The following is a 288,358-nucleotide window of genomic DNA, read 5'->3' as shown; positions in this document are numbered from 1 at the left end:
CTGTTGATGGAAGCAGGCTCAGAATCTTGGCCCAACCAGATTAAAGAGGATGGACAAATAGATTCCACCTCTTGATGAAGATGTGTCAACCTGCATTGCATAAGAGCTTGTGGGGTGGGAAATATTCTTTGGAAAATGCAACTAACCAAATATATGCCATTTGGGGTGGTGTGTGTTTGTCTCATATCAGCCTATCTTTTCTGCCATTGAGATAATAAACATCTCCTTATACCTTCTTTTCTCTTGTAGTCTCTACAGACCAATATCATCCTAATATGCACTAAATAATTATTATTGATTTGATGATATGGCATCCAAAGATAAATTCATAGTTGAAATTTTAGGAAAAAATATAATACCTATTTTTACCATATATGAAAACTGGCTTTAGTCAAATGGTTTACTTATATTGCCCAAATGCTTTCTTGTTCCCTTTCTGTACCTACCTTTACCATTTCTTTTTACCTTTCTAAATCATCCTTTAAGATTCATCTTGTAATAGTCTTCCTCCACAATGTCTTTCAGATTAATGAGGGATGGCAGCTGCTGCTTGTTCTATCTCTGTGTTATATCAGCATTCTCTTTTTGTTTTCACCCTCCAACACCAATTCCCTATGTTACATTCTCTCTGTTGAAATACCTAGTGTGGTGTCTGTGTTCCTGACTGGACCCTGACTGGTACACTGTCTCTCTTAGTCCATTTTGTGCTGCTCTAACAGAATACCACTGAGTAGGTAATTTGTAATAAACAGAAATTTGGCTCACAGTTCTGGAGGCTGGGAAGTCCAAGAGCATGGCACCAAGTGTCTGGCAAGGGCCTTTGTGCTGCATCATCCCATGGTGGAAAGCGAAAGGGCAAGAGGGGGTGAGAGTGAGAAAGCAAGAGGGGTTCAAATTTACTTTTACAGCAAACCTAAACACAATGGGTAAAATTACCCACTCCTGCAATAATTAACTCCTGAAATGACATTAATCTATTTATAAGGGCTGAGTCCTCATGACCTAATCACCTCTTATTAGGCCTCATCTCCCAACACTGTTGCACTGGGGATTAAGTCTCCAACAAATCAACTTTGGGGGCCATATTCAAACCATAGCACCATCCATACCACTGATTTAATAATTGTGTGTGGCTTTACGACATGTCCTATAGATGCCCTGAGCTGTTATTTACATTTTTATTACTATCTTCTCACATTTTTCTTGCTTTTCCTGTTTGTATTTTAAACTCCTTGAGAAAAGAGATTATATATTATGTTTCTTTGTGTTTCACATAACATTTTGCAAGGCATCATGTACTTAGTATGTGTTCCTGTCTCATAGTAAGCAATACATGTTTGTCAGAGTTTTGGGTGGATTTGGCCATCGGGGATAGCAGATGTGGGGTTCAAGCCCTTCCTGAATGGTCAGAGCAAAGGGATTGATTGCTTATAGGGCTGGATATGTTTTCCTCCTGAGCTGCCATTAATTGATGAGCTGATGGTGGATGGGACAGTTACAGAATATTTACTCCAAGGTTGTTAGTTTAGGAGATGACATTCTGTGTCAGCTGAAACACTTTAAACTGATATTTGGAAACACTATATTCCTTGAAGTAATTTTCTCCTCAAGTTGAGGTAATTCTGGTTGTTCCTAGGGTTATTGAAATGCCATGTTTTATTCGTTCAAGTTAATTTTGAAAGTAGTTTGTCTTGAACACATACCTAGGTTATCAAGATTGAACTTAAATAAATTATTTAAATTTGGAGTAGCAAAATGGATGTGAGATGATTTTTGCTTTGATGTTTGTGACATTGTCTCTATATGACCTTGAAAGTTTAAGAAAAAAAAATCTTTCCAGTGTATTTAAAGATCTTTTTTTTTTAGGGACAATATCTGTGATTGTTTATGCTTCAGCATTTTATGGTAAAGTAGGAATTACTCTGTTAAACTACATGACTGGTTTTCATCTTTCCCCCCAAGTAACCCAAACCTTTCATTTTTATCAGAGTTTAATTTCTCCATAACCTTACTTTGCTGTGTTGAAGAACTTCCATGGCCTAGCCTTTTCAATTTCTCCTAGACTGTCACATATGCAAAGGAATGGACTGAACAGGTAAGTCCTGCCTGATTCTTGTCCTTGCTTTGCTCACCCGGTTGTGAGTTTGGGTAAAATAATGTATTTATTCAGGTGTCAGAATCTGGATAATGGGGATTTTTGTGCTATCTTTTACTTTCTTTTTGGTCAAACAAATGTAATGATTAATGTATTACATTTGGTCGCAAGATAAAATCCATTAGAACAAACCTTTCTTTCTTCTTTCTTGGTAATGGTTCTTGTCCAGACATATATGTCATTTGGAGAAGGGGTAAAGACCACAATAGCATCAATGCTAATGGGAAGCCCAGTCATCTGGAGTGCTTCTCTGCTGAATATCAAAATAAGTGGTTAAAATTTGAAACTCTCACCCACATGGCTTGTCTCTGTATTAAAAAGTACAGATTTGCAGAATCTGCTAAGGAGTTTGTAACAACACACCTGCCAAAGCAATTAAGAAAAATACATAAGACATTAAAAAATAAGTACAAATTGAATTATCCATTTCTTAAAGTTGGCAGTATTAAGGATTGTGTTTTGTTTGTTTTCATTACATTTTAACTTGAACTGTGTCCATGAAATGAAACTCATTATCAATTGTCATCCAGTTTTATGCAGTTGACTACACAACCATCCCAGCACCTCTCTTTTTTGTCATTTTTCTTGTGTTCATAAATAATTTGAATCCTTTAATAATGTTTGATGCTTTCTGATTCTGGGGTGATTTAAAATAAGTGTAATTTATTAAGAATTTCAGATGCTTGCACAAGTGTTTGTGGATCAGGGATTAGTAGTGTATCCATGAAGGGATAAATCAAGGCACTGAGGCAAAATCCATGGGCTGTTTTAAAGTAAGAAGGGATGCCTTTATAGCTCTCAAAAGTGCCTGAAAATTAAATGTTTGATTTATTATGGCTGTGTACACTTAGGGCTCAAATTATTCATGTATCATTTGGAAAATGTAAAATGCTTAATGTTCTGACATTATGTGATAATTGCTATTCTAATATATAGTGTCTACTAAATCTTTCCGGGAGCGGCTGATGGTGGCATTGATATACAAGAGCACATGCTTTGTGTACAAGTAAATCATTCTTCCATTGAATTAAGGCCAAGGAGGGAGCATTGAGTGGAACTTAAAGTGATATTACAGTATCCGGTGCTGTTCTAATCAAGAAATATGTAGCAGTGCTAGTGAAAAATTGGCAGAAATACACAAAAATCCACTAAGAAAATGCAATCAAACATTTATCAGTGCTGCTTTTTGCAAAGTTTCCAGGAATCATGGCCATCACTCAGCAGAGTTGCTTTTCAAGGTTGATGCAATCTTAATTCTCACTTTTTTGTTGGTCTCCCTCTCATGACAGGCATTGGAGTCATTCCCTTTTTGTGGGTGCTTATTCATTAGTGGGTTACAGTCCTGCCATTATTCACCTTCTGCAGATACCTATCCACATTGACAAAAGGTAAAAGGGTACATTGTAAAAGTGACTAGGGAAATAATTAAGGAAGAGGTACAGAATTGGTAATTTTATCTCCCAAATGCTAATGTATGTAAACAGAACTCTCCAAGCAGGCATAAAGATGTAAGAAGCCCAACTGAATGCTTGTAGGAACTGGTTGACTAATTTTGAATCTTCTCTTTAAGTTGTAGAAAGAAACTGCAGATACACTATTTTAGTACAGTTTGGCCTGTATCTGGGCACTCAATTCCTGCCACTGACAAGATAGAGCTCAGTAACCAGGGGAAGGAGGAGTGTTCTGACCTACAAACACACCTCTTTTCTTTTCTGAAAATCAGAAGTAGTGAGACAGGCAGGACATTTCACTTGAAGAAGCTAATATATGAATGTGTTTTGGGGGTATAGAGGTGAGGGATGGGGGAAGATAAATTAGGCTAGGCACTCTATGTTGATACTGGGATGGTGAATTCGTTAAGCATCTTCAAGAACGAACTGTATAAGGAGTGTTTATTAATTAGTAATACTAGAGAATGACCAAAGATCCATGAAAAAATCATGGATCCTTTGCTCTTGAGATTCTTATTAACTAGAGGCTGGAGGTTCTGAGGAGTTCCAGAGTGAGGACACACACACACACACACACACACACACACACACACACACGCACACACACACGAAATGACCTACCAATGTGTGTGTCTGGGGAAGGTTGCAGCACTACTCACACTCATCTGAATTTCTTCATACTCATTGTCCCTTCCTTATCCTTTGGCACCAGAGTGTTGAAGCCCTGGTGTCTTATTGGTCTAAGCTGGTGCTGAAGGGAGGGAGATCCCAGATTCCGGATGAGCTAACACTAGTACCAGGTATTCTAAAACAGTGGTTCTCAAACATTTTATTCACAAGACCCATTTACACTCTTATTGAGGACTTCAAAGAGCTTTTGTTTATGAATGTTGTCTTTATCGATATTTACCATGTTTAAAAATTAAAATATTTAAGAATAATATCAATAAACTCACTACTTATTAACACAAATAACACATTCTTAATGAAAATATTACATTTTTCAAAACAAAAAAATTGAAAGAGTGGCATTGTTTTACTTTTTTTTGCAAATCTCTTTGATGTCTGGCTTGATAGACAGCTGGATTCCCAGATTAGTTTCTGCATTCAGTTTGTTGTGATCTCAGATATCACACTGACTCTGGAAAGCTCCATTGTATACTTGTAAAAAAAAAAAAAAAGTGAGTACAAAAAGCAAATCACGTCTCAGTATTAGTATGAAAATACTTTTGACCTTACAGCTCCCTGTGATGAAGACTTGAATCATATTACTTCACCTAATTTCTAAGGAAAAAAGAAAGAGTGCTGTCATCTGATAGTTTGGGGAAACTGGCAGGCAGTCACAGATTGGAAGCCATAGTCTAGAATTAGAGCCTTGGTTCTGCCAATTACATACTAGCTGTGTGACCCTGGCAAGTTAGTTAACCTCCTTATGCCTCAGTTTTTCCATCTTTATTTTATTTTATTTTATTTTATTTTTTATTATACTTTAAGTTCTGGGGTACATGTGCAGAACATGCAGTTTTGTTACATAGGTATACATGTGCCATGGTGGTTTGCTGCACCCATCAACTCATCACCTACATTGGGTATTTCTCCTAATGCTATCCCTCCCCCAGCCCCCAACCCCCCAACAGGCCCTGGTGTGTGATGTTCCCCTCCCTGTGCCCATGTGTCCTCATTGTTCAACTCCCACTTATGAGTGAGAACATGCAGTGTTTGGTTTTCTCTTCTTGTATTAGTTTGCTGAGAATGATGGTTTCCAGCTTCATCCATGTTCCTGCAAAGGACATGAACTCATCCTTTTTTATGGCTGCATAGTAGTCCATGGTGTATATGTGCCACATTTTCTTTATCCAGTCTATCAGTGATGGACATATGGGTTGGTTCCAAGTCTTTGCTATTGTGAATAGTCCTGCAATTACATACGCATGCATATGTCTTTATAGTAGAATGATTTATAATCCTTTGGGTATATACCCAGTAATGGGATGGCTGGGTCAAATGGTATTTCTAGTTCTGGATCCTTGAGGAATGGCCACACTGTCTTCCACAATGGTTGAACTAGTTTACACTCCCACCAACAGTGTAAAAGCCTTCCTATTTCTCCACATCCTCTCCAGCACTATTGTTTCCTGACTTTTTAATGATCACCATTCTAACTGGTGTGGGATGGTATCTCATTGTGGTTTTGATTTGCATTTCTCTAATGACCAGTGATGGTGAGCATTTTTTCATGTGTCTTTTGGCTGCATAAATGTCTTCTTTTGAGACATGTCTGTTCATATCCTTTGCCCACTTTTTGATAGGGTTGTTTGTGTTTTTCTTATAAATTTTGTTTAAGTTCTTTGTAGATTCTGCATATTAGCCCTTTGTCAGAAGAATAGATTGCAAAAATTTTCTCCCATTGTGTAGGTTACCTGTTCACTCTCATGATATTTTGCTGTGCAGAAGCTCTTTAGTGTAATTAGATCCCATTTGTCAATTTTGGCTTTTGTTGCCATGCTTTTGTTTTAGACATGAAGTCTTTGCCCATGCCTATGTCCTGAATGGTGTTGCCTGAGTTTTCTTCTAGGGTTTTTATGGTTTTAGGTCTAACATTTAAGTCTTTAATCTATCGTGAGTTGGTTTTTGTATAAGGTGTAATGAAGGGGTCCAGTTTCAGTTTTCTGCATATGGTTAGCCAGTTTTCCCAGCACCATTTATTAAATAGGGAATCCTTTCCCCATTGCTTGTTTTTGTCAGGTTTGTCAAAGATGAGATGGTTGTAGATGTGTGGTGTTATTTCTGAGGCCTCTGTTCTGTTCCATTGGTCTAGATATTTGTTTTGGTACCAGTACCATGCTGTTTTGGTTACTGTAGCCTTTTAGTATAGTTTGAAGTCAGGTAGCGTGATGCCTCCAGCTCTGTTCTTTTTGCTTAGAATGCTTTTGGCTATGTGGGCTCTTTTTGGGTTCCATATGAACTTTAAAGTAGTTTTTTTCAATTCTGTGAAGAACGTCAATGGTAGCTTGATGGGGATAGCATTGAATCTATAAATTACCTTGGGCAGTATGGCCATTTTCACGATATTGATTCACTCCATGAGCATGGAATGCTTTTCGCTTTGTTTGTGTTCTCTCTTATTTCCTTGAGCAGAGGTTTATAGTTCTCCTTGAAGAGGTCCTTCACATCCCTTGTAAGTTGTATTTCTAGGTATTTTATTCTCTTAATAGCAATTGTGAATGGGAGTTCACTCATGATTTGACTCTCTGTTTGTCTGTGATTGGTGTATAGGAATGCTTGTGATTTTTGCACATTGATTTTGTGTCCTGAGACTTTGCTGAAGTTGCTTCTCAGCTTAAGGAGACTTTGGGCTGAAATGATGGGGTTTTCTAAATATGCAATCATGTCATCTGCAAAGAGAATTTGACTTCCTGTCTTCCTATTTGAATACCCTTTATTTCTCTCTCTTGACTGACTGCCCTGGCCAGAACTTCCAATACTATGTTGAATAGGAGTGGTGAGAGAGGGTATCCTTGTCTTGTGCCAGTTTTCAAAGGGAATGCTTCCAGGTTTTGCCCATTTGGTATGATACTGGCTGTGGGTTTATCGTAAATAGCTCTTATTGAGATATGTTCCACTAATACCTAGTTTATTGAGAGTTTTTAGCACGAAGGGGTGTTGAATTTTGTCAAAGGCCTTTTCTGCATCTATTGAAATAATCATGTGGTTTTTGTCATTGGTTCTGTTTATGTGATGGATTATGTCTATTGATTTGTGTATGTTGAACCAGCCTTGCTTCCCAGGGATGAAGCCGACTTGATCATGTGGATAAGCTTTTTGATGTGCTGCTGGATTCAGTTTGCCAGTATTTTATTGAGGATTTTTGCATCAATGTTCACCAGGAATATTGGCCTGAAATTTTCTTTTTTTGTTGTGTCTCTGCCAGGTTTTGGTATCAGGATGCTGCTGACCTCATAAAATGAGTTAGGGAGGAGTCGCTCTTTTTCTGTTGTTTGGAATAGTTTCAGAAGGAATGGTACCAGCTCCTCTTTGTAGCTCTGGTAGAATTTGGCTGTGAATCCGTCTGGTCCTGGACTTTTTTTGGTTGGTAGGCTATTAATTACTGCCTCAATTTCGGAACTTGTTATTGGTCTATTCAGGGATTCAACTTCTTCCTGGTTTAGACTTGGGAGGGTGTATATGTCCAGGAATTCATCAATTTCTTCTAGATTTTCTAGTTTATTTGCATAGAAGTGTTTATAGTATTCTGATGGTAGTTTGTATTTCTCTGGGATCAGTGGTGATAGCCCCTTTATCATTTTTTTATTGCGTCTATTTGATTCTTCTCTCTTTTCTTCTTTATTAGTCTGGCTAGCAGTCTATCTATGTTGTTGGTCTTTTCAAAAAAACAGCTCCTGGATTCATTGACTTTCTGAAGGGTTTTTCGTGTCTCTATCTCCTTCAGTTCTGTTCTGATCTTAATTATTTCTTGTCTTCTGTTAGCTTTTGAATTTGTTTGCTGTTGCTTCTCTAGTTCCTTTAATTCTGGTGTTAGGGTGTCAACCTTAGATCTTTCCTGCTTTCTCTTGTGGGCATTTAGTGCTATAAATTTCCCTTTAAATATTGCTTTAAATGTGTCCCAGAGATTCTGGTACACTGTGTCTTTGTTCTCATTGGTTTCAAAGAACATCTTTATTTTTGCCTTAATTTCGTTATTTACCCAGTAGTCATTCAGGAGCAGGTTGTTCAGTTTCCATGTAGTTGTGCGGTTTTGAGTAAGCTTCTTAGTCCTGAGTTCTAATGTGATTGAACTGTGGTCTGAGAGACTGTTTGTTAATGATTTCCGTTCTTTTGCATTTGCTGAGAAGTGTTTTACTTCCAATTATGTGGTCAATTTTAGAATTAGTGCGATGAGGTGCTGAGAAGTAAGTATATTCTGTTGATTTGGGATTGAGAGTTCTGTAGATGTCTATTAGGTCTGCTTGGTCCAGAGCGAAATTCAAGTCCTGAATATCCTTGTTAATTTTCTGTCTCGTTGGTCTGTCCAAAATTGACAGTGGGTTGTTAAAGTCTCCCACTATTATTGTGTGGGAGTCTACATCTCTTTGTAGGTCTCTAAGAACTTGCTTTATGAATCTGGGTGCTCCTGTATTGGGTGCATATATATTTAGGATAGTCAGCTCTTCTTGTTGCATTGATCCCTTTACCATTATGTAATGGCCTTCTTTGTCTCTTTTGATCTTTGTTGGTTTAAAGTCTGTTTTATCAGAGATTAGGATTGCAACTCCTGCTTTTCTTTGCTTTCCATTTTCTTGGTAAATATTCCTCCATCCCTTTATTTTGAGCCTATGTGTGTCTTTGCACACAAGATGGGTCTCCTGAATACAGCACAATGATGGGTCTTGACTCTTTATCCAATTTGCCAATCTGTATCTTTTAACTGGGGCACTTAGCCGTGTTTCATTTAAGGTTAATGTTATGTGTGAATTTGACCCTGTCATTATGATGCTAGCTGGTTATTTTGCCTGTTAGTTGATACTGTTTCTTCATAGTGTCGATGGTCTTTACAATTTGATATGTTTTTGCAGTGACTGGTACTGTTTGTTCCTTTCCATGTTTAGTGTTTCCTTCAGGAGCTCTCATAAGGAAGGTGTGGTGGTTACGAAAATCTCTTAGCATTTGCTTGTCTGTAAAGGATTTTATTTCTCCTTCATGTATGAAGCTTAGTTTGGCTGGATATAAAATTCTGGGTTGAAAATTCTTTTCTTTAAGAATGTTGAATATTGGCCCCACTCTCTTCTGGCTTGTAGGGTTTCTGCAGAGAGATCCGCTGTTAGTCTGATGGGCTTCCCTTTGTGGGTAACCTGACCTTTCTCTCTGGCTGCCCTTAACATTTTTTCCTTCATTTCAACCTTAGTGAATCTGACAATTATGTGCCTTGGGGTTACTCTTCTTGAGGAGTATCTTTGTGGTGGTTTCTGTATTTCCTGAATTTGAATGTTGGCCTCCCTTGCTAGATTGGCGAAATTCTCCTGGATAATATCCTGAAGAGTGTTTTCCAACTTGGTTCCATTCTCTCCATCACTTTCAGGTACATCAATCAAATGTAGATTTGGTCTTTTCACATAGTCCCATATTTCTTAGAGTCTTCATTCGTTCCTTTTTATTCTTTTTTTCTCTAATCTTGTCTTCTCACTTTATTTCCTTAAGTTGATCTTCAATCTCTGATGTCCTTTCTTCCACTTGATTAATTCAGCTCTTGACACTTGTGTATTCTTCATGAAATTCTTGTGCTGTGTTTTGCAGCTCCAGCAGGTCATTTATGTTCTTCTGTAAACTGGTTAGTCTAGTTAGCAATTCGTCTAAACTTTTTTCGAGGTTCTTAGCTTCCTTGCATTGGGTAAGAACATGCTCCTTTAGCTACAAGGAGTTTGTTATTACCCACTTTCTGAAGCCTACTTCTGTCAATTTGTCAAACTCATTCTCCATGCAGTTTTGTTCCCTTGCTGATGAGGAGTTGTGATCCTTTGGAGGAGAAGAGGTATTCTGGTTTTTGGAATTTTCAGCCTTTTTGTGCTGCTTTCTCCACATCTTTGTGGATTTATCTACCATTGGTCTTTGATGTTGGTGACCTTCGGATGGGATCTTTGAGTCGACGTGCTATCCCTTTCTGTTTGTTAGTTTTCCTTCTAACCGTCAGGCCCCTCTGCTGCAGGTCTGCTAGAGTTTGCTGGAGGTCTACCCCAGACCCTGTTTGCCTGGGTATCACCAGCGGAGGCTGCAGAACAGCAAAGATTGCTGCCTGTTCTTTCCTCTGGAAGCTTTGTCCCAGAGGGGCACCTGCCAGATGCCAGCCAGAGCTCTTCTGTATGAGGTGTCTGTCATCCCCTACTGGGAGGTGTCTCCCACTCAGGATACACAGGCATCAGGGACCCACTTGAGGAGGCAGTCTGACCCTTAACAGAGCTTGAATGCTGTGCTGGGAAGTCTGCTGCTCTCTTCAGAGACATCAGGCAGGGATGTTTAAGTCTGCTGAAGCTGAGCCCACAGCTGTCCCTTCCCCCAGGTGTTCTGTCCCAGAGAGATGGGAGTTTTTATCTATAAGTCCCTGACTGGAGCTGCTGCCTTTTTTTCAGAGATGCCCCGCCCAGAGAGGAGAAATCTGGCAGTCTGCCTTGGTGAGCTGCAGTGGGCCCCACCCAGTTCGAACTTCCAGGTGGCTTTGTTTACATTGTAAGGGTAAAACCACCTACTCAAGCCTCAGCAATGGCGGATGCCCCTCCCCCCACCGCGCTTGAGCATCCCAGGTCAATCTCAGGCTGCTGCTGTGCTGGTAGTGAGAATTTCAAGCCAGTGGCCCTTAGTTTGCTAGGCTCCCTGATGGTGGGACCCACCAAGCCAGGCCATTTGGCTCCCTGACTTCAGCACCCCTTTCCAGGGGAGTGAACAGTTCTGTCTCGCTGGCCTTCCAGGTACCACTGGGGTATGGGAAAAAAAAAAAAAAAAAACCTCCTGCTACTAGTTTGGTGTCTGCCCAGATGGCCACCCAGTTTTGTGCTTGAAACCCCGGGTCCTGGTGGAGTAGGCACCAGAGGGGGTCTCCTGGTCTGTGGGTTGTGAAGACTGTGGGACAAGCGCAGTATATGGGCTGGAGTGCACAGTTCCTCAGGCTCATTCCCTCACAGCTTCCCTTGGGTGGGGGAGAAAATTCCCCGACCACCTGTGCTTCCCAGGTGAGGCAATGCCCCACCCTGCTTCAGCTTGCCCTCTGTGGTCTGCACCCACTGTCCAACCAGTCCCAAAGAGATGAACCGGGTACCTCAGTTGGAAATGCAGAAATCACCTGCCTTCTAAGTCAGTCTTGCTGGGAACTGCAGACTGGAGCTGTTCCTATCTGGCCATCTTGCCAGCAAAAAGACAGAGTTTTTCCATCTTTAAAATGGAGCTTGTGATAGTACTCACCTCTGATGGCTGTTATGAGGCTTAGTGAGATACTGTAGGCAAAGTTTTTGTTTAGTTAATAGTAAGTGCACAATAGTGGCTTTTGTTTCCTTGGTTATTATTACTGTTAAGGCACCAATCCATTATGAACCTCAGTTTCCTCATTTGGCAAATGAGGCTGGTATGAACGGTTCCAAGTTCTAACATAATATGATTTTGCTTCAAAGCCTTCCTTTCCCATATTAGAGGTGGAGAGTATCGGAGAGGGTGTATATTATTCTAATGGTGAGAAAAGCATTTACTTTTGCTTACGTTTAGTAATAACTCCATAGTCTCCCTCCCCCCACTATCCCCTTATAACTCTATTTAAAACTTTCTAGGGCTTTAAGAATAAAACTTGGTTTAAAAAATTGTTGTTTCCTTGGAAAAAAAATTAAGTTTAGCCTTTTCAATTGGAACCAATATGTGTATTAGAGCAAATAAAAGTTTAAAAATTTGATTCCAGGTCTCATAGTGGTTTCAGGTCAAAGTCATAATAGGGTTTATCTCATGTCTAAACTTAATTGAAGGGTAAATGAAACTATGTTAAAAGATTTTGCTGACTCCTCAGTTTAAAGAACTACATAGAATAGGTAATAACATTTTAATGGAACAGGAAAATAAGGAGCCTGGATTCATGGGACAGGGGTAGAGGAGAAAAAACAGGGGCTAAAAAGCATCTTGAAAAGACAAGTGTTGGACCTGCAGTTTGATTGAAGACCCAGATCAAAATAAATCAATACAAATGCTTTGGTTTATTTTTTCCTCCATTTTCACTTAAGTACTAGCCTCTAATACAATGAGAAGCAGGCACAAAGCATATTAGAAAGGAAATAAGACAAATGGGCTCAGAAGTAATAGAAAGGACTGCACGTGTTGCATGCCGCTTATTTTAAATTTACCAGAGCCTTGCTATGGAGCCATGTGGGAAGGCATGAAGATTTGCATGTAGAGACTTCACTGGAGGGGATTCTTTTTATTTTTTGTTTTGGAGATGGAGTCTCACTCTGTCACCCAGGCTGGAGTGTAGTGGCACGATCTTGGCTCACTGCAACCTCCACATCCCGTGTTCAAGTGATTCTCCTGCCTCAGCCTCCCGAGTGGCTGGGATTACAGGTGCTCACCACCGTGCCCGGCTAATTTTTGTATTTTTAGTAGAGACGTGGTTTCACCATGTTGGCCAGGCTGGTCTTGAACTCCTGATGTCAGGTGACCCACCTGCCTTGGCCTCCCAAAGTGCTGGGATTATAGCTGTGAGCCACTTCACTCGGCCTCACTGGAGGGGCTTCTTAGAGGAAATATTGAGAATCCCACAGCTAAGCACGATTCTTTGCCATGGGTTCTCAAGGACAGTATGATAACAAGACTTTGGAGTGAAAATGTGCTAGAATTCAAGTCACAGAGAGTTGTGTTGATAGCAAGAGATTATATGACAGTGGCAAACATAATGGAATAAAATTAAAATTTTACAGTGAGAGATAACTGTCAAGTTAGTAGTAATATAGCTTATAGATAGAATGGTTTACATGAAATAAAATTATATTGGTAATTTTGATACTACTGATACTAGTAGAGTTATGCTTAATGTTGACTTTTCCATCAAAAGCCATTAGATAAGCATGGGGTATTGTGGGCAGAGGCGAGCTCGGATTGAACCAGCAAACTGCTTCTGACAAAGAGGGATGTGTTTGTGCTCAAAGGAAAAGGGTAATGGCTGTAATAAGATATATTAAGAATTATGTTACTTGTGGTAGTCACTGGAAAAATGAATAGTATTTTTATCCTTTTCAAAAAACTTGTAGGTTTGAAGAAGCATAGTCTGGTTTGTTGCCATTTGTAACCTGCAATAATTATCTATATGCCTTATGTCATATGGAACTAGAATTCATCCACTTGCAATTTGTTTAAGCATCAAAGCAGTTATCTGCCGTCTATCCCAGAAAGTATAAGGCAAAGGTCCTAACATGGCAGAGGGGCACAGATACACCACATGGATTTTTCTTTTTGTGCTTGAGCAAATCTATTCCTGATTATAAGCTCAAACAGCTCTCCCAAGTTGAAGATTTGACAACTCTGATGCTTACAGAGAGCTGGGAAGTGGTTCCATGGTTCCATGGTACTATGGCAGGTTTGTGCTCTGTGGCTGTGGATGTCTGGGGTTAGGTGTCTGACCAGGGGGCCCATCAAAATGGCAAGGGAAGATGAATAGCAAGAAAAGCAAGAACAAAATTTCTCTTTGAAGAACTGTCTGAGCTGATCTGTGGGCCAGACAAAATTCTGTTGATGCTGTTAGAGGGTGCCTAGCATCGCTCTGGGCACATAGTAGGTATTCACGTAACAGTTTGATTGAAGTCCTTAGACAGTACAACTGAGCAGGACACATCCATGTAATATGTTTATCTGATGATTAATTCAGCTGCAAACTGGTTTCTTTTATCTGTTTATATACGAGGCAATCTGCTTCAGAAAGAAAATGACATTTAAATTCGAATGCCATCTGTCCTTTTTGTTAACTGGCACTTTAGCAAAACTGAAATAGGAAAGATTTTAAGGGTGTCTACCCCCTTGACACAGGTGGAAAGAATGAAGAGAGGAGGGTTTCCAATATTGACTTCAGTATGGATTTGTGCAAAGAGCTTTACTTCTCTGTCCCTCACTATTAATCTTTGAAAAAATAGAGATGCTTTCCTATGGTAGAAATCTCTATTGCTCAGCTCACTCATATCTAGTTCTTTTCACCTTTTGGGCTTGTGGGAGGTTTGCAGTTTCCACCCAATTTTGCAGTTTGGTGGGACCATGAGACCAGTGTTGGCCAATGAGCCATTGGCAAAAGTAATGTGTGTCACTTCACTGCTAGTGGGAGACCTCCAGCATTCTTACACCCATGCTGCTGTAACTAGCTGTGTTCCAGATGGTGCAGCCTCCATCCGCATGGATTCCAGTGAGAGGATATGGAGCAGAACTCTCTCTTCACCTTCACCTGCACTACCACCAATGCCTGCTGGGCATATAATGTCAGCAAATAATAAAGTATTGTTTCAAGTCCCTGAAATATGAAGGAAAGTTGTCACTATAACATAACTTTACTTTGACTGATACATGCCTACTGCATGATTCTTCAACCAGAGGATTATTTGATTTGTTTTAAACCCCTTTTCAACACACAAGTCTCTCAAGACTTTAGAGTACATCAGCGTCACATCCTGTTGGTTCGATTTGCAGATTTCTGGGTCTCTTCCCCTGACGGCTGTACCTCAGTAAATTTGGTGTGAGTTCCACACATCTCTTTTTTTCCCTTTATTTTTAAGTAGGATTTTTATGCCATTCTGATCGAGGAGGAGTGATCTCACTTCAAGAAATGTTGTAAATCTATATCATGCTATAAAGAGTCTGGTCATTATTTCTCAAGTTCTGCTAGTCAGACATGTTCAGATATTAGTAAAAGGTTAGAAGCATTTAGGGAACGTATAAGTGTAATAAATACAAAGTTCACCAGCTCTGTTTCAAAGCTGCATGAAGCAGAGAAAGTGAAGACACAGAATAGGTGATTAATAGACCCAACCACTTTCTAAATGAGAATTCTAAAGATTGTAAATCGTTTGGAAATTGAAGTGATGGCCTGGAAAACAAGTCAAAATTAAGAAATGTCAAATAAAAATGGATTTGAAGAAATAAAAGTAGAAAACGTGGGGCAATCCCCTCATAGTTGATTTGGGAGGAAGCTGGGAGAACAGGAGCCTCGGGGACCTTGGAAGACTGTGTAGGGGGAGCCTGTGCTTACCTCCGTTTGTGGCTTTGGAATATCTGTCTAGAACTCTGGGACTGATTCAGTGTCTTGATCTATTCCTGCCACTTGCAAAGATTATCGTCTTCTATGGATTAAAAGGAGGAGGTGTTCTGGCCCTATGGAGGTGGATTCTACTGAGCTCACAGAAGAATTTGCTCCTTTAATTTTTTTTTAGAAATATATGTATTTTTTAGACATATACCTTGTAAAGATAATGATTTTTATTCCTTCCATCTACCTCCAACTGTCTATTATTTCCCACAGACCCCCAAACCTGTGGGTTCTACTCACTTCAGAAATGTGTGTCTACAGCAGAGCTACCTGCCCATAGGAGGGCCATCCATGAAAAATAGGGATCATATGGTTAGGATGGAGGGAAACAGTGAGTAATGCCAATCTGAGGCATTAAGTCAAGGAAACAGCCTGGCAAAGGTAGAAGTGGTTCTGCTAGCCAGTATTTGAGATGTCCCGAAATAATGGTTTTATACACTCAGTCAGCCCATCTCCCCATCCAGGGCTATCTATCTGTCCTGAACCATTGCTGATATGTTGTTCAATCTGTCTTTGAGTGATTTCTTTTCCACTACAAGGCTGGTTTTGCTATTGCTTATAAACAATTTGATTTGTTTGAACATTCTAGGGAGAGGAGTAGAAGCTGTGAGTAGCATAATTTTCCTGGTTCCATACTGAGTGGTGGTGGGGGGGACCTTCACCCTATACTCCTACTTCTGCCCTGAAGGGGTTTCGAGTATGCCATCCAAAAATATGCCACTCTGGCACAAGGATTATTTGGAGCTGAGAGCAATTAAGGAAAAGCAGACATGGTATGCTCTCTCAGACCTCCCCCTATTCATTTAAAAATAGAATATAAATTCCCCTTGTGAAGGTGACCCCCGCACTTCCTATACTAGGAAGAAGATGCAGTCTTATCACTGGAGATGAGATGGCAGCAGGAAAGTATATGCAAATAAACCTTAGTAACTAGCCCTTATACCATTAGTTTCCCCATGTATATTCCTTTCCACAATTTGCTGCCCCTAGAAGCTCAAAATTCTTTTCCTTTATCTTGCTGCTTCTCTATAAAATTATTGTTCTTTGCTAAGATGCTAGACAAGCCCAGGTTCTAACTACCCGTTTGAGTTACTCATCACTGAGCGCTCCCATGTGTATGTATGATGTATAAATTATAAATTTCTATTGTTTTTTTTCTTGTTAATCTGTCTTTTGTCAATCTCATTTATGGGGCCCAGCCAATAAACCTGAGATTGGTAGAGGAGTTTTGTCTCCTCTACAACTTCATGTCCTATTTTTCATGCCATCATTTTAATGATTTTTGACTGAGGTAATTTAGAAGGAAGATTTTTGTTGCAAGGGAGAGAAAGCCAAGTTGAAGTAGCTTATGTAGAAAAGTGAGTGTGAGTATATTCACATGTATTCTGTGTGCATGTTGTGTGCACGTGTCATTTACCTGAAGAGTCCAGGGGTATCTGAGTTCAAGTATGGCTGGACCTAGGTACGCAAATTATGTTGCCAGGAGTCTTTCTATGCTTTCCTTAATCTTTCTTCTGTGTTGGTTTTATTCTCATGCAGGTTCCCCTTAAGCCACAGCAAATGTTCTCTTGACTTGCATTCTTTCTTCTAGACTAGCAGAATTAGTGGCAGGAGTGTATCTATTTCTCTAGAGTTCCAGCAGAAGCTCTAGAGCTGATGTTCATTGATTCTGACTGGCTTGCCTTGGGATGCTATCCTTGAACTAGTTACTGAGAATGTTGAGATAGAGTATGCTAATTGGCCAGACCTTGGTCATGTACCCCCAGATATTACAGGTGGGGTAAACCCTGCCTGAACCATATGAAAAGAGAAGAGGGAAGGGGGTAGTGTCCCCAAAGGAAATCATAACATTTTTGCCAGAAAGAGGAGAAATAACTGCTGGAGGCCAAACCCTACAGCTGTCTACTGCAGAAGGCATATTGTTGTGTCCTGGCTAACCATGACATTTGAAGTTTGTAGGTTCTAATAAGCAGCTAGGCAATGGAAGGTAAGAATTAGATTTACTTCTTTCTCATTCACTCCATCAGCCAATCAGTATATGAAGTGAAACATGCAGTTCTCAGGGAGTGACATCATTTATTAGACCTGTTTTAGGAACCATGAGAGAATTTGCGTAAGTAGAATTAACGTTGCTTCTTATTAGCGCCACATACTCAAGCCCTTCAGGATTTCTATTATAAACTCCCATTTTACTATGATATCCAACCTTGTCATTTGTGTCAATGAGAGGTATATTGTCACATGCACAGCTCACCATGTATTTAATTATCTTATATTTGGCACAAGATTCTTCATTACTTTCTGTAATGAAAGTCACTAGTTGTCGTTCTTGCAGATGTGAAGCAAAGTTCACCTTGACATTGAGGAGATTTCACTGGAAATAAAAACTCCCCAAGTTGTGTGGCAGAATCCTTTATATGCTGAGTGGTATAAGTGTAATGGTTTAGAAGGTCAGCTGTGGTCAAAGCCTAGCACCACCATTGAATGAGCTGGGTGATCTTGGGGCCCCATCTATAAAATGAGATAATAAGAAAATCCCTCTCATAGTGTTTTGTGAAGAGTAAATAAGTGAACACATGTAAGGACCTTAGAACAGTATCTAGCACATTGTTGGAGTTCGATAAATTTAAATATTCATATGTATTAGATGTAGATGACCTGAATCATGAGGTCCCTTCAGGCAAGTTCTTTGACAATTTTATCTGCAGGTTGAAAGTAGGAGTTGTGGTTTGGGATTTGTAGCCTAAATATTTCTAATCTCATTCTTTATTTAAAAAAAAAAAAAAGAAAAAACAAAAAACTCCACACTGGGATGAAGTTTTAAATGAAGCAAATTCTAATTAAAAGGTCATAGTTAGCATAATAAAAATAAAGTAGCTATAAAAATTGTGAAAAGAATCCAAAATTAGTTACCCCTCCACCAAAAAAAGAGAAAAAGCCTAGTATTTAAGCATATAAGCAATTGGAGAAAGTGATTAATAACATTTTTAAGATACCAAACCTTCCAAAGCTCACATATTATAAACTTCTCATATCAACAATTTTCCATGATCATGGGGGAGAGATGGGGAGAAGGAAAGGGAAGAGAGTGGCTGGAACATTGTGTTAGATCTATGCCGAGGCCTGGTCAAACGTGCACTGCTGTGCTTTCTTCATTTCAGAGTCTACTCTCTAATATCTCTGATCCCAGTTTTGAGATCTGAGTTGACTTCTTAGGTTTTCCTTTTTTAGCTTAATGAATCTGATTTATTCTGACATGACACCTTGGGCCTGTCCCTCAAAGTGGAAGTTTCAACCCAGGATCCAGCCCTGTTGAAACAAGGAGTACATATGGTCAATTAAGAGAGAGGAAAATAATTCCTTTTTAGTTGTTTAAATTGAACTTTCAATCTATGAGAATGGTGGGCCTGGTATTTCCATCAGGACATAATCTTATGTGACCAACAGACCAGTGAAAATACTGTGCTTTAAGAATTCATCTGACATCAACATAGCATTACAAATAACAGGATAATCCTTCAGTTGGTTAGTTCAGTCATCAGTTGGACTGTGCGTTTAACCAAATTGGCCCATGTGATGTTTGCTCTTATCTTTTTTCCACCAGAGTTTTATGTTTAAAATTTGTGAAATTGCTCCAGGAGGATTTGCTATCCTGGCACCAATGACCAGGTTTTTGTAAAATCTGTATAACAGCAGAGTACAATCCCCCCAAATTTGCTAAAATGAAAAAATTATCAATGAGTTTCTAATTTCTTATGTGGAAAAGTGATTTGTAATATAGACCAAAATTCTAAAAACTGCCTAATATGATGGACTTCAATTGTTATCTATTCTTACTTGTTTTACCCAAAATTCGCTTATAAAAAAAAAAAAGCTTTTAAAAGATCTTTAAAAGCTTTTTTTTTTTTTTTATTATAAAAGTGATATATGTGCAACACTGTTAAGTTGTTACAAGCAACGAACAAAATTTGCATGTAACATTATGGATAGATCTTAATATAGTCATGGATGAAAAAAGTAAAAGTGAGATTTAAAAAAATCATAGTACCATTTATGTAATTAAAATTACATATATTAGCAACACATTTTACAACATGGTATCATAATTTCCTATAGGGAAAAAAATGGGCATGAAAGGGAATAAAACAATCAAGCAGACAAGAGAAAGGCCTGTAAGAATAAATGATAATGTACATGTTCCTGAGGACCACTAAAAATAAAAGAAAAATTTAAGTATAAAGGATACTTACCATAAAAAGATAAATAAAAACACACTCGGTCCTACTGCTCTACTGAATAATCACTCTATGCATGCTTATCTACTTAATGACAGACTTTTCTTCATTTTTTAAGAGAAAAGTCTTGAATGCTGCCTATATGATTTCCTGAGGGACAAAGCAGTATAGACTTATTCATAGCAACTTGAATTTGTGAGCCTGTGGAACCAACTCACACTTTCTTATTCCATTACCTGTTTTCACCTCTTCTGATTTACTGGCTTCCACTTCTGTCTGCATGCAGATCATCTGAGTTGAAATGTCCAGTGGATGGCTGGAACTATGGTTCAGCTATCAGGGGAGGAGCCAGTGTGATAATAATAATGTGGGAGGTGTCATCTTTTAAAGGCCATTCTTTTGGCAAATAGTTATTTTTATTTTATTTTATTTTATTATTATTTTTGAGATGGAGTCTCACTCTGTCACCCAGGCTAGAGTGCAGTGGCACGATCTCAGCTCACTGCAACCTTTGCCTCCCAGGTTCAAGCGATTCTCCTGTCTCCGCCTCCCGAGTAGCTGGGATTACAGGTGTGCGTCACCATGCCTGGCTAATTTTTGTATTTTTAGTAGAGATGGGGTTTCACCATGTTGGCCAGGCTGATCTCGAACTCCTGACTCCTGGTGATCTACCCACCTCAGCCTCCCAAAGTACTAGGATTACAGGTGTGAGCCACCATGCGTGGCTTAGCAAATAGTTATTAAGCACTAAATTAACTAATACAATTAATTATACAGTTATTTATTGAAAGCCAACTATGTGCCAAGCACTACATTGGAACTAGGAGAATACGAACAATCCTATAATGGATTGATTCTTTGTATTTATTATATGCCTGCCATGTGCATAGCCTGCTAACTTGTAATTTTATTTTTAAAGGTAAAATATTTGGGAGTATAGTGAATATAAAGCATATTTTCTTTCCAGAGACTTTCCAGGTAGAAGACTTTCTGAGCTCTAAAACAGTTCAGGCTCTACAGTGAGCTATAGAATTACCTTAACAGAGTCTATGTGGACTTTCACCTCTACTTAAACTATAAAGAAAGGATTAAGCAAAAAAAAAAAAAAAAAAATTAACCTATACACAATACCATGAGGGAATATTTAAAGCTACTAAAAGGACATTTTCCAGGCGTCTTTCAAGTACAACTTAGAAGCATGTGTTTACATGGAAACATAAATAAAATTCAAATGTGTGAATTTTATTCTCTCAAAAAGCTGAATGATTAACCTCTCCATTAAATTTTGATTGAATTTCCTTCCTTAAAAAAAAAAAAACGACCACACTTCCACATTCAAAAGTCATTGTTGTACCTCTCTGATGCTTAGATAAAATAGAATAAAAAGGACATTTTCAAGCATCTTTCAAGTACCTTTAATACAACTTGGAAGCATGTATTTATATGGAGATACCTGACACTTAGGCAAAGAGATGGGAGAAAGGGGACTTCTACAGTTTCTCATAATTAAGCTAAGAGGAGGTAGATAAACAGATAATAAGAAAACAATGTAGTAAGGAACATCAAAAGTCTGAGAGTGCAAGAGAAAAAAACTTTATTGAACGTAAAATATTCATATGTGTTCGTTAAAGGAGTTCTCCCCAAGACCTCCCCTGGATGGATTTCTCACTCATCCAGGGTATCCACAAATACTCATATGCTGATGACTCAGATCCCTGTTCTGAGGGTGAGAACCTGATTTCCACTTCTAGATTGAGCATCTCTTCCTGAATGTCTTGCAGGTGTGTCATGACATATAATTAAAATTAAATGTATGAATCTTATTCTCTCAAAAAGTTGAATGATTCACCTCTCCATCAAATTCTGATTGAATTTCCTTTCTTGAAAAAAATCACTGTGCTTCTACATTTAAAGGTCATTTTTGAGTTTATATGATGCTTAGGTAATATAGAATAAACTAAAACAAAGTAATTTTGAGCTTACTTTGTCATTGCCACATTTTTAAAGTTTGATCAAAATATGAAACATTCATACATGATATTTAGAATGTCAGCAAGGTTAGTATAAATTTCCTATGACTCTGGGTTTTCGCTTTTAATATTCTAGAAAGATTTTGGATAAAGTAAATATTTCACTATTTTAAAAGCTGATAAGATCTGTTGGTCATAAAAAACTCTATGATCCAGAACTTGGACTTAAATTTTAATCTTATTCTTAATTTATTTTAGTCATTGGACATTCCATTTGCATGTCCATTTAATAATTGATTTTGGTTAGCACTATTTTTCAAGGAGACCAAAACAGGGCAGAAAAGTCAGATTCTTCCAGTGCATAAGCACTTCCTTATGAATATATTAGATGTTCAGAATCGATACAAATGCTTTCTATAAAGCTACTTATTATTCATAGATGATAAAAATGATTAACAGTTATGTGTTTTTTATAGTTTACAAAGCACCTCTGCATACATTATCTCATTTTTTTCTCATAGAAGCCCTGTGAAACAGGCATTATTATCACCATCATTTCCACTTTGTAAATGATGACATAGAGGCAGGGAAAATTTGAGTGACTTGCCCAAGGTCATTGGGCAAGCACTGGCTTCCAACCCAAGCCTGCTAACTGCAAATTTGTATCCTTTGCATCCCTCGTACATCTTCTCTCATTTCTCTCAGTACATGAGTTTCTTTTTCTTTAAAGTTTACAGCAGCCACTATTAATCTGAAGAAAAAAAAAAAAATCACTTGTGATAGCCTCCAAAGGCATCTCACATGAAGAAGCTGACCCATGTCATTTATGGGTGAATTTTGGCTATTATTATAGAAGGAATGAATTCCCAATACATCGATTGGATGGCTTAATTTCTAGTTCATGGTTCCATGTCGCCTGATGGGAAAAGCTCACGTCAACCTGGAATACACTTATTCTTTATTTTCTCCGTCAATTCAACATTTTCTTCCACTACCATCCTTCTCATGAAAGCTGCTTTTGAATTCCCAGAGGCCTTACAGAGTCAGGCACCAAGGGTTGTTGGGGTGGGCTAAAGAGAAGCACTAGGTCTATGGGTTTCATTTGTCCAGGCTGACATCTGCTGAGCAGAACATCCTCCCATCTGGTCCTCAAGCATCATTACCTCTCTGTGCCAGCATCTGCTGAGATATCTGAGCTCCCAGCTAGCCTCTGGTAATCAGTCTTCTCTGGCATTTTCTATAGGATCTTTCTTGTCATTACCATAGGCCACTGGGTCTGCTGTGCTTTGTGGCATGTCTTTGTGGCTCTTGGTCACGGGGGAAAATGTCTCATGGTTCTTAGGTCTTGCTCAGAGGCTGTGAACTTGTGGCAGGCTTTCTGTAGACATTGCTGTGAAACTGCTCACTAGCTCTGCAAGGCCAGGGGAGTGTCTCTATAAGGCTTGCTTCCTTCCTGTGCCTGGGAAGAGTGCTGTTTTACCTATTATTTCCTCCCTTGTCCACATGTGGGCTCTGCCTGGGGGTGGGTAATGTCCAGGGTTCCTTTCTGTAACACTCATCATTGAGCATCTATCTTGGTTCCCCCAAGAATCTGTTCCATTCTCCAGACCGAGGACTTTTTCACTCAAAATTCCCTTGAATGCTGAATTTAATTGCTACTTAGGTATTAATTTATATACTAATCGCTTAATTGGTAATTTCCTTTTATCCCTATGTTCTACTCCCTTCTCCTTACCTATAGACAATGATTTCAACATGTTTAATGTGTAAATTTTAGTTTTTTAAAAGTGTGCATTATTTTGTGTGCATGCATTTAATTTAAATAAACTAATATTCATATAATGCATAGTAATGATAATGGTATAATTGACATTATTAAAATATCTTCTTTATCTGTTTCATCCTCATAGTGGGTAGGTGCTGATAGGGGATTGGGATGAGAAGCAGATTATTTCAACACACATGGGAGCATCTGAAATGTTCTTCTGTTTTTGCTAATTTGGATAATTTATTCATTTTAAACAGATATTGAGGGCTTTGTTAGCTGGAGGATGGTGGAAAAACAAATGCCATCTCAGCTTTCAAGGAGTTTCTAGTCTTGAGGGTTTCAGTGTAGTTGGGTGTCATGTTGACTATCTATGAGAAAAGCTGCATGGCTTTTCTCAAATCCCATTTCAGGAGGCAACAGAGGCACCAGGACAGAGTTACCTAGTTTAGGTTGAGATGGGATGCCATCACTGCAGATCTGCGAACTCCCTCTCTGCAGAGCTCATGTAAGTCAGTTCTTGTCAGAACCGCTGCTACTGCCATGTAAGAAAGCCAGGACTCAGTCCTGGCTTAAGTGGCAGTAAAATATTCCAAGAATCAGCAAGAAATCTAAAAAGGCATAGTGTACATAAAAATACTTTACTATCCTCAAATTGTATACTAAGCCCCACACTTAAAATCTGTTGTACTTTATAAATCTGTTGTACTTTGTGGGTTGAGCATATTCTCGTTCTGCTGCTGTGAATGACATTCCAAGGCTAAGTGTGAGTGTGGGGTTGAGTGCTGGGTTGGTCATTCTGGCCTTAGTTTCTAGCTGCCAATACCAAGGTGGTCAACATATGGCTTTCTGTCTTCTTTAAGGTTAATCGTCAGCACAAGGATGGACAGAAAGCTAGAGAGGGCAAATTCCTGTAAAAACACAACATGTACATACACACAACTTCCTAAGACCAGGAGATGGGCACGGAATGAGGATGCTTATGAGATGGGTGTGATGCTAAGAAAAGGTGGTTAAAAGGAGAGACTAGAGCTGTTTTTATCTTAAGTCAATCTAGCTTCAGTCCCCTAGTCTTAGAAGAATTTCTTTTTTTTAATTCCTTCCTTTGCTTACAGAGTATTTTCCACGCTCCTCAACCCTTTGTGCCCCCTTCTAACATTCTGTGTGCCTGTATTTAGGCAACGCTCAAGACATAGTAAATCATGCCTTGCAAAAATCAAACTGATTTCTCCTTCCATTCTAGGAGAGTTTACACTGTTATCTTTGGAAATGGAGATGAAGAGGCCTTAGTCTATGGTTATTTGATTTGCATAAAACTCAATCACTTGGCTGTTTCTGATATATTATGCTCTGGTAAAAAAAAGTATAGTCTCTGTCTGGGAGCACAGGGTGGTTCCTGTAATAAGTTTCTAAATTTCTTGAGAAATTCAATTGTAAGGCCATCTGGTTCAGGGGGTTTATGTCCTTGTCATGAGATAATTGTATTATCTATACATCAGCAGTGATATCCTCCTTTTAACTGAGTCATCTCACAATTTCTGAAAGTATTTTTATTTGATCATCATTTTTAATTAAAGGAGTAGAGCAATGCAACATATCAAAGAATGTTCACATAAAGGTTGAATATGGTATTTTATGGTTTAGTTTCTTAAACGGCTAAGGTGGGTCTCTCCTGCTTTTTTGTTTCTCTCCTTCCCCAACTATAATCCTCTAGAAAATTTTAGTAGGAATATACACAGCAGAAGTGCAAACTGGTAAAAGGATAAAATGATTATTTCTTTTTAAATTTGTAGGTAGGAGTCGTGATGGGGTAAAGGTTAGAAGAATGTAAGAGGAGTTTTTAGGCATTTAAGGAGTTGTGCCAAAAGAGGAAGAGAGACAAATGTATGTGTGGAAGTTTGCTGGGGCGACAGAATGAATTACAGTGGACAGACCTAGATAAAGGAGAGGGATTAACAAGTAAAAGACATTTAGAGAGTGAGAGTAAAAAACAGGGAAGGTTACTATAATCATCCTGAGCCTAACACAGAGGGGAAAAAAACCTACAACAGTAATCATATAGTGGAAATGTTATTTTATTTTAAATAAAAATTTATCAATTTTTATAAAAATTATATTGTCGAGGTAATGAAACAGTACAGACAGATAAAACATACAAAATGGAGGTCCTATCACAATCTAACCACATAGGTTACCACTTCCATACAACATAATTCTATGCACATATTAAATGAATTAGATCTCATTTGTAAGATAAGATTATATATTTAAAATACAGAAAATATGTTCTTAAGTGGAAAAAGCAAGTGTGGAAGATTATGTCCATTATTACTTTCCAGTTAAAATATATACATATATAGACATAGAAAAAGTTCTAGGAAATTTTAATTTAACGTTTGTAATTTGTTGTGGAAGAATGTAGAAACACAGATGAATGAGCTTGGGAAGGAAATGAACTAGAGGAGAATACATAACCACAGTGATTGTCTAGTCATTTATTTTCTATAAGAAACACTGCTTGGCTCACACCTGTAATATGAGCACTTCGGGAGGCCAAGGCGGGTGGATCACAAGGTCAGGAGTTCGAGACCAGCCTGATGGTGAAAGCCTGTCTCTACTAAAAATACAAAAATTAGCTGGGAGTGATGGCGGTTGCCTGTAATCCCAGCTACTCAGGAGGCTGAGGCAGGAAAATTGCTTGAACCCGGGAGGAGGAGGTTGCAGTGAGCTGAGATCACACCACTACACTCCAGCCTGGGTGACAGAGCGCAAGACTCTGTCTCAAAAAAAAAATTAATAAAAAAGGAAACACTGCTATGGGCCTCACTGACATGAAAACCAGTGACCTAGAGTCTAAAGCCATTGCATCCCATTAGCAATTTTGTCAGTTATCTTAAAGAAAATCTGAAGGGCAAATGAACATGGTCCAGAGTACTCTGGAACTATGAACTGAATGAGAAAATGGAACGAGAAATCTGACTTGCTGAAATGAAGAAGCTGACACCTCACATGCTTTTCTCTAACAGTTGTATCATTGGCATGAAAAATGTGAGTGGAATCTGAATAAATTGTTTTGGTAACGTTTTGGAGTTCTGTTCTCCCACACGATTTCAAAGACTTTCACTTCTTCCCACTCATCTTCACCTAACTTTCCATTTTGTGTTTTAAGTTTTGCGAACATTATCTATAAATACAAAGTGAGCAATTCTGCTTCTAGGATTTTATCTTATTGACATACTCACACATGCAGGTAAGTATGTATGTTCATCCTTGCAGAAACATCTGTAATTCCAAAAGAAATAAACAATGTAAACATCCATCACTCAGGTAGCATCTACAAGTCATAGGGATAATATTTAAAATATTATTCCTGGGCATTCTTCTTTTCTCTGGGTCCATAAGCATTTCCAGTTAGTTTCAGAAGCACATCTACCTGAGAGGGGAGCATTATTAGTTTCTGGTATGCAAAGTAGGATCACTCAGCAAGATGATAGCCTTGAAAGCCAGGCTGCTGTCTGGAGAGAGGATTTTGAAAAGATTATTATCTCCCTCCTTCAACATAGGAAGGAACCAAAAATGATACTCCTGCCTATGACAGCAAAGCCATGGGGCTGCCTTCTATATCTTTCATGGTAGAAGAAGCCTGGAGAGCAGAGGAGATAAGAAAAGAGCCTGACCCTTGTCTACCTTGGGAAATTTGGGGAAGAGGAAGTAAAGGAAGGAAGCCAGTGAAATAAGATCTGTGTGTCCCAGTTTTCCCCCTTGCTGATTTTTTTTCCAGGCAGGGAACAGAAAGTTAGGTAAGGGAGGCTGACCCTGAAGGCAGGGGGTACTTTGCTTCCCCTTCTTTTTTTTTTTGCCCTGCTCCCCTGCTTTCCCTTCTTACGTAGAATCTAGAGATCTCTTGTGGGACTCTGGCCCATGCATCTGGCTGAGGCCATCTCACTTTGATAGGTTCAACTTCTACATAGTTCCAGAAAACAGGGTAAAAAGCAAACACACAAAAACAAGCAAACGAAAATCTGGAGGGTTTTTAAAAAATTATTATTTTATTTCTTTTTTTTAAAAAAAGAATTCCTTGGTGAAAGCAGAGTGCAACCTCATTCTTATCTGAAAGCATTCTGCCTTGTGGCCAACGAAGCTGAGCTTGGGCCACTGACTACTGATGTGAAATTCCAGAAAAAAAAAACAGCAAACTACCCAAACCTCATTAGTGACTGTCAAGGTTCATTGCCTACCCTTAAAAGGATTATCTGGGAGTCTGCGGCAGGAGACAGAGATTGTGGTGAGCAGAGATCACACCATTGCACTCCAGCCTGGGTAACAAGAGTGAAACTCCATCTCAAGGATTATCAAAGAGATATGGATAAAATATTCATACTGGTAATCATTCTGCTAAACATCAGGTTATCCTGAGGAATCTTGCCCCTAGCTAGGACTCCTCCCATGCCAAAACAGGCTGTGCTGACAATGCTGTGTGTCAGGAGAATGAAGATAATTTACCACTTAGAACACTCTGGCTATTTAGAGCATCACCATTCTAAGTAACTAAAAGGTTTACACTTAGAAATAAATGGTGGTTTATCTTCCCTTTCTTCTGCTGTGGGATGGTACCAGCGTGCAGGCCCAACAGCAGCTGCTCTGTAAATGCCTGTACCCAGGAGTCTCAGATCTGGGCTCAGTGCCCAAAAAAGTAAGAGCAAGAAAAATGAAAATACTGTACGCACTGAAGAAAGTTGGGCAGGAAACAACCCTGCTCAGAAATAATGAGCTCCAGCAAATCCCTGACCTAACAGGAGGATTTCATGTCTACCGTGTCTGAAGGTTGACTTTATGTTTAAATAAAATCCTGATTTACTTTAAAGAGGCCTTACAGATTATTTCTGAGACTTGTGAGCTCTCTGAGTCTAATAGCAAATTCTCCTCTTAATTCCTCCTCTTTTTCATCAAATTTTGAAAATAGAGGGAAAACACATACCTGTTGTTCACCCTCCCTATCCACTCCAAGTGAAATATACATTTTAGTGTAAATGCTTAACTTCACTGACAAGTAGACTGCGATTCTACTTGCGGATATCCCATGATCTAGTTCTGTGACCTTATGCAAGCCGTTTGACCTCTCTGGGCTTTGGTTGCCTCACCTAAGAAATGGCTGTGGGTTTTGTTGAATTTACTCGAAGGTACCTTCCACCTCCAAGAACCTCCGGATTCATACCCATGCCCCTTTCTGTGACCTTCTCAACCCTTGGGAAGCCTTCTTACCTTTCCAGACTTTCAGTAACCTCAGGCTTGGATCCTGTCCATATTCTTCCCCTTCCTACTTGCCATCAAATCTCTGTTAGCTGAGAAGCCAGAAAACCTCTGAGCATGGATGGCTTCTGTTGGTTTTAGTGCCTAGCTATTTCAGTTTGAATAAGTGCAGTTTCCTTCGTTGCACTTTTGGCAAAGGTCACCAGTGATAGCCCTTTATTTATTTGGCCGTTTACCTGATTAAGGCCTACCTTCCTCCAGCATGTTTTGTTTTGTTTTGTTTTGGTTTGGTTTGGTTTCTTTCTGCTTACCCTGTATCCCTAATGCCCAGCAGTGTCCAGTACACACTAGTCATGTCCGGCAGTGCATTTTTGAATGAATAAATGGATGCGCCCTTTCCTGGCAGCGTATCTTAAATCACATTTAGCAGGCAGCCAAAGGTTGACCTTGCTGGAATCCTGGGTGGTGTATGTAGGTCCATCTTGACCCCCCTATCTAAAATAACCATCAGCCTCCTTCCCTCACACCCCTGCCCATCCTTCTTTGGACCTTTTCCATTCTTTTATCTTGCCTAATTTTGTTTCCTAGCACTTACATTACCTAAGTTTATTTATTCCTAGCTTTTTTAGGTTTCTTCAACTAGAATGTACACCTCTGAGGGCAGGGACCGTCTTCACCTTATTTAAGGCTGTATCTTCAGCACCTAGAACAGTACTAGCACGTAGTAGGCTTTTAATAAATGTTTGTTAGCTGAATTAATGAAAAATGACTTATCACTTGTAGCTTATTCAAATGATGTGGACGCTCTCTTCCTTGCAGTGTCCCAGGCTGTTCCCAGGTAATATTCTTCTCTCTGTTCCCAAGAACACATTGGACCATCATATTTTTGTGATTTTTTCCACAAAGCCAGAGCAGAAGCCATGTTCTTGACTGATAGTCAATTCAGAATAGATCATCTTCTTCCTCACTTCACTCTCTTTGCCTTTGTTTTTAGTTTTCAGGACCTCTGAGAAGAAAGAGAAAGGAGACTTGAACAGAGTATACTAACTCTTCCACACAATAAAGTTTCCTTCACTGGGCAGGCAGGCATGCGTGGTACCAAGACCTCTCTGGTGGCGAAGAAACATCTGTTCTAACAAAGTCTGATGGTTTCCGAAACGCTGAAGGCTGCTAGCTGCCTTGAGCAGTACCCAGGGTACCTTCCCTACCTGGTGTTGCTGCCGCCGATTTGGTGGTTGCATTTCTCATCTTTTTATGCCTTTGGGCATGTGTTTGTTGTTGACATCTACAGAACCTCTGAGCTTTCTTATTCTAAAAGTGAAATAAAGGAGCTGGATTAACAGATGTTTTTGTTTTGCTGTATGGGGGAGAATTATGTCCTCTGTCAAATAATATTTTCATATGGTTCAATATCTTTTTCTTAATTATGTTTTAAAATGTAAAGTGTGTATATGTGTGTGTTTGTTGTTTGGGCAGTTTGGTGAGTAAAGGATGAGGATGGAAACAGTGGGACACACGAAGTCATTTCTTTTTTTTATTATACTTTAAGTTTTAGGGTACATGTGCACAACGTGCAGGTTTGTTACATATATATACATGTGCCATGTTGGTGTGCTGCACCCATTAACTTGTCATTTAACATTCGGTATATCTCCTAATGCTATCCCTCCCCCCTCCCCCAACCCCACAACAGGCCCCAGTGTGTGATGTTCCCCTTCCTGTGTCCATGTGTTCTCATTGTTCAATTCCCACCTATGAGTGAGAACATGCAGTGTTTGGTTTTTTGTCCTTGTGATAGTTTACTGAGAATGATGGTTTCCAGTTTCATCCATGTCCCTACAAAGGACATGAACATCTTTTTTATGGCTGCATAGTATTCCATGGTGTATATGTGCCACATTTTCTTAATCCAGTCTATCGTTGGACATTTGGGTTGGTTCCAAGTCTTTGCTATTGTCAATAGTGCCGCAATAAACATACGTGTGCATGTGTGCATGTGTCTTTATAGTAGCATGATTTATAATCCTTTGGGTATATACCCAGTAATGGGATGGCTGGGTCAAATGGTATTTCTAGTTCTAGATCCCTGAGGAATCGCCACGCTGTCTTCCACAATGGTTGAACTAGTTTACAGTCCCACCAACAGTGTAAAAGTGTTCCTATTTCTCCACATCCTCTCCAGCACCTGTTGTTTCCTGACTTTTTAATGATGGCCATTCTAACTGGTATGAGATGGTATCTCATTGTGGTTTTGATTTGCATTTCTCTGATGGCCAGTGATGATGAGCATTTTTTCATGTGTTTTTTGGCTGCATAAATGTCTTCTTTTGAGAAGTATCTGTTCATATCCTTCACCCACTTGTTGATGGGGTTGTTTTTTTCTTGTAAATTTGTTTGAGTTCATTGTAGATTCTGGATATTAGCCCTTTGTCACATGAGTAGATTGCAAAGATTTTCTCTCATTCTGTAGGTTGCCTGTTCACTCTGATGGTAGTTTCTTTTGCTGTGCAGAAGCTCTTTAGTTTAATGAGATCCCATTTGTCAATTTTGGCTTTTGTTGCCATTGCTTTTGGTGTTTTAGACATGAAGTCCTTGCCCATGCCTATGTCCTGAATGGTATTGCCTAGGTTTTCTTCTAGGGTTTTTATGGTTTTAGGTCTAAGATTTAAGTCTTTAATCCATCTTGAATTAATTTTTGTATAAGGTGTAAGGAAGGGATCCAGTTTCAGCTTTCTACATATGGCTAGCCAGTTTGCCCAGCACCATTTATTAAATAGGGAATCCTTTCCCCATTTCTTGTTTTTGTCAGGTTAGTCAAAGATCAGATAGTTGTAGATATATGTGGCATTATTTCTGAGGGCTCTGTTCTGTTCCATTGGTCTACATCTCTGTTTTGGTACCAGTACCATGCTGTTTTGGTTACTGTAGCCTTGTAGTATACATATGAAGTCATTTCTAAAGGAAAGACTTCTGGTTTTTATAAGAGATTATAAGCACATTTCTTCATGTTTCTAACAGACTTTTATGTTTGTTTGTGTAGCAGGCACAGATGAGCTTGAATTTAACCCAAAGTGGCTGACAGACTGACACATACTGCTCCCTAAAAGTCTGATAAAGGGTTCTAAACATTGAGAAAATAAGTGAGAACAAATGAGGCAATAGAAAATGCTTATGTTGCAAAGCATTTATAATTTGTTTGATAGGATTAGAAGTCACTTGCTGACTGTTCTTCATATCATGTTGGCCTTTAATATTGGCTTTCTGGAGTAAAAATCAGATTTAGTTTAGAAAAAATTCCAATTATAAAGTACAGTTAATGTTCACGAATGCTTGACTTTGTTAAAATGAGTTATTCTTCTTAGTAAAGTGAATATCGAAAACAATTTCTTATTAACATGATGTGGGTTTGATGAAAAAAGCACTGCTTCTCTATGTAGTAGCACCTTGAAAAACCATTGTCTAACCTATTTACTCATCTGCTTTGTGTGGGAATTGTACCATATAAATTACTCCTATCAAGGATGTACTGTTTTATGTGACTTCATTGTTAGTCTTCGACTTTAGATCTCTTCTACCACTAATTTAGCAAAACTGCATTTAAATCAGTCCCCAATGAGAAGACCTGGAGTTCACATTTTTGCTTTTAATAGACACATTAGTCTTCCTGCATGGTAAGATTTCATAAATGGCTTCTTGTTCTTTTCTTGGGAGATAGCTATTATATATCACTCAGTGCATTTCTGGTCTACCTTAGGGAATTTACAGGGGTTGTCATTGCTTTGGCTTCAGCAGAAACACAAGATGTTTTAAATTGAATCTTGTATTTGTGCTTGGGATTGATAAAAGTCTTTGTGTACATTTTAGCAAGAGTCTTGTAAAGGTTATATCGGCTAAACTAATTTGAATCACCAAATATTACTTTAATACCTAGTTATTTGCGCTTTGCTTTCTCCTCAGCCCCAGTAAGGAGATCAGGGGAGGGATTAGAGGAAGGGATGAGGTGAGACTATTGGAAGGATTATTTACATGTTGGCACTGGGGCATAAAGGCCATGGGAGTCCCTGAGTCAGGTATTATCCTTCCAGGTGAGAAGCTATGGTTTCAGTTAACCTTTTGTCTTATTTTGAAACATTATATAATTCATGTTCATATTAGAAAACTACGTAATATGAATTAAAAATAAAAAAAAATCCATAATTTCACCATCCACAGATATTTACTGTTACAATTTTGGTTATAACCTTTTATACTTTTATATTTATTGTTTGCCTTTTTGAAAAACAATACATCCTTTATCAACTGCTTAACTGCCCTTGACTTATGCTACATAATACAGTCAGTGTTTATACAGAAAAGAAGAATGGCACTACCATCCCAGATCATCAACTCCCCAAGTGACTGGTCTGAGATAACTTAGAAGAGCACATAGAAGCCCTAGAGAGCCTTCAGAAGAGAAAATAATATGCATAGGCTCCCTCAGTGAAGCCTTTAGTTGAAACAAAACAAAAAAATTCTGATTATGCATGTTTAGGAGTCACACAGCAGGTTGGGATATTTACATGAAGACTCATAAACAAAATATTTTGGTTGGAGAAAAGATAGGGTGTTATAGTATGTATAATTCTGACCAATTTACTTGCTATTTGTCAAGAACTGTACAGAGCCTGAGATTTTATCCTACTTGCAAGCTAATAAGCTAGCTGCAGTTTTATGGATGCTGGCAGAAGACACAGGATGCCTGGATCGGAGACAAAGGACTTTACTAGTCATGGCCCAGCAAGAAATACGAGTTTCCTGTTTGTGTCAGTTTCCCTTGTTCTTCAAGTTCTATGAAGTGACATGAGAAAGCCCAGGTGGATGTCACCTGCGAAAGTGAGGCACCTCTTTGGTCTTCCACACATAGATGTCTCATAAAACTCAGGCGTATGTGCTCTGTGTCTTTCCACACACGTTCCCTTAAAAAACAATTCCTGCTCCATGTCCTTAACCATCATGTCCAGGCTGATGGCTCATCTATAATTCCTGCTGTAGTAGAATTTCCCCTAAAAATCAGTATTGTTAAAATGCGGTTGCAGCCATCAGAATGGACAGTTTACCTAAAGATCAGTTAATGCAAACAAAACTGGGCAAGCTCTTTCCTCCTTAAAGAGAATGTGCTGGGTGTTCAGGAGCTGGGCCTCCTGAATAGTTTAAGGGCTTATTTTCTGGCTTTGGTTGGGAGAATTAGTGATTAGGTTACCAGTTAACAGGATATCATATCATTAAGTCTCAGAGGAGACCTGAGTATTTTACATTTTAGGTTAACTGCTCTTTTTATGACTTCAGATGGCATCTAATTTGGAGAATAAAGATCTTTGTAATTACCCTACAGACATGGAAAGGTATTTGATGTTTGCACCTTTGTTATCAAGATTCAGCTCTGCCAGCCCCAGTAAATTTTAAATCCCTAAAGGTAAAAAGCCTGAATCCATTCAGGAAATTCCATTAAGGCATCTGGTAATAAGGATTAATTTCCATCCTGGATTTCAGTTAATGTAATTAATATAGTATGTTGTAACTTTGTCTGAGGATATGGATTTTGGTATTTCCTATTTCACATTGTGAACGTGGAGAATGAAGTGGGTTTGGGTAGGCTTAGAAGGTGTGGTTTCAGGCCTTCCGGATGGTTGTGAACTTGACTGGATTCTACTTACCTACTTGGTGAGAGAGTCTTGTTTTTTTTTTTTTTTTCTTTTGAGACGGAGTCTTGCTGTCGCCTAGGCTGAAGTGCAGTGGCGCGATCTCGGCTCACTGCGGGCTCCGCCCCCCGGGGTTCACGCCATTCTCCTGCCTCAGCCTCCCAAGTAGCTGGGACTACAGGCTCCTGCCACCTCGCCCGGCTAATTTTTTTGTATTTTTAGTAGAGACGGGGTTTCACCGTGTTAGCCAGGATGGTCTCGATCTCCTGACCTCGTTATCTGCCCGCCTTGGCCTCCCAAAGTGCTGGGATTACAGGTGTGAGCCACCGCTCCCGGCCTGAGAGAGTCTTAAAAAAAATGGGCCTCAAACTCCAGTCCTAAACCTTCCTCCCTAACCTCATTGTAATTATTCCCATGGAGAGGATGTTCTCAACCAGCCTGTCCACTTTCTGGCAACTGACAATGGGCCATTGCCATCTTAGTGCCTTCTTCTTGCCCTACTTCATGAAGGTAAATCCCAGCCATCCTTCAAGAAAGCACAGTCACATCCTGATCCTTCATAAACCTCTATTCATGTCATTCCTCAGTGATCATTCCCTCTTTTCAGATCCAAAAGTATCTGTTGACTTTACTAATTCACTCACTCATTCATTCCGCAAATAATTTATGTTTGTTGTATTGAGGGAACAAGACAGATGATAGTCTTGTTTTATTCTGGAGTTAATTTTCTAATGGAGAAGACAGATTCTTAAAAACCTGCTAGAGAATTAATCATTTAATTTTTTTTTTTTTTTTTTTTTTTGAGACAGAGTCTCACTTTGTCGCCCAGGCTGGAGTGCAGTGGCGTGATCTCGGCTCACTGCAAACTCCGCCTCCCAGGTTCACGCCATTCTCCTGCCTCAGCCTCCCGAGTAGCTAGGACTACAGGCGCCTGTCACCACACCCAGCTAATTTTTTGTATTTTTAGTGGGGGGGGGTGTTCACCATGTTAGCCAGGATGGTCTTGATCTCCTTACCTTATGATCTGCCAGTCTTGGCCTCCCAAAGTGCTGGGATTACAGGCATGAGCCACCGTGCCTGGCCTAATCATTTAATTATTATCCTTAGTTTTGGAAAGGAGAAAAACTGGACAATGAGAGGGTCCTACTCATTTTGCATTTGTTTGACTATCTTTAGGAGGGAATGGTTATAAAATGTATGAAAGATTGTACCAAATACTAGGTACATATTTGCTCATACCATCCTGCCAATAGCCCTATGCATGAGGTAACATTATCCCATTTTTCAGAAGAGGAGCCAGGAGCTTGGTGGAGTAAAGGAACTTCATCTTGCCAATAAATAGTGGAAATGAGATTTGACCGTTGGTCTTCAAAGCATATGGATGTCTACTTGTACTTGTGAGTTTCTTTACTCCCTCAACTAGAGAGTATGAAATTTGGTGACAGGAACCTCACCTTGTACCTTACCTAACATGTTGCCCTATAAATAGGAAGATGACCTTAGTGGTCAGCTGGCTACTTGACTAAATTCAATCATGAAATGAAATAGTGTGTAGGAGATTGAGGGATTTGGAGTGTAATCTAGGAAAAAGATAACGACTGCAAGAGGCAGTAATATACAACCAGCCTTATTGTGTGGTACTTGGACAGGGTTGCATGAGAGGGGAAGCACCTCTTGGCATGCAACCATTCAGAGGCTTATGGTGAGGGGAATCACCCATTCCAAAGGGAAAGAGGACAACGGAATTCCCAGGGTAGAGGGGGGTCTGAGAAGGTGGTTACCCAGTGGTGTTGCTCAGCCACACCATGGGAGTTTCTTGGTCAGGGAGCTCTGACAGGCAGCAGGGTCTGGAGGTCTCATCATCACAAGATCCTTTCTTACCAATAGGTAATAGCTATTGGGTGAAGTTTCTCGGGGTCTGCAAAGCAGGCAGGCTCTTGATGGCTAAAAATTTGCTTATTTGGGTTGTTTTAAAAAAATAAATGGATGTGTAAAAATTTGAGTTTGGAGCTGACAGACATTTGAGCCAGCTGCAGTGAAGAAATATGCAACCTAGAACCAATCCACAGAAGCCATCTTTTGCCAATTTATAGAACATGATGACATGTGGTCCACATGTTCTTCTGAAACTCAGATTTGGGCTATATGTAGTGGATGCTTTTGAGAGAGGAGTTACTCCTGCTGTTGATTGCCAGCAGCACCAAAGCTTGTGTTTATTTTATAAACATACTAACCTGAATGAAGGCTTTGGTGGTTGTGACTTCTGCTGGTTCCAGGTCTTGTCATTTTTTGGTGATAATTAATTTACTGAAGACCAAATAGAGGAGGAAATGGAATAATTGTGGTCTCTGAAGGAAGCATCTGATCTTGAGATGTGAGTGATCAGTGCAAGCCTGGTAGTGGTGACAGTGGGGTCTTGGTCTGTGATGGGCAGAGAGTACTGGAACAAAATTTGGATGTAAAAGATTCATCTTCAGATCGTTATTTATTTCTTGGCTGCCGCATACTTTTCTCTGTTTCATTGTTGGACAATGAGTTGGACAGTGCACTTGGCTTTCAAACTGTAGTCTCCTACTTTTTCAGTCTATTCGTTTCCAACCTTCTTTCAAGAAGGTTAAAGCATTCTGGCTTTGATAGCTGAGTATTACTCAGTCACGTTATTGACATTGCATGAATTAATCTTCCTAATCTTTATCTTGTATTTCTTCTGTGGGACATTAGAACTCAAAAAAAGACAATATTAAAGAATTAGTAACTCATTCTGTACTGAAATAAGCATTGGTTCTTTTAAAAAAAAGCATGAACTGAATAATGACCATTTTAGTCTTGCTCCTCACCCCTCTAAGAGTTCCTAAGGATCTCTACCAAAAAAATTTATATGGAAAAAAATTAATTTATATTAATCTGCTAAACTACTGATAGACAATATAATTTCTTCATATTAAAGGCAATGGACCTAATCCTATCACTGAACGAGGAGTAAAATGCTTACCATCTGAAAGTTAATTCTTTATGCCATTAGGGTACTAGTTAAAATCAGTAATCTTTCCTTATGAGCATATCCTCGTGGATCAAAATCATATTTACTGGGCATCATTTCACGCACTATTTACTTTACTAATAAGACTAATTCATTGGAAAAGATCTGAGGTGGTATGGTGGAGCTCAGCCATGCGATTTTGAGTAGGCAAAAAGGTTTTTATTCTCAAATTCATTATCAGCTCTGTATTGTACTCGCCAATCATATTTAATCTTCCTGCTCATCCCAAATCTCTCCCCTTATCCGTGTCTCTTCTCTTCTTCCTTTTCCTTTTCATATCAACTCCCTTCTTCTTAGTCATCATCTATGCCAGAATTCACACACCCTAATCTTTTAAGTTCGTAGTTCACTTTTTTTCTTTCAGTCACCACTGATCAGAAGACATGTAGTTCAACTTGTAAAGAAAGAGAATTGGCAGTCTTTAGCCTGTCAATAGGTCAAGGTGAGGCATGGGGGAGGAGGAGAAGCTTGGGGGTGATGCATAGATTAACAGTTGCTGCATTTCTTTTTTCCCTTTCCAAACCAATATATTGTGATATATTAAATCAAAATATCTGGGTTTCTCTTTCATTACATTACAAATAGAATCTCAGAGGCTTAGATATGAAAATGGGGTAAAATCACAAAGGACAAAAGTGAAATAGAGAAGAGAGCATAGTCAGTTAGAACCTCAAAGAGCACCAATAACCAAACCAACAACAACTTCTTCTTCTTCTGGTGGCAGAAGAAGCCACCAAAGAAAACCAAGGAGATGGGAGGAACACTAGGAGAGCATGGTGTCATGGAGACCAAGGGAAAGGAGTATTGGGAAGGGTCAACGAAGGGTCGAGAGCTGCTGAGTGGTCAAGCATTGTGAATGTAGAGATGTCTTCATTCTGTTAGTTACATGGAGGCCATTAGTGATTTTGCTGAGTACAGTTCTGAGATATAATGGGGCAGAAGACTGACTGGAGTGTGTTAAGTATGACAGCAAGTGAATAAATGGAGACCGCTAGTGTGATTATCTACACTGATTTCTTCCATTCTAAGACCTGCTGTTTCCCTTTCTTCTCCAACGCTTAGATATTTCAAGAGCTACCTTGCAGTGGCTCTCAAGGACTCCTACCAGCAGCCAGGTGGAGGAGTGGGCTGAGACAGCCTTGCCAGGGCCTGGGGCATGTGTGGACAGAGCCTGGGCAGAACCTGTTCATGCAATTATCACCTCAGCTGAGCTCTGGGATCTGATCATACCACACTCTGTTGAATTTTAACTCAGATTCCTATCTTTAGTTGTGGTTAAATGTATTCTAAAAGGATGGTACTGTGATGCAGCGTTGAAATCAAGCATTATTAGCAACCAGAAGTTGCTTATTCAAAGCCAAGCAATGATATTGAAGGCTATGAATATGGCCAATCCCAGTTCTAGAAAGCAAGATATTCAAAGGTGGAGAGGTTAGAGGGATGATTTGTGTTCTCGTCCACCTATCTTTTAAACACATCTAGCTGACTTTTAAGGGAAGCTGCTTAGCACTATATCAAATGTACTGTTTAAAATTAAATGAAAATAGCATACCTTTATTCATATTGTGACACTTTTTACATCTAGAAATTACATCTAGAAATTCTGAATCACTTTCAGCCGTTTTCTGAGTTTAGCCTCAGGAGGACATGTTAATTTCTATAAGCTAGCTCAAGATTTTGACTTCTTTATCATGTTTAAGTTTAGCATACAATTTTTCATAGTATTTTACATAAAATGATAAACTTTGTTGGGTAACATTTGTTCAAGTTTTTTAAAAAATTTACTTTTAAATTTATAACTTACATATAGCATAGAACACAAATCTTAAGTGTACAGCTAATAGTTTATACATATACCTGTGTAACCACCATCCAGATCAAGGAACTTCAGAAGGGTCTCTCCTACCCCCTCCTCATTATATAATCACCTACTATTTCTCTGTAAGGTAATTCCTATTTTGACCTTTAGCACCATGGATTCACTGTGACTGTATAAATTTAAGGAACTCAATAATACCCCCCAAAAATACTCAACCCCCAAAACAAACTAAAACAGGCTTCCATGTTTCCATGTACTTCTTTTTAAAAATATTTAATTTTAATGGGTACATGAGATATTTTGATATAGGCATACAATGTGTAATAATCACATTGGGGTAAATGGGGTATCCATCACCTCAAGTGTTTATCATTTATTTGTGTTACAAACACTCTAACTGTACTGTTGTTATTTTAAGATGTACAATACATTTTTGTTGACTGTAGTATCCTATTGTACTATCAAATACTAGATTTTATTCATTAGATCTAATTAGTTTTTGTACCCATTATCCATGCCCACTTCCCCTGCCCCACTATCCTTCCTGGCCTCTGGTAACCATTACTCTCTTCAAGAGTTCAATTGTTGTAGTTTTTTTTTTTTTTTTTTTTGAGACGGAGCGTGGCTCTGTTGCCCAGGCTGGAGTGCAGTGGTGCAATCTCGGCTCACTGCAAGCTCTCCCTCCCGGGTTTATGCCGTTCTCCTGCCTCAGCCTCCCAAGTAGCTGGGACTTCAGGTGCCTACCACCACGCCCGGCTAATTTTTTTTTTTTTTTTTTTTTTTGAGCCGGAGTCTCGCTCTGTCGCCCAGGCTGGAGTGCAGTGGCGCAATCTCGGCTCACTGCAAGCTCCGCCTCCCGGGTTCACGCCATTCTCCTGCCTCAGCCTCTCCGAGTAGCTGGGACTACAGGCGCCCGCCACCACGCCCGGCTAATTTTTTGTATTTTTTTTTTAGTAGAGATGGGGTTTCACCGTGGTCTCGATCTGCTGACCTCGTGATCCGCCCACCTCGGCCTCCCAAAGTGCTGGGATTACAAGCGTGAGCCACCATGCCCGGCTACGCCTGGCTAATTTTTTGTATTTTTAGTAGAGACGGGGTTTCACCGTGTTAGCCAGGATGGTCTTGATCTCCTGACCTTGTGATCCCCCTGCCTCGGCCTCCCAAAGTGCTGGGATTACAGGCATGAGCCACCACACCCAGCCCAGTTGTTGTAGTTTTTAACTCCCACAAATGAGTGACAACATGAGAATCTTGTCTTTCTGTGCCTGGCTCATTTCACTTAACATAATGTTCTCCAGTTCCATCCATGCTGTAAATGACAGGATATCATTCTTTTTTATGGCTGAATGGTATTCTGCTCTGTATATGTACCACATTAAAAAATAATATCAGCTTTTATTTTAGTTGGGGGGTGTATATGTGCAGGTTTGTTACATGGGTATACTGTGTGTGTGATGCTGAAGTTTGGGATATGAATGATTTCGTCACCTGGGTAGTGAGCATAGTACCCAAATTAGTTTTTCAAATCTTGCCTCCAACCCTCCCTCGCTCGCTCCCTCTAGTAGTCCCCAGTGTCTATTGTTGCCATCTTTATGTCCATGAGTACCCAATATGAGCTTCCACTTACAAGTAAGAACATGTGGTGTTTAGTTTTCTGTTTCTGTGTTAATTCCCTTAGGATAATGGCCTCCAGCTGCATCCATGTTGCTGCAAAGGACATGATTTCATTCTTTTTTATGGCTGCATAGTGTTCTATCATATTTATGTACTACATTTTCTTTATCCAATCCAGTATTGATGGGCACCTAGGTTTATTCCATGTCTTTACTATTGTGAATAGTGCCGTGATGAAAATGAGTGCATGTGTCTTTTTGGTAGAGGGATTTATTTTCTTTTGGATATATATCTGGTATGGGATTTGCTGGATCGAGTGGTAGTTCTAAGTTGTTTGAGAACTCTCCAAACTACTTTCCATGGTGGCTGAATTAATTTACATTCCCACCAACAGTATATAAGCATTCCCTTTTTTCTGCAGCCTCATCAGCATCTGTTTTTTTTTTTTTTGACTTTTTAATAATGGCCATTCTAACTGGTGTGAGATGGTGGCTCATTGTCATTTTGGTCTGCATTTCTCTAATAATTAGTGATGTTGAGCATTTTTTATGTTTGCTGGTCACTTGTATTAATATGTCTTCTCATGAGACATGTCTGCTTATATTTTTTGCCCTGTTTTTAATGGGGTTACTTGTTTATTGCTTGTTGAGTTGTTTAAGTTCCTTATAAATTCTGGATATTATGACTTTGTCAGATGCATAGTTCGCAAATATTTTCTCCCATTTTGTAGGTTGTCTGTCTACTCTGTTGATAGTTTCTTTTGCTGTGTAGAAGCTCTTTAGTTTAATTAGGTCCCATTTGTCAACTTCTGTTTTTGTTGCAATTGCTTTCAAGGACTTAGTTGTAAATTATTTCCCAAGACCGATGTCCAGAATGGTGTTTCCTAGGTTTTCTTCTAGGATTCTTATAGTTTGAAGTCTTACATTTAAATCTTTAATTTATCTTGAGTTAATTTTTGTATATGGTAAGTAGGGATCCAATTTCATTTTTCTGCATATGTCTAGCCAGCTAACCCAGCACTATTTATTTAATAGGAAGTCCTTTCCCCATTGCTTATCTTTGTTGACCTTGTCAAAGATCAGATAGTTGTAGGTGTGTGGCTTTTTTTTTTTTTTGGAGTTCTCTATTCTGTTCCTTTGGTTTGTATGTCTGTTTTTGTGCCAGAATCATGCTGTTTTGGTTACTGTAAGTTTGAAATTGGATTGTGTCATGCCTCCAGCTTTGTTATTTTTGTTTAGGATTTCTTTGGCTATTCAGGCTCTTTTTTTGGTTCCATATGAATTTTAGAATAGTTTTTTTTCTAATTCTATAAAAAAACAACATTGGTAATTTTATAGGAATAGCATTGAATCTGTTGATTGCTTTGGGCAGTGTGACCATTTTAATGATACTGATTCTTTCAATCCATGAGCATGGAATATTTTTCCATTTGTTTGTATCATCTCTGACTTCTTTTAGCAGTATTTTGCAGTTCTCCTTGTAGAGATCTTTCAGCTTATTTAGATGTATTCCTAGGTCTTTTCTTTTGTGACTGTTGTAAATGGGAATATATTCTTGGTTTGCCTCTCAGCTTGAACATTATTAATGTATAGAAATGCTATTAATTCTTGTACGTTAATTTTGTATCCTGAACCTTTACTGAAGTCATTTATCACTTCTAAGAGCCTTTTGGATGAGTCTTTAGGGTTTTCTAGGTATGGAATCATATCAGTGAAGAGAAATAGTTTGACTTCTTAGTTTTCCTATATGAATGACTGCTGGGAAAAAGCTGAGTGTTGGGAAAAAAGCTGAGGCAGGGCTTGCATGTTTGACATAATGTCCAGGGTTCAGGGCATAAAACCCCTCGTGGCCTCTGGAATGAGTCTAGACTTGCTGGCTCCTTGCTTCTACCTTAAACTGGAAGAACTGCTCCCCATGATCTCAAGTAGCAGAATATGTTCCATATGCTTCAAAGGAAATGCTAAACCATCACAGCTGTAGATCATGTGCTTGCCCTTTCGAGCCCCACATTCTCACCACCTGTTTCTTTGTTTGATCACCAATAAATAGTCTGAGCTTTCAGAGCTTGGGGCCTTCGCAGCCTCCATACTTGTGTTGGCCCCCTGGACCCACTTTCTCTCTCAAACTGTCTTTTCTCATTCCTTTGACTCTGCTGGACTTCGTCACCCCCATGACCTGGTGTTGGGTCTGATCACCCCAACAAATGACTTTTATTTCTTTCTGTTGCCTGAATGGTCTGGGTAGGACTTCCAGTACTATGTCAAATAGAAGTGAGAGTTGGCATCTTGTCTTATTCCAGTTCTTAGGGGAATGCTTTCATCTTTAGCCCATTCAGTATGATACTGGCTGTCAGTTTGGTTGTCATAGAGGGCTCTTACTATTTTGAGGTATGTTCCTTCGATGCCTAATTTGCTGAGGGTTTTTATCATAAAGGATTGTTGGATTTTATTAAAGGCTTTTTCTGCATCTATTGAGATAATAATTTTTGTTTTTAATGCTGTTTATGTGGCGAATCACATTTTTTGATTTGCACATGTTGAATAAATCTTGTATCCTAGGAATGAAGCCTATTGATCATGATGAATTAACTTTTTGATATGCTGCTGGATTCAGTTTCCTAGTAATTTTTTTAAGGATTTTTTTTGTCTATGTTCATCAGGAATATTGGACTGTGACTTTCTTGTTTTGTTGTACCTTTACCATATTTTAGTATTAGAGTGATGCTAGCTCTAATACTAGAAGGTAGCTTTGTAGAATGTATTAGTGGGGAGTCACTCCTCCTCAATTTTTTTGGAATAGTTTCAGTAGAATTGGTACCAGTTCTTTGTACATCTGGTAGAATTAGGCTATGCATCCATCTGGTCTGGGGCTCTTTTTGATTGGTAGGTTTTTTAAATGATGGATTAAATTTCAGAACTTGATATTGGTCTGTTCAGGGTTTCCGTTTCTTCCTGATCCAATCTTGGGAGGTTGTGTGTTTCCAGGAATTTATCCATTTCTAGATTTCTAGAAAAGTTTTTAGAAAATTTCTAGATTTGCTAGTTTGTGTGCACAGAGCTGTTCGTAATAGTCTCTGAGGATCCTTTGTATTTCTATGGGATCCATTGTAATGTCATCTTTGTTGTTTCTGATTGTGCTTATTTGGATCTTTTTTTTTTCTTTGTTAATCCAGCTAGCAGCCTATTAATCTTGTTTATCCTTTCAAAAAGCCACTTTTGGTTTCACTGATACTTGTGTGGACTTTGGCTCTCAATTTCATTCTGTTATGCTCTGATTTTAGTTATTTCTTTTTTTTCCTGCTGGTTTTGAGGTTAATTTTTTTCTGTTTTTCTAGTTCTAGGTGTGATACTAGATCATGCATTTTAGGTCTTTCTAACTCTTTGAGGTAGGCATTTAGTGCCATAAACTTTTGTCTTAACACTGCTTTTGCTGCATTGCAAAGATTTTGGTATGTTGTGTCTCTGTTTTCATTAAGTTCAAAGGATTTTTTGATTTCTGCCTTTAGTTTTGTTGTTTACCCAAAAGTCATTCAGGAGCAAGTTGTTTAATTTTCATGTAATTATATGCTTTGGGTAGACCTTCCTGGTATTGATTTCTATTTTTGTTCCACTGTAGTTTAAGAGTATTCTTGGTATGATTTCAATTTTTTTAATTTATTGATACTTGCTTTATGGCTGAGCAAGTGGTCAATCTTGGAGTTATGTTCTGTAAGCAGATGGGAAGAATGTATATTCTGTGGTTGATGGGTAAAGTGTTTTGTAGATTTCTATTAGGTCAAATTGGTCAAGTGTTAAAACTAAGTCTAGAATTTCCTTGTTAGCTTTTTGCCTCAGTGATCTAATGCTGTCAGTGGGGTCTTGTGTGGCTGGCTGAATCTTTTTATAGATCTAGAAGTCATTGTTTTATGAACCTGGGTGCTCCAATATTAGGTGCGTATATATTGAGAATAGTTAAGTCTTTATTAGGTGCATATGTATTTAGAATAGTTAAGTCTTCTTGTTGAATTAAACACTTTATCACTATGTAAAGCCCTTCTTTGTTCTTTTTTACTGTTGCTCATTTAAAGTCTGTTTCATCTGATGTAAGAATACTAGCCCCTGTTCTTTTTTGTTTTCCATTTGAATGGTAGATCTTTCTTCAGCCTTTACTTGGAGCCTGTGGGTGTTATGTGTGAGACTCGTCTCTTAAAGACAGCAGATGGATGAATCTTTTATTTTTTTTAATCCAACTAGCAAGTCTGTGCCTTTTAAGCAGGACATTTACACCATTTACATGCATGGCTAATATTAATCTTTTGAGGTTTTCATTATATCATGAAGTTGTTAGCTCTTTGCTTTGTAGTTTTTATTGTGTGGTTGCTTTATAGGGTCTGTGGGATATGTACCTAAGAGTGTTTTTGTGGTAGCAGATATCGTTCTTTCGTTTCCATGTTTAGAACTCTCTTATAGATCCTTTGGAGGGCTGGTTTTATGGTAACGAATTCTCTAAGCTCTTAAATATCTGGAAATGATATTTCTCCTTTGCTTTATGAAGCTTAGTTTGATGAAATAGGAAATTCATGGTTGGAATTTATTTTCCTTAAGAATTCTAAAAATAGGTCTCCATTTTCTCCTGGCTTATAAATTTTCTGCTGAGAAGTCCACTGTTAGACTGATGGGGTTCCCTTTGTAAATGATCTGACCTTTTTCTTTAGCTGCCTTTAAGATTTCTGTTTAGTGTTGACCTTGGATAGTCTGGTGTCTATATGCCATGGTGATATTCATTTTGTATACTATCTCACAGTTGTCTTCTGGATTTCTTATATCTGGATGTCTATGTCTCTAGCAAGATTAGGAAATTTTTCTTGAATTATTTCCTTAAATATATTTTCCAGGTTGTTTATATTTTTTCTTCTTCTCTCTCAGGAATACCAATCACTCACAGGTTTGGTTACCTTATGTAATCCCGTATTTCTTAAAGACTTTGTTGATTTTTAGAGATTCTTTTTTCTTTATTTTTATCTGATTCAAAAGACCAGTCTTCAAGCTCCAAAGTTCTTTCTTCTGCTTTGTCTAGTCTATTGATAAAGCTTTCAGTTGTATTTTGAAATTCCATAAGTGAGCTCTTCAATTCCAGATGATTGATTGATTTCTTTTCAAGATGTTTATTTGTTCCTTCATTTCCTGGATTAATTTAGAAGTTTCTCTGTGTTGATTTTCCACCTTATCTTGGATCTCATTGAGCTTCCTTGCAATCTGTGCTTTGAATTCTCTCTGTCATTTCTGAGTTTCTATTTTGGTTATGGACCATTGCTGGAGAGCTGATATGATCCTTTGGTAGTGTCACTACATTCAGATTTTTCTGTCTCTTCTTATCTGAAGATGCCAGTACTTCTAATTTTTGTAATTACTTTCATGCAGGCAGGATTTTTTTCTTTTTCTTTTTTTCCTTATAATATTATTGGTTTTTAAATTTCCGTTTCCCTCCCTATCCCCAGTCCTTAGGGGGTGTGACTGTAGAGAATGCTGGGTAGGGTCTTTTGGCTTTGTTTCTATGGCCCTATGCACATATTTTGGCAGGTTTTATATTGAGTGATGCAGTTTAACCTATAAGCTAATAGGTGATGCTTATGAGTAATAGCCAGTGTGGCTGGGTGTATACTTGATCCTTGCTTATAGGGAAAAGCTTTCTCTTGCCTCAGGCAATGGACTGCTCTCTGAAGTCCACAGTGGTCTGAGCTCTCTGTTCATCTCTGGCAGGTGGGCGGTGGGGGAGGGGGTGGTGGGTGGTGGTGAGTGTACACAATGGGACGGGCCAAACCTTGCAGGTCCACTTACAGGTTCCCTGATGGCAGGCAGCAGCACCAGAACTGAGGGAGAATCCAATGGACAGCCACCAGGTGCCCAAAGGTGTGCCTAGGCATGGTGCTGGGAAACCTCCTCAGCCCCTAGTTCTCTGCATGGGCAAGATGTTGGTCTAAATTCCCAATTCAGGAGAGAGTGTGTGCTCCAGATGCTTGTAGTACAGAGGACCCTGCTTCACCATAGTCTCTGCACAGGAAAGGTAGGGAGGCTCAGGCTGGTAATCCATGCATACAGGTTCTCCAACTGCTTGGAGATATATATGGGCATGGTCTGGAGAGGACCCTGCTTCACCACAATCTCTGCACAGGAAGGGTAGGGCAGCTTAGGCTGCTGATCTGGGTGAATAGGTGCTCTGACTGCCTAGAGATCTGCCTGGGTGGTATCTGAGAAGGCCCTACTGCACCACAATCTACGCACAGGAAGGATAGGCTGGCTCAGCCTGCTGGTCCAGGTGAGTGGGTACTCTGATGCCTAGACATATGCCTGGGGATGTGACAGAGAAGGCCCTATTGTATCATGATCTATACCCAGGAAGCATGGGACAGCTCAGGCTGCTAGTCCAGGCAAGCATGTGCTCTGAATGCCTGGAGTTCTGCCTGTGGGTGGAGTAGAGACAGCCCCACTGCACCGCAACCTCAGGGGAACAGGCTGAGGCACCCAGCAATAACATAGGGAGACTGGTTTCAGGTCACCAAGCAGGCCCTGACTGCAAGTCTCATCATCTAGGAGAAGATGCTACAGTAGCAGCTCTCCTCCTGCCCTGGGCCTGTGACAGGGAAGAGCATAATTCCAGTGACTACTACTGCTGAGGTGCTCTCCGCAATGCTGGCTACCCATTCCAGAACGAGAGATTCAGTCTCTAGCCTGAGACAAAAATGCCTGCATGGCCACACTACTGGGTTGCCAAAGAATGGCTGACTTTGTATGTTCTTGAATAAAAAATGACATCCTGCTTTCAGTCCTGGGTCTGGGAAAATGCCTGCAGCTTTTCCCAGTGTCTTTCTCTCTCAGCATCTCCAAGCCTCTCCCCAAGTTAGCTCCAGGGCTTGGGAGAAACAAAGTGTACTACTTCAACTTGGGTTACTTGGATCCCCGGTGGAAAGGTGGATCACAGAGGGAGGAGGTTCTGTGCCTCTCTCACATACTCTTTAATCACTTTTATCAGCTGGATGCCATCATGGGGGCTGTTTGCCTACGTTCTCCTCCCAGGGATTTGGCGTGTCGTTTGTGATTCCAGTGAATTCCCATTTTGTCTCTTGAATGATAGCTCACAGAATTGATCTTTATGCATTATTTTGCTATTTCCAAGTAACTGAGGTATGCTAAAATGCATCTAATCTGCCATCTTGGAAAAAAATACATTTTCTTTATCTGCTCATCTGTTGATGGACACTTAGGTTGCTTCCAAATCTTGGATATTGTGCATAGTGCTGCAATAAACTGATTCCTTCTTTCGAGTGTATACCTAGCCGTGGGATTGCTGGGTCATATGGCAGTTCTAGTTTTAGTTTTTCTGAGGAGCCTTCATACTGTTCTCCATAGTGGCTATGCTAATTTACATTCCCACTGTATTTGTCCATTCTCACATTGCTATAAAGAAATACTTAAGACTGGGTAATTTATAAAGAAAAGAGTTTTAATTGGTTTATGGTTCTGTAGGCTGTACAGGAAACATGATACTGGTATCTTCTTGGCTCTGGGGAGGCCTCTAGAAACTTATAGTCATGATGGAAGGCAAAGGGGCAGTGAGGTTTCTCGCATGGCGGGATTGGAAGCAAGAAACTATGAGGGGGAGGTGCTGCACATTTTTAAACAACCAGATCTCATAAGAACTCACTCATTATCAGGAGAACTGCATCAAGAGGATAGTGCTAAACCATTCATTAGAAATCCACCCCCATGATCTAATCACCTCCCACCAGGCCTCATCTCCAACACTGGGCACTACAACTACAATGAGATTTGGCGGGGACACAGATCCAAACCATATTACCCACAAACAGCATACAAGTTTCCCTTTTCTCCACATCTTTGTTAGCATTTGTATTGTGTGTCTTTTGGATAAAAGCCATTTTAACTAGGGTGAGATGATACTTCATTGTAGTTTTAATTTGCTTTTCTCTGATGATCAATGAGGTTGAGCACATTTTCATATACCTGTTTGCCATCTGTATGTCTTCCTTTTAAGAAAAGTCTATTTATATCTTGTGCCCATTTTTAATTGGATTATTTAAATATTTTTGTATAGAGCGGAGTTCCTTATATATTCTGGTTATTAATTCCTTGTGAGAGAGATACTTTGCAAATATTTTCTCCCATTCTGTGGGTGTCTCTTCACCTTGTTGATTGTATCTTTTGCTGTCAGAAGCTTTTTAATTTGATGTGATCCCATTTGTCCATTTTTGCTTTGGTTGCTTGTGTCTTTGGGGTATTTACTCAATAAATATTTGCTCATACCAATGTCCTAGGGAGTTTCTCCCAATGTTTTCTTTTAGTAGTTTCATAGTTTGAGGTCTTAAAGTCTTCCATGTACTTATTGTTTGAATTATGCTCTCCCTTGTCACAGGCCCAGGGCAGGAGGAGAGATGCTACTGCAGCATCTTCTCCTAGATGATGAGACTTGCAGTCAGGGCCAGCTTGGTGACCTGAAACCAGTCTGCCTATGTTATTGCTGGGTGCTCAGCCTGTTCCCCTGAGGTTGCTGTGCAGTGGGGCTGTGTCTACTCCACCCCTGGGCAGAACTCCAGGCATTCAGAGCACATGCTTGCCTGGAAGCTTTCATAGCTTCATTTCTTACTTGAGTTGTCCATATTATAGCTTCTAGTTTCATCTCTCCTTTCCCTGTCCAATCATCTTCAGATGGAAGGAGAAAAAGGAAGGGGATTATATTCATAGAAGTTTAAGGATGCTGCTTTAGCAGAGGAATTTACCTTCCATTTATTCCTTGATGCCTAAAATCGTTAAAGTTTTCTTCTTTCAATTGAATGGGTTGTCTCTGGATGGCAGTAGCATCAGGTTATTAGTGTAAAACAGCATTTCCCAATTCTCTCTCATAGTGCATCCAGGAAGCAGACACTGATTGAGAAGAGGTGAGGGAAAGTTGGATGCTTGTCAAGGGAGGGCTGGAGGTAAACTACTTCAGAAGGAAGACAGAAGTTGATAAGGGAGCTGGACAGTAGCTAACTGTGAGTGACCCTTCCTCCAGTCAAGCCTCCTTTCCTTCCGTCTCTGATGATACTGCCACCGAACACCTTCCTCATGATCTTCGATCCCAGTCTCTCCTTAGACACCAAGTGCCTTCCATTCTTTGATTTTACAATGGCTTTGGAGGGCTGTGTGAGCTCTTCAATACCTAAGAACCCTATGCTCTGCTACTCAGGGTTTGTAATGGCTCACCATTACTAACTAACCAGGAGGAATGTAGCTGGTGATTTGTGATCTTTTTTATTCACAACATTTGTTAACACCACTAGGGTGGGGAGATGGTTGGGATGTTTCTCCCAGCAGTGTGTTATCATTTGAGATGATTTTCTTTTGCTCTTTGGCTAAATGGATGTATCCTGTTTAGAGAGGATGCCTTAATACTATTTTTGACCCAAGTTCTGCCTTATGGAGCCTGAAGAAAATGTCACGCCTTTCTGGCTTGCATCACTGGTCATTTTGAAGAGTTCGTCTGTGGTTCTGGCTGTCTTTGGCTGGGGGAAGGGTTCAGAAAAATTCAGAACACATTCCTGCTTACTAATATCCCCTTTCTACCCATTTCCTCTCACATTTCTGTTTTGGTGAAATATTATTAAAATTAAAACTGAAGATAACCTGGAGAGAAAAAGAATATACCTCAAAAAGGTGTCAAACAACCCAGAAATCTGTGAAAGGAAAGGGAAGGAGATATTCTAGCACCCCAACGCACTTCTTGTTGCGATTGTGTGAACATGAGCACCTCAGGTCTTACTTTTTATGGTCAAGTCCTTACTATTTATTATTTTGTCTTGTCCCTGAAAACTCACAGAAGTTTCATATGACAATTTGGGTATTAGTCATAGTCTTATTTTGTATCAGAGAAGAATAAGAGTGAAAGCAGGGAGACCAGTTAAAAGCCCACCATAATAATCTAATTCTAGAGAGGATTGTGTCTGGTATCAGGGTGGTTGTAGTGGAGACCAAGGTAAGAAGATAAATTTAAATATTGTTTTAGATGTGAGAATCTTAAGGATTGCTCATGGATTTAATGTAAGAAAAGATGGAAAGGGATGAATCAGTGACAACTCCAATATTTTGGTTGAGCAACAACTTGTTGGGTACTAATTATTAAGATGAAGACAGACTTTTCAGGGTGATCCAGCATATACTATGGGTTCAGTATATAGAAATCAAGAGTTCTGTTTTAGCCATAAGTGTGAGATGTCTATTAGACATTAAATAAATGTGTGAAAATATCAAGTAGGCAGTTGGATACAGGATTTGATTCTCAGTGAAGATATCAGGACCAAAGACAGACATTTGAGAATCATTGATATGTAGATGGCATTTAAAGCCTTAGGAATGGATGTGATCATGCAGGGAGAAGGTGTAGTGGAAGAAGAAAAAAGAGCTTATGTCTGGCCTCCAGCATTGAGAGGTCAAGCAGAAGAAAAGAAAAGAGAGAGAACTCAGCCATGGAGAAAAATAAAAGACAACCTAGAACCCGGCATGTAATGGTGGGTACTGTTACAACCCTTACTACTGCCACTGTTTTATAATAGAGCTAAAATACATAAAATCTCTAATTTCACTTTGCCTTCTTAACATTATCTTTCATTATTCAGTGCCAGCATTTTCATGCATGTTCTTTAATTTTCTTATTTGCCCTCACAGTTGAAGGCACAGGAAGCTGGCTTCAGTCCAGTGAGCTTCCAACTGAGCCCAAAGATTCACTGTTTCCAGCACATCTAGTGGTTTCCAACTTTGTACCAATTATATTAACTTTATGAGAATTGTGCTTCCAATCTAATTACCTATTCAAACTAGTATTTGTACTTTCATTTTTACATTTTCCACTCATCTGATAAACCAATCAAGACAAAATGCAGTAGAAGTATTCACATAATTGCACAAATTGCTATATAAAGATGGTGACTGCCAAAATGAAATGGGCTGTGAGCAGGCAGTGCCATTGTGTGATAGATTTACATGTTTATTTCTCAAGTGAGGTATGAAAATGTGCATATAAAGGCAGTTTTGATGGGGTCTATGTATCATCTACAAATGTATTTTTTCCAGAAGTCGAATATGAAAGACAAGACCCAGTTGTATTTTTTCACTGCCAAGTGGACCATCTTCTCTTTCATATATCTCTCTAGCCCCTTTCTTCACAGAAGCCACAGACTAAGAAATATGGCCCCTTTTTATAGTACTGGGGCTTGATTCAGTAATCAATAGCTCAAAATATCATTTAGTTGAATAGTCATCTTTCTTAATAAGGAGTTAGAGATTAACAAAAGACTTCGCAGATGGTAAGCAACAGACTTGAAGGGAGTCATGCCAGCCACTAATTACTAAGACATATTTGGAGAGCATTGGTACTTGTCTTAACCCAAAAGCAAGAACTTTCATTGCTTCAGGCTTCCTTCCATTTCTACAACATTTGAGGCATGGTTTAAAACCAAATACTTTAGCAATTGGCTTGGCTTTCCAAGTATCAGGCCAATTTTAATTCTAAAAAAAGAACTCTTCTTATTTCACAAGAGATTAAAGAATTTCTTTAATTTCTCTAAGAACTCAATTCCTTCAACTTTGATTTACCTGCCAAATACATATACACAGATTTTCTCAGGCAGTGAGGGCTTACTGATGTATTGTTATTATCAATGCAGACTTTCTTTTAGATCCTTGTGGTATTCACACTGGCGAAAGAAGCCCTCAAATATACATTAGTGATCCGTTTGTGAAGGCTGATCATTCATGAGGATTATTTAATTTATATATTTGGCTAGATTTAGTAGTGTTTATTTATAGATAGTGGGTGTGAGGTGATGATATCTTGGTGCTTCAAAAACTTGTAAAGGAAAGTTTGTAAGACATGCATCAAAAAGTACACTATAAAGCACAGTACTAGGTGAACACTCATGAATCCACTCCCTAAGAGTGAGAACTTTACCAGTGATACTGAAATTTCCTGTGTGCACTTATTCATCTCATTCTCTGCCACCCAGAAGATGGTAGCCACTTCCTCGAATGTTGTGTGTTTCATTTCCTTGATTTTTCTTTTTAAATGTGAAAAACGTGTATTCCTAAGCATTATATTGTTCAGCATTGCTTTTCTGAGCATTATACAAAATAGCATCAAATTGAATGTAATCTTTCCAAAGTGTCTTTTCCACTCAATATTATGCTTCTCAGATTTGTTCATGTTGTAAGAGTGTAAGAGTCTTGTGGCTCTTGTTTCTAGCAAACACTAAAACTGTTAGACTTCTTCATTAAAAAAATTAAGTATAAACTGATAACTCATGGCTCTTAATTTTTATTCTCTCATTTACTTACATTAGGGCATACTTCAAAAAATCTATGGACCATTTATATTTACTTCTTGGAAACTCCTGTTTATTTCTTTTGTGTGTGTTTTTGTAAATATTGGACTTTTTGCCTTTAATTTGTTGTGCTTTAAAAATGCTAATTATTTGCCATTTATGGGTGCTGTAATGTCTTCTCCCATTTGTGGCTTATCTTTTCACTTTCTTTACGACATCTTTTGGTGAATTAAAGTTCTTAATCTTACCGCAGCTGAATTTATCTTTTATGGTTAGAGCTATTTTGTATCTTTTTGTAAAAGATTTTGTAAGAAATTCTTCTGTATACTGATATTATAAAGATACTTATATTTATTCTAAAAATGTTATGTTGCCTTTCACATTGAAGTCTTAAAACCATTCAGAATTGATTTTTTCCTCTGTGATATGAAGTATATGAAATTTGGCTCACATTTTTTTTCTTTCTATATGGAAATCTATTATACTGATCCGTCATGCTAATGGGGAGGCTGAGGTGGGTGGATCACTTGAGCCCAGGAGTTTGAGACTGCAGTGAGTTATGATTGAGTCATTGCACTGGGTTACAAAGTAGAAAAAAAATGCACAACCAGTTGGTTAATTCTAATCAGGATTCAAACAAGGCCTACATATTCCTTATAGTTAATATAGTTGTTAAGCTATTTTTTTTTTTTTTTTTTTTTTGAGACAGAGTCTCCCTCTGTTGCTCAGGCTGGAGTGCAATGGCACTATCTTGACTCACTGCAAGCTCTGCCTCCCAGGTGCATGCCATTCTCCTGCCTTGGCCTCCTGAGTAGCTGGGACTATAGGCACCCACCAGCACGCCCAGCTAATTTTTTGTATTTTTAGTAGAGACGGGATTTCACTGTGTTAGCCAGGATGGTCTCGATCTCCTGACCTCATGATCCGCCTGCCCCGGCCACCCAAAGTGCTGGGATTACAGGCACAAGCCACTGTGCCTGGCCCTTGTTAAGCTTCTTTTTAAGAAAAACTTTTATTTTAGGTTTAGGGGTACATGTGAAGGTTTGTTATATAGGTAAACTTACATCACAGGAGTTTGTTGTACAGATTCTTTTGTCACCCAGGTATTAAGCCTAGTACCCAATTGTTATTTTTTTCTGAACCTCTCCCTCCTCCCACCCTCCATCTTTAAGTAGACCTCAGTGTCTGTTGCCATGTGTTCTCACCATTTAGCTCCCACTTATAGGTGATAACATGTAGATTTGGTTCTCTGTTCCTGTGTTAGTTGCTAAGGATGATGGCCTACAGCTCCATCCATGGACATGATCTTATTCTGTTTTATGGCTACACAGTATTCTGTGGTGTATATATACCACATTTTCTTTATTTTTTTTTATTATTAAACTTTTGTATTATTATACTTTAAGTTCTGGGGTACGTGTGTAGAACGTGCAGGTTTGTTACATAGGTATACACATGTCATGGTGGTTTGCTGCACCCATCATCTACATTAGGTATTTCTCCTAATGCTATCCCTCCCTTAGCCCCTCACCCCCAACAGGCCCCAGTGTGTGATGTTCCCCTCCCTGTCTGAAAAACAGTTCTCACTGTTCAACTCCCACTTATGAGTGAGAACATGTGGTGTTTGGTTTTCTGTTCCTGTGTTAGTTTGCTGAGAATTATGTTTTCCAGCTTCTTCCAATTCCCTGCAAAGGACATTAACTCATCCTTTTTTATGGCTGCATAGTATTCCATGTTGTATATGTGCCACATTTTCTTTATCCAGTCTATCATTGATGGGCATTTGGGTTGGTTCCAAGTCTTTGCTATTGTGAACAGTGTCGCAATGAACCATGTGTCTTTATAGTGGAATGATTTATAATCATTTGGGTATATACCATATTTTCTTTATCCAGTCTACCATTGATGGTCATTTAGGTTGGTTCCATGTTTTTGCTATTGTGAATAGTGCTACACCGAACATAGGCATGCGTGTGTCTTTATGGTAGAATGACTTATATTCCTCTGGGTATATACCCAGTAATGGGGTTGCTGGGTCAAATGGTAATTCTGTTTTTAGCTTTTTGAGGAATCACTACACTGCTTTCCACAATGGTTGAACTAATTTACACTGTCACCAACAGTGGATAAGTGTTCCCTTTTCTCTGCAACCTTGCCAGTATCTGTTATTTTTGACATTTAAAAAGTAGCCATTCTGATTGGTGTGAGATAGTATCTCATTGTTGTTTTGATTAGCGTTTCTCTAATGATTAGTGATGATGGGCAATTTTTCATCTGCTTGTTGGCTGCATGTATGTCTTTCGAAAAGTGTCTGTCTGTTGGTTTGCTGATGGTTTGCTGCACCCATCAACCCATCATCTACATTAGGTATTTCTCCTAATGCTAACCCTCCCCTAGCCCCCCACCCCTGAACAGGCCCCAGTGTGTGATGCTCCCCTCCCTGTGTCAATGTGTTCTCACTGTTTAACTCCTTTTCGTTGGCTGCATGTATGTCTTTTGAAAAGTGTCTGTCATGTCCTTTGCCCAATTTTTAATGGGGTTGTTTGTTTCTTGCAAATTTGTTTAAGTTCCTTATAGATACTGGATATTAGACGTTTGTCAGATGCATAGTTTGCAAATATATAGAACTGTTCCTTATTTTTCCCTGCATCCTCCGAATGTGGCTCATTCTGTAGTACACTTGTACTATATTCATCTATTCATCTGTTTGTCCCCTATGGTATCATTTAAATTGTTATTTCATTCTCCATACATTTGGTATGGTAAGAAGAATTTATTCTAAAGGCTTTACTAAGTTCAGGTCATTTTTTGAAAAGCAAATTTACTTCCTAGGTAATGCTAAGGTTGATTGGTGGTTTGAGGTGGTAACAGCCAGATTCCTCTCCTTACTGTTTTACCTAATGCTTTCATCCATTGATGATTTTGGTTTGAATCAATTATTTCATTTGAAATGTCAAAAGGGGGTTTTTTAAATCTTTTTTTTACATTTCCTTCTGTGGAACTAAAATATGGTTTGTGTAGGAAAGGAGAAAAAAACAATTCTTTCTTCTTGGTAATTTTCTGAGTATAGATTTGGTGCCCTTGTTCTCTCCTAAAATGACCAAGAGGATGCTGTTTCTAATTTTTTCTTCCTTTTTAATTCTCTTTTAAATGAGCACATGAACTTCTATACATTTAACATGTTTCAATCTGTTGCTGTCATAATTTTTTCTAGTGTCCAGTGGGAGTCTCTTCATGACAACTCATGTTCTTTGGGGTTACCATGGACATGACATTATTAGTCTTCGGTAGCTTATACATTTCCTACCCCAGACCTTTAATAAGCCTTTCCTCTAAGAAGTTATCATTCCTATTGATAGGAATAATACTTGATGATGGTAATCTAGACATTGGGAATTATCTTGGCTTCTAGTTCTTTGTGGTGGGCAGAACTAGGAAAGAGATATTTTAAAAAAGAAAAAAATTATGAATTCATACTGTTTACAATTCAAATTTAACCTTGAAATTTTTTTCTTATTTTGGTGTATGTGTGTATGTCTTCTCTTGAACATGAAACATTGGTTCCTAAAACCACTGACAAAAATTTAATCTAAAATATAAATAAAATAGTTTCTAAACATTAATGTCAATATTACTACTAACATGATGCCTACTGAATAAAGTTTAAAATTTGTTTGTATCTCTCTGTATCAGAATATATTTTATAATGGAGGTACCTTCCAATGACTATGTATTAAAGTCACTAGGAAGAATTGTGTTCTCTGTTTGGTTATGCTACCATCTTATTATACAGGTAGGTTCGTCTTTTTCACTCTGTGTTTCAATCTTGAAGACTTTAAATTTTGTATTTCACTTTTATATAAAATCATATAATTTATGTGATTCCAAAGTGGGAACTGTGTATTCAAGTATTTATTCTGGTCTTGTTTCCATCTCTGTTCCCTCAACTGTGTTCCCTCTCCATTTTCATACGTAACGGTTAAACATTGTTTTTTGGTTTATTCTTCCAATGTTTATTTAAAAATACAAATAAATATGTGCAGAAATTTATATCTCTTTTATGTGAAAAAGAACACACTGTATAAATGAAAAAGTAGCATACAGCATAGTGGCTATATATGCTTTTAAAAAAACTTCAATTACACAAGATCTTGTAGTATGTGGTTTGCTGTCCTTTTTGCTCTCTTTCTCCCTTTCTGTCTCCTCCTCGTATGTACTTAAGTATTTCGTTTTGAACTTCTGTATTTTTGTAAGTAATAGTGGTCACTTTTATAGAAATATGTTTATAGTACCATCTTCATTTATATACCGAGTATTGTTACTGAACATGAGCAATACTGCAATTCTCTGCTTACAGTTTCTTCCTCCACCTGCCTTTTCTGCACTATCAGGTTTACTTACTCTGGAGTTGTCTTGGTGTTAACTCTTAATTATGTGTAAGTTCTTAGTATATGATTTGCCAGCTCCAATACTTACAAAATGGTCAGTAATCTTATTCTGCTTTCTATTGACTCTTTCCCTTTCCTGCTAGCTTTGTTAGCTGTATCATTTTTACATTATCAGAGTATGTAATATTTTCATACTATCCTCATCTTTAATTTTAGTTATGTTGTTAAATATATTCTATGCTTAGTCCATTATTTATACCAAAGCTCTTGCAATAATTTCTTATTTGTCTGAAGCTCATTTTCTAGTAGAATACTCAAGAAGGACTCATGGAATTAATATCCCTAAATTTTTGCATACTTACCACTATTTGGCTGAACCATTTATCATAGATATAGATATATATATAAAATTTTTGCCTTATATTTTCCTTTCCCAGAGTATATTTTAAAATGTTCCATAGTTTTCTACCACTAAATGTTGCTGTTGAAAAGTCTGGTGTCAATTTGATTATATGACCCTGATATGTAACCTGGTCTTTTTGTTTAATACCCAAATGACTTTTTTCCTTTTCTTTAAAGTCCAGTAGTTTTACTAGTGTATATCTTGGTGATAACTATTGTGGGATAATTTTTCTAGGTATACTGTATGGCTTTTCTTAAATGAAGATTTGAATCTTCTTTTATTTCAGCAAGTTTTCTTGAATTGTTAAATGTTTTTCTGTTCATCTTTATTTTTTTTAGTTTCATTTAGTTTTTTTGGAACTCAAATTATATGCAGATTGAAATACGTTTTTGCCTGTATTTTCTTTTTCACGGGTTCTTTTAAAATTGCTTTTTCTAATTCCGTTTGATTTATTTTACATTTTCCTTTTTATTGCATATTTTGCTCCCTGAATTTTTATGGGGTCTATTTTCTCCTGTGTTCCTTTCATTTATTTATTTTCCAATTCTTTCTGAGTTCTGACAATTTTTAAATCTTATTCACCTCTTGTTTTACCATTTATTTATCATCTCATTTCTGACTTGTGACATTTTTCCAAAACTATTTTTTTATTTCTTTTAGCTCATTTTCAAATATTATATTTTTCTGGTTTGTTCTTATTGTCTGTTAAGATATTTTGAAGTTTATTTTTCTGTTTTTTTTTTGGCAATGATTTTGCATGAAATTATAGAATATATTCCTTTTTCCCTCCATTGTGTTTAAGTGAGATGGGTTTTCTTGGGCTATGAGGAGAAGATTTCTGAGGAGGAGGTAGAAATTGCCCAAAGTAGCTCTCATCCCTTCAGAGATTAAAGACTCCTTCTTGTGTTGTTAACGTGAGACACTTAATACATGGTTTCTCTGTTAATATTTCCAGTCTCAGGACAAACCCTAGTTTTGAAAGAAGTTTTTCCAATTCCAGCCCTGTTTTTCCTAGCGCTTTAGACATCTTGTCTTCAAAGTAAGTGTTCTTACCTTTACATGTAGTATTTTTGCTGTTGTAGTACTTCTTGGGTTCTGCTTCCTCTGAATTCTCTCTCACTGTGTGTTTGAAACTTCTTTCTACATTATCACTAGTGTCCTGCCTACCAAATTTGTTTATTTTATTCCAGCAATTTTTCCTTAGGTGAGGCTTTGTCTTTCTAGAAGATAATTTGCTGTAAATGCTTTGTCTTAAAGTCTCTCTCTCTTTTTTTACTGAATTAATATAGCTACCTCAGCTTTCTCTTCGTTAATACTTATATGACATATCTTATTCCATACTTTATTTCAATCTTTCTGTAGCCTTATCTTTTAGGTATGTATCTTGTTAACAAGATATATTAATAGATTAACTTTTCTGTTGCAATTAGACAACATCTGTTTTGTAACCAGCAAGTTAATTTTATTTATATTATTTTATTACTGATAATACCTGAAACTCTTTCGACCATCTTAGGGTTTATATGTGTATAGCTTCTACTTTGTCTATGCTATTTTTTCCTTCTACCTCTTTTTAAACTGCTTAGTTTGTTTTTCTTTTATAATTTTCCCCCTCCATGAGTTTGAGCTTATCTAGTATATTCTACTATTTTAATGTTTTTTCTTGAAATCTGACCATGCATGTTTAACAATCCAAAAAAGTCTGAGGTTTATTAGTATGTCAAGCCTCTGACAAAAATAAAACACACACATACACAGACATGCACGTGTATACAGTTATCTAAAAATACTCAGTGTGGTCACTCTTTTCCTGACTGGTTCACATGCAAACATTGTCTATTATAGAGTTCTTTCATTTTTGTTGTTAAAGCTGGACTTTATTTTCATGCTTTTGTTACTACAGTATAGGTTTGGATTTTGATTTCTGTTTCCACTTGTTTTGCTAAACATTCCTTCTTGCATCTTAGACCTTCCTTCCCAGGACTTTTTTTTTATGCAGCAAAAGATAACTTACACAATGTCTCTGATCAATTATGGAAAACTCTCAACCGTTATTTCTTGAAAAATTACTTCTACATCTTCTTCATTGTCTTTCTTAGGGATTCCAACTAAACATATTCTATGTAATCTCAATCTGTCCATTATGTCCTTTTTATTTTTTTGGTCACTATCTCCAAGTTGCATTCTGTAATGATAATTGATCAATTGTAAGTCATTAGTTTCAGCTGTATCATATATACTATATAGCTCCTCAACTGAGTTTTTAATTTCAAAAGTATGTTTTTTATTACTCAATATTCTATTTTCAAATTTCCTTGGTCATTTTTGATAGTCTTTTGTCCTGTGCTCATTTTTTATACTAATTTTTAAAGCATTTTTATATGCAGGTATTTCGTATTTAGTGTCTGATATCTGCAACTTTGGAAGCTTTTGGAGACTGAAAAAATCTATTCATTCTTATTCATGAAGGTTTATTTTCTTCTGTGCTTGGTGGGTTTTGATTGTGAGCTCATGTATGACTGAATTTGTCCTGTGGAAGAACTGAGGGCCGAAATTTTATTATTTTTCTGGAGAGAAATTTGAGTTTGCATCTGCTGAAAACCAGGAGATCTTGCCAATCTTGGAATTTTTTTTTTTTTAAACGCTGTGAGATCACTTTTTATTGTGATGCACAATTTACTGGAGACAGCAAAGGTCATGTGGAGATGAGTAGCATTACATGGCATTTTAAGCGGATACTCAAAACATTTGAGCTTACCACAATAGCAACAGGAGGTGTCTGTGAAATTATTACAGGAGTACAGTGTGTACTACAGTTAATTTTATGCATTATGATTTAATATTGCGTCTTTACATTTGTTTACATTTTTCTCAACTGCAAATGATGCCATGTGTAGTCTGTGTTTGTGCTTAACGCGGGAATATCAGATTCAGCTCCTTCACTTTGCCGTGGGGCAAGATTCCAGATACCTTGTGGGCATTTATTCCAAGACATTTCTCTGACTTTGCTTCTCCATCTGTGTTTGCTTACTGGTACCATGCAAAACTCATTTCACCATTTTTGTTTCCCTTTCTTGGTTCTTGAGAATACCTCCTGACCCTGAAAATGCTTTATAAGATACGTTTTAAAATCTATGATTTAGTTATATTTAATAGGAGGGTCCTTCATAATATCTACTTTTAGTCCATCATACTGCTGGAAAAGGAAGTCAGGATTACTCACTTTTCACTGAAGAAAATAACTTATCCTGTATGTTGTACTTGAAATATGTAAAACTGAGGGCAAAGATATGATCTTTTCCATTAATAAACAAATACCTTAATATTAAGTCTTCAAGAAAAAGCATACCAGCTCATAACATTCTTTAATTTGTTCCTCTCTTCCAGCATTCCTCCAGGGAGTTAATTGAAAAATATGGTTTCACTGCAGTTTATTTATTAAGTAAACTTTTAAAAAATTAGATCTAGGCATGGTTCTATAAAACACCTGATTTCAAGATTTTTTGAAAATGTATTTTTAAATTTATTAATATAAAACCTGACATAAAATTAGGAAAAACTACCTGTAACTCTGCCTTTTTAACTTTGAGCCAAGACATTTGTACAGCACAGTTAGAGGTACAAGCCCTAATGCAAGGGTTCCCTCAATTACAAATTAGTCTGCTGGGTAAGAGCATGAGAATCTGTGAAGCCTTGCAGAAGAAAAATCTAGAAGGAGAAAAAGACCTTTTTCTTGACCCGTGGGGACCAAGAATGTCTGTTGAAGAATGTCCACTCCTGAACCTTTTCCCAGACCCACCAATTGGGATCTGAATTTTGAGAAACTCTCTGAGTGATGGGTTGTTCACAGGTGAAGTTTCACTACCATTGGCTTAACGGTTCTCACCAATTTCTTACTGAGCAGAAACTAGATGTTGATATCACACTCCCACCAGCTATGCCTTGGGGTGTTTTAATTATCTATGCTCAAGTTAATATGAGGTAGATGCTGTGTAGTTATTCTAGATTGTGGGTGCGGTCACCCTTAAAAACATTGTTTATTACACTAATAAGCTTTTTAAGTTCATAGACTCTTGATATAACTGTCATTTTTAACTCCAACATGATATTCTAATGAGAATAAATCACACTTTCTTTAGCCATTCCTTCATTGTTGTACATTTAAGCTATTTTCAACTTGCTGCTATAATATATAATACTGTAATAAACTTCTGTATGCATAGACTTTTTTCAGTTTTAGTATTTTCAGTTTAGTATTATTTCTTTGCACTTACTTAGATTTGGAATTACTGGAAAGTCTGAAGTGTAAACACACTTAAGACTTTTGACGAAGATTGCCAAATTGCTTTCCAAAAATTTATACTAATTCAAACTGCTGCCAGCAATGTAAGAATATATTTCAGAGCATCCTAGCCAGCGCTGGGCATTATCATTCATCTATTAGGCATTTAGTGTTCTTATTGATTTTTAATTTTCTGCTTTTGGATTCTACCAAGTCTACTTAACCAGTCATCAGAAAGTGCTGGGCTGAGTGAGGAGTGAAAAGATGTAGGGATGAGGGCATGTCAATTGTTTGGACATCCATCGTATAATCTGTCTGTATCTGTGTCCTCTTGGTCTTCCAAAGTGCAGGCCATTTAGCTTCTTTCAACCTTTATTTCCTCATTCATGAAATGAAGGGACAAGGACAGCTAGCAAGGTCCTATTTGGCTTCAAGGTTCTGATACCTCTGTTAATGTGAGCCTAATCTTTCATATCTGCAAATTTCTCTGGTTGTCCTGTCAATAGTTGCAGAAGTTTGTCTATCATGCATATCACTTTTTCTTTGGTGTCTTCAGTAGAAAGTATTTTAGATCTTGCCCTTCCTATGCTCTTGCTCTCTCTTTTGAAATTTCTGATTTTAAAAAATGCAAATATGGTATATGAATATTTAAAAAGTGATTTCCATTTAACAAATTACACATGATCACATAATTCCCAATGTGACTTTGCATCAGAGAAGAAGTGAGAATATGTATTCTTATACTAAATGCATAGCATTTAAATACTTTAATACAAACAAACTGCATTTGAATGATATTAATCTCTCCTAAAAAGACCTTGCAAAGCACATTAAATATTTAAAACTTTTGCTTGCTACAAAGTTCTTGAACGACTTGACCATTTCTACTTTTCTCTGTTATTTGTAAGTTTGGAGAATCTTGGTATTTTTCTATGCATTATTGCGAATTTTGAATCTCCACTTGTGAAGATTTTCTCCCACAAGGATGGGGTGAACTGAAAAGCTAAGTGTCCCTCAGGGTAGAGCGTGTTAAACCCATAATGTTACATGCAGCAGTGAGGAGAGCCGAGTATGTGGTAACAGGAAGGAAGTTGTCCAATATATGAGGTCCTGCCTAAGAGCGGTGGAAACATAGATTCTTTGAATTGGCCATGATCTTTGAAATCATCACTTGAGCCACCTATTTAACAGAGAATCCAGGTACCACATCTCCTGGTGGTTGGTCAGCCAGTCACTTCTTGTATACTTTCAGTGTTTAGGAGCTCAGCATTTCACAAGCCGGCCCAATGTAGACTGTAGGTGGAAAGTATTCAATTTGGGAAAGTTCTTATTTATCCTGAGTTCAATTCTACTCTCTCTGAGCCATAACTTGAGGAATTACCTAATCCCATGAAATCACTCCTGGAACAATTACATGGATTAGGTAATTCCTAAAGTTACTTTGTATACAATGATTTTCTGTAGGCATGTTTGCCACTCTTAGCAATGATTAAAAATAAGTTTCACAAAAAGGAATGATTTTCCAAGTATGCATTGAGAGAAATGAATTAAATATAAGTTAGGAATTATCAATAGTGATATTGATGATAATAAGAACAAAACCTAGCATATAGTGTTTCTTCTGTGCCAGGCACTGCCTTAAGTGTTTTATATACATGAACTCATTTGATATAAGGCATCGTATGAGGTATGTACTATTATCCCCACTTTGCAGATGGGGAAACTGAGACAGAAAAATGTTGTATTAGTCAAGATTCTCCAGAGAAACATAATCAACAGGAGATATATATATATATATATATATATATATATATCTATATATATATATATATATATATATATATATGGAGAGAGAGAGAGAGAGAGAGATTTATTATAAGGTTTTAGCTCATGTGATTATGGAGGCTGAGAAGTCCTACAACCTGCTGTCTGCAAGCCGGAGACTCAGGAGAGTGGTGGTGTAGTTTGAGGGCCTAAGAGCCAGAGTTGATGGTGTAGATCTCAATCCAAGTCTGAAGGCCTGAGAATAAGGGGCAACAAGGGCAGGAGATCAATGTCCCAACACAAGTAGTCAGGCAGAGTTAACTCAACCTTCCTCCACTTTTTTGTTCTATTCAAAAGATTGGGGGATGCCTGCCCACATTGAGAGGGTCATTGCTTTACTCAGTCTGGTAATTCCAATGCTAATCTCTTCTGGACACATCCTCACAGACACACCCAGAGATAATGTAGATATCTGGGCATCCCATGGCCCAGTCAAGTTGATACATGAAATTAACCATGACAGAAGTTAAATAAAATTTTCAGTTATTCCCACATAGCTAGTAAGTGACTGTTACTGGTTTTAAATCCAATAGTTTGCTCCAGAGTTTGGGCTCTTACAGATTATGCTATACCTAGAGTGAGCACATAATTTATCATTCAAACCAAGACACTTCCCCCCCCCCCCCCCCCCCCCCCGCCCCCCGGCCACCTTTTTTTGAGAGACAGTCTCTCTCTGTTGCCCAGGCTGCAGTGAAGTGACATGATCATAGCTCACTGCAGCCTTGATCTGGGCTCAAGCGATCCTGCCACCCCAGCCTCCCATGTAGCTGGGACTACAAGTGTGCCATCATACCTGGCTAATTTTTTTTAAGAGATGAGGTCTTGCCATATTGTCCAGGCTGGTCTTGAACTCCTGGCTTCAAGCAATTCTCCACCTTGGCCTCCCAAAGAACTGGGATTACAGGCGTGGGCCAACATATTTGCCAACACTTTTGAAAATGAAAAGCAGCACTAGTAATAATTAGTCCAGAACAACATCCAACATCCCAGCTACATGCTTCTCAGATAACAGGCTGATAAAAACATATTGAAAGGGCCCAATATTACCATGAAGGGCAGATCTAAGTTTTGTGGGCCCCAAATGTTATGCAATGTTGATGGCCCTCTTTCAGAAAAAGAACATGACGTTATGAATACATTCAATATCAAAGTTTTTTTTTTTTTTTTTTTTTCAAATACAAGAAAAAAGTCACAACAAATTAATGGAAACTTGGGGATTCAAGTCCCTTTCTTCTGAGATCTATTTGAGAAACTTCCCAGACACCCTTGACTGTAACTTGTCTTCTCTCCCACTTGGAACATTCTAGAACTCCCAGATTTCACAGGGTGATGCATATCACAGGCCTTGAAGCTTAAGCTTCAGTAGATCTATTTCTTTTCACCTTTTTCAGGTGACTTAGAGCACCTAGTGTTTGTGGTACTCATTACTTGGTAAGATAAAGCAACACTTAAAAATACATGTCAAAGGATCACCACAGACATGTCAAAAGGGCCACTTTATAGTCTCCTGGTCCTTGTAAGGCATGGTTTAGATCTTCTGGGTCTACAAGAAAAGTTCCTGCCCAGGCAGGTGGTCTGGCAACTTACTGTGAATGGGTTCTAGGTTTCTGGTATGAATCCAGGATGAATATATTATATGAATTATATATTCATATAATATTGAAGCAAATATTACATTATGTTCTTTAAAATTAAAGCTACAGTAGGATTTAGGACTATGCCAACACAATACACTAGGGAGAGGGGGATCGAAGATTTCTTACCATTTTCTCAGAGACAATTCTTCATCACATTTTTAAAAAGATGTTTTACTGGCCAATGTGTGGTTTTGACATGACCTTATCTCTCTGCCCTAGTGACTTTTGATTCTCTCTCTCTCTCTCTCTCTGTCAAGTCAGCTATGACTTCATAATCTGGATTCCCAGCCTTAGAATACCTGTTTCTATAAAGAAAAAATTTGTCATTTTTTATCCTGCAAGGTCTGGTGCTTCTATCTAGGAATCTCATAGTGTCATATGCATTAGCAACATTAGATTATTACTAATAAAAGATAAGAAAGCTAAGTGCTTCCTGCAAAACGATCACTTATGTGTGGTTATGTATAATTTGAATGCTCTCAGAAATATAAATTAAGTTCTTGATAGTGTTCTATCGTGCAATGCCAACTTCATTCTCCTTCCTCTCTTCTCCTCTGCTGCAGTCCTCCCTCACCTGTTCTCTCCCCACTCTATCTCCCTTTTCCCTTAATCTTCTAAGACAGCAAACTCAGTTTTGGTTAGGAGAGGGTTAAATATCACTTCACTTTTTTTTTTTAATTTTTATCAGTAGTAAAGGGATAATGGCATAATGGCACTCAGGTGCCTGCAAAAAAAAGGGAGAATTAGAAATAGGAACTGAAGACGTCTTCCTTACCATCCTAATGAAGATTTCCCAGGGAGTCTGAAATCTGAAGCTAGCACTACTGTCTGTCAGTCCAAGTTCATTATATTCCTGTTTGTCTTGTTTAGATTATATATCCCCTGGGCAAGAGGCTGGATGGTTTTTTCACAGTTCCCATGGCTCTGTCAACATCATCTAAATTAAAGCAAACACTCTTCTTGAATGGCAGCTTTTGATCATGTCTCCCTGTGCCCAGACTGCTTAGGACTGAGAGGTTTGAGTTAGCTATGACACCATTAGAATGAACTGAACCTAAAATGACTAGGATATTCTTGAGAAAATTCATTTTCTCATCCTGACATGGGCTGCAGAAGACACATTGAAGCTGTAAAACACAGCTTGGAAATGACTAGACTAATTTTAGAACTCGTTTACACAGCTGCTCCACTGGAAAACAGACTTTCATTGTAGTTCTTGCTGTGGGATGGCTTGCCTTTTATTTAATTAAAAATGATTGGCAAGGCAGGCTTTTGATACAACCGGGTCCACAGTAAAACTGCAAGGCAAGTGTAGTTGCAGTAGCTCTCTGACATTCTGCTTTATTAGATGTCAGTTTATAATTAAAAGTTGAGTGGCAGAAGTCTGAGTACCCAGGAAAATGATCTTGAGGGTCTTAATTATTTCCAGCCATCTTCCTGGCAAATATGTGAGACTGTAAGATCCGATATAGAGGGAGTCATTTAGACCTTTGGCATTGCTCAAACATTCTCTTTGAAAAATGCAGAAATAGAGAATGCTCTGGGGTTTAAAACCTGGACAAGGGAAATTCATATTTTGAAATGCTATTGAAACCATCTCCTGCTAGGCGAAAGGGTTGCAGGTTTGAAGTAATAGATATTAGGAGTAAAACAAAAGGAGTCAAATATCCTAGGGAAAGACCTCGGTCTTAGGTATGAAGTTAATTTTTTTAAAAAGAGCTATTTCCTTCCAGTTATGCTTGTTATTTGATGATATTCATGATACTCATTGTATGAGAATACTTTTTAGAAATATCTAGATTTTATTTTACAAATGTTTTGAGGTATTTTTCCATTTGTGCAAACTAGTGCGATGATTCACTTAACTTCAGGAATCATCACATGCTCTTTTATTCTTTGACACTGGGTGCCCTGACTTGAATATATCATGATCATCAAATGTTTTTCTTGTAAAGGGTATTTATATTTCTGAAACGTCACACCTTGAAAGTGAGCCAGTTAGAAATTTCTGGGGAGCCAACCCAATGAGTTTTTTCTTATTAGTAAATTGCATACTGTAATAGTCACAAAAACTTTGTATTAATAGACTCAAGACTACTTTTAACTTTAGATTGATACCTTTAGTACTAGTACATTTTAGAGATCAAGTCATGTTTAATAAGAATATCAACAAAGTGCTGTTGAATCTATGTCAAGGCTATTTTAATGGGTGAAAATTGAGGTTCAGGGACTTTATTACCTCTTTGTTATCTGATATTGTTTAATATACAGATTGATTAATTTATAAGGCAGAAATAATGTAAAGAGAAGTTATGTGTACTAAATGACAGTAGACCTGTACCATGGTTTGAGCTCTTTGTATTTCATCTTCTCAGAGGAAATGGTAGCAAGCAAAGAGAAAGCAGCCATTTTCTATTGCGATCACAGTAGCAAATGACTGAGATTTTTGCAAAATGAATTTGAAAGCCAAGTTCAGAAAATATTAAACTGTACTAATTTCCAAAAAGTACAAATTGGCACATTTTTAGAACTGTCTGGTAAATTCAAATGAGAGGTAAATTATGATTTTAAATGAAGTACATGTGGTGCTTGGAGATGACTTTTTTAAACATGCACGTTCCCCACTAATTAGCTCCCAGGAGGTGAATGAGACTTTTTGTTGTTTTTCTTCTAGGTTCAGCTTTAAACAAAGTGAACTAACAAAGTTAGTCACCTACTGGCATTCAGTTAAAGTATTATTTAAAATCCTCCTCCCACTCCCACCACCACAAAAAGAGACTATGTCACTTAAAAGATAAACTAGCTTTGGTTTACAAAATATACAGTAAAAATACGATGTGTATTACATTATCTCCTCCTTATGGCTTTTAGAATCATAAAGTTAAATAACATATTTTCTTTAAAAAAATCTGGCATGAACATGGAAAATACTTTAAATGGAGAGTAAGTCCAAGTGGCACAGTGTTTTGGAAAATAAGCTCTGAGAGTCAGAGGAGGCGGCATTATAAAGGCTGAAGAGACTATTTAACACATTGAGGATAAACTCTCAGCTGGCTGTATGAGAACAATGTCCCTCATCAAGTCCTTATCCAAATTCCGTACTATACAAGCCAGTTTGGCTAAGTCTCTCTCATCAGGTTAATTAGTGATGCCGAGAAAAATAAAGGACTATTGGAGAACTTATTTATCTTCTACAGTGTGTGTATGAAAGACGAGATTTGGCTTTAAAATTCTTGGCACAAAATGATAATGCTCTGTACATTCCCCCACTCTTTCTTCTCTATCATTTTATTTTTCTTGATGCACAGTATGTATTTTTAAGTTTTCTTCACCTCCATAAAAATAAACCTCAAGTCCTACTGGGATAATTAAGTCATTTTTTCTTTTTCTAATTTTAATGAGTACACATTTTAATGTACCCACTTAAAGGGATTGGGCTGCATATTGATAAAAATCACTGTAGTAACATTGGTCTGTTAATTAACAAATTCAACACAAATTTACTAAGATGCTACTACATGCTATGGATTTTTCAACGTTCTGGAAATAAGAGTGAATAAAGTACAGTTTCTGCCTCTTGTGGGTACAACGAAGCAGGGCAAGACCTGCAAATAGATAATGACCATGCAATGGAGAAGCGCCACAATGATAGCCAATACAGGAACTTACTATGCTCAAGAAACTACTGTAGGCACTGAACGTGTACTAATGTGAATGTAGTCCCCTGCAAACCCCTGTAAGGTGTATACTACTATTAACCCATTTTACAGCTGAAGAAACTGAAACAGAAGTGGTTAAGCAACTTTTCCAATGTTATACAACTAGCAAAGTAGTTGATCTAGGCAGCCTGGCCCATGAATTACCTAATTTCTGCTCAGTAGGATAATGCGTCCATTTTGAATCTCAGGATCTACTGTGCCTCAAATCTTTGCCTACTCCCCACCCCAATACATGCAACAGATCCTTGCTCTTCAAGGTGCATAGGAGGCATCGATGTTCCTATACTTCACAGCTTTTCTTGATGGGCCTCCCTTTTGGCCAGCTCCATACCTTTTTCTTTCCCCTGATTTTGTACTGTCTGAATTGATTTGATAGATTAAAGCCTTATAAAAAGTAAGCAAAATAAGTATGGGAAATCTACCTTCTTACACCTTCCGTATTACAGAAAGAAAAATAATGCATGCCAGTAATAAAATATCACTGAGTTCCAGGCTTACAAATGGTATTGGGGTACATGGTTTTGGAGAACTTTGAGATCTGAGACAATGGCTGAAGTTACTTATCTTTCTAACATTCCCAAGGTATGTAAACCATTTCTAATGTAAATTAGAAAACATATAGGCTTCAACAGTATGCTAGATTTAACATCATTCCTCATTATGGAAAAAGTATTTCCTGTTGTTTAGTTTTGTCTCACTAATGCTGTATATTTTCTGAAACCTAAATCTATATCTTGTATCTATACACGTATAACTATACTTTTTGAGGACTGATCAACCTCGCTACACACACAGGGATCCATAACAGATTTTGGTGCTTCAGGGCAGAAGAGGATTCTAGGAAGGAATCATAGTTTATACACATAGCTTAGCATCATGGATTATATGGGGATATTGAGGGAGTTTCTTATTCTCTGAAGAAATGGTCTGATGAGATACCACTAGAAAAATACACTAATCTCTAAGACAAGTGCTCAGGAGGATCAGATTTCAATACCTTTGCTATAATCCTTTCAAACAGAGATCCAATAGAATTATGGATATACATCAAATTCTAAAATACATATGGCCTGACTTTAATGATGCATTGCTGTCTCAATAATAAACTCATTTGTCTAATTATTCAGGTGGTTTCATAAAACAAAACAAAACACCACAACACATTGACAGCCTTCCTACTGTACTCCCTATCCCACCTCATCCATGTTTTTGTTTTCTTTATTTTTCAGGGAAGTATGCATGAATATTTGAGCATATTTCCTCCTTTACCACTATACGTTAACTTTCACCATGTTTTAGTATTAATATTAATGATTATAATATTTTCACTTTAATCATTAAAGACCAATGGAATTTCATTGGCATATGGCTGAGGTATAAAAAATTGTAATTAATGGTGGTATTGTTTGAAGTCATCTTGAATCTAATAAATAATTATTATCATTGGCCGGGCGCAGTGGCTCACACCTGTAATCCCAGCACTTTGGGAGGCTGAGGCGGGCAGATCACCTGAAGTCAGGAATTCGAGACCAGCCTGACCAACATGGTGAAACCCCATCTCTACTAAAAATACAAAATTAGCCAGGCATGGTGGCACATACCTGTAATCCCAGCTACTCGGGAGGCTGAGGCAGGAGAATTGCTTGAACCTGGGAGGCGGAGGTTGCAATGAGCCAAGATCATGCCATTGCACTCCAGCCTGGACAACAAGAGCGAAACTCTGTCTCAACAACAACAACAAAAATTACTATTATTATTATAAGGCACAAGTGGCATAATGGAAAAAGCATGGACTTTAGAGTCAGGAAGACTGACATCCAATCATAGATCTACTTCCTACCTGCGTGATCTTGGATGATTTATAAACTTCTCTGAGCTTCGTTCCCTCATTTTTATAATGGAGATGACATCTACCTTGGGAAAGTTTTACTTTGTTTTGTTTTTGAGAATTGTATGTATACGAAATTTCTAACAGAAGATCTAGAATGTAATAAGTGGTAGCTATTATTATTTTTTGAAATCTGAGTTAAAAAATTTTTAAGTTTATTTTTAATTTTTGTGGGTGTATAGTAGGTGTATATACTTAGGTAATTTGTGTGCTACATATACACTATACTATATATAGTGTACATACAGTGTATATGTGTATATATGTTATATATAGTGAAGTGTATATGTAGCACACAATTAATATTGGATTTTTTTGAGTATTGTTTAAAATTTACTTTGATTATTGAACATATACCTCCTTACAGAGTCTTATGAAGATAGGGATCATGTTCCCAACCAATTTAGAAATCTCACTTTCAGAACTACCTCTTCAAAAACAAAAATGTGATTGGCCTGGGATCCACTCTCTCCAAGACCTTGCTTATCATATGTATTTTCTATTATCTTTGTGGGCCTTCTAGAAAATATAAAAAGAGATGCAGGTAATTCCAGGACCATAAACAATTCTTAACAATTGGCTCTAGATGGACTGTTCGGGTTGGGCTAGGCTTATCACTTGATAGAAACATAGGTTCCTAGAGAAACCAAGAAGAGTCTGGGTGCAGTGGTGCATGCATGTAGTCCCAACTACTCAGCAGGCTGGGTGGGAGAATCTCTTGAGCCCCAGGAATTCAAGGCTGTAACGAGCGAGGATTGCACTGCTGCACTCTAGCCTGGTGATATGGTTTGGCTGTGTCTCTACCAGAATCTCAACTTGAATTTTATCTCCCCGAATTCCCATGTGTTGTGGGAGGTACCCAGGGAGAGGTAATTGAATCATGGGGACCAGTCTTCCCCGTGCTGTTCTTGTGATAGTGAATAAGTCTCATGAGATCTGATGGGTTTATTAGGGGTTTCCACTTTTGCTTCTTCCTCATTTTTCTCTTGCTGCTGCCATGTAAGAAGTGCCTTTTGCCTCCCGCCATGATTCTGAGGCCTCCCCAGCCATGTGGAACTATAAGTCCAGTTAAACCTCTTTTTGTTCCCACTTTTGGGTATGTCTTTTTCAGCAGTGTGAAAATGGACTAATATAGTAAATTGGTACCAGTAGAGTGGGGTGTTACTGAAAAGATATCCAAAAATGTGGAAGCGACTTTGAAACTGGGTTACAGGCAGAGGTTGGAGCAGTTTGGAGGGCTCAGAAGACAAGAACATGTGGGAAGGTTTGGGATCTCCTAGAGACTTGTTGAATGGTTTTGACAGAAATGCTGATAATTATATGAACAATAAGGTCCAGGCTGAGGTGGTCTCAGATGGAGATGAGGAACTTGTTGGGAACTGCAGCAAAGGTGACTCTTGTTGTGTTTTAGCAAAGAGACTGGTGGCATTTTGCCCCTGCCCTAGAGACTTGTGAAACTTTGAACTTGGGAGAGATGATTTAGGGTATCTGGTGGAAGAAATTTCTATGCAGCAAAGCATTCAAAATATGACTTGGGTGCTGTTAAAAACATTCAATTTTAAAAGGGAAATAGAGCATAAAAGTTCAGGAAATTTGCAGCCTGATGATGTAGTAGAGAAGAAAAACCCATGTTTTGAGGAGAAATTTAAGCCAGCTGCAGAAATTTGCATAAGTAGCAAGGAGCCTAATGTTAATCCCCAAGACCAAGGGGAAAATGTCTCCAGGCCATGTCAGATATCTCATGGCAGGCCCTCCCATGGCAGGCCTGGAGGCCCAGGAGGAAAAAGTGGTTTCATAGGCTGGGCCCAGGGTCCCGTCCTGTGTGCAGCCCAGAGACTTGTGTGCCCTGTGTCCCAGCTGCTCCAGCCATGGCTGAGAGGAGCCAATTTAGAGCTCAGTGTGGCTTCAGAGGGTGGAAGCCCCAAGCCTTGGCAGCTTCCATGTGGTGTTGAGCCTGTGGGTGCACAGAAGTCAAGAACTGAGGCTTGGGAACCTCCACCTAGCTTTCAGAAGATGTATGGAAATGCCTGCATGTCCAGGCAAAAGTTTGCTGCAAGTGTGGGGCCCTCATGGAGAACCTCTGCTAGGGCAGTGCAGAAGGGAAATATGGGGTCGGAGCCCCCACACAGAGTCCCTACTGGGGCACTGCCTAGTGGAGCTGTGAGAAGGTCCTCCAGACTCCATAATGGTAGATCTACTGACAGCTTGCACCATGCACCTGGAAAAGCCACAGACACTCAATGCCAGCCCATGAAAACAGCCAGGAGGGAGGCCATACCTGAAAAGCCACAAGAGCAGTGCTTCCCAAGAGCATGAGAACTCATTTCTTGCATTGGCATGACCTGAATTTGAGACCTGGAGTCAAAGGAGATCATTTTGGAGCTTTAAAATTTGAGTGCCCTGCTGGATTTCAGACTTGCATGGGCCCTGTAACCCCTTTGTTTTGGCCAATTTCTCCCATTTGGAATGGCCTTATTTACCCAATACCTATACCCCCATTGTATCTAGCTTGCTTTCTGTTTTACACGTTCATAGACGGAAGGGAGTTGCCTCAGATGAGACTTTGGACTATGAACTTTTGAGTTAATGCCGAAATGAGTTAAGACCTTGGGGGACTGTTGCGAAGGCATGATTGGTTTTGAAATGTGAGGACATGAGATTTGGAGGAATCAGGAGCAGAATGATATGGTTTGACTGTGTTACCACCCAAATCTTAACTTGAATTCTGTCTCCCAGAATTCCCATGTGTTGTGGGAGGGACCCAGGGAGAGGTAATTGAATCATGGGGGCCAGTCTTTCCCATGCTATTCTCATGATAGTGAATAAGCCTCACGAGATCTGATGAGTTTATCAGGGGTTTCTGCTTTTGCTTCTTCCTCATTTTTCTCTTGCTGCCACCATGTAAGAAGTGCCTTTCACGTCCTGCCATGATTCTGAGGCCTCCCCAGCCATGTGGAACTGTAAGTCCAATTAAACCTCTTTTTGTTCCCAGTTTCAGGTATGTCTTTATCAGCAGCAAGAAAATGAACTAATACACCTGGGCAACATAGTGAGACCCCATCTATAAAAAATTTCAACCAACTAACCAAACAAACAAAACAACAAAGAAGAGGAAAAAACCAATATGGCTATTCTGACTCAGTTTTGGCTTTAAATTCAGGATTCTTTTTGGGTTCAGAAACATCCATATAAGAAGCAAGGATCCCTTTATTTATTCAATTAACATTAATGAGACATACATGTTGCTTTTCCTGTCTTTGGGCAATGTACTATTTATCTTGGAAAGCAAGACATGTACACATTAATTCAATAATAAAACAAATTCCAGGAGTTACATTAACAACTAAATAGAACAGATTGTGTGTCAAAAAATTGTTCTAACATTGGAGGCCAAATTTTTATTATTGGCTTATAGAATGTTAGAATGAGAAAGAACTTCAGGAATAATTTTATTCACTGTTTCTCAACTTGAAGTCAGTTGATATTACTTTTTCAAGATGTTTCTTATATTTATGTAGTTAACACCTATATATTATTTAGCTAATATTTTTCTTCTTTTTAGTTAAATAAACCAGATTATACCATAAATGAAAAGAAACCAGTCTTACATGCTATAAATATAAAATCAGATACAATAAAGATAAAATAGTAGTTAAATTCTAGCTAGAGACTTTGCCTTTGGAAGGCCCTAAACTTGAAGTCTGCCCTCTCTTCATTAATAAAGGAGATTTGCTGCCATTAGGGATGTGTAAAAGCTATACCAGCACCAAACTGAAACTTTCTTTTCGACCTTCATAGAAAAGTTAAAAAGAACATTGATAAGAAAATAATTTTCTTACTTTGAAATTCAGTCGTATTTAATACTTTTTGCCAACTTATCTACTACTTCTGCTAATATAGATCTCAAACTTTGGGACACATTAATTTAATCTCTTTAGTTTTCAAACTAGAAAACCTAGATTCACAGAGATCAGTGTTGGACATGACAGCACTAAAACCTGGGTCTCCTGATCCCAAATCTCTTCCCTGTGCCCTCTCTCTGTAATTAAAAACACACAAAAGTAGGATGCTTTTTAGACATAACCTGTCAATTTAGAATACGGCATATCTGAACTCTTGTAGCCAGTTATGGATGATGCCCTTGGTAATAGAGTGATCTCTGCATTCCTGTCTTTGGTTTAAGTGGATTTACTATTCCCTTTACATATCTGCTTCCTCATTTGTATGTCTTATTTGTAGTTAAACATAATATATGAATTTGAATTTGAATTTTGGAGGTTCTTGAAATTAAGAGACTGAATTAAACTCAACTTCAGCAAATCAATGATAACCATAAGTACCATTCCCCTCCCTCTCCCCCTGACACTGCATATGATGAAGTGATGAACAGCTGGAGTTTTGCTATTACCCTGGGAACAGTTTATTTTGACCTTGTCGCTGTCTACCTGCTTGCTATTCCTAGTACAGTACCTCTTCTCATCAGAGAACTTGAAGCAACTATTATTTTATGCTGTTTAAAATTAAAGCCACAGTAAGGTTTAGGACTATACCAAAGCAGTACACTAGAAAGATATCATTTTTCTCAGAGACAATTCATCACATTTTAAAAAAGATGTTTTACACTTTACCTCATTGTGAATGAAAAAGAGGCACACAGTAGCCCAACGAGGGCAGATTTAAGATCACACACATGCTTTTCGGTTTTAGTTCAGTGTTTTTTTTTTTTTGTCCCTGGAAATCAGAACCATATTATCCTATTTGAATCTTCTTGTTATTTTTTTATTACTCTTGTTTTTGGTTCACTTGTTTTATTGATGTTACAAGCTATTCTTTCTAATTGTACAGTTTTATTTCCTTTTGTTGTAAGTGAATTTGTGATTAATGTCAAATAAATAGTGGTCTGAAGCCTTTAAAATGTTTGGCCTTTGTATTCATTTTTCCTTTCCTTTTTTTTTTTTTTTTTTTTTGAGACCAAGTCTCACTCTGTTGCTCAGGCTGTAGTGCAGTGGTGCAGTCTTGGCTCACTGCAACCACCTCCACCTCCCGGGTTCAAGCGATTCTCCTGCCTCAGCCTCCCAAGTAGCTGGAATTACAGGCATGCACCACCATGCCTGGCAAATTTTTGTATTTTTAGTAGAGATGGGGTTTCACCATGTTGGCCAGGCTGGTCTCAAACCCCTGACCTCAGTTGATTCAACCGCCTTGGCCTCTCAAAGTGCTGGGATTACAGGCATGAGCCACATCACCTGGTCTGTATTCATTTTCTGTTGCTGCTATAAAGTTACCACAGACTTAATGTCTTAGAACAATACAAATTTATTATGGTATATTTCTGGAGGTCATACATCCAACACAGGTCTCACTGGCTGAAATCAAGATGTCCTTAGGGCTGCATTCCTTTCTAGAGGCTCTAGGGGAGAGTCTGTTTTCAGCTTCCAGAGGCTGCCCACATTCTGTGGCTGGTGGCCCTTCTCCATCTTCAAAGCCAGCAATGGCTGGTCGAGTCTTCCTTACATCACAGCACTGTGACACAAATTCTTCCTCCCTCTTCCACTTTTAGGAGCCCTTGTAATTACACTGGGCTCACCTGGATTTTCCAGAAAAACTCCTTATCTTGAAGTCAGTCAATTAGAGCACTTAATTCCAGCTACAACCTTATTTCTCCTTTGCCATTTAATGCAAGATATTCAGTTTCCAGAGATTAGGATGTGGACATCTTTGCGGGGGGTCATTATTGTGCCTACTTCATTCTTTTCTTCAAAGCCAACTCTTTAGTAGGTGGAGTTTATCAGGTCTGGTTGTGATGTGCTTTTCAAATCACTGGTCTTTCCTGCTCTCCTCCAGTCTATTCTTTCTACCCGATCCCTGTATTTCCTCCTACCCAAAGCTTTTCAGCATGTAATTATGGACAAAAGTCAACCTCAACACTTCCAACAGAGGCGAGAGCTTCAGTTATTGAGATAAGATTATATTCTACCTTGGTCTGACCTAATTTTAATTTGAGGTGGCCTAATCTGAAAGATTCACAGATGATGAATCATTCATTGCACTGACAGATAATACAAGTTGTCGCCTACTCTGTGCAAAAGTGCTTTTCAAAGAAGTTATAATGTATATTTTATATGGTTTCTGTTCTCAGTGTTAGGAAAGCAAGATGAAGAAATTAAAGCAACATAAAAATAATGTATTAATACAGATTGACAAGACAAGAAATGTCACAGGCAGCACATGATCAATGATTAATTAGCAAATCAGTGCAACAGGACATAAGAGTAATGAGTTCTGAGAAAGAACTCTTTGTGTTGTGTATACCCCTTGCCCCTATATTATCCATTACTACTTAACTAACTCCATCAAGCATGGCTCCAAATCTATGGCAATTCTCCATATCATCCTTAACCTGTCCTTGTAAAAGGAAAAATCTGATACCAGATGTAAATAGGGCTTAGAAGCTCATGGCCAGATTTGGAGAAATTATGACTATTCTCAGATATCAATGTTAATAGGGCCATTTTCAGGTTAGCATAAAGTACTCACAGTGAGTCAGTAAATAGTTATGAAATGATACTGACTCGGCTTTTATTATTTTTTCCAAGTTAATAGACACTTTCCTAACATTTTGCTATATATTATTCAAATATTTTCATGATTTTTATTTGTTTTGGGAAGGGGTTTTAAGTTGTTATCTGCATTACTCAATTTAAAATCAATAGTGAATTTAATTGATATGTTTTCTAATCATTAATGAGTATTAAAACCCAGTCTAATAGCATTTTAAGTAACATTTTCTGTCAAAGAAGTATCTGAACCATTTTCTTTCACTTGAAACCTTGATTTAATTATGATACTAGTATTATTGTACATGTTCACATAGGATGGGCTCATTTGACTATAATTATATAACTTCAGTCCCATCCTAAGAAATTTACAACTTTAGAAGGCTATTTTTAAAAAGGCTTTTTTTTTTGGCTTGTTAGTTTAGGATGAAAGGGTAGAATTTTTAAACCACATACTTTGTTCGTTAGAGACTATTTACATCCCGACCTATTCTCTAGTAATCCTGTTCTTCTTAGATGTGTATTGCTTTTGAAAGTTTTAATTAAACTGTTTTTGATATCTAAAAAGACTTCCCATAGAGTAATCCAATTCCATTGTCTGACTTTAATTTCTTGCCTCTCTAACACTGACATTTTCTTTCCATTATTTATAATTTAATTTTGTAACAACTATGATGCCTCAATTTTATTTTTGCATATGTAATCTCCCTATGAGTCTCATAACAATCTTGCTAATGTAAAAAGCTGAGATGAGGAAATTCAGAGAGCAACTGGTTATTGAGTTACAGCTAGATCTTGTGAACCTATGGAGGCAGGTGAAGTAGGGGCTGTGATATGATTTTCTGTCTATGCGCGCTTCCCCTCTCATCACACTGTCTCCTGTTTGAGTCTGCATCAATACCTTCATTTCATCATATCTGTTTCACCATTACTCCCATTTTGGTAACATTAAACTTCTTGACCAATGGAATTGTTTTGGCTGGCAGCAGATAATTAGGGATTCTCTATTTCTGGTCTCATTTTGTCACTGTTACTAGTGCCAGTTATCATTAACACTGCCACTTTATAGGCAGTTTTGTTGTGATGCATATGTGTATTGCAAAGCAAGAAAACACAGGGCTAGCAGGAAGAGGGCTGGCCTGGTAGAGACTGGCTAGCTGCTTACCAAATTCCTTTTTCTCATCTTTTGGCGGGACTGTATTTCCCAGGCTCCACTGTGGCAGGGGGTGGCCACATGACTAAATTATGGACAATGAGTGTGAACAGAAGTGATGTGACCCTACAATCCACCAGTCTGGCCCTTTTACAAACCTCCTATATGTGATCCTCCATAATCTGTCCCTATCAGAAACAAGAGATTGACAATGTGAGCCTGGGAGACACATGTTGAAGATGGCAGACATAATATGGAAGGAGCCTGGGTCCTTGAATCACTGTTTGGAGGAGAGTCCTGTGGTGCCCTGGGGCACTGGTATAATAATTTACCTCAACAAGACATGTACTTCTCTTAAGTTTGAGTCATTGTTAATTCTGTGACAGCAGCTAAGTTTAACTTAATTGATATGCTTGGGTCTGCCAAAGATATTTCTGCAGGCCTCAATTTCTTCTTTCATAAAATGAAGGAATTTGCCACATGGGCCTTTTTGCTGTTCCCCACATACACTAGACAGTCAGGACTTCCGCACTTGCTGTTTCCTCTACCTGAAAAATCCTTCTTCAGAAACTCACATGGACTGCACCCTCAACCCTCAGTCCTCAGCCTGAATGTGACCTTATCAGTGAGACCTCCTGTGGCCACCCTTAGGTATAATAACATTTCTCCCTTCCTCATCATTCCCTCTTCCTCTTAGCTTGCTCCAGTTTTTAAAAAATGTATATAACACAATCGCTAAACAACTTACCTATGTATGTATTTGGCACTTGGTTAAATATTTGTTGAACAATTGCATGAGTGAAGTGCTCTCTAAGGTGGCAAGCAGCTGTAAAGGATTATGTTTCCTAATTTCAAGACGTTGTAATCTAAGGAGAAATATAAAACAGATTACAAAAGACAAATCTTAAATACACAAATGACATGAACTTTGTTAACATATTTCTAAATATATAAGTAAAAGAGAGATTCTAATAATTACTGGCCACTTACAAGTGTTAAACATTAAATTTTTCAAAATGTCATTTCGTTTGATGACTCTACAAAGTCAGTATTATTGTACCCATTTTATAGATAAAGAGGTTTACAGGACTGGAATGGAAGCTTCATGAAAGCAGGATCACATCTATCTTTTTTACTATAGTATCACTGGCATCTAGCAAGGTTCTGACAAGGTAGCAAGAAATAAAGAATATTAAAAATAAAAAAGAGTGGGTTAAATAGCTTGTCCATGGTGGGACATTTGGCATTAGAACATACATTTGCCTGAAGCTAAAGTCTGTGCCTTTTTTTTTTTTTAAACTATCTGAGAATGGCAAATATGCAGCGCTGTGATCCCCTTTATGATTCTGGGCTGTTGCTTTTTTCTGTTGTTCCTGGTGAAAGGCTGTCCCCTTAATGTCCTTATGTCTGGGATGTTTCCATTCTTCAGGCATCAGTCCAGTCGTGACCTCAGTGGAATGGCTTTCCCTGACCTCTTGGTTGTAAGATTGGAAGTAGCTTTCTCTGGTTACTCTCTGTGCATCACCTGTTTATTGCCGACGTCACCTTCATAACACCTACCACTGTATAAAATTATCTTGTTTGCTTTTCAGTTGTCCCTCTACCTACTATAATTTAAGCTCTGCAAGGATAGTGACTTTTTCTGCCTCTACTCTATGCATACTGTGTGACGCATTGTTAATCAATAGGTGTGTGTTGAATAAATCAGTGAATCACTGAATAATTTGATCGATGTTGGCATTCACTCTTCCTGTGCTCGTGACAGGCATTACTAATCAATCATGACGCTCTCTACTACTAAATCCAAACTCATACTCAGAAAAATTTGTAGTATAGCTCTCTAGGCACTTGAAATTTGAAATGTGGCCCGCTGATCAATAACATCAACGTCACCTGAGAACTTATTGGAAATGCTTGTTCTCAGGCCCACCCAGCTCTACTGTATCAGAATATGCATTTTAACAGGATCCCAGATGATTCCTGTGCACATCAAAAGTGTGTGCAACATGACTCTAGGAATACATAATACTAGTCAATGGGTTTGGCAAATAAGAGGAACCCCCCTTACCATCTCTGTGTTCTCCTCCATTTCACTTGTACAAAGATAGAACCCCAACCTTTATTGTGTGTTATCTGGAGTGATTAGGTCTTAGTGGGGTTAATATAGAAATACTTTATAGAGAAGATGAGCATCAAGTGTTTAAAAAATTGGTTTCCCCAGTTTGAGAGCTGCTAACTGTGGAAATAGATGAACATTTTTGTGTAAAGTTGAAAGAATCCCTGGTGCAAAGAATGGATGTAGGAGGAAGGGAAAGAAAAGTAGGTGCAGAGGAAATGCTAGGTTAGTGCAAAAGTAATTGCCATTACTTTTTATGGCAAAGACCACGAGATTGGTGCAAAAGTAATTGTGGTCTTTGCCATTAAAAGTAATGGCAATTACTTTTGCACCAATCTAATAGGATTAGGATCAAGGGCACATATGCAAAGAGCAAGGCTAGATAAAGTCTAGTTGGAGAATGATATTAGCAGTTAAAAGTGAAAAAAACTTCTCAAATTAAACGGGCAAATAAATTTGATATGAAGAAAGTTAGGTGCTCTTAGTGAAAATAGTTTTACTACATGGTAAAGATTATAATCTGAGAATGACAAAAATCAAGGCTTTAACAAAAAAGTTAATGGATAAATAGAACAATGGATATAGATTATTTGCTCATCAAGTTTTACCATTAAGGGAATCACAGCGGGGAAAGAGTTCCCCTGGAAGGGTGTTGGGTTCAGTAAGTACCTCCTTAGACCCAGGCAACCAGGGTCCCTGCCCTGCTCTGACTCTGTATCTTAGAGGGCCTGGCTTGTGGCTTTCTCTGGTCAGTGCCCTTCCTTATGATATGAAGGATTCAAGGAACCAAGAGGACATGCCCACTTGGAGTCTTTGGCCCCCTTTTTAGTGCGTGGTCCCCTAACTCAGACTCAGAAGTCCCTATGTAAGTGACTCTCAGGTTGTTTCCAAGGCCTGTGAAGACCTCTCTCCTATGGCCCAGGTCTAAAATCCTGAGGATGTGAGTACATAACTAGTGTCCACATATCCAGGCCCACAGGGTGTGCAATGAGGGTGTTTGTGGGCATTGGATGGTGGTGTGAAGAGTAGCAGACTTGTCTTCTGGATTGTCCACACACATGCCTGTGAGGCTCCAGCTATTGCAGGATGGAGGTGGGGACATGAAGAGGAGGGTGCTAGGCTAAGGGGGAGTGGTGGGAGGCTCCATCATTGCCCTAGGGCGAATATTGGACTCAGTGATGTTCTCAGTCCATTCTGTACTCCATGACTATTTTTTCCCCTTAGGGGGAAGATATTTTCATAACTTATGAATTTAATTAATTTTGCTTGGATCTTCAATTAAAGAAGTTGAATGATACACAACTGAATGCAGTATATTTACTGATTCTTCAAACATTCAGAAGGCACCACTATGGTATTAATAAATATTTGCACTCCCACTGCAGATGTGGGACAAATCAGAGTGCTATAGGGGAAGATATGAATTTGACTCAGTCCTTTTTTTTAATTAACTTCCATTTTTAGAAAATGTCTTTTATCATGAGAGCCATTCATAATGTACTAAAATTAACCACCATGTGATTGTAGCATTTACAGTAACATCATGCTTGCGCCTGGCATTTGTGTTTGTCTCCTTGTTAATTCCTCAACCTTTCCATTTATTTTTCATGTTCACAAAGGTTAATTGACATCGACTACTGTTTATATGAGGAATTCCTTGGTGAGTCTTAGTGGTGGCCACTTTGTAAGGTTTCAGTTCAGCTGAGCAGGAACTTTGATAGTCAGTCTGCAAGGCTTTCTGTAAGCCTAGCACTTAATTGAAGTGTACTACCCCTGACTGGGCTGCATTGTCAGGCATGGGGGATGTTTGATGTTTTTGCTTTCTTTTTCATATGGCTTAATCCTCCATACACAGAGTCCCTCTTAGGGTTCTTATAGGCACTTTCCTTTCTGCTAGGACATTATGCTGATAAAACAGTAGTGATTTATTGGTGATGCTCTGATGCCTTGGGCTGAGGTTGGGCAGTATGGATACAATATATCTGTATACTGCTTTTCACTTGGTATGCAAATTGGCATACATAATGTGGTTTTTACACAACAACACTAAAGCAGGCAGAGCACTACTTCTTCCTACACTGGTCCCTCTGTAGTGATGGGAGACTTAAGGCTCTTGTCACAGTGGTAGGTGATGGAACAACAACCGAGATCCTTCTGACCAGTGCTTATCCCCTACACCAGTGGCACATGGATCCATTTCCCTTGTCATGAGGGTCAGTTGTGCCTGCTGTGGAAGCCCCCAGTGCTCTGTACAATTTGAGAATCAGTGACCCACACAGATGTTACTTTTTGATTCTGAGTTGGTAATTGGCCCCTAGTTACTCACTTCCCATGCCTTAGGTGTCTGTGGGTGGTGTTTGCACATTGCTCTCATTTATGTCCACTGGCTTGCCTTTTGAGGCTTAAAAGTATTGTCATCTGTTATTGTCACTTAAAGACAAAAATATATTTGTCTTATAGCAAAAGGTATAGCCATATATATAGAATGACACATATGTGTGTGTATGTACTATATTTTCTTGTGATTTTGTATTTATTATCACCAGCTAAAATTGATGTAAAAAGATAGGCTAGTAACAGTTTAGCCTACTTGTTCATGCTTTGCTGGGGGGAAAGGGAATCAGATCCATTTTCCCTTAGATGAATAAGTGTTTAGGGTTGAGATATCTGTTTAGCGTGGTGCTATCACACTCTCATAAAATCACCTTTTTATCCTTTGTCCTTTGGATCTAGAGAAATAACATCCATAATGTCAGGGAAATAGGATTCACTACCTCCATCTAGCTTCCTGTTCCAAGTCCATGGCCGCACCTTGGCTGAAGCTTCTCAGCAGATCCATGGTGGTCTGCCCCTCAGCCGTCTGTGCCTGGGAAACATCTGTAATTGGTGGCCCCAAGGCAGTGCGAAAGCCTCTGGGGATGGGTGGACACCAGAAACGTCCAAGTTTCCAACTCTTCTGCCTGACATGACCTGCCAGCTTCTAACAGAATTCCCTCTAATGCCTCTGCTCCCAATATCAAGGGACTCCCAGATGAGCCTAAAATGGACATGAGCATACCTCTGCCCATGCTGACATGAGCGTAGGCTTTTCAGGTTAATGGAAGAAACTGGGTGGCTTTGGAGTTCGCTTTGTACAACCCCTGACTGGTTTGATGAGCGGGGATTATCAACAATTTGCCAAGCAGCAAGCATGAGCTTATAAAAAACAAAACCCATAGGTGGAACAATCTTGCCAGACTGCCAGCTATGATATTCTGGGTTTCATTTAATTTTAAATCCATTTACCTCCAGGTGCAAGTGGCATGGAATTACAGTATCCCCTGTGGTCCCTCCCTGGATTTAGGTGTGTGGTAGACATCTGCTGATCAGTACTTGTAGAAGCTGAATTCTTATCTAATGCTGTTTGCTGAGAGTCTTGTAGCCAAAGCCTTTTAAATCAAAGGGAATTATCAGAGAGAACAAAAAGTAATCCCCTACCCTTAAGAGAAAGGCCCTTATGCTGTTCCACTAACTATCTGCCTTAAACATCTGAATGGTTTAAATAACTAGAGTGCATTTGTCTCCCTGTTTCTGTCGTCATTAGGCAGGATAAGTTTAAACACACAAGTACAGATACACACACATGCATACACGCTTCTGTGGGGATACAGCCCATGTCACTATTTGTCATTCATCACAGTATATGAGATCTCTGTTATGAAATGTTCTGTCTCCAAAAACAGATATTGCTTCTCTTTTAGAAAAATATCCTTGGCTGGATCCCTGGAACTTTAATTAAAATCCTTGTTGCTCTTTAAAAAATGTTATTGCATTTCAGACAGCTTGGATGTAAAACAGTGAAGTCAGGAACCAGAACGTTTTGCTGGTGGGATAAGGGACTCTGAACAGATCAAAGTGTTGCCTGGCCTAGCCTGAGAGGTCTCAGGAGGCAGCTCCTGGGAGAGACCTGCCACTTTAATGTGGGACAGACCATCAGCCCCCCAGGTTTAAAGGTAATTGTCTGAAGCAGTCACAAATTTTCTTCCATTTGTGCCCTTGACATTGTCAGGGTTGTTTTCAATAAAAAACTAAGAAGATTATTATTAACTAATTCGATAATTCATTTATGATTTTTGGTCATTTATGGCACTACTTAACATTGATCTCTTCAAAAGACTGTGAACCACATGAGGACAGGAGCTACACCTGTTTGTTCACTGCCATGTCTCTGGCACATAACTCAGAATGTGGTAGTGAAAGTAGGTAGCTAATAAACATTTTTGGAATGGATGTAGAGGCCCATGATGTTCTGGATATGAAGGATGGGATATGAAGGTGGCTGAGACATAGTCCTTGTCCTCATGGAGCTTTCAGGCTATTGGGAATATCAAAGGTAATTAGAACTTTTGGTTATTAGGAGTTACTATTTCTTTAGTGACTTATGATGTGCCAAGTACTTTTCAGACTTTTAACTCTCAAAGGAACTTCATAAGATAGGGTTTTTTTTTTTTCTTTTACAGAGCATGAAACAGTATGAGAGAATTTAAATGGTTTACCCAAAGACACATGGCTACTAAATAGAGAATGCTGTCTTTCAACTTGGACCTATCTGTCTCTAATAATCTTGATGGTGCTACCATCTTTGAACATTTATCTCTTGGTGTTTCAGTGTCAGGATTTTCTGCTTGTTCTTAATGGAGAACTAGAGGAGATTGAAAAACACATTTTTTTAAAATAAAGTTACTAAATGGTTTGCATTACATTTATTTGGTCAGATGAGCTTTGTCTTCATAAAATAGGAATGGGAATATCTATCCTATGCTTGCCCCACCATTGTAGTTTGGAAGTAGACAGCTCGTTTGATTTCATAGGCTCATGGCTGGAAATAATTTGCCTCATGATGTGTTGTGCCTTGAGTCTCACCTGTATTTGATTTAGATGAGTCTCTGGACTTTAGATGAGACTGGTGCTGAAATGAGTTAAGACTTTGGAGCATTTGGGATGGGATGAATGTATTTTTCACTGAGAAGAACATAAATTTGGGGGGCTAGGGGTGAAATACTATGATTTGAATGTGTCCCTCAAAAAGCATGTGTTGGAAACCTAATCCCCAATGCAACAGTTTTGGAAGGTGGGGCCTAACACGAGATGATTAGACCATGAAGGCGCTGCCCTCATGAATGGATTAATGCTGTTATCACCAGAGTGCAGTCATAAAAGAGTGAGTTCAGTTCTCTCTCTCTCACTGTCTCTTGCCCTTCATCCTTCCACCATGTTATGATCAGGAAGAAGGCCCTCACCAGGTGTTAGCCACTTGATGTTGGACTTCTGAGCCTTTGGACCATGAGCTCATAAATATCTGTTCATTATAAATTATCCAGTCTCAGGTGTTTTGTTATGCCAGCACAAAACAGACTAAGACAGTACCTGTGAAGGTTAGACTCTTCCTGAGTGGGCGAAGGTGGTGCTGAGTGCAGGGCAGTCAGGTGGAGTGGGGGAAGCAGAGTGAGCCCTCTGCTCTGAGCTATTCTGAGCTTTTCTTATTTTTACTGTGGGTGAGCTTGCAGGATGTAGATCAGCTGGTGCTGACAGTTTGGGCAGGGGGCAGGCAGACCAGCTGTGGAGGATGCCATGGCCATATTCTTCTCTTATGTTTCTGAGGAGAGATATGGGACACTCTGCCACCACCAGAGATTTAGGAATAGAGCTGGTGGTGGGGGGTGCTCTTCTTGTGTGCACTGAACCCCCTCCTCAGGTTCTTACACTCATTTGAAGAGGATCTGTTGTGGTGGAGCCGGGCGGTAACCGGGCTTCTGGCAGCACGTGACCCCTTGCTTGAAGACGCCAGGATCTACCACTCACTAGGAGGTCCTTTGGGTCTGGAGCTGAGGCAGATGCTGAGGCAAAGGATGAAGGGAATTGACAGATAATGTGCTTTCTCATGCAAATTCCTCAGTGGTCCTCCCATGAAGAAGGGTAGAAGAATGCTGGGACTCTCGCTCCTCAGGCAGAAGGGACCAGATTTGACTTGCTGCCTGGGTGCCTTTAAGTCAGAAATTCTGAGTTCTTGTCTCAGGTGTGCTCTTGCATAGAGCCAGGATGCCACAGACCTGGCTTCCTCTTATGTTTTGGCAGAGGATATATGGACTCAAAGCCTGCCCTGGCCTCTCATTCTACAGATTAAAATCAAACCAAAACAAAACAGAGGCCCAGAGAGGTTATACAAATGAACCAAAAGATTTGGGGTTTCTTTTGCCTTCAGCTTTGGCTTCCAAATCCATTTTCAGCCTTGTGCACTCAGGCTCTGGGTGAACCAAGGAAGTCCAGACCTTCCTGTGGTAGAGGGATCCACAAGAGCAGAAGTGCAGGTCAGCTTGAGCAGCTGTGTTACTTGAGTCTGGAGGCAGTGGTGGATGGGATGCCTTCCTCCCTGAATAACTCCAAGGCTCTGTAACAGCAGTCTTGAATTGCAGTTGCTGTTATGGGTGAGAGGGAGCACTTCATCAGAATCGCCTGGAGAGGGTTTCAAAACACACGTCCGAACTCTGCTTGCCTCATGCTACCTAGTGTAATCCACAGTGCAAGAGATGGCAGTGAGCATGAGTTTTGTAAGTAATTCTGTTGTGTCCATCCTCTGCTGAGTCCCTTGTGGTACTATTTGACAATGGTAAGCCCCTTGAGGGAGTTCTCATCTTAAGGGTCATTGTGTTCTCCACAGCATCTGATGTGTAATTCAGTGGATATTTGTTGAACGAATGGATGAAGCAAATGGCAGTGGAGAGATAAGAACGGAATCTAGGCAAACAGGCCTGAGCACTGGAATGTGAGGGGGACTGGCGGTGCCTCGGTCAATACGTATTAATCGAGCATGCTTAAAGGTGAGTCTGGCCTTCTGCAGCAGTCTGACCATTGACTCTTTATCAATAAACATAAATACTGTTCTGCCCTTGACCTCAAGAGTTAAAATAATAAATAGCTTAATTGGTCATCATTAATTCCACTTCAAATTTACTATAGGCATGTGTGGCCTTGAACACAATGACTCCCATGCTCAGCCCAGGCATTTTATCCCCGAACCTCCCAAAGGAGTGTCCTTGGTAAAACAAATAAAATCAGCCTCCCACCTCCTCCCACCCATCAATAGCACGTTTGCTATTGAGTCCAGGCAAATGGCCATTTGCAAGGCTGGATGAGTAGTTAAGCCACACAGGCACAATGTAATATGACAACATTCTTCACGGTAATATCGTCCTCCTCCTCATTACATTTGAATATAGATTGCCACTGTGCAATGCCTTCGACCTCGCTCTCTATTTGTGAGGTTTAGGAGTTCTTCAGACAAGGTGATGTCCACTTGTGCTCCTCAGAAATTATTAGCCTATTTGTAAACCTAAACAAAATAACAGCTATTGTCTCTAAGAACTTAATTTGCCAAATCCCTTTTCTTCCTATCCTTAATTATGTATAAATTTATAGACTTAAGCCACCTGCCTGCTCAATGCTTGTATATAATCTTACCTCTTAGCTACCACTTAATGGCTCAGGGCTCTTCCTTTATACACTCTTTGCTTCAAACTGTACATTTAAATATCAGTACTCAGCTCAGCTTCTGAGTATTAAACATTTTTTTTTCTCCACTTCCTTGAAAAGCTGTGAACAAGCCTTTTAGCATTGTATCTGGACCAAACAGTAGTGGTTTTACACGAGAAACGAGAACTCTGCAAGTAAATCTATGTGTTTATATGTCTAAAGTGCATTATAAAAAGAAGCAATAAATCTAGTTTTCTACATAAAAGGAATTAGATTTTCCAGTTTACCTCTGCACTGGGATTAATAAAATGTGCAACAAATAGCTGATAGAATGATCCATTTCAAGTTTGTAAAGGTATCTAGGGAAGCTGGCTGGAGTAGCGTTTTCATTTTTTCAAAAGCAGGATGCCTCTTAATTTTTTGATTCAGTCTTGTTTCTGAATGACTGTTTTAAAATGAGCTGAGAGGCTGTTACCTGCCTATTTCTGCATGGCTGAGCAAATTCACCCGTAAATCCAAGTTTCTCTTCATTTCCATCACTATACGTCTCCAAATTACAGAGAATTCATTCCTGAGCTGGAGAGGTGCCAGAAGTTTCTCATCTAGCTGTCTGTGGGCTGCCTTTTTCTTTCCCCTCTTTGAGGCTTTCTGATGCCTAGAGTGAGCTCAGCTCAAAGGTTTCCAGCCTCACACTCGCCTCACATTCCCCCACAGTCACATTGAGCTCTGTGATTCTGAGGAATACAGTGTGCCAGCATCCGATCCAGTCTCCTTTCACCTGCAGGTGTTCCAGAAACTTCAAAATGCGTCTGGTAATGTATTTGCTTTTCTAAACATGCCACTTTGATGTGCATTATATGCAGCTGCTTATTATTTTTAAAAAATCTGTCTTCTGAATTAACATGCATGCAAAAAATGTCAAAAAGCGTATAGAACAGTGTGGGCTTAATTATTGGTCTAGGTGTGTGTGCATGTGTCCTTGTTAATGTAGGCATGTGTGCATAAATATGTATTATTTATGTATACATGTGTCTGTGCAGACAGATTTCACTAAAGGAATCTCATTGAAACCAACACTTTTTATGAACATCCAGATTTTCTAGTCAGATCTGTAAATATCTTAACAACAGCAAGTAGAGGAAAAATACATTTTTCACACCCATGCAAATGGTATGTTTTAACACTTATTTAAAAAGCCCTCCTTTCTTGTGTGTGTGTATGTGTGTGTGTGTGTGTGTGTGTGTGTGTGCGCGTGTGTATGGGGAGGAGGTGTTGATTTTTGAAAATTGGGAGAGAAGAGTTACATTGCTGCTGCACAAGAATTTCTACCCCATGTTACCTGCCTTCTTGAAACTCAGTAAGCACTGAGGGGAAGAGATGTGGTTCTGCTTTGGAGAATCCCAGGGGGACGTTGATCTGCAGTGTTCAGCAGGCATTTTAGGTATTCTAAATACTAGTGCTTGAATAATAAGTAGATGGGGTAGATTTGCTATAGCCAAATCCTTCTATGTTTTCTGGCTTGTAGGAATCACATTCACACTGTACATTTAGGATCTGCATGTGTTTATTGAACTCTAGTAAAGTAGCGTGAGAGTGCAGGCTCATAAATCACATTATTTATTTGCTAGTGTTGGGTGCTAGATTCTAAAATTAAGAGATTACTTAGCAATTAATAATACATTCAGCATCCCTTGTCTCACTGTGTGAGATTTACATCCTTGGGACTTGCTCTTCTAGTTATAAAGACGAATTATTCAAGGTTCATACTTAATTGCTATTTCAAATTCTTAAGCTAGAAAGATACTTGCAACACTATATTTAAAAGAGTCATTTTGGAAAATGTGTATATATTTCTAACTGGCGGTGAGCTAATTATGACTACAATGTGCTATATGCTTAAAAATAACTGATCTTGAGTATTGCTTACTTTTGTAATAGAAACTTATTTTCTGGTCTTCAGATTATAATAATTCTTTCACTTTGCATTATGCTCTTTTTGAGATCAGTATTAACTAATTGTTGTAAAGAAGAGAAAATGAGGTAGCAAGTCAAATAGCATTCACAAAGTAGGTTTTCTTTGAACTAGTAGTTTTCTAAGAAATTAAAATAGTTTTTCACAAGTAGGTTTTCTAAATGTACAGTGGGTAGTGATACTTGAAAATGGAAGCATCTTAAATATTAACTTGTTAAGTGGAGCAGATTAGGATGGTATTAATGCCATCTTGTAGTTTCTTAATATATTTAAGATGAGGTAGTAAATAGGTTAATTATTTCATATTGGCTATTATTTTTGCTTCATGATAATGATCATAAAAGCAGCAACTGCTTTTGATTTACTTTGCATTGTGGACAATTGTAAACTTTGGTAAAAGAGTTGACTGAGTTGTAACAATAAAAATGAACATTATTAAGGTCAGTGTAAAAGCTACTTTCACTTTTTACATCCAAGATCTAATATTTTATCACATATAGAGCTGTGTACTTATAGAGGATTATGTATATTTTTAAAAATTTAAATAACTCTAAATGCTGATTTTATCAACCATGTTCAATTTATAATTAAAGTATAATAGTACAGTAAAAATGCATTTCAGTATGTAGAAATGGCCCCTTGAAACAGCATATTATATTAGGAGCCATTAAAAAATCTGTGTAGGCTATTAATGTTATACTCATATATTGCTCTGTGTGTAACTGATTTCTATTTTAGGTCCTATTCATTTCCAATGTTATAAATGAATCTAAGATTGTGCTTTATTCAATGTAGGAATCTTGCCTTGAATGTAAATATCTTAATGAAGGTTTTGAATTGAATGAATAGGGTGGCTGAAGATCTACTAGCACCTTTTTTCATGTGTATTGCAATATGCATAAATACATATATAGAAATATTAAGCTGTGTAAAAATATTCTTGCCTTCAATCATATTACAAAATACTCTCACTTTACTTTTGAAGTCAATTATTTTGTTTGAGGTTTCATAGGTGTAAAAAGAGGTTTTGTTTTTCAGAGGTTATGTAGTACTGTGTGGTAATAGAAAAACATTCAGTGCCATTTTGTAGTGAATATCATGTGTACTAAAAAGTGAGAGGAAAGAATGCTGCATTTGCCATCTGTCTCTAAGTATGACCTCCTACTGGCTTTAGACATATTGTAGACCAGGCCTGTATTTTATGAGACAAATTTGTATTACCCCAAAATACCTAAAATGATTGCAAAACACTTACTTCCCCCCATACAGTAGTTTCCCTATTATGTGACCGGGACTGTTTTAACAAACATTTTATTTTTAAGGCTCACATATAGAATGAAGACATACAAAATATAATTTGTAGGCTGACCATGCATCCATAGCTGAAAATATTCATCCTTTAAGTAAGCATTTATTAAGCATCACATTGCCAAGCTGGCTTCTAGCTTTGGGACAAAAGGAGGTGTCAAGGAGGGAAGCTCCTGTTTAAAGATACCATTCCTGCTATTTCATTATTAACCATTATTTATGTATGCAAGACACCTTCAATATGGTTTGAGAATTGCATTGGATTTTTTGTTTTTTGTACTACTTAGTTTCAAAAGGACAAAATCCTTGGGAGCATTTGCCAATAGCGAAGAACAATCACAGTTAGGATGGGGAGGGCATGCTGGTCAAGAAAGACTCTCTGGAGAAGATGAGTTCTCAACCAAGTGGGGGAGGAGGTTATTAGCAAAAATTGATAGAAAGGAGAGGAATAGGAGAATTTGGCGTGCATGGAAAAGAAAGGAGAAGTAAATCACGGGAGGAGACAAGAAGGTGATGACATTGTATGGAGAGAGGAGCCATATTGGAAGTAAGAGGAAATCAAATTTAAAAAAATTACAAAGTTGGGCTTTAAATTTTTCAAAATTAATATTCACTAACCTTATTAGAGTCTGTGGAAAATTATTTGATTAAGTAAACATTTTTCCTATTTTGTTATGCCAAACAACCTCTGTAAATGCATTTTAAAGTCTACATAATAATTTTAATTCATATTTATTGAGTATTTACTATGGGCCAGCTATGGGCCAGGCACTGCACTAAATACTTTAAATGCACTATCTTATATAGTCCTCATTTACTATTAATATCCGTATTCTACTGGTGAAGAAACTGAGGTACGGAGAAGTTTAATTAACTTGTCTGAGTTTGTATAAGGTCAGAAATGGAGGATTTGAACGCAGATTCTAGATCCCAGCCTTCTAGCCACTACACAAAAAAATCACAGTTAGCTTATTTCATCTCTAGTTCCAGGTCCAGATTGATATGGCTGGTTGTTCATTGGGTGTGTCATTTAGGTTCTCTGGGAAGAGATTCTGAGACAGAATTAGTAGTGCAAGTGGTTTATTTGAGAGTAAAGACAAATGGGGAAGGAAGCAAAATTGGGCAGGGAGAGCCTTCTGACCACACAATGCAGATCTGACAAAATCTCACCCAACCCAGTGGCAACCTCTGGAGGGAAGATTGCCGATTAAAGGAGTCTCACAGTGGGCAGAAATGACCAGGCCTAGTACCCCTGCTATGCTCAGTCACTGGCTGGGGGTTCCCTGAAAGAGCATGGCTGTGGCTTAAAAGTTGAGGAAGATCCTGAAAGTCCCGTAGCTGGATGTCGTCAGCTAACTGCACTTCTTGGAGCTGAATAGCAAGTTCTTTCTTGAAGGGAGATCTGAGCAGTGTACCTCCCTGGCTGCCAAGGTGATATCCCTACAAAATGTATCATAGGAACTTAGCGGTAAGGAGAGCTAGGAGCCTAGGGTGAAGAATTTAAGGAAGTACGTATGCTTTGGGTCATTCAAGTGCTGAGTGGGCACCTCAGAGTAAGTGTCTTCTTAAGTTTTGCACTCTCAGGCACCCTGCCTGTCTCACCCTAGTCCCCAGAACCTCACATTCAACACACTTAGAATTGATCTCATCATAGTCCCTCCAAATGTACTCTTTCAGTCTTATCTGTCAGGAAAATTCAAGAACTGCTCAGTGCATCCTCCCACTAGTCTCCTTGCTCCCATCCAATTCAGTCTCTCCACTGCCACAGCATCATCTATGTTAAATACAACGCTGATTTATAATTCCAATGCATAATACTCTTCACTGGTTCCCTGTAGCCTAAAGAATGAATTCCAAGGTTCTTTCTGTGGCATGTAAAGACCCTGTATGATCTGACTGCATGGACAATCTGGACTGAGGGCTGAAGCAATTTCAATGCTTATATCTAAGGAACATTAGAATTGTTTATTTTTCAATATAGAATAGGTCATATTTAATTCTGGGGTTGAAGGATGTGTGGGAATTTGTAGAGTTAAGAAGATTTCCCATACGGAGGAAGCAGAATCAGATGATTTGGAGGTGATTAGAAGGAATGGGGGTAGTTTGACTGAAATTTGGAGAATATATGGAAATTAATGGGAGACATACCTGCAAAAGTAAATTGGAGCTGACCAAAGAACTGCGGTCATGGAGTTTAACTTTTCTTTTGAAGGTATCTTATCAGAGAAGTAACATGATCAAAATAGGCTTGTGTGAAGGTGAATGAGGCTGTGATGTGGAGGCTCCACTGAATGGAGAGCAATCAGGAGTCAGGGATACCAGTAAGAAGGCTGTGTTGCTATTCCAGGTGAGAAGAAATGAAGTCTCGAGTTAGGAATGTAAAAAATAAAAAAGACATGAAAAAATATGAAGTAAGGATAAATAGGATTTTACGTCTTATTAAAAGAAGACGTGAGGGGAAGATAGTACTCAAAAGGGACTTAAACGTTTGAATTGAGTGATGGGAGACTTATGTATGGGAACCAGAAACGGACAGGAGGAGGATCTTGTTGAGGAAAGATGACAAGGGTCTAAGAGGTGTCTGCAGATGAACCATCTCATTTATTTCCCCAAATGAATATTACACAAATCTTTCATTTTTCTTTCATCTCAGGCACTGCTCATTCAACTCCTCAAATTTTGCCTGATTTTCAATTTACTGTCATTTAGAGATTTTCACGATAATCCTTTAAACAAAAGATTAAGGCATCAAAGACAAAAGTTATGTTTACAGACACCAACCATTCTAACAAAATTTAGGTTCTTTTTTCTAGATTCAACTGTAAAAACACCTTTTTGGGATCCACACAATTTCTTACAGCCAGTTTGAGTAACGAATTATTATTATATTTTATTTTTTAAGAAGTTGTTTGGCTTCATATAGACCTGATCCCACCCAGCAGAGGCTGACAAGACTGGCCTATCTAATTAAAGGTCTTTGTTCCTGGGGTAGATAGAAGAGCCAAAACTGTTATCATGAGTTGCAGACATCTTCTCATAGAGGAAATCTGAAACTGCTGCCTCCCACTGCCCAACTAACAAAGGGACAAAGGTAATTGATTTAACATGAACAGAAAAAAGACTTTGCAAATAAAGATTCACATTATATATGATTGTGACACATAATTAAAAACTCAATTTTCAATAAAATGGAAATAATGGCAAAGACTTGATGCTAAATAAGCTTTAGGTACAGAAATGAATAGTAAGTTTTATAGGAATTTGCAATGCAATATGAGAAGCTCAAAGCCAATATTTAATTGCCCTGAAAACTGAACAACATAACAGTCACATTTGCATATTCTTCCAGGCTGACTTGTTTTACTGTAGAGTGCAGGAAAACCCTTGTAGGAATATTACATTAACATCCATGGTGTACAAAAAAAATTTTTTTAAGAGATAATCAAATTAACCTCCAAATCTGACTGAATAACTGCCTACACTGAGTTGTGCCTTACAAGCTGTGACAATCAAAAGATAAGCTGGTAACATGTTTTTTTTGTGACAGTGATAACAGAGATCTAATGCCTCATTCGTAACTAGGGCTGCCAGACATAGAAATACAGGATTTGCATATTCTGACCTCCAGAGCATGGAGCTATCGTAAGCCAATAAGTATAAATTCCCTTTTTTGTCTCAGACTTAGATATAGGACAGTATGTTTTCCTGATTTCATTAAAAAAATGAATAAGACACTGAAACATAAAAGGGAGGGGTCTGTGTATGTAGACATTTGTAATTCTGTGCTCTAACTCAAAACTTTAGGGAAGCGATGCGTATGGACGATGTTTAATCTTCATGGCAGATGAATGAGGCAGGCACTGTTGGTTACTGCCTATCACAGATGAGGAAAACTGCTAGAGAGGCTTGATAACCTGTTAAAGGTAACACAGTGGTCAAGTAGCAGAGTGGATTTGGACCCAGGGCCTGAGCTCTTAGACATTGAGCTGGGCATGGAGGGTGTGAGCAGAAGCAGTGATTGGCTGGTGGGGTTTGCCCACCCAGAAGGCTCTTCTCTGAAGCTCTCCATCCTTGGGCTGCTCTTCTTACCTTTCCTGGGCTCTCAAACTTTCCTATATACTGTAAGGAAATACAGTTGTAAATTCAGGAACCAGCACCAAACCTATTTTTTTGATGGACTGATAATGAATTTCTCACTGAGCTTAAAAATATGTTGCTACCATATTCTAGTGATGTATGTCTCTGCAGTGTGGGAGTCCATCTGCTCATCCTCACCTAACTATATCACTCTTTTAAAATGGGCTTTGTTGATACTTGAATTGGGAGACTTTAATTCTGCCTTCAATTTTAGTCCACATTGGCCAATTTGAGCTCATACTTTATGGGAGATAGCAAATTGCCACTATATGCTACTCTATGACCATGTATATGTAATTAAATATACATGAATATTCCAACTATATAGCAGTCTGATGAAGGAAGAACTAGATGTGATGGAGCTCCCTGGTAGGCTCTGTTTGTTAGCAAGGATGACCCCATTTAAAACCCCTTATATGTCTCATTCTGAAGTCTTGATTTTCTTATCTGTAAAATGAATATTATGACAACTAGTTCCTAAAAAGACGCACGGTGTAGTGGAATAAATACAGGCTTTGGAATCAGACATGCCCCGGTGCACATCCCCTTGCTGTCACTTTGGAAAGCCACTTTAATATCTCTGGAACAGGAATAATACTTCTTAGTATTGCAGTGAGGATAAGATGGTGCATATATCAGTCCTGGCATAGGGTAGGTATTCAATAAATGTGTTTAGTATATCATTAGGAGCACAGAGACAAAATGCATAAGTGATTAAAAGCACCTGACCCTGGACCCAAACTTCCTAGGCTCAAATCTAAGCATTATCATTTATCAGCCAAGTGACCTTGGGGAATTAACTTCTCTGTGCCTTAGTTTTTTTGTCTGTAAAATGGAAATGACTAAAGCACCTTTTTAATAGGGTTGTTGGGAATTACAGGAGACTTAAGGTGTATAAAGTACTTAGAACAGTGCCTGGCATGCAATAAACACTCCATGAGTGTTAAGCCCCTCTTTTGAGATTTATTTCATTTCAACGTGATTTCTTCTCAGAGCTCAAGGCCTGGAGATTCACAGTACATCTAGGAGCAGGCATTTCCAGTTTCTTGTTATCTAAGACCTAAAAAAATACTTGTTTTAATCCAGTGTCCACTGAAAATTAATAGTATCCATCTTAGTTAAATAGGTTCTCGTATCATCTACACCCATTGTTGGCAAAGGCGGGGCTCTCAATAGCACGGGTGGGGGAAAAGCAAATTAGTACAACCAGCTTTAGATGGTAATTTGCATTTAAAAAATCTATCACCACTTGATTAGCACCTCCGTTTTGACCTATCAATTTTACTTATAAGAATTTTTCTACAGATGAACTCACATAACTGAGCAAAGACATGTGGTGAAGTTTTGGTTGCAGCATTGTTTGTGTTATTAAAAATCCATAAACAACTAAGTATTCACCCAGAGAAAAGTATTGAAATAACTTGTTATACCCCTGCAATGGAATACTGCAGAGGAGAGAGCTTAAAACTGTTTGAGCAATACATGAGAATATTAAAAACTATACAAACATACTTTTAGGAAAAAAGCATTTTGGGGGCAGTCTATAGCATGAATGATACTGTGTTAAAAATAGTTACATATTTACATCCATTTGCTTGTATAATCATGGAAAAATTCTCAAAGCATGTATGAGAAACTAGTGTTTACCACTGGAAGTAGAATGTATGTGGAGTGAGTACTTTTCCATTTCACTTTATGTACCCTCTTTGAATTTTAAAACATGGGCATATATTGCTTTTACAACTTAAAAAAGGTTATTTTTTAAAATAGTCAATAAAAAATTCTTTTGTTCCCTTTACCGCCATATATTAGTTTTTTAAAAAATTAGTCCTTCTTGCAAATGTAATCCTAAGCCTTGGTATAATATTTTTGAGTAATTGAGCCAACTATCATCTTTAGTTAAAACAGAGTGTGTATCAACTCACGGCCAAAGGTCTAATTTGCTCCCAGGGAGCACAGACCAAAATGACTAAGGAGATACCCTAACATCAAGTCACAGGAGACTCTTAAGTCCTGTGGCAAAATTTCCTGCATTTCAAAAATTCATGCACTTAGAGAGGAAACATTAAATCAAAAGCATTAGATGGGGGCAGGGAGCATTGAGTCAATGATTTTTCCTCAGGATTTCCTAATGCTAAACATGGGGAAACATTACACAGGGGACTTTTTTACATTAAGGTTTCTCTGTGTTTCTAAAACCCCTCACTCGGTCTTTTGCAAAATGCTGTATAAAAGTTACATTGCTTTTGGGTTTTGAGGGCGGAAGTAATTTGCATGAGGAGTAATCAAGATTCCTTCCCCTTTGTACTTTCAAAAGTGCCTACACACATTGTCTTATTTGATACAAACAAGGTATTTAGGACAAGAATAAAGCTCATTTTCTACATAGGGATCTGAGGTTTGGAAAAGTTAAGTGACAAGCAAGTCAGCGTGGAGCTGAACACAGAAGGACTCTTGGCTGTGTCTTGGCCACCCTCCCCTATTATTATTATTATTTTTTTTTATTTTTTTTTTGCCACCAGCAGTCAAGGGCATGGCTATACAGCAGAATCACTCTTATGGTTGTGAAATGTGAAGTGGTTTGGTATTTTCTTGGAATTACTTTTAACTCTGGTCTAGAAAGACCCAGGAATGGCAAATTGAACTTTCTCCCCAAAGTGAATTATAAACATCCTAATTTAATTGGTTAAGGAACCTCTAATAAAATCCAGGTAGATCTAGTTTCTCATTTTGCCTCTAGTCCTTACTAGCCATATAATCTTGGGAAAACTGTTTCCTCATCTATAAAATGAGGATAATCTTAGCTTTAACCTTCCATGGCTGCTGTTAAGATTTTAAATGAAATAATGTGTGAAAAGTGCTTGGCAAAGTGCATGGTAGATAGCAGAGGGTCAATAAACACCCATGGAAATAATAATTATTAATAATATAACTAAATCAGGGACCAGGTCAGCATGGCAGGCAGGGTTCTGATAGAGGCCAGAACTTTTGTCTACTTGGAGGTGACAGCCAGGAGCTGCATCCCAGAGTGGGTGCCAATCAGCTTCTTCTCTTTCGAAGGATCCTTCCCTGGAAACACAAAGAACCAACTAAGCATGGGCGGGAAAGCTACTTTAAACTTCCCTGTATGTCATTGTAGGGGCTTGGGCATTTCTGACTGAAGAGAATACCCCCAGTTTAAAACAGAGTTCACCACCTTCCAGTTTATGATCAACAGTAAGACGAGGGAGCGGTCACCTCCCCTAAAAGGGCAACCTGATGATCTTCTTGCTCTGGGGAGCTGGACTTCAGCCTCCTAAAATTCAACTTTAAAAATCAGATTTTTGGCTGAAATCTGAGAAGCCAGAGTTCAGAATCTAGATAATAAACAATGAAAGGTCTATTTGCTAGCTATTTAGCTTAAAAGTATTTTACTAATTTCTCATTTGAGTTTTCAAAAATTATTTTTCTTTATTACAAAGTTTATACTTACTGAAAAAAATATGCAGAATCAAGATGAAAATAAAAATCCTTAGAAGCATTTCATATTCGTTTTGGTATATAGCCATTGAAACTTTAAAAAATAAATATGTTTTAATGAAAACTCTAAAGCACTAAGTGTACAGTTTATGACCTCTCAAACTCTAGGAATATATCATGTATCTCTTTCTATGTCAATACATTTTTTCCCTATGATTTCATTTTCAATGGTTGCATAGTATTTGATTGGGTAGACATTCCATAATTTAATCTTTGGATCTTGAATGCTTAGATTGTTTTCTTCCTGCAGAAAAAATTATTGCACAAATCTTTATTTCTTTATAAAAAATTAATTCCTAAAAGTGGAATTTTTAGGTCAAAGAGTAAATGCATTTTAAAGGGTTTTGATGTCAAATTGTCTTCCAGTTAAATGTGCCAATTTTACCCTCATTATTAGTACAAGCATGTGATTAATGACTATTTGGGTAAACATGACTTCTATTTATTTATTGCAAAAGTTGAATACCTTTACAATAGCCTGTATTACTACACCAGAAATAAAGAGGATTTCTTGCTGACACCAACTCCTACTTTTGTTTTTATAATCCAAACACAAGATATCTTAAGACACTGTGTTAATTAATTGTATTCAGGGGCTTGGTAATCATGATCAGTAGAATAAAATTTGCTTTTGGTGGAATATAATGGAAAATGTAGAAATAATTTGGGGAAAAAGTTACTACAAGCACACTTCCCTGGAGCCCATTAATTCCACCCACATACCTTTTTTAAGGTGTGAGAATAAAACAATCAAGGGCGTATAAACTCTTCCACTGTGGTTATCGTCACATTAATTTTCTCTATGGTTGGAAGTAACCCTGCCTGATCCCTTCTACACCACACTAGGCTTCACAGTAGAAACGTGAAGCTTGGAACCTTTTCAGCAGAAATTACTCTTGATGACAGCAGCCCCGCTGTCAGAGTAATTCCTGCTGGAAAGAAGGCATCTGAATTAATGGTCTAATAAACCGAGTTAGTGTTTCATCTTGGCAAAGGATTAATTAGGGGAAGAGAAACTAACATTTATTTGGGTTCCTATTTGACAGGCCCTTTATTATTACATTATTGCGTTTAATACACCCTATCAACCTATGAGGTAGGTATTGCTGTAGGCATTTTACAATGAAGGAACTGAAATTCAGTCAAATAAAGTGTCTTGCCTAAGGCCACACAGCTGGTGAGCTGCAAAGATGAGATTTGAACCTGGGCTCCCTGCTTCGGGAGTCTGTGTCCTTTATACTGTTCCTTCTCAATGGTTGTACAAGTCTGACTGTCTCTCCTCTAGAACAGTCATTGTCAGTATTTAACCAACTAAACTGCAGGTTTCCTCTTAAAATCAGTATGTCAGGTTTTCTTAGAGCACTCAGAATGCTGAGTCTGTTTAGAAACTTTTGTAGGCCAGAAACAGAACATCTGCTAAACTGCCAAGACAATAAAGAGTTTATTATCTTAGGTAATGATATCCCGAGACAGAGGGACTCCTGCCTCTTTTCAGAGGCTCAGTGATTTCATTATGGACTCAAGTCCCCCACCTTGCTGCTCTGCCATTCTCAGTGCTGTCTTGTAGGTGTCTTTTATTGTGTGGTGACTTCAGAAGCTCTGAGTGCAACATCTTCATGAATACTACAATGTTCAGAGACAGGAAAATGAAATGGCTCCTCCTCACCCATCCGTTTTCTTTTGTAAGAGCAAGACAAACTTCCCAGTAGACTCTCTCTTGTGCCTCATTGCCCAGGACTGTGCCATAGGCCCCTTCCTAAACCAAACATTGGCATTGGGAATGACTTAGGCCAAGATTCATCTGAGGTTGGGGAGGGTGAATGCTGACATCAGAATCAGGCTTTGTGGCAGGAGGAACCACCAAAAATACTGCCAATACAGCATTCGAGAGATTTTGAGATTTCTTTTTGTAGTTAATTGTGTATATATTCTGGGATTCTTTAGTGATATAAAAGTATACTGTTGCTTTTCTAGATAGTTTTATTTTTATATAACTACCAACTACAAATGAGCATGTCATTTTATCAGTGTGGTTGACTAAATCCTTCCCATTTCCATCACCTTCTCCAATATGATTTATATTCTTCTTTTTTACCCAAATGTTCACCTATTCTAACTCTTCTTCACAATCTTTCTGAATACAACTTCTTCCAAGAATGTGGGGAAAGTATGATTTTAATGCAAAATGAAGAAGAACCCAATATTCTCTGTCTATTAGAGTTAGTGTAATTTTTGCCCTTAAACAAAAAGGAGTATTGTCTTATTGGAGAGACTTAAGTAGAATAAACCTACTTTTCTGTCATTAATAAATAATCTGATCATCTTTCATTTCAGTAATTCATTTAACCCTCATGCTTGTATTCAAACAAAACAAAGATTGAAGTGGAGGGATGTCTATTAATTGCCAAAATAATTAGTTCAATAAAACAACTTGTTGATTCAAGGGGAAAGTTCAGTTTTTTTTTCATTGTTTTGGCTTATTAAATTTGAACAGTCAATTTAGTTCAAATGTTCATCAAAATCTATGATGTACTAACATTGTGGGAAAGTAAGAGAAGCTATAGAAAATCTTATACAACCTGGTAGAGAAGAAGAATAAATAATCAACTTAGAAAAAGTATCTATAATAAACTATTACATAAGATACAAAAAAGGTATATGAAAATTATAACATCAGTAACAAATATATTGAGCACTGATTATGGCCTAGGTTGTGCTTCTATTTGCTTTACAGGTATTAACTCATTTAGTTCCCAAACAACTCTAAGTTTTTTTTGTTGTTGTTGTTGTTAGCCCTATTTTACAGATGAAAAAACAGAGGCAGTAAAGAAGCATAAGGAGAGTTTCATGGGAATTTGGATGAGGATGCAATTCTTCCTGGGAAGTTAGGGGAGCAAGTGTTTTAGGGGAAAGATACGTGAAAAAGGTGACCTTCCAGCTAGTGTTGAGGCGAGAGGCCCAGGAAAAAACAATGGCTTTGTAGTGGGGAAAAATGGCATCTGCAAAGCATCTGTGAAAGACCTTTGTGTGTCCTGTGTGGCTGAAGCACTGTGCAAATATGTGGAGATTAAGGAAAGGGAAGCTGTGGTTAGGTTGTCTAAATGGTGTATGCCCAGCTAAAGGGCTAGAGGTCTGTCATCATGAGTCAACACCCATCTAAGATGTTTATGCAGGAGAGTGACATGATGAAATGTGGCTTTAAGAAAATGATTCTGGGACAGATGGAGACAACCAGACTGGATGGGGGAGGAAATGAAAAGGAAGAGGGAGACCCAAAGGCTCTATAACCCCTCTGTGAATAGCAATGTCATTTTTCAAAATGTGAGAGAAATCTGATATCCTTCAGCAAGAACACGAACCTTGACCACATGCCTTATACAAAAATTACCTCATAACGGACCACAGACTTGAATGTAAAATGGAAAACTATAAAAAGTTTAGAAAAAAATAGAAAAATTTGGAAACCTCAGATGAGGTAGAGCCTTCTTAAACTTGTCACCAAAAGCACTATTCATGAAAGAAGAAAACAGTCAAATTGGACGTTACCAACATTGAAAACTTTTGTTCTGTGAAAGACCTTGTCAAGAGAAAGAAAAGACAAGCTATGGACTGGGGGACAGTATTTGCAAATGGCATATCTAACAAAGGAATTGTATCTAGAATATATACAACGAATTCTTTCAACAATAAATAACCCAAACAATCCTTTTGGAAAATGGACAAAATACATGTATATACATTTCACTTGAAGAGGATATATAGATGGCAAATAAGCACATGAAAGGATGTCCAACATCATTAGCCATTGGTGAAGTGCAAATTAAAATGACAATGGGATATCACTATGTATCAAATCAGAATGGCTAAAATTAAAAGTAGTGATAACATCAAATGCTGATGAGGATGCAGAAAAACTGGACCACTCAGACACTGGTGAGAATATAATGTGGTACAACCACTCTAGAGTAAAAGATGGCAATTTCTTACAGAACTAAAATGTGCTTACCATGCAACACTATAACTGCACTGTTGGACATTTATCTCACAAAAATGAAAACTGTATTCATGTAAACAACGGTACACAAATGTATATAGCAGCTTTAGTCTTAATAGCCTCAAACTGGAAACAACTCCAGTATACTTTAATTTGTGACTGCTTAGTCAAACTGTGGTGTGTCATAAACTGGAATACCATTCCGTGGTATTCTCCATTGAGTGAAGAAAAGCAGTATCAAAAAATTATACATTGTATGATTCCATTTATATAACATTCTTGGAGTGACAAAATTATATAGATGGGGAACAGATTCGTTGTTGCCACAAGTTGGGAAAAGAAGAGGGAAGGAGGCGGGTGGGCTGTAAAAGGGTAAAAGGAGGGATCCTTGTGATGGAACTGTTCTGTATATGGACTGTGGTAGTCATTACGTGAACCCATATATGTGGTAAAATTATATAGAACTAAAACCACATGCACACATATACAGTGCATGTAAAACTGGTGAAACTTGATTAAGCTTGGTGGATTGTATCAATATCAATTTCCTGGTTGTGATATTATACTATATTTATGTAAGATGTCATCATTGGGGGAAACTAGAGAAAGAGTATACAAGATTTTTCTCTATTATTTCCTACAACGAAAATTGTATGAATCTACAATTATCTAAAAATAAGTAAAAAAAAAAAAAATAGCGAGGGAGAAAAATGAGTGTACTAAAAGAAGATAAATTCGGTTTGGAAATGTTGAGTTTGAGAAGCTAGAAAAGTCTAGTAGGATGTTCGCAGGACAGTTTTAGAGTGGAAGAATGGAAGACTAATTTGAAGATATTGGTAAATCTGGGAGTTGTTTGCATAAAAATAGGAAAGTCTTTGATGAGATTGCCCAGCAAGTGAGAATAAAGCCATAATCATAATAAGAGCTCATATAATTGACCTATCACTGTGAGACATTGTGCATCCTGTAGACATGTTCCTTATTCACTCTTCACAACAATCCTATGATGTAGCTACTATTATTATTATATCCACTTTACAGATGAGGAAACCAAAGCCTAGAAGGGTTAAGCAACTTGCCAGGGTCACACAGCTGGTAATCAGAGAAGCTAGTCTATCTGACTCCAGAGGTTACCTTCCCTCCAGCATGAAAGAAAAGCACTGAATAAAAGCCCAGGAATATGATCATTTCAAGTTTTGGCGGAAACTAGAAAAACTCATGAAAATGACAGAGGAGGTAACCCCATTAAGACCCAGGTTTTATATCCTGAGCCTTGATGGGGATTTACTCTAGCCCTGTCTTTCAGGTCTTGGAGGCACATCCTAGTTACTTGTTATCAAGGGGAATGCATAAGTTCTGTTTGTACAAGACTGTTGGATGCTGGGTCAGTTCTGAGAAGCACGTGGTCCATAGACTTGGTGGGTGGGGCTGGTCTGGGTCTATTCATGGAGTCAGCAGACCATGGGAGGGAAGTCAGACTTGTCCGGGGCTGAAAACTCAGAGGCACATATGGGTGTGTCATATTGGAGGAACTGGGGGAAGGGAATGAAATGAAGGTCAGCTGTGAGGAAGCTGAGGTGAGAGTAGGAGAAATGAGCTGAATCCAGGGCTGTGGAGAGTGTACAGCGGCCTCCCTTTCCACAAGGTCTGGGACAGCCAGGCCTCTCCCTTGAAGGGCAGAGCTGGGACTCACAGCCCATTTGCCTGACCTAGACTTGGGCTTCCCGCCTTTTCTTTTCACAAAATTAATCAATTGGAAGGAATCGACAAAATTGATCAGTTGTCTGGTTTCATGTGGACATAACGTAAAAGCCTTACCAGCTTTCAGGAATAAGGGATAAAATGTGGTTTTGTTCTTTCTTAATTTCCCCAGTTGATTTGTATCATGATTCCTGCAGATGTAGCTAAAAACTAAATCCCTAAAATATAGTGGAAAGCAATAATTGAGGAAGTTTCAAAATGATATTGATATAATTAATGTTGACCTATGGAAATCCTAACTTGAATTTTTCTTAGGGCATTTTTTTTTTTTTTAGAATTATAGTACTGTCATCTTCATAATTCATCAACTTTTGCTACAATAACATTGATTAGAAAGAATGCTCGTGGATGAAATGTCTGAATACAAGTGTAGGGCAGAGACAGTATCTTAGTCTATTCAGGCAGTTAACAAATAACATAGACTGGGTGGCTTATTAACAACAAAAATTATTTCTCTTGATTCTGTAGGCTGGAAGTCCAAGATCAGGGTGCCAGCATGGTTGGGCTCTTGTGAGGACCCTCTTCTAGGCTGCCTGTTGCTGACTTCTCAACTTCTTCTTGTATTCTCACCTTGTGGAAAGAGTTATAGAGAGCTCTTTGGGGTCCCTAATGGGATTAATGGCACTAATCCCATTCATAAGGGCCCCACCTTCATGACCCAATCACCTCCCAAAGACTGCACTTTCTAATATCATCACCTTGGGGATTAGAATTTCAACAGATGAATTTGAGAGGGACACAAACATTCAGACCATAGCAGTGAGTCTGCAGTGTCAGAAATTAAGACAGTTACCAAAACCTAAAAGGGTGTTTACACATGCACACACGGCAGCTTGAAGGACTCCCTTTGGCTAAAATTTGGGACAATTTCAATATCAGAATGATAATGGCACTAAAATATTATAACTTTTTAATAAAAAATTTAAAAGCCCATGGGTTCATGGTGATACTAAAAAGAAAAAGGAGGAAAGAGTGGTGCAGAAAGCTATGCTTCATAGAATTTCAGTTAATAAATGTAGAAGGAATAATCGAATTAGATAATAACTATTTTGAAATTTCTAGTAAATTAAGCAAAGAATGTCAATGGATGCTAAAGTCATTTTAGGGATTCAGAATATTCTCATATTCTCAAAGTCTCACCCCTCAGATGACTTAAATTACCACAAGGGGGAAATGTGCCTCTACAGTGGAAAGATCTGGAGGACATCACCTTCCTCAATCTAACATCACCAAGAGGGGGTCCACTTGACATTATCTGCTCCTTGATGAGTTGCAGTAAGATGAATACAACATCACCTATGTAGTACTCTTGGCAAAAATGTTAAATCAGAATATAATCACAAGGATACAGTCAGACAAATCCAGAATGTGGACATTTTGTAAGACAAGTGACTGGTATCTTTGGGACTGTTCTAGCTATGGAAAGACCAAATAGAAACATAGCATCCAAATGCACTATGTGGACCTTGATTGGATCCTGGATTCCCCTCTCTACCCTGTACAAAGACCATAAAAGACATTTTAGGCCGGGTGCGGTGGCTCATGCCTGTAATCCCAGCACTTTGGGAGGCCAAGGTGGGCGGATCACAAGATCAGGAGATCCAGACCATCCTGGCTAACACGGTGAAACCCCGTCTCTACTAAAATACAAAAAATTAGCCGGGTGTGATGGCATGAGCCTGTAGTCCCAGCTACTTCGGAGGCTGAGGCAGGAGAATGGTGTGAACCCAGGAGGCGGAGCTTGCAGTGAGCCAAGATTGCGCCACTGCACTCCAGCCTGGGTGACAGAGCGAGACTCCATCTCAAAAAAAAAAAAAAAAAACAAAAAAAAAACACATTTTAGAAACAACAGGGGGAATGTCAATGTAAACTGTTTATAAGATAATATTTCTGAATTAACTTTTTTTTTTTTTTATCCAGGATAGTATATTGTGGTCATGTAACAGAATATTCTTATTCTTAGGAGACATGTGCTGAGGTATTTAGGGGTGAAGTTTCATGATCTCTACAATGTACTTTCAAATAGCTAAATTTTCAGTGGACTTATGAGCTGATACAATTGGTTTAGACCGTGAATTTACTGGTGACTTATTTGGACTTTCCTTATTTCTCAAAGTTATGACAGTTCATTTTAAATCCCTCGGTGGTAGTTCAAACTTTGACTCCCATTTTTATCTGCTTTTTGATTCCTTTTCACCTCCATACCTTCTTAGCAACGATGAAGTAAATGCCTGGATTTGTATTAGTCTTCTGTGTCCTTCAGAATCTTCTACTCACATGTCAGTCAGCAGGTGTAGGTTAACATATAAACCTGCAGGATTCTTACCATTTTATTAGATTCTCGTGACAATTTGGCAAGAAGCATTTAGTGTTTTCCTTGTTTCCAGCTAGCCTTTGCCTGAAAATGAATCTACCTCAGTTTCCTAGAGATTGATCATTTACAAAGAGAAAAGTCAGGGGCTTTTATATCACCACTTCCAACTCCTTTTGCTAACTAATTCTTCGATAATAGATGATATTCTCTGTATAAAGGTTTTACATCTTTTTGTCAAGATTTGGCTCCCACATTTCCAATAAAATGCTCCACCTTTGAGTGATGACCTCAGTTAGCTGCATCGTGCCCTGCCCCCGAAACTGACATCACCATAACCTTGGGAGCCTGGTAGGACAGGGTCTACCTTCATTTTCATGATGAGGAGGTAGAGGCTGGGAAAGTCGGTGTATTAGTCTGTTTGCATGCTGCTATAAATAACTGCCTGAGATTGGATAGTTTATAAAGGAAAGAGGTTTAATTGACTCACAGTTCCGCATGGCTGGGGAGGCCTCAGTAAACTTACTAATACAATCATGGCGAAAGGGGAAGCAAACACATCCTTCTTCACATGGCAGCAGGAGAGAGAAGTGCAGAGCAAAGGGAGGAAAAGCCCTTTATAGAACCATCAGATCTCCTGAGAACTTGCTCACTATCACAAGAACAGCATGGGGGAACCTCCCCCATGACCTAATTACCTCCCATGAGGTCCCTCCCCAAACACGTGGGGATTACAATTCAGATTACATTTCAAGATGAGATTTTGGGTGGGGCACAGCCAAATCATATCAGCCAGGAAGGAGCCTTTGTCAGTCATACAGGTAATTAGTTGGTTAGTGATAGGAACAGGATCTGGGCCTCCTGGCTCTTTGACTAGAGCTTTTTCTCCTTTGCATGTTTTCTCTTGGCAATGTCCAAAATCTATGCTCCTAGCTATCTTCAAAGTGACATTTCCTTCATTCACAATAACGGATTGAGAAGCTGCTATAGGTCCAGACCACGACAGACACTGGGGACAAAGACAAATATTGGCCTCAAGGTTCTTATGTTTGGTTCAAAAGAACTAGATATTAGATATTACAGATATTGTACAAATTAGATATTAGATAGCAGAGATTTGATATTATAGAAAAGGAAGGTGGAAAATTTGTTCAGAGGCACCTCAGTGGTCTTCAGGATTTTTTTGTTTTAATTCTCTGCAGTTTTTTGGACAGGATCTGCTTTTTTTTTTTTTTTTTTAACTATTGGAAGTTTTAAATATATGTCCATGATAATTTCTTTAATTCTAGAGCCAGCATAGGTCTGGGGAAGTTTTAGGAGGACAGATCTCAGACCCTACCTTATACGATTCCATCCCTTGATGTTGTCTTTCTTTGTACATCTACAAAACGGAGAGAGCCAATGTGTCACCCTGGGATGGGTTCACTGAGAAGCAGAGAATACAGGGAATCCTTGTGAATCCATCCCCTAGAATCCTTAGAACAGAAAAATGAGATTAGAATTACCAAAAGATGTGTGATCTCTATCAGGTCTTAACTTCACCGGACTTTTGTTTTGGGAAATAGAACTTGACCTTGGATGGGTCAAATAATGAATGATATTTTAGAGGCATCTTCTTTATTATCCATGTTGGTTGATGTAACTTCATTCTCCTCATAAGCAAGTTGATATTTACCTAATATGTACCTGTATCAGTAGTTACAGTATTGAAGTTATTCCACATCAGGTGTTAATAACTGCTGCCTCATGAGAACATTCACCTCTGCTCTCTCAGCATCTTCCCTGGGACAGGTTTCCCCATTCCCACTTCCAAATCCAGCAACCCAAGGATTAGTGCTTGGTGCAGCAAGGACACTGGTTGTCATATATTTTGAATATCTCTTTTTCTCTAGTTATTATTATACTATAGTTCTTAATTTCTTGCCAATCAATTGCACAATTTTTACTCTAAAATACCCTTATACCTTAGAAGTTGGCAAACCAACTATTAAGCTATATTTCAAAACCATGACATCAAGTGAAAAATCACAATCTTAATTTTTAAATTTAAAATAGTAAATGTGTATAGACAGTGTTCTTATTCCTGTATGCTTGATAGAGGAGCTGCTTATTTTTGGATTATAGAGACCACAGATCAAGAGGAAAATTTAAATGGAATCAAGCATAAGGGAGCCTGGCATACCTGAGGTGCTCTGTGAACACTGGTGGTTGGTCCTGTTGAAGGCAAGGTTGCTTCATGGGTAGGGGAGAGCCACTCAGTGGGCATCAGCTATCATCCCCATGTGTTTCATTATAATGGCAACCTTCTTTGATCATTGACATCTTCTCTGCACCTCGTCTTTGCCAACAGTACTCTGGGTAGTGATCTCACAGGAGCTGGCTTTAGCTATCCTTGACAGTGCTCCTTTTTGGACACGGACTCAAGCCCATCTATGGTGTTCCTGACTGATCTTCTTTGTGTTCAGGTTTCACCAGATACAACCTCATGTCTTTCTGAGATCAATACTTTCTTAATGTCAAGATCCCAGACCTTAGTTCATGCTCAGTTAACATGGTTTTTCTTAACTGTCGGAAAGACTAGACTCATTAAATTATTTTATAGTTGAATTAAAAACATTTCTATCCAATCTCCATGAGCATATACTTCAGTATACAATTTATGTATCTACTACTTACACGCAGCAGCTGCACACTTTTAGCTACTGCACATTTTTAGCAGCTTCAGAAAAAAGTAATCACATCTGGTGTGAGACATGCAGAATGGCAGTCCTTGTATTTTCTCTTGCTCTTTCGCTATAATGAATGTCATACTAGTAGCCAGTCAAAAGCATGTTCACCTAAAATGGTTCCTTTTACAAACAAGAAACAGGACTTTGAGTGCTGTACATCAGTTGTCAGGCTAATAAGATAATCTGCTTTTCATTTCAAAGTCCGTACTGTAATCTGAAAGCAGAAATCTTCTCTCTTCTCTTTGCAATAGTCACTGGATAAAGATTCTGTTATCACAATCCTATTAAGATGTATTCACTTTTGCAGTACACCTTGGTAATAGTATTTATTGTTCTAAGCACCTAGGGAGAAGAGTGATAGAAGACAGATCTATTCAAAATTTCAGGAAAAAATAGTTGCAGAGATTGGGTATGGTAAAAGCTTAGAAATGAATAGCAACTAATATCTGTAACAGGAAAGAGTAAGTATTAATTCATGAATTAGGCTCCTATTTAGGCTCTGATTGGGAAAGGTGGTAATTTTCCTACTGAAATGTCCATACCAGTCACATGGGTCTGCATGGGTGGATGCTGGCTAAACTGAATTTCTTGAGCACCGATATTCAGCTGTGGCATTTCTAATACATTACTGTTTATTGGCACTAATAGCTTTGAAGTTGCAACACCATTTAAAAAAATAAATAATTAGCTTTGATAGGAGATGTGCAATCAGAACCATAATTAATGAATTGACTGCTGAGAACAGTAGCTAGTGCCCAAACTTTTAGTTGGTGTAGATATTGTGTTTCTTCTCTTCATTTTGTATGAGCAATTAAAATTCCTGGTGACTTCTGACATTTTTGCCTTGAGTGAGGGGATCTCCAACTTCCCCACTCAGATGAACCAGGGGTGGTAGATTTTATTCTTGATATGATCATCCTGTATTGATCTAACTTCATTGATATAAAAGCTACATAAAATGATTTGCCATTTCCACAGGTCTTCCTCTACACATTTTTGCTTCAAATCAAAGTGCATTTTCAAGCATCTCTGTATCTTACACTAGCCTCTAGCACTAGGCTTTTCATTTATTTCTATATAGGTCTGTCTATTGTGAATTAATGGTATATTTCAGTTATGTCTCTGCTTCACATCATGGAAAATTATCCACTTTCATTCACAAAGATTTCACCTGAAGATTAATTAGTATAAACATAATGTTTAATGTTATTAAATGTCCTCTCAGTTGTAAGACGTATACACAGTATTTGTATATTTGCAAGAAATCTGTGGATTTCCTGTCTTTTACATTTTAAAAACCTGGAGAATTACTTCTTTTGTAGGTAAATTGACTTGACTTATGCTTTCCCCTTTTAGGCACTGTCATATGATTTGATAGACATTTATAAAGCTTCCTAGGATATGTCATACTCCACTCTTGAGGTACTTGGTGACTAAATTAAACACAAAATGGATTTGTAATAGCTTATGGCTTGAATTAAGGGTATTTTAGGATCAACATTCTCCTCATCTAAAGAGCAAACATGTTTTACAGGACTATTTAGGACAAAAAGCCCAAACTAAAGCTCACCATTTTGAAATAAAATATTTATGAAACAAGTTTTGTATTTTCCTTTTCTGGGCTAAGTCTAAAATTCCATAATGTGGGTATTTCTCATAGAAACTTGCCGGGAATCATTCCAATGCTGACATTTAATCACCCACTTGTCCATGGTGTTTCACATCTAAGTTGCTCGTTTGCTGGGACAGAAGCAGCACTCTCTTCTCTTTACATCAGAAAGAAACACTTTAAATGCCCAGCAACTGCTGAAGCTTAAATCTGGAATAGGTACATTGTTTTGAGAAGTAATAATGCTAGGTAGTTTTCTCCACTTTGAAATGGAAATACTGCATTGATTTAATTTAATGTATATTCAAATTGCATACACCTATGTGGGTTTCTTTGCTTCATTTCATTTTTGGGGCCCCATCTAGTGAGGAAGAGAGAGCCTTCATCCAGTCTCTGCTTCCAGGCCTATAGGCCTCAGCAGGGCCGGTTGGTCGGGAGTGGATAGTTTAGAAATGAGCAAAGCAGATATGGGCTGTTGCCTCATGGGGATATCAAGCCATAAAGGACCATTTACTCTTCCCCAAATGTCCTATAAATATTCTTTCCTAGGACTGCTGGTGATCTAGTCTCTGGCCTTCTCCCACTTCACCCCTCTTGTTGTTCCTTCTCTTCGGACCTGGATTTAGAAGTGAGCTAACCCACTCCTTAGTTCTCTGGACACTTTCACTGACAGTCCCTGCAAGGTCCCTCTCTTGTGAATTTATTTTCTTCTTAGTTCCTAATGATCACACTCATCCCTCTTCCCCAAATCATCCACTAGAATGTGTTCAGTATGAGTACAGTGATGTGTGATTCTTTATAAAATATGTAGTCACTGTGTGTAAGTGTAATTGTATGTGTTAATGTGCTATAGTTCTTACTCTTTCTTACCTTTCCCCTTTAATACATTTTAAATATCTATTCAGGTATGTATAGCTAGTTCATTGCTTCTACTACTGCATAGTTGTTTTGGAATAAATCCCCCATGCATTATTTACCTGTTCTCCTGGAGCTCCTGCCCAACTTAGTGGCCTCTTCGCCCACCATTTTTCCACACCCTGCCATTGTAGCCATGGAATGTCTTCTCTACATTCCTCTCAATTTAGAGGAATGTCTTCTCTACATTCCTCTCAATTTAGAGGAATGTCTTCTCTACATTCCTCTCAATTTAGAGGAATGTCTTCTCTATATTCCTCTAAAGAAGCAGAAGATCTTTGCAACTCCTGTTTGCCCTTGTGAGCACCACCTAAGTAGCATTTATTATTATACATCCTTAGATTTCTCTTTAAATGTAATTTATTTCAGGAAACCTTTTCTGATCTCCCCTTCAGAATATGTTTAATCCTCTGTTCTGTGCTTATTATACCCTGTACTTCCCTTATTGAAATCAAGATCACACATGTTATAATGCTGTACTACTCAATAAGCTCCCAAGGGCCTGGCTCATGTCTGCCTTCCTCACTGTTGAATGGTTGACTTCTCAGTAATTAGCCCAATGTCTGGAACATAGTAGATACTCGATTGAATAAACAAATGTGTGAATGAAATCAAGACATGGCCACTGCATCCAAGAAGTTCTTAGTGCACCCAATGACACAAACAGTAAGTAATAGCATTTCCATCTTACTGAGAAGGAAACTGAAGCTCTGAAAGATAAAATAAATTGTTAAAGTCACATATACATAAGTTATGGAGTTGGGATTTGAATACATGTTTATCTGAGTCTGTATGGTCATATTTTAGACTCAGAAACCTTTGAAGACTCAAGTATGGCTTTTTCTCATGGATGAATTTGTTACAATTACCACCCTCCTACCTGTGGATGTCTACCATTGCTTAGCCCACCTCTTCTGGAGCTGTAGGCTGAAGGGGAAAATAACAGACTAATTCATTAAGACAATTTTATTGAGCATCTACTACATTCTGGGTACTATCTTAGGACACAATAGTAGGGGTAACAGGCAAAATCTCTGTCTCAATGGAGCTTACACTCTCATGGGGGGACACAAGGAGTAAGTAAATGTAGAGTTGCGGATGACCTTAAGAGGCTTGAGAGTGAGCTTCTGCTGGTAGTGGATATTTAGACTAGTTGGTCAGGACATTTGAATAAAGATGTGAATGAGGAGGAGCCAGCTATGAAAAAATCCAAGGCAAGAGTGATCCAGAGAAAACACTGGGGCTGGGGTGGAGGGTGGGAAAACACGTCTGGTGGTATAAGGAAGAATAAAGAGGCCCCTGAGATTGCAGGTTGGTGAACACGTGTGGGAGTAGAGGAGATAAGGTGGATAGATAGGGGGGTGACACATCACACACAACCGTATAGGACATGATGAGGACTTTGGATATCATCGTGAGTGTAGCAGGAAGCCATCTGAAGGTTTTTAAGCCAGGGAGTTACGTGATTTATGTTTTCAAAAAGATCAGTTTGGCTGATAAGGGAAAAAAGGGTAGAAAGAGAGTGACCAATTAGGAGATTATTGCAACAGCCTGAAGTTGTGGCTGTGAGAATGGTGAGAAGTTGTCAGATCTGGATACATTTCAAAAGTAGAGCAAATAACATTTGCTAGTTCATGGAATGTGTGTATGGAAGAGAGGAGGAGAATGGAAATGGGGAGGTGAGAGAAAGGAACTAAGGTGAATTGACTATAGGGGAATGAGAGGGAAAGGCTGACAATGGAGCAGGTTTCAAGTGGAAGGCTGGGAGCTCTGTTTTGGACATGCTTGGTTTGAGATATCTGCTAGACATTCAGAGACCTTGTCAAGTAGGAAGTTAGAATAATAGCCCAGGGCTCAGAGGAGAGATTAGATCTTGAGATATAAACATGAGAGTCCTCTGTATATAGATGGTGCTAAAGCCAGACCCCTGGAGGAGATCATTCAAGGAGTGAGGGAAGCTAGAGAAGAGAGGGGAGGGCTTAGCCTCAGAATACCTCACCACTTAGTCAGGAATTTGAGGAGCAACCAGCAAGAGAGATTGAAGGAATGGCCGTTGAGGTAGGAGGGTGGGGTGGGGTGCGGGAAGCGGGGAGAGAGAGAGATATTTACTACTATTAGAATCTTTATTTCGCTCACTGAACACCAAATGTTTGGGGTTTTTCCTTACACCAACAAACCTGTAATTCTCCAGACACTAACTAGGTGTCCTACAATTAAATTCAATTATAACACTATCTACGTGGAGTTAGTGTCATACCCCACAAGTTAGGGGCTCACTTACATAAGACTGCCCCCATTTTCGACACCAGTCACAAGTTTAGGCCACCCATATTTCTGACTGACCAGCTATAAATTAGGGTTCCCATGACCCCTTCTTTGGGTTTAATAATTTGTTAATGGCTCACAGAACTATTCTATTTCACAGAAAATAGTTTACTTAAAGCTAATGTATATGCTTTTTCATTTGCTGTTTATAATTTTATAAATCAAATCTGCTTTATAGGAGCCACAGGTCCTATTACTTTGACTTTACATATAGGATTATGGGTTTGTGAAGTCAAATATTCTGTTGATCTGCAAATTATGACCCCTACTTTTTTTTCTTCGAGTTGTTATTCATATTCAAGGTGTCCTTTCTTTCTCAAGTAAAACTCTCATTCCTTTATCTGCCCCACCTGCTATGGTTTAAATTTTTGTGTCTCCTCTACCCCAAACTTCATAAGTTAAAAATCCTAACTCCCAAGGCTGTAGTATTAGGAGGTAGGGCCTTTGGAAAGGTGATTAAATGATCAGGGCAGGGCCCTTATGAATGGGCTTAGTGCCCTTATAAAAAAGACCCCAGAGAGCTAGCTAGTCCCTTTTGCCATTTGTGGACACAGCTAGAAGATACTTTCCAGTAACCAAGAGGTGGGCCTCACCAGACAGCAAATCTGCTGACACCTTAATCTTGGACATTCCGGTTCCAAAACTGTGAAAAACAATTTTTTTATCAGCTCTCCAGTTTATAGTATTTTGTTATACGAGCCCAAACTGACTGAGACACTACCTAACTGCTTAAGGGGCTTAAAGCCTTTAAATTTATTTTCTGAGAAGTGACAGTCTACCAGATAATGAAGCTTCTGTCCAATTCATTTAAGAATGGTGTGGCTTAGTCTGATAATACTATTAATAATAATTTATTTAGCATTTACCATTTGCCAGGCATTGCTCTATGTGCTTTACATTTATTAACTAATCCTAAGGGCAACCAATGAGCTAAGTTCAGTTGGTATTCCATTTTATGGATGAAGAAACTGATGTACAGAGAGGGTCAGCACATTACCAAAAATCAAGCATCCAGTAAGTGGGGGACCTGAGCACCCAAAGCCTGAGCTTTCTAACCAACAAGATTGTCTTTATTTGTTCACTGGATGTCCTGGACAAGTTGAGCATTGGGGACAGACAGGCATAACAGGCAGCTTCTCCCCTGAAGAACTCACTGCCACGCTCTGCTCCTGCTTAGAGTCTTCCTTACCCTAGCTGTGCAAATTGAGATTGTGCATGTTGGACCTATGGTTTTCCAAAAAAAAAAAAAAAAAAAATTCTAGAAAATGACCAATGGCCATGAAAAGAACTTTAATATAGGGTTGGCAGAGAGGATATTACTCCCTAGTTCAAGTTAGTGAAAAGATAATTTGCACAATGTTAGTGGCCTGCCAGAGGTCCCAAGAAGCTACCATTGTGATTGCTATTTTATTTAGAGATTGTAAATATTGACAAATTGCAATTAAATTTCCCAGCTCTCCTTTTATGTCAGCAATAACGACACTGAAGATCTGGTTAAAATTAGTTCATTTGCATGTATTTTGTTAATCATTCATTCCTTATAAACTGGAATATTTTCTCATCTCAGCAAATAAAACAAAGATAGCGTCAACACTAAAAGAGATAAAAGCTTCAGTCTATACTAGTTTCCACTTATTCAAAAGTAAAGGCAGTGTTTTGTCATCGTAGGTATTTAATTTCTTGGATTGAAGGGGAGTTTCCTCTTCCTTACAAAAAAATAGTTGATGAGAAAAGAAAAGAAAAAATTATTTTTGGTTTGTTTGTAAAAATACCTTATACTCTATCAGTTACTTACATTGAGCCTTTCTTTAGAAAAAGATTCTCAGTTATTTGCATAGATGTATTAGCTGTGAAACTAATGTAATGATTCACATACCTGTATTAGCTGTGAAACTCTGCGGCAATAATTTATTGGTAAATTTCATCACCTAAGACTGGGCTCAGCAGTAAATTCCCATCATCTTGATACTTTCATATGCCTACCACTTGGTCACAGAAGCCAACTATCTGAAATCACCAAAAACATCAAAAGATTATGTCATCAACTCCTTGTGCTTTGTTGTTTTTGTCTTCAGCTGTCTAAGAAACTACTGTAATATAAAGTGGCACTCACGATCAGATGGTAGAGGAGGGAGTAGGGTTTGTGTGGGAAAGAGGATGGGGCCAACCAGGATCAAATGCCTCCTGGGTCCCAGGACTGTACTAGACACTTTAAACACATTATCTAATTTAATTCTTCCAACAACATATAGAGGTAGGTATAATTGCTCTCAATTTACCAGTGACAAGCCATGAACTGAAAGCTCTAGACATGAGATCTCCAGGCTTATGGCAGCTTGAGCTGAGTGGAAGCCAGGTTGAATAAATCTTGCACCCAGTACTTACTGAGTAGGTTGATGGAAAGTTGTTTCCATGTGTGCCATTTTGTTATGGTTTTCCTTTTGTAGTGAAGAAGGGATTAGCTCCCATAAAAGACCTTTCTCCAATTGTGGTAATTTGAATGTGTAAATCCACCTTTCTGTCAGGCTTACTTGAGGAGGGCAAGACATTTATAAAGAAATGATCACACAGCCCACGAGAGTTAGTTGGAGCCTTAAGGAGCCTTAAGTTAATGATCTCACATTCTCTTGACTTGGGAGACAACTGCATTTTAACTCACAAATAGCCACATTTAAAAAAACAGCAAATAAAATTTCTCAAAAGCTAAGAAAGCACATAAGGCTGTAGAGTATTCTTACTTGTATTAACTAAAAAAAATAAAATCTGTTGTCATTTTGTTTTGCTTTGCCAATTAAATGCTCCACTTGTCCAGCAAGAAATAATCATCATCTTTACTTGTTTCTAGAGACAGCCTTGGGATTTTCTTTGGTGTGTGTGTGTGTGTGTGTGTGTGTGTGTGTGGCCTGCAACTTCACGTGCAAATCCTTCTGTGTGTGTCGTGATTTCCAAACATGGGATTGGGACACATGGACTGCAAAAGGATTTTGTCTGATTTTTGAATTTATTTACAGGTGAACATCTTAAGATGTTCCACTTCAGTATTTAAAATGATAAATAAACACACAAAGTCCTGTTCTGACAAGAATGAAATCAGGGATTGGTACAGCAAGGGTCACTAATACCTATATACACTAACGTGCGGTTTGTGTATGGAGCATCACTCCTAACCTTTGTGACACTGGAGGTTTTACTATATTTAATAGTCACTCAGATCAGTGTTGATAAAAATGTAGTATTTTAGCAATCAGATGTGTTTTTTCTCTCTGCCTTCAACTTCATGCTTTAGCAATATCAGACTATTTATAGCTTCCTATAGCTTTTTGAACACTAGAGTGGAGAGGTGGACAATGTAGGCTGCAAAAACCTCATTCCTGGTTTGGCCTGAACTCTATGGCTTAATAGCTATAGGATCTTGGGCAGATTAATTTATCTAAGGTTTACATTTCTCATCAATAAAATGGGGATGAATCTCTTGTGAAGATTGAATGAAACAGTGCACCCAAAGTGCTTATTTTTAGCACAGTGCCTGGCACACAGAACCACTCAATGAAGGTTAGCTATTATGATTATCATCAGCATCATCAACACCTGATACTGTTTTATACTTTCTATCTTTGCATCTGTTTCCTCTGCATCTTTCCCCACTTGGTCTTCCTTCCAGCAAACTCCTTCTCATTTATTTAAAGAATGTCACTTCCTCCAGGAAGGCTTTCTTCATGTCCACCCCAGACACAATGATTTGTTCCTCTTTAGTGCTCCTTCTTCACCTTTTACTTGATTCTTCTGCGGCCTTACACACCCTGCCATGATAGTTGTTTATGGGACCAGTCTCCTCGTGTAGACTGTGACTGTTAGGAGGGGCCGTCTTTCTTACTCATCACTGTATCCGCAGCACCCAGCGCAATACCTGGCAGACAGGGTGCTCCATGGATGATTACTCCATTGAATTTCTAACAGACACAAGCTGTTCTGCATCTGGCATAAATGGGCCCAAGGATTCTGAATGTGAGAATCGGGGATGTTTAACAATAAACATGTCCTTCTCTCCACCTGCTGCATCAAGTTGAGATCCGTTATGCTTAAAAAACAAAAGCAAACAAAACAAAATCCAATCTGAAATTGTGGTTAAAGGGATTTTAGTGCAACATTGTAGATAATAGATATGAAAAGAAAATGACCTGCATATGGCTAGATCCTTTATGATAACAGAAGAGGCTTTCAGCAAACCTTATTGATGTGGCTTTGCAAGTAATAGTTTCAGATGTTTGCCCTGGGCCTCACTGCTCTGGCTGCAGGCCTCCTGCTGCTGATGCTCCCACATTTTATGTAACTGTCACAAAGTTTTGATGTACATTTATAATTTTAATATTCTCAGAAAACTCTAGAACAAAACCTTTATGAATACAGAGGGTGTCTTCTAATCTTTTACCAGGAAATGGATGAAAAACATTTGTTGTAGACAAAGGAGTTCCAGTATCGAAATGATTCTCTAATTTGAAGTGATACAAAACTATCCAGTAAAAACTCTTTTGTCTTGAATCATATCATATTGAACATATTTATATTTGAACTAGCTCTCTTCTCTTTGATTATATGATTTTAAATTGAAAATGATGAAAAAACTTGAAATAATAAGTTGACTGGTATTTCTCAAACTGATCTGGGGCTATATTCTTGGGGTTACATGTGTGTTCTGGGAGAATCTTGAAGGTTAGGGCTTTTGTTCTGATGATAGTTTGCAGCTAATCTAAGCATCTTCTGGACCATCTTGTAACTGAATACTGGGCTTGCATTCTGCTCCTGTGGGTTCCAAATCATCACAACTTCCTAGTCTAAGGAGAAAGACCGGAAGGGGCCAAATGACATCACTCCTCACACAGTGGAATGCATCTGCTTGACCCCAAAGAACCTGCACCTTAGCAGTCAGCACTGCATGCACATTCCCAGAGGTGATTCAGTTTCAGCAAGAGCACATAAATTGGTCACATTTAAGTAATACTATTAGTTGGATTTTACTGGTTTTGTAGTTTTATTTGCATTTAATTTTAAAATTTGTTTTAGTGTGATGCTTGCTTAAAAGAGCAATAAGCATATGGGTTTAGTTTTACATTTATACATACTTAAATAACATAATTTTTGATGTAATGTGACATTGTGTCTTGGGTTTTTTTCCCCCTCAATTGTCTGAAAGCTAATCATATAACCAGTCAATTTTGAGAAATGCTGCAATGGGTTCCATTTATGATGCTGACTTTTCTGGAAAAGTTTGTCAGTGACCAAATAGCCTCTTGTATGGCACACTGTATGCCATAGGCACTCAATAAATCCTCATGATATGAGGACAGCCCTTGGGTCTTGCCCTCATTCTGCCATTGAGAGCAAGTCTCTGGTTGATATGACCAAGTAAGGGCTTGGATTTAAGGATCTCTTTAGCTCCTTCCATCTCTAAAATTTGAGTCAAGAAACCCCAGGGATTTCTGCCATTTGTTTATTTTTCTGCCTCACTGTGCCACCTATCCTGACCCATAAAATTGGATTTTTTTTTCAACTTCTTAGACATCAGCAACAACAATGCCATATTTGAGTACATTCAATCAGTTTTCTTGAAACACAAACTCACATTTCTTGTTGGAAGTTGTAGTCTTTTTATTTTCCTTGAAAGAAAATAAATAAAAGGAAAGCACTTAACCTAGACCTTTGGACATATAGAACTAATACATCCCTTTGGAAAGAACCTTAATATCTCTGACAAAGGCTGCTGGACAGAGGCTGCAGCATGTTAACAGTCCCCTCCCTGTCTCTGATCCTGAGGCCGTTAGTTCTCTTGGTGGGAAATCACCCCTGCAGTGTGACAGACCTGGATGCTGACCGTAGCCTTGCACACCATTTCATTGGGGCTTTGGGGAGCAGGAACTGCTCAGCTATGGGAGACACAAGCTGGGGTGCCTCAGGACAGTCCTTATGCTTAATGAATCAGTGAGCTTGTTTGAACAGTTTTAATGTAGCCCAGATTACTAGCTTCCTCAGTTTCTTTGAGTGGGATCAGCAGACCCGGAGAAAAATGGAAGGAAATGGAGAGAAGGTGCTTTCCCAATGGAGTAGAGACTACCAGCCTCTGACATGGTCAACTAGTCCCAACTAGAGGCCTAAATCAACTTCAGAAGTTCCCAAAGAAACAGTACATTTAAGAAGATTTCTCTCTTATGTGTGATTAATTCGGGCTGCTCTGTGCTGGGTGGCATGTTGGAAAAGGGGAATGTAATCTTATAATAACTTTTTGGTTGATGGGCTGTAGGTGAACTCAGGTTTGATTTGAAGTGAAAAACCATGCCATGAAGAAAAATGTTTATGGTTGCCATTTGGTTTAAAGAGCCCTGGGGCTCCTATCTGTATTGTGAAATATAGTCTTAGAATAAAAATATTTAGCTGTGCTTCTGTAAATTAAAATCTAGTTTCTCCTTAGGTTTATGATTTGAAGTCAAGTTTCTGACTTAAGTGAGATAATTAAAAGAAAAACAGAAGCAAGAGGATGATAGATGTGACCTGCAACCTTGGCATACACAAAAGCCCTGGCCGTTTTTCTTCTGCTCAGCATAGACTGTAGATTTATCATCAGGACAGCAAACGTATTTAGGAGGAGGAAAAGAAAGAGAAGTTACATATGAGCCTTGTGACAGCATCTGTCACAGAGAAGCAAATGAATATTCTTACAGGGACATTCCATTTAAAGAATTGCTTTTTATTGTCCTTTGAGTTGCTTTATGTTCATTTAATAAGCAATACTGAGTTCAAAGATAGCTCTGCCCTTACAACACTTACAATGGGAAGTGATATTCTTGGCACCTTAGTGTAATGTGCTGAGATAGTAATTACATCATCGGTACCTGTCAGATGCTGGGGCAGGCAAGTGCAGAGGCAGAGTGGAGAGAGCATTTAGTGATGGAAAACCCATAACTCTAATTAACTACTGCTTACTCAATGATCTCTGACCATATAAATTGTGCAAACTCTATGGAGCCTAAAATAGTGAATAAGATGAATGATACCATAATAAGGGGAAACACCCCAAAACATTTCTTTTTATACATTGAAAAATGAGGAGGCAGTGATCGTTTAAGAACAGATGCAAGTATTTGAGAACCTCAGACAATAGAAAGTCAAAGAACAGTTCTAGTGGATTATTCCTTTCAGCTCTATACTTGTCTGCCAAGGGTGATTTTGTTATTATTCTCTTTCTCCCCCCTCCCTAAGCAAAAGAAGAAATTAGCCAGAGGTAATTTCTGGTAATTTAGTGTAAAATTGGCACTTGCTAATTTGCTGACCTGATTTTTCTGAGTTGCAGAAGGATGGAAGTTGACCTTGCATTGTCTGCATGCACTGGGTGTCTGGGCAATCTTCCCATAGGAACAGTACACTGTATTTTCTAGGTTCCTTTGGTGTGTGAATAATCTTTTGTATCTCACACTTATCAGTGACATAGGTTTAATTTCGTGCAAGACTTCTTGTTTCTAATTTTTTTGAGACGTAGTCTTGCTATGTTGCCCAGGCTGGAGTGCAGTGGCATGATCTCAGCTCACTGCAACCTCTGTCTCCCAGGTTCAAGCGATCCTCCTGCCTCAGCCCCCCTCATAGCTGGGACTACAGGCATGTGCCACCATGCCTGGCTAATTTTTGTATTTTTAGTAGAGAAGGGGTTTTGCCATGTTGGCCAGGCTGGTCTCGAACTCCTGACCTCCAGTGATCCACCCACCTCGGCCTCCCAAAGTGCTGGGATTGTAGATGTGAGCCACCGCACCCAGTCCTAAAAGGTTTTAAGTGGTCTCTTTGGGCTAAATTCGGAACTCCCCTTGCACTCTCAACCTAATGAAAATGGAACTGGTAAGCTGGAGAGCCACAGCCTCTGCTCTGGAGTGCTCTGCGCATCTGCCACAAGAAGCCTGAGACTTCAAAGCTGCTCCTGGTTTTCAAACTGCCAAAACAATACCCCCTTCTCTTAGCTTTACCATTTCCTCTCTTCTATTTCTCTTGATCTGCTCCAGAAGCTCAAATAAAGCTGAAGAGATTTGTTAGTAAAATCATGCAAATTTTAGTAGTCAGGTTTCCTGCCCCCCTGCCCCCTGGGCTAGTGAGGAATGGCTAGTGTGTAATTCATGCTTTAAAAATAGCACGTCAAATCTGGAATAGTTAGCTCAAGTAGTACTTCAAGATTTTCCATATTTCTAGTCCCTTAACTAGAAAGCACATAATATGGTTCACCCTATCTAGAAAGGGCTTTTCAACCACCTTCATGAGGTAGTGTATTAGTTTGAGTAGGAAAGTTGCTTGTTGACAAGCAATCCCCAAATTTCTGTGGTTTCATATAATAAAAGTTTATTTCTTGTCCACTCTCTGTTTTGGATTTGTGAAGGAGTGGAGGCAGAGGCTTTCTCTCCTCCATGGCTGTCATCTTCTAGACTAGGCCTCATCCCTTCAACACCCCCACCCCCATTAACACATGGATGGTGAAAAAGGTGAGAGAATGGAGGATTGCATGGGCGAATTTAGAGGCAAGTCTTAGAAGTGGTTTATCTAATTTCTGCCCAATTTCCATGGGTCAAAATTTGGTTTGGGAGCCTCAACTAACTGCAGGGAAGGCTGGGAGCCTAACTGTGCACCCAGAAAGAGTAAGTTGTAGTGAACATGTAACACTTTCTCTGCCACAAATAGTAAAATTTGCCTTCTGTCTTACTCATTCTAGTGAGGAAGATTAGAAGCAACTGGAAGCCATGGTGAAAAATATTTCATTTGCCTTTTGTCTGATCAACATAGCAAGTTCTTTGTCTTGTTTAGTTTTTCCAGAATTAATTTTTCTGCAGTTGATGTTTGTCTCATGCAATTGTCTTGTATTTGGGGATCCTAGAAGAGGTAGTTTTAGCCTGGGAAACATAGGGAGACCCCATCTCTAAAAAAATGTTTTTTTAAAAAAATAGCCAGCATTCTCAGCAAACTAACACAAGAACAGAAAACCAAACACCACATGTTCTCACTCACAAGTGGGAGCTGAACAATGAGAATACATGGACACTGCTTGGGGCAGGGGGCACGGGTATCACACTCTGGGGCCTGTCAGGGATGGGAGGGCTAGGGGAGGGATAGCATTAGGAGAAATACCTGATGTAGATGATGGGTTGATGGGTGCAGCAAACCACCATGGCATGTGTATACCTATGTAACAAACCTGCATGTTCTGCAAGTGTATCCCAGAACTTAAAGTATAATAATTAAAAATAAATAAATACTGGGCATGGGTGGGGCACAACTGTGGTCCCAGCTACTCAGGAGGCTGAGATTGGAGGATCCCTTAAGCCTGGGAGATCAGGTTGTAGTAAGCCATGTTAGTGCCACTGCACTCCAGCCTGGACAACAGAGAAAGACTCTGTCTCAAAAAAGAAGAAGGAGAAGGAGAAGAGGAACAAGAGGAAGAATAAGAGGAAAAAGAAGAGGAAGACAAAGAAGAAAAATAATCTTTCAAAATTCTCACTGGTATCTGGTTCAGGGATATATGGAAGTCTTTGTTCACTTTCTCCAACACTGTCCCTTTTTAAAAGATCTTTGGAAGAAATTTAATCTTCTCCTCAGCAGTGGCTGTATTTTCAGTTCAAGAAGATTGTGGATCTCTTAAGTTAGTCTGTTACCCTTTGCACTATTGCCATTTTGAAGTTGAGTTAACATTCCACCTCAGGCCACCTGTAGCATCTGTTAACATGCATTTCTATGAAAGAGCTATACCTCTTGTTCTATTTTAGCATCCTGCTCTTATACCCTTCATCTATATGAAGGGTATATATATATATATATACCCTTCATCTAGATTTTCTCATCTGCTCTCTTTTATTTTATTTTGAACATCTTGAACATTTGCATATCTAAACATCTCTGTAATCCTTCACAGATCTTTTGTGCAATTGAAAAAGGGTAAAAATAAGAACCAAACCACACAAGCACACCACTTGGAAATAATCTGAGTCTTAAAAGTCTCTTCTTGAGCTTTCTGTTTAAGTTGAGATGTTCCTGAGAAGGATCACTGTTTGTTATCAGCCCTTGATAAAGGATGAGCAGAAATAGGAGACCTGGGGTGAATGGAGGTAGGGAAGAAAGAAGAATAGATGTTTCAGCAGCCTGAAAATACTTTAGTTAACATTAAGGAATTATTTCTTGCTAATTAATTACATTTTTGTTCTACTACTCTTCTGTAAAACATTTTGAAAGAGTAGTGTCTACTTGCTGCCTTTGCTACCTTGCTTTCCCCTAATTCCTTAATCCTTAGCACAACCCCCAACTAAAGCCCACATGAATGTCACTAATCTCCTTAGTCACTGCATTCTGTAGCCTTTTCCTCCTAAACCTACAGATTGTTGAAGCTCTCTTCTTCTTTGCTCTGTCCACATTCTCCTCCACTATTTCCGTTGTTGAAGATGGCTTAGGAGGAAGCCGGGCAACTACTAGTTGTGATGGCATGGGGAGAATTCATGTGTTAGGAAAGGGCTGTGCTTCTAACCCAGGAACTTTTGGATCCCTTCCAATTCCAGGCTCTAGATTCTGTGGTTCTTCGCCTAATCCTTTTTGGCCTTATTTCCCGTTTAGTCCTTTCACTTATTTAATCATTTAATAACATGTTGAGTTCATTGCATGTACAAAGCATATGCTAGGAACTCCGGGCATAGCAAAGTGATTAAAATTTTGTAAAAGCTGAATTAGTAAAGAGTCATAGAACATAGTGGAAAGAGCTCTTGGCTCAGGTTCTGGTTCTGGTTCTGGATCTTCCATTGATAAACTGTGGGACACCAGGAAGCCACTCAACAGTTCATTCACTCAACAAATAGATATTGAGTGTCTTCTATGTGATAGGTACCCTGCTAGGCCTGGAGACACAGTGCTGAATAGAAGAGACAGTTTCTGCTCTCAGGGAGCTTAGAATCTATCAGAGAAGACACAATAATGTTGCCAGCTTATTTAAAAGAATGAAACAGTTTTTACACATTTGTAACTTACCTGGCATCAGATTTACTAGCTACTGTGCTAGGAGCTTCCACATGCATCATTCCACTTAATTTTCATAATTACTCCATGATGCACCTTACCCCCAGCTCTGCCTTAAGATGATCAAGCTGAGGTGCAAAGTAGTTTAAAAAATAATTCCATAAAAATGGTAAAGAGTAATTTTATTCATTCACTCAAAATATATTTGAAAGCACTGCTAAAGTGTATTAATTTTTTCCTGAGGCAAAATAGTAAACCTTCTATGTCTTTAGCTTCATAACAGCAACAATTATAAAAAGGAATTTTAAGGTACTAAACTCAAATGATGTAGGTGTTAGCTTAAAAGAGAGAAATGGGGAAGTGATACGGCTTGTTGGAGGGGAGAAGGGAGATGGCTTGCAAGGCTCCCTGCAGAAGAACAGGAAGAAATCCTGGGCACAACAGAAAGCAGAACTAGTTGGTAGATGCTCCCAGCAGACTTCCCCTTGATCTAGAAGGAATCTATTGAAGGCTTTCTGACCTCTGTCTCCAGAGAACTACTCAAATAATGGCAAAAACGACCATGACCCCAATCAATATTTATGAATGCTTACGACCTTCCAGATACTTTTATAAACATCTTACATGTATCGGCTCATAAAATCTCCAAAAACCTAAAGAGGTAAAAGTTATCAGTCACATTTCATAGTTTGGAAAACAAGTGTCAGGGATGTGAAGTGACTAGCTCAAGGTTACAGCTAGTCGGTGGCAGATCCAGGATTTGAATTCAACCAGTTGGCTTCCAAGCCTAGGTTTTTAATAATGAGCTATACTGCTCTTACCCCGACCTCAGCTTCTGTGTAGGTCTGTGAATATAAACCATACTCATACTGAACACCATTTCTATGGTCTCAACTTAGGTAATCCTGGCATATCTTGTTAGTAACATCTTTGGCATCTTCTCCTTATGTTGGAAACCCCTTGAAATCAGAGTCTATGCCTAATCTACAATACTGAAGGAATGTTCGTTCATAGCTCTTGATAAAATGATCATTATCAGGAAAAGCGACCAGACAACAGCCTTTCTTCTCACTAACCACTCTGGAGCATGTTCTTAGAATGGAGTTTGAGGTTGAGGAGGAGAGATGAATTGCAGAAAGTTTCCAGGATATCAGAGACTTGATGGCTATATTTACTCATGCTTTCCGTAAAAACAGGTCACAACTCCGAGAACCGAGCCTTGGCAATCTGTTTTGGCTATATCCAAGGGCTTTCCATGGGAGCCCATTCCTACTTACACCTGGGTATGCTCTTGTTTGCTGCTGTGGAAGAGTATTGGCTACCCTACTGCAACGTCCCCTGGTTCCAGAAGCTCAGCATTTCAAAATCAAGACCTTAGAATAACCAGTTAGCCTAGGAGGCTACTCAAAGTGGACATAACTCCTTGTAAATGGTAGAGGACATTTTAGTTGGGTGCTGAGGATCAGTTCTGAACTGTGTGCATTGCCATCTTCAGTCTTGTAAAACTAATCACTTTTCCCTGCTCCCTGAACATGTGGCAGAGTACCAAAACTTAAAATCAAAGATGCAGAATAAGTCTCAGTTTAAATGGTCCACAAATGTTGAATGTGATATTAGGTCCATGCCTTTTTTAAGATTAAAAATTATATAAATTTCTTGCTTGTTCACAGAACATTTGAAGTTGTTTACTAGTAAAACATCAGAAGAAACATTCCATGAAGTAGTAAAGTTGTATATAGACAGCACTTTGGAAAATTAAAGCCAAGAGAAAGGAGACTAGAGATATGTCAACTGTAAGGATCTTCAGAATGTTGTCAACATTGTTTTGCTCCACAGATTCTATAAAGTGTGATTTTTTAAAAGTAAGCAACGTACCTCCTTTTTGATCAAAATCTCATGCAGAATTTCAACACTGAGCCTCTCCTTTCCCCATGTATCCCCATTCCGTATGGGTTGGGGAAGAGATGAGTGGGGCTTTGGGCTTCCCCACCTTCATTGACCAGAGAAGTACTACCATCACCTGTTTTCTGTATTCACCTTTTATGGAAATTCTCATTTGAAGAATAAGTTTTGCGGCTTAAAAAATCTAAAAAACCCTTCTCTAGTATGAGATCCATTATTTTTTAGAATTGTATATTTCATTAGTAAAAAATTTTTGTGCATGCCTTCAATATATTTACTTGTTATATACATGTAGTACTTTATTAATATGTGCATTACTGCATAGTCAAAAATTAGTTAAATTAGTTAAAAAATGCGGTTAAATAGAAGTTGTAGTATTTTCTCCCTGTACCCCAGGGGATCATCATGCATAACCCCAGCAGTGCTGGCCCTCCACTTTGGAGAGGGTCCTAGGGCTATATTTGTAGTAGGCTGGCTACTGTAACAGCAACCTCAAAATGTTGCTTGCTTAACGTACTAAACATTTCTTCTTGTGTGTATCCCTATCTAGTTCTAGCTGTTGCAGAGCTCTGCTCCATAGTTCAGGGACCTAGGCTTCTCCTTTTGTATGGTTTTGTTGCTTTCCAGAAGTTTTCTTCCTACACAATCAGCTGGAAGATGGGAAATAAACTAGTGTGGTGAATCTGGGGGGAGGGTTTTATGCATCAAACCTGAAAATAGCATACATAACTTCCTTCTCTTTTCCACTGGCTAGAACTCAGCCATTTTAGCCATATCTGGGGAAAGCTGGAAGCCCAGGAGTTTAGGAAAACAGGACTTGGTGAACATATAGCATCCGTTCTGCCACATAAATCGATGCTGTACTGAAGAAGAGACTGTCTTCCTTCCAGTATCACTGGACTTGAAGTTTGTTGAATGTGGCATTTAGAGAGGTGGGTATGTGACTGTTTACAAGTAGGGAGTATGTTCTGCTGATTATAACAAAAACTCATCTAAAGTGGCTGACAGTAAAGGGTTTTAGTTTTCTTATATCATAGGGAGTATGGCGGTAGGCGGTCTAGAACTGTCGGAGCTGCTAGAGGCATCAAGCACCCAAGCTCCTTCTAGCTCCCTTTTCATTGTGCCTGTTTCTCGGTTTATATTCATTGTCCGCAGATGGCTGCTCTTTCTCCAGACATTTTTTTTTTTTCAAATAAGATGAAGGGTGAACAGAAAAAGCAAAATGCAAATGCAAATGTTAGTTGAGACTGTCCCATTTAACAAGTAGCTCTGAAGTCCCTTCTGGTAGACCTTCACTCCAATCTCCTTGGCCATAACTATCCCAAGACAAACATACCCAGCCTATGCTGCAAGGGAGTCTTTAAGCTGAGCATTTTTCTTTTTTCTTTTTTTTTAATTAGGGTCTTGCACTGTTGCCCAGGCTGAAGTTCAGTGGCATGATCATGGCTCACTGCAGCCTCGATCTCCTGGGCTCAAGCGATCTTCTCACCCCAGCTTCCTGAATAGCTGGGACCACAGGCATGCACTACCATGCCCGGCTAATTAAAAAAATTATTTTTAGAGACTGGGTCTTGCCATGTTGCCCAGGTTGATCTCCAACTCCTAGGCTCAAGCAATTTCCCACCTCAGCCTCCCAAAGTGTTAGGATTACAGGTATGAGCTGCTGCGCCCAGCTTAAGCTGAGCATATTATCAACTTGAACAAAGCAGAGGGAAAGAAGGGGGAAATTATGGTCTGCAGCCATTTGATAATTCAGAAATTTCAGTCTCTTCCTAAGTCTATCCTGGTGAAAGGAGGTTGGTATGTATGCCTTTTCAATTTTTTGTCTGAGCTCCAGTTGGCTGCTGGGATCTTTTATAACGGGCCTAAAAATTAAGCCATATTTTCTTTGAGGTTGGCATTGTTTACATGTTATTTCCTCTTAGTTAACTATCATAGAAGCCTTTTGAAACACATTTTCGAAGTAAACATGAGAGCTAGCATTTAAAGCTCAGTCTTGTATTGGTTACCAAACGCACCTGGGGCAACTGATGTTTGAAGGGAGCAGAAAGGATATACTGACTTCCATATTCTGGATTCCCTAATATTGAACCCTGCAACAATCTGGTTCTTCGAAAACAATGTACTTGACATTAGCTTATTATCCACAAGTAACATTTCTTATTATACATTTAGACTATGTCTTACTCAGTTCAGGCTGCTATCACAGAGTTCCATAGACTGGATGGCTTATAAACAACAGAAATTTATTTCTCCCAGCTTTGGAGTCTGGAGGTCCAAGATCAGGGTGCCAGCATGGTTGGGTCCTGGTGAGGACTCTCTTCTGGGTTGGGCAGGCTTCCAATTTATTGGCTTTTTACTGGTTCATTGTGCTGTGGTAAGATAGAGGGTTATCTGGCGTCCCTGTTATAAAGGGCATTAATTCCATTCATGAGGGCTCCATTCTCATGACCTAATTACCTTTCAAAGGCCTCACATCCCAATAGCATCACATTGAAGGTTAGGATTTCAGCATATAAGTTTAGTGGGGGGACAGAAATATTCAGTTCATAACAGATTACATGCAGATTAAATGAAGACTTTTTGTAACATTCAACATTGCCACTTGGAGGAACCGTTTGATATGAGACTTCGTTGACAAGGGAAGACATATCTCTTTCAAAGAACTGAGAAATGCTCCTTAGAAGGCTTTGAGAGGTACTTGACTCCCCTCACACATTTTTTTTCTTTGTCTTGGCTGCTGGGAAACTCAGAGCCAATTTAGTGCTCAAATGAATAAGACATTTCTTATTTCAGATTCCTGATAATATTATTTCCTTTTTTCTTCAAAAAGTTTCCTTTTTTCACTTTTAACTATATTCTGTTGTATATGATTTTTGTCTTAAGCTGTCTTTTGAAATATAGAATAAAAATGATATGTGAATAAAGTGAAAATAAAAGAGAAAAATCCAGATTGTTTATTAATGTCTTATTCTACAAAAGCCATTTCTTTTGGTAGGAAGTAATTTATGCTGTCAGATTTGTGTTAGAGTCTTTGGGTGGCAAAATGGCACTTTCACTTTGGAAGTAAATAAATAAGCTACATTCTTCAATCTGTTCATCTTTCTGCATTTTAACTAGAGTTTAAATCTTGAGAGGGGTTGGCATGAATGGGTAATTACTAACAAGATGAATCGTGATGATGTTATTATTATGATGGTTTTTCTCTTATTTGAACTTTCAGAGGGAAGCAGCATTTATCTCGGTCAGTCTTTGAATTTGGAGTGGTAGGGGAACTAGATTTTTCCCTTCTTTCAAAATAGCAAATTTTAAATGTGACAGGCAGTAAATATAAGTTTTGCTTGAGGTAACACAACAACGGTGTTAATGTAATTGAAATAAAATAAGCAGCGGGTTGGACACCTTTCTATTTCAGTATAATTCTACTCAATGGCAGTATATTTGACTTCATATCCAAAATATGAATGACCCACATCTCTATTCAAAATAACCACCTAAAGTCAGTTCTGCCCTTAGATCTGGGTAGTGTGGGCTCTCTGTCTCCTCATCTAGAAAGCCTGCTCAGACCCTGCTACAGTCATGGCCTTCCCCATAGGAGAAGAATTCACACTGCCCACCTGACATACACGCTCCTCTTAGAAACCTCGATGCAGATGTTTAGGATCCTGGACACCCCCTGCCCAGTCAGCTTCTAAGATCTGTGTGGAGGTGGCCAAGGGACAGCTGTTTTTCCTAAGGGTGATGATGGTGGGTGGTTTGGAGCTTGACTGGGTGGATTGGGGTGTCTACTGACTTGCACTTGAGGCCCCTCATGGCACAGAATGGGTTATGGGGTGGGAACAGAAGGGGTGGGCAGGACAGGGGCTGGGGGCTAGGTGCTAAGGGCCGAATCACTCTACACTTCCATATTTAAGTATGAAACTCCATAAGGTCTTAGAATTCTACATTTTGATTTTCCAGCTCCAAGCTCTTAAAGAACCTAAGGAAACAATGCTGTCAAGAGTGAGGACCTTGGGCCTCTGTGAAGATAGAGGTTGCCTGTCTGTGCTTTAATGGGGTGAGGAAAAGCTTCATGACACATGGAATTAGGAACTTCATCTAGATTTTTGCCCTGAGCTATGGGAATATTAGAGACAGACCCGCTTAAATGTTTCTCTCCTTCCTAGGTTCTACTGTATAAAGTCCAAACTCTCACTAGTTTTCAGGGTCCATCACTGCCTAACCTCAACCTCTTTACACTCTTGCAACATCCCTTCATGCACCTTGTGTCTCACACTATGTATCTTATTTCAGTGCCCCACTTGCCTTAAATATCACCACCTGCCATCTAATCACTCCAAGGCAGAAAAGCAGAGTCATCCTTCCTAGTTCCAGCTCCCTCCGCCCTCATTTGCAGTCAGCCACTAGGTGCTCTGGACTCCTTCCACTTCTTTCTTCCTGGTCACCTGTCTGGTACAGGCTATCATCATCTCCACATGGATTTACTGCAGGAGCTTTTGGTCTTCCCACATCTACTCTGACCTCATCCGATGCAGATCCACTTTGTGGCCACAGTAATGTCTTTAAAACCAATATTGAATCAGGTCACTCCTTGCTTGGCTGCAATGGTTACTATGAATAAATACCAAAAATGTGGCCCCCAGGCTCAGATCACTCTCTTCCTCACCCTCTGCACCCTGTTGTACTGCCCTCCTCATGGTTGTTTCCTTAGTCATGTGCTCCCAAGGGCCCCATTCTTCAGCTGTCAGCTCAACTCTCACCTCTTCAGGGAAGAAATAAGCAGGTTCCCCTGACACATGCCATCATAGCACCCTATGACTTTACTGCACTCCTCACTGTTTGGATGTATATGTTCATTTGCATGATTATCTCTTTAATATTTCTCTCTTCTTATAGACCTTACTATGTTCTATAAGGTCCGCTGCTGTATTTATTTTTGCAACCATTGCAACACCAGGATTTAGCACGGCGCCTGGCATGGAGTAGATGCTCAAAACATGTTTGTTGAATGAATGAATGAATAAATGTATGAATGACTCAATGTGATTTTCCACAAAGAAGATATTATATAAGGTAAATGACAATAAGAGTGGTTAATACTTATGGTTTATGCTGTTCCAGACACTATGCTAAGTGCTTTACATTGATTACCTCAAGAATCACAACATACTCTCAAGGTACATTCTATTCTTATCCCCAACTTTGTATATGGGAAAGTTAAGGCACAAAAAGGCAAGGTACCCACTCCTTTAGTGTGGGATGCACATAGTGACTTCTTTCCAAATATTGCGGTATGAAGAGGGGGAAAAATAATTTGATAGTGTAGAAACCTGACAAACACCACCTTAACCAGGTGATCAAGGTGATTATGTTGATAGTGCATATCCTTGACATGATGTGATGAAAATGGTGTGTTACCTCTGTGATCTTCCTCTCCAAAACACTAATCACAAGAGAAATATCAAATCCCAATTCAGAGACATTCTACAAAATACCTGACCAGCACTTCTCAAAACTATCAAGGTCATCCAAAACAAGCAAAGTCTGAGAACTATCATGGCCAAGAGGAACCTAAGGAGACATGATGGCTTCATGGAATGTGGCATGCCAGATGGGATCTTAGAGCAGAAAATGGATGTTAGGTAAAGACTAAGAAAATCTGAATAAAGCATGGGCTTTTGTTGATACGAATGTCTCAATATTGGTTTGCAATAAAATGCAACAAATGAACCATACTAACGTAAGTTGCCAGTAAGATGGGAAACTGGATGTGGGGTATATGGGAAGTCTCTGTACTATGTTTGTATTTTTCCTGGTACATCTAAAACTGTCCTAAACACTGAAATTTATTTTTTTTAAAGGGCAAGGTCATAGAGCTGGTAATGGATATAGTTAAAATTCACTGCCCTGTCATCTGACCAGATTCCTTGCTCTTAACTGGTGAGGTTTTCCCTAGGGCTGTCCTTGGAAGATATGACAACATTCCAAATTTCAAGTTCAAATTCAGCCTAATCAATCCAAATATGGAACTGATTCATGGCAGCCTTGACCCCTACAGGGGACCAACCTGGGGCACCTCCAGTAGGAGCAGAGTCAAAGGTGTGCTGTGGGATCCGTATTCCAACCAGGTTGGAGAAGGTTGTAAGCAATGGCTAATCAGAAGTGAAGACAATCCCTACACTCAGACTTGGGCTGGTCTGAGGTGGCAAGTACAGCAGCTTCTCCTAGAAAGTTATGCTGAGAGCAGGGCGGGGCACATTGCTGGCATCTGGATGGATTTTCCTTAAACTCCTTCTATTGAAATTCCATGTATAAGCTCCAATATCCCTATCATTTATGAAACTTTCTCTGATCCTCCCAGAAAAAGTGAACTCTGGCAGTGTGAAGTCAGAGTGGAGGAGCATGTGCTTTAAAATGGATGGGTGAGCATCTTGCCTCTGCCAGTCCTGGGCATGTGACCCCAGGCTAGCTATTCAACCTCTTAGAGCCTCAATTTGCTCCTCTAAAAAACAGGGATAGAAATTCTTAGCTCTTAGGGCTGTGAAGAACGACAGAGAAAGGTGAATATTTAAGTACCCAGCTCAGCACAAAATGAATGCTAAGTAAGAGTTAGTTCTGTGTATCTCTTTCCCAATTTCCTTTCTCTGGAGTCAACACATTGCTCATGCCATTATTAAGTACTGGCTTCAGTCTTTCCTATTAGTCATAAACATAACTGTGTCCCCACAAGACCACAAACTTCTTGAAGGAACAGGCTATGTTTAATTCATCTTTGTATTTCCAGTGCTTGAAACAGAACAGGGTAGGTTCTGAATAAATCATCAATTTAACTGAACTGAATTAAGCGGAATTGAAAAAGCTGGGTGTTTTTCAAACAATGTTTCCTCTTAGGGAATTTGACAGAAGTGGATAAGAGCACACCCAATGACTTCTGAGAGCACCCTAAGCTTTCTGTCAGTGTTGGTGGAAGCAATCTTTCCAGGAGCACACTGACATTTTTTTTTTTTTCATTTGTTGATAAAGGACTTTGGTCATCAGCTGTTGATACAGTGCTTCCAAGTTAAATGAAATCAACTCACCACTACAGTGCACCTGTTTTCAGCCTCAGCTGATCTTGGTTGAAGGGCAGAAAATGAGGGCAAGCCAAAGACCAATGACTGACATAGGTGGGTCAGCCGGTGGTTGACATCCCCTTGCTGGAAGGCTTGGGCAGATTTGCTTGGTCATTAGCCACAGTGGGCCCTGTCACTGCTTTTGGCTCCTGTGTGGCACAGATTAGGGAGCACAGAGGTGAAACAAATGGGCATGATGCTGACAGGTTTCTATTAATTAAATTCTATTAATTTAATTAATTAAAGTCTATTAATTAAATTCTATTAACTTCGTAACAATTGCAAGGAATTCCATGCAATTAACAAACACGTTTTGAAGGTTGATTGTTGGCAGAGCACCATCATAGCCAAGTGAATGTGATATTAACCAAGCCATAGTTCAAGGAGCCCATTACTGCCTTCTTCATTTCTCATTTGTCATTGAGAGGACAAAGTTTCCACCAGGCAGAGGGAGTTGGGGAGGCAGGGTTTGGCAAGGGCACAGGCTTTGGGATTCTGGCTCCACTGACCAGCTGTGGAAACTTGGGCCAGAAACCTAATCTTCCTGCCTCCAAGTTTACACCCCTGTATGTTGTATTTGATTCTTACTTGCAGTGAGTGCTCATGAAATGCTGATAATGTATCCTGCTACAAAATAAGAGCTCAGGAAACTCTAGTTGTTTTTAATCCTGGCAGCACTTATTTTTTAGCCATAAAGCATCTATTTGTGTTTCCAGATTGAACCTTCTAGTTGTATATTATTCTCAAGATGCACATCAATTTCACATGATTTATGTTTATTAAGGCTCTAGAAATGACTGTTCCTGGACACAGAAAGCATAGTGCATTTAGTCGTGTTGACTGAGAAGAAGTGGCAATTAGAGAATTTTATCAAATCTATTATCAGTAATTACAAAATACAGCGTGAACTATTATTATCAAAACTTTGAAGAAAGTCATATTATTGATAGTATGCTTATTAACTCAGTGGGAATGACACTTAATTAAAAATCAGTGGGGTCCGCCTTTGGGTTTTTTTATACAACATGTACCAAAGATTTTGCTGCAGTGCAGAAGTGTAATAAATGCTTCTCATTTAATCTGGGAGTTCTGTTACTCCACAGTGCTTATTTATGTGATAAATGATTATCATTGATCTTTCATAAGTTACTGCTGCTGTCTATTTAAAAAGAGGCCTCGGTCACTTTTATTATAGTGTGTTTGAAAGACTGTAGAGAGAAATATCTGAAATCACCACTTCCTAGTTACCATCTTCATAATACTGTAAAGCAATACAGAATTTTTTTATTTCATTTTGTTTGAATAAACCACAGTCTAACAAGATGCTTCTGTTTTATTATCAGGCAAAAGTACATGTAAAAATTCATGGGACAATGGGCTGAGATTACCAGAGAATACATTCATAAGAGAAATTTGGGAGGCTGTGAATTTCAAGTACGTTCTAGGGCTGAAAGTAATAACTAGAATTGGTTGTGGATATGTCTATATATGAGCCAGAGGAATGGATAGAAATCCAGACATTAAGAATTAATTTGAGACTGGCTGTGTCATTTCACTTGTGCAGACAAGAATCTTCTCATCCATCTGGTGATGGAATCAATGTTAGAAATATACCTTTTCCTCTGTCATTATCTGAAGATACACAAGCAGAATTCACAAATATTTTTCTAGGAATGTCTGTTGGGATACCCATTCTCAATCTTGGCGTCTCATCTACAAATCCCACACTTTTTGTAGTGCTGATGCCCATGCCCCTCGTTTCTAGACTGTCCTCCCCTCTGTGTAAAATCTTGTGTGGACTCTGTCAGCCTCTCTCATCTTCCAGCTAACTAACATTCCAGTCCATCCTGCCTGCGTGGCCAGATTAGTCTCCCTAAAGATCTGCTCCCAACACATCACCCTTCCCTTTCCCAAAGTTTATAAAGCAGCCTTTCTTCCTACTGTGCTTTGAGAACAAACTTCTCCTTCACAATATAGTCTGACTCATCTTTTTCTACCCATGTCTTTCACAATTCTTAAATACTTCCTCATATTCTATCCAAATGATGTAGCCCCTTGTTTTCAGAACTCACATGCCCTTTGTTTTCCTGTTTCTGTCTTTGCTCATCCTGTTTCTTCAGAACTCTGTTTCTTTTTTTATCCCTATCTCTGTTTGCTAAAATCTTATCCATTGCTAAAAACGACCACGCATACCAACTCATCACACGTTCAACAACAACAACAACAAAATTTTTCAACTTTTATGAAAAATTACTATAGCAATATTATTGATAATTTGGAAAATAGAGGAGAAAACAATCACAAGTCTCTGATGTATTAATAATTATTAGTATTTCCATCTTGTAGATAAGGAAACAGAGACCCTAAGAGATTAAATAATTTGCCTGGGCCACACATCCTGTAACTAGCAGAAAGTTGGGATGATAACAAGTCTACACCAAAACTGCTGATTTGTGAAATAGGAAAAAATTTTCATTTCTGTCTCTTGTTTTCACTTAATAGTTTGAGAAGCTCAGGGCTAGTCCTATAGAGCTAGCCATTTCCCCCTAAGTAACATCTGCAAATCTAATTGCACCTGAAAATATATTCCGTTATTTGTAACCTCATTGCCTTCTAAGCTTGTGGCACAAGTTGACTAGAGGTAGGGTTCTTTGTTTGCTCAGCACCATCATAAACTTGGTGAGCATTTGTAGTGGTAGAAGCTCAAAAAGGCCAAATTTCTCTGTGTAATAGAGGGGAAAGAGTTGTAAAGTTCTCAGAAGAAAAGTTCAGGGGAGAGGAATGAGAACTAAAGGGAAATCATTTGTATGGAAGGAAGGGTGTGGTCTAAAAGAAAAACCTCATAATAAAGAGCAGCTTTAGCATATAGAAACATTTAAAAATTGTTTCATTTTGAACTAATATACATTATCCCCAATGTAGATTCATACACAGCAGTAAGAAATAATACAGAGATATCCCCTAGGCATGTCACCCAGTTTCCCCCAGTGGTATTATCTTGGATAAGTACAGTTCAATATCACAACCAGGCAACTGACATCGATAAAATCCACTGACCTTATTCAGATTTCACCAGTTTTACATGCACTTGTGTGTGTGTGCACAAGTGGGTGTGTGCAGATGCTGATGTGTATTTGGCTTTATGCAATTTTATCACAAGTGTAGATTGGTGTGATCAACACCACAGTCAAGGGAAAGAACAGTTCCACCATAGGATTTCTAGTGTTGCACTCCTGTAGCAAACCACCTCCCTCCCCTCCCCATCCCTAACCTCTGGGAACCTCTAATCTTTTCTCCAGCTCTATAATTGTATCATTTCAAGAATGTTATGTAAATAGAATCATACAGTAAACTTTTAATATAAAATTTTCAGTTATTTGTTGGGAAGTTTTGTGATATAAGCACCTCATCTGTCTTTTTAATGTCATCTTGAAAATAGTCTATGCTGCTTGCTGTTGCTTTACAACTTGGGCCACGGGGAGGCAGTATGTGATGGAATGCAAGTTCCTAGGAATTGAGAGATGTTGTAGGTAGAGCTTTGACTTTCAAAGACCACAGAATTGGAACTGTGAGCCCATAGTACCTAGATCTCTAAAGGGCAAAAGAGGTACATGTGACATTGCATTAGATAATATTTGACATAGAGCAACTAGAGATGTGAGTGCATTCTGGCCACATCATCTGCTAACTGTGTAAGATGTTTCCTCATCTGTAAAATGAGGATGATAATGATATCAACCTCATAAGATTGAGGAGAAGATGAAATAAAATACATTGTGTACCTTGCCTGGCACGTACAGTTTGAAACATTGTAGCTTCTCAGGTATAGATTTATTTCACAAATATTTATAGAGCATTTCCTGTATGTCAGGAAGCACCAGGGTCAGATATAAAGGTGAGCAAGGGTAGATTAATCTGCAAGAAATACATACTTCTTTTAGTTAAGTGGAGTATGGTTATAGAAAGCATACAAAAGCAGAAATAAAGCATAATTTAGTCTGATTTACTTTTCTATAGAAATATAGTTTTTTTGTTTGTTTTAGCAGAATCATACTTCTGGTTAAGTTCTTTTTGGTTTGTTTTTATTTTATTTGTTTTTGAGACAGCATCTCACTCTTGCCCAGGTTGGGGTGCAGTGGCACGATCTCAGCTCACTGCAACCTCTGCCTCCTAGGTTCAAGCAATTTTCCTGCCTCAGCCTCCCATGTAGCTGGGATTACAGACACCCACCACCACACCCAACTTATTTTTGTATTTTTAGTAGAGATAGGGTTTCACCGTGTTGGCCAGGCTGGTCTCGAACTCCTGACCTCAGGTGACCCACCCACCTTGGCCCCCCAAAGTGCTGAGATTACAGGCGTGAGCAGCTGCACCCGGCCAATTTCTTTTTTATAAATTAAATTTATCTTTCCTTTGTTACAATTTAACAACCCTTTCGATTTTGTTAAATAACAAAGATTGCAAGCCCATGCTCCTACCGTGCTGGAGAAAAGGAAAAGGTTTGGCATCACACCTTTGAGATCAAGTCTGTACTGGGTGATTTTTTTGTTTTTTTTTTTTTAGAAGTTTCACCATTCAATAGCCACACTCAATTAGCTAGATGTTAATTCTTGTCTTTGTTTATACATTCTTAGGGAAAAATAAAATTTAGACTAATGATGAAAGACATATGGAAACTTATTGAGAATTACAATAAATACTCTTAGTGCCTTTCTCATTTTAAATTTAAAATGTCATCAAATCTGTGCTTAATCTTTTTTATTTTGCTGACTTATGTGCCAGGCAGACCCCACCCTTTATTGCCTGTTCCCTTCTGCTATTGATCCAAGCTGTTAATTATCACCTACCTTTCAGAAGAAAAGTGTTAATTGCTTCTTTAATCCTTAACTCCTTCATCTGTAAAATAAAACTTTATTTTTCTTACCTCTCAGGATTATTTTAGGGAAAGAATTTGGGAAGAACAGAGAAGGCAAAATATATAAAAGAATTGGTAAAGAGCAAAGAGCTTGTGAATGTGAGGTACCACAAGAGCAGCATGGAGGAATGAGCACATACCTGGAGGTAGAAGTCCTGGGTTCAAATCCTGTATCAGCCACATGGTGCTAGTTGTGTGACTCGGAGCAAGTAATTCAACTACTTGGGGCTTCAGTTTCTTGACATGTCAAATAAGAATGACATCCCACATAAGTATGTCTCTCTCTTAACGTTGTGCTCTGGGCACTACACACCACCCCCCGCCTCACCCCCACCCCAGTCCCTCTCTGCTTTTCTCCTTTTCTCTGTGCTCTGGGTGCCTGATCCCTCTGAATGCCTCATCCAACTCCCTGGCCAGTTAGCTGTCAATTAAATTTGGCCAATGAGAGGCACTGGCAAATCAGAAAGTTATGGGAAAGAAGCTCGGGCACTTCTTTGCTCTCTCTGCTTCTGTGCTTAGTCTCTGGCAAGGATTGTGCCCCTCCTTGAACTCAGTCTCCGGGTAAGCCCTCCTAGATGGTGCAATTCTCATTGGGCTTTAGTAACATTATATTTTCCTGGAGGTTGATAACAGATGTCTACTGTTGTAAGTCTCTGGATGCCTCACCATCCCTTACTAGTTCACTTTTTCCTCTCTGCACCTCTGCACTCCTTTCATTAAGGTCTGTTCCTTTGAACCAGCTGAGCTAATTATTATTCCTGCCAAGATCCCAACTGGTACAGGTGGGAGGGGACTAAATTTAAATATAAATGAACATTATTTAGCCTTGGATCTGGCACACAATAATAAACAGGGATTCTCAGGCTCTCAAATGTCTACATGATTTTGCCTAGTTTTTGTGCAGAGAGTAACTTCTTTTTATTCCTTATGGCTTACATCAAATCCACTCTTTCACACTAAGTACACACACACACAAAAAATAGAGCAAGCCTGGTTTCCCCATCTAGAGATTATGCTGCCATGAATTTGCCTCTGTCAGCCCTTCCAGCTGACCCATAGATCCTCACCCTCTGTTTGGAAACTATCTATATTTATGTACTAAATGCTAAAGAAAGATCATGTGCAAGTTAGCAGAGCTTCTCCTGGAATTTTTACAGCCTGCTGTTTTCAGTTGAGAAGGTCTTGGAGTTTTTTGTTTGTTTGTTTTTTAAGATTTAGGCTCAGAATTGGAAGTTACCTTGGGATTGTCTCCTTCAGCTTCTTTTTCATACATAACCCAATCCTTTTAAGCTCTAAGTAACTAAGAAGTGTGATTTGGAGAAAAATTAAAAGAAACCCCTGCTCTTCTCCCACGATATCCAGGCATGGATTAAGATGCTGTCATTTGAAGATCTTTCTGGCTGGATTTTTCTTCCCCTAAATGATTGAGTTAACACAATTAATTTTATAGTGTCTCCTCTGGTAGTCACAAATGATTTTTTATTATATAATTTCCAGTAGGAGAAAGATGGGTGAGTAATGAAGTTGTGTGACCAGAGACAAATAATGTGATTGCCAATATTCAGAGTCTAATTCAATCCGTTTCCTGCCTTTGGATGCTTTAGACTCCTGGGATTTTAGGAATGGAAAGAGCCTTACCGATCACCAATCAATTCCTCTTACTAACAGATAAGGCCACTGTGTGAGGCTCAAATTTAGGAACTTACTTGCTCATTTAGGAAGATGTCGTATCTAGTTTTTATGGCTAATGAATTCAAAAGCATAATCTAAGTGTTGCTATTGATCTCAGAACCTTGAGTAGAGAAAGCTTACCATTTCCATTGACTGTTTTGGAAAGAAAAGCAAAAATGTGAGAACACTGATCTACATGACCCTCCGTTTAAAATTAAGAAGGAAATCTGCCCCCTGGGCGCATGCTTGCTTTCTTGCTTTCTTTCTTTCTTTGCTTTCTTTTCTTTCTTTCTTTCTTTCTTTGTTTTAAGCTAACAAACTCTGAGAACTATAATACTTGGTTTCAGTTTTTCTACATGTGTATGTCTGAATTCTACGTTTATTTTTCTTTTCACTTCCTTTGAACCATGCATGACATTTGCTTGTGTGAAAAAATCATAAATTTAATAAGAAAAGAGGTATGTAAGAAAAGCAGGGCCCTTTATTCATCAGGTATTATTGGCACAGAGCCCAGGACACATGTGGTTCTCAGGGAAAACCAGAACGGATTAAGACCTGAATAAGAAATCATTGGTTCCAAAATTCTTAGAAAATCCTTCACAAATGAAATTAATAAATATTTAAACATCTCCTAAAAATAACATTATGTCAGCTTCATTCCTCGTTCAATTTAGTATTTATAAAAATTTCATTGTCCTAGAAAACACGTGAAGGTTAGATGTTCTTTCACAGATTCCCAAGTCTGCATGATAATTGCCAAGAAATCATTGACATTCTAAATTAAATGAGTTTTTGAGCCAACTAATTTTCAAGGCAAAATTGTAAATAAAAACCTTTCATTTTAATTTCCCTGCAGAGAAAATGATATTTAATGTGTGATGTGGGTACACATTATATTATTTATGTCATATGGACTGAGGCCTCCAAGAACAAAATACATGGGATCTTTGAGGGGCTTAAACATGTGCAGAGGATGACAGGAGAAGTGGGAGGAACATTTTATGGTTCACTAGAATGGGGTTCTGTACCAGTGCCCCACTAATGTTACATGAATAACATTACATGAATAATATTACAAGAGCAACCTTAGTAGAGTGGAAGGCACTGATGGTCACTGTTTCTGTTAATAGAATGTACTTATTATCTATTACTATGTAACAAATTACCACATACTTAGCAGCTTTAAACAACAATTTATTATCTCATTATTTTTGCGAGTCAAGAGTCAAAGCTCCGCTTAAACGGGTCTTCTGCTTGGGGCCTCCCAGTATGCAATCAAGGTATCCACCAGGCTGTTTTCTCCTCCAAAGGCTCGACTGGGGAAAATTCACTTCTGAGCTCATTTGGATTTGCAGGCAGAATTATTTTTCTCGCACTTTTAAAAGCAGAAGAAGACTGAGGGTCTCACCTTTGTTAGGTCACAGCTAGAGGCTGCTCTTTGTTCTCAGAGGCTGTCTGGCATTCCTAGAGTCTGCCTGTGGTTCCTAGAGGCTGCCTGCAGCTCCATGCCATGCTGGCTTTTCTCCTGTAGCTGATCACTTTATCAAGTCAACAAGAAGTCTCTAGAGTAAGTCTGATAGCAAGATGGAGTCTAATATACTAAAACACAATTATGGGACTAATAGCCCATCACCTTTGCCACATTCTGTAAGTTAGAAGCAAGTCGTAGGTCTCTTCCACCTTCAAGAATAGATGGTTACACAACAGCGTGAACATCAGTAAGTGGGGATCACAGGGGAGCCACCTGTAAGCCTGTCCAACATTCATGGAATCTAAGGGCATGAATTAACTCAGTTTTTATGATTACACATTTAGAATAGTTTTGCTTGTTGAGAGAGGGCCATGGAACAACCCAAGGGTGACCAGAACCACATTTATACAAAGAAGAGTATACATCATTTATAGAAAGAAGCTTGTACATCTTTCTTTCAGTGGCCTTTTCTGTCCTCCTGGGACTCTCAGCAGATGGCTTTCTAGCACTCAGATGACTAGCATTTCTCTAAAAAGTGACTTACCCAAACTTATCTTTCTTGGTAGCTGTCCATACAGAAGACCAGCCCCACTTCCACCATGAACAATTACCTGTAATGTGTTCCATTCCCTTGGACCCTATAAGCAGTTGGAAAACTGCTCTTATGTAGAAATACAAACTTATAAATTCAGGGTGAATAATGACCTTATTTATTATCCAACATGAATTGCGTTTTCATGATAATAAAACATGCAACACTATGTCAGCTCAGGGTTGTAAGAATTACGGGAATTTTAGTCCCTGAGGCAAGTCTACTTGGGAAAATGGGCACATTATACTAAAAATGTCAGACCTAGAAAATTATATACCAGGACAGTTTGTGCTGATGGGAATAGGAAGGCTGGCCAACAGAGGGAGGCCGTCCTCTAGAAATTATCTGAAGCCAGTTGGACTCATGTGCTTGTTCTTATGATTTTGACAGCTGTGATGACTTCAACTCATCTTTCAACTCATAGTTTCTCCTAGATTTTTGTGCTTAAGCTTTGGATTTCACATTTCTTGCAAGGCTTACTTGGTATCTACCTCTGTCCTACCCATAACTCTGCTTTCTTTTCTGGGTAAGGCTTTTCTATGTCATCCATGCTTTCCTGGCATCTAATCCCAGCCCAACCACAATTTTGACCCAGCCATCTCCTCTAGGCACTGAAGGTTGTAGTGACTTTACCTCAGTATGAAGCCTCAAGTAAGAAATACTGGACTGTGTTGTTAAGACAGCATCACTAGCTGCTGTAACAAAACCTCAGAGGCTTAATAAGCAGTCAGAGTTTATTGCTTATAGACACCTGAGGATAAGGCAGATGTTCCTGGTCAGGCAACTCTCTCAAAATACAGTGATGCTGGGACCCAGGCTCCTTCTACCTGTGGCTCTGCCATCTTTAACACATGACTTCCTCTATCACTGTGTACACCTATATCAAGACATAAAGAGGGACAGATAATGGAAGAGTGTACATGGAAGGTTTTATGGGTTAAGCGTGGAGTAACACCCATCACTTCTTTCGCTGGCCATACCAAATGCAAGGGAGTCTGGGAAATGTAGTATAATTATGTGGCCAGGAAGAAGGGGAAACTTAGCAGCAGTTTCTGCCACATGGAACCTTTAAACAGCCATGAAGTTATACCCACATTCATACTTGGTGGGCAGCACCTTTAAGGAAAGGGACAATAATCAATTATTTATGTATTAAACAAGTATGCAGAACTTAATATGTTAAAGATACTACTCTAAGTGCTTTTTAAATAATAATTCATTTAATCCTTATATCACCCAATAAAGTAAGTACTGTCACTATCCTCATTTACAGAAGGGATCATGATGGCACAGAGTGCTTAAGTAGATAGCTCAAGACAACAGCTCCAGTAAATGGCTGGAGTGAGAATTTGAATCCGGGCATCCTGACTTCAGAGTATGTGTTTCATAGCTATGCTGACTCTTTGTCAGTACTTGACTCTTTTATCAGAATAAAACCTTTTTATTCATAAGAAAATTGGATATTTTAGTACAGCCCCCTGAGAAATAACAATATTATCCCCATTTTATAGATTATGTAGTAAAGTTCACAGAAGTTAATGGACCTCCCCCAATCACACAACCAGAAGCAGTAAATTGCCATGGCCTTTGGGAAGAATTCCACTTTGAATTGAATTCGATGTTCCTCCGGCCACATCTGGTTTTTCTGGATGGTGATTTGAGTGTGTTCCCCTTAGAGACCGTTTTGGTGCTACTTTTATGGGCAAAAATGTGAGTATTATATCTAAGGCAAAAGATTCATGTCTTAGTTCAATTGGGGTGCTATAACAATGCCATAAACTGGGTGGCTTATGAGCAGTAGAAATTTATTTCTCAGAGTTCTGGAGGCTGGAAAGTCCAAGATTAAGGTGCCCACATATTCAGTGTCTGATGATGGCCCACTTCCCTGACAGCTGGGTTCTCACTGGTGGAAGGAGTGAGGGTCTTTCTGAGGTCTCTTTTATAAGGCCGCTAAAATTATTGAACAAGGGCTTTGCTCTCATGAACTTCTAATCTCCTGAAGGTCTCACCTCCTAATACCATCACCCTGGAAGTTAGGATTTTCAACATATGATTTTTGCAGAGACACAAACATTCAGACTATAGCAACTCATTTAATCCAAGAAGGGAAGAGTAGATATTGTTACCTTCAGGGTGTCATGAGGTCTTAAGTATGGTGTAAATTGACAGCACAATACAAAGAATGTTTCTGTGTCGGGTGATGCCAGTGACCACTGGTATTAAGAAGTATAGTAAACTGGCTAGGCGCAGTGACTCACGCCTGTAATCCCAGCACTTTGGGAGGCTGAAGCAGGTGGATCACTAGGTCAGGAGTTGTAGATAAGCCTGGCCAACATGGTGAAACCCCATCTCTACTAAAAATACAAAAATTAGCTGGATGCAGTGGTGGGCACCTGTAATCCCAGCTACTCGGGAGGCTGGGGCAGGAGAATTGCTTGAACCCGGGAGGCGGAGGTTGCAGTGAGCAAAGATTGCGCCACTACACTCCAGCCTGGGCAACAGAGTGAGACTCCATCTTGGAAAAAAAATAAAGAAATACAGTAAGCTTTAGAAAATCCTTCACATGATTCACGTTTACTTATTGTTGAAAAATAATACATGAAGCTATTGATGTGACCTTCACACTTCTTTGAGTGAAGGTTACAGAGTATTAAAGAATTATATCACAGTGATTTGACCTTTATACTTCATGTTTCAGTTTATGAAAAATACTTAAAGATCTGCCTTTTAAACCCTTCCCTTGAATTTTCAGATTTTTATCAGATTCATCATAAGACAATGATCCTTTAAAAACTTAAAACAAAAAAATTGGGACAGTATCTCTGTTTCAGCCTTTTAATTACATTTAGCAAATAGCTGTATAACTTTATTCTTTATTTTTGATTTATTGACCTTCTTATTTAAGTATCATGACCATATACCTGATCTCTTTGGATTACACCATGAGCTTATTAGTGCCTATTTTATGAATGTCATGATTCTAGCATCAATAACAAATGACTCTGCTTTAAGAAACCTATTTTTCATCTCTAATGCTCTCACTATGAAAAGTGCAATGAATCTTTAAAAAAAGAAAACCCCAAGGGTTTTGTTAAACTTAGATTTGTAAAATAGAATTTTAAAAGCAAAACAAATAGGAAAGGGATTTTTACCATTCCAACATAACCCTTTAGATTTCTGTATATCTGTATAGCTCCCTTTTGTCTTTATATATAAAATGCAAATTACAATGTTTATAGATTACTTGGAAATTTATAGATGAATTTCCTTTACGTATGTTATGTAATATATTAACCACATTTCTTGGAAGTAAATGTAACTACGTTTACTTGTCTTCAGTTTACACATAAAGGAACAGAGGCCCTGAGATGCACAGTGATGTGTTCCTGCCCCACAGCTCAGATGGGACAGTTGGAGGCCTGTTCTTTTCACAAAGACTGACAATCTGGTTTTTCCTGACTCCTTCTGCTGACCAAACATTAATAGGAATATTTCCACTAAAACACTGGCAGTCAGAGTCCGTTAAGGAAGAGCCTTCTACAGGTTCCCAGAAATCTGCTGGGCACTTGACCTTCTTCCTAAACACTTCATTCTCATAATAGTCCTTTGGAGTTCATGTTACTATCCTCCTTTTTATAGCTAAAAAAAAAAAACCCATAAAATTTTGAGAGACTATGAGACTTATCCAAGAGTTCATGGTTAATACCATAAAATTTGAATTCAAGCCTCTGTTTTTCTAGATCACAATTCTGTGCTTTTAAAACATTTATTTCAAAGTAAAACGTTATTTCTAAATACTCTGTGTGTGTTTAGACATACCTGTATTATGCTAAACAGTGAATCTTAAGTAAACACCTGTACTGGTTTGGACAATACATAAAGTGAGGAGAAATTGGTCATCACTCTGGGCCTTGTGTGGTGGTTGTGTGTATTATTGATTGAGTGAATATGTTCGTGTTAATGGTCATGTTCACGTTCAGTCTTTCTTCACTCTTGGTATCTGAGCTCACCTGGTAAGTATGTTCTAGTGCTTTCGGATGAGACTATTCCCTTTTGTATTTGGGGTTGATGCACTTAACCTGGTATTTCATACTTAGTTTTCTATACATATTTATTTGTGGAGCTCTGTAATGAGAGACAATTTGAGGATTTTGTCATAAGGTAGTGATTGACTTTTATATGAAAAACAGTTATTTGCCTACAACAGTGAAATCCTAAGGACAAGACCTAGGGACAATTTGTCACTCAGCCTGAAATCGAACAATTTTCTTTTCTCTGGTGCTTGGAAACAAATGACTTTATTTCCTAAAGAAGCCAAACTAACATTTAAGTAAATCTATGCCTTCATATTCATATTTTTATAAAATGGATTTACCTGAGTGAGAGAAAGATGAAATCAAGGACCTTTTTTTTTCTTTCTTGGATTCTGTGTTGTAAGGATGTTAGATTTTATTTACATCTGTGCATTGACCTAGTGATGAAAAGTGAATCCTAAGTTCTGTCAACAGTTTGGTCCTGAAGTAACAAAATTTAAAAGAAAATGAATTGGTTATTTCTGTTTTTTTTTTCTTAATAGAACTATATTTGAAAACAACTTTAATTGGAAAAATGTATTCTGTGTGACAGCATATTGTTAGCCTGTTTGCTGTGAGACTGTGTGACTTGGATACACCCCAACTTCTCACTCCTGGTCATGGTTGGTTTTTTCTCCCTGGTATTATTTACACATATATTTACTGTCAAGTCACCAAATGGTCCTCTCTCATGAGGTCCGGCTCACTGCACTTTCCCCCAGCTGAAGTCTACTTGCCAAAGTTCTGCCTGGCTAGGCTGACCCTGTTCAGCAGGCAGAGGTGGTAACAAGTTGCCAACTGTTGGGGCTGTTACTGTGAAGACCAGCAGGAGAAATGCCCTGTGGGCTTGCTAAGGATCCCAGGAGCAATGGGCTGGGACACCTGCCAGGGTGCTGCTTAACAGATTCTCTTCATGCATTCACCTCTATTTGAAGCAACGGGCAAGGAGGTGGGCCGTGAGCAAACAGTTATTGAGAACTGTGCATCTCTCCAAGGCCCTGCACTCAGTGTTTCTGAGTGAGGATTAGATATAAGATGTGGTATTATGCCCATTTACCTAATAAAGAAACGTTGCTAAATGTTCTACATTTAGCCATGGACAGGGCCAGGATCCAAACCCAGGTCTTCTGACTGAGCACTCTAAAGTCATTAAAAGATAGGATATAATTTTTTAAAAAAAATTTAAATAGATAATTTTTTATAGAAGTTTTAGGTTCACAGCAAAATGGAGCAGAAAGTAAAGAGTTCCTATGTTTCCCCTGCTCACCCCCATGTGTAGCCCGTTATCAACATCCCATACCTGAGTGGTACATTTGCTAGTTAATGAAGCTACACTGACACATCATTAGCACACAAAGTCCATAGTTTACATTAGGGTTCACAATTGGTGTTGTACAGTCTATGTGTTTTGACAAATGTATAATGACATGTACCTACCATTATAGATCATACAGAATAGTTGCACTAAATTTTTAAATAGCAGTGAAAAAGGCCTTCTGACTCCAAATCTAGTGACTCTTCCATGTGACTTCAGCTGCCCCAGTAACCCCTGGAGAAGGAAAGGAAGGTCCAGAGATGAGCAGTTGTGGATGGAGCACAATAGAGAGGATGTGTGTTCAGGTCTGTGGGTCACACCGGTCTGGTTGCAAGCCTCTAGTATCTTCCAGTTTTTGAATAGCACTATGTGTAAAATATCACATGTTATAAATTTTGTGCTAGTCCACAGTGTGAAGTCATTAGATAGTTTTCACAGGGATACCCAAGAGCAAACATGGAACATGAAAGAAAGAGTATGACACAGAGGCAGGATAAAATAGGAGTTCTGAGTGCAGGGTCTGGAATGAAAGTGATTCAGTTTGTCTCGTGAATTTGCTACACAGCAACTGTGAATCATTAGGCATGTTGTTCTATTGCTCTGTCCCTCCATTTCTTCATCTGTAAAATGAGAATGATGGTACCTACCTATATCAGTTTGTTAAGGCTGCCACAACAAATGAGGCTGCCAAACTAGGCTGCTTAAAACTGCAGAAATGTATTGTCTCACAGATGCATGCTACACACCCAGTGGGTTTGTGCCAGAACTGAGAAAATCAGGGTAAAGAGCCCTGCACTTTTCATAGCAAGCAGTAAGAAACTTGCTTTCTGTCCATAATATACTACTTCACTTCTCAAGACTGCTATTCAGTATAAACAATCCTGAGAAATGGCCTGGTTAAACAGTGAAAAGGGTAAACAGGACCCTGCAATGTTGACCTATTCAGCAAGACACATAGGAGAACAAGAGGCCAGGAACAACTGTTTCCCAAGAAGGACTAGATCTCATATGGAGGTTCCAGAAAGGCTTCCTTGAGGAAATTGTATTGGAGAGTGCATTTAAAAAAGGTGAATAGAAGTTATCCAGGCAAGAGGAATTTGGAAGAGAAGATCATATGCAGAGGTGAAAACGTGAGCATTGTCAGGCTAGGAAATCTTGAGGTCCAGGGAGGCTGGCGGGCATTAAATGAGGAGGTGGAGGTGAATGATAAGATTGAACAGGTAAGCAGGGATGGATCACACAGGACCCAGTAGGCTGTATTAAGTGTTTTAATGAGTATACTCAGATTTGTGGGAAGCCATTGGAGAGTTTTAAGCAGTAAAGGTGAGACTTTATTAGAATAATAACAATCTCTTTAGAATTTTGACAATCAAGAAGAATTTTCCACCTGTAACCATGACTACAAATAAGGCAAAAGCAGCTTACATCATTTACAATACAGTCCATGTTTGTGATAAGTTTCTGATTAGCTAAGAGAGTAGTAGAAATTCTCTTCAAATATTGTTAATACAATACAAATCTTCTGTTAATTAATATCTATAATTAGTATTTGAATAAATTATCTTTACAAGTTATATGTATGATTTTGATAAGTAAATTACTTACCAAAGCCATATTTTTCTTCCAAATTATGTGAGCACTTACTATATGCCAGGTACTCCGATAAATCCTGCTAGAATCATTTTGAGACATCCCATACACTTGAGCATTAATTATATTGTCTTATTTATCTACTTTTATGGAACAAATTATTTATGATAACATATTAGAATATCATCCATTGCCCAATGATTACTGTACTTGCAACTTCATCAGCTACAGTTGTACCTTTTTGTTGTTGCTAAAGGAAATGAAGATAAAAGATTAGCATTAGTCTGTCTGTCTTTAAGTTGGTTTGAATACCTTGAGGCATGGAGTAATCACTTACCCTGCATTTCTCAGAGCCCTCACTAGTCCTGCCCTAGACTAATTACATTACTGTTCTGTTTCCTACATTTGAACAGCTAGTTGTCACAGTTCCTTGAAATGGAGCATAAATATCTGATTTGATTTTGTTTTTTAGTCTGCAGTCACAGTCAAAAACCTGTTACTGTGTCCTGAACTGATCATGGTAAATCTATTTCCTGAGCATTCCCAAGGATTGTTCAGAGGCAAAAAACTGCTTGACGTGTGTACCCAAAGAGAATATAAGATCTTGTGTTCTTCATAGCTGGTCTCCAAGGCCCCACGGGCTTTGTCCGTGAGAAGCTGTGTTGTTCAGATATCCATGATGGTAAGTGCACTGAGGAGCAGGTCTTTTTTTCCCCCGCCTAGATGGAGTCTCGCTCTGTCACCAGGCTGGAGTGCAGTGGTGCAATCTTGGCTCACCACAACGTCCACCTCCCAGGTTCAAGCGATTCTCCTGCCTCAGCCTCTCGAGTTGCTCGGATTACAGGCACCTGCCACCACGCCCAGCTAATTTTTTATATTTTTAGTAGAGACGGGGTTTCACCATGTTGGCCAGGCTGGTCTCGAACTCCTGACATCAGGTGATCCACCTGCCTCAGCCTCCCAAAGTGCTGGAATTACGGGCATCAGCCACCGTGCCCAGCCCGGGGGCAGGTCTTTTATTTTATTTTATTTTTTATTTTTGGAATGTAATGCCAAATTATGGCCCAAAATACGTAATATTGGCTTTCTCACATCCCACTGAGTCTTTTTATAGTGTTAATAATTTGATTATTACAATTTTTTAAGTGATAGAGAAACAGCCTGAGAGGGTGCTATAATTGATATATATGTAAGCCTTTGGCATATCTTCCTGTAATTAATATATATTAGGTCTTGATAATGGCTGTTTGTTTTTCATTCTCATGCCCAAAATAATTTCTGTGGAAACACAAAATTCAGTCACATTTGGGCAAACTGCTTTGTGTATGTTGCTGCGTTTTTTAACCATCAAGTGTGTACAGTCATATCCATACATCAGCTCTTAAGAAAGAAAATTCATGTTTTTGGAACAAAACACTGAAGTCACCATCTCAGCATCACGTAGCCAATGATGAAGTGTGAGGAAGTCACAGCATCTTTGGTAGCAATGCTTATAAAACTCACATAGTCCACAGCAGGACCACATTTAAAGATTCAGGGCCTAAATCACATCTTTATTAGTATTTCTCTTAAGTAGGGTCCAAGTACTGTTCCATACAAATTCTCAGGGTTCTTTCTGTTCTTGAAGAACTTGAACCTCTCAATAGTTCCTTACCCCACTACCCTAGAAGAATCTTTTTTCTCATTTCTGTTGACCTTTTTCTTTATCATTTAGTTCCTTGTCCCTTCATTGCTCTTTTCTTCATGGTCACGTACCACATTATATTCTCTCTTCACCACAAAAGCTCCATGGACACTGTATTATTCTCCTGTTGCCTTCAACCCAGAACATGGGTCATTGTTCTTCTCAGAGAAGCAGACAAGGATTGGGCAGGAGAAGTTAAACATTGGTTTCCTGAGTGGTCGTGATAGGTTGGAGGAAGGAGAGAAGGTCATGAATCTCCATGTGTCAGTAATTATCTCTAAAATAAATGGCAGTGTTTACTTCAAAATTATAGCCAGTCAACTTTTTCTGTGCTTCACAAGAGTATTGGAGCCAGGAGGTACATCTTAGTCCACTTGTGCTGTTGTAACAAAAAACCTGAGATTAGGCAATTTATAAAGAACAGAAATTTATTTCTCATGGTTCTGGAGGCTACAAGACCAAGATCAAAGCACTGGCAAGTTTGGTGTCTCTTGAGGGCCTGGTCTCAGCTTCCAAGATGGCATTTGGGATGCTGTATCCTCCTGAGGGGTTCAATGTTGTATCTTCACATGGTAGAAGGCAAAAGGGAAAAACACTGTGCCCTCAAATCCTTTTATAAGCGTACTAATCGATCATGAGGGTGGAGCCCTTATGCTATAATCACTTTCCAAAGGGACCTGTTTGTTAATTCTGTTGAACTTGGAATTAAGTTTCAACATGAATTGTGGAGGGGGCACGAACATTCAAACCACAGCAAAGTGTACTAAAACCAAAAAGGAAATTGATGTTCTGATAGATGAAGTGACCCAAACAAGCTTGAACATTTATTCAGTTGCAGATCCAGGACTGAACCCAAGCCTCTTGAACCTTTGTTCTTACTATCCTTATGCAATGTAGTTGTCTGAAGAGTCTTCAGTTGTGTGCAGGAACACTAGACTTGAAGGTTTTGTGTGTTCAAGCACAGATAGCTGGCACATCTTTGGCATGATTTAGGGATCATAAGTATCTCTGATACCAACCCTAGGCTGAACAAACATGTAGCTGACAATTCCTTTCTCACCAGTCCTCACAAACCCTCTAAAGTGAACAGATAGATGAGAATCAGCAATGTTAAGTGATCTGTTCCTGGCAACATTGCTGGCTGAAGGATTGAGCCACAACAAATTCCCAGATCACCTGACTTCTGGTCTGTTTTTCAGTCTTATTGCCATATTCTATTTAGACACACACACACACACACACACACACACACACACACACACACACACAGTTCCTGCTGCATTTCAAATCATTGTGTAACATAGGGAATTGTAAGATCTTGGTATCTTCTTTGGGTAGAAAAGACAACATCAGTACCTGAAGGAGGAAATAAAGCAATGATTCATCATTAAATGAAATTTTTTATCCTTAAAGAATCAGATACGAAGAAATTGCCTCATTTCTAATAAAGAACATTTTCATCCTCTATTAATTTGCTTGAATTGTTTCCACCTTTTCTTCTAGTACTGCTCACAGATGGTTAAAAGTCTCCTCAGAAGGAAAGCAAGCATCTGAGTGATCATATTCTTCTTTTTCCTTTTCTTTTTTTTGCTGCTGTATCACTGAGCTTGAAGCAATGAGATCACCTCTGTTTCCTTTCATTGGTGTTATTCAGGTTAGCAGAAAATTCTGCCTCCTTCATCTGTCAGGAGTTTCAGTCTTTTGCTTTCTTTGAAATCTGACCTCTGAACAAGGCTGTAACATCCAGAAAATAGTAGCTGAATTGATTTATTTCAGATTGTTGCTATGGTGATTTCCCTACTGATATAGACAGAAAATGAGGGAGAGAAAAGAGTGTGTTGAAAAGAATGGTGGAGAAAGAGTCAAACCAGGAAAAAGACATGAACTGTGGAAGGCATTTCTGACCCATCTACCCATGCATAGAGTCAAAAGTCTTCTTCTGTTTACTGTTAATTCATCCATAGTGATCACAAACAATCTATTTGCATTTTAAGAAGCAATGAAATGCTTTTATCACATAGGCAGCTAACTGTATCATAAGTAGCCTTAAAATTTCCAGAGATTTTTTTTCACAGGAATAATGAGTGTGAGTTGTAAAAAAAGTTTGTGACCAGAAGCATTTTGATTCTTGAAATAGTTTCCCTTGATTATGCTTTTTTTTTCCTAAATATATTTCTTGACATCATAGGAGAGACTTTTCCGGAGAAAAAGTGAATGTATCCATAAATTTTAATCAATCACTTATTTTTTCATCTCTCCAACTTTGTCCATTCTTCCATTCAAAAAATATTTACTGATCCTATATTCCAGGCTCCAGCTATACATTGATACATTCAATGAATATTACTAAATTTAGCAAATATGTTTTTGGCATTAAACATGCAAGAAAACATATAGGTCAGAGTGAGGTGCAGAACTGAGTAGAGTCTTTGTCCTCAAAGTGATCATAACCTGGAATAGGATGGAAAATTTAGACCCACATACATTGAAATGAAGGACTATTATTATTGTACCGTAATTATTGGAGCCAACAAGTAGCTATTTCTTCGAAAGCTACATGAATTAGATTTTGGGGAGAAAACTAAAGGACATACAGGATTTTGATAGGTACATTGAAGTAGAATGGAGAGGAAGAGAACCTGTGGGAAGTGCATTCAACTGTGATTGGAAAGGGGCAGTTACATTGGCCTCCTTTACACATTGAAGATTAACGACATGAGTAGAGACCATCCCACTATTCACTCACATCATTGGCCTTTGAAAGGCAGGAGCTGAACTTGGGACATGGCGTTAGCTCTAGTTTGAAGATGTGGCAAATTGATGCCATTTGTTTGAGTGAAGGTGAGGGTAAGAAGGCTTTGGAAATAAACATTTGGAGCTGCTCTAAATCCAAGTTAAAAAAAAAAGGAGGCAGTGTAAATACAACAGAATGGAAACCAAGTGGAGTGCAGTCACAGGCACTATTTTCTGGGCCTTTCTTGCCTCCTGTGTCCCTTTGAAGCTTACTTTAGATTTCAGCCACATAAAAGAAGAAGGAGAGGGGTATTCCATTCCTTCACTTCAGAATGCCAGCTTCTTTTAACCCTGTCTTTACACGGGATTGGTTGCATAGATGGTGAGGGGCAAGAATCAAGGGTGTGTTCATGTCTCAAGCCTGGCCTTGACACTGTGTTTAACTTCAGACAAGTCATCTAACTTCCAGGAACCTTAGATTTCCCATCTGTCAGGGCAAAACAACTTACAAGCTGAAACATTCCATAAGACCAAAATATTAGAATTGGAAAGGACCGTAATAATTTAACATATATTTTCAAATATGTAAATAAAAGCTTCAGACATAAAGGAAATATGATAATTCTCACTTTATTAATTCATCAGCTGTATCTCCTCACTGATGAGAACTTTGTGATTCCATCACATATTTCAGCCAAGATTAAATAGTCAAGGGCTGTCAGGTGGGCTCAGCTTCCTAAGACTTCATTACTATTAAAAATACACTTTGAAGAATTATAAATAATTAAAATCAATGTCAGTTATTAAAATAAATGAACAATGGCTGTATCCCTGTTCTTTACACAGAGATTTTCAGCATCTATGAATTAAGTCACACTGCTCATTCTCTGCCAGGATTTAGCCTTGAGAACATTCTATTCATTTTTCACATTTGTGTAATTTCCCTTTAATACGCCAATGTAGAATTTATGCTAATTTTTACTAAAGTCATGCTTTCATATCAAAATGAGGTTCCATTTGAGTTCCTTTAATTTAAGGATGGGAGAATAGACAGAAGCATTTGTTTAGTGCAAAGGGAAATGATTTATTTATTTGTTCCTGGAATTCAGGCTGAGATTAAAATATTCATTCAGGCATAAAGACTATCATTTTCAGCAGGTCGTAAGAAATGTGACCAGCTGATGCTGAGCACTTCCCTTTTCAATCACAGCCTTTACTTCTCCTCTTCCTCATAATTTCTATCATGAAACAGAACAATAGGTTATGTTTTCACATTAAGACAGAAAATATGAGACCTCTGAAGAACAAATATCAACTTCTGTGGATATCTGTCTTCTTTCTCAGAACTTTATACTCTCAGTAGCGGACTGAGCTTGACCTAGATCCTGAAACATCCTGTGAACTGATTGTGACCTTAAGCAAGTCTCAGTGGGACCAGCAATTTTCTTTCTTTCTGAAGAAGGTTAGGTTGGGGGAGGGGAATTAAGAAGATGGAAGTCACAAAATAATTAATATTACAAAGCAATTACTGTTACCAAACTTTTTTATCAATCATCTCAGTTTATTCCAAGATAACCAATATATGAACTCTGCATGATCATCTTGTCAACATAATTCATGGTTATCTTGTCTACATAATTTTACATCTGAATCTCTCTTTGAAATTTACTAAAAGAGGAATGACAAAGTTTTCAAGGATACTAACTACAGCAAGAGAATCGTGGAATCGTGAATTTGTTTATACATCTTTCTGCTAAGAAATTCATTTATAAAAGTAGTTCTCAATGTGTGGTCCCCAGACCAGCAGCATCAATAGCGCCTAGGCATATGTGCAAAATGCAAATCCTTGGGCCCCACCCCAGAACTGCTGAATCAGAATCTCTAGGGGTGGAACCCAATAAGCTACACATTTTAGTATGTCCATTGTTGAACTCAAATTGGATAGCCCCTTACATTAGGAAAGTAGATTGCCTGCCTGTACTGATATACGTACTTTATTCCTCACTTACTGTTTTTGTTTCCTATGGATTCTGTGTCTCTTATAACTAATTGTGTTTTCCTCTTTAATTTTGGCTGCTAGGAATCTCACAGCCAAATTTGAAGGCTTATACAGATCTTCTAGCCTCCTTCCTGTGTCTGTTTTTGTTTTCTGCCCTATTTTCCCTTTGCCCTAATTTCCCCACTTAATTATCTTATGTGAACTATTTTGAAAGATGATATATTAAGTAAGCAAACTTGTTCATTGGCATGAGTAGTAAGTGAATATCCCTGACAGGATTTCCTGTTGTCAGTTCTCAATATGTTTATTTTATTCACAAAGCAAAAACTTCATTTGGGATATTCTCGAAAGAATCTATAAGATATATGCTTAAATATCCAGGCTCATTTTATCTGATAGCTCCCACATACTGACATCTTTCTAGTACGAAGTGATCCATTAACTTAAATACATTGAAACTGAGAAGTCCTATTTACCTCTTATAGGTACCATCTTTTCCTAATGGCATTTTTCATCAAAGATTCCCTTGCCATCAAAGTCATTCCTTTTGAAATTGCAAAATCACCTCTGCCTAATGGTTTTACTAACATATTGACAGCCAAATGTGATTGTAAAAGATGGATTTTTTAACAAGTGCTTTCATTTAAGATGGATAAGGTCAAAGGTTATATAAAATTTCAGCTTTCAGGGAAATTCAAACGTGTAGCATCCACTCCTTCAGGTACCTCTGACACATTTTGGCAACAATACCATAATTAAGAAAGTCAGGATGAAGCATAACATCAACAGTATGATCTGGGCCACTGTGGATGGTGCCTCTATCACCTTTTAATTGTGTCAGATCTGTGCAGCAAGCAGAAATATTTAGAGGAAGATTCATCCTCCTGTATGTTTTGTAATGAAGCTTGTGAGCCCACTAAATAATTAAAATAAATGAAGACTAATTTTCTTACTTTTAATTTTTATCCAATCTACATTAATAATTTACAAGGTAAAAATGAATAGTAGATAAAAATGACTTTTCTTCTGGTGCTCACATGGGCACAATCGTGGACAGATTCTGCCTTATTGACTGCTCATTTGTAGTAGAAATAACCCCAGAGAAAACAGTGTTCAATGTGAACCAGGCTTTAATAAAAGGAGCGGCAGACTCTGGAGGTTTTTTCTATTTCCATATAATCCCAGGATCATTTGTCTGGAGCTGTTTTTGAATTATTCATATGAACGGTAGCTCTTTCAGATATTGGATGTGAACAGCTTCTATCGTACGGTTTCACAGGCAGTGTCTTTTTTGCTAGCGTTTTAAAAATAGAGCATTTTTTTCCTGTTCCAAATTGCTCTTGGGTAGTTCTGAGTGGGACTGTATTAGCAAAATGTTAAACATTAAGAGGCTGTTTGGGGGCTACTGCTAAGACTTCTCCAGATAGAAGAGAATGGAGAAATATAATAGGAATATAATATTCCTGGGAAAGCCTTCATTTTGAAGCAGCTTTTGAAAATCTCAGCATAGTCTCCTGGTGTAAGCATTGTTTAGGAGACTCAGTTAACATTTATTCTCATTCACTGCGATCTAAACTACAAGTAAATTGGATGTGAAGGATTTACTCGGTTAAGCCTATTGTTCTTATTGCCCCATTTGACACCAAGCATTGAATCTGTTCTCAGCCTTCAGGAGAAAAACAAGGCTCTTTAGGGAGACTTCCAAGGGCAGGGAGGTGTGTTCCCTCCATCTCTCCCCTGACTCATCTCTCCCTGCCTCCTTCACTCACTTTGCTTGCCAGCATGCCAAGGTCCTTTAAGTTTTCCCGTCCACCAGGAAGATTCTTTGTCTCTTCTTTGCACTGTCTCTTTTGCCTAAAATGCCTAGCACTTCCCACCCACCAACACCCTATTTTCCCTGCTTTTATCTACTTCTTTATCCTTTAAACTTAGATTAGTGCTCATCTCCCCAACTCCCAAGATGGTTGTTGATTGCCTGGGCTGGAGGGTTTCCCCAGAAACCAACCCAGAACAGGGATTTGAATGCAAGTTGTCTCTTGGAAAGTGATTCCAGGAAATACTGGTAGGGTAGTGGGTAAGTGAGAGAGGGAAGGGATGGAAACCGATAGAAAGTATATTGTATCATAAGCAGTTGCCACTGTGAGCAACTGAGGCTCACGCTGCAGGGGACCTCTGGGAGACAGTGTAGAGTTAGGCCATCCAGGGAGAAACAAACTGAAGTATGTCTTCCAGTTCCCATTTGCCACTGGCTGAGGGCTGAGGAGTGCTCCTGGAAGTACTGAATGAATCCCTGAGTCTGGCCTGTGCTATGCTGTGAAAAGAAGACTGGTGGAGAATTGCAGATGGGCTCAGCAGGACGCATAGGCATAAACTGGAGGAGTGAGAGCCTTGGAGGGTGTGTATCAGGCACCAATAGCATATGTTGCATTGTCCTCCACACACACACACACACACATACACACACACACAGATATTCTGGGGGCTGTGCTTCTGTAGGTTGAAGGTAAGAAACTGCTTGTCCATTTCTGTACCCTTTGTGTCCTAATGTAGTACTCAGCACACAGTAACTATTCAGTGAATATTTGTGGAAGTAGCGAGTGTAGAATGATTGAGTGCCTCTGTTAGACTGCCCCACCCTGAGTTTTGATTTCCAGTGCTTCCTCATAAGCACATTCTGCCAATCACTGAGGCACCTTCATCTGCCTACTCAGCTCTCATGGTTCAGAGCGTCATATCCATGTTTCTGAATGACTACCCTGGTGTTTTGATTTTCCATGAATGGATAAATATTGCAGCCCGTGCCATCCCCTGGTCCTGCACGCTGCTCTGTCAGGCCTTTTCAGGTGGAGGTAGCCAATGTTGGGAGCTGTGTGGGGCTGCAGGTGGGAAGGTGGTGCTCATAGAATCAACGTCAAGCTTTTAGCCCCTGTGTCACCTTCCACCTTCCTTCCAGCACACTGGATTGGGTGGCAGATGTCCCCAGAGCCCAGCCCTTTGGAAGGAGCAGAACATCTCTTCCACCAGGAAACTTCCCAAATCCAAGATAATGGGTAGAGAGCCATTTCCTGGAAACAATAATCTTAGCCTGGTAGCGTGGGGAGCCACTGTGCTCTCTCAGCCCACACCCTCCTTTTGTGTTCCCTCCCTGAATGCCAGCCAGCCCTGTGCTTTGGAGGCCAGCACTTCCTGCCAGAGCATCTAGGATCCAGCCTACTTAGCCTGTGTCTTCCAGTTTGGCTGACTGGCTCGGCTCTGTCCTCAGCACTGCTGTTCTCTCCAACTGAGTTCTTCAGCATGCTGGGCATCCTGTCTTTCTTTCCAAACTTCCACCTGCTGCTCTGGCCTGCTGTCTCCCCAGCCTATTCTCTGTGGAGCTGCCCCTCCTGTGGCTGTGGCCGTAGGAGAGCTCAGTCAAGTTACTTACCTGCACTGGTCTCAGTTTCCTTCCCAAAAAACAAAAACAAAAAAACAAAATTTAAGGAGAGTCAGACTAGATTTTTTTTTTTGAGATGGAGTCTCACTGTGTTGCCCAAGCTGGAATACAGTGGCGCTATCTCGGCTCACTGCAAGCTCTGCCTCCCTGGTTCACACCATTCTCCTGCCTCAGCCTCCCGAGTAGTTGGGACCACAGGTGCCTGCCGCCATGCTTGCCTAATTTTTTGTATTTTTAGTAGATATGGGGTTTCACTGTGTTAGTCAGGATGGTCTCAATCTCCTAATCTCATGATCCGCCCACCTTGGCCTCTCAAAGTGATGGGATTACATGCGTGAGCCACTGCGCCCAGCCCAGACTAGATTATTTTTAAGACTCCTTCTAAATATCAGATTCAAATCCTGTGACCCAAGGTTGTTGCCACTACCCTTCCCAGCCACAGATACCTAATTTCTAGGTTTGCAATCCATGCTCAATTGGTAAATTCCGAATGTTACAAAGCCCTCTATTGGATGGGGCAGTGGTGGGGGCTGTGAGATGGGCACAGCAACGATTGCCACCTCCAGGACCCACCATCTGATTGGGGGAAAATGGTCATCAAGTAGGTCCCCATGCTAGAAGTGAGTGAAGAACTTCCTGAGAGCTATTCTGTAAGGTAACGATGGCTGTGAAATCGGGTCACTGTGGCGTCAGGGGGAGTTTCTTTTGTGCTTGGAAGTAAATATTGAGCTGAAAAAGGCTGTTAATTCTGGCTACATGAGGTCGTGGTTTCCCTTCTCTGAGATCCTAGCATCCACCATCATGTTCTCTGGGGCTCTTTCATGGCATGAGGGAGGTGGTATGTGGCTCCTCAGGACCCTCCAATGTACATTACCATATGTCTGGACTATGAGAGACCATGGGTTAATAAAGTCAGACTAAAGACCTGGGGTTAAATACTAGCTCAGCAACTCACTAAATGTGTGATTTTTACCTCTCTGCAGCTTACTTTTGTCACCTGGAACAAGTAGGTAGCCCTTGCTTTGGTGTATTTTTTGAGAATTAATTCTATGAACAATCATTGAGTACTTACTATGCCTAGGTTATTGTGTTAAACTTGGTTGGGGGGGCCACACAGAAAAATTAGACATTATCTTTGCTCCTATCTCTAATTCACATTGTAGTAAGGGAGAGAGAAAAATTTATTACAAAATAATCTGATAAATGTAACAATAGAATCAGTGAATTAATAATTTCCTCAGAAACAGGATATGCAATTTTCAATAGAATTTATTTTGCTTCTCCTAGCTAAGTAGCAAAGAATCTGCAAAAGGATGAGATAAGGTAGTACGCCATAGGTGACCCACCTCTGGAGAGCTGTCAGGGCCATTTTGCAGAAAGCCCAATGTCACTCATACTTCATAACTGAAAAAATTATTATTATTATTATTCTTTTTTGAGACGGAGTCTTGCTCTTTCACCCAGGCCGGAGTGCAGTGGTGCTATCTTGGCTCACTGCAAGCTCCGCCTCCTGGGTTCACGCCATTCTCCTGCCTCAGCCTCCCGAATAGCTGCGACTACAGGCGCCCACCACCACGCCCAGCTAATTTTTTGTATTTTTAGTAGAGACGGGGTTTCACTGTGTTAGCCAGGATTGTCTCGATCTCCTGACCTCGTGATCCACCCGCCTCAGCCTCCCAAAGTGCTGGGATTACAGGCGTGAGCCACCGCGCCCGGCCAAAAAAATTATTTTGAGTTCCTTAATAAGTCATAGGATAATCCTGAGTCATTTAGGAAAGGTTAAGTAATGTTTAAGGGTCAGAGAAGTATGTAATATATTTAGGACAGTTTATATCTCAAAACATTAAACTTTTTAATTTTTATTTTTAAGATAATATTTGGCATACTGACGGAGTTATAAAAATGATGTAGAATTATATTAATATATAAACTTGAAGAAATGAAATCAAAATTTTACCATGCATCCTTACAATGCATCCTTTAATGGCAGTTTAAGAAACTTTCCTGTAGGAGCCCTGTTAGCCAACTTTCCCTGAACTCCCCCAAATAACGGAAACCCTCCAGTTCCTCTAAACAATATTCTAATGGATACCCACAGCACAATGGAGGCTCTGGGTTATAGCATCTATGAATGTCTTCTGCAAGCAGTGGAGTTGTGTGCTTGTCAAGAGTGCTGGTTATCATAGCTGTTAATTCCAGTTCATTTCTTCATTCAACAAGTATTATTTTCATACTTTGTTAGATATTGCTTTAGATATTAGAGATATGGCAATGACCAATGCTCCTTGTATTCTAGTTGTATTTACTTTTGCAATTATGTAAATTGAATATTCCATCAATCAATGAAGAATAAATGTGAAAGGCCAACTGCTGATTTTCATGACGATTAAGTGAAAACCTATAGTGGACATCTGTCCTTTGTGACTACCCAAGATCTTTTAAATTTCTTCTCTGTCTCAAGTTTCCATTTCCCTTGTGACATAAGTTCTACCAATCAGATGCCTCTGTAACTAATGTACATGGGGCTGAGTATACCTGTTTTGCTAACTAGGTGGTAGCAGAGAAAATCCTAGTGCTGTTGTTGTGGAGTTGGCTGTGGTTGTAGAGTTGGCTATGGCGTCAGTTCCCTCAGAAGACTGGTTCCATGGTATAACTCTTGGAAGCTTAGTCTGGGCCTGCATCTACATCTTCCTTCCCAAATTCTGTAAGTCTCAAATAGTTCTTTTTTTTTTTTGAGACGGAGTCTCGCTCTGTCACCCAGGCTGGAGTGCAGTGGCGCAATCTCAGCTCACTGCAAGCTCCGCCTCCTGGGTTCACGCCATTCTCCTGCCTCAGCCTCTCTGAGTAGCTAGGACTACAGGCGCCCACCACCACGCCCGGCTAATTTTTTGTATTTTTAGTAGAGACGGGGTTTCACCGTGGTCTCGATCTCCTGACCTCGTGATCCACCAGCCTAGGCCCCCCAAAGTGCTGGGATTACAAGCGTGAGCCACCGCGCCTGGCCTCAAATAGTTCTTAATAAATTCCTTTTCTTAACGAATTAGCCATAATACATCCTGTTGTTTGCCACTAGGAAGCCCAACTATTAAAAATCCTCTGGAAAGACCGTGAAGGTTCCTTTAAAAAGTTCCCAAAAAATCCAAACCCCCAAATTGTCAAGTTTTGTGTGGACAAAACAATTGTGCACACTGAGGGGACAATAAAAATCATTAGAAAGATTTCACACTTAGATTTCTTCATAATTTTTTTTACATTTGTTTTTGCTCCACTTTAAAGAAATCCAAACTGGAAATCAGCACTGTGGCACTGTAGGCATGGACACAGAATGATGAAGTCCCAATCCATGGACCCAAACACAAACAGAGGCCTTAATTTATCATCAAGAGATGAGAGGATGAATGCACATTGATATGTTTTTATTTAGAATAAAATATTTAAAGTATTTATGAATCATTTTTTAAGATTCTTAATTGTAATCACTTTGGTTCACCAACTTTGTATCAGCTCTGCCTTCTTTTGGGTGAAGAGACTTCTCAAATACTATGTGAGTCCTTTGAACCTGGCAGGCACCTCTACAAGGGGGCCTTCTCCCCATGCCTACCTACCCTTGGCTTCTCTGGGTTTCCTCTACCTCAGGTAGGTCTAGAGGTTTGGTCTACTCACTTCTTCAAGCAAAGCCTTTTCAGACTCAAAGATGTCCTTTCAAGCCTGCTGCCTCTGGGAGCTCCAAGCAAAGCTCTTTGGTTGGAATCTCTCTGAGGTTACTGTGAATTCGGGCTGTCTGTAATCAGTGTTATTGAGCACTGCAGTCACAATGTCTGGTGTCACCCCTGTAGCCAATGGCCAAGCTCAACACTACTGTCTTCTAATACATCAACTACTTTTCATATTTCCTCATAGCTTTTCCTTCTCTTGTTCCTGCCTCTCCTTTCTCTCCTTCCCCTTTACTCCCTGTCTTCCATCTTATTCTTTCTCCTTCACATTTGTATTTCCCACCCCTGCTTTCATCCTCTCCATCCTTCGCCATCCCCATTTCTATCTTTCTTCCAGGCCCAGGGAAACTGAGACCCTGGTATGAAATGAAGAAGAAATTGCCTACACTGAGCACAGGCTCCCCTTTCTTTGGTGATCTTTGTTAAATAAGGTTTCTGGCTGATCTTTAATGAAGGGCAGCAACCAGTTTGTTTGTTTGTTTGTTTGTTTATTTATTTATTTATTTGAGACAGAGTTTTGCTCTGTCACCAAGGCTGGAGTGCAGTGGCATGATCTCAGCTCATTGCAACCTCTACCTCTTGGGTCCAAGAGATTCTCCTGCCTCAGTCTCCTGAGTAGCTGGGACTACAGGCACACGCCATCACACCTGACTAACTTTTGTATTTTTGGTAGAGATGGGGTTTCACCATGTTGGCCAGGCTGGTCTCAAACTCCTGACCTCAAGTGATCCACTCGCCTCAGCCTCCCAAAGTGTTGGGATTACAGGCATGAGCCACTGTGCCTGGCCTCAGTCATTTACTTTTGCCTAACAGTTAGCTAACATGGATTCCACTTGTGTAACCTTAAGAGCTTTACAGAAGACTATACAATATGCTTCTAAAATATTAAGTCATTATCTAGTCTTTTATAATATCAAACAAAAATATATTTGATTACAGGAAAACTTTAAGCAAAGTAATTTTTACTTCAACTTCTGAAATGAGAAGACAAATACCAATGATGAATTTCCAGTCACTCAGGATGATTTTAGTATGCCAATTTCAATTAGCCTTTTTAAAGCATTGTAGAAACTAAATGTCATAGGGATTAAAAATGTACATACAAATCACTTGAAATTCTAGAAAAGTAATATTTTTGGGAAAATAAAGCAATCCTGGACTTGTGGCTTTTAAACATAATGCATATTATCATGTTATGTAGCAAACCAATGACATAGCAGACAGCAGATGGGCGCTTAGTGTACATTTATTAAGTGGTTGCAGATCATTTCTGAGATAGTGAAATTTGGCTTTTCCTGCTAGTGTTAAAATTAACCAACCTATTTTGAAAATTGAACTGTAGTTATAACATATATACCTGAAAGGAATGGCAGAGACACTAAACACATGCCATCTCACTTCTAAATATATACACGTTTAGCACTCTGTATGCATTTTACATAGCCTCCCGATTTTATCTAATCCCTACATGTTTTCCTCAAATATTTCTTAAGCCTTGCTATGTGCTATGCTAGATCTTGGAGACGAGAGAAATTTAAGACAAAACTAGATCCAGTTCTGGAGGAGTTTCTAATTTTACTGGGAAGATTGAATATATTTAGAAAGAGGTGAATAAAATGCAGTGTGGAGAAGCAAGAGATAACTAGGAAGACTTCCTGAAGGAGGTGAGCATTGATGGGGGCCCTGTGTTGGGTTTAGAAGGCCATGTACGACTCCTGAGGAGTAGAGGGGAGGCACTTGGGCCTTCTGGGTGCAGAATAAGCAGAATAGAAAGAAGAGGCTACTGTATGGCATGTTCCAAGAGCGATAAACAGACAAGTTTTGCTGTAGTGGAGTGTTCCTGTAGAAGAGAATGGTTGGTGAAATGAGCAGATGAGATTCTGATTCTAAAGAGCCTTGAATGTGAGCCTAAGCAGATTAAACCTGATCGGTGTTTTCCAAAAGCTTCTTTCAACACTAAGGCATTTCTGGAGATGACTTTGGTCATATCTTGGGGAAGGAGTGCAGGTAGTAGAGGTGTAAATAGAGGCCAGGTGTTCCACTTTTGCATACCCTTAAGTTCATGCATAAAATTTTCTTTAGAAGAAGGGTTCTAGTACTAAAATAAATGTGCAAAAACCAGTGCCCCAATAAATAAAAAGGGTTTAAAGATATTTGAGCCTATCCAATGATTAATGACATATAAAGATTCATCTTCCAATTCAGCTATGAGAAGGAGGCCAGCCAGGGGACTTACTAGACTATTTTCAGTTTTTTAAGTCCTTATAACCTACACCTGGCTGTTTTTACCAATGGACCTGGCATTTCAAAGCAGCAGATAATCCAAAAGTCAGTTATATTTGAGTCTGTGTTGTGTGGCCTGATCTTTCCACTGGCAGATTTACCTTCTTAATTGTGTTTTTCTTAGTCTAATATTGAAATTAATTTGCATTTCCCAAGTACACAATGGCTGGATAGTTGTGGAGAGGAGGAGGAGACTGAGAAGAACAAATAAGGGAGAAGGGTTGTTGTCCAGGGAAGCTGGCTCAGGCTTTGGCATTCGTCACACATCTTTGGTCTGTGAACATCTTCTCACAGGTAATTACAACCAACTATGGTATGGCCAATTGACCAGAATCACTTTTCAACTTGCGGTCAGTCTGCTAAAATAAATGTATTTATAAGTGGCTCCCTTTTCTTTTCTCGCCTCTTCCCTCCATATCCTTTTTTCTCATGATTGTCTTTATCTTCTTAACAAAAACAAACATTTGAAAATGTTTCTGGTCAGTGGAAGCCTTAAACAATGTTGATGGATAAGCAAACATTTATATGATGAGTTGTGAACTCATTGTAGCCTACAATTAGGTCTAAGGTAAAACGTTTTTTTAAAAAATGTTTTGAATAGGTGTTACATTTATATGGTCTCAGTTTAATATATGCCTATAGGTATAGATACAGATATAGGAATGTGTGAAGGTAAAAGTGAACAATTTCCCTCCTGCCGTTGTCTAACATCTACATGATTCTCATGGCCCGGCATACAAATAACCACTATTATTAGAATAATTTCTCGTATATCCTTCCACTTTATGCACATACAAATATATATTCATTTCCTCTTATTTACACATGAGGTTGCATACTACGCCTACATTATTGTGCATGTTATTTTCTCATATGACATATCTTAAAAACATTTCCACTTCAGTGCAGAGGGAGCTTCCTTATTCTTTGTGTAGATCCAAATAATATTCCCATATGGTTGGGCAGCAGTTTATTTAACCAGTTCCCCAGTGAGAGACATTTGGGCTGTTTCCAATCCTTTTCTATCGCAAACAATGCAACAATGAATGTTTTTTTGTGCACCTGTGCAAGTAGGGATGTATATAAATTTCCGGAAGTAGAATTACTGGGTCAAAGAGAATATTTATTTGTAATTTTAATATAAATTGCCTTATATTTATATGTGCAATTTGCTTTTAAACCAGTTTTTCTGTTATAGAATGTTTTAAAGGTACTGTTTTGTGGAAAAACTACAAATCTTTTTAAGATTAATTTTGAGATGTTCCCTTACAAGCAGCAGTTCTAGAAGCTGCAGGGCTGATGTCTCTTACAGAGCCATTGTATTAGAGGCCAGTGACAGCTGCAGTGATGATGCTGGAAGCCCTGTAGGAGGCAGAACAATACTTCCTTGAGAAAGTGGAAAATGTCTCCCTTCTGATGAAGAACAATTACTCAGAAGTTTTGTGAGTTCAGGTGGTGAAGCTTCTTAGTGGTGTCATTGGTCTTCCTTCCCTGGTGGTTGATTGAAAGGGGTTTCCGGAATTCTCAGAACCCAATTTTGGAGAGCTGCCAGCATTATGATTAGTACAATGCTAGTTATATTTGTCTGCAGGAGCTCTTAACCTGGGATTCATGGACTGTTGAAGTCAAGGATTGGTGAACTTGGGTGGGAAAAAATACATTTTTGTTTTTACTAACCTCTATGTGAAATGAAACATTTTCTTCGATAACAACTGTAAGTAAAACCAGAGTAGAATTGGCAGTACCTGTGACTTCGTCACTAAAATAAATGAAGGATGTAGCCATGTCACACTATAGTCATTGCAAATATTCTAAAACATCATTTACATTCATCATCATGTCAAATGGTGAAGTTATTAGAGCCACTCCTAGTGTCCTAAAATTTATACTTGGAATCTGTTTTAATCAGGTATGGTAAGATAGCAGACACAGACATGATTTTCATGAAGGAAGAGGTTTATACCCACAGGTCTCTAGAAACTGGAGGTCCAGTAGGCCACACACAGCCACATGGGAAGCACTGGGGTTGGTCAGGAGGCAGGAGAGGAAGAGGGGAGAGCATGGCCCATTAAAGGAAAACCCCTTTGTTGTAGTTTTAATAGGAAGAAAGAGGTGAAGCAGCTTGGGTGTACTGAGTAAGCTAAGATTAGATAGTCTGAATTATTTTGGTGGACTCTGGGCTATAGAGGTGGTCCTCCTTATCTGGTACCTGGCTATGGGGTAATTCAGGACAGGGAGAATATTGGCTGAGTGAGTGAGAGCTTGATAAAGGAGAGGGTTGTGGCTGTGGGCTCTGAATTGATTGTAATCAATCAATTCAAGTATATCAAGTATATTCAAGTATATCAAAGGTGTGTTTGCAGGAGGGTAATTTGCTCTTTCTAGGAATTAGCTAGCTCTGGGAGGTACAGTCTCTCCATGATCAAGGCTTCAAAAGCCAGCGCATCAAACACACAGAAAATTTTAAAAATCGTCAATACAGCTAGATAGTTATTTTACGTGTTGATAAATAAGCACAGGTACTACATAATCATAGTTGTGCTTTAAAAGTATTTTAATAACTATATTCCAATCTTATTAGCTTCCTTTGTAAACTCATGTAATTTATTTTCTGTCTTCAAAAACATTATCCTGTAAAGGATACTGCTATGGTTTGGATGTTTTGTTCCCTCCAAATTTCATGTTGAAATGTGACCTCCAATGTTGGCTGTGAGCCTAGAGGAGGTGTTTGGCTCATGAGGGTGGATCCCTCGTAAATGGCTTGGTGCCATCCCCATGGTTATGAGTGAGTTCTTGCTCTAGTAGTTCACACAAGAGCTGGTTGTTTGAAAGAGCCTACAACTTTCCCTCTGTCTTTCTCTCTTTCTGTCTCTCTCTCTCTGTCTCTCTCTCTCTCTCATTATGTGACACACTGCTCCTCCTCACCTTCCACCATGATTGTAAACTTCCTGAGGCCCTCACTAGAAGTAGATGCCGACCCTATGCTTCATATACAGCCTGCAGAACTATGAGCCAAATAAACCTCTTTTCATTATAAATTACCCATCCTCAGGTATTCCTTTGCAAATCTGACTAACAGAGATACCATGGTCTTCATCAAATGGCTCAAATGATATAAAGCTATCACTCTTCTGTATTTTCTATTTTTCTTTCTTGTGGACTGAGGTTCAACAAAACTTAGGACAGAAGCAAGATATTGGAAGAGATGCTGCCCTGTTTCCATCACCAACACTCACACCTTCATCCAGGGGAGGAGGCACTCATTATGGCTGTAATTTTTTGAGCACTTACCACATATCCAACATAATTCTATTCTTTTTTTTTCTTTTTTTGAGATCGAGTCTTGCTCTGTCACCCAGGCTGGAGTGCAGTGGTGTGATCTCGGCTCACTGCAACCTCTGCCTCCGTGGTTCAAGCCATTCTTCTGCCTCAGCCTCCTGAGTAGCTGGGATTACAGATGTGTGCCATCATGCCCAGCTAATTTTTGTATTTTTAGTAGAGACGGGGTTTCACCATGTTGGCCGGGCTGGTCTTGAACTTCTGAGCTCAGGTAAGCCTCCCACGTAGGCCTCCCGAAGTGCTGGGATTACAGACTTGAGCCACCACGCCCAGCCTCATTTTTCATGTATTATCTCACTTGATCCTTGTAACAATCCTAGAAAGTAGGATGCGATTATCACTCCCCTTTTACAAGAAGAAACTGAGGCGAAGAGGGTTTATTATCTGCCCAAGGTCACACACTAGTGGCAGAACCATACTGGAGGTTGCGAAGTCTGGCTTCAAAGCCCACACCTGAACACTGCATACACTATGCTTGAGGTATGAGCACATCAGGCCTCATTCTCTGCATATGTGTACCAGGCAGACAGCATTCTCTTTCACCATAATTACATGGTGATTAACTGCCTTAACTTACAAAAGCTTAGAAATCCATCTAAGTGCAAATCTGGGAATCTTTAATCTTTAGGTTAAATATGCAAAGTAATTCAGAAAAAAAATCAAGAAATGAATTCAAAGTATAATTGTGCTATATTTGTTAATAGCTTGGCAAGTTAAATTCACCCAAGTGGTAACCCCTTTAAACTTACGTTATAAAACTTCTAAGGGATCATAAAACCCAAAAGTAAATGAGTCATGTCAAAAGCGTATCCTTGGGTTCTCTGCCAGACCCGTGATCACTCCTGGCCTTTTTGCTACAGTAAGAAAGTCTCAGGTTATACTTCCTGCTTCCCCACTGACCTGCCTTTTACAGTACTAGGTATGTACAAATCAGATGTTCACAAAGTAGGGAGTGGCCATATTTTCTTTGCTACTGAGTCTCAGGTATATTGCTTTGTCTTACTGTCTTTAAAAGTATTTTAAAAATGCTTACTAAACTCTCAGTCAAGCTTTGCTTTATTGTGTAAGACTACTATAGTTAGAATTAGGTTCAGCTGGCCGGGCGCGGTGGCTAACACCTATAATCCCAGCACTTTGTAAGGCCGAGGTGGGCGGATTGCCTGAGGTCAGGAGTTCGAGACCAGCCGAGTCAACATGGTGAAACCCTGTCTCTAGTAAAAATATAAAAATTAGCTGGGCATGGTGGCACATGCATGTAATCCCAGCTACTTGGGAGGCTGAGGCAGGAGAATCGCTTGAACCTGGGAGGCAGTGGCTGTGGTGAGCCGAGATCGTGCCATTGCATTCCAGCCTGGGTAACAGAGAGAGACTCCGTCCCCTCCCCCCCAAAAAAGAGGTTCAGCTGCATGTGACAGAAAGCCCCAAAAAACAGTGCATTAAATATCATAAAGTCTTATTTTTCTCTAGAGCTCTTTTTGGAAGGTATACCATGATTAAGCATTTTCTAGATCTTAGTTCCACTATTCTCACATTTCATTCTTGACTTCGTGGTCTAACGTGGCTGCTAGAGCTCCACAACCACACCTTTATTTTAGGCGGCTTGGTGCTATAGAGTACTTGTATTTACATCTTATTCACCAAAATTAGGCACATGGTTACATGTAGGCAAGGGAAACTGAAAAATGTACCAAACTAAGAAGTAGGAATTTTACTGCTATGAAAGAAAGGTGAAATGGATGTAGGCCTGTAGTTAGCAGCCTTTGCTACACAAACTACTTAGTTACCTTAATTATGATTGAAGCATCACTGGGGACACATACCCTAAGCTCAATTGCCTCATGAGGCAAATAAATGTCTTGAATGTTCTATTTGCATGTCCAAATATATACTGTGATGATAGCACATATCACAAGGTGTTAAGGTGTTAGCCTGTCCAGATGGCACATCATGTTAACAAGGTCTTCTGAATACAAATGCTCAACTCAGGGACTGACTCCAAGAGTGGTAACTTCAGGTACTGTGTGCCAGAGAAAGACACATGTGGGGGATGGCAGGACTTTGGTTTATCCCTCAGATTATATTACACAGGCAATTGTGTATTCTCTGTGGACATAAAGCTATGTCTGTATTTTCAATTACAACAGAAACTATACTGAAACGAGCCTCATTTTGTGAAGCTGGGGCTATTGTTAAATTCTGTTAAAGTACATTTTAGAAAATGTTAAAGCATCTGTTTTTTGTTTTTTTTTTTTTTTGAGAGATCCTTGCTCTGTTGCCAGGCTGAAGTGCAGTGGCTCAATCTCGGCTCACTGCAACCTCTGCCTCCCGGGTTCAAGCAATTCTCCTGCCTCAGCCTCCCGGATAGCTGGGACTACAGGTGTGTGCCACCATGCCCAGCTAATTTTTGTATTTTTTTTTTTTTTTTTTTTTTTTTTAGTAAAGACAGGGTTTCACCATGTTGGCCTGGGTGGTCTCCATCTCTTGACCTTGTGATCTCCCCACCTAGGCCTCCCAAAGTGCTGGGATTACAGGCATGAGCCACCACGCCCGGCCAAAGTATCTGTTTTTTTGTTTTGAAGTAAATACATATGTGTCTTTGGAAGTCTTTGGCATCTTGCAAATGCATCATGCATTTGAGTCACTGGCTCATTTTCCTACTTTTCTGATTTTCAAAGAAATAATTTTATTGATGTTTTTCTCCAGCAGGTGGAAATCCTAACAGATTCATGCAGTGCAGGAAGGAGTTGCTAAGCAACCGTTTTCACTGTTTAAAAAAAAAATCCAAACAAACCTTCCTTTGAAATACCAGCAGCATGTGAAAAATTAGATAACTCTTCATCCAACTTTGAGCAAACTTATATAATTTACAAAAATTATATCATCCATTTCTGTTTCCTGCTCTTTTGTAACTTTCATCAACAATGGCACGATCTTCAAAGATGCAGTTTTAGATCTGGGTCAAGCTAACCGTGGAGCATAACACATACAGTTAGAAATCCTGCTGTACTCTCAATTATGGCTTTGCCAACCTGACATCCATTGACATGAGAATTCTTATAATCTGTCTTTGATGTCCTTGGAGTTAAAATTATGTTGGGAGAAGTCTTGGGTCCTTCAGAAAAGTGGATTCTTTGTGGGCACTGGATTGTAATTAAACTTTAACACTAGCTCCTTTTCTCCCCCAAATAAATTAAGTGATTTAATATAAAACAACTAGCTGAAGAATCTGGGGATATTACCCTTTCTAGCACCAAGTGCAGCAATGTGCAATCAGGAGCATTTAAATATATTTATCAGATTTTCTTCTGTGTGGAGGCTGGAGGATGGTTTCCTCAGGTTACAGGAGTACTTTATGCAAAGGAAAAATTGAAGTATCTCTCTAATCAGCCAGTAGCTGATTTCAAGACAAAGCCTCAGAATTCTTCCTAGAGGAAATATTAAAGAATATTTTAGTATTTGAGGTGTGCTCCTTCAGCAAGTCTTCCAAGAGGCTGTTGGGAGTGACCGCTGGTAAGCTGGGGTAGATCCTGTTGTTATGGGGCATGTGTGTAATGTATCTGCAAATACTAGGGATACTGGAAACTTAATCCTGCCTGTATCATAAAATTAAATTCTGTAGGAGGCAACCCTGGTATTTCCTAGTCTGACTGGTGGACTTGCATATACAAGGCTGCCATTGATCAAACTAAAAATTGGCAAGGTTTGCCTTTGACCCCTATATATTTATTCTGCTGGGGACTCACCCAACATTCCTGTTGCCCGTAAATCAATCCCAGCACAGGTATTTCTTGCCATTTGAACATGCAAATCTACTGGATTCAGTACAAGTGAAATTCTTGTACTTCTATAACTCATGTTATAACATGAGTTTTCATAGTCCTTATCTCATTTGCTTCCTATAGCAACACTATCAATAAAGCAAAGCAGAATAATTGATTTCCATTTTCTGAAAATTAACATCGGTCATCCACGTCATGGAGCTGAAATTGGAACCGAGAACTTTCTACTTTCAGTTTAGGCCTCTAGTCATAACATTGCAGCTCATAATTTCTGTTTTGCCTGTCTTTTTTAGTGCACCCTGCTAAACGATTGATTAATAATACATTAAAATAAAGTGAGTTAAATTCTCATTGGGTCATCTTAGCTTAAAGAGTTGTCCTTTACAGATAACATTTGAATCTCAATCCTGGAATATAATGCCATATTTAAGTGGGCATTTAAAGCGTCATGAATTGTTTTGAAGATGGAAGAAACTATTTTCAGGCAGAATTCTTGAATTAATTAATTAGTAAGTCAATATTGAAGGAATTTCTACCAGGTTACCAGCCCTGGTGTTACAGAAGGAAACACTTCTTTTCAGAGTTTTGCACCACCTAGATGGGCCCGCAGAGGCAGGGAAGGTAAGGAAGATTGGTAGATGCTGGCAGTAAAATTCTTGCCCAGGTGAGCTGGCCTTTTCCCCCCAATTCTAGGACCATCTGTGGCCTCAGAGAGGGGTCCACAGTGTGTGGTGAGAGGGCACTGATGGTGTTGAGTAGACTGGATGCGAGAACAACCAGTCCTGTTTCAAAGTACATCTGCAGAAGTTCTCACTGCTAGGGATCCGGCCTTTACCAGTCTCCTTTCGCTGGGAGCTAAGTGCTTGAAGGCCAGTGGGGAGGCCCTAGAAAGGGACTAGGCTGGGGATGAACTTGAGTCTCCTAGTGACTGAAGAAGCTTCTTGAAAAAAATCTTTTAAAACAGGAACGCTTAACAGGCAGAGACTGTTCTCCTGCAGCAAAAATACTGTGTAAATCTCGTGATTTCAAAAATTACTAGTGATCAATGGTTTTAAAACATTTTGTCAGTTATACCTGTAATATAAATTTTTATATTAAAAATTCAGTCAAATATAATTGTGGTTCCTCCTCTACCATAACCACTTCAGTGAAGTGATCTTATAAATGGTACCAATGGTCATACCTGATTAGACACTCATGTTACAAAATCAACTACTGTATTTGAGTAGGCATGTAAGTGACCGACTTTTTCACTGACTCCAGTGTATGTCATTCCATCCATGAGATTAGTAGTTAAGGACTCTGCATGTCAACCCCCCATTGTTAATGAAACAGCTTATTTCTAACAGTGATGATGAGTACTAGTATAGCTAATAGTTGATTTATCTTCATGAAATATTCCGTAACATTCATTGGTTACTACTCTTGAAACAAAACACTTTTAAGCCATATGTCAAAAAAAAATAAATAAATAAAACCCAAAGAACAAAACTTAGTTTAACACAGAGTCAATGGACCCACATATCTGAAGTTACTCTTCCATGGGAATTGTTCTCTCTGTTGGCCTGGCAACTGTACTCTCTGAAGGACACTGTGGCACCATTCTGTGGCACCATTCTGATCTCTTTTTTATACATTATCTCATTTAATTGTCATTTTGACTCTATAAAGGAGATACTATTGGTATTCCTTTCTTACAACTGAAGAAACCAATGCTCAGATGGTTAAGTAACTTGTCATAACTTGCCGAAGAATGTATAATTTGGAAATAAATGTTGAAGGTGAGTTTAAATGACTACAAAGTCCATGTTCTTTTTTTTTCCTTTTCTCTCCCCTCCCCTCCCCTTCCCTTCCCTGTAGTCTCGAACTACTGACCTCAGGTAATCCACCCGCCTCGGCCTCCCAAAGTGCTGGGATTACAGGCATGAGCCACCGCACCCTGCCAAAGCCCATGTTCCTAATCACAGCATAGCTCTAGCAAGTTACCAGAATAAAAATGAAAAAGAGGGGCATTTGAGAACTGTGGGCTTGTTGCTTCACCCACCTTCGGAGTTCCTGACTCCAGCTTAGATCAGTTGGACCCAACTGTACTCCTTGAACTTGAGGGTAATTTTGAAGGTCAGATTCTGGGTGTGTGTGGAGGCAGCACTGCAAGAGGGTGGGAAGAGTCCTGAGGACTTTACCTTCCTTTGATTGTAGTTCCTGGGTGGTTTAGAGGGGTGAAGTTTGAAAACCCAGACCTGACTTGTACCCTTCCAACTTCAGACTTCCACCCCTCATCACTCCAGTTCAGAACTTGCAAGCAGATTGTCTTCCACCCGTTTCTAGAACTGACCTTTTGTTTGTACTCTGGTGACTCAGTCCTAGAAGGAAGTTTACTTTCCCTTAGTAAGTGGTTAGTAAACTTTCTTGCTGCACAGATGTCTTAGATCATCTGATAGAAGCTGTGATCTCACTCCGAAAAAGATGCACAACACACTTGCATACAACTCATTATTTATAATTTTAAAGGATTTGGAGACTTCCTAAAGCCCATCCGTGCTTCCACTGAGAGGTCAAGGAACTCAAATTAGGAAGAAATCTTCGGGGATGTTCAGTGTCATAGACAAATGTTTTTCAGTATTTTTTTCAAGATTATAAAGCATATTGAAAGCAAGGAAGGGAGAGAGAGAGGAAGGGAAGAAAAGAAGACATGAAATGTCAAACAGTATCAACACCCCCCATCCACTTCTCCTCCAGCTAGAATAACAATTTATGTAAATAATTTTTGAAGATTTGTCTAATTGGGGTAGTTCTAAAAAGTAGGATGGACACTAACATTCAATTTTGGCCGGTTTGCTATTTTGAAAGGAGACTGCAGCCAACAAGCCCTTAATGAACATTTTTTATACTAAACTAAACTTTAGTAACTTTAAGATCTTTAGAAAATAAGAAGCTACACATTCCTCCTGACTCAGCCTATGGTTCTTTCAGCCATTTCCAGCTCCTCACCCTTTTTTTTTTTCTTGTTTTCGCTTGGCTTTGTGATGGTCAGAGTCAAAGATTACCTTAGCTGGAGTAACGTGCTATGGCTAGTCCTTGCCACGGGCAACAAAGGTGGGAAATTTCAGCTCCTCAAACATCCCATGTGTGGTGGCAAACAGCCCTAAAGCCTCAGCTGTGGATTCCTTTCTCATAGCCCAAGTTAAAAAAGAACAGTGAAGTCATCTGTCATTTTAGTTTCATCTAATATTAGCTTTCCATTCCCAGCTAATTAAGGTGCAATATTTTCTTTAGTCATTCTCCTAGGCATGATTGTATTTAAATAACTTCTCCAGTTTCTTCATGTACTTGTGGAAAATTTTCTCCTTTTCTCTTTATAAGCTAGTAATTTAGTAATCTGCCAGTTCTTTAAAAATTGCATGGACTAAAACATCCAAACCCCATCTTTAAAGTCATTCTCAGAAACCAGTAGGTAAACAAATATGGCCAGTGTTTAGTTGCACTAGTTATTAAAAAAAAAAAAAAAATCAGCAACAAGGTACTATTAAACAGCACTCCCCCATGAAATTAGCCAACATCTCTCTCTATCTAAATCTATATTTATCTGTCCACATCAGTGTTATCGATGTACTTTTCTGTTTGTTTACATACATGAATGGAGGAGTATAGAATGCAGGTATACATATTTAGACATTATAGATAGCAGGGTATATAGGCATTTGTGCATCAGAGACACTGTCCTTATCCAAAGAGCCCATGAGTGCTTCTCAAAGATTAGCCAGATATCAGCTTGTTAAACACAGGTTCCTGGAACCCACCCTAAAGATTCTGGGGTAGGGCCTGAGAATTTGTGCTTCTAACAGGCTCCCAGGTAATGCTGATGCTGCAGATTCAAGAATCATGTGTCAATCAGCCCTGCTTCAGACTAGTGGTTCTCAGGCCTGCTGCACATTAGAATCACCAGAGGAGACCTTTAAAAAAATACTGATACCTTTTGTTGCACTCTAGACAATTAAATCAGCACTTCTGAGACTATTTCTCAGGCTTCAGTAGGTTTTAGAAGCTCCACAGGTGATTCTTAAGTACAGTTAAAGTTGAAAGCCATTGCTTTTAGACCAGTGATTCTCAGACTTGGGTGTGAATGAGAATCTCCTGGAGGGTTTGCTCAACAGAAATTTCTGGGCCCCACCCCCAGAGGGTCTGATTTAGTAGATATGTGATTGATCAGAGACCTTTCACTTCTAACAAGTTCCCAGATGATGTTGATACTTCTGGTACAAGGACAACATTTTGAGAGATGCTGCTTTAAAATTTAGACTCTCATGATGTGTGATGGCTGACTGAATCATAACACTTCCATGGTGTCACTGCAAATTGTCACATTTGGGGAAAATATTATAGTAATATATATATTAAGAATCATAAACACCTTCATGCCTGTTGATCTAGTAATTCTGCTTTGGGGAATCTATCTGAAGAAAATAGATACGGAAAACAGCTATAAGCTTGATGTTCACAGAATTGATTTTTATAATGGTCAAAATATTATAAAGCTTAAAATGTCCGTAAGTAGGTGATTGGTTTAATAAATCATGGGATATCCCTGTAATGGAAGTCATTAAAAATGATAGCTGTGAAAGTTAGCAACATGGAAAAACATTTGTGATTTAAATCTGAATAAAAAATGTATAAATGTTGTGACTTACAACCGTGAAAAAGTATACATAGAAAAAATATCAGAAGGAAAGAAACTAAAGCAATAAAAGTCATGCTAAGATGATGGAATTTTTTTTCCTTCCAAATTTTCTTTGACTGTGTTTATCAATTTTATAACTATAATTGCAACTGTATAACGGCACCATATATGATATATAACATATATAGTTGGCATCAAATTACTCATTACCATTTCTCTTTGTGATAATGTGGTTTTATCTTGGTTTGAAATAAAATTCCTAAGAATCCTGCATTTGCCTGTAGATCCTAATTGCAACTTTTCCTGAGTGACAGCACATGCCCTCTCTACTATGGCTCCTGCCATCAGATATTTTCTGAGTGATGCTAATTACCCAGAGGTGACACAGAAAGAGCTTAAAGGTTCCTATTAGGCAGGAAGCAGCCAAAGGCGGGCGGTGGGGCAGGGTGGGGGAGATGTTGATTTTTTGGTTTTATGATGAATGATAGAGCATACAATGAAACTCATCTCTATTCACTATGCCTTCAATATCTAAAGGATTTATAAGAAACTCCATTTATATCCTCATTCTGTACTGTTTCACCAGAGGTTTTGAGAGTTACTTTCCTAAGTCACTGCATAAGTTAATATATAACAAGATCAAATCCCAATGATTGGAAATCAAATGACTGGAAATATTATTTCAGGAGATTGCTCACTGTAAGTAAAATAGATCTAAGACTTAGATGGCCTGGGGCAATCTTTTTTTTTTTTTTTATACTTTAGGGTTTTAGGGTACATGTGCACAATGTGCAGGTTTGTTACATATGTATCCATGTGCCATGTTGATTTCCTGCACCCATTAACTCGTCATTTAGCATTAGGTGTATCTCCTAATGCTGTCCCTCCCCCCTCCCCAAACCCCACAACAGTCCCCGGAGTGTGATGTTCCCCTTCCTGTGTCCATGAATTCTCATTGTTCAATTCCCACCTATGAGTGAGAACATGCGGTGTCTGGTTTTTTGTCCTTGGGATAGTTTACTGAGAATGATGTTTTCCAGTTTCATCCATGTCCCTACAAAGGACACGAACTCATCATTTTTTATGGCTACATAGTATTCCATGGTGTATATGTGCCACATTTTCTTAATCCAGTCTATCGTTGTTGGACATTTGGGTTGGTTCCAAGTCTTTGCTATTGTGAATAGTGCCGCAATAAACATACGTGTGCATGTGTCTTTATAGCAGCATGATTTATAGTCCTTTGGGTATATACCCAGTAATGGGATGGCTGGGTCAAATGGTATTTCTAGTTCGAGATCCCTGAGGAATCGCCACACTGACTTCCACAATGGTTGAACTAGTTTACAGTCCCACCAACAGTGTAAAAGTGTTCCTATTTCTCCACATCCTCTCCAGCACCTGTTGTTTCCTGATTTTTTAATGATGGCCATTCTAACTGGTGTGAGATGGTATCTCACTGTGGTTTTGATTTGCATTTCTCTGATGGCCAGTGATGATGAGCATTTCTTCATGTGTTTTTTGGCTGCATAAATGTCTTCTTTTGAGAAGTGTCTGTTCATGTCCTTTGCCCACTTTTTGATGGGGTTGTTTGTTTTTTTCTGTTCTGGCCAGAGCAATCAGGCAGGAGAAGGAAATAAAGGGTATTCAATTAGGAAAAGAGGAAGTCAAATTGTCCCTGTTTGCAGATGACATGATTGTATATCTAGAAAACCCCATTGTCTCAGTGCAAAATCTCCTTAAGCTGATTAGCAACTTCAGCAAAGTCTCAGGATACAAAATTAATGTACAAAAATCACAAGCATTCTTGTACACCAATAACAGACAAACAGAGAGCCAAATCATGAGTGAACTCCCATTCACAATTGCTTCAAAGAGAATAAAATACCTAGGAATCCAACTTACAAGGGATGTGAAAGACCTCTTCAAGGAGAACTACAAACCACTGCTCAATGAAATAAAAGAGGATACAAACAAATGGAAGAACATTCCATGCTCATGGGTTGGAAGAATCAATATCGTGAAAATGGCCATACTGCCCAAGGTCATTTATAGATTCAATGCCATCCCCATCAAGCTACCAATGACTTTCTTCACAGAATTGGAAAAAACTACTTTAAAGTTCATATGGAACCAAAAAAGAGCCCGCATCGCCAAGTCAATCCTAAGCCAAAAGAACAAAGCTGGAGGCATCACGCTACCTGACTTTAAACTATACTACAAGGCTACAGTAACCAAAACAGCATGGTACTGGTATCACAACAGAGACATAGATCAATGGAACAGAACAGAGCCCTCAGAAATGATGCTGCATATCTACAACTATCTGATCTTTGACAAACCTGACAAAAACAAGCAATGGGAAAAGGATTCCCTATTTAATAAATGGTGCTGGGAAAACTGGCTAGCCATATGTAGAAAGCTGAAACTGGATCCCTTCCTTACACCTTATACAAAAATTAATTCAAGATGGATTAAAGACTTATATGTTAGACCTAAAACCATTAAAATCCTACAAGAAAACCTAGGCAATACCATTCAGGACATAGGCGTGGGCAAGGACTTCATGTCTAAAACACCAAAAGCAATGGCAACAAAAGCCAAAATTGACAAATGGGATCTAATTAAACTAAAGAGCTTCTGCACAGCAAAAGAAACTACCATCAGAGTGAACAGGCAACCTACAGAATGGGAGAAAATTTTTGCAACCTACTCATCTGACAAAGGGCTAATATCCAGAATCTACAATGAACTCAAACAAATTTACAAGAAAAAAACAAACAACCCCATCAAAAAGTGGGCCTGGGGCAATCTTGCTTTGCAGACCTTTTTATTACTAGATTGCCTGTAATAAACACCCTCTTCAGCTTTGGCCACACCATCTTTAGGAGTAGACTGTGAGCAGACCTTGAATATCGCACAGAGCTTAAATTGTCAAAAATGTATATAATACCACACTTGGTCTTTAAGCTTTCCTTAATGCTAGGTTCTTTTCATTGTACCAATCATTTTTATTGTTTATTTTCTAAGCTATTGATACTGATACAATGTTCAGAAATAGGTTGTCCTTGGAACTCAGATGGTTTTTATATATCTTCAAAGTGTTTTATATATTTTGGAGGGTATATTTTCTATTATTTTTAATAGAAACATGTGTTTGATTTATAAACAAATTTTCCGAATTTACTTGCTGACTGTTGTTTCTTTTATTCCACTCCTACATCGCAGGATAATTTTACGTTACCCTTTCAGAATAATTTCTCTTCTTGCCAAAGATATCTGTGGATATTAATTCTCTTATGCACCTACAAATGTCATTATTTCCACCCTTTCTAATTAATTAGGGTAGAGAATTCTAGATTTTCCCTTCATACTTTGAAGATATTCTCTACTGTCTTTTGACTCCCTCGCTGCTGCTGCGAAGTTTGCTGCCAACTGATTGTCATTCCTTATGGATAATCTTTTCTTTCCTTCTACAGAAAGGAAAGAAAAGCAAATCTCTTTTTTCTTGATATTCTTCAATTTTACTACAGAATGTATGAAAGCATATTACATTTTATCTTTTTTTCTTGTTGCATGTCCTTTTCCATCTGAAGACTTAGGTTTTTCTCAATTCTAAAAAAATCCTTAGCTGTTATTCCTTCTGAAAGTTCTATTAGACATATCTGGAAACTTCTCATTAAATCCTATATGTATCTTAATTCTTTCATAATTTTCCTCCATTTATATTTCTTTACTCCGTGATCTGAGAGTTTCTCAATTATAGCTTTTAACTCATTAAAATGTTATCATAACATTTATGTTCAATCAACTCCTCTGAGAATTTTTTAAAAATTTCAGTGACTATCCTTTTTCATTTTTAAAACTTATAATTCTTGTTTTTTAATATTGGCCAGTTCTAGTTTTGTATTCTCTTGTTCCTGTTTCATAAGCTCCTATGCTTGTTTTATGGTTGCCATCTTCCAGATTTCTCTAAAGATTTTAAGCAATTTTCTGATTGCTCAAATATTTCTCTACCCTTGAATGTAACATTTCCTTTTGGTTAGAGTTTTTAACCTATATTATATGATTAAAAATAGCTTTTAAAATTATTCTCTCAAGGTGCAAATGGGTGGATTAAAAACATTATTCTCCACTTAAAAAATTAATGTACACAGGAGCACAGAGATAAATACAAGTATTCATCTTTCCGTCACTAAAAATAATATTAAAATTTTGTCATAAATATTTCAAATCATTTTTAGAGAGGTGGATCATTAAGAATATATCTAAAATATACTTTTATTTATCTTTAACTTCATTCTTTTTGCTTCAAATATTTGATCAATCAAAAAATTGTTTAAATTCTCTAACGAAATCAAGAAGATAGCAACTTTCTTAGAAAGGCTGATCTTTATCCTAAAGTTGGGGATAATATTTCTTATCCACATTTATCCATATTTGTACACATATATTACACAGAAATTTATTCATAATTTTTTTCTTAAAATTTACAAATGTGATTTATGGTATGCATTATTTTGTAGTATTTCTTTTTTTCTTAGCCATGTTATTGAGATCAATGATAATGCATGTAAGTCATACATTCTTGTACATATCTCACCATAAATATGTCTGAGACTGTCTCAAGACAACATGTTTGAAATAGAATTGCTGAATCATAAGCTGTGAACATTGTCAACTTTACTAGATATTGGCAAGTTGTTAGCCAAGTGATTGCTCCAATTTATACCCTCTTCCACCAGCAATATAGAATTGCTATTATTTATGTTGTCATTCATACTTACATTGCTGATTTTAATTTTATCAGCTTTATTGAGGAGCAATTTACATACAATAAAATTCACTGATTTTAATGTACGATTCGATGAGTTTTAACAAATGCATACAGTCATGTAACCACCACCACAATTAAGATAGAAAACAGGCCAGGTGCAGTGACTCATGCCCGTAATCCCAGCACTTTAGGAGGCGAAGGCTGAAGCAGGTGGATCAGTTGAGCCCAGGCATTCAAGACCAGCCTGGCAACATGGCGAAATCCCGTCTCTACAAAAACAAAAGCAAAAAAAATTTGTCAGGTGTGGTGGCGCGTGCTTGTAGTCCCAGCTACTCTGGAAGCTGAAGTGGGAGGATCACTTGAGCCCAGGAAGTCAAGGCTGCAGTGAGCTGTGATTACAAAACTTCACTCCAGCCTCGGCAACAGAGCAAAACCCTGTCTCAAACAAAACAAAACAAACAGAACATTTTCTATCACTCCAGTTAAGTTCCCCTCATCCCTTTTCGTGGTCAGTTCCCTTTCCCATTCCTGGACCCTAGCAAGCACTGGTCTGCTTGAGTCATCAGAGTTTTCCCTTTGTTGGAATTTTGCTTAGCTTAATGCTCTTGAGATTCATTCAGGCTGTTTCATATATCAATAGTTCATTTCTTTTTATTACTAATTAGTATTTCATATAGATACTCTACAATATGCTTATCGATCAACATTGATGGAAATTTGGTTTGGTTCCCATTTGGGGCTATTATGAATAGCGCTTCTATTTACCTTACAAGTCCTTGTATGGACTAGATAAATGTTTAGAGCTGGAACTACTAAGTTGCATGGTAAGTATTTAGTGTATCAGAAACTGACAAGCTGTTTGCTATTACGGCTCTACGATTTTACATTCCTACCATCAATGTATGGGGGTTCCAGTTGTTCCACATCTTTGTCAACACTTGAAATTGTCAGTCTTCTTAATTTTAGCGATTTTAGTTGGTGTATGTATTTCCCTAACGAATGATGATGTTAAACATCTTTTCATGTGCTCATTTGCCTTTAATATAAGCTCTCTGGTGAAGTTTCTTTTCAAATCTTTTGTCCATGTTTAACCAAACTGCTTGTTTTCTTAATATTCAGTTGTAGAAGTTCTTTATATATTATACATAAAAGTCTTTAATAAGATACATGTTTTGCAAATATCTTCTCCCAGTCTCTGGTTTGCTTTTTTCACTTGTTTACAGTACCTTTTTAAAAAGCTAAAGTTGTTTTTAATTTTTCTAGTTTTAGTTTGTTATTATTTTACTGTTGTCTATTTTATTTTTTAAAATATCTTTTCCCTTAGAAATTGATATACACACTTTAGAAAACTGATATAGAATGAACAGGTTTTTAAAACCTAATATTTAATTATTAAATACATATCTTATTACACTTAACAGTGATATATATTTAAAAGCAACACTAGATTTCAAAATGGCTTGTGGGTCTTGGAGGTGAAAGTGAAATTTAACTCTTCAGTAATAGCACTATTTTCTAGGACAGTGTTTTCTAGTAGAAATAGAATGCAAGCCACACATATAATTTTAAATTTCCTAGTAGCTACATTAAAAAATTAAACAGGTAAAATTGATTTTAGTAATATATTTTATTTAACATGACATATAAAAAATGCTATGCTTTCAACATGTACTCAATGTAAAAATTAATGAGATACTTTATTTCTTTGATATACTCCAGTTAAAAAATTTTTAATGTGGCACTAGCTGCATTTCAAGTGTTCAGTAGCACATGTAGCTGGGGGAGGGTACCATATTGGTCAGGGAAGTTCTAGAGAAAAAGCAAACTTTATTTCAATTGGATAAGATCTTACAGCATCCACAATACTGTACAAAGTGATGATAAAATATATGAGATTCAACTGTATAGCCAGGAGAATATAAAGAGCTAATTTCATCTTTGAAGATTTCCTGGAAACACTATTGGGTAGTTCAGTAAAGCTGTATTTGATTGTCACATGCTAGAAAGTGGATGTTGATCCCAAAAGATCCTGCTAGTGACAGTAACACTTTTATCATTAAATAGAAAGCAGTGAGGAGGCTTTGGGCTGGAAACTCCACATCCAAGTTTCTTTTTCCAGGCCAAAGAATTAATAGTTAAGCAATATTATTTTTTAATAATCCATATCAATTGGGCTCTTTTTGAATTGCCTTCATTGGTTTGATTATCACAAAATTCCCACACAATATAAGAAACTTGAGCCCAGGAAGTCAAGGCTGCAGTGAGCTGTGATTCAAACGCTAATCATTGCCCTCATGTCATTTGATTTTTTAATATGCAGTTCGGATGCTAGACATGGAACCAGGGACAGTAGGATGGTAGCTCCCTGGTCTTCTGCGTTTAAGAGGTTAATAGTTTGGGACTATTTAATGGTTCCATTTAATAGTTTGGAACTGTTGCCCTCTTCTTTCCTCACCCTGCTCAACAATCCTTATATAAAGATTTCCTGGGTGACTGAATGCCTATTAGAATGACTGACAACAAACAGTAACTGACAATGCCATGTGCTGACAAGGACTTGAAGCAACTGAGACTCTTTGCTGGTGGAAATAGAAAATGGCACAGCCACTCTGGAAAAGCGTGGCAGTTTCTTATAAAGAAACAAAGTTAAAAAGTTAGTTTGTTAAACATATATTTATGACATGACCCAGCAATCCCACTCTTAGGTATTTCCTGAGGTGAGATGGAAACCGAAATTCACACAGCTCAGGGATTGCTAAGGACTGGAGCTGGAGGGAAGCATTGACTATGAGGAAGCACAGGGGAATTTTTTGAGGTGGTAGGACTCTACCTTGATTGCACTGGTGGTTGCATGATTGTAGCATTCGTCAAAATGCATACATCTGTACACTGAAAAGAATAACTGTTATTGTAGATGTTATTCAATTTTTAAAGAAGTTTTAAAAATGTATTGGGTAATTAGTGAATGCTAGGACCAAAAGAGGGGAGGGAGAAAGTATGAAAATAAATACAGTACCAATTTATACAAGTAATGGGATTTGACCTGAAAATCAGTGTTGCCTCAATTTAGTTCAACCCAATAAATTCACATTTGGGTGCCTACCCTGTGTCAGGGATAGATAGTGAATAAGACACAGCTGGCTGCTAACTTCAAGAAGCAATGTTCATTTTTGTGAGACATATGCAGGCATATGATGAACACATTTATAACTCACTCTCCTCTGAAGCAAAGCAAATATAGTTCTAAGAATGTTTGCTGCCTGAAAGCAAATCCAAGAATGTTGTTCAGAAGGATACCATATAGTAGAAACTTTTAAAGATTTCTTTATTTCTATACTTTCTCATATCTGGGATGCCATTTTTCTCAGAGTGAATTCCCTGAAAGGTAGGTGACATGAAGTAAAAGAATGGCTTGCTACTAGCAGCAATAGAAAGGAAACTATCATGGGATGAGGACGTGCTAAGATATACTGCACATTTTCGTGTTGATGGTTCCGCATAGGCTTCGACTTGACTGACAACCACTTAATCTTGGGTGAATGACTTGTTACCCAGTAATGAAACCACTTACTCTGACAACTGAAGACATTGCAGTCCTTCAATCAGCCCAGAAGTCATTCCTGATGGGAATACAGTGGGAGTCTTGGTATAGGTGAATATTCAGACAGCTGCAAAAGTGTTATTTTCTCAGAATGCAACATCCTCTGTGTAGCTTGAGCTTATACACATACACACTATACCAACACTGTTTTTCTTTCCATGCCCCTCATGTTGCACCCTTGCGCTGTATGCTTTCTCACCTTTTCACTGTGTTCTGCTCTATTGGAAGGAAGTGGGCTTGTTAGATAGCCAGGTAGATAACAGCAGCTATGTTTGCATAGCATTTAATAGCTTTAGAGTACATTAACCCTCAAACAGCTCTATACAGTGGACAGGGGAAGTGTTATTATCTCAGTTGTGGGAAAAACAGGAGGTCCAGAGGGGTCATAAGTTGTCCAAGTTGCCCAACAGGAAAAAGATACAATCAATTCTCAAGTTTGAGTCTTCTGGTCAGGGCACTTACCCCTGTACGATGATGCCTCATTATTGATTTTGATTTTGATTTCAGATGCTGTGGGTGCTGACATATCTTTGTGTGTGTGTGTGCACATGAATATAATTATGCTAGAAAAAATATATTTTGCTAATGAACCTGCATGTTATCTGTCCTCCACACTGGAGGACAGGCAACAGACACCACATTCTCTAGCACAATGTCTGTGAACAGGAGTTATGCAAACTGGTGTTAAATAAAGGAATCCTTCCTTCTTTTATTCAAACGCTAATCATTGCCCTCATGTCATTTGATTTTTTAATATGCAGTTCAGATGCTAGACATGGAACCAGGGACAGTAGGATGGTAGCTCCCTGGTCTTCTGCGTTTAAGAGGTTAATAGTTTGGGACTATTTAATGGTTCCATTTAATAGTTTGGAACTATTGGTTTTGAACTGTTTTTCATGGTCAGAGGTTCTCACCTCTGCATCTACTTACAGCAGCAGTGACCCTGGAAGCTTTATATCCGCCCTGATTCTTCTTGATTTCAAGGACTTTCCAGGAACCTATCAAACTGGTAAAGGGTTGAAGGACTGGTAGCAATACTGATCTTTCCAACATAAGTAGTAGTTACCATGATGCAGTTACTTCAGGGAAAATAAAAAGGCTCTCAAAAGTGTGAATCATCTTCTCACTGGAATCTATTATGTCTCATATTTTTTCTTCTGGATTAAAATATCTATCATAGATGTGGGGAGAAATTATGTGAGACATTAGGCCAGTATCAGTTTTACTTAAGCACATTTCTATGAAAAGAGACTGACAATAGCTATAAAAATAAGTACCATTTATTAAGCATTTAATAAGAATCAACCTTTAATACATTATTTTCTTTACTCCACAACAACCTTCTGAGGAAGTTTTGAATGAGAGACTGAGACGTAGAGGTGAAATAACATTCAATCAAAAAGTGGAAGAGCCCAATTCAAATTCAGACCTGCCATGGCCATGACTCTGTGACCAAGACACAGACCTTTTTCTCAAGTAGATTAAGATATACAAGGGGCCCTGAGAAAAGACTAAGTATGTGGAGAAATAGCAGTTCATGGCAGGTGAAATGAGAGCCACAAGGGGAGGGTGAGCAGATGTGCTTTTAGATTTGAGAAGAAGCAAAGCTTTCAGTTGGTAAAAGGTCCTAGGGCAGAAGAGGCTTTGTGAAGGCCGTGGGACCTGAGGTGGGGTTGGAAGGAAAGGCAGGTTTCCTGTAATAGACAGGCATGTTTATCTGTAGCCTATAAATATAAATATGCTTAAATGGAACATTGATCCTGCATTATCAGTAGAGAATAACACATGCAAATTTTGGCTCTTAAGGTTTTATTTGAAATCATTTCTTGACTCATGGGTCAAAACTCAGGACAATTCTCTCTCTTTCTCTCTCTCACACACATATACACACTCCTAGTGATTGTGTGCACACATAGACAAATAGTATAATTAATATGATTTTTAAAATTATCCCTCTCAGGATGTCTTTTTTCTTAGAAACACTAAAAAGCAAAGTGGCATGATATCTGCCATTTAAAAATGATTAAGCAGAAAGTGTATATTTATATATGTTTTATATTAAACATTATATATAGACTGCTCTTTAAAAAGTATAGTCAATGGATGAATGGATAGATGATTGATAAATAGGTGAATAATTGGATGGAGAGAGATAGGGCAGGAGAGAGAGTGAAAAAAAAACATGCAGTATGTTAACTAATAAGTATAGATTCTAAATGAAGGATATATGGGTGTTCATTATACTATGTTTTAACTTTTCTTTGTTTAAAATTTTCCATTAAAAAGTTGAGAGAAACATGGGAAATTCGGAAATGGCAAAATAAGTAAATAAAAACCACCCATAACTCTATCTGATATAGCCACATTAATACACTACAACATTTGGATGCATTTCCTTCTAGTCTTTTTTCTAGATATATGTTTTTAAAATTTACAACATTTTGTCATCAAGTTATATGTCCAGCTCTGTAACCTGCTATTTTTCACTTAGCACTGCGACCCAAGCATTTTATCACATCAATAAAAGCCCTCAGTGAAAAATATATTGTTGATTAAATACACATGTCTTCTCCTCTTCCCTTCATAGCTAAGTATCTTCAAGAGTAGCCGCTACTTTCTCAACTTCCATTCACTTTCCTACCCACTAAGATCTGCGTCATCCCCACTTCTCCATGGAACCTGCCTGGGCAATGGAAACCAACACCATGTCTGGTGGACATGTTTCAGCCCACCTCTCACTGTTGCCTTGATTTTCCTTCTTGAGATTTCCTGCCTTCTTGGCACCACTCTCTCCTGCTGCCTTTCCTGCCTCGGTAGGATTCTTTTAAGCAATTTCACAGACCCCTCTTCCTCCCCATTTCTTAAGCACTATGCTCCTCAGTGCTCTGTTCTTGGTTTGTGCTCTACTTTTGCTGGCATTCTCACTGGGCAGGAAGTCTAGCCGCTCACTTGGTTTTAAGTTGTTAATTTGTTAAAACCAAGTGAGTGGCTAGACTTCCTGCCCAGTGAGAATGACTTCTGAATCTACCTCTTTATCCCTGAGTTCTCACCTGAACTGAACTTTGGGCTCAGAATCTCATGGCTGACTGGGAAATCCACCAGGGATTTCCACAGTCCTCTCAAGGCAAAATGTGTAAACTGAACTCATCATTGCCATCTCCTTCCCAGTTTCCCCATTCCACTCAGGCACCCTTGCTTTCCCGAGTTACCTATCACAGTGAATTGCTTCATCTACCCAGATTCCTGAGCTGGAAGCATAGAGTCCTTCTAGAATCTTTCCACGTCCAATAAAAACCAAGTTCTGTTGACTTTCTCTTTTCCACCTCTCTAATCTGTCCAATTCTGTGTTACTATTGCAACTGCCCTGGCTTAGGCTCCATCAACTGTTTCTGAATTCTTGCACCATCTCCAAACTGATGTTCCTTACTTCTGCCTTGTCCATTGTCATGCAGCCACTAGAGTGAACAATTTAATAAGAATTCAATAATGCCATTCCCCTCTTAAATTCCTTTAAAGTGTCTCTCTTATCTTTCCTATAAGACAAAGTCCCAGCCTCTTAACATGCATCACCAAGCTTTACGTGACTTGACCCCTGCACACTGGCCTTGTTTCCTCTACACTTGCTTTAACTGTACCCCTCATTATGTACATGCATGTAGCTCAACAAATGCCTTACCTCAGTTTCCTTGCTGTTTTTTCCTTTTTAAAAATACTCTTTCCCTACTTCTTGGCTTGGCTATTCCTACTAATTCTTACCAACAAAATTATACTTTTTTAAAAAAAAAAACAGGAAAGCCTCTCTATACCCCCAATGACAGCTGTGCCCCAACAGCACTCTTTACTCACCATGGTGGGTGGAAGTGATTTGTTTTCAAGCCTGTCTCTTCCTCCACATGGGAGCTCTGAAACTAAGAAATCTATCTCATTCACCTTTGCATGTGGAGTTCTGCACCTTACTTGGTCCATGGCAAGAACTCAACAAATATTTAATGAATTAAATGTCTGTCTAAGTAGTGTGGCAGGACAAGCTGCAGACAAAACTCTTCAGACACCAAGTTAAAGAAGGAAGGGGTTTATTCATCCAGGGGCATCAACAAGACTCCTGTCTCAAGAGCCGAGCTCCCAGAGTGAGCAATTCCTGTCCTTTTTAAGGGCTCACAACTCTAAGGGGGTGCACGTGAGAGGGTCATGATCGATTGAGCAAGCAGGGGGTATGTGACTGGGGGCTGCATGCACCAGTAAGTAGATCGGAACAAAACAGGATAGGGATTTTCACAGTGCTTTTCTATACAATGTCTGCAATCTATAGATAACATAACCGATTAGGTTGGGGTCAATCTTTAACTACCAGGCCCAGGGTGTGGTGCCGGGCTGACTGCTTGTGGATTTCATTTCTGCCTTTTAGTTTTTCTTTCTTTGGAGGCAGAAATTGGGCATAAGACAATATGAGGGGTGGTCTCCTCCCTTAGTAGTAACAATGGAGGTCTCTGAGTGTTTGGTATGTACATAAAGTGTGTTACGAAGGTGATAGGAGTAGGGAAAGTTCTAGTTCATGTCTGGAGGAGTAGGTATTCATAGGACTCCTTTGATTTGGCACAGGATAGCCATCAGATACAGCCACTGCAGGGCAAAGTCAAAGTCAAGAGGAGGTGGTTCAGAGTTAGAAAAGGATGAAAGGACATTGCAGGGAAATATTTATTTTTCTATTGCATATGTCTCATTCACATATCTGGTTCATTTTGAGATTGTTTTAAATAATTATGATGAGTATTTGCATAGCTCTTCATACTTTATATAGGTTTTTATTTCATTATGAAGTCTTTTTTGACTGATTTCCCAGCATCTTACCACTATACCTAGGAGTGATGTCTCCCTTCTTTATGCCCCCTCTATACTTTGTCTGTTATGCTCCTTTCTCTCTATGTGATCTTATTTCAGGCCCAAATTTTAAATTCCACATATTTGCCAATGACTTCCACATTTTGTTTCTCCAGACAAGACCTTTCTTCTGAGCTCCCGACTCTCATAGCCAACTGTCAAGGTTAGCTAGGCTTGACAGTAGCAAATAAGCCTTGAAATATCAAAGACTTGTTACAATAAAGTTTTATTTCTTGATCATGTCTCAGTCCAATGCTAGTTGAGTAGCTCTCCTTCAAGAAGTAACTTAAGGATCCAAGCTTCCTCCATCTTTTTATACTGTCACAATACACATAAAAGGCAGTGTGGAGGATCAAGTGAGACATAACACTGCTGTCTGTTGAGTTGCTTCATCAGATATCTCACAGTAATCTTTGATTTATCACCATCTCCATATCCACTATCCCCTGCCATTAGCTCTCCTTCCAAAATGTTTCTTGAATCCATCTATGTATTGTCATCCCTATTCCTGTTTAATTCAAGACCCTACCATTGCTTGCCCAAATGACCATAGAGTTTCCCGCCTTTTCTCTTGCCTCTCTACAATCTAGTTGCCCATGCAGCAGCCAGAGATCTTCGTAAAACCTAAATCAGGCCCTTTCCCACCCTTACTTAAAATACTTCAGTGATTTTTCATTAAACTTTGAATAAAATAAAAACTCTTTGCTATGTTCTACAAAAGTTTGTGTGATTCACCCCCACTCACCTCTCCATCTTCATCTTACATCATTCTCCCCCTAACTTACTATACTTAGGTTATGTTTGCCTTCTTTATATTACTAAAATAAGATACCCTTGATTCTACCTTGGGCCCTTTAAACTCATTCTTTATCCTACCTGAAACACTCTTTCTCCAGATCTTCCTGTTGTTGGTCCCATCATGTTATTTGGGTCTCAGCTTAAATGTCACCTCCTCAGAAAAGCCTTCTCTGATTATTCATTCTAAAGTGGCCCCTGAATCATTTCCTGATAACTTATAGCTCTTCTCAATGTATAAACTTATTGAGGTATTTATTTGCTTGTCTGTTTATTGACTCTCTCTCCCTCTATCAATTAAAATGTGAACTTTAGAAGAACAGTGTCTTTTTGTTTGCTTGTTTACTTTTTAGCTGGTGTATTCCCCAAACCTACAATAGTCCAACACACAGGAGACTTACTAAATGTCCATGAATGTGAATAAACAACATCCACAACTATTTTTGCACATTTCTTACTTGTCTACTCCTGTTACATTCCATGGTTCTTGACGACTGAGTCCATCATTTTATTTACTTTTTAAATCAAGTAGACATATTTGGATGAATCCTAAAATTGATCTGGTATATTGATCCAGTTTCTGTTGTAGAGAACAGAAGCTAGTCTAGCTAGTATAATTGGAAGGGAGCTTATTAAAGTGTAGTACAGGTTTACTAAATTTAAGAGGGCTGAGGAAATAGGCTCTGGATTGAATGTGCAAGAGCGTCTCCAAAATTTCCAGTCTGGAGCCATGTCACCAAAAGAACCACTAATTTTTGTATGACAAGAAGTTACTTATTGAATTCAGAAGCTTCCACTTTAGCTGCTGGTTTCAAAATCATGGCCCCATAGCCACAAGCAGGAAGCATCCAACATCAGTAACCTTTCATAATCTTAAGTCCTTTGCCCCTACTTCTGTCGGCTCCAGAGCCATATCAGGCCCATTACAATCCATAACAGGAAAATGAATACTCTGAATCCTGATTCTTGGTAATCAGAAAACTAGGATGCTGGGACTTCTGTCAGAGCTGCCACAAAACAACCCTCTACAAATGTGCCTACTGATGGAGGCAACAGAAATAAGACTTTCCTTGCCTGCCCCTTCTGTATCTCACAGGAGGGCATTCTGATTGGTGGAATCTAAAAACTCTTGGAATCCTAGCTACAAGGGAGTTTCTAAAATGTAGTAATAGTGTGTTTTTCAGCATTCTAGTCTCTGTGGCATGGTGGGCACTCTAAAAGAAGGATAGAAAGGATCCTGAGTGCCAATCCACTATATTCATCAAAGCTATGGTTGTTAGACCATTGTCCTATTAGTTTTCTATTACTGCATAACAAATTATTTTAAAACTTAACAATTCAAAACAGAAAACTTATTATCTCATAGTTTCTCAGGGCCAGAAACTCAATAGTGTGCTAGCCAGTGGTTCTGGCTCAGCATCCCCAATGAAATTGCTTGACTGAGGCTCGAAGATCCACTTTCAAAATGACACTCATGTGATTATTTGCAGGAGGCCTCAATTCCTTTCTGGCTTTTAGCAAGAGGCTTCAGTTCTTCACTTGCTGGGGTGCTTCAATTCTTCATCTTTATAGGCCTCTCCATGAAGCTGTTTGATTGTCCTCAAAACATGGTATCTGGCTTCCCCAGAGCAGGAGTTCTAAGAGAGAGAACCAGGAGGAGGCCACAAGCATTTTAAAACCTCATCTTGGGGAAGTCACAGACTCAATTCTGCTATATTTTATTTGCTAGAAGGAAGTCACTAACTCTAGACCATTTTTAACAGAAGGGGAATTAGACTCCAACTTTTGAAGAGAAGAGTATTACAGAATTTGTGGACATGTTTAAAAACCACCACGGTTACCTTTACCTATGAAGGGTTGACAGGGCAGGGCGATAGGGACTAGGATGGAAATTTTAATGGAGAAGGGGAGAGAGACAATAAACAGATAAGCAAATAAATGCTACAGTGAAGATTGACTTAGTGAGGGATGAACTTTAGGGTATGGGGTGAGTCTGATTATCCTATGTCAGCCAGAGTAATTGTATATCCCCAGCACCTAACATGACATAAATGCTACACCATTTAGTGGACATTAAGACTAGTGAATGAATAAAGGAAGGAATGAAGGACTTTTTGAATAGGCAGGTGATGGCTGGATGAATACATTCTAATTTTTAGGATCCTAAATCATAATTAAATTAATCCTTCAAATATGGTGTTTCACATGGCCCATCTGGTTACATTTAGTTCTGTGAGTTGTTTCCTTAACAATAAGACAAGCATTTCAAACACTTCACAAAATCCAAACATTGTGGAAGACTAATTTGAACCCTTTATGCATCTGTTTTTCAGAATCAGCAAGTAGGAGCCCCAGTCAAGCACAGGTCAATCACCCCACATGCTCTAGATGTTATTAAGGAGACAGCCATTACTTTTGAGCAGCAGAAAATGTGCTCATGCTCTTGGCTCAGCAAATTCAGATGGGAGGAAAGGTGACTGTTACTGTTCTATCTTACTTTCTTTCTTCAACAGACTGAATTGCTATTTCTGAAAAGTTGCTTCCTGTCTAGCAAGATGCAGTTAATGACAGCGCAAATTTCTCACTCATCAATCTGAACTAGCAGGTCTAAACCAGCACGGCACCTTTGAACATGCTGCTGGTGAGGGAAAACGGGATGTCAGACTGGTTATCTTTGAAAGGCTTTCTTGAATCACATGGCTAGGTTTCTGAAGAGTGAAAAACAAGCCTCGAGGTGAGGGCACTGTAGCTCAGGTGATGAGTTTTGAGAACTTTATTGAGCTCCCCATTAAAATGTTGGCATTGGGCATCCAGTCTTGTGATTTTCCTCAAAGTTTCTGCTTTGAAGACACTGGATTAGACAAGCTATTTTAACAGAATTTTTAAAAATCTAGATAATATATTCTACAGTTAAAGCATTTTCAGCATTTATTTTATTCAGCATGTATTTACTGAGCTCTTACTAGAAACTTGCTGATGTGCTAAGCCCTAAGAATGAATATAGGGTGAACAGAGAGAAAGGGCTATTGCCTCTGTGGCCCATGAAGGGCCACCTTTTTATTCCTGGCTGAAAACCCAATACAGAACCCAAATAAGACCTTGGACTTTTGACCTCTACTTGGTCTGGCCCAGAACTGGAAGATAACTTGCTTTTGATAGACTCTTTGGAATGAAACCAAGGGGCCTATTGCCTAACACTACCTCATTCGACTTGTTGCTCTGCTTTCAAATTCACAAGCAAGCACTATGAAAGCTGTGACTACATGTCCTTTTCAATGAACTTGTCTCTGCTACAGGTTCTGTGACCAACATGGCAGGGCTTCGCTCCTGGTGCGCCATGCTCCGTGCGGTCAGGCGGCCACAGGCCATGCTGTAACTGTCAGTCCATAGGATGAGTTGGAATTGTCCATGCTGTAGGTGGCGGGAACCTAGAGGTCGCTCTGTTCTTAACGGCAGACGTTATCAGGGAAGCTCAAAGGATGGCACTAGGGTCCGTTTCTCAGCATTGTTCCCTTTGGATGTGAGCTCTGTCTCACAGTGTCTGTTGGTGTCCTTCTCTTCATGGTCACAAGGGAGCTGTAGCATCTGATGCCTCATAATTCTCACATTCTTGTCCTGAGAGTGAAAGCTTTTCCTCCCTAACGCTTCAGCAAGCAGGGCCTGGAATCCCGCTGCTCTGATTGGCTGCATGCTCTGTTTTAAGCCAATCACTGTGGCCGGGTAGGTGGGACACTATTAGGCTTAAGCCAATGAGAACTCTTCCACCAGAGCTGGGCATGGGTCAGTCCACCCAAGCTACCGACTTGAGAGGTGATTTTTTTTAAAGGAAATTTGCGCGCTATTTGAACAGGAATCGTTATGGATGCCTCTGCCACCATCATTGGTGCTCTCAGCCTTTTTCTTTCTTTCTCTTTAAAAAATACTTTGACCAGGCGCTGTGGCTTATGCCTGTAATCCTAGCACTTTGGGAGGTCCAGGCGGGTGGATCACCTAAGGTCAGGAGTTCGAGATCAGCCTTGCCAACATGGTGAAACCCCATCTCTACTAAAAATACAAAATCAGCCGGGTGTGGCCGCGCATGCTTGTAATCCCAGCTACTTGGAAGGCTGAGACAGGAGAATTGCTTTAACCTGGGAGGTGGAGATTGCGGTGAGCCGAGATCACGCCATTACACTCCAGCCTGGGCAACAAGAGTGAAACTCTATCTCAAAACAAAAACAAAAACAATAACAACAAAAACAAAAATTATTCTTAAGAACAGCTTTAGATTTATATAAATGATTGGTAAGAGCACAGAGAGTTCCCATATTTCCCGTATTCCCAGTCCCAATTTCCCCTATTATTAACATTTTACATTTTATGGTACTTTTGTTACAATTACTGAACCAATATTAAGACATTATTATTAAGTACGGCCTGTACTCTAAGATTTTATTTTTGCCTAATGTCTTTTTCTTTTTGAGGCTTCCATTCAGGATACTTTATTACATCTAGTCATCCTGTCTTGGCTGTGGCAGTTCTCTTACTTGCCTCGGTATCTCCCCCTTCTCCTTGTGACTTAAAATCTAGGGTTAACTTTACCAAATCCATGTGCTCAGCTCATAGTAGGAGTTGGGGAAATTATTCATTGAATAATAAAAGCTGACTTTTATATTCTCAGTTCATTTAATGGTTTTAGGAATGTTCCCTTCATGGGGATTTACACCTTAAACTAGAATCTGATCGAAGCCAGAGGGGACAATACTCTGAGCATGAAATTACAGGTTCAGTTGTGGGGTAGGATGTAGTGATGGGGTTGGGAGAGGGAATATTGTATTTAGCCTTTGGGGACTTCATGGCACATCTGAATTTATACTATAGATGCAAGCCTCTGTAAGGTTCCACATTATGGGGCAGAACTTTGACATGATAGAGGATAGGATGCAGAAGATAGCCATCTACGGTGGTATGTTTGGGAGGGAAAATTACTAGCCAAAGAAATAACAGTGACTATGGGTAACTTGCTTCATCCTGTCAAAGGAAAGGTAAATTTAGAAAGAGAGGGTGCGGTTCACATACATGAGAAAAAGTTATACAGATATATTTGCATTTTTCATAGTCTTTGAGGCTGGGGACAAGGGGACAAGGATTGCTAATATTTTTTATTTCGGTTTAGCTGTCTATAATTGACAAATCAACGTTTAGTCCTTTACAGTTTGCTAACAGCTCCTATAACCTTTAGCACTGGAACATTCAAGACCAGTATTGTTCTAGCAAATTTTGACTCTTTCATCATTTTACTCTGCACAAACTTCATCCTCTGGCACTAGAGGGAGATGGTGACAGGTGATTCCTGAAACTGATTGGAGTAGACAATGAAGCTCTAGAAACTAATTGTGTGTATTTTGCTGCCCTAGGGTCGTTTTAGTGGCCGATATACTCTCACCCACCACAGCATCTTTGCCAAAGAACATTAGTCTTTGCCAAGAGTAGGAATTTTTAGTCCTCTTTCAAGAAGACTCAGGTTTGGATAAGGCAGAGAGACTGTCACTAGTCGTTCCCCTTCTAAAAAGAGGTGTCTGATCTTCTGTGGATCCAATCTCAGGCTCAGACAAACCATGAGCACACCTGTGAAGCAGGCAAACCTGGACTTCCAAGTCCTAACTGTTCTTTCCCCTCATTGCCGAATTCTGATCTCTCTATCCTCGAGTCTGCACTTGTGCTAGGGTTCTTCAAAACTCACTCAGGAAAGGGCCTAACAAACCCATTTGTATCAAGATATGAATGCCTGAATATATTCACCCTTTGTCAAGAAGTGAACCCTTAATCATAAAGACTCAGGCCTCACTGGACTGTGTCTAGGGCATGGAGTATAGACACAGTTTTAGGCAGGATCCCTTCCATCCCAGTGTTCCTGATATGTGGCTGGCCCTAAGTACCAGTTACCTGTGTGTGACCAGAGGATTAGCACCCTGCTCAGCTGCAGTGGGTGGAAAAACCTCTCCTTTCTCAACAAAGACTCTTCTGGATTTGTGCCATCATTTGATCCTGAGATCTTGCAGTTCTCTCAGCATATAATCAAGAAAAACAGCCATCTGTCTCACTGCCCTGTGTTTCAAATGCAAGTTTTCAATTCAGCAAACATTTCCTGAGCACCCACTTCTGCCAGGGCATGTTTAAGGCTCTGGGCTAGATTTGGTAGTGCTGACTTCCGAGACTTACAGTCTCATTAGGGAATGCATTCCTCTCTGGTAATGGAAGGACACATGAGTGTTAAGGTGAAGCTGAGGAGAGGGGCATGGATTGTAAGTAGGAAGGACTGCTTCAGAGGCAGCTGGAAGTTTAGCAGTGCCTTGTTGGATTTGACAGGAGTTGATGGATGAAAAGAAAGTCATTCCAGGCAGTCAGACAGCCAAGAGGTGCATGCTTGGGTGAAGCTATAGCTGAAGGGAGGTCATTGGAGTCAGCATCCTGGGGTCATTAAGGATGCAGCACTGAACTGAGATGGACCTGTGTCCCGGTTCTAGCTTCACTGCTACCTTGGACATTTTGCTGAACTTTTCCATGCCTCATATTCCAATATGAGAAATGTGGATAATAATAGTAGCTACCCTATAGGCTTAATGTCAGGAGTAAAAGATATTTAGGTTAAGTTCTTGGAAAAGTTCCTAGCACATAACAGTGGCTCAAAAGGTGTTCTTGTATAGTTAGGGGGGAACATTAGACATTGTACCAAATAAACCTCCACATTGCAATGCTTAACACAATAAATATCTATTTTTACTCATATTTCAGTCTTATGCAGATGTTCCTATTCTCAGGGATTCTTGAATTCAATGACTTTACTGCCCCCAGGAATCTCAGTGCCCTTGACATGTAGTCAACAGATTGGAGTGAGGAAAACGCAACTCCTCTTAGCCTTTACACAGGCCTGAAAATAACATTTCTTTTTTTGGTGGAAATCGGTCCCACCCCTAGTTGGATGCAGTAGATAGTGAGAAACACAGTTCCTGGCTAGACGGTGTCTTCCCGGCACCAACTCTAGGCTCAGGATGGAGGAGCATGGGTTTAGGTGTACATTTAGCCATCCCTGCCTCAGTTAAGATGATGAAGATGTGGAGGAGGAGGCTGGGGTTGGATCATGGAGCATCTTGGTTTACAGACTGAGGATCTAAGATGATTTTGTCTAAAGACATTAGGGTTTGGGGGACAGAAATGGTATATCTCATTAGACACCATCTGAAATTCATTGCTCAGTTTTTATTTTTCCTCAGGGTGGGAGTGTGATACTTCCTGAGGCCAACAGAACAAGTGGTCATCGTGTTTTCCCTGTCATTGCTGAAATGAAGTGGGCAATGGGATTTATAGCCTGTATAAAGCTTTGAGTCAGTTTATTAGACTGAGTTAATGCAGAGGGTTAGCCAAATAGCCCTCCAAGTTGAGAAATAATAACACTGCAGCTTTATCTCTGCTTTTATCTGAGGAGCTATGAAGTACTTTACAAAGCCTGACAGCATCCCCCTAAGGTGACTAACATTATAGCTATTTTAGCAGGGAGATTTTATCTGTGGTACAGGTTAGTATAAAGCCATTCTGGAAATACTCTGGCCAAGGTTAAAAATTCTATTTGAGAAACAGAGGCAGTTGGACACAAGCTCTGTTTCCCATTCTTCACATTAGGGACTATATAGAAATCTATATTTTATCATTATGATGATTTTCTTGTTGGTATCTTTGGTACATTCCTCCATAAAGGAGACCAGTGAAGCCATTGAAACGCTCCCATACATTTCCATCAGAAAATGATTTCCCTTATGAAACTGACCTGTCCTCCTCAGAGAAGTGACAGTCCTGTAAGTTCTAGAGGTGAGAGCAAAATCTGTGCTCTTAGAAAATTTCATGCATGACTTTATGCCAAAAGCTTTAGTGGGACTTTGCTGTCCAAGGTGTCTTTGTAGATGATCTTGTTGGTAAAATCAGAATTTTGGCTCCTTTAGGCATACCCTGCCTGGCATCTCTCTCTGTTTAAATGTTATTGATAATTTATGTGCTTTGGAGACAGACCTCTTTTTAGAATCCAGGCATTACCTTTCCCATCAAGGGCAATTTGGGGTGGAGGGCAGTTTCTCGTGTTCATAACATACAAAACTTGTATCCTGGTGCTGTAGGTCCAGTCCCTCAGACTCTGAGATGGATATTTGCATGCAGGGAACTTCTTGGGGAGTGGTATTATGAACCACATACATAAGAGAGTGAAGGAAGCAGAGTTGTGGAGAGGTAGAAATTGAACTGTGAAGCAATTGTGACAAAGACCTCAGCTAGTCCTACTGGGAACTCTGGAGCTAGCATGGCCCTTCAGAGTTATTTGGAGTTGAGACAAAAGGACCTGGTTTTTGATCAGCCATTGCAGTTGATTGCCTGTAGAAGGGGTCAGAACCCTAGGCAAGGAGGCCCTCTTCAGCCAAGAACAATTCCTTAGAGAAATTATATTGTGCATTATCAGTGGCCAGTGCCTGGCGTCTGGGGAAATGTGTGTCTTGGTCCTGAAGGTTGGCCTGGACAACACACCACAGCATGCGCTACAGGTTATTCCTTGCATGCTCGGGTTCACTGTCTTGAAATATTAAGTTACCTCATCTGGGAACAGGTCCTCAAGAATTCTGGTTAGCCTCTCTCAAGGGGAAGCTTACAAGAAGAAGGTTAAAAGAAGAACCTCAGCCCTGCAATGCAGCTGGTCTTAGGGTCACAGCTGACTCTCACCATTTACCTCTAAGATCCATTCTAGTTTCCTCTCATCCTCAGCTAGCACTGTTGCAAGTGAAAGTGGCTTATCTTGTGAGGCAACCCAGACTGTCATCTCTAAGGGGTCTTAAACACTGGTCACCGTCCTTTTCAGTCTGTAACTGCTACATTTGACCCTCAAAATTGGGTAGAAGAGTACTGACAGATACCCTAGGAGACACATGGTCAGAGGAAAATATCTCTCTCTGCAAACCAAGACCTACAGACCTAAAGAGCTTAGAGTTGTGAAGATGGGACACAATTTCTCCAAGTGGGTTACTAACAGTGATGATAGTGGGACAACTTCTCCATCTACCTAACGATTCTAGATCCATATATTCTAAGTATTGGTGGTGTACTGGCCTTGAAAGTTGTTATTTCCAAGCTGATACCTCAGGGAGTCTTCCAAAGGTCAGCTGAGTCCAGCAGCTTCTGGGATGTTTGATATGTGATAGGAGCAGTGGTCCCATACTCATCTGAGTATACCTATATGAGCATGCCCGCTGCTGCTGAGTATTTCTACCTCTCCCCAACTCTGCTTCACTCTAAAGTGGTTTACTTGGTTTAATGTGATGTTACGTGTGATTCCATGTTGGTGGATCAAAGATTCTGTAAGAATCTTGTATGGTAGTACAGGCTAAGAACTTATGAGCAAATGAAGAAAATCTATACCCCAAATATGTGTTAATTCCAGCCAAAATGATTCACTACCCCTTTCTATTAGAATGTAATCAACTTGCCACCAATTGGATATTTGGTCTTCTCAAGGGATGGTGCTATATGGAGGATCACTGGTCCTTTTCACTGGCGGGCGGGACATTGATCAGCAGTGAAAGCTAGATAAGACTTAGTACAAGGGACCTCATGATGTCTAGCTCATGTGTACTCTCCAACTCTACCACCATGGGCATTTTGTTTTGTGACTGTTGTGCCAAAGCTAGTATGGCTGATGACAGATGCTGGCTTATATCAAATCCTGTCTACTTGATTTTCAAGGGGTATAGATGTCCAGAAACTCTTCAGACATTTTGATATTCCTCTTCCCTTTGTGTATGGTTACTTGAGTAAATGGTCATAGGTCTTTGGGGGGAAGAACTGAGGAAGTCATTACCATAAACACTTGCTGTGGTGTTACAAAATCCTTTTGCTCAGTAACTCAGCCTCTTCTTCAGTCAATGGGCTCTAGTCTGAAAACTTGCTTAGATATGAAATTGATGAAAATTGTGTGAGAGATTTTTATTGAAGAATTACCCTTGACCTCCTGGTAATCCATCCTTAATTTCTCTTGATTACTTGGCTATCAATATCCTGGTTGGCTGCCTGTCTATCTTGCCCTGGAGACACTGCATTCTATTAACCATGTAGATAGCTCTCTGTATGTTAAGTGCCACTGGTAGCCATTCTGACTTCGCCATTTGCTATGATAATTGTACCCACCTTGTTTCTGATGATTCAGTGGCACCACCCTGTCTCTATGTTGGGATCCTGTCAGATTCATTGCTGTAAGGGAACCCAACACTGTTGTTCTATAACAACATCTCCTACAATTAGCCCTAGACTAGAGAAGGTGGCCACTGTCAAGCTTCTTGATGTGCTTGTAGCTTGATTAGCAGCGCCTTTCTTATCGTTTTAGATGCTCAGAGTATCCTCTAATCCCTCTGGGTTCACTGAACATAGTTGACTGATGGGTTTTCTAGCCTTGCATAGTATATCTGTTTTAGCATCCTACGTCTTTGAGCCATTTGATCTTTCTTCCATCTTCTGCCATGGCAATTATGGCATGACTTATTGTGAACCATGTAAGCTTCCTAGAGTCATCCTACAAGGATATTATTACCATCCCCCAAAGTCCTTGGCAGGATTTAAATTCTGTATCATGACCAGGCATGGTGGCTCACGCCTGTAATCCCAGCACTTTGGGAGGCTGAAGTGGGCAGCCCATGAGGTTAGGAGTTTGAGACCAGCCTGGCCAACATGGTGAAACCCCATCTCTTCTAAAACTACAAAAATTAGCCAGGCATAGTGGCATGCGCCTGTAATCCCAGCTACTCAGGAGGCTGAGGCATGAGAATTGTTTGAACCCGGGAGGTGGAGGTTGCAGTGAGCTGAAATTGCGCCATTGCACTCTAGCCTGGGTGACAGAGCAAGACTCTGTCTCAAAAAAAAAAAAAAAAAAAAAAAAAAAAATTCTGTATCACTGGAGCACATTTCCATAACTATAAACTCTTCCTTAATTCAACCTCATTTGTACTCCTTGATCCAGCACCCTGAGGATCCAATCCTACATACTGTGCTGACTCTGCTGGCATGTATTGCTAGGTCCTGTGCTCCTTCAGGGCACAGTGACTTTCTTCTCTTAGGAGACCCAGCACTTCCCCAGCTGGTTATGTTAGAGCTTGACCCTGGTTATTGGTTTGGTGGCCAAGAGAGGAGATGGGGGTAGACATTGAGGAAGCACATATTGTTTTTCAAATAAATAGTCTGCAGTATTATGGTCAAGCAATGGAGGAATGGTAGCCTTAAACAGGGAGGACTGGGCCTCTTCTATAAGCTCAGATGGTTCACTGTGATCTGGAGTTCCAAGAGTTTCAAATGTGCCAGACCTGATGTCCCTCTTACAAGTCTCAGGGTCTTATTTCTTCCCAAACAGGACCTTACTCTTCTGTTGTGGACTTGCTAGGGTAGTGAATTCAGCCTTCTCTGAACACAGCTATCCTTACGATTAAGTACTCAGCCTGATTCTTCAGCATCCTGGTACAGACCAGCTTAATCTTCCTAGTTGGGCCTGAAACATAAAAGCTATCACCCCCATAGTGCAATTGAGACTTGAAGGTCTATCAGACCATCTCTTGAGAAGAAAAAGGAAAATTAGTCTTTATTTTTGTTGATAGGTCCTCAGTAGCAGAAAGACAAGACACCAATAATATCTCAGTAATTCACCCTGTTGCTTATTAAGTGGACAGTACAGTGTCTTGCATAGGATAAATACCTAATGGTGACAATCAGGATAATAAGAGCAAGCCTTTTTTAAGTGTTTTCTCTGTGCCAAACACTGTTCTAAGTTATTTTCACACATTAGTGTACTTACCCTACAATTAGCCCTGTGTGGCAAATAGTGATATAATCCCCATTTTTTAGATGAGGAAAGTAAAATACATCAACATAATGTAAGTAAATTTCCCAAATCCACACAGCTAAGTAAGTAGTGGAGCTTTGATTTGAACCTATGCCTAATTTCAGAGCCCATGCTCATAATCAGTACAGTATTTTCACTCCAATTGCTAGCAAATGGTAGCTATTATTTTTATTATATCTTCTAACAAGTCTCTGATATATAATAATGTTTAAAAAAAGGACTTTGTTAGAATTTACATTTGAATCTACATTTTAATGGATGGAGCCCATTTTAAAATGAGAAATCCTAGGTCTTTAGTGTCTTTCTTTAGGGATATGGCTCCCAAAGTTGCTATTAGAATCGCCTGGGTACCTTTTAAAACTCCCAACACTCGGGCCACATGCCAGAACAATTCAGTCAGAATCTCTCAGAGTAAGACCCAAACATCAATATTTTTTGGAAGTTCTCCAGGTGATTACAATATGCAGCCAGGTTTGAGAACTGATGTTCTGGGCCCCATCTGCCACTCTGCCTCACAGCTGGGCTCTGCACTTGGCTTTCTTCCCTCTCCACAGGGTCTACCTAAGGGAGCACATTCATTGTCTACACCTGTAACGGCTCATGTCTCTTTCTTAGTTCCCAGTCTTATTACTGCCCTACCCCTATGAAGTAGATACATTATTAATTCCCATGTTTCAGAGAAATCAAGGCACTGAGGTGTTATGTAACTTACCCAATGTCACAGAGCTAGGAACTAGCAGAGCTAGGATTCGAACCTAGGCATTCTGATTCTAGTCCATGTGACTGACCATTAAACAATACCACTACTTACTAGACATAGATATCTCCATCCATTGCTTGAATTTTATGTGCCAAACTAAACTCCTAGTTTCCCTTATCTCCAGCCTTCTGTGTCCCACCCACCCCCCAAAGATGAAAACAAATGTTGATCATTTTCTGTACTCTTTGTCTTCATTAAAGGCACCTGGTTGGTCTTTCCACCTAAAATTTAAGATTGATCCTGAATTCTTCTACTTCCTTTGCCACTTGTATGTAAGCAATCTATCAGAACATTAGGCAGATATAAAAATATGAGCTGACAGGAGGAACCAAGGCTTTTCTGAATGAGCAGAGGAGTCTGACTAAAGTGAGGAAGTGGGTGTAGAAAGTCCAGTAAGAGCTTCATGGAGGAAGTGAAGAGTAATTAAATACTAAAATCCAATTAGTTGTTACCTCCTATTGATTCTGCTTCTTCAAAATTTCCCACATCTGTCATTTCTCCATTGTCACTACCATTGCCCTAATTCAAACCTCCATTCCTTCTCTTCTAAGCTATTGCTCTTGTTTTTAACTATTCTCTCCTCCCTTCAATCTGTCTTTGATCCAGTTAAAGCTGGCTGAAACACAGGTCTGGCCATGGCATCCGAGCCTTCCCTGGATCAGCTGGTGAGAGGAACATTTCCAAATGTAGGGATAATTTGCATAGAATATTAGAAAACATAGAAAATAATGTGCATTGATCCAACAGATTTTCCCCTGAAGGAATAGAGACTATGTAAATAAAAATCTAGTTATACCTTGCAGATCATAGGATCCAGAACAAAGGGTCACAAACTCAATTGCTTACAGGGCCAAGCAGGAAAGTATGGGGGTTAAGGGAGATGGGGGAACTGAGACAAACTGCAGAATTACAGCCGTGTGCAAAGGGAGCAGCTATTCTATTGTTACCTTGTGGTACTGTGGACCCAATGTGGTCAGCTTTTCCCATTTTTTTATCAGAAGCAAGAAATTCAAATTTAATATGATACCTTTTGGTTTTTAAATGTTGGAAACCAAATCAAAAAAATTTTTTTTACTATTATAGCACACACAAACAAACCATGCCCATGGGCTGATGTGTTCTGCGGCCTCTAGTTTGCAACCAGTGGTCTAAGGAAGATTGTTTTCTCCTCCATGTACTCTGACTCTCTGGTTGAATTATAATTACCCTGAGGCCATGAATTTTAAAAGTAGGTCCTAATGAAAAGTGCTTTCTAGCAATCTCTGAAATGAGCCTTTATCCTATTAAACAAAGAATATGTGGCAGAAATTGAGAAGTTTCCTCAACGGTTGTAGGGTAAGTAGATGGACTGTGAAATTTTAATCAAGTAGGAAAGCATGTGTACTATGCTTTTTTCTCTACCACCATTTCCTTGCAGAGGCAAGTTTCTCTGATTCTGAACAACTGGAAAAGAAGAAGGGAGAAAATAATAATGGTACCTAACATTACTGAGCATCTAGTATATACAAAGCATGCTGGTTGGTAGAATAAATATGGTTTTTAGAAATGTACCTGAGGGAGCATTTACTTCCTGAGTGTATTCTTCATATAAGCAATAGGCTGACATGAGGATGTGAAGACAATGATGAAAAGCTATTATCTTTGCCATTGAGATACCAGTAGTTAGAGTGTTAGGTAAATGGAAAAGAGAATAATTTCTTTCATCAAAAAAGGGAGTTCAATGAAATAAAGTAACTCATCAGAGACCACATAGCTAGGAAGAGGATGAGTTAGACCACTTGCCTGTTAAGACTGTTACATGAAATGCATTGGCGGGAAAGAGCCTATTAGTGTGTCTTTGCTTCTTTTTGCTGTCTTAGACAAGACAATCAAGCAAAAATTGGTTGGTCTGAGATTCAAAATGGAAAGAAATGTAGAAATTTAGAATCCAGGAACTGGGGGCTTCACTGGGCTTTAAAAGCCAACTGCTTCTGAATTTAATAAAAGAGAGACTGAAGAATACATTGAACAATAAAGTCTTGGAAAATCTTTGCAGTTTGGTCAGACAGATTTCCAACTCATGATCTTCTCTTCTTTTGGGTATCTGCCTCCATTTACCTGGCACAGTCAGAAGAAGAATTAGACCCTTTAAGAAATATTCACTTAGAATATTCAAAGAAATGTGGAATTCTCCTATTTCTGAATTCAGATGTCTAAAACAGGAAACATTGTGGTGGTAAGTTTAACTGTTGTGTATTCAGACAGTTGTAGTAGGCAGAGTAATGGCCCCTCAATGGTTTTGATATCTTAATCTTCCCAGGCAGTGAATATGTTATATGATAAAACAGACTGCAGATTTGATTAAGAACCATAAGACCAGGAGATTATTCTGCATTATCTAGGTTGGCCCTAAATGTAATAACGAGGTTCCTTAAAGGAGTCAGAGAAGATATAATGACCAAAGCAGATGTCGTAATTAGAGAAAAAGTTGAAGATGATGCACTACTGGCTTTAAAGTTGGAGGAAGGGGCCACAAGCCAAGGAATGCAGGCAGCCACTATACACTGGAAAAGAAACAGATTCTCTCCTAAGGCCTCCAGGAGAAACAGAGACCTTTTATACCTTCATTTTAGCCCAGTGAGATTCACTTTAGACTTCTGAGCTCCAGAACTGTAAAAGAATAAATTTGTGTTGTTTTAAACTACTAAGTTTGTGGCAGTTTATTACAGCAGCAATAGGAAAAAGTACAGTTAAAGCGACAATCACTGACGTGGCAGGAGGAAAGCTGGTCTCTATCTTGATTAGATGGGTTATGAGGGTACTACTCAGAAGAAACATTCATCTGGAGCTGACAGGAGGGACCAAGGCTTTTCTGAAAGAGCTAAAACTTTAAACCATTATGTGTGGAGCAGTCCTGGACCCATGATACTGGGTCACAATGGTCTTATGATTAGAGTATAAATCTCAGTATCTTCAAAGTAGTCCAGTTACAACTTAGAGGAAAGGACACCAAGACTCACAGGAGCAGCATAGCGTGGTGGCTAAGAATACATATTCTTGAGCCAGCTTTTCTGAGTTCGTGCTACTTCCTAACTGTGTAACTTTGAGTAAGATATTTAACCTCCCCATGCCTCAGTTTTCCTTCTGAAAAATAGGGAAAACTGTAATTTATAATTAAGATTGTTGTAAGGAGTAAACGACTATATATATATATAAATCTAAATTATATATAGTTATATATGTGTGTATATATGTACATATGTGTTTATACATATATATATATATATATTTATATGTATCATTTTGCACAATGTCTGGCACATATTAAGTCCTCAATAAGTATAAGCCGGCACTACTACTTGCCACATTGAGAATGAATGGATAACATTGAGATTCATAGCTGGTTATTGGCACAGCCAGAGCCAGTATCCAGATGTCTTATCTCTTGATTAAGGGGCCTGTTTCCTGGTTGACAGAGTGACCTTCTGAAATAGCTGGTGGAAGAGAAGCAGTTAACAACCTTCTAGTGGTATGATCGTGACTGTGGCATCAAAGAGGAAGTGGAATGGCCTGGTTTAGCCTGCTCCCTGGATTTCTTCATGAATCAGTCAGGGTTATTCTGCTGCAACCACAGGAATTTCTTGAGCTGACTTAAATGAAAGACAACTTGATAGGCTTGGGTGGTGTTGATGCAGGGAGGGGACTTACAGAATTAATGGGAAGCCTGGAGACCTAGGAAGCAGAAGCCCCAGCCACCATCCTCCAACAGGAAGGGAAAGGTTAGGGTGTGAACACTAAGTAATCTGATTGTTTGGTCCTTGTGTCCCTTGCTCCAGATTCAAAGTCCTGGAAGAGAACATCTAATTCATTGAGCTTCAGTCATATGCCTTTCTCCTGGCTGTACTGGGGCAGAGAGGAAAAGGATATGGCTTCTGGCATCCCTGACTTCTCAAGACTACATCACATCTTGACTGATTTCTAAAAAGCCTCCTGGACAGATGAGGGGAGAAGGCTAGTGTTGGCCGCAGGCTGGGGGTGGGGTCCCACCTGTGGCTGAGCTGAGTGAGATATAAGTGTGTAGTTGAGGGAGGTGATTAAAGAAGGAAATATAGGAAATTCTGTGTTCTGATTAGAAGTTTCCCTATATAGATTAATGATATTTGTAGAACTGAGACTGGAAAGAGACAAGTATAAGAAAGAAGTGAAGAAGTATATGTAGTAAAAGCTAAGAGAAATTTCATCAGTAATCACACAGAGGGCTTGAAACTGACCTGGCTGGGGCATAAAGTAAGAGAGTTAGGGACTGTGCTTTTTCAAGAATAAAAGGCACTAGGATTGAAACTGAAGAGCAATAGGCTGATTACTTTTTAATAATTGTATAAGAAACTGTACTTACCATGAACATATACCCACATAAGTTAAAATTAATTGTAGCCTGATTTATTAGTGCTACATACAACAGATGCTACTCTGTAATTCTTTTGAAAAGTGAAGATTTGGGTTTTATATGGTAGTGTGATTTAGAAAATGCTAAACAAGGGTATTTTGTAAACAATTAAGCATGTTAGTGGAGAAAATGCGATTTAGAAAAAACATTATCAATATTACTAAAATATGATTTTATGATATTTTTATCAATGCATCTGTGTAAGCACCCACGGGTGATTCTTTGTGTATCTGTGTGTGTGTGTGTGTGTGTGTAAAAACCACTTATTTTGGAATGAGTTGAATGGAAGCTCAAGTCTGCTGAGAGTTGGAAACATTAGAAACAAAACTGTTGATAACGATTCTTTAAGCTGTTTTTTTTGTTGTTGATTTGGAAGTTTTCTGTTGTTGTTGTTTACTCTTCTCCATCAGTAAGTGAACAAGTCACTTATTTATTGGGCACTTTGGTGCTAGGTTGGTGAATAGGACTTGCCCTCATGGAGTTTATAGTTTGAAAGGCCTGTTTTCCAATGCACATAATATGGAGCATAAAATATACTACACTGGAAGACAGAAGACATGGGTGGGTTCTATGCTGGTTTCCTCTAACTAGTGTGTGAACTTCGGCAAGTCATTTCACTTCTTATTGGTTGAGTCCAATTGACTCAAGTTACCTGAAATTGTATGCAAACTCATGTGTACATGTATGTATATATTATCTGGGGGAGGGTGTCCATAGTTTCACCAACCTCTCAAAGATCCATTTGTTACTTTAAAGACTCTTTAAGATTCTAGTGGTTACAACTTGTCCTGAGTTGTAAACCCCAGTCCCCATTTTGAAATGTTCCAAAACAAGAACAGTTGCCAGCCTAAGACTTGGAAAGAAGGTGAAGATAATTTGGTGAATCAGCATCATTTTCTAAACACAAAACTCAGGGCCAGATGTTTTATCAAATAGAAGCAAATAGAAACATAAAGATGCAATTTAATAGCAAGTTCCTCAGTTTCTGTCCTCTGGAGGCATTTCCATCCATTTGTCTCAGTTTCCCAGGTGCTTCCTGTGGATCCTTTCACATTCTTGCTCTCGGTGCCCAAGTGGGTTCTCTCTTGAAGCAGATAAGGATACAGCGGCGGCTGTTCCTTCGTAGTTCCTCTTGGTCCTGTTGGCTTTTCCTAATCTGCACCTCCATTGCCAAAGCCTGTTGAATGTTCTATAGTGGCAAGCTAAGCAATTTTTCTTTTCTTTTTTATTTATATATTTTTAGAGACATGGTCTTGCTCTGTTGCCCAGGCTAGTTTCAAACTCCCAGGCTTAAGAGATCCTCCCACCTTGCCTCAGCCTCCTGAGTAGCTGGGACTATAGGAGTGAGCCACCATGCCCAACTTAAGCCAAACAAATTTTAAATACCAAATCATCACTCTAGTTTTGGGTCTGTAGAACATAATTTCACAGATTGCTGGGTGTGCCTTTCGAGGAAAGGAGGGAGCCATCTCAGTCAGCTTTCTTTTCCGCTCAGTGATCACAGCTGAGCCCAGAGACAAGTAACACAGATTCTTTTTGATAAGGTACAATGGGTTTTTAATTGACTCTTACATTTCTAACTGCTTTTTGACCCATACCTGATAACTGTTAGTGGATCCAGCATTCTTGGAAGTGTGTCATTAACAAAATCTCTTTCTCCTGGCTGTTTTCTCTTACCCAGAAATTAAATAACTCCTTTTCCTCCTTCATTCAAGATGTAAGCTCCTGGTGTCACTGGAGGAGTTAGGGAGGGAGTTCTCCCTTTTCTTGGGTCATCTAGTATGGAGTTGTTTACTGAAGGGACTTAGAGCATGGATTTGAGCATGTCAGCAGCAGTTATGGAGAGTGTGGTCTGTGAGGTGATTGTGCTCCCTTTAAAGATGAGGAAATTGCAGCTCAGTGAGCTGAAGAGTGATGAGAATTCATGTTTATAGCAGTAATGGGGGCTGGATATTCTGGGTCTTAAGTCTTCTGGTTTAGTGTGTGCTCCTTCTGTGACAGCATGGCCACAAACATCACACTCAATTCCACTCCCTTGCCCAGCCATCTACCCCGTCACCACCCTCCCCTCCTAAGAGGTTTGAAATTTCTGTCATTAGAAGTAACTCATGCATTGAACTCTAAATGTAGCCTCATAGTCTCCACAAGGCACTGTTAAGTGTGGGTTGTAGCTGAAAAGAGAAAGACAGGGGAGGAGGGGGGTGCTGTATCAGTGTGTGTGAGAGAGAGAGAGAAGCAGGGAGGTGGGAGAGGAGACAGAGGGATTGAGCAAGGCTAAGCGCTGCTTATGAGAGACAGAGGCACCTCTGAGGGCAGGTCACCAAAACGAGCACCAATCTCCAAGTGGGTGTAAGATTATAAGATAGTGTACCAGGTGTGCGAGAGGTCTGAGTCCCCAGATGGGAGGATATTCAGTCCTTGTGTGTATGTCAAGAGCAGTTGTCTGCGGCTATGAGAAGGTCGTGTCCCTGTGTGGTAAGAGGGCATGTTCTTCAAGTGAGAGGGCTGAATTTTTGTATGTTTAACAGGGTCAGTTCTCTATAGCTGTCAGTGATCAGAGGTCATGGCTCTGTGTATGAGAGAGAACCAGGCCCCAGTAGGCATGAGAAATAAAAGACCCATGGGTACAAAATAGCTGAGTCTCCACCTATGAAAGGCTGGGCTCCATTTATGAGGCAATGAAATAGTTATCTACTGCTGCATAATAAACTTCCTAAAACTTAGTAATATAAAGCAATGACTGTTTAATTTTATCTCACAGTTTTTTGGGCTAGAAAACTGGGCAGGGCACAGTGGGGATAGCTTGTCTCTGCTCCTTGACTGCAGCGTCAGCTGCAATGGCTCAAATAACCGTAGATGATTGAATGGTTTTAGTGGGGCCATATATCTGTCTTCTTATCTGTGGCTGTTTCCTGGTTCTTCTCTAATTGCACCTGCTGAGGATGGAATATTTAGGGGGCTTCTTCTCTCATGTCTGGCACCTGGGCTCAGATGGCTAGAACAGTTGAGGTTGGCCAGTCATCTTTTCAAGTGGCTAGTTCGAATTTCTTATGTGGTGTCTGGCTTCCCCCAGAGCCAGTGCTCCAAAAGACAAGAAGTAGAAGCTGTTAGTTTATCAAGGCCTGAGTCCAGAAAATATGCAGTATCACTTCAGCTATATTCTATTGGTTAAAGCAGTCACAGAATTGGCCCAGGTTCTAGGAGAGGGACCATAGATTTCCTCTTTCAATGAGAGAAGTGTCAAAGAATTTATGGCCATCTTCAATCTGCCATAATGATGGATGAGTCTTCTTGTAAATAATAGGGCCAGGTCTTCAGGTATTTGAGAGGACAGAATCTGTGAGTGTGAGTGTGAATGAAGGTAGGAGAATTGACAAAACAGGGAAGTTTCTGAATGGGACTAAAAGAATATGTGCCTCTGTAATCTGTACTTTACTTTCTCCATCTATCGTCTCCTGTGTCCTTGATGCTTTGAAGGGGTAGCAGGCCAGGGATGTCCTGCTATGGATTTCAGATTGCACATCATGAGGTGGCAGATCTTCCTTATCTTCCACTCTGGACCTGTTCCTCCTGGTCTCACATGTTTGTTTGCAGGTTGACCAGCAGCAAGTAATTCTACACCATGCAAAGTCTCTCTGCAAGGAGTTTGGCCAACTGCAAAGACAGAAGGAAGAATTCCCAAGACAGTCTCACTTCTGACACCAACCACAAGTTTGGGGGCTTCTGAAAACTACACTCAGGTTTCAGAATTTGCTAGAAGGATTCACAGAACTCACTGAAAGAAGTTACACTCATGATTATGGTGAATTACAGGGAAAGGATACAGATTAAAATAAACCAAGAGAGGAAACATAGGACAGAGTAAGGGAAGTACCAAATATGGAGCTTCTGTGTCCTCTCCCTGTAAAGTCAGGACATGTTAGTTTCCCGGCATCAATGTGTGACAACATACTCAGAGTACTGCCAACCAGGAAACTGTATCCAAGCCTCAATGTTCAGAGTTTTTATTGGGTTCTATTATGTTGGCATGATAGATCAATTGTCTATGTGGTTGATCTCAGTCTTCAGGTCAACTAACACTGTGTGACCCAGAGCCCCACGCTAAATTACATTGATGGTCTTTCTGGAGTGTCCAGCCCCAACCCCAATAATATTGTTGCTAATTTGGCTAACTCAAGGACCTCAGCCAAATAAAGATTACCTCACAGCAGCCAAAGGCAAAGGCCAGACGTCTTTTTTGGTAGGGTTAAATCCTTTACTACACAGTCTGATAAAGAGAAGGCAGCAAGCTGGGTGGAGGGGTTTGCTTCATGTGAGTACTTTTTGTGACATCCAGGAATTAGGATGACATGTTTCTCTGTGGCAGACAAATTCTGGCAACTTGACTGTTTCTGCTTCCAAATTATAAAATGCTTCAGGTTTCTTTTCCTTCTCCATCTGCTTCTCTTGTTTCTGCTCTTCTTTTCAGTGTTCTCTGCAGCCCCCTACCCAACCGTGGACACCACCTTTCACTTGTCAGAAACATTAAGAGAATGAACTGAGTGGGCAGTGCCTTAACTTCTCTCTGCCACAGATTTTTCTTCTTGCTTTATCTTCTCTATTCTTTGCTTCCTGACTGGGTAGAGATGGGAGTGTCGGCCTGGGCCAATCCCTCCATCCTCAAAATTTCTTCTTCCATTCACTTCTCTGAATCTTTCTTCTTCAATTATTCCTTGTTTTCAGATTCAGTGTCTCCCTTTTCAGTGGAACATGCTAAAACCCACAAACTCTTCTTCTAGCCACCATTTTCAGTATTTCGCTATCTTCCATTTTTTAAACTAAGCAATTTCTTCCTTTTCCTTTTTTTTCTAGCCCTCTCCACCAATAGAATCACAATGATTGCAACTGGTATTTATGTGGTGCTGAGTAGTTTACCAAACACTATTGCATGCCATGAGGGGATCCCTTGTTTTTGTGTACCTAGTATCTGTTCCCTTTCTTTAGGTAGCAACACCCCAATTTTGCAAAAAATGCATCGTCCAATTTGGGACTAATAATCTTGATGGAACTGTCAATCAAGATGTTCACCTTGATCTTGCTGTGTGACCCTGGCTGATCATTCAGGGTCTCTCTCCTTGGAACTGGAGTCTTAGCTGAGGAATCAAAATTGAAAGTGGATAATGTGTGTTCATCTTTGTGATTCTGATAAAACAGGTCACATATTAGATTCTACTACCACATTCTCTAACCTTGCCTTTGTTCATCTTTTCCCAAGACCTAATTCTTCAGCTTTTCTTTTAATTCTATGAGCTACCCCATATCCTTTTGATACATTCTTCCTTTTCCTCTAAGTCAGTCAGTCAGCTTCTGTTGCTAGCAACCAAAGAACTCTGATAGCCCCTTTTGTTTGATTCTTCATTAATCACATATAAAGTAAAGGAGATAAGTAAAACTAATATTTACTGAAATTTTCTAGGTTAGATCTTTCAAGTAAATTTGAAGTTTGAAAGGTTCTGTACCTTTTCTAAAGTCTTGTATTGTTTTATCACTTCCAAATTTCTTGAGATACTTGTATTTGCTGACTCCCTAATCTAGGCTTCTCTCCATTCTTGAGCCCTACTAATTTGGTTTCTGTATCTTGCCTTCCTTTAAGATTCTGGAATATTATTACTCAGTAGCCAATATCCAAATAGACTTCTACTGAAACCTAGAATTACTATACAAAGCTTCTGAGCCCAGTAGCCTTTGTTCTACATGCGATACTAGTGGAAGGCATCGTTATACTTAGTGTCTATTTACAGCTCCTATTTTGTAACTTCTTTTTGCTTTCATGCCATAAGGCCAAACAATTAATTTCATAGTTAACATTCTATAATTTTCTTCTTGCTTCAAAACCTTGCTTCAAAACCATAGTGGCCACAGCATTCAACTGTATGTAGTCATGAAAAACTGTAGAAAAAGGCTTTATTGTTTTACTTTCTGCCAGCTTTTTTTCCTACTAATAAAATCTGAAAGTTAAAAGCTATGGCATTTCAAAATGAAGAGCTATGGGGAAATTCAAGATACCATAAAATGATCAAAGCAAAAAATAAATGTCCAATATACTATTTTGAAAAAAAAAATAGATGACTTTGAAACTCACTTGTCTGTTGTTGCCTTGATGGGTTTCAAAACGATTGCAGCTCTGGTGTTGTGGGGGGTAAGCAGGCCTAATGGAGTCATGTTCTCATAGAAGTTGTAAATAAGATTTCTGATCATTCATCAAAAGCTGATAAAAAGGTAAGTTCAGTGTTTAGGGAATACAGCAAAACAAGGCTAGAAAGTTGTTTTAAAAAGATCTTTTTGAAAACATTTGGGGTAGTTATTAGAAATCTAGCTCCATCTGGTTGGTGTTGGGAGGGGTAATAACAAACTTCATCTTAAACCTTTGGGGCACTTAGAAATTACGCTGATTTTTCCAGTTTGCATTCCCAGCTGAACAAGCTGAAAAACAAATGCAGGCAGATCTTCTGACTTCATTTGTACACATTCAAAGAAAGCAAATATACAATAGTTTGGAGGCAATTAGGGCTGTGGTGCAGAGCACCATTATTTTAAAATTTATCCTTTAGCAGAGTTGTGACAAGAAAATGAATGTGCATTTGCCAGTATGGGAGTGGAGCAACTTAGAAGGGAGAAAAAAAATGAGCTCATTGAGTCTTCATGGACCATCAAGTCCAGAGACCTTTCAGTGTGAAAGAGTCCTTTGTTAATGCCTCTGGGGAGCTCCTGACAGATGATAGAAAGGGCCCAGACTATTCCTCAAGGAAAATCCATCCTCAGAATAACTGCACAATGCTCAGCCTTTGCTCCCAACCTCATCCCAGCCCAACCAGTCCTGTGGAATGCTTTGCGGTTTCCAAGCTGCTCTACTCTCTCCCTCTGTCGAGAGAGACCAGGTCAGCCATCACCTACCCCAACTGATGTGCCTGCAGAGTCCACAGATTGTTCTGCCCACACTCTGCCCACTGACAGTATTCTCTGTGGTATTTTTGGCTCCTACCATTCTCCTCTGAGATGAGATCAGGTGCAAACCAAAGCCTCTTTGTTGGCATCTTGGGATCCTGATATTTTTCAGCCTCTTTCCAGGGTACTTGTCCCTATCCAGGATTCTTAAATAATGAACTGAGATCTACTCAATTCCTAACAATCCTCATTTTGCAAAGGGGAATTTTCTTTTCTCCAACTTCTTATTTGTGAGGGGTCTTTGGATTAACCCAACACTGTTACTCTGTGTAGTGGGTTGAATAATGGCTCCCCAAAAGATATTTTCATGTCCTAACCCTTGGATCCTGTGAATGTGACTTTATTTGGAAAAAGAGTCTTTGCAGACATAATTGAGGATGTCAAGATCTTTTGAGATGAGACAATCCTGGAATAGGGAGTATTCTAAATCCAATGATAGGTGTTCTTCGATGAGAAGAGACAGACACAAGAAGAAACACAGAAAGAAGGCCATGTGAAGACAAAGATATAAATTGGAATGATGTCAAAACATGCCAAGAAACACCTGGAGCTGATAAGTAAAGAAGGCAAGGAAATACTGGGTAGAAGGAGGGTGGAGTCCCTGGCAAGGGTTTCACTCACAAGCCTGAACCCACGGCCCGCAATGAGAACTTCACATCCCTAGTTTCCCACTCAAATGTTGCCTTTCCCAAGACCAACCTGATCTGCCACACCACCCGATCCTGTACCCATAAAAACCCCAAACTCCACTGGCAGAGGAGCAGAGTGATGTGGCAGAGAAGAAGAGAAGAGAACAAGTGGCTGAATGTCTGGAGGAGAAGCAGCAACTGAGCGTCAGAGACTACAATAGATGCAGCTTAACTTCAGATGGCACAACTTTGGTGAGGAACCCAGCCAGAGATGGCTGGGCTTCAGGGAAAGATCACTTTCTTCTCGCATCATCCCCTTTCCAGCTCCCCTTCTGCTGACAGTCACTTCCACTGCTTAATGAAGTCTCCCCATTCACCAACTTTCAAGTCTGTGTGACCTGATTCTTCCTGGATGGATGGACGCCCGAGAAGCTGGAGGAGAAGCCAGGTACCAAAAGGGCAGGGTGTCTGTCACCCTGACCCTCCACTGAGCTGGTTAACACTTAGCCATCTGCAAACAGCAACCACTAAAAGGGCACTGCTTGTAACACACGTCCTCTGGGGCTCCAGAGGTCATGGGCAACCACTAGACACTGCTGTGGGTGGGTATGGGGGGTTGTTCCTGCCAGCTCCTAACAGCACTCACCCCAGCTCCTGCACCCACACACCTGCGTGCTCTCCCTCCCACAAGGGGTTTGAGCTGGAAGCCGAGCAAAACAAGCCACCCCTGTTTCAAGTCCTGTAAGGGGGTCAGGGAACTCTCCCATCTCAGAGCCATCAGAAGAGGCAAAGATCCTCCTATACAGCGTTTGCAGGGATGCAACCCTGCTGACGTCACTCAGAGGTTCAGAAAGGTTGGGTCTGCCTCCACCCTTGAGTAGTTTATACTGTATTTTAGTTGATAGCACAGGGCCTAAATACATTTTTTAAATGTCATGTTATTACAGAAGCTAACTGTGAGGACAGACACAAGGCACACAAAAATAAACCGATAAAGCTAAGAAAAAGTGAGGCCATGAACCCAGAGGAAGGGACAGTTGGGTGGCCTGGAGGGGCTGCTGTGACCTGAAGGAAGCAGAGCCCAACCAAGAGTGGCCAATGGGAATGATCTTCCCAGTGCAGACAAAAAGGGGTGCCTCGTCTGTAGGGAATGTAAGAAAACAATAAAATCAGCTAAATATCACTCTGCTTTTTATTTATCACCAAGGGCCAACAATTTGAAACCATGTCAGTAATAAAATGATCCTCCCCACAAATCTTTCATTTGTGTAAGTTTTAAACAATTGCTGCACTACTGCTGAGTTTTAATACTATATGTGTAAACCTCCAATTAACCCATTTTTGTCACTTAGCCTTTCATAAACATTGTACTCTAATAGAAGTTAATTTGAGTTATATGGTTGGCCCCTGAAATGTGCTTGTTTTGAGATTAAGTGTATAATGGTAAGGAATGGTTTGAGGTCATTTTTGGTGGTGTTTGTGTCTCTGACTCCTGTGGTACTCATATCCCTGTGTGTGAATAATAGATTCATAAGAAGCAACAATCACACATGGATTCTAAAGACAAGGAAATAGCTTCAGTTACTTCAATTATATCACTCTACGCAACCATTTTGAATTTTTGTTTGTGATTGATCACATTTTTTGAGACTGAGTTTCGCTCCTGTTGCCCAGGCTGGAGTGCAGTAGCCCAATCTCGGCCCACTGCAACCTCCACCTCCCGGATTCCAGCGATTCTCCTGCCTCAGCCTCCCGAGTAGCTGGGATTACGGGCATGTGCCACCACACCCCGCTAAATTTTTCATATTTTTAGTAGAGTTGGGGTATCTCCATGTTGGTCAGGCTGGTCTCGAACTCCCGACCTCAGGTGGTCCACTCACCTCTGCCTCCCAAAGTGCTGGGATTACAGGCATGAGACACCGTGCCCAGCCTCAAATTTTAAAACTATGCAATAGAGTGCAAATTTCAAGGAGAACTATTTGTGTTGGGTAAGTGCAAATTTAACTCATATGTAAAATATTTTACTGAATTTGAATATCTTTAAAAATGAAATGAATTATTTTAAATCAATTGAAAACTAAAGAGCAAATCAATATGATTATTATTGATTATCAATGGCTATTTCTGAAAATATTGTATTGGGGGAGGTATTAAAAATGATCCTTTCTGCGTGTCAAATATGTGAAGTACACCATTGTGGATGAGGAAGGCCAGGAAGTAGATAAGCGTTGGTTCACTCTTCCAAATTTAAATCTGTTGCTTAAAATTATCCTAGCCAACTTGAATAGCATTTTAACAAAACTTTCGCAGCAAACAAGGAGGTTATGTAGATTATTAGGGTGACTGTATATTTTGGTTTGCTGAGGAAAGCTTCAGTTTAAGTGGTTGCCCACTGTCATCATTAATAAAACTTCTTTTCCCTCTCAAAGGTGTCCCTCACATTGGTCACTCTGTAGATGAGGGACAAGTTGTGCCCACACAGAACAAAATTTAGAATCTGAAATACTGTTTTTAGTTCTAAAGAGATGAATATTAAGGATTGCCTAGTAGTAAGAATGGCAACTGACAACTTTACTTTCAATTGTGAATTAATATTAAATAACCAGTGAGTAGTGAAGGGAGACCATGAGTCTGTTTAAATGGCAATAAGGTGCAACTCTTTTCATTGGTTGGACTTGCAGATGAGTAGTGTAGAAGAAAAGCACTGGTGTGGATCATCAAGTTTCTATTTCTTTGCTTGACAGTTTTGAAAGGAATGCTAGAGTGACGATATACAAGGTAGACAGAAGAGAAGTCTGAGGGTGAAATTTGAAAATGATCAAAACTGGAGTCAAGTCAAGGATAATGGAAAGGGGGGCCACGCCAAGTATTGGAGGAGGCAGCGAAATGTATGTGGCGGACGGTGTGGGTGAGAGCATCTGAGTTCAGTAGAAAAGTGTCCAACTGCTGAGTGAATAAATCTATATCCTGAATCTAAAATAAAATCCCAATGTGACTTAGATACTAGATAAGACCAGATGATGCAAGCCATGGGAGAATATTTTTCCACAGAGTAGCTGTGAATGGAAGCCACCATAACTGTGCTGTATTCTTCTGTGTTTCTTTGTCTTCGTGTGTACCCTTTTTGGATTGGAACAATTATCCCCCTGCATTAGCTGAATAAATTCTGAGCTATCTTTTAATAGGCAGTGTAGTGTGGTGGCTTTAAGCATGAACTTTGGAAGTAGAGTACTTATGTCTGAGTCCTACCACTATCACTTTGTAGCTGCGTGGTCCTATGCCAGTCAACCTCTGCACCTCAGTCTTGTTATCTGTAAAATGGGGGTCATGATATTGCTTACCCTGGGCAGTGATTGTGAAGATGAAGTGAATTAAATGTTTGGTACTTAGGATGAAATATGGATCCTGATAAGTACTACATAAATGTTAGCAATTGCTTAAGACTAGGCTAAGAAATTACTTCCTCTTGGGAACATTTTCTGGCTCCACTTCCAGGCTGTCATGGGGCATCCTCCAATAAGGCTCTGTGTATAGCATGCCGTACACTGTAATGATTTATTTTACTTTATTTTACCACTCATATTAAACTCCTTCCACTAAAGTTTGGGTCTCACAGATTTCTACAGCCCACTGTCTAGCTGAGTTCTTCATAATAGTTATGTGCTCGATATATATGGATTAAATGGATGAATGAATGAATGCTGGAAATTCATCTCTTCAGGTCTCTATCTTTGAAAGGGAAAATACTCAAAGGGAAGATATTAAGCCAACTTTTGTGGCAGAAGGCTGTGAAAAGAGGAATTTACTCCTCAACCACTAAAACCTGACTTTTGCCCTCAGTATATGACTAGACCGGAGGAGCAAATTTTGCTGTCACCATAAACATCCTTCTGTAGTAAACACCAGTAAACAGTTTTCTTTCTTTCTTTCTTTCTTTTTTCCTTTTGTTGATATTGGGTGATTTATTGAGGGAAGTTACAGACAGAAATGTGGTCTAGGCAGCAGCAAGGCAGGTAGATCTCCACACTGCTACTCCTCAGACCCAAGGCTTCTATCGCACAGGGAAAGGGGATGCCTGCTCCAGCAAGACGATTAAAGGGAACCCTCCAGAACAGGTAAGAATGCCATGTGTGTCGCAGCCCATAATTTGTGGACAGCATCAAGTTTGCTCTGTTCTTACACTAGTTGACAGTCAATAAAGTAAAAACCAGGAGGCATTCATGAAGCTAATCAGAAATCAACATAGCAGATTAGCATTCAAGGTGGAGCCACGTTTGTCTCCACGGGTGCTGACACTGAAGCGGGTCAAACCGTCTGGTTTTATTCTAGTTGCCACCAATCACAAGCTGCATGACTTTGGACAAGGTGTTTGGCCTTTCTCATTTCTGTTTCCAGAGATGAAATGGATCTCAAGGTGCATTTTAAGGAGTTTCAAGTTTTAAAGGAGATTATATATATTGAAGCGTTTCAAAACTGCAAAGTACTATATAGAGAATTATTACTGTTTGTGTTTATGTCAACAATTGAACTTGTTTATGCTTCATATTGGTATGAGAAATTTTCATTCTCTTGCCTTCTACTTTCTGAGAAAAAAAAATACACAAAACACCTTCCTTGAATCTTAGCTCCGTCACTAGTCATAATGCTATTTTGCTGCATAACTTACGAATGAATTTTTAAAGCAATGGACCCCAAATGTTAACTTAAAAGTCTCCAAAATGACTTCCTAAATCTTAGATTCAATCACCTTCTTTCAAATTCCTCAAATCAGTTTCATGTCATCACAGTTTTCCATTCTTAACTTCTTTATCCTTTGTGGCCTCTTTTTGGAAACTCCTAAGTTGACTTCTGTGACCCCATTTTCTCTTCCTACTTAACTGGCTGCTGATTTTCAATCTACTTTTTGGGCTTCCTTTCTTTAACCTGTCCCTTAAATGTTCATGTTCCTCAAAGTTTTGTCTTTATTCCTTTTTGGTTCTTACTTGGCACACTTTCCCCAGGAAAGCCTATTCATTCCTATTACTTCCTGCTGATTCCTAAATTTCTATCCCTAACCTGGACCTTCCCCTGAGTTGCAGACCTGTTTGCTGGACATGTCCATCTAGACCTTAAACTCAACCTGACCCAAACACAAAACATTATCAACTCCATTCCCAGCTCAATCTGTTCACTCTCCCTCCTTCCATTCTTATAAATGACACCATTATTCTCTCTGTTAATGGAGTAAAGAAGTTGAGAATTATTATAGACAACTCTCTCTTTTTTCCTGGTACAACCTGGGGGTAGCTCCAGCTGTTTGGCCTCCTGATGATCTCTTGGCTTCACCCCACCTTCTCTAGATCCTCACTGTCATTGCCTTAGTTCCTTAGTTCCAGATCTTGCTGGAACTACTCCAAAAACCTTCCTATTCAGGTCCTACAGGATTCACTGGTTTTTTAATTTAGTTTTTTGGCTTGAAGTTTCTAATCAAATGAATATTTCAGATTCAGGCTTTTCACCTACATAGCATAGGCTTTAGATCCCTATCTTTCAATGACTCAATTTCTACATGTGGCCCAGGGCAGGATGCTGGCAATGATTTTCCTCCACCCATTAGCATATGTTGTAACTTCCTTCTAGCTCCCAGCCCTATGAAATAGGCCCTTTCCATCTTAGCACCAGTGTGGGGTCTGCGCAGACATAAGGTGAAGTATGCGTCCAATCTACCTTTCCTGTGAGCTACAGGATTTCAGCTCTGCCTCATATCTATGACTATTGGTTCTTTCTTTGTTTCTGGCAGCTGGAGGTTTTTCTTTCTTATTTTTGAGTTTGGCTATGTATCTATTATTTAAAAACTGTATCCAGCAAGTCTATGTGTTTGGAGCCACAGGGGATATTGCTACCCCCTTTCAGTCTGCCACCCTTATGGGAAGTCTGCTGTTAAAAGGTCATTTCAAAAGAAGATATTGGGAAGAAAAACAAATCTTTTTCCACTATCCTTCTAAGTTATTGACTGGGACCCCTATAGTAAAGACAGGTGAACAAGAGAAAAGTGTACAAATTTACTTAGTGTAAATTTTACACTACTTGAGAACCTTTGCAAGGAAATGAAGACTCAAAGAAGTGGTTATACCTGAGTGTTTTTATGCTGGACTTGATGAAAAATGGAAAGTCATGGAGAAAGGTGGCTGAGACAAAGGAAGTATGAAGTAAGCATAATAAACCAGGGGAAAGACCAAACTTAGCAGTCCTGTTTTTCAGATTCCTCTCTTCCTCTTCAGAGACAGGGAAGCTTCCTTCCTCCAGGACTAGGGAGGACACCTCTCCCATGAAGGTTTTATGACCTGCTCAGGTGAAGGTCAGAAAGTCCTTTCTGCATGCTGTTTCTCGTATTCCTTCAGCTTAAAATATTCAAATGCCAAGGTGCCATATTTTGAGATACTGTGTTCTCAACCCTACTAAGAGTAAATCATAACTCTCATATAGATTTAAAAACCAACATACAACGAGAAAACCAGCAAAGGTGTTACAACTGTTTCAAAGAAGTAGAAAACCAGACACATTTATAAATCAGGAATATTTAAATGAGTGTGCAAATGGAGGTAAAATGAACTTCCATAGTGGGAGAGAGAAGTCAATTGAACTTCCACCAGACAGGACAGTATTTGTATATCTGTAGGCAAGAATTATTTTGCATTGCTATCAGTTATCTACAATTTGCAGACTTGAAAAGTAGCTCAAAGGCAATGAACAGCTGGACTCAGTTCAGAAGGTTGTGCTGGATGTTAACAATGCATTATTTTTCAGTGAAGCACAATTTTCTCCTACATTACACTGTAATGATTTGTTTCATGTTTGTTTCCCCTACAAGATCAAGGGTCTGTCAGGAATAGGGGCTGTGTTCAAGTCACCACTGTACACCCAGGGCCTAGAACAACTTACATTATATTAGGAAATGTCTCACTAAGTGCATATGGAATAAATTAACGCATAAATGTCTCTCAAACTGTAAGATTTTTCTCCCTTCCTTGAAGAGGGGAAAGTTTTGAGAAAAAGAAAGCATGTGTGTGGGGGGCAGGGGGTGGGTGGATGGAGAGAGAGAGAGAAAGAATTGAGGCTCTTCTGCTCCCCCTACTCTTCCCTCCTGTTAACTCCAGGCATCCAATGGCTTGCCACCGATTGTCTAGTGTCAACATGTCATCAATGCATCACACAGATGTAGGTGAATAGCAAATGAGAGATCCTTCTTTTTAAATTGTCTGTCAACCAGGTCTAATTTTTTAAAGCAAATTTGCTGAAGTATCTTTCTTTTGATAAATAATGCTATTTCTCCTCCTGGAATACACATAAAGAAAATTCATAATTACTTTCTTTTCAGATGCTTCTGCATGTAAATTGCTTAATGGCTGCTGCCCCTTAGGTCCTGCCTTATCAGGGGGATCTTCAGGGCATTGCCAGCACCACCATCAGTCAGGTAATTTGCAAGAATAGTTATTTAATAAACATCCAGCCCCCTTATCACTGTTCCCTGCAGGATTCTCATTAGTCGGTAACTTAATTCAAGCTTGAAAGATTTCCATTATGGTGCCCTTTGTTTCCTGCCCATTGCCTAATTTTCTATTCAGCAGGATATTTTTCTGCAGCCTGTGACTTGCTTCTTGACTGACTGACATGCATGCATTTTTTTCCCCAAAATAAATGAGTTTGTAGAAACTCACAGTCCATTTCCCATTAAAGGTGTGTTCAGTTGGCAATACAATAGGATGTCAGAGAGGTGTTATCAAAACAACCCTTGAAGTTATCTTTAAAAACAAATAAAGTGACTTAAAACAATAGAAGTCAATAACTTGACTTGAGAGTATATATGAAGGCAAAAAGACAATCCAAACTGCAAAATCAATTAAATAATTGAAATAGTAGCTCCCATTTTACCAACTTAATAGCTCAATTATCTCTCCTTTTTTTGTCCAACAAATTTGAGTACTCTGAATTGAAATAGATCATTTAATCACAAAGTTTGAAATATTTCAAAAATCTTAAAATATTACAGATAATGCTAAGTCAGTCATTCTTATCCCTGCCTGCGCAGGTTGCACATTATCACCACTTAGAAGTTTTATAAAATGCTGTTGAACCAGTCCAATCTGTCGATGTTAAGATTTAATTGGTTTGGGATGAGGCCTGAGAACAGGTACTTTTCTCCCTAGGTAATTCTAATGTCCAATCAGTGTTGAAAACCTCTGTAGAAATTTTGCACTATAGCACTTATAAATAATATTAAATTGTTGTTTTCTTATTGGGTGACTGAGTTGTCATCCAGATTTCAAGGTAGTCCTTCAAGATATTTTTCTTTTAAAAACATGGAATTATATCTTTTGTGTTGGTTGACTGTTATCACATGCTTGGCTGCACTTAATCATAGTGGCATGAGAGTTTGTAAGACATAAATGCTGCCATATAAGAATCAGGAATGTTGATTCCCACTCCATCTTTATTATTTGGGAATAATAATCTTGAATGTGTGTATTGTACTCAAAACAAAATTCAACCTGCACAGCTCTAATAAATCAAGGTGATATTACTTCTTACCAGAGGTACTCTCCTTCCTGTACATATCTTGTCTTTCCTTTAGGGAACATTATTCTACTTTGTTTCCACTGCCAAGACATTCTTGTCCTTTTCTCTTTCATGTCTACGCCACATTAACATCCCTCCTCCCCAGTTTCTCCGTTTACCTAGCAGACTCTTCATTTCCTGGGTCTTCCCTGCAAGATTACCTCCTTAAGTAGCCTTACCTGACTATCCTTCCTCTCCACTCACACTGGGTTCTGCAGCCACCTATGGGCTCCCAGAGCCTGTTTTTCCTTCTAGATATTTGCCCTGAATCACACTAGCCTCTTTTCTTATCTGAATCTCCCACTAGAAAGAAAGCTCCTTGAGGACAGTGGCTGCATTCTCTTCACTATTACAGCTTTGGTGGTTGGCACATGGTAGTAATAACAATATATAATATTATCTACAATAATAATAATAATAGCAAACACTTATGTACATGGTAGTCACTGTCCTAAGTATGAATATTGTCTATTCATACAAGTCTCATAAACAATCCTATGTAGTAGTTATTGCTATTATTCCCATTTTAAGTGTGATGAAATGAAGTTTTTAAAAAGTTTATTAAATTGAATATTCAAGGTCAAACAGCTAGCAAGGGGAATTGCTGGGATTTGAACCCATACATTCTGGCCCCAGAGTCTATGAGTTCTTAATAAATATTGTTGAATAAACAACTATGTAAGAGGGAGTATAGAGTCCCTCTTTGTGTGTGTGTGTGTGTGTGTGTGTGTGTGCGTGTGTGTGTAAGAGAAAAAGAAACATATCAGAAGTTCAAACATACAGATAGATGCAAGATCATAAGTCAATGACATGTTTGGGATGGGTCTAGAGGTCAGGTGAGAAAGGCAAAAATACTACAATACTGTGTCATAAGTTTTTTGAACCAGTTTGTCTTTTATATAAGAAGAGAGGACAAGAGGTAATGTCAGAATATGCCTGTGATTTAATTGGACCATTTGAAACTCTGTAGGTGACCAGGCCTGGGGAAGATTTGAGAGTTTTTAAGTTGAAGAAGTGTTTATATTATCAGTGAGGGTGAATATAAAGCAGGAAGAATTTTCTACTTCAGATTTCATTTGGGGGCTGTTTGGAGTGAATCTTTGTATTAGTTTTCTATTGCTGCTGTAACAAATTATCACAAACTTAGTGACTTAAACCAGCACAGATTTATGATCTCACAGTCCTGAAAGTGAGAAGTCTGAAATGGGTTTTGATGAGTTAACATCAAGGTGTATGCAGGGCTTTGTTCCTTCCGGAGGCTCTAGGAGAGAATCAATTCACTCGTTTATCCCAGCATGTCTTGGTTTATGATCCTTTCTTCCATCTTCAAAGCCAGCAGCACAGCGCCTTCAAATCTCTCTCCCTTATTCTCACCCTTCTGCCTTCCTCTTAGAAGAACCCTTGTGATCACATTAAGCCCCTCTGGATAATCCAAAATAATCTCCCAATCTCAAAATCCTTGACTTACATCTGCAAAAATCTTTTTGCCATATAAGGTACGAAATTCACAGTTCTAGGCGGCATCTGTAGGGACCATAACTCTGTTTACTAGAATCTTACATCAAAAACCTCTAGGAGAAGCATGTCTGATCAAAGGACTCCCCCATACATTCTGTCTGTCTGGAGGTACTGAGGAAATAAAACTACAGACTCAGAATTTTTTTCAAACTTAGAATTAAAAATCCTGCTCTTTATAAGAATTATGTCACAGGAAGGATGGAGAGAAGTCTTCAGCCAGAGGCTAGAAAATACCACATTTCAATTCTATGACACATAAAAATTATTGGCCGCCTTCTCTATATGGGGATACTTTAGCGTCCACTCTGTGTACTGGCCTGTGGTCAGCAGAGGACATGACCTCTTGACACTCAGGAGAAACAAGACCATTTGATGTTCAGAAGAGGAGAAGGTAAATTTTGTAGTTGTAAATCAGCAAGCTTCAAAAAGGTTACTTGAAAAGAGAGTCAATTCCAGATCTTTCGAAAGGATCACAATGGTTTTATAGTAAAAATATTAAAGATCTCTCCTTTGCTAGAGATTTTAATTTTCTTCTGATTGTATTGACTTGCAGGCCTGTCTTAACAGTATGGAGGGGCTAGTCTCATTGGGAGATACATGTTAGCGGACCCATATTCTACAGCTGGGAAATGACTCTTGTGGTCTCAGCTGGAAAGACCTCGTAACTTCCACTTCACATCCAAGCCTGCAGTGCTCTCTCAGTGTCAGTCCCACCGGACAAGGCCCTAGGTGAGTGAAGGAGAAAGCTGACTTAAGTGGGATGCTTTCCTCTGCACTCAGTGGTGTCTCTGGAGGAGTTTGACAGGTTTCCCTTTGCCCTGTATGTTTTTGAAATTTTTCTCTGTTAAGGCATGAAAAAAACCTAATGGATGAGGGGCAAGTCTACAAGTGGCGTGCTTCCATTCTTTCTATATCTCAGATTTCTATGACATGTGCTCCCTTAAGAGTCTTTGCTAATCCATTTTTACTCTCACTTTGTCAGATTTTAAAAGGCATCTTCTGCAGCAGGTTAAAAATGGGAAAAGTGTTATGGGGATACAGTCGAGCACACAGCTCTCCATGGCCTCTGTTATGGACTGAATTGTGTCCCTGCCACCCCCAATTCATATGTTGAAGCCCTAATCTCCAATACCTTAGAATGTGACTGTATTTGGAGATAGAGCCTTTAAATAGGTAATTAAGGTTAAATGAGGTGATACAGTGGGGCTCTAATTGAGTAACAGTGGTGTCCTAATAAGAAGAGGAGGAAACACCAGGGAAGTGTGGGCACTGAGGAAGGGTCAGCTACAGAGCCATCATTTGCAAGTCAACAAGAGAGGCCTCAGAATAAATCAATCCTGCACCTGTGCTTTACCTTGGACTTCCAGCCTACAGAACTGTAAGAAAATACATTTCTATTGGTTCAGCCCCCAGTCTGTCATATTTTGTTATAGCAGCTCTAGCAAACTAATGGAATTTTTTCTTTCTCCTGTCGTGGGGACTGGAGACACTCCAGAAAGTGGCTGCTCTGTTGTCCTGGGTTCCAGCATCAGCACAACAAAAATATCACACCCTAATGGAGGATCCCCGATGAACAGGAGCCCGAGCAAACATTAACTTTGTGGTTTTAGAAACTAACATTTGGGAGCTGAACAGCCTAACCACTAACTATGGGCTTGTTATTTCTTTCTTAGAAACAAGAAAAGAAAGTTACAGTTCAGGTGGCTTGCCCAAAGTTTTCTGTCCTCTGGACTAAAGCTTCCATTACAGACCCACGCTGCTCCCACACCACTGTCATTTACGTGCTGGGTTATTTCAGAATTTGAGCTCAGAGAAGAAACCTCACATTACCAGGGAAAATATATGCTATGGAGAGAATAAAAGTAAGGTTGACAGCCTTTGAAAAATAGAATAAGGCAGCAGAGATCAGGTAATTTAGGAAGTCAGAAAAACAACACCTGTTTCATTGCTTTGTTTTACTTTATTTCCTTCAAATTTCAAACAGAAGACAACGTGGTTTATGATCATGGAGTTAGAAAAGGCCAGAATTCAAATGTCCGCCATTCTATGTGATCCTAGACAAGTGCTTAACCTCTGGGAGTTTAAATTTCTTCTTGTTTAAAATGGTGATTATTAAAATAGTGGGGAGAATTTAATAATATGATCAATATAAGGTGCCTGGCATGAAGTAGGTGCTACATAAGTTCCAGGTCTCATTCGTTAACAACACAGATGCTTCATATGAGACCTTAAAGGGTTAAGTAAGGCTTTTCTGAAAACTTCTTTTTAAAATGGTCTCTGCTGCAGTCCTAGAATTCTAAAGGGAAGGGCCTGAAGGTAATTGCCCTTGAGTATTTTCCTGCAGAGAACAAAGTCATTATAAATTACTACAATTTTCTTTAAGTAGAGGCAAACACTAGTGCTTTAAAAGCACATGATATTCTGCCCAACATCTCAGAGACAGCTTGGAGATGTGAATACGGATCACCTGTCAGCTTTCTACATTTTTCCCCATTGGTCCAAATTCTTCCAAGTTAGAAGACAAGGCCCTGCTGTCTCAACCCCTTAAGCCTTACCAGTGCAGTTTTAAAAAGCAGTTTTAACTCCATCCACTCTCTTCCAATATGGTAGGCTTAACCCAGAGTCAGCCTCTCTGCCAGGGAAGTGACAGAAGCAAGAAAGAATAAAAAAAAAAAAAAAAAAAAAAAAAAAATTGTATTAGAATTGAACACTAAACTGGAAGACACACAAGAGTGAATAAACACACACAGTGCTTTAAGAGAAATAAAAGGTTAAAAAGGAAAAAAAATCTTAAACTAAAAAACAAAGAGAAAACAGATTTGAGAGAATCTGACTGATACTGAAAAACATGCAAGGAAGATCCAACATATTCAATCTCTATAGAAAAAAGTCAAAGCAAGGGAACCAAATTCTAAAATTATAATACAAGAAACTTTCCTGAAATAAAAAAATGATCGAAATAGAACTCCTATATGATCCAGCAATCCCTCTTCTGGGTAGATTCCAAAAGTAAATGAAATCAGTGCCTCAAAGACATTTGCACTCCCATGTTCCTTGCAGCATTATTCACAGTAGCCAAGATACAGAAACAAGTGTCTGTCAATGGATGAATGGATAAAGAAATTGTGTGTTATATACATACACATGAAATATTATTCAGCCTTTAAAAGAAGCAGATATTGCCATTTGTGACAAATTACAAGGAGATATTGCCATTTGTGACACTGTGGATGAACCTGAAGGATATCATGCTAAGTGAAATATGCCAGGCACGGAAAGAAAAATATTGCATAATGTCACTTCTGCAGGTTTCCCTTTGCCCTGTATGTGGAATTTAAAAAAAAGTCAAATTCACAGAAACAGAGTAGAATGCTGGTTACCAGAGGTGGAGAGAGGGAGGAAATTGACAGATGAAGATCAAGGTTACAAACTTGCAGTTATGTAGGATAAATACGTCTAGAGATCTAATGTACAGCAGGAGGACTATAGTTAATACTGTATTGTATTTTGAAAATTTGCTAAGAGAGTAGGTTTTAGGTACTCTTGCCATAAAAATAAAAAAGCAAAAGCAAAGAGTAACCATGGAAGGCAATGCATATATTAAATTGCTTACCTATAGTAATCATTTCACTATGGATGTGTAAATCAAAAGTTCATATCGTACACCTTAAGTTTATACAATAAAAAATTTTCTATAAACAGCGACCTCTCTATGTACCTGAGATTACCAACCCAGAATAATAAATGCCAAGACATACTCTAGTAAAGTTATTCAACTCTAAAGAAAAAGAAAAATAGCCACTAGATATCTGTGCAAAACGTGCATGTGACTTAGGGGGAAAAGGTAGATTATCAAATTTTCATTATGCCAGAAGGAAATGGAGCAACATATTTATACTACTCAAGGAAAGAACATGTTTGCCAAAGATTTTATATACTTGAAAACAAAACTTCCAAGTATATACAGCACAAACTGTTATGAACATCTGAGAACTTTAGGGATTTTGCTTCTAAGAGCCCTTGAGGAATTTGCTAGAGACTAAGCTTCAGACAACCAAAATGACGAGAGAGATGTGCGCCTATGAAGTGATGGCAAGCATTCAATATATACTCACTAAAAAGTTCAGATGAAATAAATGTCAAAAAGGAAAGAATATAATAGGTAGTGGCCATATGCAATGATATAGGTATAATAAAACTATTTGAAGAAATGGGGGATAAAAAGGAGTATAACGTATGTAAAAATGTGACTATTTTTATTAGTCAGTGGTAGTAGTATTAGTAATGTTACATGTGTAAGTTCTTATGTGTATGACATAATTGCAGAATGAATAAGTAATATTCTAATTCTATCACCTCACGTGTCCTTGAGAACTAAGACTCTGGTCTGGAAGATGGAGATACAGACATACTGTAAAAAAAAGGTTTAGTTAAAACCCTGCTGTCCTGAAATTGAATTGGAAATATCAGAATGCACCCATGAGGCATTTTACCATATATGTTCCAGCTCTGTCTGCCAAAAAGTCTTAGAAATAATGACCATGTTAAGTATCTGTAATCTGAAAATCCAAAATTCAAAATGCTTCAGTGTTCAAAACTTCCTGAGCACCAACATGATGCCACAAGTGGAAAATTCTACGCTTCATGTGATGAGTGCACAAAGTTATTTAAAATATTGTATAAAATTACCTCAGGCTATGTATGTAAGGTGTATATGAAACACAAATGAATTTGTGTTTAGATATGGGTCCCATCCCCAAGACATCTCATTACGTACGTGCAAATATTCTAAAATTTAAAAAAATCAGAAATTAAAAGCATTTCTGGTCCCAAGCATTTCAGATAATGGATACTCAACCCGTAATAATCATTTATACACCCAAGATTATAATATTAAAATATCATTTCCCACTTAAAAAAAAATAAAAAATAAAAACAAGACTTAAAGAAATGGCTGGCTCTGGATGTGTGACACAAAGTATATAAGCCTGGACCATTTTGTCAGAGCAAATAGCCACAAAGTTAGCTGAGGCTGCAAGGGTTGTGTCAAAAGGACTTAGGAGACAATTTGGAGAGGCTCCCACTGCCCCAAAGTAGAACAATTTGAGTTATAATAATAGAAATAATAGTAATTAGAAATACCCAATATTTAATAAGAAGATAAAACTATCAAATTTGTTTGCATTCATGAACTCCTAGTGATGTTAAAAAGAGAACTGGCCACCTTTGCAGGATAGCAAAGAACCACTTCATCCTGAAAATTGGTAAAAGAAAATAAGATTTGTCCTTCTTCTGTGTGAATATACTACTGAGTAAGCAAACAGTAGATAAAGAAAAGTTTCTTTATAAATTTGTTTCATGTAATATAATCATGTAATTAACATAGAACCATTTTCAGTCTGGCATAAATTAATGGATTTAGGTATTGAGCTTCAAAAGCTGCTATCAACAGAGATATAAGATCAGTAGGCTACTATGAACTTCCTGATGAAAGTATACACTAGCACCTAATGCCTCCGCAAAAGATCAAAGTAGAATCTAATCAAGGTTTTGAACATAGTTCCTTGTTGAACTTCACCATGAGCATACACTCAGTAAAATCCAGACTGGGAAACCCTACAGGTCAACCTGCCTGTGTTCTTCAGCAAACAAATTATAAGGAAAGGAAAGAGATAAAGGGAGAATCTGTAAATTTTAAAAATTTAAATATATAACAAATTCTTTTTTAAATGGGAAACACAAAACACTGGCAAGGATGCAGAGAAACAGATTAACCCATGTATTGCTCGTGGGAAAACAAAATAGGTAAAGCCACTCTGGAAAACAGTTTAACAATTTCTTCTAAACATATAACCCAGAAAATTTGGTGTTTATCTCATAAAAATAGAAAGTTGTGTTCAAACAAAAATATGTACCTGATAGATTTATAATAAAGCTATATCTATTGATAGCAGCTTTATTATAATAGCCAAAAATTGGAAACAACCTAAATGTTCTTCAGTGGTTGATCAAGCAAACTGTGACACATCCATACCATGGAATACAACTCAATAATAAAAAAGGTACTATTCATACACACGAAGTGAATGGACCTCCACAAAATTATGTGAAAAAAGAGCCACCCTCAAAAGGTTACATGATGTATAAATTCACTCAAATATTCTTAAAATAACGAAATCATAGAGATGGAAAAAAGAGTAATATTTACTAGAGGTAATGATTTGGGAAAGGAGGGGTGGTTATGGCTGTAAGCGGGGAGCAGAGGAGCCTTGTGGTAATGGAACAGTTATGCATCTTGATTGTAGTAGTTGTTAGCCAAAGATATGTATCTGATGTAAATTTCATAACATTATAAACACACACAAATGAGTGAATATGTAATTAATAAAATTCAAATATAGTTTGTGAATTGCATCAGTGTCAATTTCGTGGATTTCATGGTATACTATTAAAGAATAAAACTTGTTTCTTTTTAGTCACAACACTTCTGACACCAAATATGGTGCTTTTTTTCCGCCACCAAGAAATTCTCCAGTTCTCTGTGGACACCAACTGGGTTCATTCAATTCACCAACTGGGTGCAGTCAATTCAATTCAAATGCTATTTACCTAGTGTTAGCAATAGATACCACAAGTTAAAGGGCTCAATCCAACACTACCCCAACTTCAGATGCCATTCATAAATCTTAGGTTGCCATCTGTACTTCTGCCTGACCAGCTACAAACTGGGGATTCCCATGATTCCCTCCTCGTTTGATATTTGCTGTAACAGCTCGCAGAATTCAGGGAAACACTTTACTTACTATCGTTGGTTTACTATAAAGCACACAATTCACAAATAACCAAATAGAAGAGATGCATAGGGCAAGGTATGTGGGAAGGGATGTGGAGCTACCATGTCCTATCCAGGCATGCCACCCTCCAAGCACCTCCAAGTGTTCACCAGCCCTTCACACCCCATTTTTAGGGGCTTTATGGAGGTTCCATTATCTAGGCAGGATGGATTAAGTTATTGACCACTGGTGATTGAACTCAATATCCAGTCGCTCTCCCATCTCCAGAGGTCTGGGGTGGGCTGAAAGTTTTAATCCTCTATTCACATGGTTGGTTCCTCTGGCAACCAGCCCTCATCAAGAAGCTATGTAGGGGCCCAGGTGCCAGTCATCTCATTAGAATACTGAAAGACATCACTGTGAAGATTCCAAGCATCTTAGAAGTTCTTATGTATGGAGCCAGGAACTAAGACCAAATGTTATAACGAAAGATGCTCTTATCACCCCTATCACTCACGAAATGATGAGCGTTTTAGGAGCTCTGTGTCAGAAACCATGGGAAGAGACCAAATATATATTTCTAATTATATCACAGCTACAGTTATGCAAGATGCTAATATTGGGAGAGGAGGAGTACAAGGTGTGTGGGACCATCCTGTAAATTTCTGGAACTTCTGCAAATCTATACTTTTAAATAAAAAGCTTTAGAAATGGGTAAGACTAAACAATAACGTTTCAGGATGCCCAACTGGGCGAGAAAAGTATAGAGAAATGTGAGAAAGTGGTTGCTTTGTAAGTTATGATTCTGATTAGTTCTGGAGAAAGGGAGGGAAGTGTCATCAGGATAGGGCGTATGAAGGGGCTGTGACATGTTTGGCAAAGTTCTATTTTTTGACTTGGGTGATGGTCACAGGAGTTTACCTTATGACTCACCAAGCTATACGTGTTTTATGTAAGTGTTGTATGTTGTGTGTGTGGTGTCCATGTGCATGCATGTGTACATTCTCTAAACTTGCTTTTGTTTGCTGAAATCAGGAGGCTTAATGAGATGGTGCAATGCTCTTAGGTTTATGTCTTTGCATTAACAGGGAAAACCTCCAAATGATCCAGGTTTAAGTAATGGGATGCTTTCTAAATTGCTATAATTAGACAATTTTGGTAGCAACAAGCAAAGAAAATGCCATGTTTCACCTTGCGAATGCATGTTTTTAAACATATCAGCAAATTCATAGGTTTGGCTGTGGCAAATTATAATCTAATGAATGTGCAATTATCATAAATTATTTAGCCACCATGAAACTGTAGATAATTGGATTCCAAGGTCTACTAAAGCTTATAACTAGTTATATTGATATTTTTGAGACCTGCTTACCTAGAGTAAGCATCTTTATTATTTTGTGTAGGGGATGGTGGGATGAAATATCAAGATCCTTTCCCTTAAGGGGATATCCAAGAATGCACCGGGCTTCATTCAAGTTACATCTGGGTAAATGCTGGAAATTATTATAATGGACTCCAAATGTGACATTATGGATTCAATGGCTGTCTCCACACCTCAGAACTTCAAAGCTGCTGATGGCAGAAAATAGCCAGGTCTGGAATGGACTCTCAACAAATATTAGCTAGAAGGAGCCTATTGTATGCATCAGGTTTCTCTTGCTAATTCTGGTGGGAACATTCCTCAGAGAGGATTATTCCAGAGTTCTACATAGCAAAGGAGAACCTTTACCCAAAGACTGTGTTGTAAATGTTTTATCAAAAAAGGAATGCATTTTCGGAAGAGCCTTTCCAATACAGGTGAAAACATGGATGTTGCAGAGAATACAGGATGCAATCCTCAATTTGAAGACTTTACAGATATTAAGCATGACAATTTCGCATTGAAGAGAGAGGGGTAAAGAATGGTCAGCAAGACAATTTAATGTAAATGGGGAGAAGAGAGAAGAGTAGTCATCAGGCTGGGGATGAGAGCTTTAGTGAGCTGTGCACTGTGGGGTTAGCACCACGATTCTAGGCAATTCTGAATAGTAGAGACTCCATTCGATGTTCTGTTCCAATAATTTCTTACTCCATCTCTTTTCTTCCTCACCCTCTACCTTTAGAAAACCAAGCATTTTTCCCCTGGTTATTTCCACTTGGTTTTTAGATAACAGTTGTGTCAATATCTTGAGCACATAGAGATTACATGTCTAAAAGATGTAATAGTACTTTTAATAGCAGAAAGCTCAGCTGAGATTTAATTTCCTCTTTGGGATATAGGCTTTCTTTCTGAACATGCTGCTCTAGCTGTCTGAAGAAAAAAATACCAATTCTGACATATCTCAGTTTAGAATAAAATATCTCTCCTTATCAGTGTTGTTCGCCTACTTGTTATGAAGCAATTTGGGGCAATCACTAAGATTATGAAATGTAATGGTGCACTAACTGGGAATTTCACATATGAGCAGAATAAAGTCATCTCATTGGGAATTTCTTGTTGACTTTAAAAAGTGGTGGTCTGTTTACGTAAACTTAATATTTTCCCTTTGGTGTCAGTATCTCTAAGAAAATTAATATGTGGTTTAGAATGGATAAATCTATAGAAGAAAGACTTAATCTTCTACACAATCTACCTTTGATGTTACTAGACATGGTGTAGTATGTGCAAATATTCTAAAATAAAAAAATCAGAAATTAAAAGCATTTCTCAACAACTCAGTTGTTGTTAATAGATTATAACATGCAGGGGGTAAATGGATCCTCTAATCCACAGTGGTGTTATAGCCTCATCACATGACAAAGCAGATTTGGCCACACTGTCTTTTGTTTGCCTGTCTATCTGCCTGCCTTGTCTCTGTCTCTGACAATAAATACCATTTTTACTGAATAAGCCTCTATTCCACACCCTGGGACTTTTTTACATTTTAACTTTGGTGGCATTTCTATCACTCTTTCCACATTCTGCACACAGGCATGCCATTCCAGTGGGCCAATAAGGAGCAACTCCCCAGCGGTGAGCACATGGGTCCACTCTTAGCCTTTTCTTGGCCCTTTCTAGAATATTCACTTTCAAGCTCCATTGTCATGCATACAACAGTCAGGATTCTTTGATCTCATTCTGTCCTGAATGTCAAAATGTTTAAGTCAGTTTTTGCATAGAAATAGTCTTCAACAACTCCTTTCCTTTGCTCTGGTTATATTGGGCCTTTCAGGCTGCAGGAAGACAGGAATGTGTCTTCTTAATAGCTTCCCCTTCTGCCATTGTAGCCCCATCCGTAGCACAGTGTCTAACACTTGATTACGTTTTTGTTAAACAGTGAATGGAACAACGATTAAATGACTAAAAGTTTTCCTGCTCGTGGCCCTTTTTTTCATGTTCTTTCTCAACTTCTGTTTTTAATTTCATGCTTTCTGTGTTGTGGCTTCTACTCAACCCCAAAGTCTCTTCCTCCTCCTCCTCCCCCCTCCCTCCTTCTCCCCCTCCCCTTCCTTCTCCCCCTCCTGCTCTTTTTCTTTTCCTTTTTCCGGGTTAAAGTTGCTTGCCACCTCAACTACAGTTTTGTTATTTTTTTTTTTTAATTTCAGCTTTTATTTTAGATACAGGGGGTGCATGTGTAGGATTGTTACATGGGTATATTGGACCCAGGTAGTAAGCATAGTACCCAATAGGTACTTTTTCATCCCATGTCCCTCTTCTCCTTACCTCCACTCTCTTATAATCTGCAGTGTTTATTGTACCTATTTATGTCCAGGTATGCTTAATGTTTAGCTCCCACTTACAAGTGAGAACATATAGTGTTTGGTTTTCTGTTCCTGCATTAATTCTCTTAGGATTATGGCCTCAACTCCATCTAGGTTTCTGCAGAGGACATGATTTCATTCTTTTTTATGGCTGTGTAGTATTCCATAATGTGTATACACCACATTTTCTTTATCCAATCCGTCACTGATGGGCAGCTAGGTTAATTCCATGTCGTTTCTATTGTGAATAGCATGGCAATGAACATACAAGTGCATGTGTCTTTTTTGATATTTTTCATGAATATCTATTGGATATTCCTCTTAACACTTAAGTTATTGCTGTGTGCACTTAAGAATTATGCTGGATGCTAAAATTTATGATACTTGATGTATCCAGGAGATTATAATACAAGCTCAGAAAACCCAGCATCTGCTGGGTCTGATAAGCAATCAAGTGTAGAAGTAAGCTTTCCCTTCCCTAAACAGTGATGCCTGCTTCGTACAATCTCACACAGAAAGAAGGCATTAGACTTAGATGGATTTCACCTTCCTCCCTGACAAGCAATGAGAAAATATAATAAAGGCCTATGGCATTTAAAAGAAGAATGCTACCTTCACAAGTACTTTTTAAAAAACTTTATCCATGGTTAATAGAACTCACACTATTACATACTTTCTAGCCATATTAAAAAATACATGATATTCACTTTCTGTCTTATCCAGGGTAGTGTTTGTCAACTTCTCCACCCAGAAATCTCAAAGGCAGAAAATAGCGACTGTGTGTATTATTGTTGGTGGTGTGTAGGAAAAATAGCCATATTCAAACCTAAACATTATTTGAGGCCTCCTATTTTAGCTCTAAAATTAATTCAAACTTTGTACTACATTTTGAAATCGTAGTTTTGCTGTTCATGAAGTAAACTTGACATTCTGGGAAGATGTATGCCGGACCACAAGCTCCACATACCCCTAGTTTGTAGCTGGCACGCCCCAGTTGGCCAAAGTAGGGTTTCTAAGTTAGAAAGATATTTAGAATTAATGGGAAAAAAGATTCTGCTCCCAACATTTAGGCTATGTAAGGAGGATCAGACATCTTATATAGGCAACATAAGGGCTATACCCAGCATAGCCACATCCAGCTGTAAGAGTTTGGGGAGTGAAAGCTTACGTCAAATGAGGAAACTTGGAGACATTTCAAGAGGAGATGACATTCCAGGCAGTAGAGACCTTTATATATGTGTTCAGTGAAAATATGTTTAGGATCTGGTTTTTAGTTTCTTGTTTCTTCCCCTCACATCTAGTCTGTGATCACCCTATCTCATTCATGTTTTCTGATAATCACATTCTTATGAATTCTTTTATTTCCTGCCAGCTAGGAAATAAAATTAAGCTTGTTTAAGAATCATTCCTTTTGATGTGCTGCTGGATTCGGTTTGCCAGTATTTTATTGAGGATTTTTGCGTCAATGTTCTTCAGGAATATTGGCCTGAAACTTTCTTTTTTTGTTGTGTCTCTGCCAGGTTTTGGTATCAGGATGATGCTGGCCTCATAAAATGAGTTAGGGAGAAGTCCCTCTTTTCTATTTGTTGGGAATAGTTTCAGAGGAAATGGTACCAGCTCCTCTTTGTACCTCTGGTAGAATTCGGCTGTGAATCTGTCTGGTCCCGGGCTTTTATTGGTTGGTAGGCTATTAATTACTGCCTCAATTTCAGAGCTTGTTATTGGTCTATTCAGGGATGCAACTTCTTCTTGATTTAGTCTTGGGAGGGTGTATGTGTCCAGGAATTTATCCATTTCTTCTAGATGTTCTAGTTTATTTGCATAGAGGAGTTTATAATATTCTTTGATGGTAGCTTGTATTTCTGTGGGATCAGTGGTGATATCCCCTTTATCATTTTTTATTGTGTCTATTTGATTCTTCTCTCTTTTCTTCCTTATTTGTCTGGCTAGCGGTCTATCTATTTTGTTGATCTTTTCAAAAAACCAGCTCCTGGATTCACTGATTTTTTTTTTTGAAGGATTTTTTTGTGTCTCTAACTCTTTCAGTTCTGCTCTAGTCTTAGTTATTTCTTGTCTTCTGCTAGCTTTTGAATTTGTTTGCTCTCACTTTTCTTGTTGTTTTAATTGTGACGTTAGGGTGTTGATTTTAGATCTTTCCTGCTTTCTCCTGTGGGCACTTAGTGCTATAAATTTCCCTCTAAACACTGCTTTAGCTGTGTCCCAGAGATTCTGGTGTGTTGTGTCTTTGTTCTCATTGGTTTCAAATAACTTATTTATTTCTGCCTTAATTTCCTTATTTACCCAGTAGTCATTCAGGAGCAGGTTGTTCAGTTTCCGTGTAGTTGTGCAGTTTTTAGAGAGTTTCTTTTTTTTTTTTTTTTTTTGAGATGTAGTCTCACTGTGTTGCCCAGCTGGAGTGCAGTGGTGTGATCTCAGCTCATTGAGTGAGTTTCTTAATCCTAAGTTCTAATTTGATTGCACTGTGGTCTGAGAGACTGTTTATTATGATTTCTGTTCTTTTGCATTTGCTGAGGAGTGTTTTACTTCCAATTATGTGGTCAATTTTAGAGTAAGTGCTATGTGGTGCTGAGAAGAATGTATATTCTGTTGATTTGGAGTGGAGAGCTCTGTAGATGTCTGTTAGGTCTGCTTGGTCCAGAGCTGAGTTCCAGTCCTGAATATCCTTGTTAATTTTCTGTCTTGTTGATCTAATATTGACAGTGGGGTGTTAAAGTCTCCCACTATTATTGTGTGGGAAAGAATCATTCCTAAAGAGGGCTTTAAATGAAAACTTTCAGGTAAAATAGGTGGGGGTTAGCTGAGAGCTGTGTGACAGATCTTCTGGGACAGATAGGACTTAATATCCAGGTATAGAGATTTGTTCCAATATATAATGCTCTCCAGATAATTGAGGTAATGCTGTGCTATTTAATGATAATATTAGACACTGCAATATATTACTACCCTTTTCTTTCTTCTTTAAAAGATTCTCTTATTGATTTATTTAAACCCACATCTTGACGGACTCATCCCAAGTTTTTGAGTTCATGATCTTATTCTGGGTTTTGATGACACGTTTATGTTCCAAGAGAATTTAGTAGGTTGGGGATGGAAAGAGAGGGCATGTCACACAGAACTTGGTATGAAGTCCTGCCAGGCCCAGGGGCGTAGGCTCTATCTGCTAGGTGAAGGGGGTCAAGAAAGGTTCCAAGGAGTTGACTGTCCTGATGAGTTTGGCATTTCAGGTTGCTCCTTCTGGCAGGCAATAAGTCTTCAAATAAGGACAGTAGAAATAGATAGTGTTCCAGAGGCCATTTGGCAAAACTGGGTAACTAATGGGAAATTGGTTGAGCGTGAACCAGAAGATACTTAGATTAACATCCATGTTTTGAAGAGGCTGAGATACATAATAATAAAAATCTACGTGATAGTTAAAATAACTAATGTCATCAAGCACCTGCTATTTGCCTGGTGCAAGACTGAATTTTTAATCATCAAGCTTTGAAATTTGGTACAATTAGTGTCCCCATTTTACAGATGATAAAACTGAGGCTCAAAGGAGTCACACAGCCCAAGATTACACAGGAATGGAGCAGAGCTGGGCACCACAGGAATGACAAGACAAGTAAGACATAACTGCTATCCTCAGTGTGACACTTAAGGAATCTCTCTATGGATGACCAGCACTTTAGATTACACAAAACACCTTGAAATATGTTATTTTAGTCAATCCCCACATAGTACTGTATAGTAGACATTGCCATCATCATCTTACACATGATGAAACTGAGATCTAAAGGGAAGGAGTCGCTTTCTAAGATCAGATAGTAATTAGGTGACACATCTAATTTAAATGATAAATCTGAGCAGTTTGCAGAACATTACAACTTCTTTACAAATACCATGGGTGAGATACTGCTGCTACTCACACTGGTGTAAGTCCCAAGTCAATCATGGGAAAAGAGTGCAGATGATACAGTTTAGATTCTGGGATCAGACTGCTTATTATATTGGCACCTCACTTCTGCCATAAGACCTTGGACAAGTTATTTAATCTCCTAAGTATGTTTTCTTATCCAAGAAATGGGAATAATAATGGCATATTTTGCTATTTTCATAACTCTTCAGTGATAATTTTTAAGAAATAATTCATGCAACATGCCTGGAGCCTAGTAAAATTCAATTAGTAGTAGTAATAAAAATAGTTCAAAGAAAGGACATAGAATTAGTTGCAGAATGAAATACTAAAATACATAAAATCACATTTCAAATGAATTTTGAAGAATTTCAGAAAGTATAAGAGAAGCAATCCTGTGGCTAGGGAGTTAGGAATGTTTTTAATCCTGAAGATGTTTTTGTTTAAGTTAGCAGTAGTGTTTATGAGCAGAAGAGTTAAATTATTGGAGATGGGTCAGGCACGGTGATTCACGCCTGTAATCCCAGCACTTTGGGTGGCCAAGGCAAAAACATTGCGTGAGGCCGGGAGATAGAGACCAGCCTGTATAACCCTGTCTCTACAATAATAATAATAATGTTTTAAATTGTTGAATATGTACTTAAAGAAAAGCAATTAGGCAGCACAATGAAATAGTCCCAGAGAGAAGAATCAAGGCCCTGAACAAGGGTGGTAGTGAAGGGGAGAGAAAGGGGGAGATAGATCGGTATGAGGGGCTGCAGGGCATTTTAGAAGCTCTTCCCAGCATGCATTTGGATTGCTTCTTCACAACATCACTTAGTAAATACATAAGAAATGCAAACTCATTTTCTAACCCGGCTAAGCAAAAAAATCTAATCTGGATGGTGTTTGCTACACTACAACAAAATGTATTCCAGAATCACGTATAAACAATTTGGGAGTTACATGTTGTTCTGATTGCCTGCACTTTTTTTTTGTGCTTTGGTGCAAGAAACCCGGAGTTGGTGTATGGATTCACGCATCCACATTTGCTGTTCTGTCTGCATTCTGAGAGGTGTTTATTTGTTGGCTTCTGCGCTTATTTGTACTTGTGTTCTCATCTTGAAGCATGGTCTCTAGGATAATTTTCTCAGAAGGAAGAAATATATGAAATGTAAAAATATCTACACCCTTGTGCCTATACCTATATTTTGATCTCAGTTGAATTTTTATAGTTGTCCTGCTGTTAAGCTGAATTAACATTGAGCAAAGAGACCACTTAAAAAATTTTACTAGTAGTGTTTCAATTTCTTGTATCCTAGGTTTAATGGAAGTGGTTAGACATTTTGTAATGAGCTGGTTCTTCATTCTATAATGATAGTTTTTGAATGTCATGATCTAAAACTAGCAAAAGGTTTGAGACCATGTACTACTTATGAAAAGGAGAGGGGAATATTTAAGCCTGAAGGGTATTTTTCAAAATAGCACTGGGCTGTCTTATCCTGTCTAACAATCCTGGATCCAGTGCGAGTGGATTGCAGTTTGCTGGTGCTTATTCAGATTAGGGCAAAGAGCTGGCTTGAATGATCTGGCTGTAAGTGTACCCTTCCAGAAGTGCCCATCTACTCTTGGAGAATCTCAGGGACTGAAATTGTCTCAGATCCAAGGTTACCAGGGACAATGACTTAACCAGTCAAAATTAGGTTTGCACTTGCTATGTTTCACACGTGGCAGGCAAAAGCTGTTATGTCCTAATGTTTATGAACGTAGCTTGGTTGGTCAAACAAGAATAATGAGCTATCACAACAATTTTCAATTTTCATAGGCATATCTTATGTTTGTAAGTTTCTAAGTTTACAATGTAGAAGGCAGCTAATATTAATAATAAGTCCACTGTCAACAAGTATAGTAAAGCCCAGGACTACCTCACTCAATGATTACTGCTGTAAAATTACAGTCCCTCTGAATCTCGCTGGACATTCAAAATGTCCTTAAAGTGTTAGAAACAGGCAAATCTCTTTTTAAGTCTACTACCTCATGTATGCTTCATGTGCCCATAACTTAACTGAATGAATCCTTTAAATGAGCCGTTGATGTCCTATTTGCCATTTTTTTCCTCCCAAAGAAATTCGTGTTTAGCTGCAAGGTAACTTCTGTGTGTGAAATTTACAGGTTTGCCAGCCATAGAAAACATTAATGTGTAATACATAAACAAAATGTATGCTCCTTTTGCAAAAACAAAAAACAAAAAACAAAAAACAAAAAAAAACAAGGAATTTAGTCCTTGCTTTCCAAAGGGAGAATACATGAATCTTGCATTTTTATTTTTGATGCCTTTTTGCCTTTAAATATATGAGATGACTATTAATGCCCACATTCACAGCAGGGATAGAAGGGAAATGGCAGTAAATTGTAAAGCACATTTACATTATAACAAGGCCTGTGGAAGCATTGTAATTCATACAGTTATTTCAACAGAGGTTTGGACTCCCTCCAATTTAATTTTCTGAAGTTGGGCTGTGCAGCTGGGTCATTCCTGGTCTAATCTGGGAAATGTATCTCTTAAGGCTGTGGATCAGAATGCCAGCCTCCCAGTTGTCACCAAGGAGCATCATTTACAGCCACTGAGGTCCGAGGGCAAAGCATCAGAATCACTTAATGTGGACACAGCAGCCTAGCCAGCTTCATAAATTCTGTTGCAAAGAGCAATAATCAATATTTCATGTTTAATGATGTGGAGCCAAAATTACTATAGATTTTATGTCTTCTACTTTTCCAAATTATGCAAACATTAGTAACCCCCTTTTTAGTGCCCTTATTACACTTCCATTAAAAAACGGATGGAGGGGAGCGGGTGAGGAAGCCTGGTAATATATAATGAAATTATTGAATGGTCAAAAGCATCAAAAGTGATTTTGGTTTTTAATTTTTGTTAAATAGTTGCCGTTAGGTTAATATATAATTATTTCCAACACAAAAAAACCTGATTTATGTAAGTGGCACAGATTTTGTCACCCACAGCTACACAGTGAAGTAAATTGCAGATTGTTTTCACATTTTAAGTTAACTTAAATGCTCTGGGATATGCTGGGATTAAATGATCATGATGTAAGTCAGAAAAGTTAAAAGGTTGGCATTTAGAAACAAGTGAACAAGTGTACTTTAGAGAAAAAGCAATTTTGATTGGATTTCTGATTTTAAACCTGTCCAAAGAACATACGCTGCTCGCTTAGGCAATAGAAGTGGTAGAGATTGAAAAAGGAGGAAAAATAAAAAACAAACCAGAACAGTATTTTATTATTGGGCAGGTCAAGGAGCTGACTAAGCAGCCACAGAAATGGGCTTGTCTAACCTCTTAGCTATTCCACTGTCTGTGACAGAAGAAAAGACTGCAGGATTGAGACAGGAGGGTAAAGCCAGACACAAAAGAACAATATTCAATACCCACCATTCATTCTAATAGTTCACACCCAAGTTACTTTAGAACAACTCTTATAACAGTGGGAAGCCTGGAAAGTAGTCAATAATTTTTCACCATAACAATGTAGCCTAGATTCCTTTGCCACTCATAACACAGACTTCATTTAGAGAAATGGGATTAAGGATTCTGGAATGCTGTGTGTCTGGATTGTACTTGAATAATTCAACTTGTATTTTGCAGAGAGGTCTAGCCTACATTTAAAAGAAAAGAAGTAAATAGAGCATAGTAGAAATTGTCCTGTTATTTGGTGAGTGGAACCGAACCAGGTTCAGGTCCTTGAGTAGTGACAGCTTCTCCTATTAAGATTACTCATCAAACACACATGTTCTTCTGGTAAATAATATGATTAATTAATATGATTAGTTAAGTTTATTGGTTTATAGAAAAAGAATTGCAAAGACAGGGCAAACAAAAGAAACTTAGGATTCTTGAAGTTTCTGGATTCAGAGACAACTCATGTAAAAGGGCGATTGAGAGTTTAATGAAGTGACTAGTTACACAGATGTGGTGGAGTAGAGGAGAAGCCACAAGGAAGAAGGAAGCATCTGGGGTTATCAATAGTTGGAAGGGGCAAAGGAAGGGAGAGGAAGGAAGCATAGGTCTTGGAGGGGTGAGAAAATGGAGCAGTTATGGGAATATGCACTATCTTGTGGGAAAGGCCACTCTATGGAAACTATGGCCATTAGTTATGTCCAACCTGTGCTCCAGCAAGAGAGGAGAACAGAGAGAAGAAATATTCCAACTTCTTTCTTCTGTTACCCTCTGGGCTCATGCCAGTGCCTCCCTCTGCTCAAACGTTCCCCAAGGCCATAGAATAAATGGCCTAATAGATAAAGTCCAAAATTATGAGCCTCTCAGGACACAGGGAAGAATGGAGAAGAGTAAAGACTGTATCTGACAGGCAGAAAATAGTCAGCAGAGGATATAAAATTATTTGGGATTTTTTGGGCCATTAAGCTACTAGAGTTTCTTTTCCTCTACACATTCACTTATTCAACAGACAATATCAAGCACCTCTTCAATAACTCATTTTGGGAATAGGCACATCAAAGTGAATAAGTTACCATCCCTGACCTTGAAGAGCTGAGTGGGAGAGGCAGGTAAAGAGTAAATACTAAAAATAAGGATCACCAGAGGTTGCTGAGAAAGGAGGGTGGGGTACCCAACTTTCTTTTTGGGTTAGAAATATCTGCTTGGAGGAGGGGAAAATTGGGGTCTTCCCGAAAGAAGAATGGTGTGGATCAGTAGAAGAGTTAGAGACATATTGTCACTGAAATGTCCAGTGGGCACTTGAGTTCTGGGATTTTGTGATGAATCATTTGACTGGGCTCAGAGAAGAAGTGTGTGCAGGGGCCAATGAGGTGGAGTTGGGAGAGGCAGGCTGGGCCCTGTCACACAGGCCTTGGCTGAGGAGTTTGGAATCTATCCTGACAGCAACAGGGAGCTAGTAGAAAAATGGCATTGGTTTCTAGTAAGAAAATGGTATTGCCAGATATAAAATCAGAGACAAATGGGACTAGTAAGAGAAACCAATGATGGGATAGATCTACTTGTGTTTGCTTTTAATAGTAAAATAAAACAAAGCTTTCTCAAAGGATGAAACTCTGAGTGAAGATCTGTGGAGTAATTTGACTTGCTTATCCATCTCTGAGAAAATGAGGACATGGTTTGGAACTTCCAGGCCAATTGAATTGAAGTGTTTTTGTATAGTTAGCTTAAATAACCAAATGATGAAATCAATCCTCCAAATTGTCAGCAGAGCAGCTGCTCAGAAAGCTCTTGTTAGTCATTGACCTTATGTTTAATATGATTTCCTAGAATGTGGATAGTCAGATATTGAATAAAGTACTGCATCAAAGCCCTCCCCACCCAGCAAGCTTTCGGCAATGAAATATCCAAGGAAAGGAGAGTGGCTGGCACAAATTGCAAAAATGCTTTTATGTCCCCTAAGTCCCCAGAGAAAAAAGAATAGAAGAAAGCATGCCACGGCCACATCTTGGAGAAGAAAGTGCCAGGACTGGCAGTAGCTCCATTTCTTTTCTAATCATGATGCAGGGGGAAAAAAATTACAACCTAAAAATTCACCTTTGGTTTTTAAGAATAGTTAAGATTTTTCATTCAAACTGTTTCCTTTCTGTATCAGAGCAGCTTCAAGTCTGACCATTTCCAGTCCTGCACTGCATAATGACGTTTGGCCAATATTGATCACATATACAACCCATAACATAACATTACAAAGGTTGCAATACAATATTTGTACTGTACTTTTTCTAGATTTGGATATGTTTAGATATACAAATATTTACCATTGTGTTATAATTTTCTTACAGTAACATATGCTTTATAGGTTTGTAGCCCAGGAGCAATAGGCTGTATCACATAGCCCAGGTGTGTAGTAGGCTATACCATCTAGGCTTGTGTAAGCATACTCTGATGTTCACACAATGATGAAATCTCCTAATGACAAATCTCTCAGGACATATCCTTGTTATTAAGCAACACAAGAAAATATATGACCTAGATTTGTTACTTATATCATTGGAGGTGGGGTGTGATATGATAAAAAAAAAATAGGAAGTGTAGGGGAAAATAGAGGATAAATGTGGAGGCTTATTCTTAGAATATGTAACAAGAGTCTATAGGACTAAAGAGTAAGTTTTACCCTAAAAATAAAACGATATGTTAAAGATTGCAAAGGATAATCTATCTTTCTGTCACCTGTCATCTATCATCTCTATCTTTCTACCTATTATAATTACTCTGCCTATATGGTAGATATTTGCTTTCACTTACTATAAATATCACAAATGTAATAACAGAGTTAAAACAAAAATAAAGATGTTTATAGATCATGTAGTTAACGAAGTGGGGAATGATTGTTCTAACTGCCTAAAAAGAATCCTTGTGGCAATTAAATATTTAATTTTGCTTAAGCTTCTGCCAGCCAAAGCAAAACAAATGACCTTGTTAACACTTATGAGTTGTTTTGTTGATGAAAATTAGTGTACTATTACATCAAAAGGGGCAAATATACCCTACTACTAAATTCTAAATTGTATTTCTCTTTCATTCCATTATATAAAAAAGAGATCCAGTAACAAAATAGACAGTGTTTTATATAGACACTGTATAATAGATCTCAATCCCTACCTCATCACAACATACATAAAAAGTAATTCACAGCCAGGCACTGTGGCTCACACCTGTAATCCCAGCACTTTGGGAGGCCAAGGTCCAGCACTACAGGAGTGCACCACTACACCCGGCTAATATTTTGTATTTTTTAGTAGAGAGGGGGTTTCACCATGTTGGCCAGGCAGGTCTTGAACTCCTGACCTCAAGAGATCCACCTGCCTTGGCCTCCCAAAGTGTTGGGATTACAGGCATGAGCCACCACACCCAGCCCCGTCAGTGTTCTGAAAAAGACATTTTAAAAGACATGGCCAAAACAAAGTAAGCAAACAACAGCTCAGTTCTGAACTTTTATAATGCTACGGCTCATCTTAGAATTTTGTATTCACTAGTCCTAGGTTATGGCTTACATGGTAACTTCTCAGGATTCTTTCAGTTGTATAAAAAACAACAACAAAACAAAACCTCAACTGAAAGAGTTTTTTTAAAGTGAGAGAATCTGGCCTGGAGCAGTGGCTCATGCCTGTAATCCCAGCATTTTGGGAGGCCAAGGCAGGCAGATCATGAGGTCAGGAGTTCAAGACCAGCCTGGCCAACATGGTGAAACCCTGTCTCTATTAAAAATACAAAAAATTAGCTGGGTATGGCGGCAGGTGCCTATAATCCTAGCTACTCAGGAGGCTGAAGCAGGAGAATTGCATGAACCTGGGAGGTGGAGGTTGCAGTGAGCTGAGATCGCACCACTGTACTCCAGCCCAGGTGACACTTATTGTACACTTATAAGGTGCATTTCATACTTTGTAAATTATACTCCAATTAAAAAAGAAAACCAAGGTACTACAAGACCACTTAGGCTGATGTTAGGAGAAGTGACTGATGCAGCCTAACATAGGAAGCAGGGCAATAATTAGAAGATTACCATGGTTGGCTTAGACCAGACTGAGAGGTGGCCAAGTTCCAAATATATTTTGAAAGTGGGGTCAATAAGATTAGCTCATTGATTGACTATAAATGGTGAGAGGAAGAAATGAGTAAAGTCTGGTTCTTAGTTTTAACTCTTCATAGCTTGGTGAATAGTGATGCCATTTGCTAAAATGAGGAAGAAGCAGTGAAGAAGGAGGCTTGGGTAGGAGGTTATAAGCAGGGAAATCAACATTTTGGTTTTGAGCTTGAGATGCTTGTCAGACATGTACATGGAACTGTCAAGTAGGCAGGGTGGATGCAGAAGAGTGAAGTTTAGAGAAGAGATCAGGTACAAATATAAAATAGAAGCTGTGAGACTGGCTGAGATCCCCTGAGGAGTTAGGATAGATAGAGAAGAGGACAGATGGCTAGGACTGGCAGCTGGCATGTTTCCAGAGGTTTTGTAGGAGTGGCAAAGATCTGAAAGCAGCAATGAGGAGCAAAGAAGGTCCCACCCAACCTCCACACCGTGTAGTATGTAGCATGTGGGGAAGAAATGGCCACCTCTTAAGAGGACTGCGGGGGAGAAGGTGGGCTCAGGGACTCAGCCAACTTTTTCATCTGCAAAATCCTCTATATACTAGACCTCTTTTCTTAACAATTCTTTGCTCTTCTTGCTCTAACAAAAACTTAGCTGTCCCAGAACAGTGAGGCATAGTTTTGTTAGAACAACATAATTAAGGGCATATTCAAAGAAGTTGGGGAGATACAGGATTTTGCTGATGAAAGACTGTAAAGGACCCACTGGAAAGGTTGGAAGGATTGGGGAGAGGTGGGTAATTAGGCCACATTCTGGAATGCAGTATGGGTTTAAGAGATTGCGTAATGGGAGAGGTGATCTAGGAGACTTGGGTGTCTGGTGGGTTATAAGCATGTAGAGATTAGTCCTGATGGTCTTTTGGACGTAATTGAATAATTATTTCTAACGGCGGCTTCCCTTGGGACTGGTCACTTTGACAATTTCTGGTGGGGGGTAAGTGGTGTGGTAAATGGTATGGTAGATAGTGTGGCCTCAGGGAATGGTGGTCTTCCCAGGAACAGAGTTCCATGAGTCTTCCTTAAATCCTGCCATGATTGATAAGACTGAAGACAGGAGTCTCACCAGGAACCTGGGCGAAATCCTTTCACACCTCTGTGGCCAGAGAAATGAGATTACAGAGACTACAAATGCCTGGAATTCAGGAATGGTGTGTGTGTATGTGTGTGTGTGTGTGTGTGTATGTGTGTTTGAGCACGTGGGCTATGGAGAAGAGGTTGCCAAGAGTTACTGAGACAAGAGAGGAGGGTTGCTGAATGGCCAAATGCAGCATGCAGTCATTAGAGTCTCTTACCCAGCAACCAGCAATGACAATACTGTTGAGAAAGTGAATTTGGAAAGAGTGTGGGTGGATCTATGTAAACATATCCAAACTCTGAAAAAACAATAGGAAACATTAGTGAGTAAAAAAAAAAAAAATCACATAATTTGAGTGACAATATTATATTCTAATTTGATCAAGGATCATGTTGTATTTTTGTGTGTTTAAACACTTAACCATCGCAAAGTCCTGAACTATTTTTTTTTTTTTTTTTTTTTGAGACGAAGTCTCACTCTGTCGCTCAGGCTGGAGTGCAGTGGCGCAATCTTGGCTCACTGCAAGCTCCGCCTCCCGGGTGCACGTCATTCTCCTGCCTCAGCCTCCCGAGTAGCTGGGACTACAGGCGCCTGCCACCATGCCTGGCTAATTTTTTTGTATTTTTAGTAGAGACAGGGTTTCACCACGTTAGCCAGGATGGTCTCGATCTCCTGACCTCGTGATCTGCCCACCTCGGCCTCCCAAAGTGCAGTCCAGAACTCTTAATGTTCTGTTGTATCAATTTTGCTAACAGTTTTGCTTGAATAGTATTGCTTGGAAGTAGCTGGTGACAATTTGTAAGATATATCTTTTCTTTTTCACAGGAAGAACTGAAAAGATTGCAGAATCCTCTAGAACGAGTTAATGATGGAAAATATTTATTTGAAAAGTAAGTAAAATGCATTGTTAAATCATTTGCAAGGGTGGGAAGCTTGAGTAAAAAGAAAATCTTCCTGGTAAAAATAAGTAAGTAAATTGGACAGTTTCTTATGTTATCGTTGTGGTCAGAGCCCAGAAATGTGGCTCATTTGAGATATAGGTAGATAAATGTATGACTAGTTGAGCAATGATACACAAGCTCTACTGCTTAACAGAGTAATACGATGCCTGGAAGACGTTTCTGGTGGTATGTCTGAGGGCTTGAAACTTAACTCTGACCTGTCTTAGTCTTTTAATCAGGGACATTAATAGAAGGCAGGCACAAAATTTGTAAAAAGTACAAAGCTAACACGAAGACTAATAGACTGAACATTCAAATTAACACTACAGAATGGGACAAAATTGAGCTAAAATAAGCAAAAAAGAGGAGACGAAATTGAACAGAGATAAAAGTAAACATTTATAATATACCCTGTACTGTTGAACGCTCACAGACACTCCTCATCAAATTCTGATTATAGCCTTTTGATATAGGCATTATTATTTCCATTTCGCAGACGAAGAAAAACAGGCTCAGAGAGGTTTCAGCAACTCCATGTGTACTCAGCTAGTGAGTGGTGAGAATGGGAAATAAACCCGGGTTTGGTTGCCTCCAGAATCTTTTCTGTCAATCACTGGCTGAGCCCCAATGTACTCAGGACCAGTCAAGCTGGTTCGGTGTCATGCTTGGCTCTGGACACCACATTTAAGAATCACATTGACATTCCCAAGAGTATTAGAATAGGTCAATTAAAATTGTGAGAGTTCTGGAACCATGTGAAACTACTACAAAGAGCTGAGGATGTGTAGCTTGGAGAAAAGAAGTCTCAGAAGAAATGTAATAGCTATCCTCAAACATTTGAAGGATGTTCCTATAAAAGAGAGGCTAAGTTGCTCTTCGTGCTCCAGAAAATAGAACAAGAGTCAATGAGTAGGATATATGGAGAAACAGCATTGTGACTCAGATAAGGAAAAACTTTTGTAAAAATTCAGCCTACCCCCAAACAGAATGAACTTTGTCAAGAAGTGAGCCGTGTAGGGGCAGAAAGGCATCACACCTTTCCTCACTCATTATAAGGAGCACAGCCAACACTCCTAAAACAGAAGACAGGTTAACAAAAGAAAAGCACAACAAGCTTATTTAATCAGGGTTCTTTATTTTATTTTATTTTATTGAGATGGAGTCTCACTCTCTTGCCCAGGCTGCAGTGCAGTGGCACTATCTCAGCTCACTGTGACCTCTGCCTCCCGGGTTCAAGTGATTCTTCTGCCTCAGCCTCCTGAGAAGCTGGGATTACCGGCACGTGCCAACACACCCAGCTAATTTTTGTATTTTTAGTAGAGTCAGCGTTTCACCGTGTTGCCAGGCTGGTCTCGAACTCCTGACCTCAAGTGATCCGCCCACTCAGCCTCCCAAAGTGTTGGGATTACAGGCGTGAGCCACTGCACCCGGTCTATTTAATCAGGGTTCTATGTGACGTGGGAGACTTCAGAAATGAAAACCCAGGGAAAATTGTCCACTTTTATACTTAATTTTGATGAAGAATGGACAGCCCTGTAGAAATGTGATGGACAAAAAGGAAGGATCTACTGTATGAAGTGGGAAACCCAGCAAGGCTGTCAGTTCAGCTTCTTTTTTTTGTTGTTGAGACAGAGTCTTGCTCTGTCACCCAGGCTGGAGTGCAGTGGCGCGATCTCGGCTCACTGCAAGCTCCACCTCCCGGGTTCACGCCATTCTCCTGCCTCAGCCTCTCCAAGTAGCTGGGACTACAGGCGCCGGCCACCACGCCCGGCTAATTTTTTAATATTTTTTTTTAGTAGAGACGGGGTTTCACCGTGGTCTCGATCTCCTGACCTCGTGATCTGCCCGCCTCGGCCTCCCAAAGTGCTGGGATTACAAGCGTGAGCCACCGCGCCCGGCCAGTTCAGCTTCTTCTTGGCCTCTCTGTGCAGCATTCCTTCCTCTTGGGCATGGGGCAAGAACCTCTGGAATGAGGGTCTTAGGACTTTCCATCAGACTAGGTAGGTCAGAGAATTTGTTTATGACCAGATTTTATACAGAAAGGCAGGGGAAGGTTAGAGGAATATTTTTAGGTTTTGTAGCTTGTTTGGGGGAGAAAGGTTCTAGTTTCTATGACCTGCCTTGTGGAAGAGGAATTCTGGTTTTTATGGCTTGCATCATGGAAGAAAGAGGGGCAGGGACAGAAGGGCAAGAGAAGGTCAGAGAGAAAGTGACTTTGCTTCTGAGGCCTTTTCTCCTAAGGTTCAAAGAACTCAGCATGCCAAACACCATACTTTACAGTATGTGCTGAGCCCCAAGTAGCTGATAAGATACTGGAAGTGCCCAAGAAGAGTATAAATGACCATACATCTGAAAATGTTAAAAAATATCCTGGAAAATTGAAAACTTTGGGTTTGATGCCTCTTTCTACTTTTTCTTAGCTTTGTCAGTCTAGACAAAATTTTTAACCATCTTGAGCCCCACTATACTCATCTTTAAAAATGAGAATAGTAGTCTTGACTTGACAGTCTTATTGCGAGCATTAAATGAGACAGCCCATAATAGCCTGATACCTTCAATGCTGGCTCCTTTCCTTTCCATCTGGGCAAGGGTTTGGGCAAGACAATCTCAAAGGTTCATTCCATCTGCACGATCCTAAGAATCTGGCATGTCATCAGATTGAAAGGCAGTTTCAGCCCTTGGGCCAAATGAAGTTTCTGTTCATTTATTTTTATTATGCCTGCTCTCATTAATATGAATAAATAAGAATACAATAGTAGAATTTCCCTCCACCACCACCATCACTAGCTATGTAAACAATAACTATAGAGTTTTTTGCTGACACTAGAATGAAGACTTTTCTTTTATAGAGATTAGTGTTGTAATGACATTAGGTCTAGGTCAGTTATTTTTCACCTTGGCTGCACTTAGAATCAACTGGGGAGCTTAATAAAAATGCCCTGGCTTAAGCTCCACTCTAGACAAATTGAATTAGATTCTCAGGGGATGAGGCCCTGGAATCAGTATTTCTTAACAGCTTCCTTCATGTAGCTCTAATGCGGAGTTGGGGTTGAGAACCAGTAGTGTAAATATATTTTAGATTCATTTCACTTATTCAATAATCTCCTCATGCAGCTTAATTCTCCAAGGACACACTTTCTCTATGATGTTTGGCCCATTTATTTATTAAACCTGGCCATGCTGGTTTTTCATTATTGATTTTTTTTTTCGAGATGGGGTCTTGCTCTGTTGCCCAGGCTGGAGTGCAGTGGTGTGATCTCGGCTCACTGCAACCTCCACCTCCTGGGTTCAAGCAATTCTCCTGCCTTAGCCTCCTTAGTTGCTGGGATTATAGGCGCCTGCCACCACACTGGCTAATTTTTGTATTTTTAGTAGAGACAGGGTTTCACCATGTTAGCCAGGCTGGTCTCGAACTCTGACCTCAGGTAATCCACCCACGTTGGCCTCCCAAAGTGCTGGGATTACAGACGTGAGCTACTGTGCCCAGCCCATTATTGATTTTAATGTAGGAAATGAAGTTTTTTTTGTTCTGCTAAATGACCACAATTCTATATTAAACCTCTCACTAACACCAGCATGTATCTTTCTCAGCTGTCTGCTCTCAGGAAGATATTTGAAAATTAATGGTATATATGTGGGCTTCCATCTGCCCCACCCTACTCTTTCCGCTTTATTATCCAGAGGCCTGAGAAAGCTAAAACCTTCTGGAAATGACCAGTCTGTTTTGTGTGCTTATTTTTTTTCAATCCCGATTGAGGAATTCCAGCAATGGGAATTAAATACTTCCTTCAAAGCACATGGGCCCATGGGGGTAAACTTTCCTTTTACGCTTGTCCAGGACAGAGAGAAAACAAGTGGTGACCACCAGCCCTAACAACTATACCCATTTGCTTGGAATTCTGGAGATTTTTTTGGTCTGTTTCAGGTCAGGACTCTGTCCTTGAATGCTGTCAAATTTGATTGAAAAATTGGTATACTTTGAGTGAGCAGATTAGGCATTTTGTTATAGCTGCAGCTGACTTAGGTGCTGATGTAAATCATCTCAGCTACTTGAAATGACCGTAAGTTAAGTGATAGTGGTGTCAGAACAGTTGATCGGTTATTCCCCCTTGGAACATTACATTTATTCTGAATGCTCAACAGGGTTTTGTGGTAAGACAGTTAGTGTGAAGGGGAGGGAAGCTGCAGCTCCATACTACCTGAGACGATTGGCAGAGCCAATCAAGTGCATTTGTGTATACACACACACACACACACACACACACAAGCTTAGCAAAGCTTGGCATGTGCCAATAAACAGAGAAGAGCAGTTGGTAAGGCCATTAATTGGAAGGCTACTTATGACTCCATTGTTTAGGAAAATCACTTATTAACTTAAGTAAGACCTTAGGCTGACTGCCATATTTTTGTAAATATTAAATCAGCCTGGGTTTCTGATAGGAGATGTGTGATTGCAAGTCACACATTGTACTGAGGAGTAATCACTTTATTACCCACAGACAATTATTGATGGAATGAACTAAAGCTATCAGATTTAAACCAACAGGCATTGGTAGTTTATAGTTTGGTGAGGATATATAAATTATACCCCCAAATTAGCAAATGTGTTAATATTATGAAAGTTTTTATTTTCTTTATGAAAACATTAGCTCTGTCTTTGTTGCATATCTACAGGCCCTACAATATATAACTTCATTGCTTAATTTGTAATTAATAAGTAACAAGAGTCTTAAAGTATCCTTGTCATAAGGCTGCTGTTTCTACAAGACCATAGAATTATAAAAATAAGACTTTCTGTGTTAGTCCTTTCTCACACTGCTATGAAGAAATACCTGAGACTGGGCAATTTATTAAAGAAAAGAGATTTAATTAACTCACATTTCCACATGGCGGGGAGGCCTCAGGAAACTTGCAATCTTTGTGGAAGGCACCTCTTCACAGGGCAGCAGGAGAGAGAATGAGTGCCCAGCAATCGGGGGAAGCCCCTTATAAAACCATCAGATCTCGTGAGAACTCACTATCATGAGAACAGCATGGAGGAAACTGCCCCCATGATTCAATTATTCAATTATCTCCACCTGGTCTCATCCTTGACATGTGGGGATTATTACAATTCAAGGTGAGATTTGGGTGGGGAGACAGCCAGATCTTATCACTTTCTTTGCTCACCTACCCAGTATTATGTTCCTCTGTTATTCTCCTTTAATAATATCTGTCACACTTGCAAATACTTGTGTAATGTTCATGTTCTCCTAGATTGTGGGACCACAGGAACAGGGACCGTGTCTAGTGTTTTCACCATTTTATCCTCCATGCTTTGCATCATTTCTGCCACACAGGAGACATTAAATATATGTGTAGAATGAGTGATTAACAATGAATTAGTAATGGACCCTGAATACCAATGGCACAGAGTAAACGAGTTCTTCCTTGCCCCTCAACGATCAGGCTGAGCAGCCCCAAGCTATCTTGGGGTGTTGACACCACCTACTTGCCATGCAGGAATTTATGTGCTCTCCTGTGTTTTCCCTACTGCCTGGACATTCCTTTCTAAAAAGAAAAAAAATACATTTATGATTCTAAGGGATCTCTCCAGCACAATTTTTTTTCTTTTTTTCCCTTTTCTTTACTACCACCACAATCCTAGTCCTCATAACCTGGACTATTTGAATAGCTTTCTAACTAGTTTTATTTCACTCTCCTTGCTCACTCCCACCACAAATCATCCTTAAACCCACCATTTATGATATTTCCCTGCTCCAAATGCATGGAGCTCCCTGCTGCAATAGATTATGATCTACAGTGTGAAAAGCTTTTCACACTGTAGATCATAATCTGTTGATGGTTTGTTAAATAAATTTGGTGGGTCACCACTGGCCTTTTAAAAAAAGTTTCAAATATAATTCAAAAATTAAAGTATATCACATGTAGTTGGGGGAGTAATGTTTCTTGAAATTTTTATTGCACACACACACATGCCCCTACCTTACCACATGCATGAGTATTGAATTGGGATGTTAAATATATTACCTATGAAAACTTCAGTCAGTGGGATTAAGTTTAATAATCCTGATATTAAAATACTCCAACCAGTTCCTTCTGGTGGAGAGAGCAGTGAGATGAGAGTTTTAATGTGGTTCCTCCTGTACAGTAAATTTAACATTATCTCTCCAAGCTTCAGATTTTTCAGCTGTACAGTGGGGAAAGTGACTTAGTTAATGGAAGTTACTGTGATAAATAAGATAATGCACATAAAATGTCTATGACAGTGTGTTATACACATTATGGGACCAGTAACTATTAGCTTTCTGCTTATCAAAGCCTATTTCCTTTTGTTCTCCTATTTTATTTTTATCCACTTCGACTAAATTTCTCTTTATTTTCTAAAAACATCCTTTGAATGTTTTCACCTCTACTATTTGTTTTATTGTCTTCCTCATATGTTGCTCTTCACTCTCAACTTACCTACTTCCTATCCATGCTTCAAAACTTGTCCCAAGAGCTGCCTTCTCCGTGAAGCCCTTCTTGATCACTGTAGCACTAAGAGTGCTATAAGCTCACCGAAAGCAGTGATAATTTCTCTATAGCCCTCTGCCTTTCTACAGGTCAGAGATCCATGCTTTGTTCCCAGTGGAAGCCCTGAAATGGCTTACAAATGAAAGGAGGAAAGGTCCGGTGGCAGTGGTACTACTGGGGATGAATAAGGTCTTCTCTACAACTTACTAGTTGGCCAGTATCATGGAATTTATAACCATCTCCCTGTGTTTTTTCTCCCCCTGAAATTGTCCAATATGATCCTTTTCTTTTCTCTTAAAGGAAATGATTTTCATACCATAGCTATGAATGTTAGTTGAGAACAGCAAAAGAACAACAGAAATAAAAAAGCCACATTTTTTTTTTTTTCATGATATGGTTACTCATCCATCATCCATCAACAGGAACTTTAATAAATTAAAATAAAATTGAATCTATATCTTACTTTACACACAAGTATAAATTAGCAGTATTATTGCTATAAATGTTAACCTTCTGGATTGAGAGATATTGAGACATTATTTCTGTTTCTAGTCACCAGCTGGCCATGGATACAGAGAATAATATTGAAAAGTATTCCCTCAATCTACAGCCCTTGGAATCAAAGGTGAAAATGTAAGTTATTTCAAAGTATAAATTAAGCAATTAGTTCTACAGTTCTTGTTTTATGAATTCCTGAGTAAATCTGGAATTTTCAGGTACAGCAGTTATGCATCTTTATTCTACATTCATGTGCTGCACGTTATTTCCTCCCTCTTCTAAGCAGGAACACAGCTACTTTGGGTGCACAGCACCATCTACTGGGTAGTACAGGGAATTATTTGCTTGCCATTGTTTTTACCACTTTTTGGTTTTTCCATTTCTTGCCTAGTACAATCCTTTAACTTCCACTAGCATTTTCCTTTGCCTTTCATCTTAGTAACTTGGTTAATTCTATCTTCGAACAATTTGGTTATTTCCACCTGAAGCCATCTGTCACACACACACACACACACACACACACCCTTTTAAAAATCTTCTTTCTATTTCAGCTTCTGTTCAATTATTTGGGGAAAATGTTTCTTCTCTTTTTTTTATCACCTCCTATCCTTTTCTTCTTATTCTCTGTTAAGATACCCAAATGTAAGCCTCCTCCCCCGTTATAAATGACTATTACCTTAAAATAGTGCTAACAACATCTCAATATTAACAAAGTGAAACTAACAAGATCCAAAGTGAGAAAGACTTTATTATCGAACAAAAAATTAACCTTCCAAAACCATTTTAAGTAGAGAAGGGGCCTATTATAATTACCTTGGAAGCAATTTCAAAAATATTTGTGAATGTTTTCCAAGATCTTTTCCTGTTCTGATTTTCCTTCAGAAGCATACATGAGAAATGCCAGTGAGCGTATATTTAATCTCTCTCCCCTTCTCCTCCCTCACAAACACACAACACACACACAAACACACACTCAGTATAACACTCCGAGAAGCATGAGAATTTAAACGAGAATGTTAACATATCTGAGCTTGGCCAGAATCACTGATCTTTTTTTTAAAGTGCAAGGAGGAAACTTTTAGAAAAATCACCCTAAAGAAGGGCACCTTGAGGTGTGTACAACTTTGAACAACAACAAGTTGTTGCTGGACTTAGGAACTAAAACAGAAATCACACAAATACATAATATCCTGCTGGATAAAAGCAAATACCAATACATACCCCTGTAAATCTATGTTAACCTTGGTCACCAGTAAAAAGCTTGCCTCTGCATGAGCATAGAAGGCTACCCCTCAAGATAAAGTCCAAACAAGACTTCTGAACCAGTGGGGTGCCCAGCTAGAAAGTTCTGTGTCACACTTACTAAATACATAATGAATCAGGCTATCGAACCATTTTGTGTAAGCAGTGTGTCAGCCTCACTACACAGGACATTAGTTTGCAAACATAGGTTGCTTTATCATTAGGAATTTTCTCATTAAGATAAGGTTCTATTAAATGAAAATGTGCTGGTGAAAGAAAAGTTGGTGTATGAAAAATTAGAGTGTTTAATGTGAATGCTGACATTAAGTTAGAAAAACTCCCACGTCTTTTTCAGTTCCCATCACCTTCAATACGTAGGGGCTGTGGGGTAGGTACCAGAAGGACTAGGCAAAGAAAAAATCTCTGTGCTTCAGATTCCAGCCAGCTCAGAGAGCCTGAGATTTTATATTTGTTGATTTGACGGAGGAGTCTCAGCTCAATGAGGTGCAAACAGAATGGTTTTTATCTCTTCTAATAATTCTGAATCCCATTTCTGCTCACTGGAGAGAAAGGAGGAGAGAAAACTTAATCTTGCCCAATAATAGAACTTGAGTCCCATTGGAGAGTTTAGTCTAGTTCAGTGACTTTTGTCTAATCTGGTTATTAAATTCTTAACTCTCATGGCAGGTTGAAAATCTCCCCTCTGCGTACATGAGACCTTTTCTACAGCTGTGTATTCTGCTTCCTTCCTTTCCCTCTCCTCTTTCTTAGCTCCCCTTCTCTCCTCCCTCCTTCTCCCTTCTCTCCTTCTCCCTTTCTTTATCAGTGTTACCTCTCCCACCCCCATGTGCTAAACACCAAGACTGTCCCAGATTTCCTATGAATAGATGGTGGACACTTTCACTCTGAGCAGTTGTTTCCTTTAGCAACTGTCCTGTTTTTGGACTCTGAGGGAAGGGGTCATTGTGTCTCCTGTAAGCCCCCCTGATGGTATAGGCTGCACATCCTCATTGGGTTTATGCCCCTTGCTCTGCGGGGGCTTTGCCCCATGATGCACCAAGCAGTGCCTTCCTCCAGCTGACCGTGGCATCTTCAACAGGGACAATCTTGGGACATTCTCACTCCTGCTTTCCAAAAGAAGTTTTTTTTTAGTCCTGAAGAGCATTGGGTATAAAAAATGTGCCCTTGTCCCAGGTACCACAGTCACCCTCTGTTATCACAGGCTTTCTCTTAGGGTCTTTTGACTTCTTTTGGTGGGGACCAACTTGAGAGTCTATCTTCTCCCAGGGGTAGAGGGAAGTGAGGGTCAGTCCACCATAAAATCCCCTCTCCTGAAGGCTCTCCTTTCCCCTCCCTGATGAGAAGAGAGTAAACAGTTCCCATACAGGGTGTCTGGCTAGTCTAGTGCCTGCAAGCCCTGAGGGGGATGGAGGTGCTGTGGCAAGGCAATCTCTGAATGTAAAAGAGAAGAAAGATGAGACCTGTTCTCAGGTGTGGGCTGCCTTCACTGTCTACCTGTGGGAATCCCAGGATGGGGTCAGAATAGCAGGAAAGGGTCTCAGATGGTTCCTCGTACTCAGGACATCGTGAAAAGGAAAGAATTTATAAGAAAGTGTAAACGTGCGTGTGGCAGTGCAAAGTATCAGTGGCAGGAGGCAGAGGCCTGTCAGAAAGTGTGGCTCAGTGAGTGTTGGGGAGGGGAGGGTGTGTGTATCAAAGTTGAAGGGAGTGTCACAAAGGGTCCATTACCTGGTTCATGAATGCAACTGTTAAGAGGTAATTTTGAGTATTAGACCAGAGGATCAAAACAGTGCATCAAAAGGGCAAAAGCAATCAAGATCGTATGGCTATTAATGAAAAGGCATTTGCGGGAGGTAAAAGGCAAGTTCTCTGAAGATTAAACAAAGGCAAGCCTCTCAAGTCAGAAAATTTGTGAAAGTAAATGTAATAGTGAAAGCACCAAAAGGAAGGCTCTCTGAGCAATTCTAAGGCTAAAGATGAATGTGTTCCTAAGAGCCTTAAGGCTGGAACAAGCTTTGGGGGATGAAGGTGCACAGCAAAGGAATGCAGGCTTAGTGAGAAGGACTTGCAGCACAGAAAGAGGTGGGCTCCCCAAGCCCCAACAAGCTGCTGCCCTCCACCTTGTAAGTCACTCTTTGCATGTTGTAGCAAGATCTAAAACAGGTATTCCCAACACAAACCCTCATGTAAAAGTTGTTCATTAGCTATGTGCAATCCCCCAATCCCCTTCCTTACGTTTTTAACAGTGTATTTACTTTGTGATGGAACAACATAGAGATGTATTGAATACTAATTGCTTTTTTGAAAGTCAGCTCAATGAATATGCTCAATCCCTCTCCTGATTTTTGTTATTATATTTCATTTTGTAATGAAACAACATTTAGGTTCCATAAAGGAGAGAGAGGGGCAGAGAGAGAGAGAGACAGAGACAGAGAGAGCATTCCGAAAAGGACTTTAAAGATGTTTAGTAAACCCTTATTAAATTGCATTTGAGAGTAATACATATCTACTTTAGTCAAAAATTTAATTAAAAGAAGATATGAGAGAAGAGTGGTTGAGAGCACAGACCTTGGAATTTGAGTAACTTAGGTTCAAATCCCAGCTCTGCTTTTTACCTGCTATGTGACCTTGGGAACACCAATGGCCTCTCTGGGCCTCAGTTGCACTTCTCTGTAAAATGAGAATGCTAACATGTCTTATTAAATTGTAGTCAGCTTTCGATGAGAAAATTCAAGACTAGACATTTAGTCTAGTGTATTTTTCCCATGCAAACGTACCTTTTTCAAACATATTTTTATGTTCACTTGGGCTAATAAAATATTGCCAGGAGGGATCCTTGGATGATTTGCACAGGTGACTTCAAAGTATTTGAAAGTGTTTGATATGTCCTTTCCTTAAGTAATTATAATAGTTAATCTAGGAGCTCTATTTGTCAAGTTTGGGCTAAGTAACTTACATACATTATCCTTGACTTCTTGTAGGGGTTGAAAAGAAGTTATTCTTACTCCTACTTTATGGATAAGCAAGAGGGAGGCCAGCGTGTTTAGTATTTTGTCTAAAGCTACAGCTCATGAGAGGTAAACTAGGCAAGAACCTCTATGACTCTAAGCACAGTTTATCATGAGATAAAACTTTTTCTTCTTTGAGCTATTTCTGGGATGCAATGTTAGAAGAATTATACTTGTTAATCACCTACTTGTCCTATATCCCAGAACTGTGGAGTGGTCACTGTCCCCAAGGATTTTACATTCTAGTGGGGGGACAGGACTTATTTGAAAAGAGGCATTTGGATTGGCCTAATCTGATACTCTTCTTTTTGGATGTTTAACAGTATTGCAGGACCACTGTTCTCTTTCTTAGACTCAGTAACCCTAGGTGCATTATTTCTGAAGCGCCTTCTCAGTCCTCATTAAGAAAAGAGTGTTGTAGATCCAGGACCCAAATTCTCCAAATTCTCATGTGTGAGAACACTGGCATTCTTGACAGTCTTCAGAGTCATGGGTATTTGAGAAGAGACCTGTGGAAAGAGCCAAGAGAACATAAGCCCTGGTGCATAGGAAGCATCATCCATCAGTGTGGCAGTGAAGTCGAGAACTACAGACCGGGTGGATGCTGGAGTGGAGGGGAAGCAGACTGGAGTGGAGGGGAAGCAGCCTGGAGAGAGAGGGCAGTTTCTGTGGGAAACCTGCCTGTTGCATGCAGTGGCCCCGTATTGACACTTGAGCAAGTTTGTATCAGGATACAATGTTGGGATAGATAACAAATGATGAAAATATGATATATCTGTTCAGATAGCTTTTAGCTAGCTGCACATAGAAAAATCAATGAACAGACTGAAATAAGTAGGGTTTCTACTTCTCCACTCACAGTCAGTATATGACAAACCAAACCCACTGTCTCCATCCTGCGTCTCTATTTCTGCCTTTTGCTGAACGGTAAGGAGGGAACAAATGTAATGGGGAGACAGGGATCTGCTCCGAGTGTTGGGAATGATGATCAGTTCCCATCTTGTTCCCTGAGACCGGCCAGGACTCTTTGGTTGTAAGTATCAGAAACTCAACTCAAACTAATTTATAGATGTAAAAAAGATTATATTGAATCACATAACAGAAACAGCCATGGTCTAATGTGCTTTAAGCACAGTGAAACCCAGGTGGTTGGGCAAGGTTATCAGGCATCTGTCTTTCTTCTTCTGTAAACTCTGCTCTTCCCATGATTCATTCTCATGTGGGCTCTCCCAACATTGCAACAGAGTGGCCACTGCCAGCTCTAGGCTTGCAGGTAGTTTCAGCTCTACTTGCCGAAACTTTAGATGAAAAAGAGGGCCTTTTTCTCAGTAGTCTCAGTACAATCCCCAGAGCAGCCTTTAATAGACCTGGCTTGAACCACGTGTGCATCTCCAAACTGAACCAACCATGGCCCTCTGGCTGGTGAGCCAGGGGGAATGGGCCACCCTCTACAGTGATAGGGTAGGATCTGTTTCATCCAAAGCTCATGGGTAGAGAGTTGGTAGATCCGCAAAACCAATGAAAAGGAGAAATTAATATTGGGCACGCAAAATCTACCCATGTGATAATCATGGTGCCTCCCTCATGGCTCACTTGTGGTAAGGATTGAATAAGAGAGTGACCACAGAAAAGAGCTCTATGTATATCAGCTATTGTTTCCAAGATACTCAGATTCAATGTATTCTCTCTGATGATGTCCTTTTTTGTCCATCCCTAAATTCAGCCTACTTGAGTTACAATGTATTTTGGATTTTTTATAATTGTTTCTCATAAAAAAATCAAGATTTCTGGCTGTTCTTGAAAAGTGGAAACCAATTATCAACTGCACCAAAGCAGGGTTGCCCACACTGCCCAGTCTGCCCCCAACCTGACCCCAGGTGGCTTCTGAGATCCTCTTGCCATCTTTGTAGCCTCAGACTTACTGCTTTTCTCTGGGATCCTCCTGCTTCCTGCCTGGTGTCTTCACTTCTGTGCCTTTGCCCAAAGATCTTCTTCCTCTCCATCAATTTCAATCCCATCCATGCTTCAGGACCAATTAAAATGCTAGGACTCCCTCAAGCCTTCTCTAAGCACCCTAGCTCTCTGAGAACCCTCTCCTCTCCTCTTCTAGATAAACACATCCATTGGCAACCAGGACTGCACAGGCTGTGAGTCCCCCAAGTGGATGTGAGTGCATGACAGAGCCAACTGCACTGTAAAACAAACAGGGGTATATAGAAAAAGGGCAAAGAAAGGCAGATTGTGCCACCCCTGCTATGAGAGAAGATAGATAGGAACTGACCTAGCAAAAAAAAAAATATTGGAAATGTATTTGTCATCTGTGTAGAAGTAAACCCTTACACTTTATTTATAATTCAAAATATAGGAACACACAACATGTGCTTTCTTACTTCAACAAGCCTTTAAAGAATTATAATGAATAGCATTGTCTAGTTTCAAAAATAAAAATGTCAAGGTAGTGTGTAATTTACTCTGTAGCCACAAAGGAGACTTGTGAGCAGGAATTATGGTAAATCTAGGAGTAGAAGGCTAAAAGTGATTCCTTATGATTGAGAGATGAGGTGCTTCTAAATTTTATTTTAGTTCCCTCTTACAGTAAAATAACATCTGGAGATGGTATTAAGACAGCTTAATATTGGAACAATTTAATCTTTGAAGGTCATGTTGTAGGAATGGCCAAGGGGAGTAAATAACATGTGATGTAAACACTTTTCTATGATACAGAGAATAACATAGCATAGTTCCATCATTAAAAAACAATGTAGCAATTTTGGGTAATGGCCTGGTGTGATATGCTGGCCCTGTAATTTTTTAACCCCAAATGCTAATTTAAAGATTCGTCCAGCTTATCATCTAGTCCTTAAAACTGTAATTATGAAGGACAAGTAGTAATGGGAAATATATATATATATATCATATTATAGCATGTTTTAAAAATAATGGGATCATGTAATAAATTGTTTTCACATATGTGGATGACTGTAAAGTAAATATTACAAAATAAAACAGCTCCTATATCAAGAAAGTCAGTGGGTGTATAGATGTTTTAAATACATATTTTAAAAGTACTTAATATTGTCACCTCATAAATTAGAAAAGAAAAGGATATCCATTAACTAGGAAGAAAATAATATTGTCTTCTTAATATCTGACTTAAGGAGAACTGGTATGCCAACTTCCAAATTCCATAAAACCAGGAGGGAGAATAGGATGTTTAAGCGCGAATTCTTTTGCAAACCTCTCATCTCAGTTTTGCCCAATGTTATTTGGTTCTTTAGAGGTGTCACACCGCCCTCTGGTGTTCAACAAGCTAAAATGTAGTATCTCAAATGGCCACTATATTTTGTTTTTGTATTTTCTGAATAATGAAGACGATTTAAAGGGAAAAAAGGACAGTGTAGAATACCTCAAAGTCCTATAAAGTTGTGGATGTTCTATTGGTTGTCAACATTTTCTAGTTTTTAAACTGCCTTTAAAATGTTACACATTCTGAGCTCTTGATGGGCAGTTTTAGAGACTTTAGGAACCTTCAAGCAGCAGAACTTGTTAGCTGGGCTCTGGGATACCCCAAGCAACTCAGAGGATGTGAACATCACCAACAACTTCCTTAAGTTCACTCCTCCCTGATATAACGGGTCCTGAAGAAGCAACAAGACCACCAAACTCAGGCAGGCAATCTTACAGGACTCCTTTTCCCATTCTGCTTAAAATCTTTAAGCCAAAGAAAAACAGAGAAATAAAAATGCACTTTGAGCAAGATTTCATAATAAAACAGTGACCAAATATAATTCAAATTCGGGCCAGATTCTGCTTTAGTGGGGCTTGAAATATGTATACTCTGAAGAGTACTTTAAAAAAAAACTCTAAAAATATCTTATTTTTACAATTCTATACAAATCATGAAAAGCCCCTCATCAGGGTCTTGGAAGAGGTTCCTGGCCTTTAAGTAAGAACCCCTAAAGCTTAAGTTTCCTAGCTTCAGGGAATTAGCTACTGACACCAAAGTATTGTTTTCACTACAGTTTATGGACTTTTCCTTGAGCATTATAATTCCCAGACCTTTAATAGATTAGGGAAAACATACAGATTCAATAATGTGGTTGCATTTTTGTGTTATTTATATCCTGTGACCATTGAGAATTGATGATCTTTGAACTATTCCAGCCAAATGAGAATAAATAAGTTTGTTTATTCAGAAACAACTTTAATGACATAGGTTGTGTGTGAAAGAATTACAGAAGATCAGATGCTTCCAGGAGTTTAGAAGACATAGTGATAGAATTAATATAGCTATCTTAAACTATTTTAAAAGGCTGAATCCTAACAACTGGTCTGCATGAACTGTTAACTCCCACAAGAGGTTAGGCTGTGTTCAGTGACTCCCTATGAAAACCGAGATGTTAATCTCAAAGATCAGAAGCCAGTCTGATATGGTTTGGCTCTGTGTCCCTACCGAAATCTCACCTTGAATTGTAATGATCCCCACATGTCGAGGGTGTGACCAGATGTAGATAATTGAATCATGGGGCAATTTCCCCCCATGCCGTTCTGTTGATAGTGAGTTCTCAGGAGGTCTGATGGTTTTACAAGGGGCTTCCCCCTTTACTCAGCACTCATTCTCTCTCCTGCTACCCTGTGAAGAGGTGCCTTCTGCCATGATTGTAAGTTTCCTGAGGCCTCCCCAGCCATGCAGAACTGTGAGTCAATTAAACCTCTTTTCTTTATAAATTACCCAGTCTTGGGTATTTCTTCATAGCAGCATGAAAACAGACTAATAAACAGTCCATGGGGGAATCGCTTAGCTTATATTAAGAAGAGGTTTCTATTATCCTAAGCAGAAGATAATTTATTTTTTCTGATACTAATCACAGAAAATAACTTCCTTAGGTGAAACCTGAAATAGCTACCTAATCACATTACATTAATTCTCTGAGTAGTACATAACACTTGAATAATCTTTGTCCATTTCTTTATTTATAATCTTTGTCCATTTCCTATTCCCTTCCACAGTATATAAAACCCATGATGTGGTGCTCTCACCTGCCTCGTGCCCCACAGCAGGGCCACTGCATTTGGCCATGCAGACTGCGCGGCACATCACTGACACCCTTCACCTTGCGGTCATGCAAAGGACAGCTCTGGAGCTGTGCACGGCAGAGTCCCTGTTCAGAGTCTATGGCTGACCCTGGCACAGAATGGCCCCTCAAAAATCACACATTGAGTGAATGCAGTAATAGTCAGCCTATTTATTATTCTCACTTAAAATATAAGATGAAAAATTGAAAGAGTTTGGTGTCTCATAAATCAAAGTACATTTACTTGTGCAAACTAGTTTGTTTTGACTGATGAATTTTATTATTAAGTTGACTCTTTTAGGCCAGTTGAGCGCAGTCAAGTCTGTGAAAGTCAAACCAGTAAGGTAGGGAGATAGTCTCCGCGGCTGAATTGAAGTTAAAGTTCAGGTCTCCTGATTCGCTACATCACATTCTGTGTGTTCTACTTCCCTTGTCCCCAAAGCCAATTCCTTCAGACTCCTTGTGAGTTTCTGAGTCTGTGGGCCATGACCCAACAGTAATCATGTGTGTGCTGTTTTTCGTTTTGTTTCGTTTTTTCAGCATTCAGCGAGCATGGCGTGAGTACCTGCAGCGGCAGGAGCCCCTGGGGAAGAGGAGCCCGTCCCCACCCTCCCTCTCAGAGAAGCTGAGCAACTCTGTCAGCATGAACACCTTCTCTGACAGCAGCACACCCGTGAGTGTCGTGTTTCTTTTTCTGTGTCCTGACTTGACATTCAACTGAAAGCCTAGACTGTGTTTCTAAGAGAGAACTCTTGGGATGTGAGCAGGTGGTTTGTGACAGTGAGGATCTACGTTGCTTATTTGCTACACAGGAACCCATAGTGAGAGTTTTGTGACCTCAAAACGAAGACACAATTCATAAGCACAAAGTGAACTTTATCAAGTCCAGAGAAAATAGATTGCATTTATGTGTTCTCATTTCTCTATTACGGCAGTGTCTTTTTTCCTTTTCTTTATAGTAACATATTTCTTTTACTATGTGCTGTGTGTTTCTTTTATTGAGTGGTGCTAATATGATGGAAGATAAGATTGGTTATAAGGAGTAGAAAGAGAACTTTTACCAGAAGAATTGAAAGTGGTCACACACTCAGGGGTTGCAATTTAAATGTCTCCAGGGGCCAGGTAAGTCACCCTCATGACTAAGGTGGCTGAGCTGTGCCCCTGGCTACATGGAGAACATAGACCTCACCCGAAGGGCAGTGCACTTGGCTCCTGACAATGTGTCACCATGTGGTGATACAGGCAGGCATGGCCAAATGTGAGTTTCTTTCTTCAGGAGATGTCAGAAATCTGTATTTTTAAAGTGTTAGCAGCCAGTAAGAAAATTTAAGGTAAAGCAACCATGCCTACAGACCACAACTGACCTATAGGCCACCAGTTTAAGAAACCTGAGATAGAGAGTTAAGGAATAAGGGAATCTGCTGGAAGTCTTTATTTTTAAAAAACATCAAAAGTGGGAAGAAATCAGTGATGAGGGATTTATGAACCAGGATTTTGTGGATTTAAGCATTGTGATAATTTGTAACCAGTCACTGAAATGCTGAAAACTTAGAGAAATGAAGTAATTACACAAGTATATTACTTCCAAAAATTTTTCCTTTACTTCTGGCTATCATGTTTATTCTGTGGTAAAAAGGTTTCCCAGCACTCAACGCAATGTATTCTTTTTGGGATCAGGTAGAAGTTACCGTATTTGAAATGTTTTCAGATGGTTGCATTGCATATTCTTTAATAAATGGTTTTGCCTAGATATGGATTTAAAGAGAGAGAATAAGTTGAGTTTATAGCAATGCAAATAAAAGAGGCAGAAGACCATTTTTAATTGATAGCAGAAATTGAACATTTAGTGAATCTTCACTTTTTAAAACAATTATTTAGGGGAATGGCTTATCTTAACTGACCTCACTATCACTAGAGGGCACTCGTGAACTACACTGGAAAATGCCAGGGCTTCTCATTTGTGTCTAACTCATGATTTGTGAGGTAAAAACTAAAGTGAGAATTGAGTGTTTAAGATGTCTTTGCTGTAAATGCCAATAGAAAATGCAATTTAGATGACTTTGGGATTTTATTTGAATGATGGAAACTCAATATTAGAAATCACTTTGTGAGTTAAATGTTTGGATTTACTTTGTACCTTCTCACAGCCCCAATTCACGACAATTCTCAATTGCTGCTGAATCCAGTGACATCTAAAAGTTTTAGTGTTGCTTTAGGGTGCTTAACCTTTTGGTTTTATTGGACTTCTATGAGAATATATGTTTGTTTTATATTTGTACTGCTGTACTGCTTCAATTCTGGTATAAGTGTTTTGTGCATAAATGCGTGTTCTTCCCTGTTCATGAGTCATCAAGTTCATTTATATCTCTGCACAGCTTCACTAACAGTTCTACTTTATTTAATTTAGCTTAGCCTCCTGATTCCTTGTTGGTTTTTAGTAGAAGATATTTCCTCCCTCAAATGTTCCCAGCAATTTGTTCTCCCATAAGGTATATCAGGCTGAATTGGGTGTGCATCCTGTAGCCCCACCATATCATCATCCTTTAGCTCTGTGCTTATGTGACAAGGACGACTGTCTTCAGTGAATGGCAGTCTGGCTCACCCATGATTGCCTATAAAAAGTGAGAATCAATGCCTGTAATCCCAGCACTTTGGGAGGCTGAGGTGGGCAGATCGCTTGAGGTCAGGAGTTTGAGACCAGCCTGGCTAACATAGCGAAACTCTGTCTCTACCAAAAATACAAAAATTAGCTGGGTGTGGTGGCATGCACCTGTAATCCCAGCTACTTGGAAGACTGAGGCAGGAGAATGAACGGCTTGAAACCCGGGAGGCAGAGGTTGCAGTGAGCCGAGATCGCGCCACTGCACTCCAACCTGGATGACAGAGGGAAACTCCGTCTCAAAAAAAAAAAAAAAAAAAGAGAATCAGAACAGATTTTCAAAAAGAATTAGCTGTCAGAAAGCAAGCAGGCCCTGCCCAGAATTCTAATAGAAGTTATTGATTATAACAATGACTTAAATATTGAGAATGACAGTGATGTGACAGTAAATGTAAAAAATAAAATATGAAAATATAAGATGTTGGGATGCTTCCAAGTCTCTGGTTTGTCACTTAGGTAAAATATCCAAGTCATAATTTAAAAGAAAACTTTATGTGTAGTTGTTTGGAGTTTAGTGAGCTAAGCTTGTTTTATCTGCCGTCATCATCAGTTTGCCAGGGCCCCTTTTGGGAAGATTCATCCTTACATCTCTTGGGGGTTGCAGTCACCTGAGGACAAGTTGCCTGGTGGAAGGAAGGTGATTCTTCTCTACCTTGACCAGCCTGCCAGGCCCACTGGGTTCATACATACTCTCAAGGAGCCCCAGATAGGAAGACTTGGTTTTCTCACCCTCCAGTGAATGGACCTCAAGTTTATGGAGGGAATAGGATGACCCCTGGCCTACACTGACTAAGCCTGTCATCAAGAAATGAGTTTCCTCTAACAACCATGAGTCCATTTGGAACTTCTGTGTTAAAAGCCTTCAGTCCAAGTCAAATGTTGTCAGTGAGCTGTGTCCCCAGGGAGTTCTTTGGGCCCTGCCTCTTGCTTGATCTTTTCCAGGTTGTTGAACCTCAGCCCTCTTTCTCTGGGTTTAATCTGTTGCTGTTACTGCCTAGACGATTTTCTATCTTCTCATATCTGATCAGCTGCCTGTCTTGTCCCAAGTCCCTGCCTTCCTTCTACTAACCTCTAGCACAAACTTAATGGAGGCCAACATGCCCTTACCTAACTTGTGGACATTGCCAGCTGCTCTCCAGCCCCACGCCCATAATTGCAATTATTGCCTATCTCAACTCTCTACCCCAGGCATGTACTACACGGGAAATCAGCTCACTAATCTGGTCGAGTACCTGTGTGGAGCTGATAATGATGCTTCTGCATGCTTCTGCTCTGATTATTTTGGCTAAGCATAGTGGTTAATAGAGTTCTTAGAACATTTCTGCCTTAAAATATATAACAAAAGTAACGTTTAAGTATGAGTGCTCAAATTCATTATCTTAATAAAAGCTGAGCACTTGTTCTATGCCAGGCACTCTGCTATTATCTTGTTTAATCCTATCAATGATCATACAAAGAAAGGCACTATTATTATCTCTATTTTACAGATGATGAAAATGAGATTTAAAGAGATAACTACCTTTTCTTGGGCCACCCATTGGGTTGGAGCTCCATATTTTATTCTTCCACTATATTACTTGAAAAGAAGGCTGCATTTAGACATGGTCAAGCAATCAGTTCATGCATTTCTGAGACTACTTTACAATTTGGTAGTTATAAACAGTGAATAAAACAATATTTTTAAAACTCTCATTTGATTTTATAAATTGCTTCATTCAATGCTCCTTGATTAAAACCTCAAACCTCAGCTGTTCAATGCCAAATTAAATAGCAACAGAAGGGAAGATAGTATTAAGTTATGTTAGCAATTTGCATATTAAGTGCCCTTATACCACAACGTATCATGTGGTAACAGAAAAATTTGTTTTAGAAATAGGAATTTTGAATAGCAACTGTTAGGGAATGGTGCTTGTGGATATCAAAATGATTTTTAAAAAGAGTAGTCTTTTCTCCTTAAAAAATATTAGTTATTGCACAAAGGACAACAGTAGGAAATGCCCTGTGTATTTTTTATTAATCAATTTCATAAAATATTTAACGCTTTTCGTTTCCAGCTCCCAGAGATCTGTAGCTTATCTAATAGGATGATCATGGAAAGAAACTATAGCGTGGTATTTTCTAAACTCCAAGATTGATAACCTTTTCAGAAATTATTAGCATGACCTTACAAATAAGTCCGGAAAAATCTCTGGAATTATTTAGAGACATTCTCAATCTCTTTTGGCTTAGAATTGTTTCCTCCTGCTTGGGCCTTGCTTTGTGGTCACGCCTCTGTCTCCCATTGGTTCCCATATTATTATGATCTGGCCTATAGGGGGCACTGTGGCTCATGGAATGAGGCGCCTGCCTGGGTAAGAGGATGTGACTTAAAATAGCAGCTCTGCCACTATTTCTATGTGTCCAAGATGCATCATTTGAGAGGACATTCTTCATCTGCAACTGGAAATAATACCCACCTCAGAAATTGATTGGGATTGCTGTGAAGGTTAAATGGCACTATGCGTGTAAACTACAGCACAGAACCTGGGACTCTGAAGGCTCTCACTAAATATTGGTTGATTTTGAATCTGCTCTTGAAAACATTCAGTGAGTTTATTCAAAATGCTGTGGAAAAATTGTGGAGAGCAGAGATGGAATTTTTAACTTGACACTGATTGAGGGGCACAGTACTTGTTTGTGATTCCCCAAGTGAATCCATGAGAATCAACTCATGTCCCAGAATGAATATGAATATAGATATTGGAACTACACACAAAGGTTAAGCATTTATTTTAGTGTTGCCCTTACTAAAGATTAATTTTCCAGCTGAAGATGAACTGAGTCCTTTTGCATCTAAATGAGTAGACCTCCTCTGAGAGACCACCCCCACACTCAGAGTAAAAGCAAGCATAGATCGCTCTCTTTCCTTCCAAGACCTGATGAATAAGGAACAGGCAGATTCTTAGGACACTGGGGAAAGCAGAATCAAGTGCCATTCCTGCAGCTGCCCAACTTGTACCAGCAGACCTTGCTTCACTCCTGGTCAAGAGGAATTATAGTCCTGAGCAGGGTCAAAACCAGTGATTTGGACCAGCTGAAGACTCTGTTACCTCAGGTGTTCTGGAGTGAAGGCTGTGGGATGCTTAGGTTAACAGCACTGCTTAAGTGTCCCGGCATTTAGCAAGAGTGTCTGGATATTCAACAGCCAGCCAGATGACCCAACAAACCTTTCCAAATATACTTCTAAAAGTCAGTCTTACCCTTGCTGTTGAACACGGCATATTCACCAACTTTCAAACTGCTTCATTACCCTCAAGCTTTATTGCCCTTTTCAGATTTACAACCTCAGGCTTTAAATACATCAAGAAAACTCTGGTGACTAATTAGGGAGAAAGTCTTGTTACAAAGTCACACTTGGTTGGGGGAAGACTCAGCCCTAAAAGAGGATTTCTGGGACCCCTTCTAATACAATTTTGAGATATTTAAAACTATAGAGAATATGGGCCGGGTGTGGTGGCTCATGCCTGCAATCCCAGCACTTTGGGAGGCTGAGCTGGGTGGATCACCTGAGGTCAGGAGGTCGAGACCAGCCTGACCAACATGGTGAAACCGTGTCTCTACTAACAATACAAAAATTAGCTGAGCATGATGGCGTGCGCCTGTAACCCCAGCTACCCACGAGGCTGAGGCAGGAGAATTGCTGGAACCTGGGAGGCAGAGCCTGCGGTGAGCCGAGATCGTGCCACTGCACTCCAGCTTGGGTGACAGAGCAAGACTCTGTCTCAAAAACAACAACAACAACAACAAAAACAAACAACAAATTATAGCGAATGTAAGCTTTGTGCTACTTAATAATTTAATAACCTAGATTTTCCAGGTCAGGGACAGTTTACAGTACTAAGCTCAGCTGTTACAAATTTAGGCCCCATGAATTCTAATATTTTAGTACCCAAACATTATCTTTCATCCTTCCTTTCAGACCCCCAAGTAGCACAAATTCTTTGTCTATTTGTTCCAAATTTTGGTTCTGAGAATATATTAACCATATATAAAAAGAGAGGACTTCTTAGTATTTACTTAGAAGTAGATGCATTTCTCTTCTTTCAAACCGGAGCCTGAGAGAGTATTTCATTTTCCAAAGTTTTACAAACTATATAATATATAAACATATATGACAGTATGAATAAATATATTTTTATATAAAATATTAATTATCTTTATACCACAAACATCCTCTCCCTTTTATGTCTCTAAATATTGGCTGATAATATAGATTCCTTTTCCCAAATTATCCTTTTAACATCATGGTTTGAGGGTAATTTTTCTTGATAGGCTTAAAAATAAACATGTTCTTTTGGTTTGGGGATTTAAAATTTTTTCAAAAGGACTGCTAATATGAAATATTGCGTGAGTTCAGAACGATACGCAAAATTGACAGTTAATTGATCACTGATTCATTCATCCATAGTAACATAATAAATCTTCCTTAGCAGTCTCTACACTTAATGACCTATGAGTATAGATGTAAAAATCTAGACATCAAGTATGTCACCCTTGATAAAGATAGTTGAGAAATAGCTTGTTTTCTTTGTAGTTTACCTTAAGTCCACTCTTGGCATTCGTCCTCATACAAATTCTGTCTTTATTCTACAGCTTAGTGAGATAAATTGTTAGATCTCTAATTTAGACACAGAGTGCACCCTACATAATAAATCCAGTTTTTTTATTACAAATAAACATTCCAAAGCACAGAAAGACAAACATTGCATGTTCTCACCTATTTATGGAACCTAAAAATCCAAAACAATTGAACTAATGGGCAGAGAGAATAGAAGGATGATTCCTAGAGCCTGGGAAAGGTGGTGGGAGCCTGGAGGGGGGCAACTGGGAATGGTTAACGTAATGGGTACAAAAAAAAAAGAATTAATGAATAAGGCATACTATTTGATAGCAGAACAGGGTGACTATAGTCAGTAATAATTTAATTGTACATTTTAAAATAACTGTAAGAGTATAACTGAATTGTTTGTAACACAAGGATAAATGCTTGGATGGATACTCCATTCTCCATGATTACTTAATGGATAATAATGTGATTATTTTACATTGCATACCTGTATCAAAACATCTCATGTACCCCATAAATATATGCACCTACTATATCTGCAAAAGAAAAAATCAACAACGAACCAACATTCCACTCACTGAATGGGTATAAAAGATGCTTTAGGGTCGGAGGAGAAATTAGATGTGGTGAAACTGGAGTGTGATATATCATTGTATTCCATTTCTTCTGGAAAGCTCATTAGCCTAAGGTTCTTTTGTAAATGAGACATCTTTGGGGGTGGGGGATAATTATTCACATCCCTGGATTAGGTCTACATTCATTCACTGGTTCAACAACTATCTGAATGTCTACAGCATGCCAGGCCTTTGCCAAGCACTGGGGATACAATGATCACCAAAAGAAAACAACCTCTGCCCTTGCAGAACTTACAAATTCCTCAGTCATGGCTGACAATTCTTGTAACAGAGCTGTTGATAACATAGGCAATAATAATTATTAATTGATTAATTGTATAGAAGGTTTAGGTGCTACTATTAAGAAAAATCTTACTGCTGAAACATCTTCTAGAGCAGAATTTCTCTGAATGTGGCACCTGAAATACTACTTTTATAGGACATTGGTAGATGTTAATTGGAAGAGAGGTAAAATGAGTCAATTTATATACTTTACGACTTCTTCGAGCCTTTTTAAGTTTCTACACATTTTGATTCTGCAGGAAGGCTGTATTGTTTTCACATTTTCTATGCTTCTCTGAGCGTGAAACCTGAAATGAGTCACATCTTACTGGGCTTAATGGATCCATGGAACACACTTTGAGAAACGTTATCCTAGAGTTACTAGTTGTTAAAGGAAAATTCCAAGAACTCGAATTTTCCTCTAAGTGGCTCAATAATACAATTAATGAGTTGAACAATGCATTTAGTAAAACTTCCAATGAAAGTTTCATATACAACATGTCCTTTTTATAGGCCTCTATCTATAGAGCTGTATTATGCAAATGAAAATTTTATTAAGTTCACAGATAAAACTTGTTGCATTAACTGGCTCATAGGGTTTATATGAAAAACAAATCTAATCAACAAAACAATAGTACTAGAAGATGGAGTTTTAGAAAGTCAATAAACAACTCATTTTCCCTTCTTGATTTAGAAACTTATTTTCAGAAATAAGAGAGTTAGGCAGAGGGAGATCAAAATCTCAACTTTATTTCTGGTCAAAGCTGGATTTGAGGGTGTAACTCTGACTGTGGCAACTTACTGTTGAACTTTGGAATGAGAGAAACTTACCAGTCTCACCTACAGGGCGAGCCAGTGTGAATCCTGTGCAGGGAGCTGGATCCCACACAGAGACGGAGGGAGGGTGATCCTGAGCTGTAGATGCCCAGTTCCTTTGCCTAATCCTCCAATCAGTGTAACTCTTTCCACCTTTGTAGAGAGGAGAAAAGGATGGAAATCAGAGGCTGGGAGTCTTTAGGAAAATGCTTTCTTATGGAAGCCTGAGAAAATGAGAAGAAGGGGGCACCCAACACTGGATACTTCAGGAAGCAAAAATTGGGCTTTTTTTAAAAAATCATTTTAAGAATCACAAATACTTTTTAGTCAGTTTGATTTTTATATGATTTTATATATTGTAATATATTAATTAGTGTTTTCCAAATAATAATTACTTTTGGAACTTTTTATAAAAATGCACATTCCAGAACCACAACAGATCTATCATGTCAGAATATCTGAGAAGCAGCCTGGGACTTTTATTTTTATTTTTTTGAGAATGAGTCTCACTCTGTTGCCCAGGCTAGAGTGCAGTGGCGTGATCTCAGCTCACTGCAACCTCCGCCTCCTGGGTTCAAGTGATTCTTCAGCCTCCTGAGAAGCTGGGATTACAGGTGCCCACTACACGCCTGGCTAATTTTTGTATTTTCAGTGGAGATAGGGTTTCACCATCTTGGCCAGGCTGGTCTTGAACTCCTGACCTCATGATCCACCCGCCTTGGCCTCCCAAAGTGCTGGGATTACAGGGACTTTTAATTTTTAAAAATTCCCCAGATAATATTCATCATTGTTAAAGTGTAGAAAATACTAAACTGTAGAAATTGAACAAAAATATCTGCTTTATTTAGGAAACTTAAGTGGATCAGAACATTTAGGTGATCAATTTTTTTTCTCAATTTTTATTTGGATATTTTAGCATTGCATAGATATGCCGTGAGAAGCTGGTGAGGCAATATTTTCCTGATGAGATGCCAGAAAAATCACCATTGTTTTAATAGAATTTGTTCAGTGGCACTGGTTATGTGGAAAATTGTTTTCTCCTCAGATTTATGGTTCTTTCTCAAAAATATGACAGAATACTGTGCTCTTAAAGGAAAGCTGCTTTTGTTTGATCTATTTGGCCTTAAGGGAGGGAATACATTTAATAAGCACTAATTAGATTAGTTTCAAGTTATTCTTCACTTAGGCTATAATAATTATTTAGTTGGTGTGAAAGGGGATTAGATAATTTATTAACTGGCAGAAATGACAATTATGGCTGAAAATCATAAATTATGGCATATGACTAGAAAGAGAAAAATGTTGCAAAGAATGATCATGGACATTGCTCATTTAAACATTCTTTAAAAGAATATGTGTACTATCAATTACCAGTTAGGTGTGCATATTAGTAACAATATAGCTAATTTTCTATTTTTACTTTATTCAGAGCTGAAAAACATCTAAAAATAGTGAGTTAAAGAAAGTTTTTCTTTAACCGATAACTTGAAAATATACCCCAATCGTTTCAGAGATAGTAAGATGTTTTTATGTTTATACAACTTTTTAATTTTGTTACATAAACTGTTGTTAGAAGTTGAAGATGGTTGCCTTAATTTTTATTTTGCAGTCTTTATGGATTGAATTAAAAAATAATTTTTGGACATGCTAAATATTCTGAGAGGTGTTTAGAAGTAGATTCTATATCCTTAGAGAGCCTCTAGTTCCCACAACAGCTTCTCCAGGGAAAAGCCCTACTTCACTATATTCACCACAAATTAATGGCAGTTATTCATTTTTTAAAGCAGTACCAGAAGCTGATCTTAGCTTAAAGGGAGACTTTGTCTCACACATGAGCAGCAAATTGATTTTCTCTTCATGGCACTGTATCGATAGGGTTAAGTATTTTGATAGAAGACCATGCTATTTAATATAAGTAGATTTTCAAGAAAATCACTATGCTAAATACTTCACTAGAAGGACTTTATCTATATACAGCAGCAACTGTGACCTGCTTTAGAGATGACATCATTGGGTGTCATGTGGCTCTTTATACGTTTCAGCCTCAGAAAGAGATAATCTGTGAAAGCCACAGAGCCTGATTTCTGCTGTGATAATCTTCAGCAGACCGAGGCTGAGGCGAGAATGAGGCAGACCTGTTTACATGGTGTGTGCAGTGCCTTGTGGAATTCTTAACTCTATTTTATTGTATTATTTTTCATCGAAAAGTAGATCAGATGATAGCATGAAGTGAATCGGCTGCTTTGGACTAATGGGATCTTCTTTTCTGCATTAAGATCAAGAACTTTTCTGGAATCCTCTGTTCTCCGAGTAGCCTTGTCTTCTCTGTGTGTTTTATCAATTTGAAGAACACTGGCAAAAATCAGCAAACTTCATCTCCCAAAAAGCTCTCACTCTTTTTTGCCAATACTTGAAGATTTCTGCTCCAAAATCTACTTTGAGCTGCTTGAGCATGGTGGTTGATAACCGAAGGGCAAAAGCATCACTTATTTAGTGTGTGTTATAGAAATTTTTTAGATAACCTTACTAGCTAACCCAGGTGACCCTTTACGGATTTCTTTCAAAGCCAATTTGAATAAACAACTCTTCCCTCTCAAATGGGCAAGAGTAACTCTTCAGCACCATGGAGAGGTCCGGGCAGCGTGTTACAACGTGGGACTGTGACCAGGGCAAGCACTCTGACAGTGTAAGTGTTACAAATGTCTGCCATCTATTTTAGGTGTATCATATTTTTACATATGAAGAGAGAAAACTTCAAAGTCGAACTAAGTCAGGTTAAATTTAAGCTGATGGCCTTCATTACATCTTTAAATTCAGAATTAAGCATTTAAAGTATATCGGAGTGTTCATTTGAAAAAAATACTTTCTTATTGCATAGTTAGTATGTGGATATTTGGTGCTTTGAATTTGGAGAATCTAAGTTTGAGTGTTCTTTTTTTTAGTACACCAAAACTAATTGCATTGCAGTGGACAAAACAATGGCTTCGGAAATAGCATTTTAATATACACATGTAAATAGTTCCAAATGTACAATCTGTTGCCCTTTGTATGCACAAGACTCTCTTTGGAAAGTAGTTCCTGATTTGTACAGTTTGGGAAGATCAGTGTTAAACTTTTTCACTTCAGATTATACTTTCAGTTACCAAAAGAACAAATGTCTAGGTATTCTAATGTCAATACATGGGAGATATTTGATGACTTACAAAATCTCAAATTTATTGGTATAAAATGTATAGAGTGGCAGCTTATTATAAGTAGAAATAACAGATAATTTTATAAAATTATATATGGGTTATTGAAATAGTACTTTTAGCATTATTGAAAATAATTAGTTTCAAAATGTTCAATTTAAATGTTCAAACCAGAAATAAAAAATATGGTTTCTTCAAAAACATCTTTTAACTCCATCTTTAAGACTATTAAATGTGTAGTTCTATGATATTATGATATGACACAGCTAACGAAGAAATACTACTTTTAATTATTATCCAGAATGACCCCAACAGATATTTCGATTAGCTATTCAAATTTTTTTTCTAAGAGAACATATTGTCATTAAAAAGTAACTTTAACAAATCATGATTCTTTTCTCAGGCCAATTAAACGTAGTTTGGAACATTTATGCAGAATCATTTACAGCCTAATAATATATATTTTTATATTATTGTATTATAAAATTTATTTCCTTTAGTAGTCTTCTTCATATTTAAAAACCAGTAGTAAATGTGATTTACTCAGCTTGATCTCCAATTCAGATATAATAGATTCTTTCTGTTGTGGATAATTTCCGAGTGAATTACTGTTGCTTCTTAACTCTTCAGTAATTTGGCATTTGATTTTGGGTTAAATGGTACTTACATTTTGACAGTGTATGAAGTGCATCATTTTAGAGGATGTAACAATTTTATATAAAGGAGACCTTAGTATACATTTTTGTCATCTTTGCTCAATAGATCCACTGATAATTTCCATAATTGATGTCAGTATTTAAAAGGCCTCAGTTTTTGAAAAGAATGAAAGGTAGATTTATGATTTCAGTTTTTTTAAGTTTCATTTCCCAAAATTTTATTATTCTGCTTTGGTTTAATAGGTAAGTAGGACTTTTCACACACCATTGCATGTACCTCCGTGATTTTAAACTTAAATTGTTCCCTTATGGTAAACTGTATCCATTTGCAGCCCCTGATGAACTTTGAACAAATCATTCTGGTTTATTAAATTATACATTCTAATCCAGAAGAGTCCAAGACTCATGTCATAAAATGCATCTGCTTGCTCTGAAATGGTGTCAGGAGGAGATGTACCTGATTCAGAAATTTATTTGATCTTTGTCTCTGTCTATCTGAAGGATGTGATTCATTTATGATATTGTCAGAAGTGTAACTTTTATATTTGCTGCTTTTTTGCAAACATTTTAGTGATATATTTATAACTAAAGTTATCCAGCACACACATTTTTCTGTAGTTGAGATATTGTTGCCTATGTATTTATTTAACCAGAAATTGTTGCTGTATGACAAACTACAAACACATATTTGCTTCTGTTTTGATAGCCTTTCAATCATTATTGAAACAGTCACCTGAACAGTAGAAAAATGTTCAAAGCTAAACTATTAGATATTCACATTTCTTTTTCTTTCTTTCTCTTTTTTTAAAAAATAACATTCTGGTGGTAGCAGATGTATGTGAACAATCTTAAATTTAGTTGAGTGACATTTTGCTTTTCTTGCCAATGTAAAAATATGCTCCCAGATCTCTTTACTGTGGTCCACCCACCCTTGCAAGGGATTTATAACCTTTGGCTACAAAGAATGTAGGGGCATATTTATTTATGAAAGCCACCCTAGTTAGGATGCTTTGCAGGGTGGCTGAATATAGAGGCAGCTAATTGGCGGGTGTGGTTTTTACTGCTGATTTTAACCCTTTTTGGTGCTAAGAAAGATTAGTTGATCTTGGAAATAGTTCTTACATCCAAGGTATTCAGACTCATCTCTGTTGCATCAGTCTCCATTACATATTCCTGTGGAAGCAACTCCTCTAGCTACAGTCCTAACAGGAGCAGTTCCAGTAGGGAGGAGCCTGAAACTGGAATGTGTTGCAAGAAGGTCCTAAATGGTAGCTTCTTAGAGGGACATAGGGATCCTTGGGGTTATTTCAGTGAGCAGAATGCTGATTGATTCCAAATGGGTTCTAGGCTTGTTTAGTATGTCTTTAACTATAAGGGGCACAGTGGACATTAGAGGCTCAAGAGAGGTACCCTAGCATCCCAGAGAATCACTATAGATTGATGATTCATCATAAAACTTTCTATCAAGTGATTTTTGTCCTCAGTTACTACATTTTACTGTTAGTTATTCCTTTCTCTGTCCCAATTTTATTTGCAAGGTACATTCCTACTTTGTATTACATGATGGACCTAACTAGATATGACCTGAATGATTTGAGATTTACATTAAATATTACTAGAAATGATGGAGTAATCTTACCTTTTCCAGAGAACAGAAGAGAGCTTAGGGACTTTTCATGCAAGATATACACATTGCTGAAAGTCCAAGAATATTATCCAAATAGAAACGTCTGGATATGATGCTTTTCTCACTTTGACTAATTTTTCAAATTCCAGTCCCTCTAAATGGATTTTACTCTCCCCCATAAGTAAACTTAAGTTGGAGCGTGTAAAGAACAATTACACATCCAGGCAGCCAGTCCTAGGGATGAAGTCAGCCCACTTCCATCTTGCCTAATTTGTCCTGTAATTCTGACTCTCATCTTGGATTTTTCACACCATCTCATCTACACTTTTGGAGTTGACACACTACACCATACAGTGCCTGGCTCCATTAATAAGACCCATCTTGATGCAATACACATTTTGAATCCAACATTCTGGATTGACCTCAGTAGCATGCTTCTCAAGAATGCTGTTTTAGTGCTTGATCTCTGACTCCTGTGCACCACAATGGCAGGGGAAAAAACCCACTTCTCCACCTTGGGTTTCATTTTGTGTGCTTTGAAACTGATGGAACTGTACTGTGTAGAATACAATGTTGGTATAGAAAGCATGTACATTGACTACCCATGATATAGTAATTATCTATTTTTACAAGCAGTCAAAGACAGACTCAGCCTTGATGTGACAGTAGATATAAAAGAATATAAATCTTCAGTGCCTTAGAGCAATTCATACAAATTTGCTTACGTTTAATTTTTGTTAAGATTCCTAGAAATATAAATACAAGCATTGTATCTGGACTTTAATATGGCTTGGAAGAATTTTTTCTGATGTCTTGGTGGAGAAGATAAAGACCTGTGAATGGAATAATAATTTGGAGCTAGAAGCCAATTTACTGACCTCTGGGCAAGGGAATTTCTATCAGAATATGTGACTAGTAAGGGACCTCAACACTGAGCAATCAGTGGAAGATTTATGGAGAAATTTTAAAAAAATATTTACAGGCTGGCGCAGTGGCTCACAACTGTAATCCCAGCACTTTGGGAGGCTGAGGTGGGTGGATCACCTGAGGTCAGGAGTTTGAGACCAGCCTGGCCAAAGTGATGAAACCCTGTCTACTAAAAGTACAAAAATTAGTGGGGCGTGGTGGCAGGTGCCTGTAATCCCAGCTACAGACTGAAGCAGGCGAATCACTTGAACCCACTAGGTGGAGGTTGCAATGAGTCGAGATCATGCCATTGCACTCCAGCCTGGATGACAAGAGCAAAACTCCATCTCAAAAGAAAAAAAAAGGATGGAGCTATTTTTCAATGGTATAGGAATAAAGCATTGAACTTCTCATCACCAGAAATATGAGTCACACTGGATGACACACATAAAAGATGCTATAGAAGGGGACTCCCTAATGGTGTGTGTGCATGTGTAGCAGAAGGGCTATGTGATCTCTAAGGTCTTTTCCAACTTATACACGGATAAGGGTCATCTGTGCAGTGTCATCTCATTAAAAAAAGAAAACAATAATTTCTTCATCCAACAAATATGTATTGGGTACATACTCTTGTGATTACAAGAACAGAGATGATTAATCCTCCCTGAGCTCCTTGAGAAGCCACCCACTTGAAAAAGGAGTAAGGGGAATACTGGGAAATAAAACCCCCGGTGGGTTTTATTTTAAACCTCAGGAGTTGGGAAAAACCCAGGAGGGAGAGTAAGATGCATCACTTGGATCTATTTGAGAAGGGAAAACTAGGTTAAAGGAGAAAAAAGCAGAACTGGAGTTATAATTTATCTTTTCATTATCTCTAGCATAGGGATACTACAATGCATAAAAAAATGAAAAATTTAGAGTTCGTTGATCACTAATCAATTCTATGATTCTATTTAGGACTGTCAAATCTCTAATGAGCTTTTTTGCTCTTTTGCCTGTATCGTTTCAATCTGTGTAGCTATAGCTGCATCATATACTTTTAAAGATTCTGTTCCAATTGTTATCTGTTCTATTATAAATTGGGAGAAATCCTGAAGCTGTAGACTATCAATTCAAGGGGTCAACATCAAGTCAGCATAGCTACTGGCCCTGCTCTGAATTTGAATCTTTGCTTGATTAATTTATCATACATGGTGAATCTAGGCTATGCTGTAACAAAGGGATCCCCAAAAGTATAATAGCTCACAAACAGCAGTTTATTTCCTGTTTAGGCATCAGTACTGAAAGGGGAAGCAATACAGTGGGGTGACCCTTTTTCATATAGTCATTCAGAGAACCCAGGATGGTGGGAGCTATGCCATCTTCAACACGTGGCTTTCAAGACCACCTTACAGTTGTCTCCCTTCTAGCAAAATAGAAAGGAAAAAGGGCACATGTGGGAGGTTCTAGTGGGCCGATTCTGAAAGAGGCACACATCACTCAACTCACATTCTTTTGACTGAACCCAGTCACATGCTGGTATGATTTGGCTGTGTCCCCACCCAAATCTCACCTTGAATCGTAGCTCCCATAATCCCCATGTGTCATGAGAGGGACCCAATGGAGGGTAATTGAATCATGGGAGTGGGTTTTTCTTGTGCTGTTCTCATGATAGTGAGCAAGTTTCATGAGATCTGATGGTTTTATTAAGGGCAGTTCCCCTGCACACACGATCTTGCCTGCTGCCGTGTAAGATGTGCCTTTGCTCCTCCTTCACCTTCTGCCGTGATTGTGAGGCCTCCCCACCCATGTGAAACTGTGAGTTCATTAAACCTCTTTTTCTTTATAAATTGCCCAGTCTCAGATATTTCTTCATAGCAGTATGAAAATGGACTAATACACCTGCCATATCTAACTGCAAGGGAGACTGAGAAATATCTTACAGGTTACATAGAAATAAGAAAATAAAATAGAGCACTTAGTACTTTCTGCCATATCTGGACTTCTGTTCTACTGTGGGAAGACGACTTCCTCCAAACCCATAGTTCCTGTTGCTGTAAACCTGGTATAGCCTGCTAGATCTGCTTGATGTTAATTTTACTGCAGCCTTGACCATTGCTAATTTCAGTCTTCCAGGTTGCAAACTACAGAACTTGACCCTAGGTAATTTAAGCTGAAAAATAATTTATTAGAAACACAACAGATAACTCACTAAATTGACAGGAAGGCTAAAGAATCAGGCTCAGAAAAATAGGAACTAAGGGAAGTTGGTTGGCCAGAAACCCATGGAAATGCACACACAAGAGGCAACATTATTGGAATGCTGTTGGCCTCACAGTACATTGGATGCAATGGTTACACAGTTCAAAAATACCCCTCACTTTTCTGAGACATTTCTTCCAGATCCAGAGTCCTGAACTGGGCCATGCCATTGACTGGTTTAGACCATGCATTCAGGCCTGATTGCTAGAATTCAGGGAAGGGAATTTCTTCTATAATGGGGGGTACAGTCCTGGTGCTTACTGTAATATGCATAGCAGTGTATGCTGTAATTATAAGAGGGTCTCAGATAAACTAAAAAAGAAAAGCCAAATTCCAGTGTCCCTGATGTTGTAAGATGCCCCTGATGTCACGTTAGATCTACTGATGACCATGGTGATTCTCGTTGACTCCAGTTGGCCACATGCCTAGACTATGCTTTATTGCTATGCCTAGACTATGCCTTTTTGCCCCTCCTGAAATGTGTGTTTTCACCACTTTCACTGGTTTATTATACTAGCCTGCCTAGTAATCTCTATGAATCTTTCTCAGGCCCTTTTTGATGCTAGCTGAGCTTTTCAGGTCCTTTCCTAGAACACTTGGCCTTGTTTGGATAATTTAATTTAGACCTGGGACCTATGTGATAAGTTGCAGGGCCATCACTCAGACATTTGACTCATCTCCTGGGGGGTTTTCTCATCTGTAAAATGAATAAATCGGCTCAATTCCCGTTAGTCTCAAAGGGACACCAAAGCTTAACAAGATCGTGCTTCGAGATATTTGGAACACAGGGTGGCATTATCACATTATTATTTTCACAAGCTGTTAACCTGAAGGGGGAAAATAAAGAGTGGAAATTTAATGCCAGAGAGGTTTTGGCACTTTGTCAATTCAACATTAGCTTTGAGGGCTTTTGGAATTTTGCCTGAAATTTTCAACACCAAGTGGCTAAAAGCTGTGTTTTTCTGGGCTTGTGATATTCCTGTCCCCAGGGATGGCATTAAGCACTTGCGAAGGATGAACTGTGCCAGGCCTATCTTCCAGTGTCCCACAAACAGACAAAAAAGCAATGCACACTCTAAATTGCTGTGCGAACCCACATTTTCTACTTGGAACAGCACCTCTGACTTGTGCCAGTTGAAAAGGGATGATGGGAAGAGAGTAATCCACGATTGCATGTGTTAAATACATTCACTATGTGACATGTGGGGCAATCATGGCTGGGAGGCTTCTGTTTGGGTGCTCGGATGGACCCTACTGAAGATCACAGGACCTTTATAGGTCTTTCACAATCTCCCACATCAGTCTTTTTTGAAAGAGAGCTATTGCTTATGCAAAAGTCACCTTTGCCAACTAAACCAAAGACTGGGCTAATTAGAAGCTAGGAAAGAGAAATACATCCTCTTGGAACTTCATTTTGGGATTTTGGACGGAAGAGAAAGGCGGGAAGACCTGCTAGAAACTGGGGAAACATTTATTCATTCCCTGTAATTTATGTTTAAGCTATGTGATCATAATTACACCAAAAGATTCTAAGTGGTTTACTTTATTTGGACAAGAACTATTTTCAAATACATAGGATTCCACTTAATGCGCCTAAAACACATATGCACATATATTTTAAAACTAACATGCTTCATATATTAAAAGATGATAAATTTTCAGTGTCAAGAGCTAAAAAGTATAGTTTTGAATGAATATGCTTACACTTCTTAATGTATATATACATTTTGTATTTTCATGAAGACCTACAAATCTGTGCTTTGTCAGTGGAAGAAGGGGGGCTATTTACATTTTAGAGCAAAGTACAGTGATCACTAATTTATCAAAAACTGATAGGAAATGAAGCTTCTGTATAAATGAAATCTATCAATAATGGACAGTTACTTTTTTTTCAGTCAACACGTTTTGAATGACATTGTTTCTAAACTACATTGTAGTATTCTGTCTCATTTTATAGCAATGACTATTCATTTATCATTGTAATATATATCTGTATTCATTTTAGAAAATATGAAATGTTAAAAAATATATCTCACCATTAATCCAACAAAGACCCCTATTGTTAACATTTCTGTGAATTTCCTTCGAGTTTCTGAAATGTGTATACACTAGGTATTAATATGAATATATATAAATATAGCTCTTAAACATATTTTCAACATTTTTAACTGTGCTTTTAAAAACATAATATTTTAATTTCTGTCATTAAAATTTCTTAAAGTTTTATGGTACAATGTGAATGAGTAATATGAAATCACATAGACATATAATTTATTGAACTATGCCACTATAGTTATCAATGTCAACATTGAGTGTTCATATATTTTCATATTTTTGTTTCCTTACAAGAGATTACTGTGAGTATAATAACAATTTATATAACATTTTTAAGGATATTGATATATATTGTTACATCCCTAGAACTGTTGTGCTAGTTCTGTTAATTTAATAGTTTGAAAGTGGCCTGTGTTTAAAACCTGAATTTCTTTTTTAATTGTTGAGGCTTAACATTTTCACATTTTGTGGCAAAGTTGATTTATTCTGTGAATTGTCTATTGTTTCACTGAGATTTTATGTGTTAAATATTATGTATATATTATTAAGCTTTTGCATTCGTATATGTGAGATATATTTTCCTAGATTGCATATTTCCATCTCTAGAATTTTAAAATTTTTTGGAAATAAAACCTACTTAGTATCCCATTCACCTATATATTTTTGTGTTTTTTGAAAACTTGTTTCAACTTTATCATTTGTCTTAAGTTCATTGAAATTTCGGTGTATGGCATAATGAGAAATAATAGTTTTATTTTATTCCAAGTAGTTAACCCTTTACCTGAGCACCATCTACTGAGTCGTTTGTTCTCTACTAGTTTGTAGCACAGAACAAAGGACTCAGTAGATGGTGCTCAGGAATCTTTACCATATGTTAAAAATAAATCCATTAGAATCTCTTTCTGAACTATCTTCCTGAGTAGACGTGGTTTCACATGTCTATTCTAGTACCTATATTTTACTGTCTTAAATATTACATTT

General features: G+C 38.9%; 2 protein-coding genes across 3 annotated transcripts in view; both read left to right on the top strand.

The window, feature by feature from the left end:
* The first annotated feature begins 89,294 nt into the window (after positions 1-89,294).
* LOC116463427 (IQ domain-containing protein J) lies at positions 89,295-272,026 on the top strand. Of its 2 annotated transcripts, XM_032146527.2 has the most exons (5): positions 89,295-89,417; positions 251,249-251,313; positions 258,433-258,513; positions 268,265-268,397; positions 270,934-272,026. In XM_032146527.2, exons 1-5 carry the CDS (start codon positions 89,409-89,411, stop codon positions 271,120-271,122), a joined length of 477 nt encoding a protein of 158 aa, XP_032002418.1. In that variant the 5' UTR covers positions 89,295-89,408; the 3' UTR covers positions 271,123-272,026. The 2 variants fall into 2 exon arrangements, with proteins under 2 accessions (XP_032002418.1, XP_032002419.1); XM_032146528.2 differs by lacking the exon at positions 258,433-258,513.
* A 6,721-nt stretch (positions 272,027-278,747) lies between these two features.
* Positions 278,748-288,358, top strand: part of LOC116463426 (schwannomin-interacting protein 1) — a 597,626-nt gene continuing 588,015 nt past the window's right edge. The window contains exon 1 of the mRNA XM_032146522.2: positions 278,748-279,387. Coding sequence (XP_032002413.1) covers positions 279,325-279,387 — 63 coding nt within the window. The 5' untranslated portion in view covers positions 278,748-279,324. The remainder of the gene's footprint in view (positions 279,388-288,358) is intronic.

This window comes from Hylobates moloch, unplaced genomic scaffold, assembly GCF_009828535.3.
Source record: "Hylobates moloch isolate HMO894 unplaced genomic scaffold, HMol_V3 SCAFFOLD_36, whole genome shotgun sequence".
NCBI lineage: Eukaryota > Metazoa > Chordata > Mammalia > Primates > Hylobatidae > Hylobates > Hylobates moloch.
Note: the sequence above shows the minus strand (reverse complement) of the source record. Positions and strands in the feature narration are given on the sequence as shown.

What these genes read in the sequence shown, in the direction of transcription:
- LOC116463427 (XM_032146527.2), top strand. An exon ending in TTGGAATCAAAGGTGAAAAT is followed by an intron (nt 258,514 to 268,264) that starts GTAAGTTATTTC and finishes TCGTTTTTTCAG; the next exon opens with CATTCAGCGAGCATGGCGTG. An exon ending in TCTCTGACAGCAGCACACCC is followed by an intron (nt 268,398 to 270,933) that starts GTGAGTGTCGTG and finishes CGTCATCATCAG; the next exon opens with TTTGCCAGGGCCCCTTTTGG.